The sequence below is a fragment of the Hippocampus zosterae genome, chromosome 15 (genome assembly GCF_025434085.1).
Source record: "Hippocampus zosterae strain Florida chromosome 15, ASM2543408v3, whole genome shotgun sequence".
NCBI lineage: Eukaryota > Metazoa > Chordata > Actinopteri > Syngnathiformes > Syngnathidae > Hippocampus > Hippocampus zosterae.
In genome coordinates, this window is record NC_067465.1 from 4,577,628 (window position 1) to 4,822,224 (window position 244,597).

A 244,597-nucleotide genomic window follows, 5' to 3' on the forward strand; every position below is an offset into this window, starting at 1 on the left:
CAGCTGGGATAGGCTCCAGCACCCCCCGCGACCCTAGTGAGGATCAAGCGGTTCGGAAGATGAATGAATGAATGAATGAATTACTGTGGTGTCACAATATTGCCACGATTGTTAATGTGTATGTCACTATATTGAAACTATGTGTTTTACTGTATCCCATCATTTCATGTAACCTAAATGCAGTGGGGGTGGGGGGGGGGTCTATTTTCCAAAGTGCTTGAAAAAAAACTTTTGGCTTCTTCTGCTACTAAAAGGCCTGTCGCCAGTTTAGCGCCGGGCAGGTGTTGTGCATTCAGGCAGGCATCCCGAGCAGATGTTGGCTGTGGTTTAAAATGACATAGCGAAATGACGGTGCTAAATGCCAGAAAACTTCAGAGCTTTACTCGAGTGTGCTTAACAAGCCTGAACAAAAGAGTACTCCGAACTGGATTCCCATCGGGATTTAAAAAAAAATAAATAAATAAAAAAAGAGATGTTGACAAAAGAGAAAATTGTCCTCCAAATCGCCATTTACTGCAAATATATCACAATGAAAATAAAACCTCAAAAATACACATCTGTCTCAAAATAGAACAATGAAATCATCAGATCGGTGCTATTTCATCAATCTCAATGCGGTTTTATTCACTTTTAACCCTTTCATGCACCCCGTCCCCCCCGATATCATGCTAAACTGTCACCACTGTCCCACAAAAGGGTTCAAGTTTTGAAGTAGCGCTTCATTTTCACCCTTCAGGTAACCCAAGCGCAGCGACGTGCAGGCAAAATTGAGGTTATCTTAAAATCTGTCTGGAGACGACGGCATACCGGAGGACGCGTCATCAAGGCAACGTGAAGTAGGTCACAGCTGAGCTGCGCTAGCCATTAGCAGCACTTAGCCAATAACGAGCTGCCTGCCATGCTCTTCCGTCTTACGCCGCATGCAACGTGCATGCGTTTTTCATTCCGTTTTTATTTGAAAGGCACAATCCACATGAGTGAATACGGACGGGTCCAACATCTGCCCAAGTGTGGCCAAGTTAGCGTACGCTTAATTTACATTTGTCGCCAGCGAGTCCTCCTTCGATAATTCACACGTTCACATTAAATCCGGTAAATCATTAACATGGAGATGTGATTAAGCTCGGCCGGGGCAATTCCATTGTATGATTTTTTTCATGCTCCACTACAACCTGACACATCTACATATCATCTAAATCAGGGGTGTCCAAACTTTTTGCCAAGGGGGCCAGATTTTATGTGGTAAAATGTCGGGGGGCCGACCTTGGCTGACATTCTTTACATTGAACAACAATATTGTTCAACAAATTTTAGTAAGCCAGTCTGTTTCACATTTCCATTTTTATTTTAATTTCAACAATCTTAAGAATTTATTTTGGTTCATTTGAAACGGGAATTCGAAATATGACATATCAGTCAATATAAACACGGAGTGATGTCTTGTTAACTCGTGAGTGATGCCCTCTAGTGTCTAAATGCTATTACTCATTTAGTGAATGCTATTACTCATTTAGCCACTAGAGGGAAGCAGTACTCTATGAAACATCACTCACCAGTCTACGAGACCTCAGTCAATGCAACACGTGTTCCATTGCGCCCAACCTGCGGGCCAGACGGCACTGATTTTATGACGGGGGCCGAGGGCCGGATGAAATTCGACCGCGGGCCGGATTTGGCCCGCGGGCCGGACTTTGGACATGATGATCTAAATGAAGGTTTAATATCTGAACAGAGGTTAAGTTTTTTTGTTGTGTTTGTAAATTTTTCAATTCTATTTTTTGGTGAGTAATCGGAATTCATTTTCGGCATGTACTCAAACCACGTTGGTAACTCATTAGTCGTAAACAATGCTTTTTGAGTGCTCGTGTGAGTGCCTTTTATGGATGTTTTTGTGCATTTTGTGACCTTAACTGGAAGTGTAATTATGAAACCTTTAATTGAAAAGGGCATAAATGCTTCAAGGAGCTGCAGTCAATCCTGGCGTTTTTTTTTGAAAAGGTCATTTGCCCCGAATGTCCTCCATGCGTGGTAGAAATCATGTTGATGTGTTTACCCCCAACCCCCCCCTCGGTGAATCAACAGGTGGGCCATTAAGTCGGCCTCGTTTCATTTGTGGCCATTTTCTTTTGACGGATGTCAAGTCTCTGCGCTCCCACCTCGGCGCTGTTCCTTCCTCCACAGCAGCTCGGCGTTTGTCGACTTAATGCTCTAATCTGCCATTAAGACGGCGGCGAGTGAGGCTTACTGGTGTTTCTCTTACAAATCCACTTCCAGAAACCCCCAGTAGAGAAGCTCCGCCGCATCCCAACAGATTAGCGAACGCTGACGAGCGTCTGTGATGCACCCAAAAAAAAAAAAGTGGGTGGACTAGGAGGTCAGGGTGAGAAAATGGAAGCGCGCCAGTGTTCACACATTTGTTTAAGCTTATGAGGGAACACATCAGAGGCAGAAGTGAGTTGGAAAATGGCACAGGAGGGTGGCAGGAGTGCGACCAAGCGGAGGAGGGCGCAGAGAGAAGTCCGTGTTCCTGTGAGTGTTTGGAACACGAGGGGTCGGAGGCTGAAACATTTGATAGCGCTGTTGATTTAATGTGTGTAAATATCGTTCACTGGCACTGGCGGAGCCCCGGCTCCCCTTCTTAACCCCTTTCAGCTTGCGCAAACATCCGACGGATTTATTCAGTGGGTCTCACTCCATCCTCGCCGTAATGATCGCCGTACGGTCCCGCCAGTGACGTGGGATCGCCGCGACGGGGCCGCCGCGGCGATCCCCGTTTCTGAAGGCTGTCCATCTGTGCCGGCAACGCTGTCGAGCCAGGCCAGGGTTCTGAAACGGAGCGGTTCCGACAAGCAGATGGCTCGTCCTGCCCCCGTGCCAAGATTGCGCCCGTTTCGCCTCCAACTCGGCCCTTCGTGGTTTAGCCCATCTGTGGATGAGCCCCGAGGGGCAAATGCAGCCCACCTGGGCTGGCTTGACATTCCCCGGTACAGTATCCGTTTTTTTTCAGGATTTTTTTTTTTAATGAGTCAGAGCTCAGACGTACTTAGCAAGCAAGAAAACGCCCACGCCAGCCATCATCCAAGGAGCTGCCCCTCGAAAGGTAAGTAAAGGGCCTATTCCCCTCGCCTTTTTAAACGCTCTTGGCTTTCTGTGGGCGGTTGCCATGGCGACGGCGAAATAAGCGACCACCTGTGGGTTCGCTTCAGCAAAAAAGAAACGAAGCACTGCCGCTGCAAAAGTGATTGAAAGAAAGTCGTCTGGAATAAATCCGACCTTTCCGCCAGACGTTTTGTGATGTTTGGAGATGCGTTTCTGAGATGCGTCGGTCAGATAGAAACTTTTGTCGCCGTGGGCACGGCCGGTGGATTTTATTTATTTATTTTGGACCCGGGGTCAGAGAAGGCCGAACCTCTAAAGGAAAATAGCGCGTTCGTCCCCCCCTCCTGCTGGACATCAATCTTCAAAGCTGCCGTCTCGGCAAAGAGCAGATTTGATTTCTTCGCCGAACAGCACTCAACCCCTTGACCTGCGCTCCCCTCGCCGCCGCCCTAGTTGTCCCAAGTCGTTGCCATGGTTACTTCAAATAGGAAGGCTGTAGTCACTGAGGTGCCGCTGCGAACATGAGAGCAATATACATTTGCACCGCTTCCTCGCCAAATGTAATTGAATGCCTTCAAACCGCTCGCCGCTTTCATTCAATCACCGGCTTTTTCATGGCCTTGTGACGGCGTGTGATGCGTACGCACTCACAGACACGCCGCCGTCAGACTACACCAGTGTTTCTCAAATAGTGGGGCGGCACCATCAAGGCGGGCGCGTTTGACCTCGGGGAAACATGCTTTTTAATTTTTTTACTGTTCTAAAATAACGTGCAGTTGCACCTCCGCTACATTAGGGGGCAGTAGCGCTCTTATTGGCAGAGTTTCCGCAGGGAGCATTCTCAGGGAGGAAATATGACGAGGCGTATGAAGCGCTTGGCTTCAATGTGACGAGGAAAGATCGATGTGCCGACTGTGCGGGGGTGGCGCGTGATGTTTTCCTCTTCTTTGGGGGGGGGGGCATGACAGAAAATAATTGAGAACCACTGGACTACACAAACATGTAGCCAGATTTTTTTTTTTTTGGTTTGAAAGTCGGGCAGGTCCGAATTCTTGTCGTTCTTACCACATAGTGTGTCATTTCCCGTACTTTGTCCTTCGAACGGTTCTTCGGCATCGACTGACGGGAAGAATGTGCCCTCCTCCTTATGACGAGAGACTGGACGTGTCACAATATGGTATGACTTCAACAAAAGGGGAAATATTGGAAAGTAAACGTAGCATTTCAAGGCGTGCTACGTTTGCTAGCTGCAAAGATGCTAGCTAATTAGCAAACGTGATGATCTTCACGGGGGGGGTGGAACGTGTGCGCCTATGATGCTGTTTGTTTGCGTGTGTACCCAGCTTACATGTTTCCAAGCATGCGGAAATGCGCCGCTTTGGTGCCAGCGGCATGTCGGCCTCGCAGCTGCGTCCCATTGGTCGAGTTGAACGAGGGAGAGAAACTATTCTGACGTGTCAGTGGTTTATGTCTGTGGATTTTCCGTGTCTGCAAATCGGGTCAGTGGGGAGTCAATGTTATTTACTTAAAATTCACCACAACAGTGTGGTATAGGTCATAAATCAGCGACTATCACTTTGGTCAAATGTGGCTTTCGGCTGATGGTTGTCTCGCTTTAATAAATGGGAATTAAAACCAAGACATGGCGGACAAGCACCTCGTCCAAGTCCGCAAAAGGCATGTAGACCCGGGACCCGAGTGAAGTTGTGCCAGCTGCCAGCGGTGGGAGTTGAAACTCACTCTGACAGACTTTCCCGGCAGACCCCCCCACAAAACGTTCGGGTCTGCCATGTTGGCTCGGCATCTCCCCCGTCATTGGAGCCAACACTCCACTAGGTGGTGATCAGTTGACAGCTGCGCCCCTCTCTTTTCACCCGAGACTGCGTGCGGCTGCAAGTTCCGCGGCGTGACCGCAAAGTCAATTATCAAATTGCGGTCCGCGGTGTCCTGCTGCCAAGCGCACATATGGACAGCCTTATGTTCGAACATGGTGTTCAGGATGGAAAATCCTCTGACGAGCACAAAACGGTCCAGTAATGGAGCGTCGAGCCGTTTTTTTATACCCGGGCATCGAACCACAAAAGACTCCGCCTCCAGCCCACCTGACTCCAGTGGCCCCTCCCACAAATGTGAGCCTGCAGGTAGATGATCAATTCTTACGGTTGATTGACGGCCTTTGTACAACCCTATCAATGTCTCAAGCATCCTCGGATCGCTTCAAAGATTCAAGAGAACGTTCTTTCCATTCTCTTCGGAAGTGGAAAACGCTCCTCGCGTTGAGCCTTTTGTCTGCCGCAAGCAAATGTCATTTTTCGGCATGCTTTTCGCTCAAGCCAATGAGAGTTCATTTTCACGTGCTTCCTTCATCTTCTCTATGGTCCACTAAGTAGGAACGCGTTCATGCTCCCTCACACATACTGTAAATATTTTTTGGGGGGTTGGGGGGGGCGGGAGTTCAACTGCGATGCGAAAACGGAGTCGCGGTGTACAAAGTATGTTTACATTCGAAAGCCCTTTTACCGTAGACCATCTCGCAAAGTAGATCTGATCCCCGGGGGGGATTTGAACATTGAAGCCCACCGTCCTCGTTGTTTATCTCACCCGGGGAACGTGGAATTAACAGATTAGCCAAGCGGCGGGGTGGGAGGGGCTTGCATCTGTTTGACGTCGCCGACGGATGAGAATGGGGCGTGTCTCAATTCTGCTCACAGCACCTGATGAATGAATGCCAAAAAAAAGTCTTTAGAATGGAGCTGGAGCAAGTGTCTCCCTCACTGTCCTCCTTTTTTTTTTTTTTTTTTTTTGCTCTACAGCGTGTGAGCGAGAAAACGAGACGGGGAGACAGGGTAAATATATTCGTCTTTACCGTCAATTCAGTGTCTGAGTCACTGCAGATGGAGGGCATTTTTCATGCTGCATTGCAACACGGCTCTCTTTGCTGCATTATTTTTTATGACACCCCCCCCACCCCCCACACCCGAAGGATGTTGGCATCTTAAGGAGGCCCCTTGACTGTGATTAATACAACACGCCGCTGTTACCGACTGACATTTGATTTTTTTTTTTTTTTTTTAAACGCCATCCCACAGCTGGCGTTATTCTTCATCAGTCAGGCGGGGGACCTTTCGTCATGCTGCACGACACGACGAGGAATGTCGGCTAGCGGAATATTTCAAACCACCCCCCCCACTATACCCCGTTCGTGCATCCATTTTTTTTCATTTTTGTCCTCCACCTACGTCTTTGGTGTTACACGGCCCCCGTTTTGAACACACATGTCGCATCTCTCCCCAACTCGTTTTCACTTCTCGCCACACCAAACAGGTTGCAAATGGAACGCGGCAACCCGGCGGGAAACACCAGCAGCTTGCTTCTGGTGTAATTATTAGGATTTACAGTTTTTCTCTGCGAAGCGGCGTATCACAGCGACGCCCCAGGTGGCGCAAATCAAAACTGGGTCACAGGCTCAAAATATAAGAAGAGACGAGTCTGGTCTTATTTGTGTAATTTGGAGCGCCATATTGTGCCAGAATCAAAGTCTCTAAACAATAGGTTGGCGGAATTAGTGAGTGCTTGGTAGGGAGGAGAAGGATGTCGTCTCCGGATGTCAGCGCAGCAAATGTTCTCGGTGTAGCCGATATGCCCGCAGCTTTTTCAGCACCCGAATTTGGATCTCGGCCTCGTGAAGCTTGGCTGCGCATCACCTCAACGCCCAATGTCATATGACTGGAGTGTCTCAGGACAGCCTGTCATGCATGGCTCTGTGAGATGGAAAGCTCGCCCGCGCGTCAGCCTGCCGCGGTGCGTCTCCCTCTCGCCTGCGTGTCGTGCAAAGTGCGCGTGGGCGGTTGAATATATATGTCAACGAGACACCGAGAGGTGTGTGGCGGCTGCACACATCTGCTCGCGTGCGCAGCAAAGTGTGAACGTGCTGGAGATGCGCATGGAGGTGTGCCTGCCAAAGCTTTGCGCGGTTACTTGCAGTCATTTCGATGAAATGGGGGGGCGGGAAAATCAATACCCTCCCGCTGCCTGGTGCCACCAGTATAACACTTTCCCCACTTCTGCGGTAACTTGCATTTCAAGTTTAATTTGTTGCCTGATCAAGCTTTTAACTCCAATTTACTCATCCCGTAAACCACCCCGCCCCCAATTGAAATAAATATAAATGCAACGAAATCACAGAATCAAAGAAACAAACACAGAGATTAGAACAGAAATCTGGCAAAGGCGACACTAACACTTGCGCTGTACTTGCCAAGAGTGCAGCAACGTGTTTGGGAATCGAACGGCAGGGCCGGTGATTGACATTTCTACGACGCATACATGAACAGACTTGACACTCAATCTGTAAAACAACATTTCTGAAAATGTACGAGCTTCCTGACTTGTTGTCCTGCATATATCGCAATCCCTTTTGTCCTTTTCCGGTGGCCACTCTGGAAGTGCGTCCGGGAAACACCCCCCCCCCCCTACCCCCCCCCCTCGGATTCGTTTGACGCGTGTGTTTGTGTCTTGGGATTTCATGCTTAGAAATGCGCAATACGCTCCCACTCGACACACTGAAAAACACACTGACGCACGCCAAGGCAAACTGTGTAAACTAACACCCCCCCCCCCTTCACACACACAGGCATACATACACGCGTACACAAACAAACGATGCAGTGCAGTAAATACAATGATGGTATTTTGACAGCCCTTTTTCTCCAGAATGTTGACAAGCCCCCCTGCCCCCCCACCCCCATCCTCTCACATGGTTGAAATGAAATCCAATTATATGTGTAATGGCTCTCCAACTCCTCTTCTGCCGCTCTGAAGGCATCAGCTTGCTTGAGTCACCACCGCTGAACGCAAATGTGCTCAGTAAATCAGTGATGTGCAATGGAGACAGATGTGGTGCGCGTGTGTCTGTGGGTCTGGGGGAGTGTGTGTGTACGTGTTCCTGTTTTACTGCTCATGTGTGGTCTTAAATACAGGAAGCATGCTTTATTGGTGTCACGCTTGATGCAGGCCCAAACGCTGCCATCTACACTCCCCTTTAAAAGTCTTGGAATGAGGAGAGTTACCCCCCCCCCCACCCCCCACCCTGAAAATAGGCTAACGAATAGGAGACAAGAGCTTCTTTTAAGCGGCACACCAAATGTTTCTGTAAACTTCTGGGTTCATTTTGCTGCCGCCATTGTCTATTACATCATCGTGGATGATTAATGAGGCCGTACCACTTGCCCATTTGGGATCATGAGCGGATCATTTCTGCCTCACGCCCAGCACTAGAGTTCTGACTATATATCCGGTTCAGATGTAAATACCTGCATTTAAAAAAAACAAAATTCAGACTGTGACTCAAAACAACAACACAATAAGGGCTATTCGGGAGTCATGTAGTTTTAGTTGGGGCTGGTATTGGGGATTTTAAAAATATATACAATAGATATATCTATCTATATATCTATATCTATATATATATCTATATATCTATATATATATATATATATATATATATATATATAATATAGGGTGGCCCGGTAGTCCAGTGGTTAGCACGTCGGCTTCACAGTGCAGAGGTACCGGGTTCGATTCCAGCTCCGGCCTCCCTGTGTGGAGTTTGCATGTTCTCCCCGGGCCTGCGTGGGTTTTCTCCGGGTGCTCCGGTTTCCTCCCACATTCCAAAAACATGCGTGGCAGGCTGATTGAACACTCTAAATTGTCCCTAGGTGTGAGTGTGAGCGTGGATGGTTGTTCGTCTATGTGTGCCCTGCGATTGGCTGGCAACCGATACAGGGTGTCCCCCGCCTACTGCCCGGAGACAGCTGAGATAGGATCCAGCACCCCCCGCGACCCTAGTGAGGATCAAGCGGCTCGGAAGATGAATGAATGAATATATAGATATATATTTTAATGTCCCCACACAGATACTCACACAAACATGTGTGTGTGGTCTGATGAGACTCTGTCAGAAGTGTCAAAATGTCCCTCAAACTTTGTCTGTCCCCGCCACATTATGAGTCATGGGTTATGGCTGAATATTTGCATATTTTAATTAAATAGCTTGAATTTAGAATGAATCACTTCCCAAGTTTATTGGGTAATTACATGCTGGTTGTCCTTGACTTGGCAGCATCGCCCACCCATGAATATATTCATCATCGTCTTTTGATGGCAGCAAAAGTTACACTGACACTTGCAAACTTTGTCTCCTCCACTCACCCCTCAATTACCCCCGTTTTTCATCCCTTTCTGACACCATAAATCACATCCTGTCACATTATCTATGTCATCGGGTCTTGGTGACAAATTTATCACGGTGGCGTGTGGGTGGAATGCGCGCGCATCGTCTGTGTCTGCGCGCGTCTTGGGATTTCAAACTACTTAGCAAAATGAACAGCCCGTTTGTCAGAACCGGACATTAGCCGAATGCGGTTTGTTACCATGGTAGCCTCGCAGAACTGATGCGGAGATTAGAATTGGAAAAGCCGAGTGTGTCACGGTGGGGATGCAGCAACACGTTAACGTTATCAATGCAGGTGGAAAAATAATTGGCTGGATGCGATTTGCGTTGCGGCGAAGATGGTTTGAAGCTTTGGCTTGCAAATGATGGGGAACGGTAAGAAATGTGAAACATCAAATATAATCACGGGGCGGGACCGAGACTCGCAGACTCTTTTGACCGTTAGTCTGACGCGGGCTAACCACTTCTTCGCCGTGCTGCCAGCAAACGACATGTGGATGATATCCTCCAAACGTCTGTGACCTTGACAAGACATCTGTTATGACCGCATGTGATGAATGAGCCACTGTTTGGCATTCACACAAGTCGCAACAAAGGCGGAAAGCGGCAAAAAACAAACGTAGGGAGGGGGGAAAATAAAAAGACTAAGCGATCCACTCGTTGGTCCTTTAACAATTTGACTTTATTCAAAATTATTCACCACTGGATCGCTTTTTGAGTTCTCTTTCGGGGTACTTTGAAGATAAATCACTTGCAAAATGAGCGTATGAAAATTAACTGTGGCTAACATCTCCTTGACAGTGGAAAACTGCTTCTATTATTCATAGGGGGAAAAAAAAATCATCCGTAACATTCACTCTGGTCAGTTTTGCGCTTCCTGTCAAAGCTAATTTTGGGCGAAAGGCCGATGCCAGCCAGGATTGATCGCTTGTCAATCACATTGCACGTTTAGATTTTCACCATCACAATCACAGAATCACTGCGTGGGAACGTAACTCAAGCTAGACAAGTTCAACAACTCAACTTCAGCTCTGGCTTGGCACCTGAGGAGTGCCCCCCCCCCAGCAGATTTTTGATTGCCTACTCGAAAAAAAACTTCCTGAAGCAGAGGGCAGCTTTTCAATAACCCAGCAGTGAGGGTCAAGGGTCACGTGTCATTTATCGACATCAGGCTTCTCCCTGCCGGGTTTTCCAGAAGACCAGTCGGTTCTATTAATACAAAAAATATGACCGATAGGATCCATTAGCGTAGAATTTGATGCAGGCAGTCCACCTTTGCTTCCCGATGATATTCTCGAACCGTTTTGACCAAGTGGCGGCATGAGGAGTCCGCTCCTCGACACGCTACCAATCCCGTTCGATACGACGTGAGAACCTTTTCTCATGCACGTTGAGGCTGATTCTTAGGAATCAAGTCCATGGTGGGGGTAGTGGGACGGGGCCGGGGGGCTACCCGTTAACCATCTCCCCTCTGGGAGACCACTAATCATTTGCAATCGTGCGGCAATGGAAATTTTGACTGCACTAATCTCAGGATTGAAGGGAGATTAACCGGCCATGTGGGGGTGATGACTTTCCTCTTTGTTTTATTTTCTTTTTTTGTGTGTGTGTGTGTGTCTTGGGGATCTGCTCGCCGTATCTTATCGCTCTGCCTCATTTTTTTTTTCCAAGGCAGCTTGCAGCCATTATCAGCATCAACGCTATCTCCACGCATATCAAAGCCTTTGCAGAGGGAGAACGCGATTAGCGACAGGGGGTGGGGGGGGGGGGGTTTGTGGGGGGGGGGGGGGGGTTACGCATCAAATGCAACCCCTCCTAATTCATGCTAATATCACACTGTTGCAATCAATGAGCACGGCCTAAGGAGGGAACAGTGAGGAGGTGAACGGTTGCTCGAGCGAGGTGCCGCAATGTGTCACAATGCGCCGTTCGTCTCTTCAAAGGTTTCATCTTGCAAGGCTTCCCGTTTATCTCCGGGCCTTGAAAATGGGGATTAACGCTCGCCTCACAGGACCCAGCTGCCCGATTCCTCTCCCGACACTGACCTCCTTTGTTTTATTTGTATTTCTTTTTTTTTTTTTTTCTAATGACCATGAATTGATGCCTGCCTCTACTTGTGCTTGTGTGCGTGTCTGTTTGTATGGCAACAGGGTGGCCGTTAAAAGGAGGGCGTGTTATGGGGGGGATTAGAACTCACACAACCTACCCCCCATTCGCCCGTAAACAAAAGTAAAAGCTACTGTAATGTGTGTGTGTGTGTGTAAATGTATAACATGCTGGTGACATTACACAAAAGAGGGAGGAGGAAGACTGAGTCCATCTGTGAACGCAGTGGGATTAAAGCTTTGCGCAAGGCGAGAGCTGCATGTCAATCATCGACTAAGTGGATGTCTACGTGCATGGACTTTACAGTGCGTGTGTGTGTGTGTGTGTGTGTTACATCCAGTTTTGCTGTTCCGTGGGGGAAGGGAAGACCCCAACAATGTTGTTGTCGTTCATAATCTGGTGGGATGGAAAGAAGCCAGTGCTATAAAGAACATGTTTTTGTTGGGGTTTTTTTGTTCATTGTAAGGGTGTTTTTTTTGGGAGGGGGGGGACAAATAATAAGGAATTTATCTTAGACCTCTTTTTTATTAAATCATGAATCTTAATTTTTCACTTGACCAAAATATCCATCCACAATTTTGTGAAAACGTGGGCAGAATTTGAGGCATCATACGTCAGTCATCAAGTTACGCGACGAGATAATTCATGATGAAGTTTGAGATAGCATTCGGGTCTGCGGCTGACAGTATCTCAACGCACAAAGCGAGTTCCGTAAAGACCAAAGTCTTCAAGTCTTCATCTTAACGTCACCAATTTGCGAACGTGGGCTTGCTATGACTTGCTCTTGCGATCGCAGCACTTCTCTCCGTCTATTGTATGCATGAAAAGTGGTGGACTTTACTACGGGCTTCGAAGGTGGGGGCTGAACCTGGCTTGCTCCCGTGCACCTTTTGGCCCCGCTATGGGGGGCGGGGTTGGGGGGGGGGCGATTGAAATCAATACTGCCTATGATGAGACGACCGGACTGGGATGGATGGCACAGAGGAGAGCCGGGAGGGGGAGTGTGTTGGATTGGTTTGATGGATAGCTGATCTTGAAAAAAAAAAAAAGGGAGGGGTGATCAGTTACCTTGACGGATTGCTTTTTGGAGATTTGAGAAATGAGATACGCGGATGTATGTACCGCGCAGAGCGACGGCGGGAGAAATTGGGGATGAGAGGAGCACTCCACAGTTTGCATAACATGCTGCAAGGGTGAAATCTGGTGACAAGTGGCAAACTGGTCCACCCCTCCCTCTCCAGTCCTTTTATTTTTCCAAAGTATTTAATCCCCCCCCCCCGCCCCATCCCTATTTCAGCCCCACACCCCCACCTCCATTATTCTCTATGCATTTTTAATTTTTTCTCTCTTGTCACCGGGGGGGCCCAGATTCCCCGCCCACTCTCCCCTCATTTTAGCCTGAAACTAGAATAGTGAAGCCAAGAAATAGTTAATCTCTCCGGCTGCCGCGATGATTGGCCGCTGCACGCAGCGCCTCAGCCTCCTTGAATGAGAAACAGGGGTAACCAGGCAACTTCAGAGCTGCAAAGAGAGAGAGAGAGAGAGAGGGAGAGAGAACGACAGAGGGAGAGGGAGCGGTAGGAAAGAACAACATCGAGCTTTACGGACATTTCGATTCGGGCAGTAAATTAGTTTTAAAAGAGCGCGCTAATGTGATTCCACCTTGTGTGCCCGGTAAATGGAATTAACAAATGGATTTTCTTCTACACGCTCTCTGCATGCTCTTCACTTGGCGCGCTCACATGAAAGGGACGCAGATATGGATTAAAACGCATACATGGGACACGCCGCTGGGAAAAAGGTGAGTGACCTCCGACTCATGAGTCTCTTTTTGTTTTGAGTTACTGTCACCGTGCTTAGAGATGCGTGACAGCTCTGCGCTGTGTCAAGATTTATGGACAGGACGTGTGTTGGCCGCTGAATGAAAATGGGCTGCGGACCGGTCCTGTGTTTGGACCATTGAGGGGAAATTAAACCTCAATAGATTGGAGGGGGGGGGGGGGGATGATCTCATTGTTGTTTACCACTAATGTTGTCAAGTTGAATGTTGTCCTCCAAAAGACGTATGTTGTCCCACGTTGCGCTGTCTCACGTACAGTCTACTCATACTACAGGTTGTTGTATTTAGACTGACGTGACCGCATGAAATAAATACATCGTGTAGATACGAACGATTAAAGCGTTGACAAACCCCCCCCCCCCCCCCCCCCCGAGTTCCCCCCATCGTAACATTGAAATGTGGAGATGCACTCCAGATCCAAGTTGTCACCGCTTCGTGGATCTTACCCGATGTTCAGAATCAAAACTTGATGTGTTGAGAAATGGAGACACACACACACACACACACATGCACGCGTATACAGCGATGAGAGGACCTGCGTGAATGGTTGGATGGGTACGCGCAGCGGTGGTGTTGCTTCTTTCTCCGGTGCGCAGAGCGAAGTCTGCGCCGAGCTGCGCAGCTGTCTGCCCCCCACCCCCTTCCCCCGTACGTACTTCTGTGCGGAGCCGCTCACAACCCGGGTCACGGATCGTGAGCGGGATACACGCCATCGTGTTGCGGAGGCGCGGGGGCGTGTAAATCAGGTCACGGTGTCAGCTGGCGCTCACATTTGGACACAGAGCATTTGCTCGCGATCCAGATTGATGTCCTGAACTGTAGCCTCCCCCCCCCCCCCCCAATCACTTGCGCGACTAAATTTAGCTTCTTAAATCAGCGATGATTAGCTTGGTCGCGTTGAATGGCCAGAAACGTGGTGTTTAGAAATATAAAATTAGCCAAGACCAAACGGTAATTTGCTGGCCCTTGACGCCAGCAAGGTCTTCCTCTGATGGCCTAAAGCAGGGAGGGGCGTCAAAGTCATTTTTAGTAGCAGGCCACAATGTCGTGACCGTTTCCCTTCGAGGGCCGTTATGACTGTGAAAACATGTCAGGAAGTCAGTCAACGATTGTTTAAGTTAGTGGAACGAGGGGCTTTGGTGACAAGAAAATGCTTACAATATCTCGCTCATTTATGTATTACATATTACAAGTTGAAATGTCTGTACATATTTTAGCAATTATCGTACAAGTCGACATGTTTGATTTGCTTTCGCGGGCCACAGAAAATGATGAGTCGGGACAGATCCGGCCCCCGGGCCTTGGGTTTGACCCCCATGGCTGAAACGCTACAACATTTACAACTTAATATTTGTTCTGTAAAATTGTCTTATACGATGAAATATGTTCTTGATTTTGTAGCCTTTCTCTTTGCTGATTTTAGCCATTCTGCTGCCACGTCCAGGGTGTTCCGAATCAATACTTCTGCTTGAAATATTCTAGCAATCAGACGATTACTCAACCAATCGGGTTTGAAAATTGTCCCAGAGTTCCGGAGCGCCGGCCCGCATTGCCCTCTGGCGATGTCAATTCCTTTTCCTTCCTTGTGCTTTTGTCGAGTTTCTATCACTGTGACACGGTCGTGTCGTTGAGAGGCGAGCGAAAGTCACCGAAGAGCCACGTAACGACGGATGGGAACAATTTCATACCAAGTACAAATGAAAAAGAATAACACTGCTCAAGATGTTCTTAAGTAGACGAACCCGATTGATGTTGGCGTTCTCGTGGTTCTTATTCTCGTCTGGTATTGAACTTTGCCCCCCACCCCGGGCTATAACTCAATGAGTGGCAGAATGACCAGTTGAAATGCACAATTCATTACTGGACCAGATGTCTCAGCACAACATTGTTTGCGCTCCGGAGCTTCTGGTAAGAAAATGGAACGTGGCCTGGATATTTACTTGTGAACATACGGGAAGAAAATAGATCGTAGCTATAAAACGGAGCGGTAGTGGAAAACGTGTGGTGGTGTTGTGGTTTGGCGAGATATAACACAAGGCAAGACAGGGTCGGCGTCAGCATTGAGAATTCAGGAGCGTAGTCCAAGGCAACCAATTAATCTCCTTCTAGACGATGTTTTGCAGCAGATCTTCAGCCGAACTCGCCGAACTCGATTGCAAGACAATCGGGCGACTTGTACAATCCCGCCGTCAGGCAACAAACACGCTTGTATATTTTTCCGTCGCGGTCCACGGCCCGTTCTTTGCTGCACTGTGTGATTTGTGAAGCTGAAGACAGTTGTGCACAAAAACACGGGAGAAATTCACTTTCCCAGTCAGGAAGGTCTTTTGTCTGGTCTCCCGGTGGAAACGCGACTCTTAATTTAGCCGCCGACAGCAAAAGCTGAGTGGTTTGGGGAGCCGTAGCTCACCCGACTAAGACCTTAATGGCTTTTCCACTTAGACACAAGAATTATAGACAAAATCATGAAAGAGGTTTTCACGTTTTTTTTTTTTCCATTGCACACACTTTTGGGACACGTGGCACGTTGCACCGAACATTCCCTCCAGCTGAAGTGAGGTCCTTGGAGCTAACACCCACGTGGATACCGAATATATTTGACACACGCTTTTCAACATGTCTTGAATCTTTTACAAACGGAGCTTGAAAGATCCTTGCGAGATTGTTCTCTTTTTTGCCCGTGGCCTTATGTCTATTTCATTCATGAATGAAGATGGGGGGGGGTGCGGGGAGCCCTAGCAGAGGCAGGTCAGGGGCGATTTGATTTGCCTCATTTGAACAAAATAAAAGGGAGATTGCTCAGATAGCGGTGCATTGTGGAGTGTTGAATGCTGCACATGTTGCCGGGGTGCGGGGGGTGTGGGGGGGGGTGATCAACACGACAGGTGCTTTGCAAGTTAACAGTGCATCAAAAGCGTCATCGGAGCCAAAAACACAAAAATGATGAGTACGGCCAATGAGGCCTGACTATTGAACTCAATTGCAGTCAGAAAAAAAATATTTCATATTGTTGTTATCGCACGTGAGCCGGCGACATGGACCGAAAATTAATCTATGCTATAAATCTAGATCGATACATAAATAATATCTATAAATAAAACGATGTCATGAACATGGGAGGGGACTATTCACACCAAATTATGCAATTGATGCTTTTGTCCGATTTTTTTATTTTTATTTTTAAAACACCAAAAGTCGCATTCAAGCATTTTCTCAGTCAGGTGCCTTCGCGCACAGCCCAAATTGAACTCGTTGGGAGTATTCGACCAATGGCGCAGACCCCCAATTGCCACCTCGTTACACAATGACTTCTCTTGTGTCGTGTGAGGTTGCCGGCAACATCTGGTGGGTAAGCGAAGTCATCGGCGCAACGCCGACGGTATCCGAAAGTCTCCCGTGTTGGGACTCGCAACCCGCCTCCCTTCCAAATGACATCTCCGACCCATCACGAGGGACATGTAACATGCCAACGCAGTGATTCATTAGGACTCAATTAGCTGGGAGGCACGAGCCCCCCCCCCCCATACCCCCCTGCCCCCCGCCATATGCCTCCAGGTGCTGCGCCAATCTGTAGCCGATCTCCGTACGTCTCCACCTCGTTCTCCTCGCCCGTCTGCGCTGTCGCCTCAAGCGGCGTAGCGAGGCAACCCCGTCGGCTTCCTCGTGCCGAGCTGTCGGCTTTGTTCTTTTAACACAAATCAGTTACGGGCATTAAACGACGCGGTCCGTAGCCGCCCCGCCTCCCAGCCGCAAATGAGTCAAGATGACCTTGAGCTCAACTCGCGTTGTGCCAGTTGGCACGGCTCTTGAAATATTAGGCTGCACAGCGGCCGATATTAGGGGGGGGGGGGGCGAGAAAGACCCCGCTCAATATCGACTAAGCACAGCACGCACTGCCGACAAAACCTATCCGCCTTCGGATCTCGTTTGTCTTCTTATCTGCGCCGAGGTAAAAGGGCCTTCTCGCAGCATTGTCAGTCAGTCTCGCGCAAACGCTAACGACTCCCAAGCGAGATCGGTGCCGAGGTTAGAACAAGGAAACCAAACACCGAGATCGAGACATGATCGACATGGTGTAGAATAGGTGACTTGATGCGTGCCAGCCACACATTTCTTTCTAAATGTGAACTCAGCACCTCGCCGACGGCGATTTGCACTTGCATAAGCTAATTGCCAATCGCTCCTGAGCCTACTCGTGGAGATGCTAACTCGTGGAGATGCTAACTCGTGGAGATGCTAACTCGTAGAGATGCTAACTCGTAGCGATGCTAACACGTAGCGATGCTAACACGTAGCGATGCTAACTCGTAGCGTTGCTAACTCGTAGAGATGCTAACTCGTAGCGATGCTAACTCGTAGCGATGCTAACACGTAGCGATGCTAACACGTAGCGATGCTAACTCGTAGCGTTGCTAACTCGTAGAGATGCTAACTCGTAGCGATGCTAACTCGTAGCGATGCTAACACGTAGCGATGCTAACTCGTAGAGATGCTAACTCGTAGAGATGCTAACTCATAGAGATGCTAACCGTACCCATTTGCCATATTGCCACGCTGAACCTCGTGTATTCATCGTATCACTCTTGAGCACAACCAAGCATGCGGTGAGCTTTTGACTTTTGATTTTATTATTATTTTTTATTACATCGAGTAGTGCTTAAAGAAGAACAAATGCATTTTAAGGGTGTCAGTGATATGTGTATTTCCACTCATTGGTCCTGATCACCCTCGAACAGCGCAGGTCCTCCTCATCCTATGCAGACAGTACAAAAAAGTACTCTGCAAAACCAACTGCAGTATACAATAGTCCCATCCCGTGAATATCTTCGCTGAAATAATCCGCAGTATGTGAGGATCAATTTTGCAGTGTACTTATTTCTCGACCGGCCTTACGTAAGAGGCGGCTTGTCTGACCAAGAGCCTCTTCTTTTCATTTCTGGAGAAAGCAGTTTTTGTGCCACAAATGAAATAGTTGTCCTGTCACGTGTGAGGTGAGCCCCCGCCCCATAAAAATCTTAATGTGTTGCTCTGCCCCAGTTGTAGCCCACATACGTGCAATCACCCAAGCGCACTCCTCCGGCGTTTTCAGCACATTAGCCCGAAACGCTGGGTTTGTGTGACCCAATTCATCAGGCTCTCCTCCCCATTCATCTGCTCTCGCACATGCACGACACGAGGCCCCACGAGCGAGCAGCGCCGCATCCATCACCTCCGAGTGGCGAGGCCCTTGGGTTGCATCTGCTTGGCCCGCGCCTCAATCCCGTTCCCCGCAGGCGGGACCGCCGCGCCGTATGCGGTTGATGATTGTCGTGCGGCGAGCCAGCGGGGGAAGCAGGCGCTGCGGCGGAAGGCCCGCATTTGGGTTTGCGTGCGTGCATGTGTGTTTTATGAAATCAAATCCGAGTTCAGCGGGAGTTTGTCTTCCGCTGACAGACGATTTAAATATTGGCTCTGAGGAGTCTTTTTACTTTTTCATCTTCACCCAAGGAATTAATTGAGACGTTTAGCTTAGCCTGGAGCAGCAATCGAACTCAATTCTCCAGCGATTGCATATGTCATGTTTTCTTTTCTTGCTCTTTGAGCAAAGAGTTTGTGAAATTTTTGAAAATTTAAAGATTTGACTCATTGAAAACGAGGGAGATTATTTCTGATTTCTGATTGGAACATTAATATTCTTGCCCAGTGGTTCTTAACCTGGCTTCGACCGAACCCGAAGGGCTTCGGAGGGTAAGACACACCCGACTAATTATGACACGCCTGCAGATGATCACATGACATTGCTTGTCCAATCAGTTCGCTTCGTCGCCAGCGTACGTCTCAATGCCGGATGACACTTGATTTGACTAAACATGTTCCGGCTGAATAATTTGAGCCTTTTGGATGTGCAACCTTCTTAATTAAGCCGAAATCACTTTTCGTAGCGGCGGCCGCGGGGAACGCGCTCTTGCGTTCCTCGCAGCGGCGAGCGGCGAAGCATCTGGCACCGCGACGGCGGCCAGCGTGACGTCTCCTGACGAGACCCTTTAGATCACTTCTCTCCAGAGCGTCACAGTGGGGAAACCACGCCGATGTTTGCTCTAATCAGCCATCAAGTGTCATGAGCTTTGAGGCTTCACGCCAGCTTGGATCTGCTCCCCGTGTGGAGTTTGTACAACAAAATGACTTTGGGAGAAACTCTGCAGAGACTACGCCGATAACGGTACGAGCGAGGTCCTCACCTTGTCGTTCTGTTGTAACGAGAAGACGTGGAATATTTAATTCATCATTAGCTGCATGATTAGCTTCCAGTGGGCTGTGCCGGGCATGATTTAACCCCGCCCCCTCTAGTCTCAAGAGTGTGATAACATATGAGATGACAACAGTTTCACACACGGTTTCACGCCTCCCCATGGCTCCATACGTCGCCGCAGCTCAAGTGAGATTAATGAGAGACGTTGAGGTGTGTTTTGGAAGACTCCCTAATTACATGCGCGCACGTGGCGGGAGTCAATATTCTTTTTGTGTCTAGTTGTGTTCGCAAAGAAGGAAACGTATCCATATCGGTACAAAAGTACTTAGTGTGCAGTTTGGTGGGGTAGTACCTTTTCAAGAAAAAAGAAAAAAGTTCTCGGTACGTTAAATAGAACTCGTCTTTCGGCCTCGAATAGGAGATTGACTTACAATGAAAGCTAATTTTCAAATCTTGTTGGACATGCTGACATTCCTTTTCGAATCGTGTCAGTCGCTCTCGAAATCTGGCAAAACCCCCCCAAATTTTCGTCGCTTCTGAAATATGTTTCATGAAAGGAGGATTTGAAAGATGTGACTTCTGGAGACGTTTGATAAATAAAATGAGTCGCGGCGAAGATAATCACTTTTCCCTTTCAATCAAGCATGTTTGGGACTTTGGCGACTGGAGGAAATAATTGATGCGGGGGTGCCTGAACTCTTTACAGTTCCATTCAAAAATATCCAATCGATGTGCCGCTTAACTCGGAGATATAAATTCCTGTTTGGCCCTGATAATGTTCCAAAAGTTTTCAAAAGTCAAACTTCAAAAGTCAAACCCAAGTCTGGACTTGAAACTATGATTATATGCCAAGTACGTTTTTTTTTTTTTTTTTTTTTTTGCGGTGCCACCAAAGTGATCATCAGTGATGCCGCAGGGAAAAGTCTGATTATAACTGTAAAACCAGATTTGACACTTATTGCGACACATGAAAGGCTCCCCAGTACTATAAAAAAAAGGGACTCATTAAACGTTAATTGCATACACTAAATTCATTTTTTCACAAAAGTGAAGCACTTGGTGACACTCCTTTCACAGCAGATGCTTTCCGGCCATCTGCAAGTTTATTGCGCAACATTTTTTACATCCTGCGCGTGCAATCGTGTATGTTAATTTTTCGCGATCAAGGCAACAGTTCCATTTGGTTCATTGTTACAAGGCATAATTTTACACTTAATTTATTAATAAATTAATTAATAATTATTTTGGCACTTTTAGCCTTTTTTTTTTGTACGGGCCAGTCAAACGCAGAAATACAAAATGAAAACACTCTCAAGGAGCATGATGCGGATGCTAACAATGAACTCGTCGCTTGGTAAGTAGGCCAACTCAAGACTTAGAACTAGTGCTCAGCCAGGTGGACGGGAAGCAAAAAAAAAAAAAAAAAGAAAGCCGTGGAGGTCCTGTTTTTTTGGAGCGCTTCTCCGGTGCTTCATTAACATTGTTTCCTCGACTGTGCATAATGTTTTGGCGCACGCAAGGTTTGATCACGGCATCTCAACTACAATAGACCTTTCTTTGCCGGCAGCATGTTTTTTTTATACCGTCGTTAAAAACAAAATTGGCAAACAGAGAAACATGACTTAACATTTGGGGTTGGAACTTACTGAAGAGGGATCTTCATTTCTCATTTTGACCCCCCTGCTCAATTAAAGGGGACAACTTTGGACAAGCAAGCTTAAAAGGAAGAATGAGCAAAAGAGGGAGGACGCGGGGCACTTCCCTCGTTAATTGCTTTGAGTAAACAAAGTAACGACCCAGGCTATGTCGCCACCGTCTTTTGTAACTCATAAAAGAAAGCAGGGGGGGGGCAAAATGTTTCATCCCCTTTTCACAAACAGCCACTCTGTTTGCCTGAGAGTGGGACAGAAAATGAGAACTGCATTGGGGCGGGAGGCCAAAATACGAGGAAAAGATAAAAATGAAAGATGCCGGAGAGTCAAATAAAAAGATCACAACGATAATGAAACAGAGGGGTGAGGGTGGGCTGGAGGGGGGGGGGGGGGTAAATGAGGGAGACCACGCAGGCTCGTGTGGTGTTTGGAGAGACCTTCAGGAGTCCATCCAGCTGACTTTTTCCCGGCATGCCAAATAAATAGCACCTAGCAACAAACTTAATCAACGCTGTACCGAAGATGCCTCGGGGAAGACGCATCACATGAGGTACTTGGGACAATTGGAGAAAGCATTTCGCACTTATGACAAGAGCAGTGTCATTTTGGCACTCGTGGGCGCATTTTCAGACCCGCTCCAGGGTTGCGTGGAGTTAACTTCCAACCAAAAATCATGCTACCAAATACGATTGTTTCTTATTGCCACACTCTGTTAGCTTCAATTCGTCTCGTATAAAAGTAACGCACCAAACTTCATCGCTAAACACCTTTCGGTGGAATCGCTAAAGTGCTGTCGACGTGTGGGGGTGGGTGCTGGAGCCTATCCCAGCTGTCTTCGGGCAGTAGACGGGGGACACCCTGAACCGGTTGCCAGACAATCGCAGGGCACACGAAGACGAACAACCATTTGGAGTGTTCAATAGGCCTGCCATTCATGTTTTTGCAACGTGGGGGGGACTAGAGTACCCGGAGAAAACCCACGCAGGGAGGGTCCGGAGCCGAAATTGAACCCCGGACCTCCGTACTGTGAGTTTGCCGCGGCTACTTCCAGGCATTCGTGCACTTGACACAAATCTGCACAGCCGAGCAACTGCGTGGCCATGCCGATTTAGCTTTCCAGCTGTAGCTGCTCACCCCGAAGCAATGGGGCATCGCTCCTCAACAGAAAGCAAATGAGGGTGCTCCAAACATACGAAGAGATTCCCCCCCACCCCCCAGTGAGTTTTCCTCCTTCCGCTTACACTCTGACACTTGACTGTTCCATCCGAGTCAGAGACCCTCCATCTTGTCAGAATAGGGGGGGGGAGCAATGAGCCGTAGCTAAGCGGGGTGAGCTCGGATGCCGGCAGTTCCTCCGCCTCGGAACGCAAGAAAGGCAAAAGAGAAGAAGAATCTTGAGCGTCATTATTTCGGTTTTGGCGAGGAGTTTAGTTTATAGCTCCACGCTATTGTGCACGTCCCCATTTTTGTTTCGGTTGTATTTAAATGTTATGCTCTTTTTTTCTGCTCTCCTTAAAAAACAAACCCCAAAAAATAATTTTCATTCCACTGGCATTCATCCCTCCATTTTCAGCCAATGCTTAGTCTGCACTGCAATATCACAAAATTTGGCTGGATTGCCATGAAATTTGGTACGATTGAGCAAACAATCTGCCTTCAGTATGAACACTAATCACTTTGCTGGACTTTTCCTCCAGCGTTGCCATCTCATCGGAGTGTTAATTAGTCCGTGTTAATGAAGCTGAAATGTTTTCATGCCATCGTTCCAAAACGTGGTGAAGATGGCGTTTTAGACGTGCTTCATCGTTCCGCTGTATTTAAAGTTGAACGGCGCACATGTAAAACAGTCACGGTGTCACCGATTCTCTCAACGTGCGAGCGAGCGGCACATGCGGTCGACATGGTGGGCTTGTTACGGTTTTGCAAGATGTCGCCGGACTCATCGTGACAAGAAGCTCACATTGAAAGCGGGCCGTGTACAATCTAGGAAATAGCAGAGATGGGATTTGTAACCACATTGGACAAGGGCGGATTCTAATCTTGATTCCATTTATTTTGGGTCTTGATGTTACCACGACACACTTCTCAACTTGTGTCACTATGGAGCAAAAAAAAAGAAAAATCGGAATTATGTCATTCAAAACCTACCCCCGACCCCATTTATTACCTTCCAAAGGCTATAAATAGGGCTGGATGATTAAATATATGTTTTATTTTGAGCTATTTTTTTTCATGAACATTAGCAGTTTAGCCGCTAGTATCTAGCCGGCTAATAACGAGCCAGCAGCCGCCAGAAAGCAACAAACAATCGTGTCACCTTTTGAGTTGTGTTATGTCGGATCATAAGTTAAAAATGATTTTAATTTCAAGGCGTATTCATTATTCCTGATGGGTCCATTTTTACAAGTCGACTTATTTTTTTTTTTATATACAGTAATCCCTCGTTTATCGCGGCGGTTACGTGACAAAAAAACCCGCGTTAAGTGAATGTCATGTTTATTTTTTACAATTATGACTTTTACGATATTGTATTGAATGAAACCAAAGATTTTTTGTTTGTTTGTTTTTCAAACATTGTTTTCAAGTCCCTCGCACTGTGAAGCTATCTTAATCTTTTTGTTTGCTTAAAACCTGATTAACGTGTTAATAAACGGCACATTTACCCAAAGGCCCCTTAAGTCAGGAATCTAATTAGCCCAGAAAAAGGAAAATTAACCTCAGTTTGAAATCAGGGGCACATAGCAGATTGTATGGCCACATAAGACCACCCGATTTTTGATTGGAAGGCAATGATAAGAACTAATTTAGAACAAAAAACACACACACACATCCATATGGCCTGAATATAAGACTCAAGACTGGGAATTGATGTCATAGGTGACACAAGGTTACACAGCGGGGAGAGCTGCTCGGCTTGGTTGCGACAGTCGTGTCCCGCTTCATAAGCTGGGGGGGGGGGGGGGGGGGGCATTTTGGAACAAAAGATGACCAGCGTAAGGTGCCAAAGTGGCCCCATTGAACAAATGTTGCGTCGGCCCTGGGCCGCGCACGGTAAGCCTTGGCCCGGAAGAAATAACGGGGTTCGACATTCAGCGCAATTCACACGCATGCTGGACACCACAGAAGGCGCCTAGCATTGCCCAGTCGGGAGCCATAATTGAACGAGGCAAACAAAATGATTGCAAAATGTCAGCAAATGTTATTTATTTCAAGTGACAGTTTGATATTTTGGTACAGATTTTAGCAAGAATCAGGATTTGCTTTCGCGGGCCACATAAAGTGACGCGGCTGGCCGGATCTGGCCCCCGGCCCTTGACTTTGACACCTGTGACTTCACTCATTCACTGCCACTGACGAGTATAGCTGTCAGTTATGTTTTTTTGGGTGCGAGAGGATTCGATGATGCTCCACTCTAAATTTCAAGCTTGGACTTTAAACTTTACTGACCCACAACCACCAGTAGATGTCAGCGATGCACCATTTTAGATCCAAGATCCCTTCAGCAGGAGAAACGGTTTCATTTTGTTCAACCTGCTTTTGTTGTTCTACAGCTGATTTTGGAAAGAACCGAAAAAGGCAGAATCCACCCCCCCCCCCCCCCCCCCCTCCAGTGACATGAAAGAGTCTAATATTCCATTTGGTAGATTTGGAATTTACTGAAATATTGAAGAGAAATCTTGTGGGTCTTGAATGCTCTATAATTGCATGCAGTGAATATTGATAGGGACTTGATGCCACTTGACTAGATGTGGAATGCGGTAATATTCAGGTCTGTTTGGCTCAGTGGAGGTACACAACCTCTTTCTCGGACAAATCAATGACATGCATGACTGATGACTGCCTAATGTTAAGGCTCAGGGTGGCCAGGTTTTCCTCACAGCATGGCCGCTTCCGTTCAAAAGCCACTTTACGGTGTGCGGATCCTGATTCGGGCAGGAAATAACAATCTCCAGAGGTGGTTTGCGAAATGCAGGCAGGCTGATAAAGATGGCAGCAGGTCGATGAAGGCAAATCATGAAATGCTAGCAAAAATGAACTCAACCTCCATCCGATTTTCGACGCACACGAGAGAAGGCACTAAAATGAGTAAAAATATAAATAAGAGATGGCTTTTGTCGAGCGCTTTTTGACATCCTGTAACAGTCGAGAGTAACTGGAGGAACGAGCGGAGCTCGTTAACGCTGACCCAAATCATACGAGGCGGTGGGAGCTGTTAAAACACGGAGAACACGCCGGAGTGCGGGTGACCTACATAGCATTGGTTTAAGAAAAAAAAATAGCAGCTGTACATCACATTAAATCGCTTACATCAAATACAATTATACATTCTGTTACATTTTTTATTTTATTTTTGTGACAAGAAAAATACTTCTCCCATCACTGCACAAACTAGTCTGAGAGAGATTTGAAGAGACCCGACGAACATGATCTGTCTTTTGAGCGGACATGAGGGGAGGCACATGGTTCGAGACGCATCAACGGCACTGGTGCTGATGAGGAAACTGCAATGATCTGCTCAGGGAAAGGAAAGGAAGGAAGACAGGAAGACAACCAGGCGCTGGAAACTATGCATATGTTCCCTGAGTAATGGGGGTGGAGAGCTGGGGGAGGGGAGAACTCACACATTCCAGTGATCTGTTCCTGTTTATTACACCAGAGTGGCATATTTGAGAAATGCAGATTTTTCAGGGGGTGTTTGACTTCTCAACGCGTTTTCTTTCATGAGTGACTGAATAGAAGCACCGCCCAGTGTTTATTTACAATTTCTCATTGACCGTCGATAGTCCCCGAAACGTGAATTATCCGAGGACTGCAATCAAATGTACAGTCCAACCCGCGGGCCTTGTCACCAAATAGCGATGACACGTGAATGCCGAAAGATGGCAAAATTTTGCACCGTGAACCATCCACTTCTGCTCAAATGAATAGTTTGAGCAGATCGATTCCAAACACCTTGCAAAATTTCCGCTGCCATTCTCCTTTCAAAAAGTATGAACACTTACTTCTCGATTTTACTCTCGATTAAGATAAGATATCCTTTATTCGTCCCAGACTGGGGAAATTTACAGCCTCCAGCAGCAAGAATGTATGTAGAAAGAAGAAAGAGAAAAAAAACAACAAACATCTTTCAATTAAATAATTCATTCATTCATTCATTCATCTTCCGAACCGCTTGATCCTCACTAGGGTCGCGGGGGGTGCTGGAGCCTATCCCAGCTGTCTGCGGGCAGTAGGCGGGGGACACCCCGAATCGGTTGCCAGCCAATCGCAGGGCACACAGAAACGAACAACCATTCGCACTCACACTCACACCTAGGGACAATTTAGAGCGTCCAATCAGCCTGCCACGCATGTTTTTGGAATGTGGGAGGAAACCGGAGCACCCGGAGAAAACCCACGCAGGCCCGGGGAGAACATGCAAACTCCACACAGGGAGGCCGGAGCTGGAATCGAACCCGGTACCTCTGCACTGTGAAGCCGACGCGCTAACCACTGGACTACCGGGCCGCCAATTAAATAATTAATTAACAAATTAATTAATTTAATTAAATTAAGTGGCAGCGAGTACGTTTAATGGCAACGCGTGCGTCACGTTCAGCACTCCTCAGGCCCGGTAAAGTTAAAGACCTTCTCCGACAAAGACCCCATCACCATGCCAACAGAAGTCGTGGCAGCTGCGGTGCCAGTTTGGCTGCGTGCCACTGTTAGCAGTGGATGATTCAAGGGCATTAAAGCACAACGCAGGGGGGGGGGGGTCCAAATTAAAGACGGCCTTGCCAGGATTCCCACTCCAGTCTGTCGTTTGCCGCTCTCTGTTACTTCCCTTCCTCTAAGTGCTGCGGGCCTGATCTTCATGCCCCCCGCCACCCCCCCCCCCAAAAAAAAAAGTCCTTTGCGTGCATAGAAGCAGCAGTCGCGCTTTGATGTTCCGTATTTACTCACAAGCAGCACATCAAAATGTTCCGCCACGAGTCTCCTTCAAGGGTGGCCGCCGAGCAGCACACGCGCTTGCAGATCTTTCATTAAGGACCGACGATCCGGAGGAGATAATAACATCTTTGTCGATTTGTTAAATCGCTGCCTGCCATGTGTCGTGTTCAATTAATCTTGTCATCAACAATCTGGGGGCCATTGTCACTTGAATTTGGAACCACCTCCGCTTCGACATTAACGCCGTCTGTCCCCCCCCCCCCCCCGCCCCCCCCCAACCCCCTTCTTCATCTCCTCGCAGGGTTCAGAGCCAGCGACTGTGAGAGGCTGTCGGATCACGTCCGATGTTCTCTCCGAGGGAATAATAGCCACTCCTGACCTACTGTGAAGAACAATCTTTGATTCAATCAATGCCGCCGCCTCCCTCGGGGGGAATTATTCCCGAGCGATAGGTGAACATTCAGAAAAGAGCACCAGTCGAACCATGTGATACTTGACCTTCAAGGGGGGGGCTTACTCCAGATAATGTCAAATCAGATCTGAAGCTTTTCTCGAGAGGATCACCGAGCTCTTCATGCGTCGTTTGCTAATGCGCACACATCATGGCCGAGTGAAGAGGGCCATTTATCAACGCTGGATCTTCATTTGCGGAAGGAGCGTCGCCGCGCATGACGGCATGAACGTGAGATCGATGAGTAGTCCCATTGCGACGCGCCCGTAAGAGAGACGCAAGTCGGTGGGGAAATCCAGCTCTGGGAGTTGCCGTTGGATTAACCGGTGTGGCCGCCAACCCATGCTGGACTTGCTGTGAGTCGGGGCAAAGGGACTCAGCGGTGGAGGATGTCAGCGGAGGCCGAGCTCCAGCCGGGTGTCAAAACCATCCAGAGGAAGGAGTCCAGGAGGATCAAAGGTAGGTTCTACTCTTGTTAGCAAACTCAAAAGAGTACACTGGCACTCGCGCAATGTCCAAACAATGGTACCATTCATTCATCCATTCATCTTCCGAACCGCTTGATCCTCACTAGGGTCGCGGGGGGTGCTGGAGCCTATCCCAGCTGTCTCCAGGCAGTAGGCGGGGGACACCCTGAATCGGTTGCCTGCCAATCACAGGGCACACAGAGACGAACAACCATCCACGCTCACACTCACACCTAGGGACAATTTAGAGTGTTCAATTAGCCTGCCACGCATGTTCGTGGAATGTGGGAGGAAACCGGAGCACCCGGAGAAAACCCACGCAGGCCTGGGGAGAACATGAAAACTCCACACAGGGAGGCCGGAGCTGGAATCGAACCCGGTACCTCTGCACTGTGAAGCCGACGTGCTAACCACTGGACTACCGGGCCGCCCTGTTCAAATTCATTCATTCATTCATACATCTTCCGTACCGCTTGATCCTCACTAGGGTCGCGGCGGTGTTGGAGCCTATCCCAGCGGTCTTCGGGCAGTAGGCGGGGGACACCCTGAATCAGTTGCCAGCCAATCGCAGGGCACACAGAAACGAACAACCATTCGCACTCACACTCACACCTAGGAACAATTTAGAGTGTTCAATCAGCCTTCCACGCATGTTTTTGGAATGTGGGAGGAAACCGGAACACCCGGAGAAAACCCACGCAGGCCCGGGGAGAACATGCAAACTCCACACAGGGAGGCCGGAGCTGGAATCGAACCCGGTACCTCTGCACTGTGAAGCCGACGTGCTAACCACTGGACTACCGGGCCGCCCCACAATGGTACCAGTGTCGTGTTATTAAAAAGGACCGTTTTCGCAGGACAAGCAGTAGTTGCGAAATTCTAATCTGATCCAGATGAAACTTGGCCTATTGAAGAAATGATGATAGGCAGCGTGAGTTGTTACCAAAATGTAGCGGAAGCCTCTTAAGAAGAATAGACCTCCGTTGAAATATCCAAAATTGACCTCTAATTGACCTTTTGACCTTTTAACCTCGACCCTTTGGTCGAGGTTAAAAAGTGTCACGCTTGAAGTGGCGATCAAATCGGGATGCGTGTCGCGCGGGTTGCACCTTGAACTTTAATCGGGCAATACAAATCTCCGCGATCCGCGACAATGGAGAGATGAAGTCGAGGCGAACGGCGTTCCCGACGGTATTAACGTTCTCCTCTTTGGCAGACGCTGAAATCTAAAAGCAATGTTTGAAGAGCGCTAAATAATTTTGGACTACACGGCGAGCCGCTTCGCTCTAGTCGAGCTCGCCGAGAGGCTCCCTGTCTCATCCCGGCGTTCCTGATGTAGTAACAGCTATTGCGTGTAGCCGCGGGCTTCGGGTAGCGGCGTGATTTAGGTGTCACGGACAGGGTAATTCACATCCTGTCACTTTGATGAACTCCATGGGTGATGTAATGGGACGAGGCGTTCTCCGAACAGTTCGCTCAGAGATTGAAATGAGAATGAACTGACTGAGAGAAAAGGAGGGGAGGGGGGTGAGGGGGTGGGCAATAGAACAGTGAAAGGAGTGTGTGTGATTCAGGGCGACGGGGGAAGTGAGCAACAAGAGGAGCGTTTCTCATTTGCCTCCCTCACTTGACTCCAGCCGTTCTCATTTTTACTCATTTTTCCTTCCATGAATAAAAAACCACTCCAGTCAGTTCCGTAAATCCAGCTCCTCGCCGCCCGGCAGTAACGAGCGGCGGGCCCGAGTCCTCTGTGGCTCTTTCGCCGGCTCTGTTGGCCCGCTTCGTTAAATGTCTGGGTTGGAGGAAAGCCCATCGATTTAAGCTAAGTGGAGGGGGGGGGGGGGCGCACAGAAAGAATGGCTATTATACACACGGCCGTGCGGCTCATCGTAGGGGGACTATCTGCCCCTGACTTGACCACGTTAATCAGGGAGCGCTGTCTCAATCCACTAAGATGCAATTTAGATCCATATAAATGGAAATGGGGCGACCCAAATGGATGCGCCGCTCGCGGCAGATGTGAGCGTGGCGCGGCACAGGTGAAGGACACCATCAAGGACCAGGATGATGACACATGCAGTACTTAGACAAAACATTGTAGGAGGGAGGAGAGATTTGAGAGCGCATGAGTCATATTTCCATGCCGCTCGTCCTGCAGTTCTACAAACAGACGCGGAACTCAAAGCGGGTGTGTGTCTCGGCGCTTCGTAAAACCTGCACGTGATGTTTGCGTGGTTACGTAAAATGCGCAAGGTGGCAAAAGGCATGGCGGGCTTTCGGAATGTACCTAAGGAAAATATTTTCTTTTATTTTCAAGGAAGGCTTTTTGAACTTTGGCTTGATTTTGTAGTACAGTAATCCCTCGTTTCTCGCGGTTAATGGGGACCACAACCACCTGCTATAAAAAAAAAATCCGCGAAGTAGCAACCAATTAACATTATATATATATATATATATATATATATTTAGTTCCTTGAGCAGAGCGCGCGCACACACACACACACACACGATCCCTCCCGAGTGCAGTGGAAGTGTTTATGATTAGTCAATTAAGGTAGTTTAGACAATTAAGGACGCAAAGACCTGCTTTCTTCTTATAAGTCTCTCTTTCTCTCTGTCTCTCTCTCTCTTTCAGCAACACACATACACTCACTTGCACGCCCATGCGTGCACACACGTGCCCCACGTGGACCTTCCTCGCTTGAGCAGAGGGCGCGCACACTAGCACGCATAGTAAACAGCACTTAGACACTGAGTTCTGCGGATTTCAAAAAAATATATAAATATTTTTAATGAGTGTTTGAAAAAAAATCCTCGATGCGTCGAAGCCGCGATAAACGAACCGCGAAATGGCGAGGGATCGCTGTAAATTATTGAGTTAATTATTTTAAAACATCTTTTACTGCTGCAAATAGCGTACCACTGTGATGTATCCCTTTAACACGCGGCTGTGTGAATAATCAGTCACTCTTGGGTATAATATTCCGAGTAACAGTGCGGTGTCTGGAGAAAAGCCTCATGCATTGGGAGCATGTCCACTCAGTTCAACGCTTGCGGTTTATTTATGTCTTTGTCCGCATTAGCAGAAGGGAATTTGTGAAATTAGGCTAATTGTCGCTGTCCGCGAGTCAGCCTTCCAACTCTAAAAGTGTCACACAAATATATCACTGAGCTGCCCGTATTTTGAGAAACGTTTATGCCCATGTGAACACGAGACGCAAATCACAAGAGCAACCGTAGGCGCTTTTATGCTTTTAATTTTGAGACGGAATTTGAAAAGAAATACCGCGTATGGATTAACATTGAAAATGTGTCTCGCGGCGGCCGCGGAGTCACTGACTCCGTTTTCCTCCATTTATAAATTGTCATCTGAGCTTTCAGAAAAAAACAAAAAACAAACGCACACCATCTGATGCGGAAGTCGATACAGTATTGGCCAAATGTTTGCAAAAGTCGAACCCGATTGCCGTACACATCATCAAGCTTACGGGCAGAAATGCTTGACTCCGTCTCCGTAGCAACTGCTGCTCTCTCACTGTAATCTGTCCACTTGTGATGGGATCACCCAAGACGTATGTCAGTGGCAGGTACAAGTACGAGCGTTTGGACAGAGAAGGGAGGCGTAGCGGTGTCAAAGGCACGCGGGCAAAACGGACGCCGATCCATCGCATTGGAAAGATAACCGAGCTTAATTACAACCCCCTTTTTCATTTACCTTTATCATCACGACCCGGAAAATCATATTTACTTTATTGATAGCGTAAACAATACCCTTCATTAACTCCGTAACTGTGTACAATCCATCATTTAACCCTCCGTTAATTTTGCCGACGGGAGTCCGCTGCCTGTAAAAGCGCGTCCGTGTTTGCTGAGGCTTAGGAACGTGAATTTTGTTTGCGCGGGGGAGGCAGATGGCGAGGACGGATCCGCCTTCCTCAAAAACATACTCCGTTCGACGTCTTTGCTACTGCTTAAGTGCTACGCGGTCAGCCAGGACGCTGTCGTTTGTATCGCGTCGACGGCGTAAGAGAGAGCGAGGCACGGCGAGGCTTCGCCATGGCAATTACGATTAGCCAGAGGGGGGCGGTGTCATCTTAACGTGAGGCGACAAGCCGACACCGGTACATGCTCGCGAGGGGTCAAAGGTTAAGCTTCCCCTCTGCCCGTTTCCCCACCCCATCAAAAAATTGGCCATTGCCAAGACCTCGTATCTGGAGGGACACTTCTGACACCGCCATCTGCTGCCATCTGTCCCCTCGTTGTCCCCATTCTAGTGCGACAAGAGCGCCGATGAGAGACAAAGCCCCCGAAACACTCCGGGAGAGCTCGGCCAACTGTAATTCCTCTCTCGCCGCTCTCCTTCCGCAGGCGATTGTAAAATTTGGTCAGAGTGTTTGCTGTCCAGCTGTTTAAAAGGGCCGGCGGTGTGGCAAAGGTCTCGCTTTGTACTCCGGACCACCAGGACTTGCTCGCGGCGGGCTCGCGGTGTCGCAGTTCGGATGCAGCGCAACAGTAGACGATACTCTGGGCGAGACTCTGTCAGGCACATTCTGAGCATCGGCGCTCGTGGGCCAGAAATGGTGTGAGGACCATTCAACCTTGGGTAATTGTACATTCATTCATTCATCTCATCTTCCAAGCCACTTGATCCTCACTAGGGTCGCGGGGGGTGCTGGAGCCGATCCCAGCCGTCTTCAGGCAGTAGGCGGGGGACACCCTGAACCGGTTGCCAGCCAATCGCAGGGCACACAGAAACGAACAACCATTCGCACTCACACTCACACCTAGGGACAATTTAGAGCGTTCAATCAGCCTGCCACGCATGTTTTTGGAATGTGGGAGGAAACCGGAGCACCGAGAGAAAACCCACGCAGGCCCGGGGAGAACATGCAAACTCCGCACAGGGAGGCCGGAGCTGGAATCGAACCCGGTACCTCTGCACTGTGAAGCCGACGTGCTAACCACTGGACTACCGGGCCGCCCTGTTCAAATTCATTCATTCATTCATTCATTCATCTTCCGTACCGCTTGATCCGCACTAGGGTCGCGGGGGTGCTGGAGCCCATCCCAGCCGTCACCGGGCAGTAGGCGGGGGACACCCTGAATCGGTTGCCAGCCAATCGCAGGGCACACAGAAACGAACAACCATCCACGCTCACACTCACACCTAGGGACAATTTAGAGTGTTCAATCAGCCTGCCATGCATATTTTTGGAATGTGGGAGGAAACCGGAGCACCCGGAGAAAACCCACGCAGGCCCGGGGAGAACATGCAAACTCCGCACAGGGAGGCCGGAGCTGGAATTGAACCCGGTACCTCTGCACTGTGAAGCCGACGTGCTAACCACTGGACTACCGGGCCTATTAATTGTAAACCCCCCCCCCCCCCAAAAAAGCCAGCGGAATATGTGTCACCACACACACACACACACACACCTCGCATCGTGTGAAGACATGAAGCAGCATATGCCTCACGGCCCTTTTAGTCTTCAAATACAGCACACTCGCTTGTCTCGATTTGATTCGTTGCTCACGAGTTATGCCGCTGTGTCAAGACTCTCATTCGGTATGCAAAGGCCTCGCTTGTAAATCTCTCCTGAAGTGTTATTAGGGGGCGGGGGGGGGGGCGGCGAATGTAAAGAAACAAATAGCACAGAACATCTGGTTTTGGAGCTCATCGGAGAGAGCCGCGGCGAATCTGACTGATGGTGTTTAAAATGTAACTGGAGCAGCATGCATTTTACAACGCATTACAGTATGAGTCAATGAAATTGGGATGGGGCGCTTATGACTGGATGAATAGACGCTAGAATCCGTGTAGGGAGGATTGTTTGAATCGGGAAAGAGTTGAGCGTGCGCGTGACGAGTCGTGTCGGACGGCATCGCGGCTTGATTCCAGACGCCGTCGTCCTTTGGCGGAGAAACGAGACTAAATTAGGGCGAGATTTGACATTCGCTCGCCGGGAGACCTTCATGACTTTAGCATCATTGAGCCCCCTCCCCCCAACGTTTGGAGGATTGCACACCCTCATGAATTAATGAGAGAGTGTGCATAGCAACCAAGTCTTTGCATTCTTTGGACTAACCCAGATAAGTTCCTTTTTTTTTTAAACAGGAGAAAGTGTCTTGTTAGCGTCAATCGCTTCTGATTTAGCGTGGAACCGTTTCGGCCCCCCCCCCCAAAAAAAAGCTGAAAGCAGGCACCCGTTTCCTCTGACGTTCAAGTGATGCACTTGTGACCTAGAACGGAGTGAGTGAAACTATCCGATTGTCCAAAGGTGGTGCCCGTGACCTTGAAAAATCTTCTCTGTGCACACACGGAAGGGGGTCAGCGGTTGCGGAGAACCCCCCCAAACAGGTTCGGGGAAACCATTTTTCCACATTCCTCGTTCAGTCATCACGGTGATAAATCTGCCAATGACAAAATGAGAGTCGGTGTCATGTTGCGTGTCACTCATCATCAGCGTGGGTGACGGGGTGGGCGTGGGGGGGCAGAAAACTCGAGGCGAACCAGTGCGTCTCCGAATCCTGAATCCTCCACCCAGGAAGTCCCCGATTGGCGAACGTTGGGGTGAAGACAGTAAAGCAATATTTTGCTTCATTATTTCCTCACTGGCCGCTAATTTATGATTCACTCTGCATTTCCCGTGTCCATAAATATTGACGCCGACTCCTGCATCCTGTCCTCTTCCTTTCCCTTTTTTTTTGACTCCTCCCCCGCAGGTCAGGACCGCACCGAGACGGGGCTTATTAAGCGTTTCCGGGGAGATGGCGTTCGCTACAAGGCCAAGCTGATCGGGATTGATGAGGTGACGGCAGCACGCGGGGACAAGCTGTGCCAAGACTCCATGATGAAGCTCAAGGTACACACGTCAGCTTGCTTGTGTGTGTGTGTGTGTGTGTGTGTGTTTGTATGACTATTCTTGTGAGGACCACTGTGATTATAAGACCAACGTAGTGAGGACATTTTTGACAAGTGAGGACATTTAGGCCAGTCCTCACAAGTTTTTCATTCTAAAGTGTGTGTGTGTGTGTGTGTGTGTGTGTGTGTGTGTGTGTGGTTCAACTCTCCACATCTCCCTCGCCACGATTTAGACAAGAGATGTGTGAGCATGTCGGAATTGTCTCTTAAATGAGCGAAGGCACTGCCTTCTCACTCGCAATTTACGATTCGCTACAGCACGCCAAAGAACCGAACGGACAGAACAAATAACGGGCAGTCATTATTCGATTGCGCAATGCGCCCGCAGGATGGATTTGGTTTTGGTCAAGCTAGTCGCTGCACGTCATTCGTACCCTTTAAAGCTTCTTGGATTCTCAAATTGGAGATACATTCAAAGGTCAAATCGTCTCAAATGTTCTTTCCCATGCATTTTATTTTTGATTATTTTTTTGGACTGTTTCAAGCAGTTCTGCAAATAATTTCAAAGTGCTGTCACTGGAAGTGGAAAAGCCACGGCAGACCTGTGTCCACCCCCGGTCGCTACGTCGAATAAAACAAACCTTTTCGCAGCCTGGATCTGACATTCCAGCATTTGTGACACCGCTGGCGAGCAGCCAAACAGCCAGAAGTGGTCAATACGCAACTGCTATTCTCTGGACTGGGGATAAAGACGGGGACGGGATCTCTATCGAGCCGCCTCCCTCCCCTGCCGTGAGGCCTAATCCAACAAATGGAGAAGGCGATGGCTGATTGACAGCAGCGATCGACGATCCCGCTGGTCCGTGGCTCGTGCCGTTTGTCTGGGCCTGCCCCCATTGCAGAAAAAACCACAGACAAGAAAAATCATGAGCCACTACATCCAGACCCGAGATCTGTGACAATGATCCGAACCCAAGAGTGAAGCTTCAGTCCAGATGGAGACAAATGCTCTGCGTCTCTTTTGCCTTTGTGGATTTTAATGCGAAAGAAATCCGAATGAGCTGCATGTCAAGTAGGAGCTGAGCTGTAAAGTTTCCAGGTGACGGGAGGCTGATTCCAAATGAGGTCGACCGCTTGTTAATGCCACTGCGTTTTTGTCAAGACGTTAGGCAGGGCCTTTTTCTTTTCTTCTCTTGCCAACCTTTGTTCTATGAAAGACACATCAAGCCCACTGGTTGCGTCGAGAGGAACCGAGTGGAAATGTTAATAGTGGTTTTTTTTCTTTTTAATTAGAGTCGAGCTGTTTCCTGGGAGGGGGAAAAAAAACGGACTTCAAAGGCCGGCTCGGTTGTTCGGTCAGCAATACGCGAGAGTTGCTGGAGCTAACGGCCCGTTGCATTTTGTCAGCTTTTATTGTTGTCAGCTAGCACTCACGTGTGTCACTCCGAAGTGCGGTAGAGCCACGTCCAAAAAACTCGGGGAGGGGGGGGGGGTGAAAAGATTATACATCCAACTCCCGGCACAAGGTGATGTGTATTCTTGTGAGGGTGATACTTTCAGAAAAGGCATTAGAAAGAACAAGCTGTCCTATCACACCTTGCGTAACCGCTGTCACCCCCCCCCACCCCCCTCTCAATCGCCCACTCACCTGAGAAGGAAGCTGCCGACCAAATCTCTTCGTCTCTCGTACAGAAGTCGTGTGCTTTCATCATCTTTATCTCCTGCAGGGCATGGCTTCCACGGCACGCTCCAAAGGGGAGCACAAGCAGAGGATCTTCTTGACCGTCTCATTTGGAGGGATCAAGATTTACTGTGAAAGATCGGGGGTGAGTGTCAAGTCAGCCATGGTCGATGCACGGGTATTTCCTCATCGAAGCTGAACCGTGGGGGGTGTCAGAAGTGTCCGAATGACAAAAATGACAAAATGAAATGAACTACAAGCGAACAATTGCTTTCTTGACGAACTTTAGCGTGTCTCGAAAAGTTGCAGAATTTGAAAGTGACACTTTTATCCTGCCATTTTTTTGAGTGTGTGTGTGTGTGTGTGTGCGGCCCCCCCAAAATTGAAAAAAGGGTTTGGAAACCCCTCGTGGAGGACATCTAGAGGGCAGATGTTTTCCCGCTTGACTACGCAATGGCTTCCACAGCCGCCATCTTGTGAGCTCGCCATAAAACAAAGATTCCTCAAACGACAAAGCTTTCCAAAGAAAATCTTCTGGCGGCAAATGTTTGGCAAGAAAGAAATTGAATGAAACCGCTTGAACATCTATCGCAATAAGAGCAACGCGATGCCCGGGGAAACACTTGAGACCATCGGGGCCCTTTCTGTCTGCTAATGATGCAGCACAGTGCAATGAGCAATACGATGCTAATGTCCGGAGACGGGCTGTTTCTACCTCCGTCTTGGCCTTCTTCCCCTTGGCCAGCTCACAGGCCTGCTGCTCCATTACGGGATGATGGAGAGGCCCGACTCAAAACACCCCACCCGCCTCGCCCGCCCCTCATCCTGCGGCAAAGTGTCAGCGAGATAGGCCCACTCTGCCTCATCAGCGCTAACTGATAATTAGCACGCCGTTCCACCCCTTAATGATCATTGCCACTAATACTAATTACGCCGCGGCTCCACCTCAGCCGTGCCGAACTTATAATTATGCGGCATTTGCCCCGACCTCCGTGCCACAAAGCCCTACACCCCCCCACCCCCCAACCCCCGTACCTCCGTGATCACATCTATTTTGTATCTGAGTGATGTGCTAAACGGCGCGCCCGCTAACCAGCTCAACACGTTTGACAAGCCTATTTGTTGTTTTGGGAACTGGTGTCCCCTAATGCTCGTCATTTAATTCGCTGATTACTGGCGGTAAATAACACTTCACTCTCGTGAGTTATTATGTTCGGAAATGGGGGGGATCACTCCCCGTGCAGGCTTAGCTAAGCATTTGGATGGAAACGCTTTTATGTAAAGCTGACATGATTCTCCACTGAACGGAGTCGTAATAGTTTTTTTTTGTATTCGACATTAATTCAGACGTCGCTTGCATCGCTCGCCTGCTGAATTTGTCGAATAGAAAGTCGCTCCCCTGAGCCGGGGCTTATTCCTGCTAATAGGGCGGATGTAGGTGGGTGTGCATGGGTGACAGCTCCCCCCCACACCCCCAAAAAAAGCATTTTTGTTTTTTTAACCACCTACCACGTTTAAACTCGCTCTCACTCAGCGAGTCACAATTTTACACTGACATACTGTATACATGAACGTATTTTTAGGCAGCATGCTATAATAGCGGTTAGCATGTGCGTTTTCTCTCGAGACGCCATCTTCCTCCCACAATACCAAAGCGTGCCTGTTATACGAAATCAAGCAACTCGACCGCCCGTAATATGAATACGAGTGTGTCGCGTTCTTTGTCTTTATGTGCCTTGGGATTGGAATATTCAGTTTGCAACTCGTCGCACCCTGATCAGCTCGTGAACAACGTGATGATTAGCCACGCGCGATACTTATTCTTCCCTCCCTGTAACGTGTAAATAATGTCGCCTTTAAAGCGGCATATTGACGAGGCGAAACATTTGGTCTCTGCCTCCGTCGTCCAGGTACTCCAGCATCAGCATTCGGTCCATGAAATTAGCTACATTGCCAAGGACACCAGGGACCACCGGGCCTTCGGTTACGTGTGTGGAAAGGAGGGCCACCACAGGTTTGTCGCCATTAAGACCGCCCAGTCGGTGAGTATTTTGATGAAAGTGCTCGTTAACTCTTCTGCGGTCATTCATACTCTCCATATGAACGCCGAATGGCTAAATAGCATCCATTTTCTGTAGCGCTAACCTGCTAACCAAATGCTCCACTGAGCCACAATGAGATTTCTTTTCTTTTTCTGATGTATTGATTCTCTCATGTCGCGTAATAAAGTATCCAAAATATTCGAAACGACCTTCAATAAACTGCCAAGTGTTGGTTGTCCACATCCACATTAAATAGATTGTTAAATGAATGAATAGAAATCAACCGAATGAAGCGGATGACTCGGCATTTCCTCACGCGGTCTTCCTTCCATTTTTCACTCGTCGGCACAGGCGGAGCCTCTCATCATTGACCTGCGTGACCTCTTTACCCTCATCTACGACATTAAGCAACGGGAGGAAATGGAGAAAAAGGCCCAGAAGGACAAACATTGCGAGCAGGCCGTCTACCAGGTAGGACTGAAAAAGAATGTTGCGTTATGCAGCAATCCCTCACTGGAACACGGTTCAAGCTTTCGCATCTTCGCCGTTACGTGGATTTTCTTTTCCCGCATTGTGTTCCGCACCCTGATCGGCGAAGGCACTGTAGACGAATGTCAACGAGTCTGCGCGCCTCATCGCCGCTAGTCTTGCCCAATTTTCTCCATGCCAAATCTCACAATGTCGACGAAACGTTGATAAAATGTGTCGTGTGTCTTCTCCCCTCCTTCCTCGCAGACCATCTTGGAGGACGAAGCAGACGATCCCGTTTACCAGGTAGGTGTGGAGGCACACATTGCAATTCGAGAGTATTTGTTGACTTGATCTGGTCTCTGATCTGCTCAAATTAATGATTGAACCAGTTTCACCCCCCGGCGACCCCCCCAGCGGACCATCTTTACGGACAGTTTTGTTCAACCATTCAACTTCCATTTGCCAGTGCGATGTTGTAAAACCATATTTCGTTTTTTTTTCTTTGTTTGTTTTTTCCTTCTGTTGATTTGTGTCGGTGTCGCAGTTCCTTCCTAAGATTTGCTCCCAACCAGAATTGCGATTTCCTTTTTGCCTGCACTTGATTGAATGTTTTTGGTTTTCCTGCTCACACTGAATACAGACAACTCTAACTCTTATTCTGAGCTCGTATGTCCAAAACACCTCCCAAATCATCTGTTTGCTCCTCTTGACTATCTGCTTAGTCATTCATTTTGCAGTGTTGTTTTGAAGTTGGTTGACAAAACTCCAGCTATGGGGCCAGGGATTCAAAAGATGTTTTTTTAAAAAAATCACAGCACAAATTGAAACACTTGACTTTCCTAAAATTAATCCAGCATTGGATTATAAAACGTTCTTGCTTTGTGACCTTTTCCGAATATTCTAACGGAAACCCCAATTGAATTCAAATGTTATCTCCTGCGGATGAAGAAATCGCATCAGGGTCTCCTTTCAACTCGCCGTCGGGTCGAAAACACATTTCCTATTTCTCCAGCTGAGAAATACATTTCATAGCGACTGAGCCATTGTTGTTTTCGTCTGAGAAATGTTTTGCTTTGCCACTGAAGATCAGATCCTTGACGTGATGACAGGCTGAATTTGTGACTGTTCAGAGCTAGTTTCTGTCAAAGATGCCCTCATGCCTCTGTTGACCTCTGGTTACAACCTCCACATTGCTATGAACTGCTACCTGACTTGATGATACTTGTGCTCTTTCCCCTTCCGACCTCTTTTTTTCTTTCTCTCCCAATGCCCCCCCCCCCTCTACCCCATCTCGCCCACCCCCACTCCTCTCTCTTCTGCTGCACTTTGTTTTTGACACCCTCCCTCTCTTTTCATTCCCCCACTTGATACCACCCCACACCCCCGTGCTCTCCTTTATTCTCATGGCGTGCCCCCCCCCTACCCCACCCCCCATCATCTCCCCGGATGTTCCATGCAAAACCTGCCGTGTGTCTCCTGCCCTTCTCTGCACTTCTACACCTTGTTCTGTAGTACATAGTGTTTGAGGCTGGACACGAACCCCTCCATGGCCCCCAGTCAGAAGAGAGCGTTTATCAGGTACAAAGACAAAACATCGCCCGCCCCCCCCCACCCACCCACCTTTTTTATTCTCCCTTCTTACATGCCCTGTGATAGATGATAAAAGTACTAACAGCAAGCGCCCGTCGAGCTCATCACTTTTCCGCAAATTCAGGTTTAAATGTGGTGTCAAAGGGCCTTTGTTTTAAGCTGAACATGAAAACTAAAGGGAAGGAAGTTTGTGTTTGAGATGTCAAGTGGAAAAAGCCTCACGTAGCATCGAAGAGCCGCAAGCGCAGTCAAGGTCAGTTTCGTCTTTGCGATTTTAGGCCTTGGATTGAATTTTTTTTTTTTCCCGGACCATTTGACGGAGCGGCGAGGACTTCGGGGACCTGTTGTATGGTTTAATCCGACGCCCTCCTCCCATCTTTCCATTCTCTCTGCTACTTTCCTCCTCCTCCTCTTCCTGTGAAGATGAAAGATGCAGAGAAAGAGAGAGAGAGAGAGAGATTAATCACTTGCCATGCCATTTGATCTGGCAGTGAAACAAGATCAATAGACTTGGGCGGGAAAAAAAAAAAAAACATCAGCAAAAGTTAACCAGCACACGGAGCGAAGAGAGACGGGAGGAGAGGTTAAAAGCGACGGCTCGTTCTCGTGACTGGGAGAGAAATATTAGCTGAGGCAATTTCTTATTGTCAGATAAGCTTGACTGGTGCAGAATAACAATGGGCCTTCCCGATGCTCGCCCAACATCCACTGCCCTTGTTTGCAATCGATATTGATTGAACTCGATTTGTTTCGGCGGCACCACTGGACAATTTGCAGCGAAAAACCCTTTGCGACAAAAGATAAAAATGACACGAGGAATTTGGACGTTGTCAGATTTTTATGCTTTAGTAGTTTTCAGCTTCTGATGTGAAAAACGCAAAAGTAGCCAAACCGGTCTTGCCATGCTTATTTACATTTGAATCGACCTCCAATCCAATGCAGGTCCCAACCAGTCAGCAGAAGGAAGGGATCTATGATGTCCCCAAACGCCATTTCATGACTGTAGGTGTTCTTTTATTTTTATGATTTGTTTGGACACGCACCTCCGCCTTCAAACCTCTCTGTCGGGTCCTCGTGAAGAAAAAATACCATGGCTGGAATTTCACCGGACATTAGCCAAGCGAGCTCCCCAAAATGCGGCGCTCCCCCTCCCCAAAATCTGATCTTCTCTGACCAGACAGTCCCCAGACCAAATGAGCATGTCGTTTGTCCGCCCCACAAATACGAAGGGGGAGTCCGTTCCATCTTCCTTCAGAGGAGGACAATGCGAGGTTTGTCGGTGGGGTGTCGGTGGTTTGAGTTGCATGCCGTCTAGCCATTTCGTCTCCGTGTAGTCCGCCATCAAAGCTGCCCCTTCACCGAAATCCTTCCACCGAAGGCACTTACCTCCCAACCATTCAAAGAAACAACAACAACAACAAAAAAAATCCATCTCATCCCTCATGCGGCGATAACTTCGAAAAGCATTTCTTCTCGTTTGCTCAATAAGACGAGTCCTAGCGGAGTGCTTCTCTCTCGCCACCGTTGCTGTTGTTGTTGTGCTTGTTGCTGAGCATTATCGAACAGATAACCTGACCGCCCCCCCCCCCAACTCCCCCTTCGCTATCTCACTCGTACAGCCCCGCGCTAGTAGAAGTCGCGGCGCCCTCCGTATCTCTAAGCGTTACTGCTTGTCTGGTCATTCAGTCGGAGCTTTTTTCGAGAGCCAAGAGCTCGCCTGATGTGTGTCGCTGCCTGCAAGTAGGGGGGGTGGGGGGGGACCTCCTTGCACACTTGTTTACGTTTCTCTCCAAACCCGGAGCCATTCCGCGGGCCCTCGGCGGTCACAAAGCGCAAACTGTGAGATCTGTTATGTCAAAGAGGACATAAATGACTCGTTTGTGGCGACACTGATTGCTGGGAGCTCTCCCACCTCTTTCTTTCTTTCTTTCTTTCTTTCTTTCTTTCTTTCTTTCTTTCTGTTGCGGGATGCTTCCCCTTCCACATGCGGCGCTTTATTTACAGCATGCAAATCCTTGTGTTTTCTGTGCTCTTGTGGTGATTCATTGTCTGCTTATGCATGGCCCCCAAATACATTTCATGCAAGGTAGCTCTTCCACAGCTTCGATAATCCAGTGTCCCCCCCCCCCCATCAGGGCCCCCTCCGTCCGTAGGGGTCATCTCGACTCATAATGCGGGCCCTTTTGTCAAAGTCGGGTCGGGTGTTTCCAGGAGCTTCTTCCCTCATCCGCTCCTCTGTCTCTATAGTCGATGTGCTCACACGGTAGCATCAGCATTCGAAATCAGGTCAGACTCTCAAAGGAGGCTTTTGATTGGCGGACGCAAGAATATCTAATCAGGGTCTGTTTTATGGAACTGAATAGCCCCTTACTCGCTCAATTATAGCGAGCCGTGAAAAGGCCCATTCAAGATCCATTTTCTGATAATGGAACAAAAGGGGGTATCGCCGTTTCTTTCCATGCGCGGCGCAAACGCCCGAGTGAATAGCCGTCTCATCCCCCACCCCCGTTTACTCCACCCCACCGACTCCACCGCCGCCGTAGTCCACGCGGGGATGAATTCGAGAATGTATGACGATTGAATTTCAATTTCGTGATGTGTCATTGTACCTTTTTGCCGTCTCTCCCTCGGTTGGTTTCACAGAATATCAACCACTTCGACCTTTTCGGCGACATGTCCACTCCTCCTTCGGTGAGTACTGCCCACACAAAAATAATAAAAATAAACAAACATCCTGTTGTGGGGGCTCCGACATGTTGACAGTCACTTTTGATTCCAACATCATGTACACGAAAGCAAATGATCTGATTAAGAATTAGGGCTACATTGGGAGTCGTTTCTGTCCCTCCCTTCCAGCCACATTCTGTTATCGTCAGCAATATTTTACATTTCGCTCTACGACGAGCCACTGCGCAGGACTCAAACCTGTCAGTCTTGCTGAACAAAAATAAAGAAGCTCACTTCTGAGTGACTTTGACAAAGTTATCATCCGCGGCTCTCTCAGATGCCCCCTTCACCTGCCAACACACTGGACCCGAGCAGGAGCGGCCGCCAGCAACAGCAGCAGCAGCAGCAGCAGCAACAGCCGCCGCCCAATCCTGCCGAGATGTATGCCCCCTTCAGCCCCACCTCTGTGCCATCAGGTGAGTTATTTGGACTGATATCAGTGAAAAAAAAAAAGAAACTGTGCTGAGTTTACTCCATCTTCTTTCACTAAGACTATACATCTACTCAAAATTTAGATGTATTGTCTGCAGATACATTTTTAAGTAGACTATACATTCATTCATTCATCTTCCGAGCCGCTTGATCCTCACTAGGGTCGCGGGGGGTGCTGGAGCCTATCCCAGCTGTCATCGGGCAGTAGGCGGTGGGACACCCTGAATCGGTTGCCAGCCAATCGCAGGGCACACAGAGACGAACAACCATCCACGCTCACACTCACACCTAGGGACAATTTAGAGTGTTCAATCAGCCTGCCATGCATGTCTTTGGAATGTGGGAGGAAACCGGAGCACCCGGAGAAAACCCACGCAGGCCCGGGGAGAACATGCAAACTCCACACAGGGAGGCCGGAGCTGGAATCGAACCCGGTACCTCTGCACTGTGAAGCCGACGTGCTAACCACTGGACTACCGGGCCGCCCGCTAGACTATACATATACTTTAAAAATATATATACAGTATATATATATATATATATAATTGAGCAAATTCTACTGGAAGTTTTAATTTTTTTTGCAGTGCATAGTGTTTAAAACACAGCTGGTTGTACCTGGAAAGTACCGTATGTACTTATGTACCTGGAAAGCATGTTTTTGTTTTGTTTGTTTGTTTTTTTTGTATGACATACTAATGCTTGAATTGAATGTAATGAGCGCTAATACTGATACCGGAGTCACGGATTTACCGTGAACAAGACACCCGATTCGAATTTTATGTGTGGTTTTATTGCTCTTTTTTGATTATAAATTGTCCTTGGGTATTTTGAAAGGCGCTGATGAATAAAATGTATTATTATTACTATTACTATATTACTATACTATTACTATTACTATTACTATAATATATTACTACTATATTATTATTATTATTATTACTGGAAGAAGCAGCACTCTAAATTCTTATCCAGAGTGAGTCTATAAATGAATTGATATTTGTCCGCTCTCATTTTATGAAATGAATTGGGCCCACGGTCGTCTGGAAATAAAACACAGGAAAGCTGCACGCAAAGTTGCCGTATTTCTTCCCTCGCGACACAAATTGATTTACGGAGGTGATTTCGCAAGTTGTGAGCGAAATGTTCCCCTCTTCTCCAGCTGTGTAACGCGCATCGTTTCCTTCTCTGGTTGCCTCACCAGGTTATATGACCATGGGCCCCGTGCAGACGTCCCAGTGGGCCCAGCAGCCGTTTCCTGGCCAGGCTCAGACTCTCGCCTTCCCCGTGCAGGGGCCCTTGCAAGTGGCCCAAGTGCTGCCCGGAGGTCAGCCCCTCATCTGGAGCCAGGCCAACATTTTCCGAGCCACCCAGCAGCAATGGGCGGCCATGGCGGCGTACATGCCGGCCCAGACTGTGGGGGTGGGGGGGCACGCCATCCCGGCAGCCGTGCTCCAAGGCTTGGTGCCCATTACCACCGTGTGCCCCCAAGCCCGCGACCCGTCCGCCCCCTCCTCGGCCATCGCCAGCCCGCAGCACACGGCCGACCCCGCTCCGCTTCAGAGGCGGCTCAGCCTGGCGAAAGACGGCCTGGGTGTGGACTTGGATGCGGGGGAGGGCCCGTCGACATCGGGGGCGGGGCCCAGTGGGGTATCGGTGAGCAGGTGCGCCACGCCGGGCCTGGTGGGCGTCAACAACAGCGCCGCCTGCAGTCGGCCAGTGTCGCCACCTGCTACCGCCGCATTGGAAGATGAAGGCAGTGACCTTGATCTGTCCCGGATGACCTTGAGCCCTGGTACATCTTCTTCATTTTCGCACCTGATTGCTCCAACGCCATCTTCTCGTCTAAATGGTGCCGCTTTCTTTTCTTATTTTTTTTTTTGTTGCCACACAGGCACTTGTTATGTAAAATATGCTAACTTTGTTTGCAAGTTGCCCTTTTCGTCATTGTTTGTCCCAACACCCAGCAAACCTTTGGCAAGATATTTCTTGACGCATTAGCGCGCAGTGAGGTGAAGGGGGGTGGGGGTGTCGGGGGCAACGATGACATGTTGTAAAGGCCATCCAACAGTCCACTTGCAGATCTAATTTACTGTACATGCGGCACTTTCTCAAATGAAGCCTTTCCAAATGTTGAATGCCACCCAAGAGAGGAGAAAACATTTACTTTACCGTCTTGGAAAAAGTTTCAAAGCTGTGGCGATCGTCATTCTAAACTCACTTTTCTTGAGTTGACTCACTCATTTAGATTGGTTTTATGAGGGGGAAAAAAAAATCATGCTTGAAATGTGATAGTACTCAACCTGCCCACCATTAAATTTTGAACGTCGCAGTCGGCATCATAGCTTGGAAATCCCCTGTTCTATCCCAGCCTTTCTTTTTTTTTGTGTGTGTGTCGTTCTTCATGTTGACCTCTGTGCTCTCAGGTAGTGTTCTGGCTTAAAAACTGCACTTTTTTTTTTCAATCAAGTAATACATAAAAAGGGATAGGCGTGTTTTATGACGTAGTTCTGCTGGAATCCAATTAGATGCCGGAATCCAATTTGTCATGTCCCTGAAGCACTATTCTATATATTCTTGCGAAAAAACACCATCAATTGATTTGCTTATTTATCAAGTATTTCTCTTCACTCTTCCTCGGCCTTGAAGTGGAGGGAACAGCAATTTAGTTGGCGCTCTGCTTTTTTAACGCACCCGCTTAAGAAGGCGTTGCACTTTGATTGTATCTCTTCAATTAAGCGCACGTTCACTTTACAGCATCCACTCCGGCGCCTCAACAGAGCTCTTCATCCGACTGCCCCCCGGGCCAAGTGAACACCATCCCCACAGACCACCCCCATGTCGAGCCCGTGGGCGACTCCACCCTTGCCAAGGACGAGCAATCGGTAAACCTCCGAGCCCTGTGGGGGCACACATTTGTCAGGAAAACAACCAAATAGAATGTTGCCATGTCTCATCCTTCTATGAATGATCTGTTCTCGACGACATCATGTTTGATAAGTAAAAAAATTAATGCGGCCAAGTAGCTTTGAGCTCATCTTATTGACAGAAAAAAAACTATCAATCCAGTCCAGAACGCAAAGGTCAAAGTTTTAGTTGCTGGCATGCAACATCATAAAACACTGTTGTAACTGATCAATGTGTTTCCTCCTCCTCCGCAGGACTCCGCTGTCCCGAGGCCATCCTCTCCATTGGCCGGTGTAGCTAGCGATCCATCTGAGGATCAGGCGTGTCCACGGGAAGACAGCTAGAGAACATCAGAGTAGGTCTTTCATCATTCCTCAAACTCTTCACTTTGTGGCCATGTTTTTTCATCTCCGTTTAGTTTCTCAGTTCCTTGATTAGCCTTCCATTCTACATTCTCCTTTTGTGTGTGTGTGTGTGTGCGTGTGTGTGTGTTTTCTTGGCGCATGACTGCGTTGCTCTCATTTCGAGGCCTCCCTTGTCCATATGCCCCCCCCCCCACCCCGCATCGTCTCCCCTTTCGCTTGCTTCATCCAGAAAGGTACACTATCGCCATCTAACGGCCAGATTTGTAACGACACTGAGTGTAAAGACTACTCTTCTTCTCCTAGGAAACGGAAGACGCGAAGGTCAAAACTGAAGCTCGAAAGAACTGAAAGAAAAGAGGAATGGATGGCTACGACTCAATTCGAAGGGATTACAAAATTGTAACTGTATTTTTTGTTTTGTTTCGTTTCGTTCTTGTTTACGGCTTGACGTCAAAACGAGCCGGCCGCCTAATGACCTCCTCACGATGGCCAGGAGCCCTGTGGCGCTCTCACCCAATCAAGTAACCTTTCAGCCAGGAAGTGACCTTTCATCTTCGCCCTGAAAGCGCAAACGGGAGCAAACTGCACTTATGTCTCTGATGACAACTCAGACGGCTCACTAATAAATCTTTTTTTTTTTTCCAAGAGGAGCAGCGTTCTTAATGTTTGACCTTCACTCTGTGGACCGCCACCAGCAAGGACCGTGAGAAGAACTGTGCACTGATGGATGACGTTTTCATGGTGTCACCACGTCAGTCCATTCATCCGTTTGCATGAACAAACTTTCATGTGGAATTTAGCAGGCTGAGCTGTGGAGAAAGAGGCCAGGTGGGGTGTGGGGGGGCTTTGCAACTTTCTTTCAGGTCAGAAACACATCAACAGCATTTTGAGTTTATTAGTCAGACCGTTCTTGGGAAGAAAAAAAAATCAACAAAAACGCATTACGCGTCAATGTCCAAATCAAAATTTCCAAACTCTTTATTTTGTAGAGAAAAAAAGATCGCCCCAGCGCCCAGTGGTTAGCCTCTGTGCCATCCCATAACGCTCAGTGCACCTCAGCCTTTGACATCTGGGTGTTTGTTTTTGCTCTTTTGCTGCCATTTTTCTTTTTTTTTCTTCTGAAAATGTCTTTATGTTTGGTTGGTGAGATATAAAGTGTAAATCTGTGTTTTATGCTCGATCGAAATACGGCCTGCTGTACCTGTCTCACTCGTGTTCAGAAAGAAGGGAGGGGTCGTGCACTTGGAAAACAATGGCGTGAGTCTCGAGGTCTCCTCTTTCGAAAGTCGCAGGCATTTTTTTTTTGACTGACTCCTGTACGTCTCTTTGTTGTTTTCATCTTCTGCTTTTTGGAAACACTGTATGTCCAACCCCCCCACTGGATCAAACCGCAGAATTCTTTTTAAAATTTATATCAATCAATAGAAATATCGCTATCAACCGCTAGAGTTACAATTTAAAATCTGTACCCCCCTTGCTTGTGTAAGAAAACATGAAATAGTCCAAAATATTTTGTAAATTTTATTTATGGATTTAAGAAATATGAAAAAAAAGGGACTTTTGTATCGATTCCCCCCCCCCATACACTGTACCTGTGCCACTGTTAAGTCACAAATAAAAGAAAATGTGATTGCCAATGTACTTCATACCCTTTGATTTTCTTTTCTCTCTCATTTTGGATGGCAGTGGTCCAGCCTGGACAACTTTTTGCTTTGCCAACCCCTCCGCGCAGCGATGTTCTCCTCTGTTCAATTGAAGGTGCTGCAGTTGGCACATTTAACTCACAGTTCTCCGATTGATGGTTCAAATCCGGCCTCTGGCCTTTCTGTGTAGAGTTAGCATGCCCTCTTATGTTCCTCGCAGATTTGCTGTTGTGCAAAATTACCAACATGACGTCTAACTGGTACGTAATGCTACGATCAATACATGATTTCAATGATTTCAATATGTATTTATGAAGATAAATGTTCCCAAAGGGTCTTTTTTGGATTGCTCACTTGTTTTGTGGTATGATGATGTTATTTTTGTTCCAATTTTTGGGGAGCTAATTAACAAAGTTGCAAATGCTTTGAAGTGAAAACACCACCGGCAGGCAGTTGACAATTATTAATAGACATCTGGGACGCGACTGGAATGGGATTTAGCAAGTTACGGTAAGTTTGTGTTCGCTCTCTGAGTAAACAGAAGAGTCACGGGATTGTGTCATTTTGTAAAACGAGTGACTCTAAACAAAGTTTAAAGGCCAATCTGTGTGATCAACAAACATTTGACAGCACAAGTCACAGGAATATACTTTCTTACAAAGGGATGTCCCCCCCCCACAACCCCACCCCAATAATCGCTCCTTTTTTAATCCACAAGCGCCTGATGTTCATTTGTGCTCAATTCGGGAAACAGAATTCATACAAAGCCTACAACGGAAAGTTGGCCCTCTGTGATCTCTTTGCATTTGTCGCCATTTGAACACATTCTTCATTCAATTAAGAGATTCAAATACGGTTCTCCAACAGGAGCAGGCTGAGTGACCCCCTCCCCGAGGTCACTGGCCTCGCAGGTATGGCCAACTTCTGCATTGCACTCCACCTTCTGTGTCTGACAGCGATCACTGTGTTTACTTACAGCTTAGCATTTTCGTCCCGCCGTTCCGGTCACAACGTCCCGCGATGTTTTCCGCGCGCGGGCTCGGTCTGCGCTGCGGTCTCCTCACATGGACACTCACCTTGTTGCTTTCAAGGTAAGATGCAAATCGATACACCCGATGTGTATTTTCATCATCATCTCATCCGCAGATTGCCTCAGATTTTGGCTCATTGATATGCAAAAGACAGATTTGAACAGTCCGTTAATGGATAACCATAAAAGTTTTCATACACTGTCCATCTATTTTAAATGTCACAGTACAGTTGATGTCACAACAGCCAACGGTGAGAATGCGGCAGTCCGTGAAGCTCGCTCGCTCGGCGGCCAGTCACTGGTTCAGCCAGTCGACTGTGTTCTGTCAGAGTGGAGTCCATGGTCACGCTGCGACGTTTGCCAGGGGAAAAGGGTAAGGACGATTAGAAGACCAAGATAAGCAACAGGGGTGGGGGTGGGGGGGGGTGAATCGTACAAATATGCCCGAGTTCAGTACAACATTGCTGTGGTTGCCATCTGCTCGTCATGAACACAAAAGAAATGCTCACGAATCATGAAAGACTCACAATACAAACCAAAATGACGACAACGTGCACCACCGTTCATGTTGAGAAAAAATAATCAATAAAAATTAAAACAAATGTACTGAAATACAAACAATACAAAAGGTCTGCAGGTTAACCAAAGTGCATGTCAATCGAGTCGGTGAGCTGGCGTCACCATGGCAACAACATGAAAAATGATCGATTGCATTAAAAAAAATTAATAAAAGTGAGTGCTCTTCAACAATAATAAAAACGAAAGTGGGCCGCATGGCTAAAGGTTGCATTGCACACAGACGGCGGATTTGAACAAACACGTCATTTACGTCAACTAAAATTGTTTTCTAGCACTCCAACTCCATTTCTCCGCCTTTAAAAGGGGCCGAATTAAAAGCTTTGTAGTTGAGAACAGCCCACTAATGCCATTTCAGCATGTTATGGAACCCCGGAGCCCACTTGAAGAGCTCCTCTGCCAAAAGATTTTCCCGTCTGTCTCTAAATGTGCTTCTCTCACTCTCTGTCAACGACGCGCAGTACCGCTATGCCAAATTGAGCCAGCCATCACAGTTTGGAGGCGAGCCGTGCCATTTACAAGGCAGGGAGGAGAAAAGCTGCGAGGTTCCAGCACGTTACGCCTGTAACAACATTCCACTCTGCGAAGGTTTCCTTTGCAGCCAAACAGGTCAGGTCACACCAACCCCCCCCCCCCAGTCACACTCTGAGCCTTTCGCTCCCGTCATATGCGGTCTTCGGTTTGATGTCATTTTGGAAAATGAAGCATATTTGTTGGACTTAGCTTAAACAGCGCGTCCACCTCACAGTGCGGAGGCACGGGGTTCGATTCCAGCTCCGGCCTTCTTGTGGGGAGTTTGCGTGTACTCCCCGTGCCCGCGTGGGTTTTCTCTGGGTACTCCGGTTTCCTCCCACATTCCAAAAGCATGCATGAGCAGGTTAATGGAACAGTCCAAATGGTGCCTGGGTGTGATTGTGAGCGTGGGTGGTTGTTCGGGGTTTATGTGCCCTGTGATTGGCTGGCAACTGGTTCAGGGTGTTCACGAGTGGGGGTAGGAGGGAGCGGGAGATCGACAGGCGGATCGGTGCAGCGTCTGCTGTGATGCGGACGTTCTATCGGTCTGTCGTGGTGAAGAAGGAGCTGAGCCAAAGGGCGAAGCTCTCAATTTACCGGTCGATCTACGTCCCAACCCTCACCTATGGTCACGAGCTATGGGTCGTGACCAAAAGAACGAGATCCCGGATACAAGCGGCTGAAATGAGTTTTCTCCTCAGGGTGTCCGGGCTCTCCCTTAGAGATAAGGTGAGAAGCTCAGTCATCCGGGAGGGGCTCAGAGTCGAGCCGCTTCTCCTCCACATCGAGAGGAGCCAGATGAGGTGGCTTGGGCATCTGATTCGGATGCCTCCTGAGCGCCTCCCCGGTGAGGTGTTCCGGTCATGTCCCACCGGGAGGAGACCCCGAGGAAGACCCAGGACACGCTGGAGAGACTATGTCACCCAGCTTGCCTGGGAACGACTCGGGATCCCCCGGGGAGAGCTGGAAGAAGTAGCTAGGGAGAGGGAAGTCTGGGCTTCCCTGCTAAAGCTGTTGCCCCCGCGACCCGGCCCCGGATAAGCGGTAGATGATGGATGGATGGATGGATGGTTCAGGGTGTTGCAAACAAACTTCCCAAAAAAATGAAATAATACAACCTTTGGTGTGTGGGTATTTTGTGGGTGTTTTCCTGTGAGTGGTTTTAACGTCCACTCGCAGGTTCAAATATCAGATTAGGCCCTATTTGCATGCTCTCCGTCTTCGCGTTGGATCTTTCTGACACTCGCACAGCAAAAGCATTGTTGTTCGGTTCACTGAAGACTCTTAAAGTGTCCATCGGTATGAACTGCGAATAAGCTTCTCAAGGGCGCACTTTGCCTTCTGCACAAAGTCAACCACAATCGACTTCCAACTCACCCATAATCCTCGTCAGAACTACAGAGAAGAAGATATGTACGCTTGACTTTGCAGGAAGTTGTTCCTGGACAATCAGATAAAGAGAAGTGCGACATTATAGTCATGCCTAACCCTTGACTCAATGCTCTCCCGGCAGGTCGCTGTATTCCGAGAACGCTGCAGTGTAACGGGGAGGATGACTGCGGTGACATGTCAGACGAAGCAGGATGTGGGAAGAGCCAAAAGCCTTGCAGATTCGAGGCCGAGGAGTACTGGGGCATCGAGAACCTTGCCAAGGGGTCCGTCCTCCTTCCAAGTATCAGATTTCTCAGACGTAGAAACCTTGGATCGTATATCTACGTATATGCATTTTTTTCTCTTTAGAATCAACATCTTGAATAGCAATTTGGAGGGAGTTGTTCTTGATAACCGATACTACGCCGGCAGTTGTTTGCCTCACTACATCCAGGATGTCCGATTCCGGAAACCTTTCAACTTGCAGCAGTACACTCTGCAGGTACACCATAATGTTGATTTACTGCTTTCATTCTTTGTATGTTTCGTATTTATTTGAATCGTACAATAACTTTTATCAAGGAATCACTTGATCAATTGAACAACAAAATGCCCGAATACTGAATAGAATAAAGTTCAAGGGGCGTGGCCTGTTTTCTTGCATAATGAAGACTCATAGCAGGTAAGAATTGTTAACCGGTCCGTCACAAATGAGACGGACTTTGAATGGGATCTGGTTGCTTACGCCGAGTAAAGAAAATTTGGCACGAAATTTGGCAAATTTTCACATTATTTATTTAGAAACTGTTTAGAAACACTGCGATTGGCTGGCAACCGATTCAGGGTGTCCCCCGCCTACTGCCCGGAGACAGCTGGGATGGGCTCCAGCACCCCCCGCGACCCTAGTGAGGATCAAGCGGTACGGAAGATGAATGAATGAATGAATGAATGTTTAGAAACACACTTGTCATTGTGCATTTTAGGCTTTATTGTTGTAAGTAATCAAACTAGCAAAACTTTGACCGATGAATAATCTTCTTCCGACCAATTCATGCCTTGCCGTCTGTTGTCAACGTCCAATACGGCGCCGTCACGGGAACATTTCTTCACAGACAAAAGGCTCGTACGATTTCACTCTGGAGGCTTTTGAGTCGTACTCCGACTACATGGATCACACCATTAAGGAGCGCACGACCCAAACCATCGTTTCCACCGGCTTTGCTATTCCGGGCATCGTCGAATTTGGCTACAACAACAACAAGGTCAAATACTCCAAGTCGGTCCAGAAGATTCGTCGGGCCGCCGGAAAAGTAAGAGGCCTTTCTGGGCAAAGCCACTTTAGTTTTCTTGCAAGTAAATAATCGAAATCCCAACCCTCAGTCTTACAGCTTCATCAGGGCCAAAGCCGAACTGGAGTTGGCCCAGTACATGCTCAAGTCAGACGACTTGATGCTGAGCACGGAGTTCCTGCAGCGCCTTCGCTCCCTGCCTCAGGCCTATGTTTACGGCGAATACAGGCAGATTTACAGAGACTACGGCACACACTACATCACGGAGGCCGCCCTGGGAGGGGACTTTGAGCACACCATCATCCTGGACAAAGAAAAGCTTGCGAAAACAGGTAATGGAGGCAACCGGGTGCCGCAAATCATCTCATGTGAAGCCTGGTAACTGTTCACGTGGGCTTTGACCGGGATCCTTGCCTCTTAAATCACTGCACTCAAAATACGGAGAGGGCATAGACAAGTCAAAATGCCTGACAGGGTCTTTGTTGTTCCAGATTATTCTTTGACGGACTACAAATCATGCACGCAGTCTGGATTTAAGGTCGGCGCCAACATATACGGCGTTTACGTGTCTGTGGGATTTCAAGGGGGCTCCTGCGATGGTCTCCTCAATGAGATGGGAGGTAAGATTTACTGCAAACACAAATTACACTCTGGGCCAAATCCACAAAGAATAAACTGCAGCCACTGAGAGCGACTTTACTCGCACGTGATTTGCTCTTCGATTGTGCTAATGACATAACCATGTAAACGTGCCCACAAAGTTTGACAACTGCGTGTTCCCCCTACACCCCCCACCCCCCGTCACGGGTTGCAATAAACCACACTTGGCAAAGTATAAATGCCGGCTTTGAGCCAAGAACACCAAGGCGGAACAATGGCACTTAGGAAGAGAAACATCAACATGATCCAAAAACCATCTTGGGGTCCTGACCAAGGAAGTGCTGTCAGAAACGTGTTATCAATCATCACCAAAATTCACAAGCACATCTCTGCTCGCTCTGAAAATATCAAAACGAACACCTCAATAGTTTGGAGTTGACGGACGTTGGCATTCTCTTTGCCAGCGCCGTTAGTGAAGCTTTTCACCATCTATGCGGGCTTTGTGAATCGGATGCTATGTGCCATGAAAAAAACAACAAAATTATTATTAGCGAATCCACCCCCTTTGTTTTGAGAAAGATTCCGTGCATTTGGACTGTTTCAGAGGAGACCTCGGCTGGTAGCATGGTGGAAGACATCGTGGCGGTGGTACGGGGAGGTAGCAGCGAATCCATCACTGCTTTGGTGTCCCAGAAGCTTCCCTCCCCGCAACTGATGAAATTATGGGGCGAGGGAGTACGCTTCAATCCAGACTTCCTTCGCAGAACGGTATCACACTATTTATTTACACTTTATTTCAACTCTTCTGAGTGAAAAAAAAAATGGCTCTCATTCCTTGACTAACCAGGTTGAAATCGCCGTTTCATCTTTTTGGCGTATGTACAGCGGAACCTTCATTTAAGGGTTGTCTTTTACATCAACCTACCTTTTTTTCCATGGCCTAAAAACACTAATACACTCCAAAGTGATTGTTTTGTACTTTTTTTTTTCCCAAATATGCCCATTGCAGTACAAAATTATGTGGTTTAACATTAATCTCCTTTCTTTCCGTTACCTTGAATGGGACAGTAACATGACTGACAATGTAACATGGCTAACATTTCCTTAATTGATATCTGGGATGTATCGTTATTTTATTTATTCATTCATTCATTCATCTTCCGAGCCGCTTGATCCTCACTAGGGTGGCGGGGGGTGCTGGAGCCTATCCCAGCTGTCTTCGGACAGTAGGCGGGGGACATCCTGAATCGGTTGCCAGCCAATCGCAGAGCACAGAGGGACGAACAACCATTCGCACTCACACTCACACCTAGGGACAATTTTTAGAGTGTTCAATCAGCCTGCCACGCATGTTTTTGGAATGTGGGAGGAAACCGGAGCACCCGGAGAAAACCCACGGAGGCCCGGGGAGAACATGCAAACTCCACACAAGGAGGCCAGAGCTGGAATCGAACCCGGTACCTCTGCACTGTGAAGCCGACGTGCTAACCACTGGACTACCGGGCCGCCCTATTTTATTTAATTTTAGTATTTATTTATTTTATTTTATTTTTCTGCAGCGCATAGAATCTTGCATTTTCATTTCCAATTCTGCTCATGGCAGCATCTGCGGATTGGAGACCTATTAACTTAACATTTCGAGAAATATTTTGTTAGCAATATTGGCATGCTCCCTCAAGGCAAAGCAGCTGGCTTGATCAAAGCCAAATTTTGGGAGTAAACGGCAAAAGACGCCAAATGGAAAGCGTTCCAAATGAAAACACAGTCAAGGTTCAGTCGATGAAGCCTTCCAGTCGTCTCTAATTCCAAGCATCTGCGTTTCCTCATTAGACTCGACCTCTGTATGAGCTGATCACCTCCAGAGACTTCGCCCATGACAGCATCTTGAAGAGAAATCTGAAACGGGCGCTGTTCGAGTACCTGGAAGAGGCCAGCTCATGTCGATGCGCTCCCTGCCGCAATAATGGAGTGGCGGTACTCAGAGGTACCTCAAATCGATCATCTGTTGACCCGTAATCTAACAATTGACGCCGCATGAGCCGCGATATCGGCAAAAATAAGTATTCCGATGTGTAGTTTAGCGTAAAAATATTCACAACGTATCTCATTGGGTTCAATGAAGTTCAATGCCGCCGTTGCCACAAGAATCAACACGCCGTATTGTTGACAACGGACGCCTTTTGGACGGTTCCAATCAAAGTTAAATCAACTTAAACAACTCAGTCGTATCCGAAAAAGTCTACAAATACATTCGGTTCCATAGAATAGTCTGTGTTATTTTGGATAGAACGCTAAAAACACATCCTCTCTATTCTCCGCAGGCTCCAGATGTGACTGCGTGTGTCCAGTTGGCTACAGCGGCCGCGGCTGTGAGGTCACGCACAGACAAAAAGGTTAGCTCATACAATATCATCTCGTTTCTCTTGGAAATGTTGACAACGGTGGGCTGACATATCATTTGACAGAAATCGCCATCGATGGCAGCTGGAGCTGCTGGGCTTCCTGGTCCTCCTGCAGCGGAAGAACAAAGACGAGGAGTCGCCAGTGTAACAACCCGGCACCGAGCGCTAACGGCCTGCCGTGCAGAGGCTTGCGACAGGAGTCCACCGAATGCTTTTAAAATTGCCCAATTGGCACAAATCCAGTCACTTTCGATTTGAGAATGCTGTTGAATCAAGATGTGTGAAAAATCCAAAGTGAAAAATAACACCGATTTTTAATCATGAACTCATTTGCTATGTAAATGATCCGTTGGGTGTGTAGCGCTTCATGTCGCTGGCTTGCTATTGATTTTCTGTCAAATGCTCCATTCCCAATGAAATTGCAAGTGCTGGCAATCACGCGAAGGTACTAGCCAGCTATACTTCAGCCCATTATCCTGAACAAGATACGGGGTCCAGATAAGAGAAATAGCCCAAAGCATCATGGCTGCCGTAGGATACCTTGAGAACTTGCTGTATTGGATTTTGATCAGATTATAGACAACAACAAAAAAAAACAAATATAGTAGTAGTGCTGGTCATTTTGTAATGGTTTGTATGAGAATGTAAACAATCATTGTAAACAAGAAAGTACATATTGCGTCATGATTGATTTTATTTGAAACTTTTACAGTGAAGACTTAAAATGACACAATTGCACTAGAGAACATATTACGGTCGAAGCTCGTTTCCACGTACCCCGTTTACGTTTTCACTGCGATAACGTTCACTTTCCAAAGTCCTGGTTTCACATGATTCATGTTCCGTTTGCTGGTTTTGCTTACAGCGTAAACGTCATTATGTACCGATCGGATTTTTCTCACAAAATAGTAAAAAAAACTATTGGGGAAGCTAAACCGCGGGAAGCTAACTGTAGCCCGTGGTCTTGCTTATGAACAAAATATACAGCGAGGGAGGCACGGGCATGGTGGTTTTTTTTTTCAATTATAGATTGTAGTTGGCGGCCATTTTGTTTGAAATGCTTACAACGAACTACCGTTGTAACATACGGATTCGTTACGCCGCTACGTCGTAACGAGGTTCGGCTGTATTTCAACAGCGCTGAGACTGAGAGGAGGAGCCTAGGCACGTAGCTCCGCCTCCATCAGGTGGCGGATTATTACAGGCTCGAGTACGCTGTTTCCTCCCTGATGTACAAGCGGACCAAAGTCCCCAGCAGGACCAGGACCCATCCGTTCCGGTTCCTGTTGGCAGAATGGAGCTATTCATCCAGTCAAAACGTCCACGTTCCCATCGATCGCAGTTAAGTAACGATCATATGTTTACAATTACAACAACACTGTCACGACATTAATATAAAATGAGTAAATTCCCGCAGACCACTGCTCATCTCACCGCTTCGACGAGTGTCCTCACAGGCTTCTCCTTGGTAGCCCGGTTTACAGATGCAGCTGCAGGATGTTCCGGCGAGCACGGGGATCCCGTTGTGCCTGCAGGGGGCGCAGCGACAAGAGCTGAACTGCTGCTGATACTCTTCCAGTCCCCTCTGGAGATTGGCCAGTCTGGCTCCGACGTGATCCGATGCTGTGCTGAGGCGCACAAGCTCATAGATTGGCATGATCTGGGGGGGAAGGAAAGATTTACCCGGTGGATCATTACATCAAGTGAAGCCCCGCCCCCCTGCAGAAAACAACTGCAATTTTCTACACACGCATTTTGGAAAGTCATCGCGAAATGGAAGGGCCTTACCTCCTGTTCAACGACTGTCGGGTTGTATTTAAGGCTTGCCCCCCACTTGCGATAGGTTTCAGGATCCCTGATGACCACCAAGCCACTGCTGGTGTCTACCAGACCCCCCTTCACCAGCGTGATCACGTCCTTAATTATGGCGGAACCCGTGTCTGTGACTTCAGGCAAACGTCACATTGTCTTCAATACATTTCTTTTCCTCTTGTATTCTACAGCACGTATATTTGCATTCGACCTGCGATTTTGTTCTTTTGTCTCGCTCACCATGTAGTAAGGGTCCGCCTTTTTTACATAATTGGCCCCCCGCGGTGAGACCCGCCGTCGTGTGCTGGCCGATTGATGTGCTTAAACCGATGGAGGCGCCGATGCATGAACCGGCCTGTTTCCATTCAAGTTCTGCAAAGGGATAGATCGCGATCATACGGTTGACGTCGACACCGATACCCGATCAACAAAAAAGGGCCCCGCCCCTACTTGATTCAAGCATGGATGTTTTGTTGACCACCACCACGTATTCCAGCGTTCCTCCCATCGCTCCCTCGGTGACATAGTGGGTGCCAAAGGAGTTGAAGAAGCGGGAATACATGCCAAAGTCATATTCCTCTGGAAGTTCCATCAGCGACAAGTAGAAATCCTCGTGGAGCATCAGCCGATCGCTTCTCATCTTGAAGTGAGCCGTTTCCACTTTGGACCAAAGCCTGATGAACCCGAGGTCCTGACGGGGGAAAAAAAAAATTCAGCGGATGTGACACTTTAGGAATACGGGAAAGGCGGAGCCCCCTGACCTGTGAGGCAGATGTGTTCACCACTCACCACCGTGCCCGACGTAATATCATGAAACCTCAATCGCAAAGCAACTGGATATGAGCGTACCTGACTTCTATGCTGTGATATATTCCTTAGAAATTCAGATTCCTTGCCTCCACTCAGTCCCACTTCCACATAATAGATGCCGACCGAGACGCCGGCGTTGACGGATCGCATCGTTTTCCTTGCGTTTAGCAGGTTCACCGCGTTACTGTAATATTCCTGCGTGCCCTCTGACGTCGCCTCTGCCTGCAAAAAGAGAAATTTGCATGACCGCGTCTCAGCTCGGTCCATCCGCTAAGCTGCCCTCGACCCCTCCCGGATAAATGACAGTACCACAAAGCGGTAGGTATGGTAGTTGTAAGGTTTCCGGTAGTTTTTCTCGTCATCGTTGTAGCGCAGGTCTTCACAGAACGAGTCATAGGTGAACTTTTTCCATTCGCCGTTATAAACATAGTCACATTTTCCTCCAAAGTACTTTGGGTCCAGTACGTGATCCACAAATTCTCCAGTCAAAGTATTGTAGCTGAAACGAGATACAACATGTGTTCCTTTTGGAGCAGAGTATGTTCTGATGCAACAAAACAAACAGTTGGTTGTTTCGGCAATTATGTACACGTCTCGAAACCTCCTCGGATGATACGAGCGTCTGTTTGATTCGTGCTTTGCCAAGACCTGTGGAACACACAACGGGTTTTGGAAAAGGACTGCGCATTTTGAAAAATCATGACGTTGTGTGCTCTTCATTCATCTTCCGAGCCGCTTGATCCTCACTAGGGTCGCGGGGGGGGGGGGGGGGGGGGTGCTGGAGCCTATCCCAGCTGTCTTCGGGCAGTAGGCGGGGGACACCCTGAATCGGTTGCCAGCCAATCGCAGGGCACACAGAGACGAACAACCATTCACGCTCACACTCACACCTAGGGACAATTTAGAGTGTTCAATCAGCCTGCCACGCATGATTTTTGGAATGTGGGAGGAAACCAGAGCACCCGGAGAAAACCCACGCAGGCCCGGGGAGAACATGCAAACTCCACACAGGGAGGCCGGAGCTGGAATCGAACCCGATACCTCTGCACTGTGAAGCCGATGTACTAACCACTGGACTACCGGGCCACCGTGTGCTCTTCAGCGTTTCTCAAAAGATTAACATCTTAATTTGGAATAATGGTCCTATACAGCTGTAAACAAATTGCAGAACACAGACAGAAAGAACCCCCACCACCCCTCCCTTCTTTTTTTGTTGACGGTACAAATCATAGTTTGATAAGCGTCTTAAGTGCCTCGTTTCGTTTACGTTCTTGTAAGAAGAGTGTTTTACCCCTGAGTGCCACGCTCGGCACCAGGAATGGCGAGGAGGGCGGAGCACTTGTCGTCCCTCCGGTTGAAGCTTTCGCAACCTTCTTCATCCGAAAAATCGTCACAGTCCGCCTCTCCATTACAGCGAAGGGACTGGCTGATGCAGCGGCCTGCAGCATCAGACCAAAGTCAAATATCTTGCAATAAACAAGCAATGTGGAGTGACCGGGGTCTTAAAATTAGACATTGTGCTGTCTTAGAATACGGGAGAAAAACTCCTTCGTTTCCATGACAACCACAAATCGTCAAATCGTATTGTCGGGCTACCGCTGAAGCATCTTATTTAGCATTCTAACCTGTTTTTTTGTGTCTGTAAACAAATGCACATGGACGCTATTGACTTGTATTTACCGCAGTAAATATTGCTCGTGCGTCAACTTGAACTGTTGCCATTGACTTGCCAGTTTCTTGACAGGTGAAGCTCTCCCCACAGTAATCGGGCACCAAACACTGGGCAGTTGCCGTTGGACATGCAAGCGTTTCCCACAGGGTCTCCAAGCAAGGCGTCCCGCCGAACTGTGATGGTGTCTCCAGATATCGGAAACGGAACTGAGACAAATAAAGTGAACAAGGAAGCGAAGGGTTGAAACGGATCGCTCTGACCGGATTGATGTAAAATCTTCATTGTGTTTGTTTTTAAGATGATACCAACAAACGTGATGTCAGTGAACTCGTCATTCCTAATTTTACAAACTTTGTCTTTGTAGGAGATTATTTTTTTGGGCTTATTGACGAGACTGAAAATCAACTGCAGCGAGTCACTTTCAAACAAACGGACAGAAGATGAGGACAAATGATCCTATCACTCTCGAGCGTATTGACAGCCGGACAATCAGATCATACTTGGGCGTGTGAATCGCTGCGTTATTCTATTTAAACTGACAAAATATTCGACTGTACCTTTTGGTCTGTGCAAGAGTTACATTCTGTCCACGTTGACCAGCGCCCCAGTTTGCAGTTGACGGGTATTGGTTGGTTTACAGCTCGAACTGTACGAGAAGTAGCACCTCTGGTCCTGTTATGTGCTGGGATCCTTTGCCTCCTGTACGCATTCTCAGTAATGCTGAAACTAAGTGAAAGATGCAGCGTGCACACACATAGGAGTAAATTCATTAAACTCCCCATGACAGCATGAGGTTAATCTTGCAGATGAAAATGGAACATTACAGAGCAACTGTTGTCATCCTGGGGGTCTTCCTACCAGTGCAATCTGGACTAACCATGGTGAATCATTGATAAAGAGTCAACAAAAGCTCTGACAACAGTTGGGAAAGTTTAATCATCTCAACAGCAAACATCAACTGGAACACGGGGTTCCAAAATAAATTGTGGGTTCATTGAAAGCAATGAAACACTTGAGATTTGAATCATGTGATTGTGTTCGGAATGACCACAGCGCTTTGAAACAAGCAAATAAATGGAAAAATCATCGGACCATACACCATATCTATTTGACTGCAATTGCGGAGAGGAAGAGGTCGCTTTGGACATTTAGCTTCTCCCGCAGAGTTCATATATGTTTGTTTGCTTAGATTTATTTGTTTTGTCTTTTGAGCCACTCCATTCATTTTATGAACTGGAATGATGGATAATTCATCATCAATTTTTGTATTTATTTTTTTAATCTGTTTAGCCTAAACGTGACTACAGAAAACTTTGTTTCGTGTCCACTTTCGCCATTAAACTACATGTAAAGTCGTAAACTACTAATCCTGTACTAATCATGAAGGCGCTTTCTGAGCAATCACGTGACCGCGCCCGCAAACAATGACGTATTACGCATGCGCCCCACAGCGCCGGCACTTTCAAATTGTTTGCATTAGCATCGTCGATGATTAGCATTAATACGTCACCTGAAAGTATTCCCAGTCCCGAAAACCACGAAAGCCGTCAACGTGCTTTTCCAATGCTCAAATCCGAACAGTGATGAACAAAACGAGCTACAATGGAGGAGGTAAGAGAACGGTTTTTTTTCTTCTCCTAATTGCTCAATTGGGCGAGTAGGCGACCTTCATGCGGTTCCTTAGTGCCGCAGTGTAGTGTTCACATGATTTTTGTTCAAAATCAACACTCGCCACCATCACCTTATCATTACAATTATGCCCAAGATTCTATGGCAGCAGTACACAGATACATGTCAAAGTTACTTGCAGAAAATCTATTTGTAGATTTTTCCCCCCCTTATGTTTGTATAATTGAGATCAAACTTAATTAAAAGACATTTAAACGAAACATTCTGTTCTTATTTGGGTTTTGAGGCAGAGTAAACTGTTCCAGAACAAGCAGTGCCTTATTCCGTTCATTGTATTCGTGGTGAAATACTCTTGTTTGTTTTTTCAGGAGAGTCAAATCAACTTCAAAGCTTTGAGGGCCAAGTTTCAGGAGGAAGCTCTTCTGGCCCAGACCAAAACCACTCGACCAACTGTAGCGGAAAAGCCCAAGAACCTTCCTCCTGCTGGAGGCCACTGTAGTTCCGTGGTTAGTAGTATCAATATTGCCACAGAAAACAAGACAACAGTGGTTCCCAGAGTTATTTTCAGAAATGAACTGCGAGCTTCTGGTGGAAAGCGGTCAACTTCCTCTCCGGCACAACCTCCGCAGCTCTCCCCCTCTTCTCAGCCCATTAATGGAGACGGCAGAACAAAAAAGCAGACCTTCAAAGAACGGCACATGCCTCAGGTGCTTCCTGTCCTGTGCTCTAAAGAACACAGGTTTGACCCTCTAATCAAAAAAGAGTCACCACAAGAACAGGAGTTGGTGAAAGAAGTCCCACAAATAAAGCCCAAAAAGAATAATTTGCTGCTTGCTTTGAAGTCTTCCAGAGTGTCGAAGTTTAGCTCAGAAAGTGAAGAGGAACCCACATATGCTGAATTGACCACAAGACCTGCGAGTGCTCCTGGCGAATTGCCTTCTGTGGAAAAGCAAACCTCAGAAGATGGCGTTTCGCTCCAAGGGGACCAATTACCCGCAACGCGCCGTCTCTCCAGTCCAGATGTCTCGGTCTCTCCTCCGTTACTTGAGACAAGCGTCGACTCTGACAATCGCATCATTAGCACCTTGGAGAGGGCCAAGAGGAAGTTCTCCTGCCGACACATATTGATTTCCAGCAAATCCAAAAGTCTGCGTTCTCCTGACTTTGCCTCGAGCGAGAGGCCCTTCCTTTCGTCGCCCAGGAACGTGGAAAATACGGAGCCTGACCTACCTCCGCTACCGCCGCCACCCGTTGGACTCCCGCACCTTGCTTGCATCTCTGCGCGACCGTTCTCTAAAGTCAACAACTCGGCTCGAAGTATGTCGCAAACATTTTTCTGTAACTGTATGAGCTCACTTATTTGACATTTGTATCTTTCTTTCTTTTTTTCCCTGACCTTCCAAAGAACCTGCATTTCTCAAGCCGTATCGCCCGGATAAAGCTGAAGGTCCTTCTGTCACGACTGACCTTCATTCCCATTCGAATCCTCAAAAGAATCCTCTGCCTGACTTGAGGTCGCTGGGACCAAAGCCAGCGAAGCCTCGCAGACCACCATTGGTATCTCTCAGACATGACCAAAAACCAGTTCATGGTGTGTTAATGTGAACTTTTTCTCTCTTTTTTTTTTTTAATTCGCCTCCCCCCTTTAATTTGTCTGGACACTGCTGAATGTGTTTTGTACTGCAATTTGGATACTTGTGGTTAGAGTGGGCATCTGCTTAAGTGCTAATATCTCTCTCCGCAGAGGTGTTAAAAGATCTCAGCCAAGAGCCAATTAAAGGTTCCGAGTCCGAAAAGCCCACCTCCGGTGCCGTCCTGGATGCTCCCGTGTTCCCGGACTTTGAGAATCCGGAGACGGAGCCCACGCAGATCGAAGCTGTTGATATTGCCGCTTTAGATCTCAAGGTTCTAGATTTGGGTGGCCTCGGCTCTCCGCCTCCTGCGCCAGCTGACCGTGGCGTCCCCGAATCCAAGACTTCACAATCTGACACGCGTACTTCCGAAGTCGCCAGTGAAAGCTCTGTTGCCCAACAGCTGAAAGTTGGCAGTCTGAGCGGAATACCTTCTCATCCAGCCAGCTTCCCTGAACCATCAAATCTGACAGAGTCCATCACACGTGACCGAAGGAGCCCGAGCCAGGACGTGATCGTTCCCCCTCCTCCTCCTCCAACGTCTCGTGCTGATGAGGCGGAACTGGCGGCTGCCGAGTCCCGCTGTGCTCGTGATGAAACTGAGCTCCGCTTCCAAGCGGCCCCGACGAATGAGGACACTCGCACACGCGCAAGGTGAGAGTCAATGAGAGTCAAACTTTTTTTTTAAGATAAGATAAGATATCCTTTATTTGTCCCACAATGGGGAAATTTACAGCCTCCAGCAGCAAGAATGTATGTAGAAAGAAGAAGAGAAAAAAAACAACAACAAACATCTTTCAATTAAATACAATATGAACACAAATGGATAAATCGCAGTACTATTTACAATTTACCTTCACATCATTTAATTATTATTATTATTATTATGATTGTTATTTTTTATTCCTCAGCCTGACAGCAGTCGGTAGGTAGGTATTCGTCCCACACTGTGGAAATTTACAATTTTTATTATTTATAATAATAAAATATAATATATTTTTTATAATATAATTGTAATAGATGTATTATATTTTTAATTGGATCGTTTGTTTCAGCGACCCCAACTATGAGTGTGACAATGTATATGAAGATGTGGAAAACATCAACAAGTTCTTCTTGTGCCAGAACTCGCGCAAGCAGAAAGGCAATCTGAAGAGTAAGCATACTTCCTTAATCTAACCCCCCCGCCCACCCCCCCCCCCCCCACACACACCTAAAATGACCTTCTAAATGTAACCTTTTTCTTTTAGATCCATATGCTGACAGCAACCTTCCTGCGGTAAATAATTTTACATCTGATTTATTGTGATGTCCTTTAAATGAATCTTTCTTCACCGTCTGCGCTCCTAAATAATAACATTTTTTTTTTTTACCTCAAGAAAGAGGAGGTGCCTCTTCACATTTGGCCACGGAACCCATGGTATGAAAAGTTTGGTTTGATTTGACCTTCATTTTTGCCGGATGGAGGATCGCCTTTGATTTTTTTTTTTCCCCTCATTGTGCTTTTCAAACAGGGGCAGCATATCGGGAGAACACTCATCCCATAATCTTGTCCACGGGTATATCGCGCATCACTCGTTCGTAATTCCATTGGAACGGATATTTTGCACTGCAAACTCCTTCCATTTGCCTTCACCTCAGTCTTCCCGGCATATGGTTTTGTTCACGCTCAACCAGTCGCGCTTGTAACTTTTTAATGGAAAACAAGCCTTTTGTTGTCGCTGAACAGTCCATCTTTTTTTTTTCTCTCTTTCAACTCTCAGTAAGGAACGCCAAACCCCCAACACTACTGCTGACTATAAAGAACTGAAGAAGAGAGAGAAGCAGCGACTGGAGAAGGAGAAAAAGGAGCAAAAGGAGCGAGAGAAGAAGGAAAATGAAATGAAAAAGAAGTTCAAAGTAGGCCTGGGTGTTATTTTGTGTCATATTTTGAAAGATGCACGTTTGTAGCGTGTCAAGCGCAGAAACGTCACACTGTTGTAGCTCCCCTGTCATATATTTTTCAAATGCTTCTGCTGGCGCCCCCGATTCCCATTCTTTGGCAATGTCATCGGTGATTTGCAGATCAAACAAATGAACTGCGATTAAACAAAAAAAGAGATCAATCTCAACAGCTCTGATCGCTTGCTGCAATTGCGGACTGACTGGTTGGGGCACTCTTGCATCATAAGATGTAATTAAAGGAGAAGTCAACCCTCCAATTTTCTTGATAATATGTTCCATGTTCCTCCGTTAGTCCCAACACGGTATTCTCATTAATATCGCGTTTGTGGAATATGAATTAAGCGTCAAAATCCACAGTTTTTTTTTAATCACCGGGGGCAGCCATTTTGCCACTTTCTGTCAATTGTAAATGACATCACAGTCACTAAGGGCTGAAGTAACAACCGGTTACGGCTCGCCTGTTTTCTGAAGCTTGAGCCATGATGCCAAGAAATGATGTCCAATGTTTTCTAACTGTTACCAGAGGGGGGAAAAAAGCAAGAGTCTATTTAGGGCTCTATTTATTTGTTCAAGTGCACCTGGCAATTAGATGGGACCATTAGAGTGGAGGTCACAAAATCGTCAGCCATCTTTAATGCTTATAAAAATAAAAAGTGATGTGTTGCATGTAGAAACGCGAGGCGGTGCCTGTGTCTCTAGGTGACGGGCGATGAAGAGCCCATGTACCACGCTAAGGTGATGGTGGCGAGCAAGGTCCGCAAGAATGACCTGCCCGTTAAAAGCGGCGACACGGTCAGCATCATCCGGACCACCAACTGCCCCAAAGGCAAATGGTTGGCCCGGGACGCGCGCCACAAATGTGAGTTGAAATGCACGGCAAATTTCGGCGGGCCGCAATTTCTGTTTCGTGGCGTCTTGGAGTGGCTGTGCGCTGTCCTGGCTCTCACAGACGGCTACATCTCCGTCATGAACGTGGAGCTCAATATCAAGGAGATGCTGGAACTGGGCAAAAAAGCCCAAGCGGCCGGACGTGGCGCCAACCCGGATGGGGACACGATCAGCATTGGCAGCAGGTGCGTCACACCCGAGCGTCAGTGAGCATCATCGGCCGACGTTTTCAACGTCTCTTTCTTTTCCAGATCCTCAAGCCACCTTGTGGTCACGAGCAGTTGTGAGTATCACAAACATAGGCTGGCCACAGCCTATGTTTGCTAATGCTAATGCTAATTGCTAATGCTGTAGCAGGTTGATGCAGAGAAGGACATGACCAAAACCGGGCTACTAAAATAATTGTATCATTAACGACTTTACAAAACATCCATTCGGCCCGCTACACAGGAAAACAAACCAAAAAAAAAAGTGTTGGAGTGATTATGCTTGGTTGACCTAAAATACCGTACTAGTCCAGAGAAGTCGTTGTATAATTAACAACTGTTATTTTATCATTCGGAAGGAATTTAATACAGGCGTTGGACCGGGTCTCTCGGTTGCTACCCTGTCAAACCTCGACTGTCGACAAACACGCTGCTAATCAAAGCCATTTGTTTTCTCTCAGTCACAGACGACAGTGAGGAGTGGGCCTGCGAAGATGAGACGCTCTCGGCCTGCTACGCTAGCCAGTAAGGGGGAACCGCTCGATTTTTCTCTTATCGTAGCACAAACCACTCCTTTTGAATATACTGCCTGAATTTTAGTGACGGACAACAAAATGGTCTTGTCTCCATTTTGAGGCTTTGTCAAACCGCGGCAATTTGGTTTCCGTGTAATTTGGCTTTTGCACCAGCCACCAACTCAGGTGGGCGGAGCTGAGAACGGACCTTTTCGGAAATATTCGCTTTTCTTTCTAATATTCTGTCCGCTGTGTTTGAATACTGAAAGGATCTCATCTCGGTTGATTTAAAAAAAATTAAAAAAAACTTTTTGTTTAAAAAAAGAAAAAAGTGGCCCTCTTTTAATTGAACACAAAGCTGACATTCACAGGAAGCCACAACTTATTCTGGCGTACGAATGGCAACCGGTGTAGTCACAGCTTTATTGTACCTTCTGCCATCTCACGGAAAGAGCATTTTATTGTTCTACCTGTCATTGTACAGTGCCGGCATAGATAGCTGACCAAATTGTCATTAACACTGGAATCATGTTTGCACAGATGTAGCGCAGTGATGATCTCACAAGGCACCCCCCCCCCCCCGGTTGTGGATCACTGATGTTGATTGTACAAAAAAATCAAATCCCGTGCACGATACTATGGACAACTTTGATGAACCTCACCGCAAAACAAAACAAACTGCTATACTTTGTCATTTTTGAGTGTGGTTTTTTTTTCACCCTTGCAGCATTCCCCATCAAACCACCTCATTGGCCGAAGCATGTGAGTACATTCGATACTTTTGAAGTTTCACACCAGAGACGGTCAAGTCGTTCCTTTCAAAAGTCAATGCCAGCTCCGCTTGTGTTCGCTGTCCGTAGCGATGTAGCGGAAATGCGTTTTGGATTTGCCCGTTCTTCATTCCATCGGTCTTGTCTCTCTGTCCTTTTGCTTGCGGCTTCGGCACCGAGCCCGTCCTTCCTGACATGTGCCCCCCCCCCCTTCTGTCCTCTGGTGTGTGTCACTTTGACAGCAGATGACCTTGCGAGCAAACAGCACACATTGAGTCATGCCAACGTTGAGGATCTGCACACTCAGTAAGTCCAATGCGCACAATATGAATGCAGATACTTGAGAAAGAGTGAACAGACATGTCACTTTGGCCACTTGGCGTCATTTAAATTATTTTCCGCATATTACTTTGTAGACTTAAAAAAAATAAAATAAAAAAATCCGGTAGCATGTGATGTCGTTAGAAATGGGTGTATGATATGTTTGTCATGTTATAGTGGAACCTTAAAAGTCTTTTTTTTTTTTTTTTTTAATTTGGACAAATTCCTAATTGGATCAAAAATGATGAATATATACAGATGCCATTTGTACCTTTTTTGGCAATGTTGTACCTTTTTTGGCAATGTTTAGTATGTTTTCTGATTTTATTTATTGAGTAACTCGTGGAAATATTACTTTTCAAGGAAAAGACATGAAGCCCTGCAGAAGCTTGCCATCTTCTTTGAACAAAGCAAAGATGAATTTGGTGATGTTCCTGATAGCGGGGCTCCAACTCCGACAAAGTACGTTCATTATCTTTTTATTTTTTGGGTGAAAATTATCCTCATGCTTTTTATATCTGTATATTACAATGTGTACTCATCGACAATTTTCTCCCCTGCCCCCCTCTCCTATTCTGTCTGGATCCCCAGCCCTGACCCTCCAAGTAAGTGTTTTCATGGCTCCGACTGTCGCCGTGAACGTCAAGCTCACTGATAGTAGAGCTGCCTAGTAGAGGCCACAAAGCAATTGCATTGAAGGACAGTCTCCAAGACTGTTTGAAGTGTTACATTTGAAGTGTGACTTTTTTTTTTTTACCAGGCTTCTTGTGTGCTGTTGAAGAGCCCCCTTATACGTGAGTATCGATTGTATTCTGTTTGTGTTTTATTTTTATTCTATTTTTTGTTTGTGGTATACTCCTACATTGACCAAGACTGACTTCACTTGTTGTTCCGGATGACAGTGAACAAGAAGTGGACTTCTCAGAGCTGGGACTCCTTCCTCCTCCGCCATTATATGCTGACACAGATTGAGTTGAAGCATCTGGTCGAATTAGAAACTGGACACTTACTTGAGTAACTAATGTGCACGCAAAACTGTGGGGAAAAAAAAAAGATCATCCTTGGCCAATTAAAATAAGCATCCTGAACAAAAGTTTTTTTTTTTTCTTCTTGCACGAGCCAAGTTGTACGTGTGTTTTCACTTTGTTTGATGATGCATAGCACATCTGGATCACATTGTTTCTTTTGTGTGTTATTCAACACTGTTGTTGCACAATACAAATCTCACCGCTCCTCACATGCAGGAGATGAAGCATTACTTTTCTTTTTTTTTTTTTTTTTGTCCACCCCTACAAATGTTTTCCATTTGTGTTTTGTTTCTGGGTTAAGTATAATAAATAGTGTAACACCCTTGTACGTATTTTAAAGGATGACAGTCGCTAAGGCTCTTCGGTCGCTTTATTCCCACAAGCGGTAACAGAACTTTATTCAACTGCCGCGATTGGCCACAAGTCACACCAACCACAGTTTTACAATGGCCAGCTCAAGAACATGATTGAATTTAGCAAAATCTGATCCAATCCTGCCTTTCCCAAATTAATAATATTCAGTTTTGATTGATTCTATCGGAGAGGTAACATACTTATTATTGTGGCGTGTAGAACTGCATTATGTTGAAAGCTGTTTCTAATATTTTGGTTACTTTTAACAAGAGACCAAGTTCTGTTCATATGGGGCGCAGCTGCACTCCACGTTCGGCGCATTCAGATTATGAAACAAATCATTACATTAATGTCGCCTCTCATTCCATTATATATTGTAAGAGCCATTATATTTTGGAAGATCACAAGGTTGCCTGTGCGTTTATAGGTTTACTGACGGGGACAGTTATATAGGTGGACTACCGTCGCTCGCTTTTTTTCTCTCTCTCAGAACACGTTGTTTAAATTGAAGCTTTTGGGTATACAAAGTATGGAATCGATTATGAGAGAGGCTCTTCTGGATTTCCCCCTGGGGGCGTGTGGGGGTGGGGGTCATCAGATGTATTAATGGGGATGGGATGGGCCTGGAGGAGTGGCTCCTTTCCCTCGGTGGGCAGTTCACTTTCCAAGACTCTCGCTGCTACCCCGAAAGAAAGAAACGAGGCAAGGATGATCCAGTACCCGGCGGAGGCGATCAGGGTTCGAACGCTAGCGCCAACTTTTTAGGCATTAGACTCTTCCTCTTCAGGGAGGGGGAAAAACCCCAATACGACAAAGTGCATTCCCATTGCTTTGCAGAACGAAACGAGTCTTTAAATGCAACGCTGTTTGATTTATGAGAAAAGTATGGCAGCCGAGACGAAGAACGGCGGGACTTCTCTGAGCAACTGCAAAGACCACAGCAGGAGAAAGTTACTGGTCGGAGTGGACCTCTTCTGCCTCTTTTTAGGTAAGACCGAACCGGATCCGTTTCGCATTTTGGAATGTCTTTAATCCGAAGAAACGCAGCTGCTTGATCCGTTCTCAACGGAACGCTCACAGTTTCTAACCGCAAAGTTGTAAGACCTGTTTGTGACTGCCACCGCGTGAGAGATGCCCTGTAGCAGCGGTTTATTAATTTGATTTCCGAATCGATTTTATTACGTCAAAATAATACCGTCAATGTGTTGTTTGGTTGCGTGAACGTTCTCATTTTAGGCGCGGGCAGTTGCAGGTAACTGCAGTTTCTTACCTGCCTGTCCACAAATCTGACGTGAACCGCCTTTGCAAAATTGAAAACGTTTTTTTATCTCAATGGATATTTTTGTCAACCTCTTTAAGTGATCATGATGAATTAAAAAAATGAGTGCCTTCCAAATGTCGAAATCGTGTTTTCAGAAGATTGACATCACTGGATCCATCACCTCAACGTCACGTATAATTACAGCAAAGTCTCCGGTTTAAGCACAATAAATCCTCCCCTTTATGGGACGTGTTTCTTTCCGAAAGCGCCAAGAAACAGCGAAACGCTAATTAGTGACGCTCGTTACATTTCTTTGTGCTCCACACACCTCAACCGGACCTCCGTTTTTACTCAGGGTAGTTTCCAGAATGTCTTGCATTCCTCAAGGCAGGAATTCTCTTGATGTGCACATCTGGCATTATATGTCTTGGTGTGTAGTGGTGGAGTAATGAAGGGAAATCGTGAATGGGTCAGCCCTGCGTGTGTGTGTGTGTGTGTTGGCTGGAATGTTTCTCTGCACCGGTTCTATGATCTCAACCAGCTGCAAACACAGACTTAAGGTTGTCATTGTGGCCAAAACACTTATGTTGACTCTACAGTCCTCGTAAAGGTGTGTGCCTACTCGCGGCCTACGCTTTATCTATTTTTACTCGTTTAATTTCTGACCTTGTGTCACCACATGTTTTGAATTTAATGTTCTGCATAGCAGTGATTTTTTTCGACTGGAGGGTAGTGGACTGCTCGTCAAAAAGAAATTGTTGTAATGTACCGATTGATGCCAGTTGAGAACATCCTTTTGTTTTGGTCCGGGGTGCAACATATTTGACAAGAGGATAAAACTATGATAGGCCTGCTTGGGAAAACCACCGTGCAGTTCTAGTTAAAACAATATCGTAATAGATTTGCAGCACAAACAATCTTGGTCTGTCTCCGGGGAGCGTAAATCCCCATGATTTGTGCAGTGAGCGTACCTCCCCACGGAGAGGCTTGTCAACAAACCAGCCGTTTTTTTTGTTTTTTTTTCTTTCTGGCGAGACATGTGGTTTAAAGGGCCGCAACCACAGGGAGGAAATGGTGGGCCAGAACTAGTAATCACCACTCCTTCAAATCTCACGCTCTGATCAGAGTTCAAGGATCACTGCGCTGAAAGGAGATCACCCACTTATGCACACTGGCCATCAGTTGAGATGTTCTTTTTAATTACATTGGAGTTTCCCTTACACGATAACTTTTTGTAAATGTGTCATCTATAAGCCAAAGCAAAGTTCCGCTAAATCTTAAAACTCGCAGATATTTTGTTTTAAGATGGAGGGTGGTAGGGGGGGCGTCATTCATGCTAATTTCTTGCTAAAACCTAGCGAGATGCTAATGCTAATGATAGCCTTCTGCCGGCGGTGACATATTAAAATGCTGACATCCACGTCAATTCTTCAACGTCGATGACGATGTGTCGTGCGTGACTGGTAAAAATGAATGTCGAGGCGGTAATCTATCTATACGTATTTTCTTAAAATGATAAAAGTATTTTATCAATGGGGAAAGATGATGATGATGAGATCATTTCACGTCTTCAACTTGGTCCCACACTTGCAGCATCCATCAAAGCCGTTTTTTCTTACATTGGAATAATAGGATTGAGTTGCTCAAGCCGCGGCGTTTGGAATTAAGAGTTGGAAAATGTGTTTTAAAATACATGTTTTTTGCATCTCGATAAAGAAAGACTATACTTGCTGTCAATTGAATGCAAGTAAATCAGTCTTTTCGTGTGGCACAGAGGAACTGGGAGCTACGCAAGTTGCAGTGTTGGACAGACAGGGAGCAGGTTGTGTGGGCCACACAGAGTAAAAATTCCGTGTGTGTGTACCACAGTTGCCTCAGACATGTACACATTTCTGCTCCAGACAGTGAGGAATCCCTTAGGATGGAAAATGTGTGTCTGTTTATTTTAATAGTTACACCTCTTGGTATTTTGGCGAATCCTGCAAAATATGAACGTGCGAGGCACGGGACAAACAGGAAAGTGTGAGAAACAGTGTCCAGATTTTCAGGAAAACATTTGCCCTTGTGTATTTCCATCAAATTCATGTTGGGAAGAAAAGAAATCAAATGACACTTGATGTTAAGAGTAGACCAGACAACGTGGGTTTATTTAGCTTGTCTGCGCTAATGCAAAAAAAAAAAAACCTGCTCGCTGACTCTTGTTGTTCCTGGCAGGACGAGGAGAGCCCACCACCTAGAAACCCTCTCACCCTTGGCTCTTAGGAGTGGGAAGGAGAGGGGGGCGGGGGGGAAATCCCAAGTTGCTGCATTCACTGCTGATGTTGCACTGTTTAGACGGATGGAGCGTTTGCAGGGTTGAGAAAAATCCCCAGATGAGTGTCTGGAAAACAGGGACTGACACGGTCTTGGTGTGATTGGGTTTCGAGTGCCTGACCCCCCCCTTTTTTTTTGTTTTTTTTTTTGCGTCATTTAAAAGCTTTCGGCGACAGCCCATGACATCATCCAGCTGTTGGACTCCTCTGCGACAGTACCTTAAGTTTGTGTTTTGGGCTTCCCGTGACTTGTATCTAGCTGTACCTCTCCCCTAGTATTGTTTTTTTTTTGTGCCTGCATTTAGCGGGAGACTGATGAGGAGGCCAAGCGGTCGTGAAAACAGATAATATTTGGTTGCGATGGGATGAAACATCTGAGGTTGAGTACGCGTGTATATTTGTACAGTTCCCGTTGTTCCAAAGCGTAAGTTGACTCGGTCGAGGATGCTTGAAGGTTCTTGCCGAAATTTGTTTGAGGAATGCGAACGCAAACAAAACCGTTAATCATATAAATCGTGCTGAATGTGAAGGGGAAGGTCGATGCTGCGCGGTTCCCATCATCAGCCCGTTCTGTAACGCAATACGCAAGACAGCTGGACACTCAAAAAGGCCGGTCGGCTCTGTGTGTGTGTGTGTGTGTGTGGGGGGGGGGGGGTGAGAGTTACAGGGCTCTGAAACTCAATTGTGTATTTGGGTTGGGTTTGACAGAATCATGCCCCCCCCTCCCCACTTCTGCCACAAGCGGAGCTGACCTCTCCACCTGAGTGCTTTTAACCTTCTCAGACGCAGACGGAGCGAGGATGTGTGGAGCACAATGAATTATTCAAAAAAAGTGACTTGAAAGCGCCAGCGTCGACTTGAAGAGCGCTTTGAAGCCATTTGAAAAGTGTTTTCCAAATTTTCGTCTACGCCACGAAAAGTGCCTCTTGGGGAAAGGTCCTCTGGCGGGTTTCGAAATCGCTCCATGGCTGCCTTTCGCTAACTTGACGGGGGGGCTGGGGGGTTGAAATAAATCGCCGTCCAATTCCCAAGTGCTCTGTTTGTTTTCACACGATAATTGAGATATCGCTTGGCCACTTAAGCTCGCAGAAGACACCAAATGAAGTAGACACTCCACGGGCGTCCTTAAAGTGGACGTTTTCAGGAGCTTTTGAAAGTATCTGCAGTTTTTCTCTGGTCATCTCTCTCTCTCTTCCTTTCTTTTTTTGTATTTTCATGTCAGCCTGAGCTCAGCCGCACCATGATTGATGTCGGGATTTCCTTTGTCCGACATGATAAATGTTGAAAAATGGGATCTACTTACTCCCGACCCCCCATGTGTTCTTTATAACGCTTCTCTGTTCCTGCGAGTCCGTATGATAACGATGTTCTGATGCAGCTGTCCACTGTGTCGTTTTGTCCAACTGCGCAGTGATGCTTGTCGCTGTGTTTTTGCACAAATCACCCTTGCCGCCTTACCAGAGAGGATTCTTCTGCAATGACAACGCCATCAGTCTTCACTATAAGAGCAGCACAGTGTCCAACACGGTGCTCACGGCGGTGGGGGTCACTGTGCCTGTGGTCTCAGTAAGTTGTGTTGTGGTGCGGCAAAGGGGGAATGGCGGGAGAACACGCATCGGGACGCGCTCAGTTCAAAAGTCGGCTCGTCTGGCCTCACTAAAGTCAAACGCACGCCGGTGATCTTACTGACACCGACACCGATCCGCTTCAATGGAGTCCCCGGAATTTGTTTTCGTTTCTATTTAATGTTCACGGCATCATTAGTCAATGAAGTGTAAACGTCTATTTTTTAAAAAACTTATATCGCTACTACGAACACAAATAAACAAAAAAGAAGCAACAGGCCACCCTTAAGATACTCACTGGCTTGTCATGAGAAATGTCGAGGTCTCAACTAATTGACAACATGCATTTCAGTGGGATGTCATTGGCCAGAATATGTCCAATCAGCATCATGCAAAAGGTTTCAGTCAGTATGTAAATCAGCACTTCCATGAGAGTATCGCAGCTGTCTTCAGGCAGTAGACGGGAGGGGGGGGGGGGGGGATAGTTGCTAGCCAATCGCCAGGCACACAGAGACCAACAACCATTTGCGCGCCCCATCACACTGCGGGACAATTTCGAGGGCTCCATTAGCCTGCCGTGCACGTTTTGGAACGTGGGTGGAAACCGGAATACCCAGAGAAAAAACATTCCGACCCCAAACTCTGCAAGATGCAAATTGACTGCCGCTCTTTTATCATCAAAAACAATGAGAAGAAAAATAAAAGTCCAGGCTACCGCTCAAAAGCGACATTCCGAATTCATCCGAACAGAGATTTGTAGATTGGCCATGAAATGGATTGAGTTAGTCCAGATGCTGTTCTTTCGTTGCCTCCTGCTTGCACCTATGACCTCTCGAATGTGCATATCATTAACCCAGCTCCTCCATCTCTCTCTTTCTCCCCCCCCTCCACCCCCCTTTCACGATCCCCTTTGACCCCCCCCCCCCCCCCTGCCCCCCCCCCCCCCCCCGCTTTCTACATGTTTCCGCTCACCGCATCTTCACAATAGCCGGCCTGCCTTTCTTGGTCATTGAGACCAGCGCTGTTCAGCCTTACCGCCGAGGGTTTTACTGCGATGATGAGGCCATCAAGTACCCGGCCAAAAATGGAGACACCATTAGCGATGGTGTGCTTAGCGCCGCTGGCATTCTTATCACCATCCTCTCTGTAAGTTCCACCCCCCCCCCCCCCTCCACCCTCTCCTCACTCACTAATGCCATTATCACCGTCATCTCTCGGCCACCCTCACTGCTACTAGCAGCACCTACTGACAATTGTTTTTGTTTTTATTGCATTTCTGTGTTTGATGTTGTTTGTCTTGATGTTGAAATGCTTTGATCTGGAAAACCTGTCGTGGGAAACGCGACGCAGTAGGCACAGTCGCAGCACGTTTGAGGTCGGGAGAAAAGCTAGCAGCTGGAAATATGGGCCGGTACAGCATGCACATTGCAATAAATTAGAGTTATTTTTGAGTAACACGATAATCCTCAACATCTTTTCAGCTTTTATACGCATTGTCGATTTAAATGCGGTTCCCAAATCCCGTAGAACGGGGCCGTCTTGAAATGATTACACTCTAAAAAAGGATTTTATAAAGCGTGTATTCCTTTACAATAAGTGTGTGGGGGGGGGGGGGGGTAATATACTGTAATTTGGGGATACTCGAGTGAGTTTATTTATCTCATAAAAGCACCACAAAGGGCTTCAGGAGCCTGCAGTTGACAAATATCAACGACATCCCTTGGCCGAGAACTCCCACCCATGAAAAAGCAAAAACTCAGAAAAAGTCCTTTCTAAGGGGGAAAAAAACAGGGAAGAAACCACAGAAAATCAGAATCTATGACTCCATGTACACTAAAAGAAAGAATAGAATCTTCTTTGATTCTACCTCCTTTTGTCAAGTGGCTTTTTCACATGGGAGGAGAAGTGGCAGCAAAATAGCCCAAAATCCAGATCTAAGGGTGGGAGGCAGATGTACGGAATTAGCTGCGCACGAGATTCGGCTGTTCACAAAAACAAAACGGGGTTTATAATTGTCTTTACAAACTCAAATGTCTACCTTATAAGCTACAAAATACTTCAACATTTCGAGTACACCTCACACTCAGTGATTCACTGAACAAACACTCGGCCACCGTCCACCGTTTTTGATAACTGCTTCATCAACGGTTCAACTCGCACGGGGTTGACCAAGGCCAGCCTAATATTCACTTTCTGTAAAAAAACAAAAATGTTCCTCTGCTTTTCCATTTGAAATGGAAGGCGCCGTCTTCCCAGTGCATTTATGTTTTGCCCCGCTTTTGAGCGATTCCCCTCATTTTTAACTGATTCAGTACCAGACAATTCTGGACCAAGTCTGAAAAGACGTTTAAAAACGTCTTTGGGAGTGAATGAGTTCAACACACCATAGGTGACTGGTGACAGATTAGACGACTTTGACTACAACCGCAGAGTGAGAGGCAGTTCAGGGCATACGTAATTGTGATTGATGCAATTGTTGTTCAGTTGACTCGAGTAATTGTCGGTCTGGAACTGCGGCAAACGCCCCCAATCGAGCATGCGAATGAGCCCATCGCTGATTTTTCCCCATCCGAACATCGTGTAACTTTTTTTATCCAACATTTGAGTGTGCTCTGACCTTCCTTTGTGTTAGGCAAGCCAGGAAATCAGTTGTCGTATTCACTTGAGATGGCAAGAGGCCACATCCTTCACAAATGAATGCGTGTCATTTTTCAAAGGAAAATGGAAAAAAGAAAAACACCCAAAACACAAACGTTTTGGTTTGAGAAGTTCAGGACCTTTTAGATAAGACCGAAATAAGTACCTCTTCCCGGCGATTGTCTTCACGGTTTCAACGGCGTGTTCATTCTCAACCTAAAAGGTCAACCCGTCGCCCGTTCCCATCACCCGGCCCCAAAGGCTTGAATGGTGGAAAAATCGATTCTCCCGAAGAGCTTTCCCTCGGCTAAGTGTTTCCCAGAGTGAGACTTATTTCTGCGCCCTCGTCAAGAATGTGAGACAAAACCTCGATACGAACACAAAAACACTCCGGACGTGCCTCGTGAAACCAGAGACGTGAAAAACAATCGGTGGCCCCCGATGTGCGCCTGCCGGAGTCTGCCCCTTCCAAAATCCGAGCCGTTGCCGAGCTCAGCATTTCTGATGATTAGAAGCAGCGGTGGCTCTCCCGCCCCCTCCCATCTTTCCCTCCCACTCCACCGCTCATTCCTCCTTCGACTTCCTTCCTTACTCCCATTTGTTTATGTATTTCCCCCCCCCCCTCACTCCACTTATCGTTTGTACCTCCAATCCCACGTCCACAACATCGCGCCGAGTCTCCTTGAACTTTTCACTCGTGTGATTGAAGGACAACGCCGTCGGGTTTGAGGATTATTAGTGAGCGTGAACAGAACAGCAGCAACCCCCCCCCACACACACACACACACACTGCCGAGTCACTCTAACATGGCTATCGTCAGTCCCAGACACGGGGTTTATTTTCATCCGTTTTAATGTTAGAGGAATGCCCCCCCCCCCCTACCCCACCCACCGCCTTGTCAACCTGTTTTTTCATGTTTTAAAATTTCTGGATTTAATAACGCATCGACATAGAAAGTTTCAGATCTCTACAGAGAAATCCGGTTGCATTCTAGATGTTATAATAGGCGGACAATGACAGTGGAGCGCCAAAATGGAGCATAGTCTTAATCCGGGACAGTTTTACCCTTAGAGGAATCTTAAAAGCGGTTCAATTTTCTGTTACAATTCCATCCCATAGCTCTGAAAATATAAACGACATATTAGCAACCGGTGTCAAAAGTGAAAAAAGCCAAAGTCAAAAGTACGAAAAAAAAAGGGAGTTAGATTCCGAGTGCAGCGATTGATGAGGTCAGCGTTGAGATTCGGATGCTCGATGGCCACAAATAATAAGAAATGTCGACGTGTTGTGCCATCAGATCGTCATCGGGGAAAGCTACAGGATCTACTTCCTCAACGAGGGCTCCAAGTCATTTGTGGGCAATCCCTACATTTCCGCCCTGTACAAGCAGGTGGGCGTGTTTGTCTTTGGCTGCGCCATCAGCCAGTCGTTCACCGACATCGCCAAAGTGTCGGTGGGCCGCCTGCGCCCGCATTTCCTTGACGTGTGCAAGCCCGACTTCACCACTATCAACTGCTCCTTGGGCTACATCACCGACTACCAGTGTCAAGGCCCCGAGAGCAGAGTCCAGGAGGCCAGGTATCGTCGCCATCGCCGACGATCGCCACACGCGCGCGTAACCTCCGAGGTGCCGCGATCGCCATTTTGACCGATCGCCATGTTTCTCCCCAGGAAATCTTTCTTCTCCGGACACGCTTCCTTTTCCATGTACACCATGCTTTATCTGGTGGTGAGTGGCATGTTCTTTAAAACCGCGTTCAAGCGTTCCAAACCGACGAGTCTTCAATTGTGTCCTTTTCACCAGTTTTACCTGCAGTCTCGTTTCACCTGGCACGGCGCCCGGCTGCTCCGCCCACTGACCCAGTTCACCCTGGTCATGATGTCCTTCTACACCGGCCTGTCCCGCGTCTCCGATCACAAGCATCACCCCACCGACGTCCTGGCTGGTTTCATCCAGGGTGCCCTGGTGGCCTACTGCATTGTGAGTAGCCCGCCGACAAGGCGGTCGCGTCGGGCGAAACGTTAGCAGTACCGTGGAACCCCGCTATTCTCCGGGGGTTAGGGATCGGAACGGTTTGCGATGAGTAAAAATCAACCAAGATGGGTGGATGGATCGCCCGTGTCCGATTTTTTTTTCTCAATTCTGATTTTCTTTTCAAATCCGCCCTGAGACACTTTCCTATGTGGTCCTACGTTGAATACATATCCAATTTTTTTGCAATGTCTTTGAAACAATTCACTTTGCGCTGGTCGGGGGGGAGAAAAATGGACAAATCGTCAGTGAACTGCAAAGTTGCTTTTCATAACGGCGTCGACAGTATATTTGACTTTAGTTTCATCCCTCTTGAAACACGAAGCATAAGATGGACATTGATGGTGATCGTCGTAATGCAAACGTTTCACTTAGGACGCGCGGCTAAATGCCGATTTCTGAACAACAGTATACGATAAAGATGAAAGCAAAATTCATTCATTCATTCATCTTCCTAACCGCTTGATCCTCACTAGGGTCGCGGGGGGTGCTGGAGCCTATCCCAGCTGTCTCCGGGCAGTAGGCGGGGGACACCCTGAATCGGTTGCCAGCCAATCGCAGGGCACACAGAGACGAACAACCATTCGCACTCACACCCACACCTTGGGACAATTTAGAGTGTTCAATCAGCCTGCCATGCATATTTTTGGAATGTGGGAGGAAACCGGAGCACCCGGAGAAAACCCACACAGGCCCGGGGAGAACATGCAAACTCCACACAGGGAGGCCGGAGCTGGAATCGAACCCGGTACCTCTGCACTGTGAAGCCGACGTGCTAACCACTTGGCTACCGGGCCGCCCTGAAAGCAAAATCACGTGGTTTATTCTTTTGCTCCCCAGGTGTTCTTTGTGTCCGATTTGTTCAAGGGCAAAGGGAGACGTTCCGCCTTATCTTTGACTCCCGTGAAGAAAGATCTCGTCCCTCCGGCGGACCACCGAGAGAGGAGTAATCACCTTATCATGGCATAGCGCAGCGCTGCAAAGCGGCCGTTTAAAAATCACTACGACAGACACCGGCCCCATAAACTGGGACCGAATGAACTCCAACTGTGTGGAGAAAGCAGACATTGAAGACATCGCGGAAGATTTCCCTGAGATGAGAAAAGGCTGCGGGAGGAAAAAAACAAAAAAACAAACGTGATGTCCTCTCTTAACGGAAACATGCGTGTGTTTGCCGGGTCCCACAAGCAAATTCCATGTTGCCAGAGAGAGGACGGATCGGCCTCCTTCTTTCTGAAAGACGTCAAGTCGTGGGCCTCCTCCTCCCTCTGTCAAGGCTGTTCCACGAGCACGGGTGAGGAAAAACAGCCGCATCCAGCGTGCGGACAATTATCCCGCCACTCACTCACTCACTCACCGTGTGGCCGATTCAAATTTGAAAACAAATTCCTTGTGTTCGGGAAGGATGTTGCATTACCTTTTTTCTCTTTTTTTTTTAAATGTGTCGTCAATATACAAACTGTAAAGGAATGTTATGATTTTTAGCACTATTTTAGCTCAACTCATTAACGGCCGTTACCACTCCAATGGCCTGAGGTGAAGCTTTTGGAAAGCTTCGTAAGTATTTCGCGTCGTCGTCGTCGTCGTCGTCAGCGCATGTGAGTGAGATGGGAGCCTCGTTCTGCTGGCTAGGACGACTCCCCCCACTGAGCCATTTTATGAAATGACTGTCTGTTACATGTACCAGACGTGTGTGTGAATGAGAGAATGTGAATGTTGGGTGGACATGCTTCCCTGTCTACAGGTGGCGTCTGTCTTTTTTTTAATTTTTTTTTTTTTGCGTTTACAGCCCGCCAATGTGCCTCTCTGTCGAGTCAGAGACGGAACGCCTGCTAGCGGAGACGTAGCACCGCGGAAAGCTAGCGTCACACGCCGCGCCCCCTACTAAACGGTCGCTAACTCAAGTGACGATTAGCATAGCCGACAAATCCCGTGACAACTTACTGTATTTTACGCGGGCGTCGAAACAGCCGCTCGCCAGACGGGGCCCCCCCAGCTTAGAACAGGTACCAAAGCGCAACTTCACAAAACGGTAACATGGCGGAAGAACTTTCTTCGGGATTCGGCACATTGTAAAACACCTCGTGAAACATTCTCCAGTCACGATGAGTTTCTGCTCGCTTCCTGGATGAATTGTCGGGTCGGCTTTTTACACGTTGAAGCGGCTTTTCCCTGCTATTTTTTTAATGATTATTATTTGTTTTTGTATCGAAAATTATACTCTGAACCACTGACTGAAAGCTTTGTCTTATCTGGCACGCGTCGAGATAAGATGATTGTTTATAAAGTGTAGATGGCATCGGACGTGTATGTAACAGTCCATCACTCTACGTTTGTATCCGAAGTGAATGTGTGTGCCGCCGGTGGAAACGCCCGCTGGGACTTTGCGTCTTACACCTGTGTAAAAATGTTTGACATGCTGCTTGAGGAGGTTAAACGTCACGCCGAAGCCAGCTTCAGTGCATTTCTGTGTAAAGTGCCTTTACAGTATTTTTATATCGCTCGTAAACGTGTTTTGAATAAAATTCACAAAGATGACGCCCTGTTTTCATTATTTCTAACGCAGGATGCCATCACAGGCGGAAAGAGAAAGTGTTTGTTTTTGTTTTTGCAGCCATTCAGTTGCGAAAGCCAATTTAAGCGTGATGGGAGAGATTTGGGCGTGGGCCGATGCTCGACTTCCACGCTCGGTTTCCTGCGGGGGAAATAGTGCGCATTCCAGACTGTAAACCTTCTCCCCTAACGGCCCTCTGGAATAATACGGACGGCAGAGCGACGACCCGGCTTTTCGAACCCCGCACGTTCATGTGACGTGCCGAGTCGACCGATCCCTCCTGCACGTTTGTTGGAAGCAGATTAGTGTTGATCGGTTGAATAAGCCGCAAAGTGTGTTTGGTGTGCTGCGGCTTAACCTACTTGAGGTGAAAGATGACTTGTACCCGAGGACCGTCGCATGTTGGCATGGCCTCTATTGTTGTTGTTTTTTTTAAATTTCTTAAATTCCTCGCATTGTTCTGTAAACGACCACGGCCTGACATGCCGGTGAACCGCTTCTTAGCAGTCAGCCGTCTTCGGGGCGAGATTTCCTCAACGATATCTCCAGATGTAATTGGCGGTGAACTCTGCGTGCGAGCTCAATTTTAACCAGTCGATGGTGCGTGCAGTGCACCCGATTTTCCTTTGGCCATGCGTCAGGGCTTTGCTTGATCTTAAATGCTTCCAACTCTATTAACAGGAACCTTTTCATGCGGTCGGAGGGGGAAGGGGGGGGGGGGACTGTTGTTGCGTTGCCACCACTTTAAAGCCTCTTAATTATCCAGTGCGATTTTTCTCCTGAACTTCTCTACGCACAAGTATGAGTTGTGAGCAATTACTAAACTATTTGAATTTTCCCCATCAAACAAAGTCATTGGATTTGAATCTGTTTGTTTGTCCCCCCCCCCAGAAATGATCAGATTGTGTCTGCAACTCACTTTGGATCAGTGAAATAACTCAACCTGCTGAAAGTTTTGCCCAATCTGCTCTTGGAGTCAACTCGAAACCCGTCATGAGGTTTAATGTCACGCGACATGGCTGGCAGACGTGACGAGGTTGTTTGATGGATGGATGGGCGGCTCGATGGACGCCGAGAGGAAGTCGGGCGCGCCCGCCCGATGCGCTTACCGATAGGCGACCTCATTACAGCTCCGCTGGGCTTTGTTTTCCTCCCTCGCAGGGCACCATGATGACGGCTGGCTCCCATTGAGAGCTTTACTCTTAAACCGTGCCAAGCTCTGGCACTTTTTTTTTCGAGGTTCGTTTTAATCCATCACGCTGTGGGATTTGCAACCTGAGTACTTCACTACATCACATCGTTTGTAGTGTCCTCAGAAGGCAACTTTTCTCGTGTGCCAATGCAAACATTTTTGCAATGGGGAAAAAAAAATCACCCAAATGAAGAGAAATGTAATCAAATGTTCATTTCATGAAATCTTGATGATTTTGTCCCGGTTTAGTCACAAATTAGAGCGGAGGCTGGGCCCGTTTAATCCAGCCCGACACCGTCGTACTGTCGTATGAACGGGAACAGGTGGATGATTTCATTGCCAAAGAGCATTTCCTTGTTCTGCCTGTCACGATATGCTGCCAATGTAGATGGATGGACAAAGATTCATTCTCTAGCGTTATGCTGCCGTGCATCTAAAATCATTAAAAAAAAAAAAAAATTAAATAGAAATGCATGGCCAACCCCCCCGCCAGCCTCCCCCCAAGACATTAATTCTGCCCCTTGTTCGCTATCTTGTTCTCTTCATCCTCCTTTGTGTCAGCAGAATGTAAACATTCCGCGGGAGGCCAAATCTCTTCCACCACAAGCAGATTTGGGCTCACACTGCGCTCAAGGTTCGGATTGTTCATGCCGCAACATGCTATTGACTCTTTTGACGCTGTCCCGTAAGCCCCCCCGGGCTTAATTGTGCCATTGTCAACGCCAGATTGCAGCAATGTTGACCGCCCTTTGTATGCTAAGTTTTTTTTTTCCCAGTGTCTTTTCATTTTTCGCTCACTGCATTCGTAGACCCCCCCCCCCGAGGACAAGAAAGGGGCCTCTCGGAGAGGAACCTCAAGCAGTCAAGAAATGAGAGACATGTTCCAAACTAGGCCACATAAATATTTAATCTAATTTCACAGTGCTCTTTCTTAATTCGGGGAGCTCTCGCGCACGTGATATTGGGTTACACGTTTAGCCTCAGCATGCTCCCCGAATAAAATCCCTTCCAGATTCCACAAGCGTTTTTTTTTTTTTCTCCTTAGCTCCGATTAAGTTGAAGCCAAACTTTTATTTGACACCCTCCACAAAAGGGAGAACGCTTTGTGCTTGTGACGTGTTCGTCTCTCTGGTCGCACCGTCCCACACGAATGGCTCAGAAATACTCCACATTGTCGGACGCGTATTGTCTGCAGACGATAATACGGGTTTTGTTTTTCTTATTGCTGTAATTTGTTTCGAACCACTTGGTCACGACCTGATATGACGCCACGGGGGTGATACGATGCATTACACGGCAGGGTAAACGCGGGTAGAACTTGATACCATCGGATACGTTACAGACCGATGCAACATGGTAGAATCAAATGGGATATAACGGATGAAACTTAGCGGCGGTGCGCATCCGTTAGCGAGTTTTTTTTACCCGGATATTCCACATCGTACATGTTTTTGCATTTCTCGGACCACAATCGGATTTCTCGACATGTACTTGTTGAATCTTGACACTTGTGCACATTGAAAAAAGCAATTTCTCATTTCTTGGAGCACGTTTCAAACGCGTTGCTACACCCGCACAAAGGATGACGTAAAATTTGCGGCGCGAAAGCCAAGAACGTCAAGGCTATAATTCCGACAGCATTGCATGTATCCCCCTCCACCCCCCCCACAATAAGTAAATCAATGAAATGAGTTGTGTCTTATGTTTCTGAGCACTTATACAAGAAACGCGGTGCCCTAGTCGTGAATTTTTGCATGCGTTACAATTTCTTTCATCATCCATTTTACTGTTACAGTCAACCCCCCCCCATATGGCCCAAATTTTCTCTCATGTTATTGTTAAAAGGGAAACTGCACACCCCAAGACCCCATCGCCAAAATCCCAGAGCTATTTCTCTCCCTTTTTTATTTCTCTCTCTTTCTGCTGAGGAATTTTGAACAAATTACCTCCATATGTGCTGAAAGGAGCCCCATGGGAAGAGGGCCAAAAAGAATATACTGCTGACTGAACACAAACATTGACTTCATCAAACATGGAGCTCTGATGCTCTCCATATGATCACCTGGCACGGCGGGTCGCTCGCGGGCGGCAGCGCGACAACATTTTTGTCAGTCTGCCTCGTTATCGTCGCGTGGCACGTGTTTTCGAGGACGAGGCTGCAGTGAATTGGTGTTCAGCGCTTTGCTACCGTCGTTCAAATAACACAGAGGCGTGTCAGGAATGTTTTGGGCCTTGGAGGGTTTTTTTTTGGGGGGGGGATGATTGGATGAATGGAGTCCTCGTAAATTTGAGTCGCTGAGCCAATAGCGGTCAAACGTCTGGGCACTACGGAAAGCCGTTTGAGTGTTTCATTCCATATCCTTAATACTACCGCGACTTGCCTTCTCTTAAGCTTCTTGGTCCTCACTCGGCACCCAAGTCGAGCAACTGTGTGTCACGAATACACATTTTCTTTTTGCCACTATAGGCATGACCTCGAGGTGCAGATATTGTCAAACAGCGAAGACGATTGCCAACTCGCATCACCAAACTTGGAAAACAGGTGAGCCGCGATCAACTGTGACGTCATGTTCAGTCAACGGCAAGTAACGAAATGGGAGACGGATCAAAACGGGTGGATTTCGCCGTTTCATTCATATTCCGCAAACGCGCCGTCAATCAGATTGCCCTGTTCGGATGAGCGGAACCGAAGAGAGTCTCAAGAAATGTTTTGAGTTGACTTCCCTTTGAACCCTTTGAGGGACGGCGGTTACTACAGCAGATAGCTTCTCATGTTATCCGGTTACAAGGTGCACGAAAGGGTTCAAACGGAGATCAAAGAGCTTGAATTAATGCCGCAACAGCTTTTTCGAGTGGGTTCAATTTCCACTGAGTGTGAATCGTTGTCCTCTTTGTGCCCTGTGATTAACCGGCGACCAGTTCAGGGTGTATATCACATGATAGCGCGACCGAGCGCGAGTCTGTTATTTGAAGGAAAACGTTGCCCTCATTGGATGGATGAGCGGGACAGGTGATGGATGAATGGATGTTTGTTTTTGTTTGGTTTATTGAACATAAAACATATACAGTAATAATTTGACAGAAATGGATGGATGGAAGTCATTAGCGTTAGCATTAGCGCTAGCATTAGCATTAGCCGCGTCGCGGCTCATTCTTGGTACACCTGCTCGTGTGGCAGATTTACAGTACAACTGACAAACGTTTTGGACATGTGACTATTTTGGTGTTCATGAAGAACAACAATAAGCAGTGTGAATATGTTGTTGTAGAGCACTTCCCGTTTTTTTTGTGTGTGGAGCTGGTGACGGTGTTGAGGAAGCCGCCTTCCAAAGGGCTCCATCTGTTTTCGCGCGCTAAGCCAAAGACAGAGCTGAGGGAGAAACGTGACACACAGCAGAAAAAAAAATAGACTAAAAAAGGTCGAAAAAGTCTTGCAAACTTTGAGTGGTTTACTTTCCAATCTCAAGTCTCCCCTCCCCAGAGCTCCCCCCCCCCCCCCACCGCATCCCCACCGGACCCCCATGTTGCCTTTGGACGACCGCCAGACGCCTTTGGATTGTTGTTCGACTCCTTTCTCGTGTCACTCGACAGGCGCTCACTGTGACCTTTCCGGCGATGACTATACGACGAAGATCAACTGAGGAGGGAGCCGAGTGGGGAAAAAAAAAATCACCCAATCAGGCGAGGCAATATTTTAGCTCATCATTAAGGTGTCACCCTCTGTCACGCTTGGCTTGTGTGTGTGTGTTCTTGTACTGACGACATTGTGAGGACCGGCATAAGTTTTTAACCAACAGAGTGAGGACATTTTGACGAAGTGGGGACATTTTGGCCGGTCCTCACTTTGACACCCTCTGTGTGTGTGTGTGTGTGTGTGTGTGTGTGTGTGTGTGTGTGTGTGTGTGTGTGCGTGTGCGCGTGTGTTTGTGTGTGTGCGTGTTGTTAGGCTCTACTCCTATCTTGAAGGCTCCAAGCTGTGCTCCAGCTTCCAGGCTGTCAGTGGTTTGTGTCTCCTCACCATCTTCTATCTCAAACGACATGACACACTCAGAAAAAGTGAGGGGGAGAGACAACTTCAAATATTTGGCAAAGGGAAAGCCTTAAGTTATGCAAAGAAGGGGGCCGGGAGGAGGGTGGCGGGGGGGGTTCTATTGTGTTGCATCTGGATCCATTAGTCAACTGTTGGAAAGGTCCCACGTCGACGTGTGTGTGTGTAGAAAAGCACGCGCATTTCAAAACAAAGAGGCGCAAAGCTATTTGGCAATGACGACAGCGTTGTCTGTTGACTCCCACTAATCACGAGGCCTGAATCACAAAACGGACAAAAACCAACACCAAAAAAAAGTTTCTTGTGACCTTTCCTTGAAAGACAACATTTTATGATTGAGATCTTCAAGAAAACAAATGAAGGTGTCACAAACTTGCGCAAGAAATGCGCTTTCACTGAAGAGCGATTTTCTCGGAACAAGAGTAGATCTGATACAAGAGTTGTGCAGTCCACCCACTAAAGTACCCGGATGAGTATCGGATCACACGTACAGCGGCGTGCGTGTTGATAACTTTGCAGTTATTGTATAACAGTCCTTCTGGGAAGAGATTCTTCTCCAAAGCGTTTGGCGTTTATCCGTGGGAACTTGTATCCCTTTATCCAGAAGAACATTTGTTGTGTCAAAGGTTACCGCTGTTGAATTTGAGCGAGGGGCCCGCCTCGCTCGCAATCTCAGTTCACATTCATCCCAAAGTCATCTGATGAAAACTGAAGAAATTCATCCCAGCGTGTCCGTGCCGCAGACAGATACGGAACAGAAGGGCGTAGAATTGTCCAGAACTATTTGGATCTTCACCAAACTTTACAGTTGTCACGCTATCGACAGGCTGATCGTTTCTTCTGGCATTTTTACCAAACCTTAGAAAAGTGTTTACACGCGCCGGATAATCGGGCTGACTTACAACATTTCCCCGCTTCCGATCAAATTATGGGATGTCGGTACAGTATATGACAAAAAAAGTATACGTAGGAAAGTGCTGTTAAACGTCTCAACAATCGGGTTCCCCGGGGTTATTTTTTTGTTTTTGTGTGGGGTTTTTTTTAAGGAATGTTAATGGGCTTAGAACCGAGTGGCCCCCGCGGCCTCTGGCTCACGCTCCTTTGGGCTTTTCCTATCAAGCGTTCCATCAAGCGCTGCACCAACGCTTGCGGTGCCGCCGCCGTCATCTGTTTTAGCGAGCCGCTCGTTGCAACGGGGAAGCTTTTGATTAGTACGCTGCCAAAGCACACTTTGATGGGATTCTATTCTGTTTGGTGTCACTGAAAGAAAAAAGTGAAGGACTTTGCCTTTTCGGTTACGGGAGGACTTGGTTCCGGGATCTTTGCTTCGTGTCAAGTGGACATTATACAGTCAGGGGAATGTGTTGAGACTTCTCTCCGTACATAAGACAGCGATTAGTTTCTCACCAACTTCAGCTCTCATTAGGTTCCTTAAATGGGAAACAGATGCAAAGAAAAACATCAATCCCTTCAGTAGAACCTGATAGAAATCTTTAAAAATTGTCTCTCTAATGCCGATTGTTTTTCCAGACTGCTCTCAAACATTCTTCCTGAGAAGCAAATGGTGCGCAGCGGATACTCTCTGACATCTGACCAATTTGGCCACGTTTATACTTTCTTTGGGGGCTTGGATGAAACTGGGCAATTGGGGAGGAGAGTGTCATTGTGTAGTCAAATGGGAGGATTGCTCTGCCGTCCCTGGTGGACCTCTGTAGACCGTCTAAAAGCCAGTTTATCCCCCTCCAATACAAACATTTGATGGATACAAGCGTTTGATGGATGGATGAATGATGGGTTTGGTGGGTGGATGGATGCAACGCATTATTGTCTGGATCCTGTTTGTATCATCTACGCATGCATGTATATCTTTCCATCATTCAATCTTTCTCTCCGTCTGTCTCTCCATCTGTGATCATTAACTGTGAATCAACGTTGAGAGTTTAAAATCATTTTGTTGAGGATTTATGATCCTTGTTGACCTTGTACACATGAAATAGCATTTTTTTTTTTGCGAGGGCACCCTTATGGTCACTTATTGCCATCGCGGTCCAGCATGTTTGATTTAATTTGTGCGGGACGTCGGGGGACTTTGCCACCTGGAATCGGGCAGAACAGCTGGCCAAATAAGCCTCGACCTTCTTTATGATTGCACCTAAATCACTTGTAACTGCACAGACAGATGCAGTTAAATATTATATGTTCATAATGAAGGCCTTTCAACAACCTGCTCATTTTTTCAACCCATTTGAAATGTTTGCTCAGGTTTATGATTTCCCTCAAACTGGAAGTTAGGGACAGCGAGTCATTAAAGCCGTAATTCTCCCCGTGTGCCACATTTTTTTATGGTTACTCGCTTTCTCATGTAAGACTGACCTCAGAGTCGCTGCCTTCCTCTCCCGGTAAATTTATGTGTCTAGCTCCCCTCTCTCTCCTCCATTCCAATCAAATTGCAGCATTCTGCCAGGTAGAACAAATTTGCTCTCTGATTATATCAGTCAAGTATAGTGGTCCAAAAGAGGTGGAACTAACAGGTCAGTACCTCCCGTAAACTGACATGACGTGATTGTGGAGGCGATGAGTCATTGTGTTGACCCAGGCTCAGTTTTCAGGGTTGCTCGGAGTTGGACTGCCACGACGGTGCAACCTAATCTGCGCTGGACCACATGAGTCGAATCCCAGAGGTGGAAAAATTAAGTCTGACCGCTCAACCCTAAGAGCATCATCTAACACCTGCGAACATAAATGGATGATGACTGCTGCCCCCTACAGGCCCTTTTCTCCCCTCATCCGGTAGGCAGGCCATCCTTTCGATGGGGATCACGTCAGTTGGAAGTTACGAGCAAATACTAATGCCTCCATGTTATTTGCATCAGAAGAAATCTATTTTACCTTGAGTGTTACTCCTGGACAGTAGTCAGTCAAGAAACACTCTTCTAATTCGACTGACAACCAGAAGAAGAATCACATAGTTCGTTATAATTGCGTTTTACCGTGGCAAGTAAAAGCTACATTTTAATAATTCTGTATTGTCTTGAGCATTTTGACTGTCGCCATTGACTGTAGTTTTATATCACGGTTTGTATTCCTCTCACCTGCAATAATATAACTTCCCACTGGTGGCCATAAACAGTAAATGTGACTGTGGCGTTTTACGACTCTCGAAGTTAGAGTTTCCTTCGGAGGGCCGTTACGAGCGACAATCCAAACAAATGGCCGCCTCATACTACAAATACACAACAATTTGGTCAAAAAGTAGTTTTGAAATCATAGGGCCACAAAAGCTTTTTTTTTTGTCTTTCGGTGAATACTTGCCCGTATAGTTTAATAGCGTGTAGACAAAGACAACCGGTACAGCAGTTTATTATTGTACGTTTGTGTTGGAAAAAGTAATATTTGTCTCCCTCTGCTGGCTAAAGCACTGTATAATTTTATGCCTTGCCATTGCAAGCCATAACTGGAGGAGGCTCACAAATGAATAATCATAATTGAATGTAAAATATGGAACAATGTTTATTTTAACAACAGAATAGCAGATGCAGATCTTAAATGATTTATTTAATGATTCGCTGAATTACAATTTATTGTTTCAACCAATAATTTCTTGAACAGAAATTTTATTGTGCATGATACTTTTTTTTCGCTTTTTATTTTTAATGCAACAACTCTTGATAATCCAAATGCTCAGTCAACCAGATTAAAGAACAGAACGGGTCGGATGTGGCCTGCGGGCCATATATTGCCCATCCCTGGGCAAACATTTCAAACGGCTAAATTCACCTCATTTTGTTTAATTAACACACACACACACACACACACACAGTGTCAATAGATGATGTGTCCTTACCGCATGTCATACTATTGGCAATTGCAGCAGGTGTGTGGTCACATGATCGCTCCCATACACAAGCGGCATGGCGTCATGAAGCTTCTGAATGTGACCTGCGGAATGAAACTCCCGCCATTGTTTGGCGACCACACAAAGAACATTCCCACCCCCTGCGTAAACCAGCAACCTTTGTGGCGTCAACGCATGGAGACAGTGTCGCTATAGTTTTCCTTTACTGGTCTTTTCATGCTGACTGTGAGAATTCGTGAGCCGAACATGTATGCGCATATAGGATGTGGTAGGATGTTGCTGAGGGGCTAACTGCTACACTGGTAGCTCAAACATTCACGAATCCATCTTTTATCAACAGCTGGAGGCAAAAAATAAATAAATACTGTGGAGCAGTGCAACATGACAGAGGAGGCTTTTGTCAACGTTTCATTTCCAGATTTGAAGGAACTGGAAAATAAGCTTGGCCGTAAAATACCTGAAAGTCTTCTGCTTTGGATGAGGAACGCCACAGACTCGGACGATGGTGAGATAGAGGACCAAAGCTGCCTTTTCAGTGATTCTTTTGCGAACAAATTGAGCAACCTTAAACAACAGATGGTAAGGAGGATTTTCTTTATCTTCATATGATGAAATTGAAGTTCATTCAGTGTAGCAAACTAGCTGTTGGGTCAATTATCAATTGTAATTTGGCTACCTTATGTAGCATCGTTAATTCGTCAGCTACATCACCGCGGAAGGGTCGCAATTGTCATAAACCGTTTCAGGTTTTTAGAACACTGTCCTCAAAAAACTCAGTAAGTTAAAGAGCACAAACACGTTCCCTTTTGAACGTCACTACTGTAATTTTACCGCAGTCTTTACTGTCCATTCAGAGGTGGATGCGCTCCGCGGACGTGAGGATTCTACGCCAGCTGGTTGCCGTGCATGAGGGTATCGAGTCCATGCATTGGCTCATGACGGAGCGGAGCACCTCGGCCAGTCGTGACAGCAGCCTGGCAGGAAGTATCAGCAGCCTGGTGGCAGTAGAGGAGCACGCGGACCCGCTATCTCCATGCAGGTGCGGTGTTCGGAGACATTTATTCATACAAATATTACGTTTTTATTTCAATTAATTTCAAAGAGGGGAAAATTGACTTGAGATACCGGAACACGTTATTTGGAACACGTCAGTGAACCACATGACGTCGTACGTATAACTGCCTCAACTGTGCTTTGGTTTTTGGCGCTCATGCCGCGCTGAAGATTGTGCGCTCCTAATTCTCTGACAGGGACAATCCAAGGTCAACGTATCCCAAAGATTTGCCTGATACCTTTTGTCAAGTACCATCAAGTCCATCGCACGCTGACAGTGACCACCCACATCTACGGAGCTGTGCTGAAAATCCAAGGCAAGAGTCCAGCCCATCCACAGACAATTTAGCTCAGACCGACTTCCAAGTGTCCCAACTCCAGGATTCAGAAGCTCAGCCTTTACAGGACCTGAAGGAAGATGCCAATCCAGTTAAAGAAGTTCATCTCGGCTCTAACGGCTTTGACCTTATTGAAGGGTCACAAGAGACAAAGCAACAAACTCACGGCAGCATAGCAGAGGAGGAGAAGATGGAGGCGGTTTTGTTTGGGTATGATGCTCAGTGGTGCTGGATAGAGTCACAGGATGATGTGACATTTTTATGATCTGTCAAACACACACCTCTATAATGTGAATCTATTTTTGGGTCTGATAAAAAAAAATGCAACCTGTATTGTCGCATATACCGTACTGTAAATGCAATCAGATTTTAATTTAGCCCTTGTTTTAAAAAGGCAAATGTTTCGCAATGATTGGAAATTACACTATTTGAATTAACAAGAAGCTGTAGCATCCATTGACGAAAAAATATTGGTTCACTTCTCCTGTCCCACGTAAATCCATTTCAATTTTAAGCAGCGACTCTCATATCCTTCTGAACTCCGTGGATAGAAAACGCAGACCGATTCAGCCCTCACCGCTCATATACAAATGATCAACATCCACAACTCACGCGTGCAATCTTGACTTTAATATTGCTGAGTCAATAAATAATTCCAAAACTGTATTGAGTACTGATTTCCGGAGAAAACAATTTTGTCCCACGGAGGTGTGACGTAGATGTTAATGACGTCACGTATTTGGAGAAGAACCAGGAAGTGAAGCGCGATGGTCAATAGACAGGTTTGACGTTGGGGTTGGTCGAAGGGACAATGTGATGGTTCGGACAGTCGCGACGGGAAAATGGCACTTTATTTTGTCCTTTTTTTGGCCCTCGCAAAGGCGACATTTGGAAACGGTAAGCACGAAATCATTTAGTGGGGGCCGACGGCACGTTAGTCAGTTGGCTAAGCTCCACGGCACAAGTGCACAATCGGAGCAGAGCGCTGACTGTGTTCATTTTAAAATGTCGACTTTTTAAGATTTGGGATATTAAATATCTATTTGAAAATGTATCTTACCGCCGTGTTTAAAAAGTCGAATCATATTGTTACATGATAAAGGCTAGTTGACGATGTGAATGAAATCTTAGGTCGTTTACAAACGCAACACTTGTCACATCATGTCATTTTTTTCCTACGTATTACCTTGAGTGTTGTCTACTGAATACATACATACATACATGCTGATTTATAAAGCGCTTTCACAACAGCGATACCTAGTATATAAAAATGTTTTTCTCCCCACATGCAAACACATCACAGATGTGGAGGAGGTGACATTCGTGACAGAAAGGTTAGGTCAAAGGTTGTCCAAGTATGAATGGTATGGCAACGCCATGTTGCAAAGGTTTTATATACCAGATGACACTGTCATCGCTACGTGGGACTTCAAGGTATCCAAGGCCTACAACTTACCCTGCGGAGTGCGGAATGTCTCCATGTAAGACTCTTATTTATTCTCTCGACTTCTCGCATCACCTGCTGCGTCCAAATATCATTCTCACATGTTTTTGTTTTCTTCTTCTTTGTAGCCATATACGACACGGTGCTCCTCCGGTAATAAACCCAACCGACACCTCTTTTCCAAGCATGACACTGTGGGAACCTCCTTACTCCATGCTACTCCCAGTGGCCTCGGGCCACTCATCAGCAGCGACATTGAACGTCTCTTATCCTGCACCCGGGGAATGGTTTGTTGCCAGCCACTTGCCTGAAAACGATGGGCGCATTGAGCAAAAGGTCTGCACACATATGACTTTGTCATGTACACTTGTCATAACTTTTTTTTTTTATGTGAAGCTCTTCATCATGTCGTGTATTTCGAGTGTTTTGTTTACGATATTGAGCTATGTGAGAGGATTCATTTTTTTCTATTTTTTGTAAGCCCGACCTGTTCCACCAGAGCAAGTAGTTGATAGACTGGCTGGTCGGCATTAACGTCAATTAAAACAATGTGCCCGTCTTCTCTCGGTCCGAAAGCAAAGTAAGCTGATATATATTGCAACCTATCTCCTCACTTTTTTTTGTATCTTATTATTTTTCAGGGTTTCCCATCGTGTTCCTACTATATCAAAAGTCAGCTGTCCATCGAGAGGGAAATCGACACACCCATCATACAGTCGGGAATCAAGCTCAAAAAGCAGACGGCCGCCCCGAACAAACCCGCACGCCTTAAGTATGAAGTCGGCGTGTGATGAAGCGTGGCCATCTAACTCGGGTTTATGTGCTGTGTTTTTGTTTGCTTAGGTTGTATGTTCCACAGTTTTCCTCGTCTCTTTCCGTCTCCGTGGATGGCTGTTCGACAGCGGAGGCCGCGGGAAGTGCAAACTGTTCTCTGGCTCTCAGCCTGGGCTCAAATTCTCTGCTCCGTGATCCCGCAAGAGTGAACTGCTATGGGCTCAGGTGTTCCGCTTCTCTTGCCAACCCGCCTTGGGACACCTGGTTGCGCGTTGTCGTGGAGAGCATCCGGGACAACCAAACTGTGTTTTTCAACATTGAATCCAACTACTCAGGTAATATACGCAAACGCAGCCCGAGTGTGATTTACACTTGTGAACTTTGATCGCGTTTCTACTACTGGGTGTGTCGGCAGGAGGGTGAGAGTTGTGTAAGCTAGCAAAACCGACAAGCACTGGAAGTCAACGCAAACGTAGCAGAGTATACGGAGCACAGCGGTGAAACAAACAACACATTTCTCTGGACTTGATATGTAGCTTTTCAGCGCAAGTAAAAATGGGAGAGGGCGGCCCGGTAGTCCAGTGGTTAGCACGCCGGCTTCACAGTGCAGAGGTACCGGGTTCGATTCCAGCTCCGGCCTCCCTGTGTGGAGTTTGCATGTTCTCCCCGGGCCTGCGTGGGTTTTCTCCGGGTGCTCCGGTTTCCTCCCACATTCCAAAAACATGCGTGGCAGGCTGATTGGACGCTCTAAATTGTCCCTAGGTGTGAGTGTGAGTGCGAATGGTTGTTCGTCTCTGTGTGCCCTGCGATTGGCTGGCAACCGATTCAGGGTGTCCCCCGCCTACTGCCCGGAGACAGCTGGGATAGGCTCCAGCACCCCCGCGGACCCTAGTGAGGATCAAGCGGCTCGGAAGATGAATGAATGAATGAATAAAAATGGGAGAGTTATTTTTTTTGTCTTTTAAGTCAACTGCCACATGAGAGTGTGTCTAGCTCCATTATTTGGGCACCCTTCAAGTGTGCCCCCCCCCCCCCCCCCAAAAAAAAGAAAAAAGTCTAATGATTATTTTTGGTGCCATTTTGACACAAAATGGAAACTTCAAAAAACTACGACGGACTGAACAAAACCAAAATGTACCATTGATTTCTCGCTGTGTTTCAGTGGGGTGCAAGCCGAAAAGCGCTGGGCTATCGGCCGACGATGGTCTCCGCAGCAATAACAACTCCCCCTCATCAGCGAGCAACATTCCGAATTTATTGCCTTCTGCATGCGGACGTAGCATCCCGGTCTATTCCGAAGAGATCGAAGTTCTCTTTCTCCTATTCACTCCACCCCCCACAACCGTTGTCGACGTCAGTGCGAGCTACCCCACGCTCCTCACGTACCCTCTGCCCGCGTATGTCACCGGCGGGACACTCAATCTGAAGCTCACACTCGACACCGTAAGTGTTTGGAAATTGCATCGTCCTGTTTGTGCATGAGGGAAGTCTCGGCTTTGCTTTGCTTCGTAGGTTTATATTACTCCGGGGAACAGCAGCACTGTGGTGGCTTGCTTCACTCCCCTCGCGCCAATCCTCCAAGTCAGCAACTCCCTACAATGCCACACAGGTACCACACACACACACACACACACACACACACTGAGGGTATCCTCCACGTTCCACTATATACTCCTGTCTGTAATTGTCCTCCCTGTCCATTTACGCTGCATTGGTAAATATCCGGTTTAAGCATCAGATTTTTAATCGACATCCGGAGGAGACAAATCCAAAGTTACACAGGCTCCCTCTAAACAGGCTCGTGCCGAAGTGCGTCCAGGTGATGGAAAGACTTTGACATTTGAGTTTGAGTTGACCCGAAGAGCCTTCTGTATGCTTCCGCAGATTTGTTTGAAGGCTATGGCGTGAATGTAAGCACCAGTTTTCCCAAAGCTCTCATCCGGCTGCCTTTTCCTCGGTCGGCGACGTGGTACCTCACCCTGCAACTCAAGTGCGACAGGTAGATAGCACTTGCGTTTCTTGACAGACGGGGAAATAACACGAACGCGGTTTGGAAAATAAGTCATTTTGAAGTTGTGACGCGGTTTTTGTCAAACCTTAAAAATGAATGGGATGGCAGTAATATATGCGGGAAATCATAATGTGCCAAGACTTGAACCTTTGTTGCTGGTTTTGCTTGAATTTTTTTTTTTTTTTAAATATGCAGCTCATTTTTTAAAAAAAAATTACATTTGTTTTGTGTGTCTGCAACAGTGAGTGCGGCAATGTGTCGACCGTGTACGTGTACCCACGTGTTTTTGTCCAACCCTGCATCGAGGACTGTGGCCCATTTGGCGAATGCAAACTGCTCACGTCCTTCACCTACACGTACGGCTCCTGTGTGTGCAAGTCTGGTACGACGGAAACAAAAAAAAAGCATTCCTCTCACTTCAACTCTTCACTTTCCGGTTTCATGACACCTGTCGAGTTGAAAAATACACGGGAAGAGCTCCTAGAAAATAAATGGCAAAATTTGAGGAAATCACCACGATTTGGTTACTTTTCAAAATCATTCAGCCCTCCTTTGCTCGTGCGTTTAGGTTGGAGGGGTTGGGGCTGCTCCGACGAATCAACAGCTCTGTCGTCCACCCACCGAATCGTAGCCGTTCTGCTGCTCACCCTCAGCAACCTCAGCTTCCTGCCGGTAATCGCCTTGGCCGTCAGACGCTTCTACTTCACCGAGGCGTCCGTTTACCTCTTCACCATGTTCTTTTCTACGGTAACGCTCAAACGAACGCACGGTCATCCATGATAAAGTCGGGCCGCAATTTGACAATTTCATTTTTTTACGTTCCACAGTTCTACCACGCCTGTGACCAGGCCGGTAAAGACGCGTTGTGCATCATGAGCTACGACACCCTACAGTACTGTGACTTCCTGGGGTCCGTCTGTTCCATATGGGTCACTGTTTTGTGCATGGCCCGCATCAGGAAAACGGTGAAATATGTAAGCCGACGGACCTTCTGCCGTTGCGCCGCGGCTTCGTATTTTCCTCGGCTATTTAGACGTGGCTCGCGCTTCTCCGTTTATGTGTACGTAGACTCTGTTTCTTCTTGGGACTCTGCTGATCGCGATGTCACTGCACCTGGACCGCAGAGGTCTGTGGAACCTGCTGGGCCCCGTCCTGTCCGCCATATTCATCATGGTCGCCGTTTGGGTAAGGGGGGCGCGCGACAGCCGGTCTCGGCTTTTGAAATTGAAAGATGAGCGATACAGTCGTACCTTGAGATATGAAATGAAGTCTGTACTTGATCGGTCTTGTATGTCAAGGCACTCCTAAATTGTCTCTCCGCCTGAAAATGAATTTCATCCATTCCAGCTCAACTCCCTTCCGAAAAAAATTCGAACGTCTACACTTAGTTTGTGTGTCAGTGATGTTTCCAGTTTTACGCTAGCAGAGGCTAACGAGCTCCGAACGTCACGTTGACTGATGCCCGCGCGCATTTGTTTACGCAGCCGGCGGGCAAAGGTTATAAAAGAGAGCAGTGAGAACATTCGCATTTATCGGTCAACATTCCATTCAAGTGAATTAACATCTGAGGAAAATATCAACAACGAGAAACACTTCGCAAGATAATTCAGGTTGAATATTACACATCGCTGCGATTGGGGCTGGCAACCGGTTCACGGTGTCCCCCCGACTAATAATAATAATAAGATATCCTTTATTTGTCCCACAATGGGGAAATTTACTACTGCCTGAACACGGCTGGGATAGGCTCCGCCCCCCCCCCCCCCCCCCCCCCCCCCCGCGTGATGGCCCATGTGTACTCGCATTGGCTTCATCTTTTGAGTCAAGCAGATGCTTACTGGCTGGCAGGATGAGAGCAGCCGAATAAACCCCCCCCCCCCCCCCCCCCCCCCGGCCCACGCCACGCTGGCCGCGACCCGAGCGGCGAGGCTCCGGTGTTATGTGTCGAGAGACATTTTCTGATTTCGTAAGAATAACCCATATCAGCGGCCCGGTAGTCCAGTGGTTAGCACGTCGGCTTCACAGTGCAGAGGTACCGGGTTCGATTCCAGCTCCGGCCTCCCTGTGTGGAGTTTGCATGTTCTCCCCGGGCCTGCGTGGGTTTTCTCCGGGTGCTCCGGTTTCCTCCCACATTCCAAAAATGTGCATAGCAGGCTGATTGAACACTCTAAATTGTCCCTAGGTGTGAGTGTGAGTGCGAATGGTTGTTCGTCTATGTGTGCCCTGCGATTGGCTGGCAACCGATTCAGGGTGTCCCCCGCCTACTGCCCGGAGACAGCTGGGATAGGCTCCAGCACCCCCCGCGACCCTAGTGAGGATCAAGCGGTTAGGAAGATGAATGAATGAATGAATAACCCATATCAGACCCCAAATGCCTCGCTTGTTTTCGTCTTGTGTCAATTGGACCAAATCAGCCAGCCAACGCGGTCCTTTCTACGTGTCGACAGGTGTACCGAGGAGTTACGCGTGGCCAATGTTACCCGCCGTGCTGGCGGCGATGGGTCTTCTACCTCATCCCCGGAACACTCGGTGCTCTTATCGGGGTGAGCTTGTTCGTATTTGCCCAGACGGAAGACAACTACTTCTACACGCATTCCATTTGGCACATCCTTCTGGCCTCTTCCGTGCTGTTCCTGCTCCCGCCCCGTGACGGGAGCCAGGCGGACGTCAACTGCATGGCGGCATGGCGGCCGGATTGGACGTGGCGCTGGACTCCTCGCATTTGTGGCTATACGCTGTGCCAGAGTAGCAAAGTTGACACAACGTAACAACGTCATGCGACGCCGGACGCCGTGATTCTGTCAAACTGCTGTAGCACTCACACGAGATGCACTTTAAAAATGGAGCGTCTGCTTCTGCAATGTTTTCCTCTTCGTTAGCATCAACCTGCTGCTTTTTTTTCTTTCTTTCTTAAATCACCTTTAAACACTGTCCTTGCAGGGTCTGGGAAGGCAGACCTCTTAAAATGACATGTTCATTCCATTACCTCCTGATCCAGCTTAGCGTGAAGACATCTAAATTCAGGTAGCCCGGACAGAGGTTTGTACATATTGATTGTGTCGCTCTTTTTATGCACTGTATATGGTAGTCGATATAATGTATGCTCCAAAAATGTATAAATTCTATCATTTTTAATAAGTGAAATGCTGCTCAGTGAAGGTGTGAATGCAAATATCTCTGTGTGCGCACTGTCCAACTTTTCTGCGTTCAGCAAGTTATCTGCTGGGTCAGGCTCCCTGCAACTCTGAACCGTCACTTTTAGGATTTATGGGCATTTTGTTGACCTACTACTCAAAGGAAAACTTGAATGTAAATGTGTGTGCTATACAGCTGTGCTCGTAAGTTTACGAACACTGTACACGTGCCTCCCCATTTTTCCAAGTGTTTTTGTTTCTTCTTATGTGCACTCCTTATTTTATGTTTTTTCACCACACTGATTTTTTTTTGTTGCTCTTAAGATGTTCTCAAATCAATCATTTGTTCCTTTATGGTCATCATAGGCTGCCTTTTGTCTGTCATGTTTATGGGAGAGAATGGCATGTAATGGTCAGTGAACCTCCCTGAACACAATTACTTTTTGTGTATGTGTGATTTACAAACGGCAAACATTAATCTGTAGTCAACAGCATTGTGCGTTTTGTGGGATTGTTTTGTTTACTCAGATTTGGGGGGAAAAAAAGTGCCCGGGGGATTTCTAATTCATTCAGCTCTTTGTTTCTCCTCTTGTTCAACACACATTCATATGCGGCGATGATGAAATGAGAAGTGGAGAGAAGCAGATTATCCTAATCCTCAGAAACGTGGAAAGCGTTAAAACACGTTCCTTGTGTGGATCCACGTGCAATAGCTCGAGTCCATTTATAAAATTGATACACACTCGTCAGGTCCTGTAAAGCTGACTAAGTGCTTAGTACTGTATTGCTGATGGAACAGTTTAACGGGAACGTTATATTTGTCCTCCTACAGTAAAATAGCAGTTTTAAAGGTACTTAAAACTCTATTGTCAAGAAAATAAATATAAACCTTCGACGGCCTTGAAAACTTGTCCACAGTCATTATGATGCTCGTAGCTCCCCGGAACACACGCACACACACACACAAACGGAAGCACGTGCCTAAGGCTCCAAAAGGACTACAATACCTCACGATAAGACTTACATGAATGCAGCTGAGAAATTGGCGTGACTATTGGTAAGAGCCCACTCCTTTGAACGCAGTTTTGCTTGATTTAGGAGTTTGCTGTGGTCATCCATTTTCACACAAACGAAATGATGTCTGTTAAAGGCCACTGCGCTATCAAAGGGGTAACAAGATAAATTCCAACTTTTCTGTGTGTTTAAACTTCACCGATGGCAGTCGGTGAGCCTGAAACGCAAAGTTTCCACGCAACACTTCTACAATATTTGTTTAGTCTTTGACGTCCTTTCGTAGTCTTTTCAAGAAAATGTTGGGTAAAAATACCCAGGATGCCCCCCTTTTAAAGTAATTCATGTTGCTCTTACATGCCTGGTAGAAACTGGCGGATTTCTCATTAATATTTGGTAAGTAGTTAAGCTTTGTTCAGTTTGAATCGATGTGCTCCTTAATTTGAATTTGAAGAATTGCTGCGTGATTAGTGTACAGCGTACACAGTGCACGGTGAATTTGGATTGGCTTTCTTCATGTTCCACGAAGCTACCGAAACCCGAAAACCTCCCTTGTAGATGCCCGCACCATTTTGATATTTCTGAATTAAAAGATTGTGTGCGTGAGCGAGACTGAATGAGTTTATGTCATAATATTGGACGACACCGAGGCCCCCCGGCAAACTCGCTAGTTTGTGAATCTTGATCGCAAATTTACCGTAATGACACAAAATGCGGCGCACACCAGAATATTGAATGCTGTATTTTTTATTGTTATGTAAGCATGCTCAAGCAAAGCAAATGATCATTTAAAACAAGCATATACATGAACCAAACTAATTACATCATGCACATCTCTAGGATTAATCGTTTTACCTCAAAAGAATAAGATGATTGAAAAAAATAAAATCCAACAATGACTCCAGGATTAATATTCAGAAGAAAAACATTTCATGGCTCAGAGAACACACAACAAATATGATGGGGAATGCTGTAAAACCACTGAATGCTCTTTTATGAACTTGCTGGTGCTTTTGGTATTACATTTGATTAATGTGGCATGTGGATAGAAAGCTACGGTGCTCCACAAACAGGCTATATGTCTCTGTTATACATGCTGTGGATATTGTGTTGTCATAGAGAGAATATCTATCTATCTGAATTTTTGACTGAATGACTCTACTGCTTTTTATTTCAGCCGCCGCACAGCTGTAGATGTGTGGTAACCTATGTTAGTAGAAGATGAAAATATGTCGGTCCTTCAATAGTGGTGAGAAACTGTCATTTAGCGATGATGGGTAGGGTGGTTAAAGTAACGATGGCGGAGAGACCAACTGACAATTTTAGATTTGCTGCGGCGAGAAATAATGACAGACTGACGATGATGGAATGACGAATGACGGACCAGCAAAATTTACCGATGCGTCCACCTTTGCCGTATTGTGCGACAAGATGGAGGACAAAATGTTACCATAGATAAGGATGAAAAGTGCCCCCGCCCCCCTCCTCTCGCCCAACCCTCCAATGGAGCAGTGAAGGAAACTGAAATCAGCAGTCCAAGATGAGAACCTTTACTATGTTGACCACATAGACACGAATGAGACCAAGGTGGACTTGTTTTTAGTGCTTTAACCTGGCATCAGACGGCCGCAGAGCTGGGCCCTGCCTGCCCAGACCCTTTGGCGAGCCCGTCTTCCTGAGTAACAGCCTTGGCGGGGGAGGGGCTTGAGTGCCGTTGTCTCCTCATAAAGGGGAACACACTGACAAAGTGGGAGGTCAGAGAACGGATGAAGGTATTAAGGGCATGACTCGGTGTTCCTAAACAACCATGCAAGGACGCATATTCACCTTTTTTTTGTCTCCTGTGGAATAATAGCTCTGGCCAGCATGTTCTTGTAAAGGTCAGATTTGAGATATCTGGGATAAGAGTCCTATGCAAGCACGCACACGCACACACAGAGCCAACAAGGACACCCGGAAACATTAGCAAAAATTGTTTTCTTAATTCAAAGTTTTAAAATGTAAACATTTCTTGATTATAAATATTATTTAAAACTCAGAGTGGTGTCCCTCAGGTTTAAACTCTGGGTCCATTGCTATTCACGTTGCAAAACAAGTTGCGTTAACTCCAAATTTGGCCATGGTATGAATCATTCAATGTATATTTACAGAATCGGAATCATTAAATGCATAGTTCTGCAAATAGTTTTTTTATTTCACCTTTATATCCGCTAATAAATATCATGTTCAATCCGACAGCCCAAACCTTCTTCATGAGGAAGTAGATGTGCATTTGCGCGTCATCCATGACAAAGCGATGAGGCCGTTGGATGCCCTCCAAAGTCGTCGCCATGGTTTTACTGTCGATGTTCACCCAGCGGGCAGCTCCGGGCGCCAAGAAGTTTCTGTTTCACATTCAGGAGCTCAATTGACACTAAAAGCACCCAAATATGTTTTTGTGTGGGGGCTGTGTTCTTACTTGTATATTTCTTCCACCTTCTCATTGATCTTGGAACTTTCTCCATGTCTAACGTCTTCACAGGCCTGCCAGAAACACAAATTCTCCGCTGGTGAGAGAGAGAAAACAATTGCTCTGTGTGAATGGAAGCAACAAACGATTAGACACCGGATGGAGTGAAAGTCTCACAAGAAACGACAGCAAGTAGAGATTGCCACCATCTTCTCTCACCACTAAATTCTTTCTCCAGGTAAGTCATGAATTGCCGTCTCCCCATAGTGTCGATGAGAAGTGCCATGAAGCTGAAGCTCCAACGTTCCACTCGGAGGCGTGTCGGGGTGGGCACGCTACTCGTAGAAACACAACATCCATGAACGTGTCGAGCGTTCGGACAACGGTGAATGTGTGTGTGTGTGTGTTGTCTCACATGTCCGCATTCATGCTCCAAAGTGCGGTGTCGTCAGAGATCCAGGGATTACTGGGAAGACAACCCTGCATAATGGGATCGTGGTTCTGGTACTGCTCACTGAATTTCAAAAAACTGGCCATCCACACAAACACACACACACACACACACACACACACACACACACACACACTTTAGAATGAAAAACTTGTGAGGACTGGCCTAAATGTCCTCACTTGTCAAAAATGTGCTCACTACGTTGGTCTTATAATCACAGTGGTCCTCACAAGAATAGTCATACAAACACACACACACTTTAGAATGAAAAACTTGTGAGGACTGGCCTAAATGTCCTCACTTGTCAAAAATGTCCTCACTACGTTGGTCTTATAATCACAGTGGTCCTCACAAGAATAGTCATAAAAACACACACACACACACTGTATTATTGTATTAGTGCTTCAGATCATAGGAGTTAATGGTCTCTAATTCCAACTTGCCCCAGGAAGCATCCATTAGCGGCTCTTCCAGCGAGAGCGCTAAGCCTTGCCTACGCGAACGTGTACTTGTGTACGTGAACTGAAGGAGCAAAGTTCTGATCCTGAGATTTCGCATCCATTTGAGCGTGCGTCTATTTGAACGCGGCTCATTCGATGCGTCCACGTGTATGTGTGTGTGTGTGTGTGCCTCAATATTAGCGCACTGCACACCTCTCCAGGCAGATGGAGGACTTGACACGGTTTCTTCCGAGAGACCTTCGACACATTTCCATCTGTAAACACACACACACACACACACAAACACAAATCATTTGAACAAATCTAGACTTTGTTGGACATGCTTAATAAAGTGTAGAAATGATGCGCGATGTTTACCTCTCTTTTGTAGTAATCGCTATTCTACATCTGTCCAAGACAAGACACAAGAAAAAGTACGAAGAACATCAATTAAGACGAAAAATGTAAAGTATCGTGTAATACATAGTACTGTACTTTGTTTTTGCGTAGTCTATAATTATTTATTTATTTGTTGATTGGGAACGATTCGGACACTCACTTTGAAACGACGGCGGCAGCAAAATAAGGGGAAAACCAAAAAATGGCATTGAGAGAGATGGGGCATTACATTTGACAAGTACAAAACAGGATGTAGGACAATGATCTGTGACGCCTCCACCGACCAGTGTGACTCGTAAATTGCAGTTGCTTGGCCTTTCCAGACCCATGTCCAGCACATTATGCACCCCGGGCTGAAAGAAAACAACAAGTATCAGCACATTAATAGAGTGTGTGTTTGTGTGTGTGCGTGTTTGCACAAGTGTGCATGTGTGTGTTAGGACAAAAGGCACGCGAGTGAGCACTTAGCTCTCGCTCTGAGCTTTCCACGCCACTGGCTTGGACTTTTGATTCCCAAGTTAGCCTTTCATTTTGCCCGTTCCCTCGTTCTTAATTCATAAAGGCAAGACGGGATGGAGTCCCTCCCTCCCCCCAATGGCTTGTCCTCAGCTTCCCTCTTGCATTTTACAGGAACTCGCCATCACCCCTTCCCTTCACAACCCCCTCCTAATGCCTTCTTGCACCCCCTCCCCCTTTTCAATTCTATTAAGATCATGGAAGGAGAGGACTATGACAACTGAAGAGCCATCATATATTGGATAACGTAATGTATATTGTACCCCCCCCCCCCCTAACGCTCACACTCTGATTTTCTTGTGTGTTCCTCCACAGCTGTCAGCTGAAGCTTTTACCAGATGGGTTGAATATTTCATGCAAGAGGCAGAATGGCTGGAAGCTGAACATTAAGAGTGTCCTTTGACTTTGTATAAGGTAAGCAGGAGCTTATAATTCAGCCTACATAGAACTGTAAAAACACGGTCAAATATTTGATGGGATTACTTATGTATTGCTTATGTAACACACTTGCCATTTTAGCATGGCCAGCATCTTAGGGAGATGGCACCAAAAAAAAAAGTTTATGTAAGGATAAATAACAGGTTAAAGCATAGCATAGGATTTTAATAGCATAACACGCTAACGTAGTACAGTCAGTCTGAGAGAGAGAACCTACCGGTGTTCTGTTGACGAGCCAGTAAGCCTGCTCCTGACACTCCAAAACAATACGGTCCGCCTTCCGCCTCTGTTTGGATGCCCTACACAACAAATACACTGTGAGGTTCTGTCCAGGCGTGCGTGTGTGTGTGCACGCGTGTGTGTGTACCTGAGTTGCTCTCTGGCTTGCATCACCACAAAATCCCAGGTGTGGTTGATCCTCTTGTGCAACACACTGTACCGCTCCTGAAAAGGCAGAGCCAATCGCCAAATGTCTGACCGTCGTAATAAACACCACACTCCTTGATATAGAGAGCTCAACAAACCAAGTTGTACGTCTTACCTTTTCGTATTCCATTAACTCTCCTTGTTTTCTGATGTTCTTTTTAGCCAAGTAGATTGCTGACGGGGTCAAATGAAACAGAAGAAAACAATCACGGGTGACTGACGAATGTTATGTCATCATTGCGTAATCAAATATTGGGAAAAGAAAGCTATCAAATCTGAAGCTTGGAAACGGCTATGCCCCATCCACAACGGCGCAAACGCCCCATTACGCTGAATTCGAGTGGTCGGGCAAAATACCAAAAGAAAGAAAACCCCAACCATGTTCACTGCTGTCAATGCTGTTCACGATTTGCACCCTAGAAGTAAGCCTAATAACATCTTGTTTGCGAAAAAAAAAAAATTCAGTCTTTACTCACCATAGTCCAGCTCAGAGGGAGGCCATCGAGTATTGGTCCAGAAGTAAGGAGTCTGAAAAAGACAACCGTTGCTAGTTAGTCCTCACTGGAGGTGAGATTTGTCCAAATGAATCCATGTCGATGGAGGGGATGAGGAATAAAACCTACCTGGAAACGGTAGGGCGATTCGTCAGGACGTAGCACAAGCAATCGGGGCTCCTTGAGAGGGTAAATGTAGCCAAACCTCACCAGCATGCCTCCAAGATGCAAAGCCTCTGGAGGAGTCGCAAAGCCGTCACTTTAGACACTAATCCCTCGGATGATTTATGTTGTCGTATGTGCTCAATATAAGAATTGGTACAGCAGCTGAATCAACTTCTCAAGCATGAGCAGATTTTTTTTTGTTGACACTGTGGAAAACATTGGGCTCGATTAACTCGATTAATTAAAATAGTAGCCGGAGTACCCGTAGAAAACCCACTCAACCATAGAAATCGCAATTTCCATGCAGGAAGGTCGGAACCAAGTTTTGACCTCAGGACTGGTACTGTGGACAATCTGCTCTCAACCCCTCTCCCTATTAGACCGTTAAATTAAAGTTCCACTGTGCAGTATTTTTACTTTATTCTTACTACGACTACTCTTCAAAATAACAATAACCTATGCAGTGTCATTTAATCAGTCCCCGATGTATTTTTCACTCCTACAAGAGGCCAATGCACCGCATTTCTTTCCAGCCTCTAATTGAGTTGAGCAACTGTAAAGATTCCCCAAGGGTGAAAAATCTCCACATGGGATCTGAATCAAGTCAGGTCACCCGGTGAGTTAATCAAACTTGTCATCTCTGGGGTGCGCATTCCCGCTTATTGGAAACAACAACCTCACGACACACAAAAGTGACTTCTCCCACTCAGCTGGAGAGGACGAACGCCGTATCCAGGCAACACACGCAACAACGTCGACGGTACAAAACGGTCAACCTCTGCTCTTTGGAGGGGATCGGGACCGAGCCCTGCCTGCCTGACTAATTTTTTTTCCATAAGACTGCCTATATATGTCTTGCCAAAATAAAGTGTTTAAAATACTGTAGACACCATGGCGCTTTATATCAGACATGGCACAAAAACAGTGAATAGGTGAGTTTTTTTAAAGTCAATCAAATAACTGAGTCCAGGTTGCCCCCCCCCCCAAAAAATAAATCTTTGAATTAACTGTCGATACGTCTCCGAGGTTCTGCTGAGCTCCTCACCTTCCTCGCCTATGTTGTATTTGTGGATGAGCCACTCGATGATGTCACGGCCTGCAGAGTCACGAGACAGGAGGGAAAGAAGAGAGGGGGAATAAGAGGACAAACCTCCTCGCCTCTTCGCAAAGCACACGGTTCTCCAAAATTCACGGCTGCATTATGCATGAGCAGCGGGACCAACATGCTGCAGCAGGCATTTCCGAGCACAGGCACGCACGCACACCTGTCATGGCGTGCGGGATGACCGTTATAAGGAGCCTCTGGTTCCTCATCTTCACGCCCATGTCCGGGTCCTGCATGGCCACAATCACCTTCTCCATCTGGAAGTTAAGGAAGTCAAACACACCATGCGGGATGTAATAAATAGAGAGCTACGCGGGTGAAATATTCTATCCCTATATAACTTTTTTTTCATCCGATCAGGTTTTTAATTGCACTGGGGTCAGACCGGGTGACATTCAGTATCATGTCATCACTTGTTAATACGGTGCGGTGGAGTACGGCAATCAGATCATGACTTTAGGTGCAGAAGAAAGCAAATATCCATTAGATGACTTTTGAGCATAGCAATAACATGGCATGTTTATTTTTTAATCCATCTTGACACGGTCCTGATGACGATGTTATAAAATTGCCATTTATTGCTATCAATCACAGTGGATGTCTGCAGCAGAATTACTAGCCACATACGTCAGGGATTGCTGCAAGGTCTCCACAACAAACACTCGAAAAGTGGAATCCATCCGGTCCGTCTCACGATTTGCATCCATTTAGCATTAGTTGATGCCATCTGGTGACCTCCTCAGACCTCACCGGGCTTAAATCATCCGATTCAAACACTCAGTCTGAGCAAAAGCTGATATTTCTATCTGAACTTACTCATGGGATGCACAATTTATATTTAAATGATTAGCGTCACTGTATCGTTTTGTGATATTTTACGTACAGTGCATGGCTTATAAAGCTGCATTATTTTGACCTTTTTGCAGAAACCCCCTATTAATATCAATTATTATAGTAACCATTACCTCCAAGCGAATTGCCTTTTTTAAAAATGTGTTTTAACATACTTTCCAGTTCTTTTAAAATAGCAACCAAATGTTATTGTATGATTTACAATTAACCTATTACATAATACAAATGTGTATGAACTATCATAAGATTTTTTTTAACTTAATTAAAATATAAAGATTAAAATCACCCTACTGTCATACACTGTCAAATTGTATTAGATTTGAACAAGTGCCAGTTTCACCTTATACTAAACATTGAAAATCACATGAAATCAAAATGATACTTTCATTAATTTAACTTATCATCATTTGTATGATCATTTCTATGATTCTGTGTATTGTTCGAAGACATTTTGTTGTCGTGCATTTGGATATTGTGCACTGATTTTTTTTCAGGTGACAGTCTAGAGAACTCTTGACTACTCTTCCTGCTAACGGACAATAAATCATGTAATTAAAAAAAAGGTCGTTCGTACCTTTCGGAAGCATGCCATTTGTTCCCGGTGGTAGCCTCCTCTAGCCAGGGTGCTGATGGTCATCTTGCGTGCTCTTTGAGGTAGCTCCACTTAGTCCATGGGACTGCATCAAGTGCGAGAGAGTTAAGTGATGGCGGCGCGAACGCGCGGCGAAGCGCGCACGTTTTTTTTTCTCTTTGCCATCACGCGCACCCCAGTGGCGATAAAAGCGGATTAGAGGATGCCGGCAAAGTGAGTTGAATAGATAAGATGTTCGATACAAGAGAGGGAGAAAGCAACGGTACGTGTTTTTATACAGTACATTTTAGTTTTATTGGCAATAACACAACTCCCCGCACCCCCCCCCCCCCATAAAAATTCTAGCTTCTATGGGTTTGTTTTTATAATGTAATCAATCAATAAACAGACTAAAACAACTAGTACCACCACTACTAAATACAGTACAACGATTATAATATTTATGTTGTCATTATTTCTATTTGTAATAATAAATAATTAATAATAACCAACGCTGAACTTCCATTTCGTGCTGGTTACACAGGGAACCTTGCCTCTGCACTATGCCCGGTATGCGAAAGCGACTATTTTGTTCCACAGACGCTTCCGTAGAGCACTCGGAAGTTGCTTCGGTGATGTTGAGAGGCTATTCACTTGTCTCATCATCAGTCTATAATTTAATCCGTATTGTGAGTTTCACCCGAGGTGAGATCTTATTTCAATTCACTTGGTAGATCTTTTATTGCTCTATCAGTCATTAATGCGCAAGTGTGTTTTTTTATGTGTAATGGACAACGTTGACGTTAGCTAGATTTGCTAACATTAGCCGAAGCAGGATGACCGACTCACTTAGAAAGTGAATACCAAACGAAGTTTTAAACCTAAACATTTGAATGTGAGCATCTGGATTTATTCATTCGTCAATTTGGGAAGAATGCACTCTTCAGGGGTGCGTACTGGATTCTGGATTGTTATTGCCGTTAATCCCCAATGTCACTCAGTACATGATGGACATATCAGACTTGAAATTTCAACAACAATGGATAACAATGCATGGGCTCAAATGACAAGATAAGCACACGTTGACCATGATCATTCTCAAATATCGACTAGCTGCTATGTATGGAAATAACATGAAAAGCAAAGCCATACATGTTCTTTCTACTGGAGCAAGAAGTTTGTAAAATTCAATTTGTGGGTCCATCAGGTAGAGATGGGGGACATACGTCAGTCCTTGTTGCCTCGTGATGTGCTGAGTGCCGCCAAGGAGCTGCTGTACCACTTGGACATCTACATCAGTAACCTGGTGCAATCGGGTAGGCAGCCTCCCCAAGTAGACACCAAGACCTTGGAGCTGGTTGAGGAATTCATTCTGCATGCACCAAAGGACAGAAGCGCACTGACCAGGGTAAGGCACAAGGCAAAAACAGTCCGCGCACCACGTTCAAAACGGGAAGCTGATACACATGTTATTTTCTCTCAGAGAATGAGTGCACTTCAGGAGCTTCAGCTTCTGGAGATAATGTGCAGCTGTTTCCAGGAGCAGAGCCGTGATACTGTTCGTCAGCTCATGTTCTCCGCCCTCTTCAGCCTCCAAGGGAACCAGGCAGATGACAGCCGCATGGGACTGCTCGGCAAGCTGGTCTCCATGGCAGTTGCTGTCGGCAGGGTTCCCATCTTAGAATGTGCCGCCTTCTGGCTGCAGGTCAGCATTTTAGCGCTAAACACACACTTGCTGAACTGAGACTCTCTGTGTGTATTTTTTCTTACTCCTGCCTCTCTGTCTCTGTGTATATCTGCCAGAGGACCCATCGCGCATACTGCATCCGCCTGGCACAGGTGCTGGTGGATGACTACTGCAGCATGATGCCAGGTTCTGTGCTCACCCTACAGAATATTCACAGTGCCAGTCCTCGCTTCTGCTGCCAGTTCATCACTGCTGTTACCACCCTCTACGACTTCACCTCAGGTTTGGGCATTGAAAAAATGCTGAACAAAATATCAAAATATTTCCTATATGTCAGGGTGAGGAGGGAGGGGTGGGGGGGTTAAAATATATTTAAGTTGATGATGATAATGCATTCAAAGAAGTGATTTCTACAATGATTCATTGATGCACACCGTTCATGAATGAAATCCGATGAAATCCACGAATCTGTCTGCCTGCACCCGAATCAAATGCACCAAAATGGCAGTGCACGACCTGCGCCACAATTTAGATCTGCTTTTAGCTTGTCTAAATATTTGCCTCCTTTCGTGGCGTGCCACATGCACTGTCTATGAAAATAATAAAAAAATAAAAATAAATATTGAATAGAGGCATCAAGAAAAACAAAACAAATGTTTGATTTAAAAGATGTAAGTGCATCACATGGAATCTTTTCACTTGAAAATGTGCCATTCTAGTATCATCCTCAAGAATTGAATCTCAAGGACCTCTTATAAAGTACGCCAATTTGTGTTTTGCATTTTGTCCTTCAGAGGAGCTCATCCCTCCTCTAGAGCTCCTCCAGATGATTGTGTCATGGATCCAAGATGACCCCCGCATCGTTCTGGTCACCTTCCTAAACACGCCCCTATCTGGCAGCCAACCAGTCAGCTCACTTGATCTTACACCTCTAGGTGGGCTGACGCGCTGGTGCGTCAAAGCCCCGCTGGGATACAGGAGGGACAAGAAGCAGGTGTCCGTACACTGCAGCTCGGAGAGTGAGCAGGAAGTGACGGGCCTTTTCTCGGCACTCCATCTGAGTGTCCTTCAGGTCAATGTCTTCTCATTTGTTGTGTATGCATTCATGCATGCGTGATGTCATCCCTTTTTCTATATTTTTCTTATTAGGTCTTCATGCTCCTACCAAACCTGCTCAAGGAGAAAGGCATTTTCGGCCGCTTGGCGCTCCTGCAGATGGACTCCTTGGCCTCTCTGACCTCCGACCTTTCTCGCCAATTGGACCAGGCCGACAAACACACGCAAATCTCCGCCGCTGACATACATGTGCTCACGCAGCTGGCTCTGGACAGGCTGGCTCAGGCCTTGCAAGTCGCCATGGCCAGTGGAGCTTTGCTCTGCTCCAGAGGTGCGTGCGTGTATCCGTCATCAGAGAAAACAAGAAAGACTTTAGGGCTGCAAATAGTGTTGAGACTTTGTGTGATTTCAAGAAAGCTAAATGAAGGTTCGGTCTTCTGCCGAATGTCTCCCACGGATTGCCCCTTTTTTTTTGTAGGCATCAAACGAACGCATACTCGACGGTGTAAACGTCTTGTCACGTGTTTCTGATGTGCTGTTGTCTTGTTCTCACAGAGGACCTGAGAGCCATCTGTTCACGCCTGCCACACAACAAGTAAGAAAACCATTTGCGCCGCATGTTTGTGTACAACTCGACGTTTTCTTGACAAGCAACCAAATTTTGCATCTCATCAACAATTCTGCCGCTATCGAATTACAAAAAAAAAAAAAAAGAAATGTAGTTTATAAAATAATACATTTTGTTTATAAGATGAGGCCCGGTAGTCCAGTGGTTAGCACGTCGGCTTCACAGTGCAGAGGTACCGGGTTCGATTCCGGCTCCGGCCTCCCTGTGTGGAGTTTGCATGTTCTCCCCGGGCCTGCGTGGGTTTTCTCCGGGTGCTCCGGTTTCCTCCCACATTCCAAAAATCATGCGTGGCAGGCTGATTGAACACTCTAAATTGTCCCTAGGTGTGAGTGTGAGCGTGGGTGGTTGTTCGTCTCTGTGTGCCCTGTGATTGGCTGGCAACCAATTCGGGGTGTCCCCTGCCTACTGCCCGAAGACAGCTGGGATAGGCTCCAGCACCCCCCGCGACCCTACTGAGGATCAAGCGGCTCGGAAGATGAGATGAATGAATGAATGTTTATAAAATGAGATAACTAGACTCCACCTCCAAACAAAAAGAAACATACGTGACCGGTAAGTGTCGAAAAACTTTCTACTAACATATAGCTTCTCACTCATCAGAATATTTTTACCTAAACGGCCATTTCTAACCCAATTTCCGTACCGCCACTCGATATCCATCTCAGATTTACAAACAAAAAACCAAATGGAAGTCTGTCACCAAGCGGCAATTTCTAACACAAATTTCAACAGATCATTTCTGCAACAATGACAGACCTTCTGATACAGGTGAGCTTATCCCTCCTAACAGTGATCACTTCCCTGTGTGTTTGCTTCGGCAGTTTGCTCCAGCTGGTGTTGTCCGGCCCGGTGATGTACTACAACAACATCCACACCCCCCCTCTGGCCTTCAGCCCTCATGCCTCCCACTCTCCTATTGCCTCGCACCCCATTCACCCGGCGCACGCACCCCACACGCCTCTGACCACACATCCCTCGCCCCATCCCACCTCCCATCCCCAGTACCCAGCGCAGCCCTTCATGACTGGACTTCCATTTCCATTTCGACCGAGCCATTGAAGAAAAAAAAACAAACTGTGAGTTAAACTCATCCTTGTCCGCGCGTGTGCATGAAAAGTGTGTTTGTGTGTACAAAGTGGCGGCGCAGCGTCTCATGCACTGTATCATAATGTTAAATAAGCCCATTGACTTCTGAAAATGTGTGCGGCTAACATGTTTGTCCAATAAATATTTTTGTACCTCTCCTCTTACTCCATTTTAGCCGTTTTGCTTTACTCCCGCCACTAGTGGTCACTGTTGTTTTATTTATTTATCCTTGATAGCACCCTCTCCTTCACCTCACATATCAACCACATCACTCGTTCTGCATATTATCATCTTCGAAACATCCACCGGCTCCGCTCTTCTCTCACTCCTCAGTCCACTGCTATACTTGTACACACCCTCGTCACCTCGCGACTCGATTACTGTAATTCCCTTCTGTTTGGTCTCCCTCAAAAAACCCTCCATAAGCTTCAGCTGGTCCAAAATTCAGCCGCCCGCATTATCACACTCACGCCATACATAAACCATATTACACCTGTCCTCCAACATCTCCACTGGCTTCCCATTTTACACCGCATTCAATATAAAATCCTGCTACTCACATTCAAATCCATTCATGACCTAGCCCCTCCATACCTATCTGACCTCATCCATATTCCTACGCCTGTCCGCTCTCTTCGTTCCTCCTCCTCTGTCCTCCTCTCTGTCCCCCCTGCTCGCCTCGTCACCATGGGAAATAGAGCCTTCAGTCGCTCTGCTCCCCAGCTATGGAACTCACTCCCCGCTGACCTTCGTAATACAGCCTCATTAACACATTTCAAATCCCGCCTCAAAACACATCTGTTTCGACAAGCCTATTCACTCAGACCATAAAGCCATTGTTTTATTTATTTATTTTGTTGTATTTTTTCTTATCTTATTTGATGTAGTTTTTTAACATTGTACTCGTGATTTTAACTGCTTGTTGTAAGGTGTCCTTGAGTTTCTAGAAAGGCGCCCACAAATAAAATGTATTATTATTATTATTATTATTATTATTATTATTTCTAGCTGGAACGTCACCTCTTGTTCTCCAGACATGGAGAAGATGGGCACATGACAAATACTTTAGGTTATGCAGGTTTGTCGTCTTTCCTCGCAGTATCGTGACATCGATTTGAAGAATTCTAAACAACGGTTTATTTTGGTAGTAAATGCTCGTTTTTGTGAGGTATTCATTTAACAGTATGCTGTAACAGAACACCATGCGTCGCAAACTATCAGCGCAGTATGCATATTCGTCATAAACCGGGCTTTCTAATTGTAAAAAATATATTTATTTTGGGGTTATAATTGTGCAAATATATGCAATTTGCTGTGTAGGTTTTTTAAGATGCATTGAATGCCTTGTCTTCGATCGCAAATATGCTGAAGTCGACAACGGATTTTCTTCTTGTCGCCGTTAAACAAATTGAGCAGCGCGAGCTACGAGCCCACTAACTCCCAAGAGAGAGAGAGAGAGTGGTTATTTATTAATTAATTGAGATATTTATTTTTGAAAGTGGAAAGAGGCAAAGTCCTTTAGTAGGTCAGAACATAAGCGGGAGCAGTCCAGCCCCTCATCAATGGGCCTTATTGCATAACCAAAGATGTCACAAGTATCTTGGCGCTATGCCACGCGCATATGTCCGACCTCTGTTTTGAGGCAGATAGCTAATCATTAACCTTCAGCGCACCCAGAAAAGACGACCAAACCCCTGACACCCCAAGCCGCCTCACCCGGTAGAGTTGCATCAGCCGTTGCGAGTCTTCAAAGCTAATGACGTGCTCTGCCGCTAACTTCGATACGTGACAATGGATAGGAGTCGTCAACTGTTTCCTCTCCTCACTGGCAGTGCCGATTAGCATTGCATAAACATCAGTAACTCGAGTCATACACACGCACGTATATGTGCCCTTTATACTTTATATGTATTTACGTACATGCGTGCATAATTGCTGATGTTCTTTATTCTGGTGTATTGCAACTTAAAATAGCAGAGTAAAATTATCGGTAATTTAATTTAGGACGTCAATTTCACTAAGTGAAACTCGTACGGGTTCATTTCAGAAGACCAATTCCTAAATTATTTCTTAAAAATAGTTGGGATGATGTAATTATTCAAATGGATTGACATGGGGAATTTCACGTTTCGTTAGCGGTAGGCTGTGATCATCGAAAGCATATCACCTAAGTCGTGACATATGTCGCCTATGTGAAGTGAATTAATGTGACGAGTTTCGCTTCGGTGTATATTTTTGATTGGCCTAACGTGTGCCACGACAGACTTTGAGATCCAACGTGTTGAACAACTGCAGGTTTCCATCCGTAACTTCAAATAGTCACTTGTTGGCTCTCATCTCAACTGTCGCATCGTGAGCTGTTAGATTGTCAAGGGCGGGGAAGTGATAAGGCGGCGTTCTTCTGGGATAATGACACACATGTGGGGGAGGTGACACAAGAAGATACCATTCAAAAGAAAAAAGGCGGGCTTGAAAGGAATAGGTTCATTTTTGGGGTGTGATAGTGTCGTTTGTTATCTTTTTTTTTCTTTTTTTTCCTGTGATTTAACTATCGGATATTTCCAAACATGAGAATGTCAATATGTATGATACTTGATGTGCCTTGATCTATCCTCCACATGGAGAGTAAAATCAGCCATTTGTGTGTGTGTGTGTGTGTGTGTGTCAGGTAAAATCTTAGTCCAATTCCTCCCTTTGCAGGTGTGTGACAGTTGTGTGTGACTGGCCCTATCAGCAGCTGCAGAATCTCTACTTCCTGCGGGAGAATGACATTGCACTGTGAACAACGCATTCCGCCAAACCAGATAAGGTCATCTTTAAATGCAGATGAAATTCCACTTGTACTTTTAACAAGATGAAAGATGTGAAACCAGGTTACCGGAGTACTGTAGCAGACCTTATTATTTTTATTTTTTTTTTACATTTGGCTAAATCGGTATGATCTCAAGTCCACTTGCTGTCTCAGTTCCAGCCGAGCAATCGGAACCAAACTAAAAGCAACAAGAAATGGTGGTTTCTGTTGTTGGGAAGGGGGTACAACATAGGCAAACAAAATAATAATATCCTTCAAGGCTTTTAGTCACCCGAAGGAAAATGCAAAATATTAAACTGATCTGACAATTGTTTTGGCCCCATTGGTGAAGTGTATGCCTCATGTAGAAAAACATACCTACAACATATGTTTGTTTGTTTGTTTTTTGCATATATATGCATTAAAAATACACGGATATATAAGGAAAAATTCTATGGAATTTCTAAGTATGAAAACTCTGAGAATTTTTTTTTTTTTTTGCCCAACTATGTTCAAGGACACATCACACAGACGCCAAAATAAGTGATGATTCAGAAGGAAACCAAAACTAAAATCAAATTGTTTGCGAGCGAGACAACAGATGCCGCGACGCAACATTATTTCAGCGTCGGATGTGTGAATGTGAAGCCATTCTCGTTCTTCTGCCGCTGTTTGGGACTCTACTGAATTCCCACACCACGTGATGCTTCCCAACGCACGTGAGAAACTCTTAGCTGCGCCCGTTCACCTCTTCGCGCGTGAGCGGGTTAACAATTCACCTATACGACGGCGAATAAAATCTTTTACCGTATGTTTTAAGCAGAAGCACCTCAGCCCCCGGATAGTCAGTAAAGATTACACCCAAGACATGTAAATTCTCTCTGACAGCTCCATGGCGGCTTCACATTCCAGGCCTTCCATGTATGAAACTATAACGACACCCAATTTAAAGAATGCGGCCGAAACGGTCCGTTTCAAACAGAGAACACAAATACATCTCAATCAAATATCTACTCTAGTTCTTGTGGGGAAATTCTTGTTAGACTAAAAGTGCTGCAGAAAGCATTTGGAAAATGAAAGAATTGTTCGGATGTTTGCATTTTTGTGCCATCACCTTGGATAGGCGTTAGAACAAACATGATGCGATTGAACCTTCATCTACAATCAATAAAAGCACGTTGATGTAAATACGTGGTTTGCAACAGTGCAAACCACTGGCATCATTCCAGAACACCCAAAAGCCACCTTCAATATTCCATAATCAGATTCTTCTGGACAGATGCGATCAATGCCTTTGTGGGACCATCAGCAGAATTTGATTTTGATCCCCGTGAAAAAATAAAAAAAGTCTTTCATTGTCCAAATACTTATTCGACGCGTGAACTGTACTTCCCAACCTGAAAAAGAAGATTCCAAGTGACAGCGGTGGGAAAATGAATCAAACCCGGGCCACAGACCACCCGGCTCGCTTTCACAAAATAAACCTAAGCGGCTTGGCACCAGCTGAAAACCGCCCCAAAGCTTTACTTTTCCCGCAAGTGTTTTGGTGAATTGTGGCAATGGCAAATACATAGAGGATGTTACAAAACTGTTTACAAGAATGAATTAATAATTTACCATCACTGGTGCCTGCATAGGCACTGCCCACCAAACATATCCAATCATAGTGATGACTGATTTGCCATCCCTGTCTGCAGAAACACAACCCTAACTCAGTATTGGTCCCTTTTTTTACTGCTGGCACAGTTTGTGTGTGTGCGCGAGAGTGTGTGTGTTGTTTTCCTAACAGACAGTCAAAACATTTGACAAGGTCACCAGAACGTAGGTTCCTGATTTCCAAAAGTTATTTTTTAAGTGCCGCTTGTGTTTTATTTCTTCCATTGAGAAAATGAGGGCTGGAAAAAAAAAACCACACACTACAAAACGACACCCGACGACTTAGTCAGCAACCCGAAGACCGCATTAAATATATCTTTACTTCCTCTTGTTCCTTCTCCTTAAAGTTGATATTTTCACAGCTGTGGCAAAACTCAACTGCTCCGTAGATTCTGGCTTGCCCCGTATTATTTTGGTTCACGTTTGAAGGTGTAGCACAGTTTCGGTCATTTTAACCCATTCAAATGCATTCATTGGAATCAATCGCCACATTTTTGGAGAGTAACATTTTACAAATGTTTGGAACCATTACACCCTGTTTGGAAGAATGATATACCAATATAGCAGATTTTAACATGTTTAACGTTTCCAGTATTATATGATTTTTTAAAAACAAATTCATGTTTTTTTTTTTGAGGGCTTGAACATGCCAAACATTCCACCAATTTTTGCAAGAATGTACCCCAGTGGCATCAGAACAAGACCCCGCCAAAAACTCACACAGCAGAATCTGAAGGAAGAGAGTCTGAGGAAATCACGACGTTAAAAAGAATGAACCCCCGCAACAGTTTCACCAATTCACACCAAATTGTCAAACCATGCACAAAAAAACTCTCGAGAGGACCCCATTCTCACTTTGAACAGGAAGTTGGCCATTTGGGGTGAAAGGCCAACGTTAAGGGAATTCCCACTCGGGCATATCGTAATTGCAATTAAATTGGCTGTGTGAGGGCCACTTCAATGCTGCTTAGAGCTTTAAAATGACACCGGTCAACAACAAATTTGAATCAGTGTGCTTGATGTGTTATTGTTTCATGCGAGTCCCAACCACGTTACTGCGGCAAAAGACAAGTAACTCAAGTCGTCCGAATAGTGGAGTGGTGGGGGGGGGGGGGGGCACTTTATTGAAAAGAAGACTTTTGACTGGACTTCCACTTTCAACTTATTGGTCCACTTACGACTTGCGCACGTAAAAACGCCCAAACTATCCACATTCTATTGCATTTGGTATTTCCATAAGGCAAGCAGAAGGTTCTTGTAAAAGGTCGAAGTTGGGTCTCTCTCTCTCTCTCAGTTTCCCTTCACCCCCCCACCCCCACCCTCTCCCCCTACCTTGTCCCACCCCTACTGGCCTCTTTGTAACCAGATATAAGCAGGGGGCAGCGAGCTGAAGGACACGCGGCTTAACATACAACTGGAGCAACAAAAAGCAGCAAGAAGGAGAAAAACCCTCGTAGTGTCAAAAGCACCAGTGAACATTTTCCAGACAAGGTAAGAAATGGTTTTTTTTTTTTACATATGTGCATATCAAGCATGAATATTGCGCTAGTCCACGATATGAGTCCAAATGTAGGGGTCTTGGGGATTACTTTAGGTTCTATACTGCATTTATATGTCTACCGTATCGATGTGAGTATATTTTAACGATATCGTAATCATGTCCTGTTTATTCGCTCACTTTGCCCGTCAGCGCACAGTTTTAGACGCTCAAAATTAAGATTCGACGTTGTTCTGGAAATTCGCACAATAGACAGGATCCAGGCGTCGCGTTGCCGAAGCAACTCGGCTCGGCTGTCACTTTGCCGACCAACGACGACAGTGGGGAGAAAGGGGGGGGGCTAGCCTGTGTTTTGCCCGTTAGCTCCCCTCGTGCGACCTTCCAGCTCCGGAGTGAACTGTGTCACTAGCTAGCTAGACGTTACACTTCCAGTGGATGTCTCCTGACCTTGCTCCTCGATAAGGTATCTTTTTCTCCGTACCGACGAATACCAGCAGGTCACAAGCAAGAATGCAAAGCGGCTGTTTTATTTTCTCAATTCGGCCATGTGAAAGGAGACCGAGCGGGCCGAGGTCGTGTTGTTCAGATAAGCAGCAGGTGAACTTGACAGGTTTTGTTATGGAAACATCTCGAAAGTTGTAACTGGACTTGGCGACATGTCATGTGGTGTGTAAAAAACAGCCCAGAAGAATCGATCATTATTTGTATTTTCCCAATTGTGACACTTACTCCAAGGTCACTGATGTCTATCTGACACCCCAAAAGGGGCCCTCGGATCACTGTCCGAGTCTTCTGTCCACTAATTTGGGCATGGATTTTTTTTCCCCAAACGATGGGATTTGCCTGCCTCGGTGTCTTACTTTTTTTTTTGGTAACTTTCTCATGCTTTTCCCTCAATGTGACTCTCACATGATTTAGCCCTTTGCACAATGGTTGGTGCTCCCCTAACCTGACGACCTCTCTGCGCTTCAGCTTCTTCAGTAATTGCTGTTTTTTTCCTCACCATCTCTGTCCCTTCAATACCGTTTTTTTTTCTGCGTACAGTCAAACCTTGGTTCACAAACGACCCTGTTCACAAAGAAATCGGTTTAACGACAAGATTACAAGCTAAAATGTGTGCATGTGTTTTTTTTCCACATTATTTCATCATATTCGGTTTCATTTATTTCTATACAGGTCATTATTTCCACTTTCTATTTATGAAACCCATAAAAACAAGGTCAACAACTTTGTTCTGCGGCTGGTGCTTATAATTCCCTTTTTTTTTTTGGAAGGAGAAATTTCTGTTCAGTAATGTTTTGGAATCTGGGAAGTTGAAAATGACTTGTTATTTTTGACGATGTAATGGGTCAGTTGCTCGAGCAGGTTGTCCATGGAGTGAAGGGTCAGCTGCGCAAATCCCCATTGCGCCTGTCTGCTCTCCAACTGTTCTTGAGCAAGACACTGGAGCCTAATTTGCTGCCAACGGGCGTGGCAGCACCTGACCATCGAATGAAAAGCGCTTTGGGCACCGTGATGTTGTAGCGCAATCATGATAGACTGTTAACCCTTGGGTCCTTCAAATGAAAAAAAACCCCTAAGTTACGCATTTTACAATTTTTGTAATGATGCATTTTGTGTTATCCAAACATTCTTTTTTTTTTCAAACACTCAAAATGTTCAGAGGCATCTGTGCTATCCATACATATATAGTTTTTATTAGTTCTTTGGGATTTTTTATTCTTTATTTTTTGCAAAAGGAAAAAAAAAATGTGTCTGGAGGTCCCAAACAAGCCCAACTAACAATCCCGACCGGACGTGTTCATGTAAAATGCATTGGCTTGAAGCCTCCTGCAAAAAAAGCAAACTCATTTGCGATTCTCTGGCGCCACCTAAAAGTTGCACAATTGGAATGACCTCAACCCAACAATGTGTGTGGCATGCATACGTCTGTCCAAGCAAAAACAAAGCGATTGATGTAAAAATCGCGTGAAATGCATGTTTACACATTAGGTTTACGATGCATTGAAAAATATGAATTACAATGGGTCTCTATGGTGCAAAATATGTAAATTGTGAAGATTACGGAATCAAAACCTTTTTTATTATTGCTGCAATGCCTGAGAATTATCAGCCGGTGACGTCATGAAATTAGGCCATTTTAGAACCCCCCCCCCCCCATACGTTTCAGCTCTCTCGTGTTTTTCCGAATGCCTTTGCCTTTGATTCAAAGACATCATTTTACATTTATCGCAAGCGGTGGACTACGAGGGTTAAGTACAAAATCCCTTTTACCGATTTGACAGCTCAACAAACATTCAGTATTGCCGGTCTTCTGAAAGTGACGGTTTTGGAGACGCGTCTGGGAGTGGATGGTGTTTCTATGGTCAAATCCAATGCAGAGTAGACTTTATTGGTCTGGTTTGGCAACGGCGGCTGGCTGAGTCTCTCTTGTACCCGGAAACGTTTATTCTGCTGGAAAACTTGAATGAGTGGCTCTCAAACGTTTTACACCAAGTAGCACCTGTAACAATACTGAAGTCGCCAAGCACCACATGATGACCAGCTTGAAATACAGTAGTGTAGTAAACCCATGCGTTCATTCCAAATAATCTCCTTCACCACTCATGGACCTCATGGCTCACTTGCCAGTGTTCCACCAAGGACCTCCGGTGCTCCCCGCTTCAAGGCCCCGTTGCGGCACCCGTGACTGCTCAAGTCGTGCCACCCTGGAGACGGAGAATTCACCATTCAAAGTGTTTTCGGAGGTGTGCTCAGTTGCTTCGGAACATGCCTTGAACAAAAACTGGCAGGAATGTCAACGTGGGCTCACTGTGCGAAAACCTCTCGCAGTTTTCAAATCGTCAAGCTCCTTCCAAGTTTGACTTAGCAGCAAGCGTTGCTCCACAAAGGGTGTGACACGACTTACTATCTCTGATTGCCACACGTGAGTTGAAAATTCACTCATCATAGATACAAGCGCGCGCCTCACCGGACCGCGGCGGTTAAACGCTCACCTTATGGATCGCTGGTCAACTTATAAGATGATCGTCTAGCGCTCCCGCTCATTATTTTAATTTCCGCGTCTGTTTACAGTGTGTGCTGGCAATGGCAGCCTGCCCGTCAACTGAAAGTGAAAGAACGCTTAATCTGATTAAAGTATTAGCTTGGTTAAAGCGCGGTATGTTTGGCACGTAAGATTAAAGACATTACTGTACCCGCCTAAAAGTGACCAATTAGCTTTATAAAGCAAGTGGGTTTTTTTTCCCATGCCCATTTTTTTTTTTTATTCCAACGGTGCACTGCAAGCAATTCTCTGTATCAGAAATGGGAAGTATTTGTTGAAATGTGTTTCGAATGGCTTTGACTGTGTTAGGCGCTGTTAACGATCTAAATGTAACCAACCGTCATAACCGGTCAAAATGTTCACCATTGCCACGATGCGGTCGAGATTGAGGCACATTGTTTGTGTGCACCTTTGACTTGATTGATTGGGACAAGAGCACATAAATAAAAGCTCATTCCTGGAAGCACAGTTGGACTTGGCAATGGTTGCGGCAGTCAATAAGGCCAGACCTGCCTCCTTGCGCTCTCATTCGTGGCCTCTTCCAGGCCACTTTTAATTCTCAAACATCGTTTGAAGTGCTTTGTTTAGACCAAAGATCACGCAGTGAGACTCCTTCCCCCGACAATGATTATTGAGATATGTTGGGGGGGGGGGGGACCTTGCGCTTGTGTTAATAAGTCCAAGGCTGTCGGCTAGGATTGAGTTTTTTTTTTTTTCCCTCGGGGTCATACCAGGCTGTTGGTTGTAATGTCGCTTTCACTCATTAGAGGTCAAAGTTCAGTGGATGACCGCAACTAAAGTCGACCAGCTCCGCATACGCATTTAATCATTAGCATACTCGGTTTGCTGTTTCGTTTCAAGTCATCATTTCATTTCATCTGAGAAAATCGTACCCTGAGAGAGGCACTTGACCCGAGGATGCACTCCTCTCAGGTGACCACTTGCACGTCTGTTTTTTCACCGCTTTCGAGCTGGGAAATAAGTACAAACATACATAAGAGTTGCATTTCAGGTCTCACTGTTTTGTTAAATTTGAACTTTTCGTTGCGTGGCCTCAAGTGAGCGGGAAGCCAGTTGTTGCGCATTTTGACATTTGAGTTCCCATGGAGCCTGCGGTGAACAATGTTCTCAACCAGCGTCGTCTTTTGTGTGCCGAAGCAATGCTGCGGAGGAAGCGGAAAGATTTGTTTGGGGAAAGTGCATGCAGGTGGTACACTGCATTTTTCTCAGAAATGAAAAACAAGAGTACTGCACTTATTCACAATACTGTATTTGAAGTCAGATTTGACATGAAATGATAAGATTTTGTATTTTTTTTTTAGTGATTACTTTAATGGGGAAATCAACCCCCAAATTTTCGTTGTTGTATGCGCCTCTACTAGTCTAAACACGGTATTCGGATTCATTTTGTGTTTGTGGAATATGAGTGAAGCAGAAAATTCCACCCGTTTGTAGCCGTCTTAGAGGGCGGCCATTTTGACACTTTCTATCAGTTGAAAATGACATCAGAGTTGCTCATGTCATGATTCTGTTTTTGTTTGGATTAGTCGGTTTTGTTTCATAGTTTACTGTTATCGTTCTGTTCCGTTTGTGACCAACAGGTGGCGTTGGGGGAGGCTGTGTTTTGTTGTTACCTTAAGTTTTGGGGGGTTTGCAGGACTTTGTTCGTGCTTTCTTTTTTTTTCTTTTTTTTTTCTTTTCAAGTGTACCCGCGCGAGTACTTTTGTGACTACATTAGGTTCAGTACACCCTGCTTCTCCCGCCTCCCTGCTTTTTTGCTTATTATTATTATTATCATTGTTATTACACTAACTCATCTATTTCCTTTGAACTTTTTGGGGTTGTGCGAGTCAAACCTTCAGTGGGACATTAATTGTTTGTTTTTCTTTTCTTTTTTTTTTTTTTAGAGTTCCGTCAAGCAACAATGGACCAAGCAAGGTCAACAATAACTAAAATTGTGAGTATTTTTGCATTCATTGTTAAATAATTGTTTTGTTTAAAGTGTATATCTGGTGCTTTGATGTTTTTTTTATAAAACAATGTGCCCCAAAAATAGCTACTTAAAATAAAGAAATAAAGGGATGCAACAGTCAGTTAAGCCAAATACGTGGTTGAATGAAACATTTATTTTCATGACAGAAATTGTTGGGGGGGGGGGGTTGCATTACATTTTTATAGTGATCTATGTCTAAAGTTATTCTTGAATTTCTTTTCTTCTGGTTACTTTGAATATACACTTAAGAATTTTCTAGACGCAGCGTCTTATGTGTCAATGCATCATTTTTTTTGTTTGTTTTTTGTGTGTGTTGTTCTTTCTACTTGTACACAAGATACAACCCTCAGTTGACATCAGACTTCAAATAATCTTGTGAAATCATAAGGTTTGGCGCTTTGAATATACCAGTCGGCTGATTTCATGTTCTTCTCCTTCTGCTGTAGTTTAATGGAGAACCACATTCGTATACACGTTTCAACTTGACCCAGAACATGGAAGGTGACAACAGTCAAGTGGAGATGAAGCTTTCAGCTGACACGGATGAAGAAGTCGGCGGAAATGGGGTGGGCGCCCACCTCAACCATAATTCCAACCACAAATCCTACATGACTTCAAAATTTGGACGCACGCCGAAGAACCTTTGCTTTATCATCGCTACTGTCCTCCTCATCTTTATCATCGGTAAGCGCGGGTGCCATTTTGGGTTTGTTTCGCCACACACAATGACATGCAAATCATTTTCAACATACGTACATTTAATTGGATGCACTTGAATACAAAGACAAGGTATTTGATGTTCAAACTGATAGTTCATGTTTTTTGTTGTTTTTTTTTTCTTCAAATATTCTTTCATTTTGAATCTGATGCCTGCAACACATCCAAAAATGCTGCGACATGGCCACTAAAAGACCGGGAATCCTGAGGGCTTATTTTAGCAAGACATTGCCCACCTGAACTCTGCAAGTCTGGGAAAGAATTCCACCGACAAAGCTTCAACAATTGTCCTCAGTTCCCAAACACTTGTTGTGTTGTTCAAAGGAACGGTGATGTAACACAGTGGGAAACATGCCTTTGTCACTGCTGTCTTTTTTTTTCACGTGGTGGGAGGTGCATATGCTGCAGGCATCAAATTCAAAAGGAGTGAAAAGTAAAATACAAAGCAATTTTCACACTTCTTACTTGAATTATTGATTGATGCTGTCTTTTTACACTGAGGTATTTGGTTTATTGAGTGAAACGCAATGTGACACTTGCAGTTTCTAAGGTTCCGATATTCTCATTCAATACCGAGATGTATTCTTTTTTCCCTCTCATTTTTAACTGCTGCTACTTTCAGGGTACTTGATTGGCTTCTTGGTCCACCGCAAAAGAGATGCGCCTGTCAGCTGTCAAGCCTCCGTGGAATTGCTCAATGAGCCCGTCTTTCACGACACGGGAGCAGCCCCCCCCATGGCCTGGAATGACGTCAAGAAAGCATTTGCCCAGAAATTGAGTGCGTCCAACTTCCAACTTGCCTTCAGGTGAAAGTCGACCCCATACCTTATTCATGAGAGTTGCTGTTAGAGAGTTCCCAATACAGTAATGGAAAATTCATCTCAGAAATGCGCACACACACTAATCGGACCATGACATATTGTCCCACGTGTGCGTTGGTGATTTCGTCACGGTTCATACCCACACGACCACTTCTTTCGTGTCAATTTTCAAAACTCTTTTCTTTCTTTATTTCCTAGCGAGTTCTCAAGTGACAGCCATCGGGCTGGTTCCCCAGGCGATGATGCTTTGGCCGACAAGGTGATCAAGAAGTTTCAAGAGTACGGCATGAAAACCTGGACCGACGAGCACTTCATTAAAGTTCACGATCGCCCGCTTTCCGGCTCCAACAAAGTTATTTTCAAGGATGGCAAAGAACAGCGTCCAGAAGGTTTTCTGTCCTACAGTGCTAATGGAATTGCAAAGGTAATTAATCTGGAGGGAGGTGGGGGGGGGGGGGGCCACCTTTTTATTTTTTATTATTGAAAGTTAATTGAGTGCAAAGTAACATTTGCATGGAATCCCAGAGCGATAGTAGGAGATGAATATTTTTGTCCTATCCAGGGAGCTGTCCTGTATGCCTCCTATGGACAGGAAAGCGACTTCAGATTGCTGCGGGACAGAAACATCAACATGAGCGGCAGAGTGATGTTGATCCGAGCAGGAAAGATCAGCTTTGCGGAAAAGGTGGGACAGCGCTCATTGTGCAATTCTCTTCACAACTGAAATTGTCTTTGATCTGCTTTCATTTGTGTTTCCAGGTGGCCAATGCTGCCAAAATGTTGGCCTCTGCCGTACTGATCTACCAAGACCCGGCTGATCATCCTTCTGAAGGGACCACTCAGCTCTTTGGACATGTGAGTTGGGGATGCCCCGATTAGACTTTCTTGGCACCCGAGTCAGAGTTTAAGTCTCTTAGGTTTCAAGGATCTGCCGAGGCCTGGTCTGAAAACAAACAAACAAACAAACAAATTTTTAAAAAAACAGAATGCACATAAAATGGTTGCAATTAATGTAGACATTGAATTGTTTTTCTACACTATCGCATGCACATAATTTCACAATTGTACCTGTTTGTAAAATATCAAGCTTGCAAAAAAAACTAAATAATAACAAAACAAGGCGTGTCTGGGAGCTATGCGATGTCCTAACCTTGTTTTGTTGAACTTTGTTTCCTCTCTAAGGTGCATTTAGGTTCAGGGGATCCCTACACCCCTGGCTTCCCCTCGTTTAATCACACCCAGTTTCCACCCAGCAAGTCGTCAGGTCTGCCAAGTATCTTGGCTCAAACCATCACAGCACGTATGGCCGCCAGCATTCTCGAGTAAGGTTGACAAAGCTTTTTATCCGTCGCTGGGGGCGGCCGTTTTGCTTCTTACCGTCAACTGGAAATGACATCACAGAGCCAAAAGGCTCGGGTGAGTGACCAATCACGGCTCGCCTGTTGTCTAGGGGTTTTGGCCTTTGGGCGCTGTGATTTTCAGTGGACAGCAAGTGGCAAAATGGCTGCCCCATGAACGGTACAAAAATTCCTTAGTTCATATTCCACTCATGCAATGTTCATCAGAACGCGGTGTTTAAACCGGCAAAGGACATATTGTCAAGAAAAGTCTTGAGCGGACTTCCCATTTAATTGTCTTTATTCACCGGGGGCATTATGACGAGAATTTAAAAATATATATTCATCCATCCATTTTCTGAACCGCTTAATCCTCACTAGGGTCGCGGGGGATGCTGGAGCCTATCCCAGCCGTCTTCGGGCAGTAGGCGGGGGACACCCTGAATTGGTTGCCAGCCAATCACAGGGCACACAGAAACGAACAACCATTCGCACTCACACTCACACCTAGGGACAATTTAGAGCGTCCAATCAGCCTACTGTGCATGTTTTTGGAATGTGGGAGGAAACCGGAACACCCGGAGAAAACCCACGCAGGCCCGGGGAGAACAGGCAAACTCCACACAGGGAGGCCGGAGCTGGAATCGAACCCGGTACCTCTGCACTGTGAAGCCGACGTGCTAACCACTGGACTACCGTACCGGGCCGCCCAATATATATATTGTAACTGGAAATTAGACATCCTTTGCGTATCTAGAAAAGCTTCAACAAAGGCAATGTATTATCGTTAGTAGTAGCGCTCATAGTAGAATGTGGGTATTGCGACACCCACACTTTTCATGCTGCCTCCCACCCCTTTTTTTTTTTTAAATAGCAGTTTAGAACGGTCTCCAATGTTAGTTGGTGTACATTGTACGGAAAAAAATCTATTGCGTTCCTCCCCACAGACAGTTGGAAGGTCAGAATGCACCAGAAGACTGGGGCGTTTACAACAAACTTGGTAGTGAGAATGACGTCATCACTGTGGAGGTGAACAACGTTCTCTCTGAGAAAAAGATCCACAACATCTTTGGCGTCATCGAAGGCTTTGTGGACGCGGGTGTGCAAGACATTTGATTTAACATTTACAATTACCACGACTACTTTATTCAAATGTGCACGTTACAAATAAATATCACACACCTGTGCTTTGGCTATAGATCGATATATGGTTATCGGTGCCCAGAGGGATGCCTGGGGTCCGGGTTTTGCTGCATCCACCGTCGGCACCGGGGTTCTGGTAGAAATGGCTCGTTCAATCTCGGCCATGCTGCAAAAGGGTAAGATGTTTGTGACTCCCGCTATTTAAGTCTAGCGTGCCGCCGCTGAAACGGTCGTGCCTTCCTTGTCACACGCTCGCTCATTTTATCCTTCAAATAGACCGGTTCAAGCCCAGGAGGAGCATTGTGTTTGCGAGTTGGAGTGCGGGAGAATATGGGAGCGTTGGCGCCACCGAATGGCTGGAGGTGGGAATTACACAATACGTTTTGCTTCTTCAAATGCGCTCGTATACACTACGATCTGTTTCTTGTTTGCAGGGCTATCTTTCTTCTCTTAGCATGAAAGCCTTCTCTTACATCAACCTTGACGGCATTATAGCAGGTATGTACCGCCGTTTGAAATGTTATCGCAAGCATTCCTTTCAAAAGGTTCATTTTGCGATATGAATACTGACTTGTGTATTTTCTGAATTCATGAATAAATCAACCCCCTCCCAGGTCACAATGGTTTTAAAGTGGCAGCAAGTCCTATGATGTATGGCTTGATTGAACGCACTCTCAAAGAGGTGAGTCTCGAATCGCCGTATGTTTTCGGAAATTATCGGAACCACTTTATCCCCACGGTGGTCGATGATATTAGCACACGCAACAGCACGTGTATCTGTTTACTCCTCAGGTGGGCATCCAGAATCAGGACGTGTCCCTCTTCACTCAATTTGGAAAGGGCAAGTGGGAATCCAACGTGTACGTTTATTTTCCTTTACCTCCAATACATGGGCGCGGTATCGCAGCGTTACTTGCAATGCATAGGCCCGCCCTCTCGACCTCCACGTTGAAAAAAATCTTCACGTCTATTTAGGTTGGAACCTCTGAAGCTGGATAATGCCGCTTATCCTTTCATTGCCTTTACGGGCATCCCGTCCCTGTCGTTTCAATTCACTTCTGGCAATTTAGTAAGTCAGCCCCTTATATAAATACTGTATATCTGACCTGGAACAGTGTCTCCGTTTATTGGATGGATTTCAATTGTTCAATTCCTTCTCTAGGATTATTCCTATTTTGGCACGTTGCTGGATACCGAGGCAAAGCTGATCACTGCCACGTCCAACCAGCATCTGCAGCTGGCTGAAGCTGCTGCCAAGTTTGCAGGCCACATCATGCTGAGGTTGGTCCATGACCATCTGCTGCAGATGGACCTGTCAAAGTATGACAAGATTATTCGGATTCACGTGTCTCAGATCAACAGGAAAGTCAACACTGTACAGAGGGTAGGTCTTGGTTTTTTTTTATCACTTTGCCAATTTGAGTGAAGTTGATCAATAGAGTCGACCCGTGCTATTCGCAGGGGCCGTGAATCACGAAAATGATGTGAATAATGGTCAGTGAAATGGGGAAGGGGGCAGAACAGTATTTTTACAAACCCCCCAAATTCTTCAACAAACGCAGATAAACGTGTTTTTCATGAAGAAATGGAGGTGGGGGAGTCTCGTAAATATTATGAAAATTTTACATTGAAGGGAAAAGGGGAAAATCATCCACAAATGTGCAAATTCACAGGTGTCGAACTGAGGCTATGCGTGGTTGACCGCGTTCGACCGTTTTTATTGTAACTTTTGGCCCGTACGAACCACTGAAAACTACATTTAAAAAAATTCCCTATTTACTGGATTGAGTCATGCAATTTGGGTAAAATGGGATTTATTGTCATCTAAATACCTGATTATTTTAGTTTTCAGTCTTGATTTTATTTATTTTTTTCATCAGTTTTTGCCAAGGGGCCATTTCATGTCCACTGCATCATTTTCCAAAAGAGCCGTTTCATGCAAATCATCATTTGCGTTCTACATTTCTAAAAGATGTCCGTTAATAAATCTACAAGTGCACAGTGACAATCTGAACACGCGTTCTAAACCTAAACCGAGGGTTGTGCGTCCCATGTGTCCAGATGCAACCTAATCGGGTGCCCACATCGGTGGAGTGGTTGATGTCAGCCTCCGGCTCTTACAGTCGAGCCTCTCGTAACCTGATGAGAAGTATCCAAAACAGTGACTTGAGCAACATCGAGATGTGCCGCATCTACAACGACCGCATCATGTCGGTAAGACCTGCTAAGTTTCACCTCTTTGCTGAGGTCTCGCTCGTACAACCGAATGCGTGAATACGAAAACGGGCAAATGAACAAACCTCCATCATCCGGCCGTTCCGTCGCCATCTACAGGTGGAGAGGAACTTGCTGTCAGCATACGTGTCTGCCAGAGAAAGTCCTTTCCGTCACATCCTGCTCGGCTCTGGTCCGCATACACTCAAAGGGCTGTCCAACCACCTTGACGCCCTCAGGACAGACAGCCCGGAAGCCGATGTCGACCAGTTCCGCAACCAGTTTGCCTTGGCCACCTGGACAATTCAGGGTTGTGCCACTGCGTTGGCGGGTGACATGTGGTCGATTGATAATGAAATCTAAATTATTTTCACCCCGTGCTCTTCCCTTAGCAACGATGATAATAATAATAAGTGTAATAATAATTCTATTTGATCATCTATACCAGTTATAAGCCGCCTCATCTCCCTTAGCGTTCTACTTAAAATCACACAACTTTTCACATCAACACAGTTTTGTTTTTTTTTCTTGTACGTTTTCTTCCTTTGAAAGACATTTTGAAAATGCGGTGCTTAATTGATCACATTTGATTACTTTGGTGCTACAGTAACCACCTCCGACGACTAATGTTGCTTGATGGTATTGCCGAAAGTCAGGACGCCAGTACCCGGACTCAAACTTGCAAAAAAAAAAAAAAAAAATATGGGCAGCATTTCTTTCCAATCTACAGTAGTAAGTGTTTAGCGTTTATTTAAATATCATAACTGAAAAGCAGTAACACGCCGTTCAAACCTCTGAGTAACTATATTTACTGTAGTTGTTACTGTGCAGAAATATGCATCATTAAGATCAATCATTAAGAATAAACCGAAACAACATGAGACAAAATTTGAAAAGTCCGAAAAATTACAATTTTTACAATTAAGCAAAAAAAAAAAGAAAAAAGGGAGATGGTATTTTACCAGGTGGCCGTGAAACCGAAGTCTATTTATTGTGTTTCTTAGTTATCAGTGACAGGGTTCACGACAAATATTTTTTAATTGCCTTTTATAAAAAAAAAAAAACGTGTAATTATCGGGAGCAGTGCCTTCCATAATTATGACAGTTATACTGTCGAAATGACAAAAGCAGCATCTGCTAAGAGAAGCTAGCACTGAGCGCGCGCAAGAGTTCTCCGCTGAGGCTGAATCAAAGCTGCTCATCCAAACTCGGCCTCACGTGTGCACTTCTCATCCTGCTACCATTATCGGAAGCAGCGTCTTCCATAATGTGGAAACCAACAAGGTAGTTTTTGCCTACCAGTGTGTATCCGTATCGGAGGCAGTGCCCTCCATATTTCACTGTAGGGGTGGATGTTTATATTGTCGGGGGCAATGTTTCCCATAATTTTTGTATATATTCCGTAAATTAGATCAACATCACAATTCATTGTCTCGCTCAATTTCAGATCTTTTTGATGTGTCCTTATGTGAGTCCTTTCTTCCTACGTCCTTTGTGCCTACAGTTTTCCCGAAACTGTTTTCACAAGCTGTTTTGGGATTAAGGTGAGGCATATGAATGGCTAAATTGCACTCTGGGTTCCTGACGGCAGCCTTTGACCCCATTACAAATCAAAATGTATGTAGATTTTTTTGTTGATATGTATGTGGAAGTGATGTGATTCCCGCCCACCTGGCCCTTGAGGAAGACAAATCGTTTTGGGTGCGTTTGTGTTAAAAAAAAAAAAGTCACAAGTGCCTTTTGCTTCATGAATGTATTGCAAGTTCTAGTACCTGTGGGTTTCCAAGAGTGTAGGATGTTGGTTTATTCATTTTTCCCCATTTATATGTATGTGTCTTTGACCACCCATTCAAAGACACCTTCACATCCGTTCTGAGCTAAATCAAAGTTACAGTTTTACAGTTGCTAATGTTGTTGGTGTTCATCATCAGAGAAGAACTGAAATGATTGTGCTTCACACACCCCAAATTAAAGTAGAAATTGTGGCATTGTTTTAGCTGACTAACCTTAAAACGATCCGCCGTTCAGTGCCTAAGGATTGGCCATTAGTTTATGCGCTGATTAAATGGATAAAATGATCATTTGAAAATCAAAAGAATGTGTTTTGAAGATATACATGTATTTTTTTTCACAGTAGGCAACATGTTTTCCAAATGCATGCAAATTAGTGTCATTTTTCATTTCCGCTCTGCAATAAACAATCACATCGCTCTTAGCATTCTTTGAGTTATTTCATTCATCTTGAACGAGTGGTCGAGGGAATACACGTCTGCATCTGAACAAAGAGCCTCTTGTCGATTATTCATCTGGAGTAGCCTACTTCTGACTTTTTGAAGCGGAATTCCTCTCTGTAAAGTTGCTGTAATTCCTAAATGATCAACGCAAATGTCACACGTAAGTTGTCACATTGCAATTTTCACCTCCACCAGATATACATTTTGCAGCTTCTACTCACGAGGGAAATACTCGAGTCAGCAAAACAAATATCGTTTTGGCCACATGATGGAGACAAGGTCAACGAAATTAGAACCTGAGGACTGTCGTGTTAATGACATTCCTCACCGTATTATTATTGCTGTCATTTATTATTCGTCGAAATTACAGTAAAACACACGTTAGGCATACCTAAAGTTTTTAGACTCTTGGACAGACACTTTTGTTGTCACACAGTTAAACCTCCATTCAAGACATGTTGTGAATATCTAATACATATCAAACGTTCTTTTAAAATGTTTAACGCGAATACTACAGTATATCTCAACTGCATTCAGTCGTAATAAAGGCGGGGGGGGGGGGGGGGGGGGACTCTGGCGTGTCTCTTTAAGAGTGGGACGAAAGCGTGAATACAAATCAAAGAAGCTGTACACAAAACTACCTTCCCACTTGGATTGCAAAAATAGCCTAAACTGAATCAGATAATACAGTAACATGTAAATCCAATTCGATGTGATTTACAGTCACTGTGGCATATTTGAAATTATACGTCTGGTTAAAAAAAAGTTTAAATGTTGCATTGAGCACTATCTGTAGGTTTGTGAATCTTTCACATTGTGGTATGTCTCAGCATTTAGATATAGACGATCTTTGAACGGTACAAAGATGCCACAGAACTGACGCTAGCGCCTTTAACGCCGTCTTTTAGGACACGATGTACTACAGAACAATTCGACATATTGAGTAGGGAATATATTCGGGCATTGTCTTGCCACGAAAAACACCCAATGCGTCAGTCGTCGTCAGTTTGGAGCAGGCGTGCTGGGCTGTCAGGCACACCGGAACAAGGGCTGACAACAAGTGACACGAACTCGATTGACAGGTACTTGCACGCGACGAAAACCCCGTCCGGCGTTAAACGTGTTTACATAACAGGCTTGTATTTGATCCGTCTGACAATTGCACTGCAGTTTGGTGAACGTGTTTTACTTTGTAAGAACCCCACTTGCGTAGTTTAGGAGCTGAGGAAAGAGCCAACAGGTGAGAGAGTGGTGCTGTCAGGACGGATACTGTATTGTGAAACGCACATCTGCAATCACTCACACTTCTAGATTGTTTCAGAAACCTGGTTTTGGTTTTCAAATGAAACATTGAAGAAACTAAAATTAAAATGAATGTTGTTTGTACTCAGAGTTTTGCCAAATTACGAGAAGAAAATGGTCATTTAAGAGGTTTAGTTCAATTTGAACCATCTAAAATGAGGACCGACATGAAATAAATGTGTTTCAGTTTTGGGTGTAAAACTGTGGAATGGACATGATGATTCGTTGAAGCTCTGTAGTTCCCTGGTGGGGTTTAAGACAACTTAAAGTGTAAAATAACAAGTGAATGTAGTGCCGTTGATAAAATGTAAACCAGCAAGGGATTATAATTTGATTGTAGTGTTAATTTCTTTCGCTATATTGGAATTGTAGGTGGTTCCTTCTCGGGTATTGATTGATTGATTGATCGGGCCCATCTCGTGAAGGCGATATACAGATTAAAGTTTCTATTGTGTCACTTGTCTGCGACTTGTCTATCGTCATTTGTCATCTGCAGCAAACTGCGTGTAATAAGAATTCTGTAGGAACGTTGATTTAATGGGCAAACTCTCTTATTTAGCGAACTTTTGTCAAATAGCTGCCACTAGGTGGCAGACTGAACAACAGTACATGGAAGTGAATCATATTTACACACAAATAGGTATCCTTTATTATAAATGTACGCAAAAATAAATAAGAGTCAAGTCTTAATTTAGAAAGATGTCGGTGAATAAAACTCGGAAAATCGGAAAATAAAACAACCCCCCCCCCCCAAAAAAAAAGAAAGAAAAAAGGTCCCTCAAGGCATACTGCGTATGCATTCAAATTACACGAACAGTTTGCATCGATACAAAAAAAATTGGAATGGCCGAGAACATCTCAAGAAGCTTTGCCGGGCTGCTTCTGTCACCTGCAGCTCGGTAGTCGGCAGGTCAAGGCGAGACGCCGCTCATAGGAAATTTAGCAACAAGTTTCATCTAGTCACTAAACACGTTGTGGTTTCACTCTTTTTGTATCTGGAAAGAAAATTTGCAGTTTGGCCTTCGGGACGTTTACTTGTTACTACTTGCTGCAATGTATCTATCTCACTTTCCCCATTTACTCTGACGTCCTGTTGTGGCACACACACACACACGTACTTCTTTGTATCAAATACAATGCCTGAGGGCAATAGAACTAAGAGCTCTACTTCCTGCCTTTTAAAGGTCACCCCAGCGTAGTTTAACCCCTGTAAATCCCACACCCGCACCTTCACATATGGGAGGTAAATGCATTGTTTATGCTGCCTTGGCTTCTTCTTCCAGTTCCATCTCTTGTCATTTATAGGACATTCCATAACAGTAGTTACTGAGATGAGACGGGCAAGACCGACCATCATGGGGCATAAATTGAGTTAAATACAATCAGCGTCGCAAAGTCAAGTCAATTTCCTCAATTTCCTCACAGAGGATTGATTTAATTAGGGACGGACAGCATCAGCATTCATTTGGTTGTCACAAGAAGGGTTCAGTAAATGCACCCGTTCGTGACTTGTTTTCAAATTATTCAGTACGATATGAAAGACTGCTGGATGAGTTACGCACCGAGTAGCTCACTTGTATTTTCACACACAACTGAAAATAAATAACCATATATGTATATGTATAATTATATATAAATACAGCTCTTCACAGGCCTTGATGATGAAGAATTTGAAACTGACTCGTCATAAAAAATGGATGTAAGGTGAATTAAACCCCGACAACCGTTTCAAGAGTTGCAATTCCTTCCCGCATGAACGTTTTTTGCTGTAGCGCTTGTTTGAAAACATTCCTGTAGTGAAACGTTAACAAAACGCGTGTGCCTCAAGACCTGCCTGATTGCCATTGTTAGTGAGGACAACCTGATCCTAAACCTTCATTTCAACGAGCTTCTACGATCTTTTGCGTATTACTTTTCAAAGTCATTGTTGAGGGCATTCAAAAAAAAAAATCCTTCTCATGAGAATATTTGATTCTCTTCCGTTTTAGTACTTGCGCTAACTGTAGATGAAAACATGCTTGCCCCACTTGGGGAATGGAACCGTCATGACTCCTCTTTCAGAAAGAGGAGAATGATCACCTCTCCCACGGGGTATCATCTTTACCTTTGACCACCCGTCTTTTTTTTTTCTTCTTCTCTATGAACCTGAGCCCTCAATGGCAGCTTTTCCCTGCTCTTGATTTTAGATGCATTTGGCCCGTCCTTCATATATTGCGTGTCATTTCAGTGAATTGGTGACACCAGGAATCCGAACAGGAGAGGTAAGGTCGAGCATTCTCAAATCGCATGCTTGTGTCCGTTTCTTATCGTTGGCCGGGGTGTTGTTTCAATTCAAGTCGCGTGAGGTTTGAATTACAAAACGGTGACGGTGTCACGTTTGAAATAAAACGGCTGAACCGATCGAGATTTTCCAGCGGGATTTGCTGATGATGTAGTTAGGGAGTCTTGCGTCTTTGGTGACCACTTCAAAGGCTTGTTTTTCAACTCGGACCTCTGGTGAACGCCTTGTGCTGGTGCTACTTCCGGACCTGTGCCCAGGTTAGCGCCAATTCTTTCTTTTTCCACCACCGAAATTGGCTCTGGCTCGAGCTCTGGTGCTTGAAACTAGTTGCCGACGATGAGCAGAAAGGAGCGTTAGCGGATTTGGAACTGGGAGTCGCTGCTTGGAGTTTGAAGCGGATTACGTGGGACAGGAGGAGTGAACTAATCTCTTTTCGGCAATGGATGCTACAGCTTAGTGTTTGCTTTCAAAACTTAGCTTGTGCACATTTTCACCTCTGATCCACTGGTGAAAGGACACTTTGATCCTCTCCTCTTTCATCTCTAACTGCTCCAGACAACAAAGCGTATGCGGAAAATTGGTGAAGATTGCACGACTGTCTGTGTCCTCTGTGTTGTGTTATTTTTGTTATTTTGACTTCAAAATGGCGCCACGAGAGTGGCTGCCTTTCCAGCAGCTCCTATATTTTGTTGTTCTACTTCTTCCTTTGCTGCTGTGAATTGGGAATTTCTCCGTTGCGAGACTAATAAAGGTGTTCTTATCTTATCTTATCTTATCTCAGCTCTTAAGACGCCCCTAATTATTGGTCGGGCCAGATTCTGCAACGAGCAATGCGTTTTTTTAGGGGTGTAAAAAGGCATCTTGAGTTTTGTCACTTAGCAAGTCCTTACTGAAGTCAACACAGTAACTAACACCGCTTGTGTTTGTTTTCCGTCTGTGTCTCTCGACTTCTTTTTGCTCTTTGACTTCTCTGTAGTGTATTGCTGTGTGTTATGTATCAGGGTGGGGATCATAAAGTACCTTTTTTTCCTGTCCGGCCCACTGACGCAGTTGCATAAAAGAGCTCTTTTATGTGACATCATTGCAGCTGACCGCTTTGGACTCACTCACGGGGTGTGCGTCGATAAAAGGTTGATTGAGGCATTTTCACTTCAGGAAGACGTTGAATGTGTCCCAGTTTGTCTGGGTAAATCGGATGGATTCATTCATTCACCGCCCCGCTAGCATTTAGACCCACAAAGCTAGCTTGCAACAATGTCAATTCAGTTCATATCCAGCTCAGGAAATTGCTCCCGTGTTGTGCGTTACCGGCCGTGATGTGGTCACGCTGAGCAAATAACCGCTGTTGTCAACACTCTGATGCCAGCGTGTGCAGACGGTGGGCGGATGATGGCGGACGCTCGGGTTTCTGTATGCACAGTCACCAGGAAATGTTCAATGAAAACATCTGATCGCACAAAGGTTATGGCGTACGGTCAATAAGCCGAATTGAAGACTTTTTGGGGGGGATTTAGTCACTATTATACGCTGAAAGACTCCCCTGTTTGCCATTTTTGTTCTCAATGTACTACTTTGGCAGCGTATTGTGGAGGTTTGGCGTTCTTGTCATCGTGTTTTGTTTATTGATGCTGTCTGGTTTTATTTTCTGTCCTTGAATGCACCGTGGACACTTTCAACTGCTGTTTGCTTCCTCTGTGACTGCCTGCACTGGGCTCTGGTCACTCCGAATGACCTTAAGAGCACATTTGAACAACGTTCTGAGGTTCTGAAAGGTCTGAGTCAAGCAGCGCACTCGCAGCGTATTTCCAAATGCACCCAAGATGAGGAAATTGGGACTTTGGGGGGCGAAGAGCTCTCTCGGGAGCGTTTAAATAGCGTTGCTGCCATTTTGTGAATTAACCTTGCATTTTGGTTCATCCCGGCGTTTTTTGGCCCCCATCGGCCACGCATAGCAGAGGTTCACTTGATTACTTTCATAACATATCTAAAAATGGAAAATAAGATTGTTATACTCTTGTTAAGTCTCGTAAGAAAATGATTGATCGTTAATTTATGTGGCGTCTATTCGAGACTTGTCTCTGGTTTTGGATGACTCAATCAGTGGTGTTTTTATTTGCAGGAAATGCACATCTGCATTCGTTTAAACCAATGAGCAGAGATGAAATGACCACGTCACGGTCCTGTCACTGGTCAGATGGACTGGGGGCCCGTCGTCTGACCTTTTGTCTTCAACCCGAGAGGAGCATCTGTGGTAGACACCCGCGTTTCTTGGGCCTTCATGCCACAGGTAAGAATCATTTGTTTATCGCCATCTCTGTTTCTGTGCTATCAGAACAGCCGAACCGTGCGTGCGGTCTCCTTTGATCAGACGTGCCCTTTGTGCATGAAAGGGCTTTTTGATTGTTACCACTTTGTTTGCGGGCCTGTACCGGCAACAGACCCGCACGCTGGACGCTGGCCAGTCAGACACTCTGAGGCAGGTGTCCGTTTACGCATCTGAAGTACCTGCTACATTGCTTGTTCGTTTAATGGAAAAAAAAATGAGATAAAAAAAAAGTAATGAAAAGTTTGACAACCTGTGGGCTGAGCAGCGTAAACACACAACGGTGTTTGAGCCTTTGAAAGGGGTGATGGCACTATGTTGAAATGGCAGCGGGTCTGCAGTCAACACGGACAGGAACGAAAGCGGTGAGCTTATGGCGAAAAGAGAAATACGGGAAGGATGTGGCCATCGCAGCGTGGACTGAAAGCTAAAATAGCAGCACCATTGAGTGAGCTTTTTGTGAGAGAGTGTCCAAAATCCCTGTATGATGAGTTAACGCTCAAGGCCACAGAGCAATATATGTTGTTGTCTTTCTTATCTTCTACTATGCTCAGTCATTCACTTGTGAGCGGCAGCGCCCGGAAGTGCAGATTGCATATCCTCCCCCGCCACCCCCAATAAACACACACGGTAGAGCGATGAGGCAATTTTGTAGTGGACGTGAATGAGACACACACACAAAAGGTGGAAGCATCCTTTCATATAATAGTAGTTATTATGATTGTTGTTGTAAGTATAACTTTGCCAACTTTTCTCTTTTTTTTGACTGTAAATGATCGCTTCATTCACAATGTGCCACTTTCTTAACGTTGCTTAACTCTGCCCTCTTGTGGCCAAAGAGATGCTGTGCATATTATACAGTACTTGATATACAGTGAACCCCCGCATACTCACTCTTTAGCACCGGCGGCGGAGTCACCGATGGGTAGATTTTGTTTTTCCATATTTTTTATATATATGAATGAATGAATCTTAAAATATATTTTTATTTCTCCACTTTTTAAAATTATTGTGGGGGAGCTGGGAGTCAAGCCTTGTTTTTCATGGAAAATGCTTGGCGGTCTTATGTGGGGTCCCCCCCATACTTTTTGTTTGAACGTTTATTATTATTTTTCAATGCACAGGCTTCATGAGGTTTCATGGACGAGGGGGGGGGGGGGCTTGCCCCACTGGAGATTGGATTGGATAAACTTTAAGATGCACAGATGGACAGATTTTGAAAACAATACAATACTGTGTAATAATATTGTCACGGTTGGAGTTTAAGTGGGTTTTTTTTTGTTACACAAAATGATGCAGTGATTAAAAATATGAGCAGATCACATCATAGTCTCGGACAGTGAAACAGTGAAATATTCTGCTCTTGTGGTTTGAAAAAGCAGTCATGGTGATATTATGAACACACAGAAACTGTATGACCAGGCACCCAGAAGGCTGATTGGTGTAGCCAAAGCCAAAGCTTGATTGATTCAACACATGCCGTGGAGTCGTGGTCCTTCATGTCGCTAAGGACTCTCCGTGGTCTCTTCGAGTTGCTGTTTGGTCTCGAGAGTTCTCGACGTTTACACCCACGGCCTGTCTGATCTCCTTCTCCCGATGATCCATCATAACGGAAAGAGAAGGCGTTTGCGTGTTTTAACAGGCTCGGCTTTACGTTCCCCCCCTTCCCACTCAAGTTACCTGACATATAAAGCTGTCGGGGTCATCGGCGAAGGCGCCGGCATTTTTTGAAAAATGTATTCGTATTTTAAGTCTGGGTTCGGTCGTGATTGAGGGGTTAAAATTCAGGGTTCAGTGGGTGCCGTGGGTGCAAGCTGACATGGCTAAGTTCAACATAAATGATCACATGTTGTAGAAATGAGACGGCATGACACACAAAAGGGTGCGGTGATGGAGTTGGGGGATCACAGATGTTGATTTCGTAGCTGACGCAGGCTCAGCGAGGTCGTAAGCCTTTGACACCAAATCTGTGATTGGCTGCTCCTGCGCTGCGAGCGCGACCAATAAGAATAATCCCGGTGGCTTTACAGCAGCAGCATGCACTTCAAAGCAGAAGACAAAGGCGTGGAGAAAATCAAACCTGTTATGTGTCAAAAGCAGTGAAAATAGATATTTTTTAAATGTCCTCAGCAAAAGTGAAGATTACAAGTACTTTCTGTGAGTATTTATCTTTTGCTAATTCTACCCCATCCTTTCTTTGATGAATCGAAATTTCATGTGGCGCTCACGCGACACGAACAGTTTGAAGAGAGGCCGAGCCAGGAGAGCAAAAAGCCAATGTTGCCAAAGCGAGCTGCCATTCACCGGGCCTGAGGATACCAACAAAATCGGGACTGGACACAAGTGTGGGAGGGGGGAGTCGGGTCACGGTTTGTGGAGACGAAGGAAACGAGGCAAGCCAAAAAAAAAATGGTGATTGCAGTTCACAATAAGTCCCCATATGTCAGCAGTGTGTCATGCTGTTATTTCAACTCCAACTTGGGCCCAGGAGACGGTCACGTCCAAGCGCATGGACACGTACTGTTTCTTTCATTCCATTTTCTTCTCCATCCAGATGTCCATTCGGTATGGAGCCAGATGGTTTGGATACCTTCCCGATAGTGAGAGAGGTGCTTTTGACACACGCACACAGGAGGACGCTGTTATTTATTTTTTTAAAAACATAAATCCCTCTCAGATGGAAGATTAACTCTCCTCATTCGGCCCCCCCTCCTGTTCCCCTTGTCCCTCCTACCTCTCCCTCATGCGCAAACCATTGGCTGCCCTCTATCGGGACCACCGTAAAGTGGATCCATGCTGACTTCAGGGCATGGGGACAGCGAGGAAGAAGATGGGGTGGATGGATTTTGACCAAATCTGGTGCCGGGATCAAGAGGGGGGTGTGGAAAGCAGTTTAAAGGGGTTCAGATCCAGAGGAGGGAAGGGGCGACCGACAACAACAACAACAACAACAACAGCAACATGGGATTAGGCACCAACGGAGCAATCAGGAAAGACGATTTAAGTCAAAGCATTAAATATCCCCGGCGACTTTATTTGTGTCATTGGATACCTGTTCCTGAAAGGCAGGAAGGATGAAATAATGTTTTTTTAAAAAAACGCTCGCAATGATATTTCTATGAGTGGAGAGAAACTGACATTACTGGAGCAGCGAGATATGAAAGCAGAGCATGCGGCAGCACTAAAACAGTGCAAAGGAGGAGTCAGCAAGACACTGACGGAGGAGGCGAGGCAATTTTGGTTGTGGAAATCGAGCCTTTTGGGATCCCTACCTTATTTCGGCCCTCCTTTCCACCTGCAGCAGCTCCGCTGAGGACCCAACTAAGCGATTCTTACATCCGGACGGAACCATGACCACCAACTGAATGTGAAGTGATCAGCTTTGAAGCATCCAGGAAGTTCACATCACCATCGGCAAATTGCGGTGGGCGCTAACCCGTTCTTATCTTTTCTGCAGCTTGGACAACACAACATTTGCGGCTATAAAAGGTGGATTTGCAGAGGATCGCCTTTCCGGAGCCTGCCAGAATGCTCCCATCAAATGAGTTATTGCATAGAGCAGCGCTTGGGCGGCGAGCGCGGCCGTTATCACTGAACCGTGAGCTCTTTGTCTAAGCTGACTCGACATAAAATGAGGACCACAGTGACGGTCGGAGTATTGCAGCATCGCGTGTAAATGAACTCCCAAGTGATGCGGAGGGAAGAGGAAAACCGTGAAGCGAGCTGAAGTGAGCCTCGGACTGACGACATCGCTTAAGTTGCACTTGGGAGATATTAATCAGATGCGCAAGTGTTGCCATGGGGGAGACGGCAGAATACCAGAGGCTGCAGGAGACGTCCGAATCGGACGGCCGCTGTGTAACCGCTGATGATGAAGAGGTAGAGCTCTTCTTTCTTTTCATTGCGATTCCCATTGCGGCAGAGCAGCGTTCCGTGCGTTTGAAGTAGAAAGAAGTCGTTAATATGCTAGCGCTGAAGAGTTTTTAAGTTGGCTTGTGACGTCGCAAGCCGGTCGACGTTACCCAAAGTGTGATGAGTTGAGCGGTTTGCATGAAGAAGGCAGCTATTAACGGCGAGAACTCGTGCCAGTTGCTCAACACATCGACCATCGACGCTTGATGCGTAACGTTCAATGTTTGTTTGACGTGCAAAATGAAGCATTTGACTCGCAAACCGTGATGCGGAAAAAAAAATTCAAACCTTACAACAGTACTTAACCATATTTATACTTTTATTCATACTTGTGGCCATTTAATCATGTCTCCTTTTTCACAGCATGAAAGGAAGGGAAAAAAGTAAAAATTTCATATTGCAACGGGGCTGGAACAAAATGTGTCACAAATGTGAATGATTTCCAGAGGCACTGTATGTTTACCCTTGATTTGTCACAAGAATTGTCTCTTTCTTTTTCAATTTTAATTTTATTTTTTTTTTCTGCTAACAAAAGTAAAATAGTCCACCCTAGAAAACGATTAGCGCAAGCCTCCGGCTCTGTGCGGCAGACTGCATGCGTGTGTTATGAGAGTGTGCGTGTGCACGCATGGCATTGATTGACACGCTTTGGTCACACATTTTGCCACTATTGTCTCTTGCCAGCAGTTCTCGTCACAGCATGACAAGTTATAAAATAATAGTTTTAATATATGACAGTTTTTTTTGGACTGCAAACTCAACTGTTAATTAAGCATTTAAAAACTACGGTACTCAAGTTTTGCCTGAGATGAGAAAAAAAGTTGAGGCGGTGGGTAAGGCAACCCTGTAAGTTTGCCTTAATTCAAATTCCTTCAAGAAAAAAAAAAAACTAAGTTAATAGTTTTATGTCAGAAAAAAATCCTGATCCTCCCTTTTCTTGTAGGAATGAAATTAGTTTGTAATAAAATGTGTACATTTACAGTAGGTCAACACACCAGAAGATTATTATATATATATTATATAATTATTATTATTATGAACATTAGATAGCTTAGTTGTCAAAATAAGTGTACGGCTCTCGTAGAGTCCAAATCAAAAATAAAATAAAACCGTGTGCTAATGTGCAAGCTCTTTGCACCCAGTCGCATCGGATTTGGCGCCGCCTAGTGGCGTTAGTTTGCAGCAGCAGGTTGACACACTGACCATTACGGTAATCCTATTGATCCCAATCTCCTTAGCGATGAGGCAGCTGGCACCATTGTGATGCATTCCACTCACAGATACATCAGCGGGCATCTCAAGGATGTAAATCAGAGTCGTGATCCACACACGCGCGTGATAGATCCCGAACGCGCAACATTGCCCGTGATCGATCCCAAACATTTGATCACAGACGCCGAGGTTGCTTTCCTGTGATTTACATTCCATCCCAACGAGCCGACTTAACGGAGGGGTCGCTTACGGAAAGGAAGCCGTTGTCAGGGGGGAGGGTCTTTGTCTATTTTGTTGTTGTCCTGTCACATGCTGTGTAACGAACGTGTTGTAATTACTTCAATGGAGCAGCCAAATGAGAGCCAGATGTGCCAACTTGGTGCAGGGAATCAAGGAGCCGCTTACCTATTTGGTAAACACTTCGTTGTATGCGTTGCTATAACATTTAGTTTTTTTATTGCACCATCTGAATAAAAATAACAACAACAATAATAATAATAACTAAATGACGTGAAAGACAATTGTAAATAGCACTGCGATTTATCCATTTTGTGTTTATATTGCACTTAATTGAACGGTGTTTGTTGTTTTTTTTTCTTCTTTCTTCTTTCTACCTACATTCTTGCTGCTGGAGGCTGTAAATTTTTAATGATGGGTATTATGTGATGTTTTCAGCAAAAAATTATACGGACACACAAACAAACCAAATTAAGCCAGCTCAAGCAATTTGGCTTTTGTTGTGGTAATAGCATGAAAAGAAGTCTCCAAAAGGTTGACTGTTTTCACCCCCCCCCCTCCCTTTATTTTGCTGTTCTCTAATTCATCCTTTTAATCTGCTGTTTAGAAAGTGTGTGTGTGTGTGTGTGTGTGTGTGCGCATGTTTGTGTGTGTTTTTGGGGACCAGGGGTGGCGATTGCATCACAGGAAGCACAGCTCTCCCATGGCGCAGTTGAATGTGACCCTTTGGCCCCCCCCGGATCAAATGCTTCTCTAGGGCCGAATACCATGACGCCTCTGTCTTCTGCAGCGGGTGCTGCTCTGGACTCCACTTGGCTGACCGAGTGCAGAGGAGGAGGGTGAGCGGAAGAACCGGGCGCCGAGCTCATGAGAAAAGTTGCCAAGAGGGTGGCTCAACGCATCCGACCAGAAGAGTTACGAATGAGACGCAGCGTCGCAAATCCACAAGAAAGGGCGGAATCGGAAGAAATCGCCTCTGCCATGCGTGTCGTTCTTTGAACAGTACAACCCGGAAAATACTGGAAAACCAAAAGTTGGATCCAGAGTCATTTAGCGAGCCTACCTGACTTTGCGTGTCCAAATTGATGTCCCGGACAGGCAGAACAAGAGCGCGACCACCAGATCTGAACCCAAGGAAATCCGCTCCGTGTTCTATTTTCAGAAGAGGAGGGAGTGAACGGGAGAGTGGGAGCTGTGGAGATATATTGGTGACGTGTGTCCGGAGCCAAATAAGAAGTCACATTGCATCACAGCAAAGAGAGAGTGCGTGCGCATGCTCATCTTGTTACACCGTATTTAAAAAAAAAAAAAAATGAAGAAACCGGAGACTCTGACTGGCTGCATATCTCCAGTCCGTCTGGCTTACTGAAGGGTAATCGAGCGAGAGGGAGAAGAAGCGCCTATTTTTAGCCCCACGCTGTTCGGAAGAATGAAAAAGCAAACGGACGGTAGCGACGCACGCGGAGCGAGAGGGAGAGCAGAGGGGGGGGGGGGGAGTGATTCACTGGTGAAGTTCCGCAAAGTTCGAGTCCCCCCCCCGGCTCGTTGCTGTGAGGGGAGAGCTCACTCTAGGATCGCCTTTTTTTTACCTTCACTCGCTCTTTTTGCACGCTGAAATGTCTCAGCGCCCGCGCGAGTGAGTCCAAACTCAAGAGCGGACTTTCAGAGGGATCGGCCTGCCATGGAATGTGCTGGATTTGCGCAGCGTTTTGCCAGACGCCGTTTGCCGACCTCCTGGCTTCAAACCTCCACATCTGGATCCAGGGATTCGGTCGAGCCGTTCTTTCGGATATTGGGAAGCTCAGAGTGGGAGCGCAGCGGTTCTTCGAATGGTTTGGGGGGGACGAGCCGAGATCACAAAAGCACATTTTTGGCCTCCTCTGCTCCTAAGGACTGAGGAATTCAGGATGCGACGCTTTGACAAGCTGAGAAAGACGTTCCCCTTCCTGGCATGCTTTCATGAATATCGAGTAAGTTTGCTTGACTTTTGTAGTCAGAAAGAAGTGGAGTGTGGGGGTGGGGGGGCGGCTGGACCAAGGCTGTCCTCTGGGGGGGTTGTTATTGCAGCAGGATGTACAGTAAGAGCAGAAAAAGGCTGACCCACAGGTCATGACTTTGGCCTGTGCTTCTTGTGTGTTTGTATGCGAATGTCATCTGTGACATCCGGCAGTTTTTGAGCCGTGTCTCCCGAAATCCATCTGGGGACAAATGGCGCCGTGGTACTTTGCTTGCGGGCAGCGTGAGTTCTGCCCACTCGGCGATGGCGTGAATGTGAGTGTGTGTGGTTGTCCGTCTCTACCCGTGTGTATGTGTGCCCTGTGACGACCGGCTACCCGTCCGGGTTTTCCCCCGAAGTTAGCCGGGGGTCAGCTCCAGACCCCCTCAACCACCGTGACCACAGAATAGATCTTACATTGATGGATGGCAGACTTTGGTCAATTTTCAGACATTTCAGACCAAACCAGGAAGTGAACCCGAATAACGTTTGTGCATTTTCTCCACTGTCGCAATTGAAAATCTTTAAAAAAATAAAAATAAAATCAAATTCATTGATGAACTCATTCACTCCCAAAGACGTTTTTAAACGTCATTTCAGACTAGGCCCGGAATTTTCTGGTACTGAATGAGTTAATCGTCAGATTGGTTGCAGCCAATACCCCAATATCGCACCTAGCAGAGAGTTATTCGTCGTCCGAGCCCCGACGGCTTCAGACTTGACACCGCCGCGCCAAGAGCCCAGACAGGAAACAAGAGTTGCATCGTCTTCACTCTGCGGTGAACTAACATGCATGTGTTGAGTGCGTAGGACGGCCAGGCTTGCCGCGTGCAGGGAAGGGCAATAAGTCATGCGGAATGCTTTTTAGCGGAATATATTACACATGTACTTTACAATATTTACACTACCAGCAGCCCGAAATACTTAATTCAAGGCGTCAACAACAACAAACATGGCTACAATCTACAGTCGAGACAGTTTTAGCCGCATCCAGATCCCAAGTATTGTTTGAATCAAAAATAAACAAAATTTTGCTGCATAAATTACAATCAGGCGCGCTAATTTAAGGACATGAATTGCTCCCAACCGGCGAGACAAAATTTAGCATGAAACAAAAACTTTGGCATGACCCTGCATGAAAAAAGACGCTGACCTTTTTTGTGTGTGTGTGTGTGTGTGTGTGTGTGTGTGTGTCCTTGCAGAAACTGGGCAATAACATGCAGCAGTGTGAGGAAGGCACAGAGTGGCTGCTGGAGCTGCTGATGGAAGTCCAGTTGCAGCAGTACTTCCTGCGAATCCGAGATGACCTCAACGTCACACGGCTCTCGCACTTCGACTACGTCAAGGATGAAGACCTGGAGAAGATTGGCTTAGGTCGACCTGGTGAGAAGCCGCCCGCTCTCCTTTGGAGTATTTTTTATTTTTTTTTTGTACAGTCTTGAGAAGAAATTCAAGATTGTTCTAGTCATGTGCAGCGCGATTCCTACCAATTTTGGTTGTTGTTTTTTATAAGAGTAATGCGCTCAATGGTCTTGCTGCTGTTTTTCTGCATTGGTGTGACATGTAGCATTCTCTCGGTTTAATAAAAAAGGGCAGAGAAGACTGTGGGAGGCTGTAAAGAGGAGGAAAGCCATGTGCAAGCGCAAGTCCTGGATGAGCAAGGTGAACACACACACACACACACACACGGCACGTGCGACATCTCAGTCAGTCGTAGAATAAAAAACATATTCCCATATTGGCCGGCACTAATCCACAGTCACTCTTGCGTGTCCTGAGCAGCTCCCTTTTCTTTGACTTCTTTGGCTTATTTGAAGTGATAAGTTTGAATACCGAGCCTCCTCTTGGGAATGGCACGGTGTCTACCGTGGCGTTTTTAAAAAGCCCACGGCATGATGTCATGTCTGGTAGGGCGCGAATGTGACACCGTAACACCGCTCACTGACTGCTACTGTTTATATTTGGTCAAGTCAAATGTGTTCTGCGGCGGCCCGGTAGTCCAGTGGTTAGCACGTGGGCTTCACAGTGGAGAGGTGCCGGGTTCGATTCCAGCTCCGGCCTCCCTGTGTGGAGTTTGCATGTTCTCCCCGGGCCTGCGTGGGTTTTCTCCGGGTGCTCCGGTTTCCTCCCACATTCCAAAAATATGCGTGGTAGGCTGATTGAACACTCTAAATTGTCCCTAGGTGTGAGTGTGAGTGCGAATGGTTGTTCGTCGTGCCCTGCGATTGGCTGGCAACCGATTCAGGGTGTCCCCCGCCTACTGCCCGAAGACAGCTGGGATGGGCTCCAGCACCCCCCGCGACCCTAGTGAGGATCAAGCGGTTAGGAAGATGAACGAACGAACGAATTGTGTTCTGCGCCAAGGCTTCATTGACACGGCTTTTCTCGTTATTCCATTGCTGTGTCGCGAGCTTAGCTGCGGAATTGACCGTTTAAAAAAAAAAAAGATTTCCGAATTGACTTTGTTGTCGCGCCCCTCTATTCCTCTCAAGGTGTTCAGCGGGAAGCGTCCAGACGGGGCGGACTTTCCCCAGCAGGGCCAGCCCGCCTCCTCCTACCGCAAACGGTCTCCCACGCCACCCCCGGGCCCGGCGGATGGGCTCCCGGCCACATATCCCGCCGAGGACGTTTCCCTCGATGTCCAACGGCAGTCTCTGACCTGCCTCATCCCGGAGAAGGACCTGACGCTCCTGGAAAAGCTCGGCGACGGTTCTTTCGGCGTTGTGAAGAGAGGCGAGTGGCTGACCCCGACGGGGACGATGGTGACGACCTTTTTTAGATCCTACGCGACAAGATGTACGCACAAAACGTTTGTCGGGGCGAGGCCATATTGGTGTCCATTCATGTCCCGCTTTGCAGATAAACGTCGCCGTCAAATGTTTGAAGCCGGACGTGCTGGGCCAGCCCGACGCTCTGGAGGATTTCATCTGTGAGGTCAACGCCATGCACTCGCTGGATCACCAGAACCTCATTCGCCTCTACGGTGTGGTGCTCACACACCCAATGAAGATGGTAGTGCGCACACAGAACGCCGCCCACAGAGGGAGGACCGTCCAAACGTATCGGGGGGGGGGGGACACGTTAACTTGTGCGAATATGTGTCGGACTCTCTCCATTCTAATCCTGCTTTGGCATCTCGAGGCCTTTGTGTCTTAAGAGCGATGAGAAGATGGAGGAAAGCGGGGAGGAACAGGAAGGGGGGAGAGCACGTGCACTTTGGGCGAAAAAGAGCCGCTGGTGTGTCGTGACTTTTCAACACGGCGCTACCGTCGGGCGCCAAATACTTTGGGAGCTACGTCATGACTTTTCGAGCTTCCTGTTTTTGTCGCGTTACTTTGTCAACATAAGCGCCCCCGCCCCCTGCTCTTTCAACGGACTTTCCTCAGCCATTCATGGCTCTTTGTCTCTCCCCCCACCGTGCGCTAGGTGACCGAGCTGGCGCCACTTGGTTCCCTGCTGGAGCGCTTGCGGCGGGTCCACCCGCAGGGCCCCGTTTTGATCCAGACTCTGTGCCAGTATGCGGTGCAGGTGGCCTGTGGCATGGCCTATCTGGAGCAGAGGCGCTTCATCCACAGGGATCTGGCGGCCAGGTAACAGTAGACCACGACGTGATTCAATCTTGAGCTTTTAACGGGTGCGATGTGCCCGTTTTTTGGAGTGGTGTTCATCTGCCTTGGACTTAATTGCTAGTATTTTCCCCTTTTCGACATTTTTATGGCATCTGACGTTATTTTATGGATGCAGTCTTTGCTTTCTGACTTCTCCACCCAGACATTTGTAGACTATTACGGGGTGACTTGGCCCACAAGCTAAATGAGTCACTTCCTGGCTGGTATATTGGGCGCATTGGCCCAAATGTAAGCCGATTATTAAACCCTCAACTGGCAGCGCTAATTTCCCCAAGTTCATTTACACATGTTGATACATTTTTGCATGATTTTTGTATTATGTCCCGAGGTAATTGAATGTCTCGTGGCCAACGGGAATGAATGCCATGGTTAAAACGTGCATTTTTTTTGTACGCGCGCGTTCCATTCTAAGCCGCGGGACTGCGATGAAGCAAAAAAAAAACACACCGCTGCTGGAATATTGTTGGAAGAAGCAGCATGCGACGTTTTTGGAAACCCACAATCTTGCTGCTGTAGACTGTAAATTTCCCCATTGTGGGACAAATAAAGGATATCTTATCTTATCTTATCTTATCTTATAACCGCGAGTAAAGAAATAGACATGTTCACAGTCATTTAGAAAGTTATCTTGCACATTTGTTGTTACTTAACATGCAGCGTTTAAATAAGGCGGGTGAAAATGTCTCTTTAGGAACATCCTGCTGACATCAGCCCACAGAGTGAAGATCGGCGATTTTGGCCTGATGAGGGCACTACCGAACAATCATGAGCATTACGTCATGCAGGAACACCGAAAGATTCCCTTTGCGTGGTGAGTCAACTGATATGAGAAAGCAATAGCCTGAGTTGGAGTTTTGAAATTGGGAGTTACCTGATTTGTTCGACTTTAAAAAACACTACATTTAGTAAGGGGGGGGGGGGGTTGTTGCTAATCTGCTGTTCCCTGTCTGCGTGCATGCCGTCGGAAATAAGTTGTTCTCTGTCCTGCAGGTGCGCCCCCGAGAGCCTCAAGACCAGAACCTTCTCCCACGCTACTGACACGTGGATGTTTGGCGTGACTCTCTGGGAGATGTTCACACATGGCCAGGAGCCTTGGTTAGGCCTCAATGGCAGCCAGGTACACCCAAGCACGCATTTCGGTTGAGCTGGCAGTATGATCAGGGAATAAAGATTGAATGAAATAAATCAACAACGTCCCCCCCCCCGCCCCTCTCCTCCTCCAGATACTACATAAAATCGATAAGGAAAGTGAACGCCTCCCGAAGCCAGACGACTGCCCGGCGGATATTTACAATGTCATGTTGCAGTGCTGGGCACAGAAATCAGAGACCAGACCTACTTTTGTAGCCCTGCGGGAGTTCCTACTTGAAGTAAAGTGGCCACTTTTTATGGAGCAACTGCTTTAAAACACACGTTGCTTATTTGCTTGGGTGAAGTCAAAGTAAACAAATGCTCATCTTGCTGCTGCGCATGACATAAACGGAACATTACCGACACCTAGTGGACATTTCATGAAGCGGTTGTAAAAATATTTGCAGAGAGGGCATTATTCACAGGGCCGACTTTTAGATTTGATCACGATCTGAATGAGTTGATGGGACCATAATACCCACTAAATTTCGTCATTTTAGATGCTATTATTATTCATATATTTATTTAGAAATCTTCAGCGTTTTTTTTTTACGTTGCTCGTTTGGCTTTGTGTCCGAAATGCATCTTTGCTTTTCAGAGCATGCCGACGGACGTGTGCGCGCTGCATGACTTTAATGAGCAAGATAAGCTGCTGATCCAGATTGATGATGTCATCACAATCATTGACGGCAGGTGAGAGCCTTTTTGTCCTTTCAGGTGTCGAATACGGCGAAAACACAGGATAGTGCAGATCCAGCCTCTGAGGTCATTTGTCTGCTCTTAATCTGAATTTAATCAGAGATTATCATACAGAGCCTGATTTTTTTTTTTTTTGTTGTCTCTGTCATGAGTGGTAAATTCTCCTTGCATCCTATAGAAATGTTGCACTGTTAATCTGAGAAGAAAATGTGATTTTTGTTTTTTTTTGGTAATATTTCAGAGCCGAGAACTATTGGTGGCGAGGTCAGAATAAGCGTACTCTGAAAGTGGGAGCGTTTCCCAGGCACGTGGTGACCTCAGCAGCGGGTTTGTCGGACCATGACATCAGCCGACCGCTCAAGAACAGCTTCATCCACACGGGCCACGGAGATGCCGATCCTCATCGCTGCTGGGGCTTCCCTGACAGGATTGATGAGTAAACACCGCTTATTGCTTGATCGCGATTGGCTGAACGAGTCACTTGAAATGAGGTCAAGCGATGCTGCTCGACACAAGCGACACTTGCGTCACATGCGGTGTGGAGCAAGAAATTGACACTGTGACACTTTGACCGGTAGATGGCAGTAGCTCATTACAATAGAAGCTGCTTGCTCATCTAACGTTCTATGCTTGCCCCCGACCAGGTTGTATCTTGGGAATCCAATGGATCCTCCTGATGTTCTTGGTTTGGACCTCGGTGCAGCTCGGCCCACTCAGCTACCAGGGCGAGCTAAAAGTGAGTCAATGATGTCGTCGTGACCATCACTTATTTTTTGGAGACTCAGTTCTGTCACTTTTTCAGGGTTGGATAGCCCTAAAGCAGCTCCGGTTGATAGATCGGTTCCTGATGACGTTGATGCTGTTTTACTTTGTCGCGGCTGAAACGATATTCATTCATTCATTCATTCATTTTCCGAACCGCTTTTATCCTCACTAGGGTCGCGGGGGTGCTGGAGCCTATCCCAGCTGTCTTCGGGCAGTAGGCGGGGGACACCCTGAATCGGTTGCCAGCCAATCACAGGGCACACAGAGACGAACAACCATCCACGCTCACACTCACACCTAGGGACAATTTGGAGTGTTCAAACAGCCTGCCATGCATGTCTTTGGAATGTGGGAGGAAACCGGAGCACCCGGAGAAAACCCACGCAGGCCCGGGGAGAACATGCAAACTCCACACAGGGAGGCCGGAGCCGGAATCGAACCCACGACCTCTGCACTGTGAGGTCAACGCGCTAACCACTGGACCACCGGGCCGCCTGAAACGATATTATACGAGCATATTGTTTTGTACTAATCCCCTCCCCCAAAAATGGATGCAGGATGCAAATCTAAGGTTCCTCGGGGTTACCTGCCTTCCTCCCACATTCCCATATCATGCGTGGGTAGGCTAACCGAAGATCCTGAATTGTCTAAAGATGTGAATGAGAACGAGCGGTATAGAACGTGGTCAGATGGTTGAGCAATCTGACCTGCTCAAGGCCCCCGTGAATCATACTGATACTTGCATACTTACTATGACTTACATGCGATTCTCCGGTGCAAGTTTCTGGAAGATATTTTCTACCTTGATATTCATGTGCAAGGGTCCTGTCAAATTGCTGTTATTCATTCGACTCATAAATATCCTTTTTTTTTTTCCTGTCACTTGCTTGAACGGCGTCTTTTCTGACCTACTTGCTGTCCCTTTTTTCCTTCTCACTCTTTGCGCGATGGCGGCGGCTGTATTTTGTTTCCAGAAGAGCCTCCTCCTCCTCGCCCTCCTCAACCAGCAGTGCTATTCAAGAGTAAGTCTGGTTTCTCTCAGCAGCTCCTCACCCATTGCTCCTGCCCTCTCTGTTCCCTTCTAGCTCCACTCTTCAAAGGTACACTTGATGTATTTTTTTTCCCCTCCTCTCGTTTGCTTGTTGTGCCCTGCGACTTTTATTTTCCATTCCATCACTATTTCTCCCAACGCCGAACCTTGCTATCAGGCGCCCCCTGCTGTGCACGACGGCATTTTTATGGTTTGAACTCATCCTCCAGTCTCCCAAAAGTCATTCATAATTTTACACGTTTCTCCTCAGAGCCTTGTTACGATGCGGTGGATCGGGATGAGGACTTCACATACGCGGGACCGAAGAGGCGGTCACTTCGGAAAACAAGCTCCGTCAAAGGCCTCAAACTTAGACCGACGGCCTGGATCTCTTCTTCCAAACGGGGGACGGACAAGACATTTGAGTCAAGCCACTACCCCTGGAGAGAAGTGTCCCTCATTGACTTTGGGGAAGACTCGCCCTCGCCCACATCCTCCCCGTCACCCCACGTTGAAATTGCAATCCCCGGTCTCGCAAAGCTGGCTTTGGGAGCAGAGAATCTCTTGGATCGGACGCCTCCTCGGAGTCCCTCCAAGTCGTTACCCCGCCCTCTTCACCCCACGCCGGTCTTGGACTGGGATGCGCGGCCCTTACCCCCGCCCCCGGCGTATGACGATGTAGCGCAAGATGAAGACGATATGGAGGTGCGGTAGGACACGTTCCCGCGATCCATATGAGTGTCAATGAAGTACACGTAGGCCGTTATCATCGAAATAATGATAGGAGAGCCTCCTTTTACGGCAGCGAGTTTTGCGTGTGGACGTCACGGTCCCGATACCGTTGTGCTTAACTTGCCTGACGTGCGCGCACGCAGCATGGATTCCACTTTGTGACGGTGTAGTGGGATTGCAGTCTGGCCACGCACGCCTCACACAAAAATTATCGGGACGTCGGGTGAAATTTCTGGATCAACTTAAAATGCATTTTGACCTTTGCGGCTGGACTCACCTTTGACCTTCTCTAATCTTTTGAACACATTTTGTTCGCACAACTTCCTGTCCTGTACGAAGAAGCTGGATGGCGAATTTCACGCTCCCTGCTAGCTCACCCGGCTAAACGCGATGCGGAGCCTCGCGAAGTTCACTTCGCGTCCACGGTCAACACCGCACAAGTCACTCACTAATCACTCGTATCGTTATCGTGAAACGAGGAGAGGGACAAAGACTGGGAAGACGTGCTCATTGCTTTCGCTATCACAGCAGACCACATGTAGATATTCATTCATTCATTCATCTTCCGAGCCGCTTGATCCTCACTAGGGTCGCGGGGGGTGTTGGAGCCTATCCCAGCTGTCTTCGGGCAGTAGGCGGGGGACACCCTGAATCGGTTGCCAGCCAATCGCAGGGCACACAGAAACGAACAACCATTCACACTCACACTCACACCTAGGGACAATTTAGAGCGTCCAATCAGCCTGCCACGCATGTTTTTGGAATGTGGGAGGAAACCGGGGCACCCGGAGAAAACCCACGCAGGCCCGGGGAGAACATGCAAACTCCACACAGGGAGGCCGGAGCTGGAATCGAACCCGGTTACCTCCGCACTGTGAAACCAACGTGCTAACCACTGGACTACCGGGCCGCCTACAGTACACTTGTCATTAACTATTGAAATGTCACCCGACAGCCCCAATAGCCCGAACTTTATCCGAGTAGAATATGTTTAGTCCCGGATGTAGTTTTCCCCCATAGTCGGCTTTGAGCGGCTGCTGCACAGGACAAGCAATATAGAAAAGGAATTGGGCGTCACGGCACTGGACCGGCATTTAGTCATTCCTTTTTCACACAGCTGCCAACTTTGTCACCCCTAATGTAATGTCAAGTACTCCAGAAAGAAAAAAAAGTGGACAAAACACAGCATCCAAAGCCATTGCTCAAGGGCCTATTCGCACTTTGGATTGGCCGTGTGTAATTGGGCCTGTAATGGTGCCTCTATACTGGTTGTTGAAGAATGCCAGTCTGCTTCCTGAGCCCTGCTGAGGTGCCCTTGAGGACAAATAAATAAATCACCTAATTGCCCACTGTTTTGCAGCCGCCCTGCTGAAACTCTTTTCTTGATGCATGCTGTGCCGTGACTCGATTTCTTCTCCACGCACGTGTGTGTGTGTGTGTGTGTGTGTGTCTAATGGAGTCTATCAGTAACACAATTCAAATTTAATAACACTTTTCAATGCACGTACATACATTTTCCTTTCCATTTTAGGTGAGTTCCATCAACGGCACGGAGCGGCAGCACAGTGGCGAGCAGAAGAATGAGGAGCTCTTCTCCGGACAGGAAGTGGAGGGTGTGAGCTGTGTTTCTAAACCAGGCCTTGACGATAACCTCTTTCTCCCCAGCAAGCACAGCCGGGGCCCGACTACCTCTTTCTCCCAATCTGCCGAAATATTCCAGGAACTCCAGCATGATTGCATGAGGAGGCTGAACGTGCCAACATCTCAGAGTTCTTCCTCACGTCTGCAGGCACAACGGTCCTCCGCTGAGGACAGACCCCAGATCCCCCCTCGTGTCCCTATTCCCCCTCGCCCAATAAAAAGGGGCGACTACTCCTTTGCCCGTTGGTCGAGGGACCTCTCTCTCTCCCTGATCCCGGCCGACGTCTCCGAAGACATTTCGAGCTCGGAGCGGGACCGGCCACCGCAAATCCCTCCGAGGGAACCTTTGTCACAGCCTGGCTCCAGGACTCCCAGCCCAAGAGGCCTGGAGGTGGGCTCCCCGCAGCAGAGAGTCCACTCTGCCAGTCCCACCACCGCGTCCCTTGCCCTTACAACCTGCCACTCCACACACGCCTACAGCTCCTACCTCTCCACCTCTCCAGGTAAATTGATGCAGACTACGCACAGCTTTGCTTCAGATCCCAAATACGCTGCACCCAAAGTGATCCAGGCACAGGGGACGGACTTTGTAAACAAGAGCCCCTGCATCCTCCCCATAGTCCGTGACGGACGAAAAGTCAGTAACACTCACTATTACCTCCTGCCAGAGAGGCCGCCCTACCTTGACAAATACGACCGCTTCTTTAGGGAGGCAGAGAGCCTGACTGGCAGCACTGTGGAGGCCAGACACGTACGGCAAGCTAACACCGCTACCGTCCGACCAATGGTGCTCAGCACTTTGCAGGTGCGGGCCCAGGGACGGGGGATCGCCCCACTGGGTGAGATCAAGACTCATTTGTCCTCCAACAATAACAGCAATCTTGGACAGTGGACGAGTGTTTGCGCAGAAAGTTTGACAGCACCGACGGGCACCGTTTATTGTGCCACGGCAGACGCATCGGAAAACTCGGCTGACAGAGTCAAAGTGGTAAGGCGATGAAAGATGCCTTCGCTTGCCATGCCAAATGACAAAGCCAATCACGAAGAGTACTGAATCTCATCGTGTAAGGAGTCATTTTGTGATGTTCAAAGTATTCTCGTAAGAAATGATACATACAGTAATATTCTGTTTTCTCTAAATTGATAGTCTGGATTCAGCACGTTGTTGAATCCAGTATGATATTTAGAATAATGTATATCTAATATACGATATTACAATAAGTTGAAGATTTAACATGTATTATTACAGTGGTAAACGTGAAAGCATCACATTGGTCATGTGACCGTCGCAAGCTGAGCCGTGATTGGTCCTTACCTGAGCAATTGTGATGTCATTTTCAGGCGACGGCAAGTGGGCAAAATGGCCGCCCCTAAGTTTTATCAAATGGATAGAATTTGCTTAGGCATTCTTATTTCACAAACGCAGTCATAATATCAATTGTGTGTTTAGACTAGTGGGGCTACATAATGCACAGTATTGTGAAGAACATCTTTGACTTAGCTACCGCTATTAATCTACAATTCACGAAATGTATACTGCTACGGAAGGTAAGGCTTTAGTAGATGATAGAAAGCCCGTATTCTATACATATTGTGTCGTTGAAGGCGTCGGAGTTTTCCACTGATTTTGAAATGACTTTCTGTGTTTGAACGCACCTCGTGTCTCACGTCGATCGCGAGCGACGTAGGTAGACTTGCATTATAATCCTCTCCATGTTGGGGCGCTGGAGGAAGCCAAATGTGCTCACTGTCCTTTACAAAGAGCAATGAGTGCATGTTACGTCACATAGTTGTGAAGGTGGCAAAGTCCACATCCAGACTTGGATATTTGCTTTATTTATACGGAAACCCCCACTACCCCCCGCGATTGTATTGCGTCATTTTTGTCCCCCTGACATTCACGATATGGTACTTGCACCGCTAATCACAACAATACTTGTTAGTTTTCCATTCTTGATTAGCTGTGTTTATTGTGTCCCACAGGTGCAGGAGGCAGTTCACGGCGTGACGATAGAAGAGTGCCAAACTGCCCTCCAGAACCACAACTGGAATATTGAAAAAGCTGTGCATTATCTGAAGGTAGGGACACTTCTTGATAAATAATAGATGTAAAGTGCTTTGTTGCAGCTGTTGTGAAATGCACAATATAAAGTGTAATTTTATTGCAGAATATGCAATCCAGAATTTTCATGGGGGGATGAAAATAAAGCTAATTGCTGAAGTTGTGGGCAATCCTCTGATCCGCCATGAATCAACTCAACTGTACTGTATTTATCAAGCACTTTCACAACCACCGCTGTAACCAAAGTGCTGCACGTGGAGCAAAAAAAAAAAACCCCCAAGAATAACAACGACGGTAGAAAGCACAAAAATGACAACAGAGTCACACCACAAGATTCCAGACTTTTTTTAACAACCGTCCCAAAAGATATCCAAGCATCCAATCCATCAAGAAATAAAGGTCTTTTGTAATGGTGGTCGTGTTTGTGATGCAGCGAGGGAACAGCAGTCCTTAGCGCTCAAGTGGTTTGCAGTTTGGTGCATTCGGGTCAACCTTTGTGCCATTCGGTTGAAAAACATTTTCATGGACAGCAACTGTAACCGCAAATAGCAATCTTTGAAAGCTGATGTTTGGCAATTTTTAGTCAAAGTGGATTCCTCCTCGGCTTTGTTGAGCCTTGCGGGAAAATTAGGCCATTGCGGCTGCGACGAGCAGGTTGCAAATCTCTCTGCCGCTCCCTCCTCTCTCGTCATTTGCTGTGCACTCCACTTGCTCCAAATGAAAGGTGTGCGTGCGAGTGTGGCCTCTGGCTCGGAAAGAACTCGAGGGAGCAATTACGTGTTTGTTAATAACCAGCAAAAAGTTAAGCGGATTAAAAAAAAAAAGGTGAACAAGAAGTCTCGGATTCAATCGAAACAATTCTTGTGTTGAAGCAGTTTTAACGTGTGCTGCAAGCAAGCGAATACTTCGGTTGTCACATCCGACAATACAAAAGCGCCCCCCCCCCAAAGTTTTTTCACCAGTGGTCTGGTTGGTTTGTCCACAGGTGGAGCAGTTGTTTTGTTTGGGTCTGAGGAGCCGGCCCGAGTGCCTCAAGCTGCTCGAGACGTGCGACTGGAACTTGGAGCTGGCCGGCACTCACATGTTGGATGACTACGGATCCGCAACACAACAGAGGTACCGCTCACTTTGCTCATTGCCACTTTAGCAAACTATGTGTGGGCAGAATTCTGAGTTTCAAATTCACATTTTGAGCGTTTTTTTTTTAAACCCTGTCCACATGACTGCCACCTGCAGGACTGGAATGGTACTGCCCAGCACAACAAATGAGGAATAAACGTGTGCATGTTTAGCATAGTTTGGTCTTGAAAGAGTGTCGCCGTTGTTGGTTATTTATGTTGTTGTATCAAATAAGACTTTATGAGCACACTTCGGGGGGAAAGGACAAGGGTTGTGCAGAAAATGTGTTCCGTTGTCTTTGTGCTGTATTGAAGTTTCTTGGTCGGGGTGACTTCCATTGAAGTGAGCCTCGGGATTGTCTACTTTTTTTTTTCTTTTTTCCCCAATTTAATTCAAAGCTTCCTCATTTTTGCAGGCTGTAAGGAAACATCTTGAGCTGCAGAACTTTGATTGGAACTTCATCCTCACCAAAACATCTGTGGACAATGACCCTTCGGATTATGCAATTTTGGTTTTAAACCAAATCTCGACAGTCAAACCGCACCTATCAATTGTCAAACATCGATTTCTGTGTGCAGGCCACATTGTCCAAGAAATTGGTTCGTCTTATAAAAAAAAAGGCACATGGACATCAAGACAAATGCTGGCTGATAAACTCCTGCACGGGAAAATAAAGTTGAGCAGAACCCCCCCCCCAAACCTGATATACCACACGCTTCGAAACAAAGTGCTAGACTGTAGCCAGGACACTTTTATTGTATCTGAGTGCAGGGGGTTCGATTCCAAGTTGAGATCAGTGGCCACAGTGGTCAAAAGAATTTACGCATAATGAGCTCCCAAAAGTTGAATCAAAAGGTTTTCGTCTGCCGGAACGATGCGCGCCCACTAATGGTAGCTCATTTATTTCCTCTCATTACTTTCAAACCACAAGTACGCCACACACCTTTGTTCAAGTACAACACTGTAAAAAAATAGATATTTGTGCTCACGTGCACATTGAATTTCACTCATTTTCAACAAAAAAAATAAATCAGATTGCAGGCCTAGTTGTCCCCTGTCCAACAACAACGTACCTTTGTTGTGCTAAGTTACATTTCAATAATTTATCGTTTAAAGTTGTTCCATCTTAAATGACTGTTTTAGCCCCCAAAAACGTTTTTTTGGTGCAATTAGCTGTTTTTTAAAAACATTTATTTATTGAGACTTTTCTATTTTGTATTTTATATTATGAATCCAATCTAACAGCACAAGCGTCTGCCGAGAGCTTCCACGGAACCAAAGGGATCTTATTGCTCACAGGTAGCAATCGATAAGGAGGATACCAAACTATTTTCAAGGCATTCGATACACAACAATATACACTTGAAATGGTGGCAGGCGCGGCTTGAAAAGTTTTTGTTTTCAATTGAGTTGTGCAGGTTATTAGTCACGTGACTGGTGGAGAAAAAGTTTTGAAAGGATTTTTTTGGCCTCATGGCATTTGAAGGGGGTTTGGGGGGGTTGCAGCCTTTTTATATCCACTCCATATTCTTGCCATCATCAATTTATCTGACGAAACCTCAGATTTATTTTTCAATCAAACTCAATCCACGTGGTAAATACGGGGGGCCCCTTTTGTTCAAAGAGAAAAGGAAAAGAGAGACGCTCGAGGTCTTGGGGATTCGAAAATTCACTTTCATCTGGTCATCAAAACACAAACAATATGCCTGCGTCCTCTTTTCTCCAACTGACCCCCCCCTCGATATGTTGCCATGAGGGGTGTTCCGATCCGGGTTTCGTGCTGCTGGTTCTGATCACATGGATTAACTGCACGTTTCGGTTTTAGAGTGATTATTAGTCTATTAAGTAGGCGATTAATCTGTCAAATTTTTTTCTATTAATTGATTAATCACATAAACCATTCTGCTCAAATTTCCCCCCCCTCCCACTCCATTAAATAAAAACAGTCCATTCGGTCAACTTTGCGTTGTGATGATCAGCCCCTCGCAGGTGTTTGACAGCTGTCATGTACATAACGTGATGCACATTTTCAATGTTTTTGAGTGTTTTTCGCGGGGGGGGGGGGCACTCTCCCCTCACATTTGCCGATGCCTCATTGTGGTATCCGTATTTTTTTATTTCTTAAAATGTTGTTTTTTGCTCCCCAGTTTTTTTCCCCTTCTATGCTAACTGAACAGATGGTTTTGTTTTTTCCTCCTAGGATGATGGACATGTTCATGGGGAGTTAATGCTGCCGAATGGATGTATTTTTTACGAAAGAATTAATTATTTTCCACCGCTTCCAGTTTATGAATCTTTTTTTCTCCTCTTTTCTGTCCTCTTGAGTCATCTTTGATCTGTGCGGAACATGAATTTATTGCTTGATTGGGATTGTGCTGTCTGGACTATGTTTTTTTTTTTTGTGTTAATTTTACATTCTCGTAAAAGTAGAGTATCTTATTTTGAAAGCGAGGACTTGAAATGGGACATATTCTTATAAGGGTTTCAAACTCAATTTATGTGGAGACCACCGGAGAAGTTCATTCATCTTCCTAACCGCTTGATCCTCACTAGGGTCGCGGGGGGTGCTGGAGCCCATCCCAGCCGTCTCCGGGCAGTAGGCGGGGGGCACCCTGAATCGGTTGCCAGCCAATCGCAGGGCACACAGAGACGAACAACCATCCACGCTCACACTCACACCTAGGGACAATTTAGAGTGTTCAATCAGCCTGCCACGCATGTTTTTGGAATGTGGGAGGAAACCGGAGCACCCGGAGAAAACCCACGCAGGCCCGGGGAGAACATGCAAACTCCACACAGGGAGGCCGGAGCTGGAATCGAACCCGGTACCTCTGCACTGTGAAGCCCACGTGCTAACCACTGGACTACCGGGCCGCCCCCACCGGAGAAGTATTCCACAAAAAAAACAAAGGGGTTCAAGTATTTTTCTTTTTAAATAGCACAACTGTCTAATCTAATCTTCTCAATCTATGAATAACAGCTCAGGCCCAGTCACGTCTCTCATCCCTGTGCTACTTTTCATCCTCCTCAATGTGTCGAGTTAAGTACCTGACATGTGATTTCTTGAGCATTGCAACTTTCTCTGCGCATACAAGACATGCCGGCTTGTCCTTGTGCTCAACAGCAAGAAAAAAAAATTGGCTGTTCTCTTCGCCAACCTTTCTCTTCACGGCAAGTTTGGAAAATGACATGACTGGTGACAGGGTGTATATTTTTTTCCTTCCACTTTTGGTGTCAGTTCAGATTTGCATTTCCTTGAAAGCAGTCACAAGCCTGAGCTTTGGCAGTCACGTTGAGGGATTTAATTCAGAATAACAGGAGGGGCTTATGTTGGGATTTTAATTCGTTTCAATTATTCAAATCAACTTTTTTTTAAAAAATTGACATGTCCTCAGTTCCAGTGTTTTCCTCACAAAGCGCACTTAAAGGGCCCCCCCACCATCAACTTAAGACATCTGAATGCAGCTTGCAGATTGCTGTTGCCCTTGAACGTTTACCAGGGTGCAAAGGTTCCCCCTATATGCATCTCTATTCCATGATAGATATGTTTTCTTTTTGTAAACTTAACAATTACAACCTGAGGTGAGGAGAAACATTTTCCTCGCATCCTGCAGACGGCAAATATTTCAAATGGTCCAGCTTAGCGCGACATCATCAGCTCAGTATACAGCTCCCACAGAAATAAACGGTTGGGGATAAATTCCCATGAAAATGACAAAACATCACTTAGAAGTCCTAAAGAGAATCAAATGGCAGGATTAGCGTATAAAGCCACAATTTACAGCAGTGCTAGGGCGAATTGATGTTCAGACACCTTAATTGACGTGCATTCATGGGCCACTTGATTGCGGTGCATCTGCGTGGTCCAATTCATAATTTAACCAGTGGTTTATTCTTGTGGCTTCACCGTGTTGACTTGCACAAATCATACCAGGCAGGCGAAAAAAAGACACTGATAGATTTATTTTTCAATCAAAGCCAGGCAAAAGCAAGTGTCTCGCCAAACTCGAGCGGCACCATGCCAGTAAGCGCCATGAGTGACCCGGCATCGACCCAAGCGCAGCATCCCGCTTTGGTGAGCGCTCAAAGGAGACTTCCCCGCCACCGCTGACTCAGAGGACGAATTCTGCCGATTCGGCTGTGCCCACCTGTGCACCTGTTGCATTTCGAAACAAATGTAGTCTCATCTTAATCACCATGTTGTTTGCTTATTCGAACCTTGCTTCCCTGAGAAGAGAATCAACCATTTGTGTGTGTGTGTGTGCGTGCGCGCGTGTCTTTCTAAATAACATGAGAATACTTTGACAGATTTTCATGGAATTCGACAGGTTGGGTTTGGGTCTTGGATTTAATTTTGCATCCCAACCTGCAAAATAGACAGAATGACAGCGAAAGGAAAACATTTCCAACCGTGGATTCATTAAGCAGCTCCTGTCAGACACACTGAAGCTGCTGTCACATTCATCCCCAGACCAACATTTCCATGATTTCTCGACATTGTCTGTTTTGATGTTGTGCATACCGGTGGAGAGGAACCCAACCTGCGGAGGGATCAAGTTGGCCCTTCCACGTCATTCTATATCCTGGCCTTCAAGCTGTCTCGTCCCCGACTTGGCTCGCTCATCTGTGCCAAGGAGAGATCCCCGACTGGATTGTAGGAACACCCGCTCGCATCCATTTCCAAATGAGTGCGGGCACGTTTGGAAATGGATGAGTTTCAAATAAAACTCTTGTGTTGTGTCTTTTGTGTCTTTAGTAAGGCCTTTTTGGATGAAAAAAACGACCATGTATAGTAAGGCATTTTTGGACGACATTTTTAGCCGAAAAAAACGACCATGTATAGTAAGGCATTTTTGGACGAAATTTTTAGCCGAAAAAAAACGACCATGTATAGTAAGGCATTTTTAGAGGAAAAAAAAGCCCATCTATAGTAAGGCATTTTTGGACGAAATTTTTAGACGAAAAAAACCGACCATGTATAGTAAGGCATTTTTAGAGGAAAAAAAAGCCCATCTATAGTAAGGCATTTTTGGACAAAATTTTTAGCCGGAAAAAACGACCATGTATAGTAAGGCATTTTTGGACGAAATTTTCAGCCGAAAAAAATTACCTTGTATAGTAAGGCCTTTTTGGAAGAAAAAACGACCATGTATAGTAAGGCATTTTTTGATGAAATTTTTAGCCAAAAAAAACGACCATGTATAGTAAGGCATTTTTGGACGAAATTTTTAGACGAAAAAAACCGACCATGTATAGTAAGGCATTTTTAGCGGAAAAAAAAGCCCATCTATAGTAAGGCATTTTTGGACGAAATTTTTAGCCGGAAAAAACGACCATGTATAGTAAGGCATTTTTGGACGAAATTTTCAGCCGAAAAAAATTACCTTGTATAGTAAGGCCTTTTTGGAAGAAAAAACGACCATGTATAGTAAGGCATTTTTGGATGAAATTTTTAGCCAAAAAAAACGACCATGTATAGTAAGGCATTTTTGGATGAAATTTTTAGCCAAAAAAAAAGCCCATCTATAGTAAGGCATTTTTGGACGAAATTTTTAGACGAAAAAAACCGACCATGTATAGTAAGGCATTTTTAGCGGAAAAAAAGCCCATCTATAGTAAGGCATTTTTGGACGAAATTTCTAGCCGGAAAAAACTACCATGTATAGTAAGGCATTTTTGGACGAAATTTTCAGCCGAAAAAAATTACCTTGTATAGTAAGGCCTTTTTGGAAGAAAAAACGACCATGTATAGTAAGGCATTTTTGGATGAAATTTTTAGCCAAAAAAAACGACCATGTATAGTAAGGCATTTTTGGATGAAATTTTTAGCCAAAAAAAAAGCCCATCTATAGTAAGGCATTTTTGGACGAAATTTTTAGACGAAAAAAACCGACCATGTATAGTAAGGCATTTTTAGCGGAAAAAAAGCCCATCTATAGTAAGGCATTTTTGGACGACATTTTTAGCCGGAAAAAACGACCATGTATAGTAAGGCATTTTTGGACGAAATTTTCAGCCGAAAAAAATTACCTTGTATAGTAAGGCCTTTTTGGAAGAAAAAACGACCATGTATAGTAAGGCATTTTTGGATGAAATTTTTAGCCAAAAAAAACGACCATGTATAGTAAGGCATTTTTGACGAAATTTTTAGCCGAAAAAAACGACCATGTATAGTAAGGCCTTTTTGGATGAAAAAACGACCATGTATAGTAAGGCATTTTTGGACGAAATTTTTAGCCGAAAAAAACGACCATGTATAGTAAGGCATTTTTGGACGAAATTTTTAGCCGAAAAAAACGACCATGTATAGTAAGGCCTTTTTGGATGAAAAAACGACCATGTATAGTAAGGCCTTTTTGGACGAAATTTTTAGCCAAAAAAAACGACCATGTATAGTAAGTCATTTTTGACAACATTTTTAGCCGAAAAAAATGACTATGTATAGTAAGGCATTTTTGGACGAAATTTTCAGCCGAAAAAAAATGACCATGTATAGTAAGGCATTTTTGGACAAAATTTCATTTCCAATGGCCGCTGTCCTTCAAAGGGATAAAGATGCGTTTCATGTCTCGAGCCAAATCTGTTGTTTCACCTGGAATTGTAGGGAGAGGGAAAAAAAGTATGAGTGCACGACATAATTTCCGTTTGTTTTTTTTATTGACCCCAAAGTATCATGGAATGAATGTGCCGTCAGTCATGACAAGAGTCCTTGGCTGCAAAAGGAAGCCAAAGCCAATCAAAACTGTCATTGCGACAAATGCAGCGAGAGGCTAAATTGCGAGTCTGAGAAAACAAGCGTCATAAAAGCGTACTCACATAAGCTTAATGATGCGTTTTGGACGGCGGCCTCTGCCAAAGTGCCCTCGATGTGGTGAGAATGCTGTCAATTCGTTTGGCCCCTAAGCGCTCACCGGCACGCTTTCCCTGAATCATTTCACACATTCGGGAATCACGTGGCCCTTGCCTATAGACTTTGGAGTGCCCACTCAAGTGTTTCCCTCAATGCGAACAATTTGGAAATGCTCGTTCTATATTCCGACACGCTTTGTCGAGCTCCCGCTGAACTTTTATTGCAGGAAACGGAGACTCGTTTAGGTTGGCAGTTCGGCTGACGTCGAGCGGCACCGATAGAAACACGTCCGAGATACGTCCTTCCGTCCGTACGCAGCAATGATTTGGATACTGTGGTGAAGAGTTGGACCAGCAATTGGTCTTTCATGGAGCCAGGCCAACGCGAGCGCTTATACACCGGCTCAGTCAAATCCTATCCAGTGTGTGTGTGATTCAAACAGCTGTTAGTGGCGATTACAAATCTCCAGGTGACGGTCATACACACACACACACGAGAGTCACGAGGATCGACACATCTCATAGTATAATGTGATGAGCTGTTATTGTTTTTTTTTAAATTATGAACATAACGCTGTTTTCTTTTTGCATACAGTAGATGTGAATGATCGTCCTGTTTCCGGTAGACGTGGATAATCTTATGGGACCTAATACAGGGACTAAAAATGTTAATCACCCTTTTGCTGTTTGAGAGGTAATCATTGCATTTACACGTTTTTTATTTTACTTTGGTCGACATAAAAATATGTTAAATAAGTATCATCATCGCTCATCGTAAGACATGACTTCTCATTTTAACTGAAGATGATCAACACGAAAGGCGGGTGTACCTAATGTTTGGTCACTGTATTCTGTAATCGCGCTTGAACAGTTGTGTTTGCGAAGCACATCCGATGAGATCCCACTAACCGTCCGTACACTGCTGATGCATTGCGATTAAGGCAGGCATGTCCAAAGTCCGGCCCGCGGGCCAGATCCGGCCCGCGGTCGAATTTCATCCGGCCCTCGGCCCCCGTCATAAAATCAGTGCCGTCTGGCCCGCAGGTTGGGCGTAATGGAACACGTGTTGCATTGACTGAGGTCTCGTAGACTGGTGAGTGATGTTTCATAGAGTACTGCTTCCCTCTAGTGGCTAAATGAGTAATAGCATTCACTAAATGAGTACAGGTAATAGCATTTAGACACTAGAGGGCATCACTCACGAGTTAACAAGACATCACTCCGTGTTTATATTGACTGATATGTCATATTTCAAATTCCTGTTTCAAATGAACCAAAAGAAATTCTTAAGATTGTTGAAATTAAAATAAAAATGGAAATGTGAAACAGACTGGCTTACTAAAATTTGTTGAACAATATTGTTGTTCAATGTAAAGAATGTCAGCCACGGTCGGCCCCCCCGACATTTTACCACATAAAATCTGGCCCCCTTGGCAAAAAGTTTGGACACCCCTGGATTAAGGGTTTAGGTTATCAAAAGCACAGATTTGTCCATGCTGGTCCGAATCTCAGGACGGACCCAAAAGCACGAATGAGCAAAACCAAAGAGGTCAACCAACGTCATTATTCATTCATTCATTCATCTTCCTAACCGCTTGATCCTCACTAGAGTCGCGGGGGGTACAGGAGCCCAGCTGTTGATCCCAGCTGTCTCCAGGCAGTAGGCGGGGGACACCCTGAATCGGTTGCCAGCCAATCGCAGGGCACACAGAGACGAACAACCATTCGCACTCACACTCACAACTAGGGACAATTTAGAGTGTTCAATCAGCCTGCCACGCATATTTTTGGAATGTGGGAGGAAACCGGAGCACCCGGAGAAAACCCACGCAGGCCCGGGGAGAACATGCAAACTCCACACAGGGAGGCCGGAGCTGGAATCGAACCCGGTACCTCTGCACTGTGAAGCCCACGTGCTAACCACTCGACTACCGGGCCGCCCCCCAACGTCATTATTTGACAGAAAATGTTCCAAAGAGAATCTTTCGCTGGCGACACTCGAAATTGTGCCCGGCGCGCGTGGAGAAAACCGCGACGACGCGGGGCAACTGAGCTGGGCGTGGAACTTCGGACGTCTTGACTTGTGAGCCGCCGCGCCGCCGGCAGGTCAGAGTGAAATTCTCCTGCGGGTCATATTGTCTGTCTGCATTCGCGGCCAAATTCTTTGGAGTCGGAAAGATCTCAGGGTGTGTATTACGAACACCTCAGCGTGTGTAGAATAAACGGTTTATTCTACAAGCCGCCTTTTGAATCGGTGAAATTGATTAAAATGCAAATGTCATTTTTTATGTCTGACTGACTTTTAACTGAGGATGAAGGTGATGGAAAAGGTAACTCATTAAAAAAAAAAAAAGCTTCCCTGGGAATGACGTCTCACGGGGCTCGAGTCCTTGTTGGGCCTTTTGCATCTTGCTTCATGAAAGCCTTTCATTTCACCCATGAAAGATCAGCTGTTTGATGGCTTGCTTATTTTCAACATAGACGGCAGGCAAAATTAGCGCGGGCGGCTAACCTTTCCCCATCAAAGGGGGCGTCGCAAGCACCTTTTGACAACAATCTCGGAAGTAATGAGCTGACGCATCAGAGCAGACCGAACTCTGCTCGCGCTAAAGGCACACATGGCTTGAATATCGAACCAAGAAGTCGCAACAGGCTGGACATCCGCGACTGTGCACGGCCGCAACTAAGACAATGACACCTTCATTCGTTTCCTGCCTGTGAAAATATCGTGCGACTGCACTTAGTGAGTACATTCAAATGGTTGTGAACGGAAAACAATATATTCAAATATACGTCGAGAGGAGCCAGATGAGGTGGATCGGGCATCTCATGAGCATGCCTCCTGGACGCCTCGCTGCTGAGGTGTTCCGGGCACGCACCCCCCATCTTTTTTTTTCTCATAAAGATGACTACTGCACGGATTTCACTTCTCACAGCTGCTGTTTAGAGTTTCTACTATTCGCTGATGATGCGCAGTACACGTTTTGGATGCTTGGTAGTAGAATCAGCTGGCATTTATACTTATCTCATGGAACAGAGACACATTTGCGCTGCCATCGGGTTAAAAATATACATATAAAAATATAAAATATAAATATATAAAAATATAAAAAATATATATAGATATTGGGGCGGCCCGGTGGTGCAGTGGCTAGCACGTCGGCTTCACATTGCAGAGGTAGCGGGTTCGATTCCAGCTCCGGCCTCCCTGTGTGGAGTTTGCATGTTCTCCCCGGGCCTGCGTGGGTTTTCTCCGGGTGCTCCGGTTTCCTCCCACATTCCAAAGACATGCGTGGCAGGCTGATTGAACACTCTAAATTGTCCCTAGGTGTGAGTGTGAGTGCGAATGGTTGTTCGTTTCTGTGTGCCCTGTGATTGGCTGGCAACCGATTCAGGGTGTCCCCCGCCTACTGCCCGGAGACGGCTGGGATGGGCTCCAGCACCCCCCGCGACCCTAGTGAGGATCAAGCGGTACGGAAGATGAATGAATGAATGAATATATAGATATTTTTGGGAGGAAATTAGGTAAAATTCAAGTCAAAATGATCACTCACGGTTAAAAATAATAATAATATAAAATATAAAATATTAAAAAATATTTAAAAATATATATATATTTTTTTAACCATGAGTGATCATTTTGACTTGAATTTCACCTAATTTCCTCCCAGGCCCCATCCTGGCAAGCAGCCGCCAGGAGCCGGTCAAGGGCCCGATGCAGGGGATCCCTCCCGTATTGTGAGTTCAACGTCTACACCAGCGCTATTGTTTTGAAGATTGATCTGGGCCAATGTCAACTGTCTTTCGGGGCCCCCTTCAACTCGGGGCTCTTGGCAAGTGCCTCACTTGCCCGCCCGCCCTTGTGTGCCACTGCGCTTACTTTCACAGCGCCTCCAAAAGGCGCGTTTTCATCCCGTCGTCGTCTGACCCACATCTCAGCAATGTTTTTAACCACCCAACCTTTAAATTGGTGACATTCCTGGACTGGCCCTTACGAACGCCGATCGCTCCGATGGGAAACTTGAAAATGTCACCACAGCGATGGGGCAACTTCAAGGATTGCGCACGTTATGACGGCGTTCCAAGTCCCACTTTCACAGCAGTATACGCACGAGTAATAACCACTCTCCTGCAAATTTCGTCGAGTCATAGTCGCAGTCATTTCTGTGAAAGTCTAGTGGGTAATAATGGCCGAGAAATTAAGCAATCCATCTTTCAAAAGCAAAGCGCACGGCTTCACAAGCGCTGTTCACATTCGCGTGCGCCTGCATGTCAAGCTCGCGCGGGGCGGTGCGCCCGTGGCTACAATTGCAATCGTGGGGCACATTATGAAGCCGTGCATATGCCAAACCACACAGGGCGATCTGGCGCGTTAGTCCTTGTGACAAAGATTGTGCTGAGGAGGCAATTGGGTCTGCGGGGGAAGACAGAAAAATACCACAAGCCAGCATGGAGCATGTGGGGGGGGGGGGGGGGGGGCAGATGGAAGATCTTCTCTTAGTGGATGTATTCCCTTGAGTGGCAAGAGTTTTTACTCTGCAAATAGTGCTCCCTTCATTCCGCGTCAAATCAGAGACAAATGGCGTCAAATATGACATGATGACATCAGCGATACGATTCCAGGACACAATGGACGTTGGGACCTCATTGACTCCATGCAAAAACTCCACACAGGAAGCTCAGAGCCGGAATCGAACCCGGCACCTCTGCACCGTGAGGCCGACGTGCTAACCCGTCGCCCACCGTGCCGCCGTGGTGATTTTCTAAAACGCACACGCGCTGGCCTCACACAAACACTTAAGCGGGCCATTTGAGTTTTTTTTTCCCCGACTCTTAGCCAGCTCCACGCTGACGCCATGATGAATGACTCTTGCTGTGCTTGTTGATGCGTGCGTGTGTGTGCGTGCTCGCGTGCCTGCAAGGCTGAAATCACAGGGGTTGTCACCCCCCCAGAAAAAAAAACAAGCAAAAAAAAAAAAAATACCTACTCTCCCATGACGCTGCCTGAGGATAATTAAATGTAGTTTTTCAGCACAGCCGAGCTATCATTTATTGACTTGTTTTTCGCCAACGCGACAAGACGAGTTAAAATAAAAGGTTTGATCCGGACTGTGCGGGGGGGCCTCATTTTCAGGGCCGTGCTTCGCATTAATGGAATATGAGAATGACAAGTTGTAATTGACTTTAACATGGCCCGGTTTATTTGTGACATCATTTCTAAGCGTTGACGAGTGAGTTATTCAGCTTGGCAAATGTTTTGATACGATCATTTCCGGTATATGGCGCACTGTTGATTTACATCGCAATTCTCCATTGTGTGAGGAAAAATCGGGGTTGGCATGCTGCAATAACGACATTCCGGGCTGAGGGCGTTTACGTAATTCCCCGGTGATGCCGCTGCAGTGGGAATCAATCAGGGAGAGTTCTTTAGGGCTGCATCGGTGTTGGAGAGTGACCATGATGTGTTTAATGCACGGCTCCCAAGGCAAACCATTAGCGTGCCTGCTGTTCCTCACCGCTCCCACCCCGGGGACACCTGTGACCAATTAAAGGAAATCGGAAACGCGTAGCTCGCAAGGAGTAGCGGAATACGGGAGTTCCACCGCACGTCTATTCTGCATGCGGGAAAGAAGGGCGTATTTTTGTCGTATGTTCGCACTCGGGATCTTTTTGCCGCTTTGGCGCCAGCTGTTCGGGGAAAGGCAGGCAATTGTAGCAGGAGGGCGAGGTGGAAAAAACATGAAATGGGACGTCAACCTATCGGCTCCTTACACTCTTATTTATAAATAGCCTTTCTGTATGCGGTTTTTTTCACAGCTCATGTTCCTGTCATTCACCCTGTGACGGTGAGTAATGAGCTCCACTTACCTCTGCATATCATTTGCCGGTCAGAGCCTCCTTGCGCTTACAAAACGAAAAATCTGGCCAAATAGGGGTGGTGAAACCCAGGGGCAGAGCAAGAGACCTGTCAGCGGGGTGGCCCGGGTGAGACCAAAGGTCATTTGGCGGGTGGCGCAGAACAATCTGTAAAATAAGGCGATACATTGGGAAACTACCGGTATATGTCAAAACTTGACATTTAATCCAATGTTAATGGTTTGCCCAGAGGCGCATGCACACACACACACACACACACACACATACAAACAGCCACGCTCCTACACACACATTAACATTCAAGTAAAACAATAAAGCTGCTCTTGGTCATGTGACATCTCATTTTGTCCCCTCAAATGGCTTTATATTGATTTTCTAATTTGATGTTTGTTGTTGAGCTTCATGTTCACGAGAGAGAGAGAGAGCGGAGTATGATTATGTAAGCATGTTGTGGCTGAATGAAAAGTAAAGCAAGGAGAGGACCTAAAAGTGATCCAGAGATGGTTGGTGGAGGTTATAAGGGAGTGTTGAAGGAGAAGGAGAGTCTGCTGACAGGAGCTTGGGACACAAGCTTCTGGCGAAATGACAATGAGGTCGAGGAATGACCTCATGGATGACACAAGAAGCAAGGCACGGAAAAAAAAAAAAACTCCAAGTGGCAAACGTTTGCACAATAATGGCCGAAATACCACTCAATCATCCGGCGCCCGCGTTTTATAGTGACCGGGAGAAATGCCTGCATTACTGCTTGCCCGCCTCTAGGGGCACTACATCAAGTTTTGGATTGCGAGTAATTGACAAAAAAAAAACTCTGGAAATCAGTCTTGAAATATGAAGGGGGCAACAAGAAGATAAATTATTTTACCAAAATAATAATGTGACATCAGCGTGAAATTTGTAGCGGTGAACCGAAGAACGTCTTTAAAGGAGTCCTGCCAATAACACAATTGGCAGGATACATTTCACACTGTCTGTTGACTTAACGCACTGTGAGTCCGGAACAAAATCTTCCGCCGTTCTTCGTTTCGCAGCGGTTCACTGTCGGTTGCGATGAGCGATACAGAACCCTAAGGCGCATTCTAATTGAGGTGACCAGGTCATGAAGAAAGATGATTCCCACTGCCGCAAAAGAAATGAGTTCGATGAGGTTCAATCGCCATTAGACGTCGACCATCTGATTTCATCGATCCAAAAAGTCTTTCGTCTCAGCCGGCAGAATATGAATGCGGATTCGCCGGATGTTACGCAAGCGACAACAAAGATCAGAAGGTTTTAAAGCACACTTTAAAATGAAACCTCATCATTTATAAACGATAAATGTATACAAGTCTCACTTGCATACAAATGCGTTTTAATCGAGAGAAGTCGTGTCACTTGTCAGGTTCTTCAAAGCTAGCATAACACACGACTGCGCCGGCGCGCGCCTCAATGCACTTCACCTGCTGTATTTGTTGCCGCATTTCAGCGGCCATACGAGGCAGCCTATAATTTCCATGAAAATGCGAGAGAGGGCGAGATAGAGAGAGAGATGAAGTGACAGAAACGAGGCTCTCATACAAAACGTCGGGTTTTTATGCCGTCTTATCCAATCCATGCAACCAAGGTGATATGTCTCGTCTTTGTCTCCTGAGTCGAGCATTATGGTCTATTACCGTCTTATGATCCTGTTCCTGTGCCGAAGAGCGAAATTGTGTATGCAAGAATGTACCTCAGGGTATGGGGTGGGGGGGCGAAATAATTTATTGTCTTTCATCGCATTTCTTTCTTTCCTCACTTGCTCTCCTGCAAAAGCTCTTTTCGAAGCACTTTCTTTGGCTATGGCCGAAACGGGCTTTCGGCCACGATGACATGACCGCAAATTAAGCGTCATTCGCTTTGTGTGCAGCTCGGACGTGCGGCTAACACTCCCCATCTCTTACTTTCTATGTTCCCTGTCGTCGTAGCGATTGGAGAGTAAACAAAAGCAAAATCTATAGACAAATATGCAGCGCCGTGAGGATATAATGAAGGCAGAAGGGATCGAATAATCCCTGACCTCTGCACGGGAATAATAACACTTGTTTGGTCAACGTGTTGACTGGCATTGAAGCCGACGTGATCCCTTCGACACTTTTTGTTCCTTGCAGACAGCTCACTGGCAGCTCATTAAAACCCGAGGTCGGACAGGAGCCGTGAAAGCGGGAAATTATTCTTTCTTTTGTGTGCCGCGTTGTTGCGCAGGGACCGACACGGCCTTGGAAAAATAATAAGAATTTTAAAAATATATATTTAAAGTCAGGGATGGCTGTAATGCTGCTCCCGTGAGCCCCGCTCATATCGTTTCCTCTTGCGGCCGTCTTATTGATCCGCTTTCACCTGTATGCAAAATCACAATTTCCCTTTGGACAAGAGAACGTGCGAATAATGACCATGTTTTGATCCAGGCTATCACTTGGAAACGTCACCATTTTTATTTATTTTTTCTTCCCGAGTGTTCATCTCACGGTGCATCTGCGAGCCACTTGAATATTTTTTTCCAGACTTGAAATGAACTTCCTGTGTGTAAGGTTCGTTGCATGGATTTGAATGATCATCGCATTCGGCGACATGAAAGAGGAAGTCATATCAAAGTCGGCACAATTGAAGTGATCTCATGTGACGTGGTGTGGATAGTTGCCATGCGCGAATGATGATAACCTACGTCGGGGATTTTTTTTCTTCCGTTCATCTGGTCGAGAGCAGGCGGCCCGGTAGTCCAGTGGTTAGCACGTTGGCTTCACAGTGCAGAGGTACCGGGTTCGATTCCAGCTCCGGCCTCCCTGTGTGGAGTTTTCATATTCTCCCCGGGCCTGCGTGGGTTTTCTCCGGGTGCTCCGGTTTCCTCCCACATTCCAAAAACATGCATGGCAGGCTGTTTGGACGCTCTAAATTTACCCTAGGTGTGAGTGTGAGTGCGAATGGTTGTTCGTTTCTGTGTGCCCTGTGATTGGCTGGCAACTGATTCAGGGTGTCCCCCGCCTACTGTCCGGAGATGGCTGGGATAGGCTCCAGCACCCCCCGCGACCCTAGTGAGGATCAAGCGGTTCGGGAGATGAATGAATGAATGAATGAATGGTCGAGAGCAACTTGTCTTGCTGTCCCGCCGTGGTGACGCCTGTCCCGGAAAGAGTTAACTACTGGACTTTATGCGACGCAAACGAAGTGGATTTAAATAAAAAGAATATATCTGCTGAAACACAAACCAGAGCCTTGAGTGTTTTTTCCTTAATTAAGTCAATTACTCACGTCCCGTGTGATGAATCGATGATTCTCGATGAGTGCTGCTCTCACAATAACTTGGTGCCGTGCCGCGCAGATGCCCGGCAGTGCTGCACTTTGACAAGTCATCTATAATCCAAGACCAACTCGTGTTCCTGAGCGGGGTCAAGGCCGCCGACCTCTGGCAGGTCAGCAGAGACCCTATTGACTCAGGATTTTGTTTGTGGTGGCTGGACTCTGTGTTGGGGGGAGAGAGAGAGAGAGAGAATGTATTGAGTTAAAGCAATTTGACAAAATAAGCTATCATGGATACTCTCTTCCAAACCGCTTGATCCTCACCAGGGTCGCGGGGGTGCTGGAGCCTATCCCAGCCATCTTGGGGCAGTAGGCGGGGGATACCCTGAATCAGTTGCCAGCCAATCGCAGGGCACACAGAAACCATTTGCACTCACACTCACACCTAGGGACAATTTAGAGTGTTCAATCAGCCTGCCACGCATGTTTTTGGAATGTGGGAGGAAACCGGAGCACCCGGAGAAAACCCACGCCAGCCCAGGGAGAACATGCAAACTCCATACAGGGAGGCCGGAGCTGGAATCGAACCCGGTACCTCTGCACTGTGAAGCCCACGTGCTAACCACTGGACTACCGGGCCGCCCTATCATGGATACTTTTTTTTTTTGATTAAATGGTTAATTTCAGCAGCGTATGCATGAGGATGCATTAAAAAAAAATAAAAATCGGTGCCTTAAAATGACTTGAGACTTGTTTTAGAGCCATCCATGCAATGCGGCCAAGAGAAAACTCCACAAGTCGCCGCTGCCTTAAGGTTAGCCCGTTTTCTTTTTTTGGTTTGTTTTTGTCCTTATTCCTGTGACCTTTGGTGTCTTTCTAGTGACCTCCTCATGTTCTTTTCCCATCCGCGTAAGCCGCGTGTGTAATCCGAATCTTTGCTTGCATTGTCTTTCTTTCATTTAATTTTGAGTTCTTTCAGATCAGATTTGGTTTTTCGTGAGCGCATCAGTCCCAGCGGCACAAAATTCCAACAGTCGCGACCTGGCCCAAGAGGTGCCACGTTTGCCAACGAGACACAGTAATCATCGGAACGATTACACAAACAACATTTGGATTTTTGTCGCCCGGCAGCCGTTCGATCCATTTCGCCGCCGGCGCTTGTGTGTCTTTCCCTTTTGTCTCACAGCATTGTGATGTAAAACCGTGATGTCTTTGTTTCACACCCCAAACGGTGTCCTTGTTGAGTTTTGGGCTTCGGCCTCCTCACACGGAGCGCAATACTATCGTACAAACCAAAGTCCTTTGAGCTCTGGGGGCCCACATGGAGAAAAATCTATTCCCAAGTGGGGCCTCAATTCTTTTCTGCCCCACACCCCATCAAGTCTCAACGACTGTTTTCAAAAAGTCCCAGTGGAACTCTCTCCAAGGTGTTACTCCGGATCCCTCTGATTTATTCATCTGGAGAAGAGCATACGTTCCCTCACTGTATAGACGACGACCTTGCGCGAGGGCTTGAGACGGACTCAGACTAACAATAAGATTTCTCAACCGGAGACCTTTGAGCAAGCAAACAATTGGATCAATCAAAACACCGACTGGCGACTCCCTCTCGAAAAACAAAATCCCGTTTCCGACTCCCGCGTAATTGAGCGGAAGAATATCCCAATGCATTCCAGCCACCTGTTTATCGGATGTTTTTTTTCCCCTCTTCCCCAGCGCCGCGTGTCCGTTCTTCTTGGCCATCTGCCTACGTCTCCTCGTATCCCCGAGGATGTGATTAGAAGTGGCTTTTTCTCCCGGTGGGAAATCACTTGTGTTCCTTGCTAGCACGTCCACGGTGACAGATTTGGCCCCCGAGACATCCCGGCTACCAAATGACACTGCGGAGCCCACTGAGGTCTCGGCAAGGGAATGGGTGCGATGAACATAAAAAAGAGGAAAGAAAGATGGATGAGGACGGCGGGCGAGCCAGAGGCCTGATGTGCGGCGCCGAGACAGAACGGGAGAGAAATGGGATGGCGACAGAAGACGGTGAAGGAAATGAAGTTCGGGAAAGAGGATGATCAATGAACAATTTTACAACTCTGCCGGTCAGTCGCACTTGTGGCCTGTGGTTTACGATTATCATACTGGTGATAAATTTGAGTCCAATGCCCCCTCCTCCCCCGCCAAAATAAAATCTGACCCGCAGCTCACCAATGGACAGACATACAATTCCATGCAAAAGCAACGAAAAATGTACCCCTGCTATCATGGGATTGCTCCAAAAAATACAGTCAACCAAAATATTTCGAGGGTTTTCCGTCAACGTGTGTCCTTAAAATTGTCACGTTGTGCCCGAAGCGATAGAATGATCGCTCCGTGCACAACAAAATAAGGAAAAGGATCCCCGAAATAGCAGACACAGAAAGATGTTTGTCAAAGAACAAAAGGAGTCTTTAATATGAACACAAAATAACCCGACAGGGAGAATAACAAAAAGCGCTGGTCAAAATAGGGACCAGGGATTAAATAAAAGGACAACAGAAAACGCTAGCGGAAAAAGATAGCAAGGAGGGTCAGATTAGACAATGAAGATAAATTTCATTCGCAAGAGGAACAACGACGCGTAATAACGTAATAATAAGTAATAATAAGAGGCAACGAATCAAATGCAAGTAGAAATAGGGTGAGAGAAATTTTGGCACGGCGTGGAATTCTCCGGCAGTAAGTCAACTGCCAGAGCGCACAAATAAAGCCAGTGTAATTAGTCCTTAATGGGTGACAGGTGTGTAGGATGACAACATGGCCTGCCCCCTGCTGGCAAACACGGGACGTGACAAAAATAAAGGGGGCCCGATTTTCCGCCTGAAGGAGGATGCGGACCATCGCCGCCAACCAAAGTCACGTGACGCTCAAGAGCAGGGGTGTCCAAACTTTTTGCCAAGGGGGCCAGATTTTATGTGGTAAAATGTCGGGGGGCCGACCTTGGCTGACATTCTTTACATTGAACAACAATATTGTTCAACAAATTTTAGTAAGGCAGTCTGTTTCACATTTCCATTTTTATTTGAATTTCAACAATCTTAAGAATTTCTTTTGGTTCATTACAAACAGGTATATCACATGCAACTGCTTATTCACTTGACTTTTTCTTAAACGGAAGTCTCCTGAGTGCAAATTGATTGATTTGAAACATAAAATGTATCACCATGACTTTTCAATAGTCACAAAACCTTTGACTCGAACAACAGGGAAATGAACAACAATATACATATCCACAACTGCAAGGATCATTTGAAATATGACATATCAGTCAATATAAACACGGAGTTTTGCCCTCTAGTGTCTAAATGCTATTACTCATTTAGTGAATGCTATTACTCATTTATCCACTAGAGGGAAGCAGTACTCTATGAAACATCACTCACCAGTCTACGAGACCTCAGTCAATGCAACACTTGTTCCATTGCGCCCAACCTGCGGGCCAGACGGCACTGATTTTATGACGGGGGCCGAGGGCCGGATGAAATTCGACCGCGGGCCGGATTTGGCCCGCGGGCCGGACTTTGGACATGCCTGCTCAAGAGGATTTATTTGAATCTGAATGAGAAATCGGTGGCTGGGTATCCAGTGTTGATTCATGAAAAAGGATTTTGTTGATGGGCTTCAACAACAACAACAAACAACATGGCTGATTTCGACTGTGTCGTCTTATCACCGGACTGCTCAATTCAAGCGCCTGGTCAGATTGGCGCCTCCCTTGACAAATCCCTTCATTTCTCCTCTGCCAAATACGCGAGCAGGCCGCCCTCCGTTATTTCACGCTCTCCGATAACTGTCACGTTTATGGAGTGACAAAGAAGCCCCCTGAGGGAAAATGATGAATAACCGACACCATACGGACACACGATTTCTGCTTCCTCAGCTTGTCACGCCGAAAAAGTGCCGTTGATGCGGATGTCTGCAGGCGCTTTGATTCGTTCACACACTTGGCGACCCCATTCAGATTGTCCGTGGCAGCCCCCCCCCAAGCCTTCGAGATGATTAATGCGGACAAAAACACGGGCATCATAAAATCATTGTACTCGCATCTTCTCGCTAATTTGCCGTTTGGCTCTCAATAGCGAGATTGTTTAATGTTAAAATTTGGGGAGATTCGCAACGGTCTTTTACCCCCTCCTGGGTTATTTTCTCCCACATAACAATGGACAGTGTCCACATGAGAAAGCCCGACTGTTCAACGTTGCGGCAGCGAGCGGGGGTGATAAATCGCTTTTGCGCCCATTCATATTTGCACATGTTGTCGTTTCGCTTTGGTAAATCTTGCCGGCTTCCGAGCTTTTCTTCTTTAGATTGCTTCTTGACTCGGCATTATTTGCAACACTTGCGTTTTATCAGCACGGCCACACTGCTGCACACTTAATACCGCCAACGAGGGGAATTTGTTCTATTTATTCATTTTTATGAACTGTAAATTGAACAAATTAAAAAGAAATACATTGCAAAGTGAACTTTCCCCAACACTGACTGGACTACGCCATCGTTTGGAACAAAATTATTTTCAAGAGGCGGCCCGGTAGGCCAGTGGTTAGCACGACGGCTTCACAGTGCAGAGGTACCGGGTTCGATTCCGGCTCCGGCCTCCCTGTGTGGAGTTTGCATGTTCTCCCCGGGCCTGCGTGGGTTTTCTCCGGGTGCCCCGGTTTCCTCCCACATTCCAAAAACATGCGTGGCAGGCTGATTGAACACTCTAAATTGTCCCTAGGTGTGAGTGTGAGTGCGAATGGTTGTTCGTTTCTGTGTGCCCTGCGATTGGCTGGCAACCGATTCAGGGTGTCCCCCGCCTACTGCCCGAAGACAGCTGGGATAGGCTCCAGCACCCCCCGCGACCCTAGTGAGGATCAAGCGGCTTGGAAGATGAATGAATGATTTTCAAGACATTTGAAGGCAAAGGAAAGAAATGGAAAGCGTCTTTCTGAAACGACTAAAAGCCCGTCGAGTGAAATTGAAAATGTGTGTTTTGACTCAAAGCATTCACGGGTTTTAACCACCGTGCGCGCAAACCTTCGCTTCAAGAAGGATGTTATTTGTAAAATGCGCAATTTCTGCAATAATGCGCTCGTCTATACATCCATGTGTTCACGCTTATCTTCCGTGACAAGAAAAAGACACACCTGGGGCCCCACCGAACAGCATTTAAAGCTTTTTGGGGAGGAGTTGGCGGGGAGGGTGCGTCTTTTTTTATTTTTTCCTTCAAACCAGCAACGTGCGGCAAATATGGGATTTGAGTAAACTGTGCGCCTTCCCGGGGGGGAATGTTTGGGAGAAGCAGAATAATTTGACACAATGATTATGTCATTTTCTTTTGTTTTTGGACCGACGATGCACGACGGCATTGTGCCGTTGGAGGAATTGAGTCCTGCTCGGGGACGATTGCAAGCAGCTTATTTTTTTTTTTCTTTTTTCTCGCATCATTTTGAGTGACAAATGATACTTTGTGCAAAATTGCGCTCTCACAATGGGACAATTTGAACATAGCGTGCTTCGGCGCACTTAACCGTCCCTCCTTCTCTCCCCACACTCTCAACTCAGTCTGACTGTACTGCACTCAAATGTGCCCCATTACCGCAACTTTCCAGACTTCGATTCGTCAAAAGATGTTTCGCAAGTGTCCCGTTTTCCACTGTGCGAGGTGGCAGCTGTCATTTGCGACTGGCGTGCCGAACGGCAGCTTCGGTCATACGGCACGTGCGGTTTGAGCAAGCAAATACCGCTTAAGCCCAGAAAAACTCAGGTGCTCAGCATGTCTAAATGTATAGTGGTATACTTCTCCTTACAACCGTCTCTTCATACGAAATTTTCAAGTTACGAAACACCTCAACGGGGAAATATTGCGTCTTGTTACGAAAGAAATTTCAAGATACGAAAGGTCAAAATACAGTAAAGGCTGCTAGTCGCAGCTGCGAGTTTCCTGAACGCGCCATAGTTATAGCTGCTCTGCCATTGGCTATTACCGAGCATCTTTCTGGCATCCCATTGGCTAAGAGGCACCTCGACCGTACCTGTCTAAGTGTGCATAGAGATAGACATGTGTCTATGCAGCGTCGTCGTCATTCGTCCCTCGGGCCATGAAGCGTTCCGACAGTTTTACGTAAATGCGAATCACCCAGAAAAAGTGTTCACCAGTCGGGGTTTTTTTTTTTTTTTACATCATACACAACTCTCATTTATTGTGCGATAATCTAATTGTAACATCGATGTCACATTTGGATGCATTTTTATGCTTTAGAAAACATTTGTGTATGAATTTCGGGGGGCTTGGAACGGATTAGGGCAGTTACATTGAAAAAGCGTCTCTCTTTACGACATTTTTCTAGTTAAGAAATTCCTTCCAGAACCAAATAATTTCAATCTAATATCAGAATGCGCCATGAGCGCTGTGATTTAAAAAAATAAAAGAAAAATACTTCCAAAGCGGCGGCCCGGTAGACCAGTGGTTAGCACGTGAGCTTCACAGTGCAGAGGTACCGGGTTCGATTCCAGCTCCGGCCTCCCTGTGTGGAGTTTGCATGTTCTCCTCGGGCCTGCGTGGGTTTTCTCCGGGTGCTCCGGTTTCCTCCCACATTCCAAAAACATGCATGGCAGGCTGATTGAACACTCTAAATTGTCCCTAGGTGCGAGTGTGAGTGCGAATGGTTGTTCGTCTCTGTGTGCCCTGCGATTGGTTGGCAACCGATTCAGGGTGTCCCCCGCCTACTGCCCGAAGACGGCTGGGATAGGCTCCAGCACCCCCAGCGACCCTAGTGAGGATCAAGCGGCTCGGAAGATGAATGAATGAATACTTCCAAAGCCCAAAGACACAATCGTAGACCGAGTCCAACTGCTTCAAGGCCGACAGAAGTCGATGCCAATCAACATCGCGTCCCCAAAAGGTTTACGGTGGTCATTTTAAGATGGTCTTAATGGTTTTGCGCTTCGTAGCAGCGGGGGGGGGGGGGGGGGGGGGGGGCTCTTCGGACCTCAGGTTTCGAACAGATCTGCAGGGACACGGAACCCATTTGACACGAGTCAGTCTGCAACAAGGTGTTGCATCGCGTCATGAACGGACCGTCGGGCCTCAGGCGCGGCACGGCGTTCACAGCCGCTTCCTCGGCAACCTTCCTCAAGCATCCTCCAAGATATATTCTCCGCTCGTGTATCATGCGCTGACAGGCTGCGAGTCAGGCCTTTAAAACATGGCGCTCGAGTGACACACGTGGCCTGATAAAGTAGAGGGTTGCGGCAGACCTTCATTTCGGACCCGCGGACAATAAATCTGGATGGAGCCGCGGCGTCGCACTTCATCTGAGCCTCGGGCATATTAAGTTGCAGAGCTCCAGCGACCCCCCCCCCCGTTGTAAACACCTCGCCGCAGTTGACCTGGAAGTGTAAGAAAATACCAACTCGCCCGGGTCCCGCTGAGATGAGTAAATGCAGTTGATCTTCACCACACAACCCAAGTGTCTTAATTTCAACCCAATTAGGACAGAATGTGGAGATGTTGTCAGAGTAAATGTCGCGGAACATTTTTTTTTCTTGGGTAATTACCTTGTTGCAGTGCATCCAGGGTGCTATTTGGAAAGGAGCGCAGACCTTGGAGAGAAACCGTAACGTTGCCATTTGACTTTCCCCGGGCACGGATAGCCAGGCTTTGCGTAGGACAAAGTGGCGGCATTATTTCGAAGGCCGCTTCAACGGCAAATGCCAACTTCTTGATTACGCGGGCCCACTTTTAATTGCCACGCGGTGGTTGACATCTTGAAGCACTCACTGCTTTCTCGGGGCGAATCTTGTTCTCATTGTCTGCAAAACAAAAGTGCAGACATGTCGCCAAAAATAAATCATCGTTCTTTTTTGGGGGGGGCGGGGGGGTGAGATGGTTTATACCTGTGGTGTTAATGTTTTGCCGGTGCAGTCGAACCTCTTCAACGTTTCTCTAACGATCACATTTCAAAGTCCCGATTTCACGTCATTCATTTTCCATTTGCCGATTTTGCTGACAACGAGCACCTTCACGATGTCAACTTCATGGTAACGACCAGAATTTTGCCACAAAATAGCGAAAAAAAACGTTGGCATCATGAACTGTGGGAAGCTAACTGCCGCTTAGGAACAAAATGCGCAGCGTGGGATTCCTCTCCGTTGCTTAGCAACAACACAGATCGACTCGCGCATTGTTGTACTTCCGGAGGCATGGCGCGCACGCTCTGAAAACAAATCTGGTAAACGGAAGCAAATCTGTCTGTCCGTGACGGCTGGAATGATCTCTCGCTTTGGAAAGGGAATCTTCCACACAAAGCGTCAATCGACAATCATCCAAAGTGGCCGCGAGGTCATGGCGGAGTCACAACAAACTACGGTCAGAACGTACAAATTCGTTCTGAATTCGGACGTCGGAACCACGTTGGACGCTCTTTGCAATTGTTTTATCAGCATACTGTTTTCATGACAATAAAAAAATTGATGCAGAAGAAGAAGAAGAATCGGTTGATCCCCCAGTAGGGGAGATTCACGACTTAATTAGATATTTGTTTGGTCTTCATTAAAAAGCAGTCATGCTTTTCATTCAAAATCAGGAAGACATTGAACCCAAAAGCATCCAACCCAAGAGATGAGTGCTGCGGTAAACAACAGTTGAAGTTGTCTGTTTTCTTTTAGGGCTCTTGTGTTAGTTTGACATTGTTGAATTAATTGTTTTATTGTGGAATGTTCTTTGCACATTTAAAGTTCACTTGGGTGAAATGCTGAGAATAAGCGGCCCTTTGCATTTCACACACTTGGCCAAATCAACATGGAAAACACTGCAGCGAGAAGCAAACACATGAACCGGTGGTGCGGTGAGGGGCATGGGTCTTCAACTTTAAAAAAAAGAAAAGAAAAAAGAAAAAGTCTGGGATCCACCACTTCATTGTCAACACAATAATGAATGACTGCAACTAATAAAGGTTAACTCAACAAAAAGCAAAGTGTCATCAAATGTGCACCACATGACATTCATTCATTCATTCATTCATTCATTCATCTTCCGAGCCGCTTGATCCTCACTAGGGTCGCGGGGGGTGCTGGAGCCTATCCCAGCTGTCTTCGGGCAGTAGGCGAGGGACACCCTGAATCGGTTGCCAGCCAATCGCAGGGCACACAGAAACGAACAACCATTCGCACTCACACTCACACCTAGGGACAATTTAGAGTGTTCAATCAGCCTGCCATGCATATTTTTGGAATGTGGGAGGAAACCGGAACACCCGGAGAAAACCCACGCAGGCCCGGGGAGAACATGCAAACTCCACACAGGGAGGCCGGAGCTGGAATCGAACCCGGTACCTCTGCGCTGTGAAGCCGACGTGCTAACCACTGGGCTACCGGGCCGCCCACCACATGACATGATCGTGTCAAATAAAAATAAAGACGTGCGTAATTTGGTCGTTGCGGGGATCACAGTGGCGTCCCAATAAGGTTCAAACCGAAGCACCTGCTGATTTGGGAAAAATAGGTAGATATAACTTGACTTAGTTCTAATTTAAGTCTGCTTTGGGCATTTTTCACCAGGCGTAACCCCTGCAATGTGATTCGGTTTCACAGCGGAGATCACCGTCCGCCTATATTACATTTTTCAGTGCATGCTGATGTCAAGCAATCATGTCAAAATCCCTCACCAGCAATCCAGAAAACCAAAAGCACCAACGTCTCCGGACAAAAGAATACAATTCCTTTGCCCAGTGTGAGTTTTACTTCTACCTCGGCTCTCCTTATTTTCTGTCTGAGAAAAAAAAAAAAATCATATGAAGTTGCCGAGAATTGGAGAATTAGTCTCGCTTGTCATTTAAATAAAGATGAGCTGATATTCCAAAGCGTTATGTGGGGAAGAAATTAGCGCTCATTGAAATGCCCTTATTTGGATTAAGATGACAAATGAATCGCACAAGCAGCTGCTAAGGGGCAGCATCGGATCTGCGGGCGAGTTGGAGAACGGGGAGCGCTCAGGTTACGGACAGCCATGTTGGATGGATGACGTTTGGCCGACTTTTGCCCTTTAGGTTCGGCCCGTTCTTGTTTCCGTGCACTCTGAGTGTACAAGATGATTCCCCCTCGGGGGAAGACACACGCACACAAAGATGGTGGGAGGGGTTGCAAGGAGAGAAAGTGAAACAGAAATCCTTCGCCACTCCTTCATTATACGCACAGAAGGAAACCTTAATGGCACAGATGCCATGAATGGCCTGGAAAATTCTATTTTGCCCAAAATGAAACTGTGTGAATGCTGTCAGTGGGAGGTGAATTGTTGAGTTTGAGTCACTGTGGGACTGAGTGTAGAAGCGATGCCATGTTAGCCGAAGATGACGCCACACTGAGACAAGAGATGACTTGGATCGGGACGAATCATGTTTTGGTGGCGATAGAGTTGGCTGCTAATTTTAGCTGCTTGCGTAAACCGTGGCTTGTGAATTATTCACGTGGTATCAAAACAAAGGTTCTATTTGTTGTTGTTGTGTATTCATAGTTTTGTATTCACATTGTTTAACAGCTTTTTAACAAATTGAAAATGCATCAAGGATTACTTGAGACAAACAATGGTAGGCCACGTGGATTTAGTGGACTTAATCCATCTCTTAATAGAACCACTATGACGCTGTCATTTTAGAAATAATAGAATAATACTGTCCAAAAATACAATATAAGAGCATGCAACGGTGCCAAGTGACATCATCCAGAGCAGTTCAGAATCAATATTTATCTAATAACATGACTAAATCATAAAAAAATGCTAATCAAATATTGTCCATCATTCGCACCAGGGACAATCGACTGTGCTTCCTGCCAGACTTGCACTGGGCACCAAAAAACAGCCTACAGGGGACTGAAACCTGATTCATTCATTCATCTTCCGAGCCGCTTGATCCTCACTAGGGTCACGGGGGGTGCTGGAGCCTATCCCAGCTGTCTTCGGGCAGTAGGTGGGGGACACCCTGAATCGGTTGACAGCCAATCACAGGGCACACAGAGACAAACAACCATTCGCACTCACACTCACACCTAGGGACAATTTAGAGTGTTCAATAAGCCTGCCACGCATGTTTTTGGAATGTGGGAGGAAACCGGAGCACCCGGAGAAAACCCACGCAGGCCCGGGGAGAACATGCAAACTCCACACAGGGAGGCCGGAGCTGGAATCGAACCCGGTACCTCTGCACTGCGAAGCCAACGTGCTAATCACTGGACTACCGGGCAGCCCTCTGGACTGAAACCTGATTGGAAGTAAATAAAAAATAAAACAATTGGACTTCTTCATACACCGAGATTTTTCAAAAATTGTATAGTTGGATTTACTCAATCATATGATTACATAGATACACCCCGCAAAAAAATCATCATGATCCAGATAATTTTTTTTAAGTAAATGTGTAATGATTATATTTCCTGCAACAGCGTACATGCACTGTAAATTCAGGCTGTCAATAGAAATGCGATGAAATGAAGAGAAGAGGCCGTCGGAAATGAATGAACGGACTTTCTTAGAACAAAATAAAAAATGGGCCGGCTGGCCTCGACTACTGCAGTTAACAAAAAATATTTTCTGGTAAAATGATAACAGTTTTGACCTATGAATGGATTTTTTCCAATTTATTTTTGCCTTTTTTTTAAGTACAAAAAGAATGAAGAACTAAGTGTAATTTGATTTTTTTTCTTATTGATGGAAAGAAAACAGCTTGCTTGCCAATTGTCATGCAAAACCAATCACACACAATATGTGGAGTGACTCTTTAATTTGCTTACGCACGAGTTTGTCAATTTGCATGAGATTCAGCGATATCTCAGGGTGAGTCGGGTCCCAAAAGATTTGAGCGTCTTCATCTTATGGGACAGCCAACGCTTTCAGTCATCCAGGTCACGATAATTCCATGAGTTTTCTCTGTCCTTGCAAGAGCTATTGGAGACCAGCGAGACTCTGGGGCTCTTGTTCGTCAAGCGAATTGGGTATTAGTGGAGTTTGGGCTTGCACTCACAAAAAATGAGCCGTGATCAGTGGTGGGAAATAAAGTACAAACTCCAATTCCAACGAATGAAGTTGGGATATTGTGTAAACGCCATTAAAAAAAAAAAAAGTTGGTTCTCAAGTTTAGCAACTTTGGCATTTGTGATAAGCACAGCCATACGGGGGCGGGGGCGGGGGGGGGGGGGGGGAATTCCTGGAAAGAAAAAAATATATACTGTATATTCCAGGATATGGTTGTCTTGCAGCATAGGCGTAGGCTGTCGCTGTGTTCGAACTGCTTCATAGTGCAATGTATTTGAAAGAAAAAACAAGAATATATTGCCCCCTCCCCCCCCATTTGTGTTTGTGTGTGTGTGAGGGGGCTTCGCACCGGTCGCCATTCAAGCCAGGACCGCCTAGGGAGCGGGTTTTGATCGTTTATTCTTACAGTGATTTATTTTTCTCCTCAGTAGGGGCACTATGCAAGGTAGCGCAGGATGGAGAGCCGACTGTTTTTGTATGTTGGATTTTTTTTTTTTTTTTTACCTTTTCTTCTGAGCGCGTTTCAGTGTGGACCTTTTTATTTCCGTTTTCATTTTTATTTACTTTTAACTCAATCAAGTAACTTAAGAGTCTTGTTTGTTGTTGGGGTTGGGGGGGGGGGGGTTGGTGCACAAATAGTGCCACTACTTTTGCTACCTCTGCCTGCACCCAACTGTTCATGAAGGACATTGGGTTCAGCGTGTGCAGTTCTCTATTGAGTCTACAAAATCATGATGATGATGATGATGATGATGCTCTGATTCCCACGGCACCTGCGCGCCCCCCTCCCCCCCCCCCCTCTCGGCCTCTACGTCAGCAACCTTCGCTCGGCCAAGAGTGATTTAAACACGGCCAGAGAGGGGAAGGTGTCTGCGGGAGAGACTGAAGCATCTGTAGAAAGAGAGAGCGCGAGTGTGCATGCAGACCGCCACACGGTGGAGCAAAGCCTGATCGAACTTTTTTTTTTCTCCTTTTGCCTCCTCCCCAATTATCCCCGTACATTCCCTTCTTGTACACTTTAATAACTTCTGCCCCCCCCCCCCCCAAAAAAATTAAAATAATAATAATAAACTTTTGCACTAAATGACTACACTTTGGCTTTTAATCAGAATTCCGATGGCCGAACGTCAAATCCTTTGTCCACTCGCGCACATGAAGAGAAAGCCCAACAAGTGTGGCGTAAGTGCGGCGGACTGTTAGGATCGGTGGCCACCCAGCGCGCCGCCACCGCCACCGCCGCCGCGATGCTTTTATCCAACGTGAGCATCTGCGCGGGCTTCAACAGCGCCCTGCACGCCGGAGCCGGGGAAGGGCACCCGGACCTTGGGGGCGGCTCTCGGCGCTCCACCCTCACTCCGACGGGGAATCTCGTCGTCGCCGTGTGCTTGGGCTTCATCGGCACTTTTGGACTGGTGAACAACTCGGTTGTTCTGGTGCTCTACTGCCGCTACAAGATCCTGCGCTCGCCCATCAACTTGCTCCTGATTAACATTTCCGTCAGCGACTTGCTGGTGTGCGTGTTGGGGACGCCGTTCAGCTTCGCGGCCAGCACGCAGGGAAGGTGGCTCATTGGAACCAAGGGCTGCGTGTGGTACGGCTTCGCCAACTCGCTCTTTGGTAAGTTACGCTCCCGCTTTGCGCTACGTTCGCGGATTTCTTTGCGGGCCGTTTTGGCGAGCGTCCCGGGGGCCGCGGTCGCGCACTCGGCGCGCGCCGGATACCCACACGCGCGACGCGTCCGAATTCAGTTTTTTCCCCCCCGCAATGTTCGTGTTTCGCACAAGTTCGATTCGAGCCTGGAAACGTTTCAGGTTGACGTATTCTACCAGACAGACAAGTTTGCACTGCGCTCCTCGTTCGTTTTTTGCTGTCGTCATTTTTTTGTATTTCACGCTAGAAGCCACCCCCCCCCCCCCACCCCTACGATTCCGCACGAGACGGCGGTTGCGCATCACGTCCCCGAATGCAGCAATTAATGACGTCCGCCGGTGTAAATGAGCGTTGTTCCTATTGGAGGGCTACTTTGGAAGACGTCCTGCGTGAGTCCGCGTGAGGGGCTGCAGAGTGCCACGAATGCGATGGTGAGAGGTGACATGTAAGTGCGCTCGTGAACGCGACCCTACGACACGCGCGTCCTTTGTTTTGTCGTGACGGCCTGTGCGGCCGTTATAGTGGCAGTGGCGTCATTTGGGTGCTTCTGACCGCACGCGCACGCGCGCAGGGTGCAATCAGTCTTTTAAATATCTTATTTTATTGTTGTGTACTTGATATTGTTCGTGCGCCCGAGGCAAGAGACGCTCCATTGCCCCTCATTTAGCTGTGCTGTAAGCAGGCTCTTTGGGGTTATGAGCGGGCGGCGGCGCAGGCGGAATACGGACAGTTTGGAATAAGAAATGGGACCCTAGTGTACGTTTGATGTGATCGTAGAGAGTGAGCGCGGTGATGGCAAGCGGCCCGTTCAATGTCTTCGTCTCTATAAACTGTGGGGGGCTTGCAGAAATTCATATACTCGTCATTTCATCCGAAAAGCGCTCATCCGCATACCGACTAAAATACGCGGATATTCGCAACAGGTGCAACGCTAAATCGAGAGTTGTATCAAAAATGGAACCTTCGTGAAGCTAATCATGTGCAGCCGTGATGGACGTAACCATAGAGAGATGTATTCGGGCTCATTTTATGACACAACGAAGAAGGCATGAATTTTTTAAAAATTGTATGCGAGCGTGTTCCTTCAATATCATTTCTAATTTGGGTCTTGGGCTGAAAAAATACGAGAAACCCCGAATAGAATATCGAGCATTGTCACAGAAATGATTTTGTAGAAGTAACTGGGTCAGCACACACGGCCACGAACGATCGTGGTGGAAAGCCGTCTGTGAGTGGCTGCTTCACAGCGGTGGTCTGTAATTGCCCACCGGCCCCTGGGGGGTCTCCTCGCAGGCTTTCCTAAACTTATTTGGCACTCTTAGATCTTCTGCATGGATCTCAGCGATTCAGTTTCTGCTTCCTCAATGTTCAAACAACAAAACAAGTGGATTGTGTTCACTCCCACAACAGCGGAAAAGCACCTCTCGATCAGACACTTGACGATAAAATTACAAAAAGAAACAACACTTGGGCCACGTATGAAAATATAACCTTAATGTATGTTTTTAACAACTCAAAATGTCATGTATTGTTACAAAATATTTGGTAAATCATTTTTGCAATGGAGGCTCTAAATTTCCCCAGTGTGGGACAAATAAAGGATATCTTATCTTATCTTAATAACTAAGATCTTCCTGTAATTTCTTCACATCATGAATGAGTGAGCGACCAACGCGTAATCACTAATTTTCTAAATAGCTATCCGAAAGCGCCTGCCTGGCTTTTAAATCTGTTTCATTACAACGAGCCACCCCCTGCATTTGTTAAAAGCGCAATATCGAATCCAACTACGTCAGCGCCGTCCTTTTTGTATATGTTTTTGTCATTGATCTTGTTCTCATTACTTGTTTACGCACCTCAGGACACAACCATCAATCCCGCAAATTTTATGTTCAGCTGCTTTTTCCTCGAGCTCGTCCGTCTTCACAATGAAAGCTTGTCGCCTTTAGAGATGACGTTTAATCGGATCCCAAAGTAACATTGAATAAAAAATGGATACTTTTTCAGAAAGTCTTAGCTCGACATTCTTTTTTTTTTTTTTTTTTTATAAGTGCATACAAAATGAGCCGCAGTCTCCCGTAATATCTTTCCTCCGCTGAAACTTTGGTGGCAGGGCTCATAAATCTTTGGCTGGAAAGCGTATTACGGGTTTCAAAGAGATGATTTTGCTTCCACTACTTGTTGCGTTGAAACACAATCTGGAATCGTCTTTCCAACAACGCCAAAACTCTTGAAAGAAGACATTTGCTCTTCAATTGGGTGGCACAGCAGCTAAGTGGAAATGTGCACATCCAAAATTGTGTTTGAGAAAGCAGAGAGCCAGTCGCCCAGTGAGCCTTATTCATCAAAAGAGTCGGACTGGCTCTATTTTTGACACTGGCCACTCTGTTCCTTATCATGTCAAATGCTGAAACGTTCACATTTTTGCGCTCAACTTGGCTCAATCGAATATTTCCCTTCGCTCATGAGCATCGCTGGAATCCATCCAATTTAAGATGAAAACCAGACTCTCACACTTTCATATCTGTGGGAATAATTTGGCAATTTCCAAAACAGGATGACTTGATTTCAACTGCAGCGCCGATAACAAAGCGGGCCACCCGATACCCCCCCCCCCCCCCGTGTGAACTTGAACTGTCGCCTCAACCTCTCTAACTCAAGTGAGATTAAGATCTGAAGATGTGTTCCGCGAATATCCATAGGAGCCAATTTTAATCTGATCCGACACGAGTTGGTCTTCCGCGAGCCGTAGGGGTGACGCATTGAAAGTCTGTATCGTTAGCATCATTAGCATCTGCATTTGGAATGGCTGAATCGGCCCCTAATGGGCTCATAAAAACCAAGGAAACTGTGAGAAAGTGTCCAAGACGTAATTGGATAGAACGTGCTGGCTTCAGTTTTGATCAAGTGACGCTTTCTCGACACATTTCAATGCAGCTTTTGAGATGACGAATGTCGCCTTGACAGTCGAAATAGATTTAAAAGGCAGTGCTGCCAACGTCCGGGTTGCCATCTTGATAAGGTTTGTTCTTGTCTCAAGACGATTTTGCTTGTGATCGGCTGCGTTGTGTTGCACTCACTGTCATTCATTTCAGTTTTGGATTGAACTTCCTTTGCTTTTATTTTATCGGGTGCAAACATTTTTGGGCGTGCGTATTTTCCCCGTGTCATACACTGTGCAATACATTTGACCTATTCACCTCTGCTTGCCACCTCTGACGATGTAGCTGTCCAGAGGTTCTCATTTTTTTTCGCGCCCTTTCTGAATTTCATCAATTCCGCATGTCCGTGCATCCTGTTGGAGTCGTGCTCCTGCCTCAAGTGGACTCTGCACAGTCACTGGATTAACCTTGCAGTGCTGAGCCCACTTGCTGCATACTGACGTTCGATCGCCTAGATCGCACAGACATCCATAATGTGAGCACAAAGATGGTTGAACATGCACGCATCCGGAAGAGAGCAAATGCATCTGAAAATGGGCGTCTGGTAGACAAAGCACCTGGCTGGAGTGGAGGTTTACTTTGTCATGATGGCGGCAAAAGTGGTCATCGCATGGACAACAACATGCAGCATCATAAAGGTCAGAGAGCGCCAGCCGGCTGATAAGCCGCAGCCGGCGGAGACAGAAATGTGACGAGAGGGCGACCGAGTCGGATCACGACAATGTGATGTTTTTGCGTTTGAAGACGTGGGGTAGGGCTCAATCTCGTGTTTTTCATTCAGTCTGTCTGTTCCTAGATACGCGGTTGTCGGAGGTGACATTGCTTTCTGGCAGACTTTTCAGGCAGAGATGTAAGAAAGGGTCTCGGCTAAGGATGGAATGAAGATCCTTTCTTCACGCTCTCGATTTCAGGAAATGTGATTCAGCGGTTGCCTTTGATCCGTTCATTTGATTTGAGAGGCCGCGAAGCAAAAGTTGTGCTCGCTATGACGTTACGTTACTGTCTTGGGGGCAGAAGGCGGGGGCTGGGGGGGAGACACCCTGAACCGGTTGCCAGTCAACGCAGGGCACACGTAGACGAACAACCATTTGCGCTCACAACCACGCTGAGGGACAATTTTGAGTGTTCCAATTTTCCTGCCACGCATCTTTTTAGAACGTGGGAGGAAACCGGAGTACCCGGAGGAAACCCACACAGGCACGGGGAGAACGTGCAAACTCCACACAGGAAGTGCCGGAATCAAACCCTGCACTTCAGCACTGCGAGGCGGACGTGCTAACCAGTCAACCGACATCCCGCCACTAAAACTCAAATTATTTAGTTGAATTGCTAAACTTAAAATGTTATCAATTATTGTTGCTTTGAAATGTTTACTTTACGCAGGAACCTGAAGACTGTGGCAGATGCGCTCACAGCGGGTTGCCAAAGTGCGGTCGGTAGCCAAGTCCAGTCCTCGAGAGCCCCTATTCAGCCTGTTTTACATGATCCCCTCCTCCAACACACCCGAGTCAAATGATCAGCTCATCAGCAAGCTTTGCAGAAGCCTGATAAGTGCTAACCACGCTAACCTTCCCGCCGATGTGAAAACCGGTTTTGCGAAAGCCGTCCAGTTGAATCAGGAGCACGATTTGATAAAAGAGAGGGTCTTCGGTGCACCGATCAGCCCACTGCGCATCCGCTGTGGGTCCTCTTTCGCCAATCAATGGAAGAAGGGTGCCCTATTTTCTCGATATTGATCATTCAATGGGCCATTCTGTATTCTGTTTAACCAATTGCACGCATCATTGCTGCCTGATAATTACACGGAATCACTTTGGCTGATAAGATTATAGATCAGAAAAGCACACGCTACAATGATTTTTGGGACTGCAGGCAGAGTTACCGGAACGGAAAACGTGTTATGTTAAGATACACACAAAGATTCAATGAACCACAGAAACAAAAACATTTTGCTAGACTGGCGCTGGCGCTCTTCTTGGCTAAAACTTGAAACAAAATTGGCCATTTTGGTCACGCTATGAGTTTCGATAGAATAATTGGATAATTACAAATTATTACAAATAATTACAAATTCCAAGATTGGGCCAGAAAGGGTTGGATTTTTCAAAAGCTCATTTTAATCATTTTCTACTGTCAGGTCATACAAACGCTACCATTGAAGTGAATTACATATTTTCAGTACCTGCTATTAAAAAAGCTGTTTTCTTTTTTGGTTTTGTTTTTCCACGTTTGTGCATTGTTAAGTTGTTAGAACCTTCTAAGGTGGTGTTTTGTTAAAGGTGTTTTACCGTTTGCTAATCGTGGTCTTTTCGATGCATCTAAATATTTATCATCTCACTGCAGGCATCGTGTCCCTCATCTCTCTGGCCGTCCTCTCCTACGAGCGCTACAGTACCATGATGACCCCCACTGAGGCCGACTCATCCAACTACCGCAAGGTCTGCCTGGGCATCATCCTTTCATGGGTCTATTCCCTCATCTGGACCCTGCCGCCGCTTATCGGTTGGAGTCACTACGGTCCAGAAGGACCGGGGACCACCTGCTCCGTCAACTGGAAAGCCAAGACGGCGAATAACATATCTTACATCGTGTGTCTATTTATCTTCTGCCTCATTGTGCCATTGTTGGTGATCGTGTTCTGCTACGGAAAGCTGCTGTGCGCCATCAAACAGGTCAGTCCAAACGGGGCTCGGGGGAACGTTTGCTGCATCAACACAATCGAAGCAAGTGAGCCAGGAACACTCCAACTTGTCCCGTGGCGTGATTGTGAGCGCGAACGCTTGTTCGCCTACGTGTGCCCTGCGATTGGCTGGCAACCAATTGAGGGTGTACCGCGCCTACTGCCGGAGCGAGCCTGCGACCCTCGTGAAGATAAGCAGATTAGAAAATGGATGGATGGAATAATTAATACATTCTATACACCAACACCAAAACTAATCATGAAAAAAAAGCGTTCCCACCATTAATGAGTCCGCATTCAAGGGCCTCAAACTCTGATCCTCGAGGGCCGGGAAACTTGTTTGACATCCGGAGATTAATCCCAAATTAAATTCAGTTATTCTCATGCTCCTTTTTTTTCTCTTTTGATAGATAGATAGGTAGAGAGAGAGAGATACACACACGCGCACACAAAGTGCACTGTTTGCAACAAGTCCCAGATCTAATTTTCCAAGATATCAAGCTCCTCCGTCTGTGAGCAAGCACCATGCCTCGCCAAATAAACAATGACATGTGCATGTGTTTGTTTGCATCAGCACGCTCGTGTCTTATCTTCGGAAACTGCCCAACAATCTGATGCGTGATATTGACACAGCAAAGTCCTGGAAAGACTGGACATCATCAGTCTTGGAACAACAGCGCAGCCTTCCTTCGATAAAGACAAATCGAAGACCTGTGTAAACACAGCCCTTTTTTTTTTTTTTTTGGAAAAATCCAAGTTGTTCCTTTTAGAAGTCTACGCTTTCTCCATTTCAGAGTTGGTATCTCATCGCTAGCGAAGAATTATGTGCGTGTTTGAAGAAAGCACCAAAGGGGAAAGGACTGATATTTAGTTCTATTTGGTGCCGAGACATCTTATTCTCACCTCATGCTGTTACTTTCTGCAAAACAGTTCCTCTCATGTCTGTTACGGTGTATGACGCCTGTACTTCCTTTTGCGGAGAATGAGAGCGCGTGAGCCGTCTTTATCTTTCGCAGCCTTTGGGGTGCTCTCCCGGCACACAATACAATGCCGCGCGTCAGCTCTTATTGGCGGTGATGTTGGATTGTATCATTTGGGACATATTAAAGGGGACTGGCCAACTCAACGCAGAAAGCCGAAATCCCTCATCTAATAACGGGGCAGTCAATTGAACAGTCCGCATGGGGGTGACTAAGGGTTCAAAGTGGGGCTTGACGGTGGGTGCAGACAGAGGTCGATGACAAAACAGGAGAGATTTGTCTTCTTTGTGCCCCAAAAAGGAAAAAAAAAAACAACAACAACCGGAGCTGTCAAATATTACAAATGATCCCATGGTGTGGTTTGCCTGTTAACATCGATTGTTCCGGATGCTTTCATCATCACGGGGCAAATTGCTCAAACGGGTTGAAAACCAAACAAAAAAAAGGAGGTCAATAATTGGGATATTTGACAACATGCCAATTGCACATATGGTATTATTTCCGGTGATTTCACTAATGATGGGCTTTACTTGTCCCTCTGCTTCGATTAAACATCGTTTCATTGTGTTCATAGTGCAGCTATGCATCTTGTATAGTTATCGGTTCTATTTTTACAACTAAAAAGGTTTTGGCTACACTATCGCCTTCAATTGAAGTTGCGCCATCATCTCTCAACATGTCATGAATGCCGCTACAGGCTGCAACGATAAACCAAAGTTGAATGTGCCGTCATTTTAATTGTCTTTGCGATTAAAGAATTGAAGTCGTAAGCTGATGATGGTTTTTAGAAGAGCAGCCGCTTGCTGGGGCCATGTACTGCGATTTGCGTATGATCTGATTAGTTGACTAATCGCGGCCAGCAAAATAATCATTTGTGGCAGCCCTAAATTGAGAATTGTGATTGGATAGCCTACAAGGATCGGGTTAGCGCTTCAGATCACATTAGCTATAAAATATGGCTAATATACTCAGAAAACGCCGTTAGGATGACATAATACAATCCAAAGTAATGGTTCTGTCTTCATCTCATGAGTTCGGGTTTAATGATACGTGTCCAATGAGTAAATGAACGGGTCATCTTCGCAGATCGCTTCACTTTGCCACATCCGACGCGACTTCGGCGTCGCTGTACGATTCGGGGCTGAATATGTCATGTAAATGTTGACTCTGGTCATAGAGTGCTGCGGGTGTCGCAATTTCAAGACTATTAACCGCATGCAGAGACCGGCATAGCATCATCAAAAATATGGAGCAAGGCGCTGTCTGCAGGGCAATACTATCAGAATAATTGCGCACACACCTCCACCCCCATGCATTTCACGTGCCCCCCCTGAAGACCGAGGTCTGGCGAGCCACACGTGTCCCCCAATCCGGTGGTCTGAATGCTACTTATAAAGTTCCTGTGATTATTTAGCAATTCACTCATGCGCTAAATTTCTCCAACATCCTTTAGGCTATGTGACACAGTTAGAAATGGAGTGCGGGAGGGTCGGGGAAGGGGTGGGGGTAGGGATGAAGATATCAAGAGAGAGCGTAGCAGCGAGAGAGATGAAAGAGAAGGGGCTGGGTGTGCTGGTTTGGGAATCCTTTTCAGACTGCTGGGCCCACATCAAATGAAGTGACCTTGCATCAGTCTGGTGTAAATTCATTCGCCACAAGCATTTTTACCCCCAAGTCTCGGACCATTTGGTAATACTAATGACTTGCTATCATATCATCCAATGTAGGCACAGGGTACTGGAGAACATTTCAATGCAAATGAGGTACTCTTGGGATGGGGAAAAAATTGAACCACCCACTTTACCGGAAAGTCAAATAATTTCTTCGAAGCGAGAGCGTCTCTATGAGAGAAGTGCTCTTGTTCAAGTATAGTTATATAAGGAATAAGAACCATTTGTTATATATATGTATATATATTTGAGATGGGCAGCCTGCTAGTCCAGTGGTTAGCACGTCGGCTTCACAGTGCAGAGGTACCGGGTTCGATTCCAGCTCCGGCCTCCCTGTGTGGAGTTTGCATTTCTCCCCGGGCCTGCGTGGGTTTTCTCCGGGTGCTCCGGTTTCCTCCGACATTCCAAAAACATGCGTGGCAGGCTGATTTAACGCTCTAAATTGTCCCTAGGTGTGAGTGTGAGCGGGGTTGGTTGTTCGTCTCTGTGTGCCCTGTGATTGGCTGGCAACTGATTCAGGGTGTCCCCCACCTACTGCCCGGAGACGGCTAGGATAGGCTCCAGCACCCACCGCGACCCTAGTGAGGATCAAGCGGCTCGGAAGATGGATGGATGGATGGATATTTGAGATGTATATTTGAGAATGACAGAGTGAAGATCCTGTGGGACTTCCAAATCCAGACTGACAAGATGGTAATGGCGAACCAACCAGATATCGTGATCATAGATAAAGGGCAGAGGAAAGCCGTTATAGTGGATGTAGCGGTCCCAAGTGATGGAACCATCAGAAAGAAGGAACATGAGAAACTCGAGAAATACCAAGGGCTCAGAGAGGAGCTGGAGAGGTGACAGTCGTGCCTGTGGTGATCGGAGCACTCGGGGGGAGTGACCCCCAAACTAGATGAGTGGTTGCAACAGATCCCGGGAACAACATCGGACATCTCAGTCCAGAAATGTGCAGTGCTGGAAACAGCAAGGATACTGCGCAGAACCCTCAAGCTTCCTGGCCTCTGGTAGAGGACCCGAGCTGAATGAGGGGGGGGGGGGGGACGGACACCACCCCGAGGGGTGAGACAAGGATTTTTTTTTTCATACAGAATATATGAGTATATATATATTTTTTTTTAAATCTATACCATGACTTTATTTATAAAGAAGACAAATGCAAAAGAGAAGACTCACAATGACAATCCCTGAATCAAAACAACAAAATACACATTGGTGAGAAACGGGCTTGGGGAAGAGACGAACGAGGGCAGGAGAGGAGTTGATTGGCTGCAGGGGCGGGGCAAGAAAACCACTTGGGACATTTACACAGGGAGCTATTTATTTAAGACATGATCAATAAAGTCAGAATTGAATTGATCAGACCATGTGAAATTTTGGAAGCATAACTTTCAGCATGTTTTTCATTCATGTTGTTGTCCCCAAGTTTTGGCCCAGAGCTTTTGGGCCGACATTGACTTTTGAAAACCATTTTGTAAGCAGTGTGTTTCGGGGCTTGCCAAGATCCAATAAAATTCCATCCAAGATTATGTTCCGGGGAATAAAATATGACATCTTCCAATAACCTTGACTTTTTTGGTTGACAAAATCCAATGATTTTATCCATACGTCCCTGGTGGCAGCGAGGAGTACGGCACATTGGTGGAAATAGGACAACTCGGAAACACGATGCCCCTACCAAGGTTCCGAATAGCGCTGCTGGATTAAACTGACAATCATACCATGCCGAAGTAGGAAAAATATTCTCAATATTTTGATTTGTGGGACCGAGGGAGCGGATGATTTCATGTCCTTGATGCGCTCTGGGACAATTGAATAATAAACGGATGGGTTTCGATGTAGGATTTGTATTGAGTATAAAGAAAAGAAAAAAAAGAATCAATCTTCCCGAGGAAAGTCTGCGTGGATACGGCTCAACTTCTCGTAGTTGATGTCACGTTCTTCTTCTGGAGACTGAATGCATAATACCTCTTTTGGTTTCAGCCCCGCTCACTGAACTCCACTTTGCCTCAATTGCTTCAAAACACAATTAAACAAAAGAATCAGCTGCACACAATCGACCCGATTCCTAATCGTCAAATAATTAATTACTCTGCCCCTCCCTGGTGGGAACATAAAAAATTGATTTTCTGCAGGAACACATCGACGACCGTGACACACAGCTCGTGTTTTAACAGTTAGACTGTCGCTGCCGTTACGTATACTGTGCATTATATACATTTCCCCTATCACAGAGTGCCGTCAAACAGCCAAACGTAATCGCGGATGTGTTTGTGTGATCATCCGTCACACTATTGCTATCCAATATGGCTGCCGAAGGCGCCAGCTGCTCTTCACGACGGAGACTTATATACATGTCGCAATTCAGCGTAACTACACACGGCCCTTCCCAATCACGGCATAAGAAGAGAAGAGGAGAAGCTGCTTTGAAAGTTCTCCCGTAAAGTTCTTTGCGCAGGCAGAATTCTGATTCGGCTCTTTGTCCTCATGCGATTGTGCATTTGTACCGACGGCGCGTAGTACTTAATACTGCTTGCAGACGGGCACGCTTGGTCCATTTCATTTTCCCATACAACGCTCCACTTTGCATTCATTTTACTGTATAGTTGCACGAACCTCGTCAAGTATCCTTTCTGTGTCCGTGCTCTATTATCATCATTTGGTTTTGCCCACTTTGTTGCTCGAATGAGTTCTGTACCATACCTCAGATGCCCTCTCGGCCCAGCTGCCTCTTTTACGAATTCTACCTGAAACCGCATTTGCGAGGCAATGAAAAAGATGTGGAATGGTGAGTGTCACAAAGCAGTGGATGGAATAAATGCAATTTCATTGGACTGTTTGAAAGGGACCAAGACTAAAAAGTTGCAAAGAAGTCTGGCCCTTCAGCCTCGCCGTGAGACGCAATCAACTAAAACCCGCTGATAACCTTAACGTGGAAGACTTCTAGCGAGTGGAGGTCAACGTAGCCAACTTACAAAATTCATTTAAAATCCCGAGAGACGGACGTAATCAGATGGGGAGAAGGTGTAATCAAGTTGCAGCTATAAAATTGTGTAGCAAAGAGAGAAAAAAAAAGCACTCCTCTGCCAAAACAGATCAGGCAGCGTGAGCCAAAGCCAGCAAAGATTGTGTCTCGCTTGATCTTTGCAAGCTTGTTTTGCTTTTATCTTGAGACTTTCTTTGCTATCCATCATCTGTGCCCCGTTTGTTTGTTTGTTTGGAATTGTGGCTCTTTTCCCAGTGGCCAATTCAAAAGCGAGGGCTGTCTTTTAGCCAGTGCAAAATTGTAAACTAGATTTACGTGTGACCATTTCGAGCAGTTACCCTCATAATTGAGACACGCGCATTTAATGGCGGGGCAAAGGCCATTTACTCCTCTTCAATTAAAACTGATTAGAATGAGAGCGTTCATATTTTAGAGCCGCTGCTTATTGAAATAATGACACGGTACGATGGTACTCTATCGAAAAGGTACCGTTCGCGCAAACTACACTTTATGTGTGACATATATTCACCAAAGTTACAGTATTGTGGAAACAATACAAGAAACAACCAGTCAAAGCTTATATTTATGCACATACAAGTTTTTAGATGGGTTAATAAGAGCTTCCCAATGTGCATTAGTGACCCAGTAAATCAAAGCACTAATTATAAGTGGCTTGAGCTGAAAGCCATCTGTCCCGTGACGTTTTTGACAGCTGTCATCAAACGCCATATATGGTACACTTCTAATTCCGCTCACATTTGGCCCAATGGCAAAGTGGGACGGAGAGTCTGAAAATAACACCCCCAACGCTTCAATATGGGAAGCTTTCATCTGGACATTCTCAAGACAAAGTTCAGAGTCAAAAGTAGGACAAAAGGGCAAACGCATTTGACCGTAGCACGTATTGGGCTTCTAAGTTTCATGCGACTCTACGACATCCCTCAAAAGCCACTCGTTGAGATATATTGAACAATATCGTTGTGAAATGTTGCGCGAAAAATAGCGGGATTGCGGACCGGGAATCTGCGATCTGCGACGTAGTTTTACTGTCGTCTAAAATACACGTTTTTGTGAGTAGCATGTGGGGAAACAAGCGTTGAGCTTCTTCCTCCTCTCACCGATGCTCGGCGGTTTATTCATACGCAGTTTGAGACTTGTCCAAATACATTTATTGATGGTTAGTTTAATTGATTACCGGTAATTGAATTACCGGGCGGCCCGGTAGTCCAGTGGTTAGCATGTTGGCTTCACAGTGCAGAGGTACCGGGTTCGATTCCCGCTCCGGCCTCCCTGTGCGGAGTTTGCATGTTCTCCCCGGGCCTGCGTGGGTTTTCTCCGGGTGCTCCGGTTTCCTCCCACATTCCAAAAATATGCGTGGCAGGCTGATTGAACACTCTAAATTGTCCCTAGGTGTGAGTGTGAGCGTGGATGGTTGTTCGTCTAAGTGTGCCCTGCGATTGGCTGGCAACCGATTCAGGGTGTCGCCCGCCTACTGCCCGGAGACGGCTGGGATGGGCTCCAGCACCCCTCGCGACCCTAGTGAGGATCATGCGGTACGGAAGATGAATGAATGAATAGTTTAATTGAAGCCTGTACAACGCGAGCCAATTGCTCCGTTTCCGGAATCACACAGTCGAGCGACGAACCGCGAAATCTTTCTTGGATCGCTTGCCTTTGCGTAGACTTCCCCGAGTTGTGATTCGGGACTGTTGTGTCTTTCTCTCCCCGAGATATCGGACGTGCCGCCTGAGAATTCTGAATAGAAAAAGGAGCAGCGGCCGCACGCTTGGTTCTGTTTTGTCACGGAGGAGGGAAGCCGGCAGGCGAGGCTGGAGCGCACTCAAAAGTGGATTCCATTGAAAGGAACAGAAAGGCAAACAAGGTCTTGGATTGATCAAAAAATAGCAAATCGACGGATGCCCCAAATAACTAGGTTTCAAATCCAGACGTGGAGGCTGTCAAGGCATGATCTCAATCTTTGTGAAACCTTTCTGACATTTACTTCCGAGACTGCCCTGATTGCTTCTCGGAGCGCAAGAGATGGGCGATTGTTGGATGTCTCGCGGAGCGTGCGGACCGAGCCATCCTCGCTTTTTCAATGTTATTCCATTTCACTAATCAATATCTCTCCTTGTCTGTCCAAGTGTGGAATGTCAGCTAGTTCATGTTGGACGCGGTGAAAATGTTCAACGGCGCTGAGTGGTTTTCCAGTGCTATTTAGTCTGATGCGCATACTAAATCCGGCGGTTGACTGCGCAACAATTTTTTTTATTAGCTAAAAGTCGAGTTTGAAACTCAGGCATTAACTCAAATCGAGTTCCCTGAATTACAAAGTCAAATAAATCACACCTCTGCCCGACTCACTCGCCCGACGCAGCAAGGGTGGACGGACATAATTTTTAAGGATCACAGTAATTCTGTTTAAAACCCAAAAGGACCTTCTCCTGCTGAGGTGTGTGTGTGTGTGTGTGTTGCAGGACACACAGATTGATGGACCCTTTGCCCCCTGCTGCCAACTAAAGAAATGCAAGCGCATAACAAACGGTCTGACAATGTGACTTTGTGTCTGTGCTCTACTCTTAATGCTGCAAGTGAGACGATAACGCATACGCATCGTATTTTACTGCGCTAGATGAAGAGGAGGCAGACTACGAAAACTGGCTTCAAGAGTTCTGTTCACTGTGCGTGAAGTTGGCTCGTCCCATTCCATGTTCCAAAAAGAAAAAAATATATATATATTTTGTTTGATACGTTTCATTAGGGTTACGTTATCGTCCCTCAGACGCGCACGACTTCTACCAAAGTGCCGCCAAGGTCTGCGTAGTCCGTGAATAGTCTGCTGTTAGACTGTAACCCCATCGCTATACCTCTTCTCTGCGCCGCTGTCGCGCATCGTCAGAGGAGAAGTCAGATTTATTTGGGACGCATTGTGGTTCCACCGCATTCGCAAAAACATCCATAGGTACAGTACAATGTTGCTAATAAGTAAATAATGTTTTTTATCCCGGAACTCTTCATTAACTGTTGTAAAGTGTCTTTGAGTACTGTGAAAAACACTTTCAAATCAAATGTTGGTTTTATTTTTATTATATACAAAGGAGCGTCACGCCAACTACAGCATCACTGGATTTTCATCTTCATCCTTGCGTGTTTTTGTTAGCAGATTAATTGATAAAACATTGTAATTCCAGATGTTGGCTAGATAATTATCAAGTCGATAATGACTGTGCATTCCTATTTGTTATGCGAATGATCAATATTTGATGTCACACTCAATGTCAAATTCGGAACATCTCGCTAACAGACAAGTTTAAGTCACTTTTACATCATATGGTTTACGGAACACAAAATGAGTTACCGTGGTTTCCCATTGGGTAATCCGACGGAACCGAAAAACGGTTATCGTGAATTTCCGAAATCCTCGGCCCTGCTACTTACTTACTTACTTATTTAAATTTTTGCAGCATTTCTTTATAATTGTATGTATATGTTGTTTTTTGTGTTATTATCATATGCAACTGAATAAGTAGACCATTTCAGAATTCAACATTTGGGACTCTCTAAATGCATAATGGGACTTACACTTTTCTGATCAGCGAGTCCCTGGGACTCGATGGAGGTAAATTGTAAATTTGTCACTGATCGAGGGATTCGCTGCCCCTTGAGATCATAAAATATGATCTAAAAAAATTAAAAATCACCCAAAAAGAGAGACGCGTTTATCGTCTTACTGCCATGGACACATTTGACATCATCGCGGTGGCTGAAAGGTGAACGCTCAAGCTACAGATGCGATGCATGCGCGTCAGCACAATAAAAGGCTTTGCTCAGCGCTTCGTTTTATTCCATTGAACCTTTTAAACGGAGCCCTAAGTGCGTTCATGACCAGATTGGGATTGTCGATATGTCTTTGTGTGTTGGGCCCGCATTCCGCAGTCACCACTCTTATTAAGCCAGTCCTTTATTGATCCAAAGGCATCTGAAGAGTAGCAGTAAAACTCTTTCCATCGAGTGCATCGTGCAAAGAAAAGCCTTCAAAATATGTGTATGACATCAGCGATGTGACAACTGCCACGCATATTTCTACTTTGGAATACATTTATTATCTCCTCGGGTCTTTTCCTTCAATTTAGCTGTGCTTCCAATGAGTACAGATGACGCATGCAATGGTTCACAGCAGTTACGGTATTTGAGATATCAACTGTGCCCGTACGTTCGCCAAAAGCATGCGCACAAAAGCGCTCATTAGGAATTCCCGCCTTCGCCTTGCTTCCTATTCATCTTCCGCTTAGTTTGGCTTTTAGCGGCCAAAGATAACATTGGTCCCAAGAGTTGGTCCCTTTAAATCGATAGTCCCTTTAGAAATTCAGGATGCGGGAAAATATTTGGTATCAGAGAACATTCCAAATGCTATCTGAAGCAAAGTAACAACCCTGAGGGCTGCAATTGGAAAAGTCCATTTATTGTGTCGTGCCTCTCCCTGCGGTCCTCGCAGCGCATTCGCATCAAATGAAAACACATTTCTGCCTACTCCATTTGAATATATACGGTTAATGTAGGTACACATAAGCTTGCGCACACGCACACGCATATTCAATTCGCCACATCCCATTCTGAATTACTACAACACTTTGTCCCTTTTAAGTCGTTTGTTTGAAGCATACGGAATCTTCTTGCCAAGTGCAGGACAGTTTTTACCGTCTTTGCTTCAATAAAAGTGACAATCACAGATGTGCAGCAGGAACGTGTTGATCATTTTTCTACAGTCAGTTTGAGAACAATTATTTTTCATGTACTTTTGAATTGAAAAAAAAGGTTTTAAAAATAACATAGCTGGCCGCCAAGTTCATTAAACACATTACGAGATAACACACGTGTCAACATTGGACTATAAGAGTGAAATTCCTCTTTTAATGGGAAACATACAGCACTTGATGGTCTTTTGACGGCACAAAATACCAGAAGTGGGCATTCCTTCAGTGCATCACTGATGGGTGATCTTTTTTGCTGAGGAATGATGACAGACTAAGTACTGAGCAAAGTTGGTTTTCGTCCGTCGGTGGCATTTGTCACTAATCAGGTCAAGTACCGATGGACCTTTCAGTCTGAGCATGTAAAGTCAGGCAAGATAACAACTAATTAAAGAGCAAAGAGGTCAGAAAGTAGCCCTGAATTTTGACAGAGAAGTTCTTGTGAGTTAAGTTGAGAATTTCTCTTTTTATTTTTGGAAAGAGTTGGGTTCAGTACGACGTTGTGAAATAGGATTATCCAAACCCACAATGTATCTCCAAATATGGTCATGCACCAAAAAGTTGTTTGCCAACTCCCTAAAAGTAGAAGAAGACGGCGTAAAAGAAAAAGCAGCGATAATTACGGTGGCGTGGTTTGGGATTCGGAATTTACGAGCCACATTAAGCCACCCGGATTGTAGCATTGGTTACAATGCGACGCGGGATTCTGATTAAGGTAAGGTCCAATTTTAAAGTAAAGCTTTTGGGCATTTGAAGAATTAAAACGGCAGCAGGCAGCCACCGGCGTGCTCCCGCTGTGCTTACCAGTTAAATCGATAAATGTACGTGTGTCAAGCTGTTTGGGCAGAAACCATACGATGTACAAAGTAGACCTACAGTGCACTCCATTTACCATTTCATCAGTGGAGGACGATATCGAATGATTGAAAATTCACTTTCAAGGTGTACTTTTCAAGAAAAAAAAAAAAAGGATTTTACGAGTGCAAAGCTTCGTAAAATGCCAACACTTTATCTCATGAGCATCTTTCCTAGCACCGCCTCTTCAAAAAAAAAAAAATCTCAAAGTTAGGAAAATAAAATTACTCCTGCATCTGTGGTCAGATTGTGAGATTTATCATTTCCTAGTGGAGGGGGGAAAAAACAACTTAAAAAATATGACCTTGCCATCCTACCAAATAGAAGAAAAAAAGCTTCAGCCACTGCCTTTGATGGATCGGACCAAAATCTAATGGTTTCCTCATCGCCATTGTCACACTCTTCCACAAAGTTTGTGGCTCACAGTTTAATGCCTTGTTTTCGTCTCAGCATCCAGCGCCCTCACCCTTTGGCGGATTAGACTTTGGGAGCGCTAAATTGCCAGAGGTTGGACACATTCATGTTGTCGTGCCAAGAGTCTGTTTAGGTTTGATATTTCTCATGCCGTCGCTGCTGTCAAGGTTGCACCAAAGGCACAAAATATGACTGAAGCCATTGAAAAGGAACACCCAAAAAGTTGTACTTTCCAGCGTGTGGAATCATTATCGCGTTGAATGACAAAAAAAGTGCCACTTTAATTACAGTCTAATGTGCATCACTTGCCTCGAGCAACTTGCAGATCTTGAGCTTTCTGTTAGAGCTTCAAGGACATATTGATGGCAGAAATGACATGCTCATGCAAGTGATCATATCAGGAAAGTCGGAGAAGTGAGGGGGGGGGGTGTTGGATGTGCTCGTCAAGAGTACGAGATGCCGAGATGTTATCCCACATGCCCTTTTTTGTTCCTTTCAAATTAGACACATGCAGTATATCACTTGCAGCATTTTCACTTTCAGTGTACTGTAACTGATTTAGACTTGATACGGAACTTGTTTTCCACCGGGTCGGTTTCGCCTTTTCCATTTTGAAAAAGGAAAAGTCACTCGATGAAATTCTCTAATCTCCTTTTCCTTCAATCCTGAGTCGGTGTCATCTCGCTAAGAAGGTTGAGCTCAACTCTCCTCGAATGACGCGTGTTGACAGTTTCGCAAAACATCTTTTTTTTTTTCCAGTGGGATTGCTTTCAATGATGAGGTAAAAGTTTTCTAAAGTTCTCTGTGAGCTTGTGTGTTTGAGAGAGTACAAAACGTGTCGCAAAGTAGCAGCCAAGAACAGCACCAACAACATCGAACGGCCATGTATTTTCTATAACTCCAAAAAACAACAACAATTGACACTCTCATTCATACCCATACGACCCCCACACATTTTCTTTGTTGTGTGAAACAACCAATTTGATTTCTCACACTTGCCTGCCTGCTGCCCGCCTGCCTTTTTTGTTCCGTCTTTCATGTGTGGCTCAAACTGCTTTTTGGTTCCCACCACCAATGTCACGGTCCAGTGGCCTTTTTTTTGTGTAGCGACAAACTGAAAGGAAAGTGAGACGAGGGCAGGTGGTGCAGCGCCAGGAGGTACACAATGCCCGCAGCCTCCAAAGTCTAAGAGTGATTTACAGTCGCCAGGCTGGCAGCCTCTTGGCACAACCTTCTAATTAGCTTGCTGGCGCAGTACTGAACTACTCAACAGATAACCTACGAAGTTAAAAAAATATATAATCATAAAATAAAAATTATTCATAAAAAGTCAGGAATTTTTGGCTTTTGGTAGAAATTTCACGATGAGCCTAAAAATGCATGAAACAGTCGTCTTCATCATGACGACCAAAAAAAAAATGATCGGAAGTATTCCCATCCAAGAGAAGCGGCTGCTTAGCTGAGCGTGTCACAGGATGCCATCATTGTAACAACTATAGGGAGACCGGAAGAGTCACAGAAAGGCATAGGAGTATAATTACTACCGACTGCTGTCAGGCTGATGAATAAAAAATAACAATCATAATAATAATAATAATTAAATGATGTGAAGGAAAATTGTAAATAGTACTGCGATTTATCCATTTTGTGTTCATATTGCATTTAATTGAAAGATGTTTGTTGTTGTTTTTCTTTCTTCTTTCTTCTTTCTACATACATTCTTGCTGCTGGAGGCTGTAAATTTCCCCAGTGTGGGACGAATAAAGGATATCTTATCTTATCTTATCTTATTATTTGGGCATGTATTGGTCAATTATCGTCTTAGACACTGAATAACGAATAGCAAGTTGTGCAAAAACAACCGAGACTTTAAACAGTTGCACGTTTTTTCCAAAAATCAAAATGGTAATGGTATGATTTGATCTAATATAGTTTGCCTCCGCCGATAATATTCTTCTACATTCGTGTTGTTGCCGTCTTCTCCCCCAGGCGGGTCATGGTTGACGTACTATATCGAGAACAGAGCCCAGTGTCAACTTTAATTGCGGCTGTGAGTCTCGAGACTGCACAATGGCATTCCGAAAGACAGTCAGTGTTTAATTAAAACAATACTGCAGCCACATTGTCAGTGACGACGACATTGCATTTTTTGAGCCTAAATGTTGAACTCATTTATCTCCTAAAGCGCTATATGCCACGGTGCCTTATGAAATCATTTTCACAACTTTACAATTGTTCCAGCCGGCAGCAGCCTCTACCTACAAACTTTAAAAACAATTATTAACCTCTTGCCACTGGAATAGCACATTATTATTACTTTTTTTTTTTAATCTGGCCTTTTCCCCAAACTCCCTCAAGACTCGGGTACTTCTACCCCATTCAAAATAGCAACTTTTTACAACACTACGTTAATAACTCTCCACCTCAACACCACCAGATTGTATGCACTGCTCAAAAAAATAAAGGGAACACTAAAATAATGCAATTTAGAAATCAATTAAAGAAATGTTGCACTTTAATCCCACCGTGGAATGTGTTGAGGACAAAGTAATGTAAAATTGGATTATTATCCCACAGGGGTCTGGTTTTGGCATCCTACGTGAAATAAAAGTGGACATTCAGAAAAGAGGCTGATCCAATTTCAGTGGAAATTCCTCAGGACAAGTCAAAATGAGGCTCAGTTGTGTGCGTGGCCTCCTTGTGCTTGTTGGATGTCCCTAAAACGCCCTGGCGTGGTCCAGATGCGTCGGGGAATTCTCTCTGGAAGGATCCCCTCCCAGACCTGGATGAAAGCATCAGCCAGCTCCTGCAGAGGTGGTGCAACGTGGCTTTGGCATATGGAACGAGACCTGACATTCCATCTACAATTTATTCGTCCAGATGACATTGTGCGGTGTGCACGTGAACAAATGACCTCACTCAAAAAAACAACGCAACGCAAAAAAAATAATAATAAATAACGGATCGGCAGTGAAATAGAAATTTTCTAACGACTAAAAAAAAAAAGAACCACAAAACTAAAATGCAAATTTAGAAAAACTGTTAAATAACTGAACCGTGGCAAGTATGAAATAAAACCGAAATCTCCTTTTTCAGTATGACTTGTTCTGACCCGGCAGCATTATATTTTCCTCTCCTCGAATCCAGACTCGACACCATTTAAAAAAAAAGAGAGAGGACAGTCGTCTTCATCACGTTGTGCGTACACTCTCCAGAATCCCATGGTGGCAAAAGCAACGTCTCAGATTGGAGCTGGCAGTTACCATGACCACCTGGAGCCACACTAGTTTATGAGGCGATATAATTAATGCCTGGAGCGAAAGCCGATCGACGTGACAGAGGAGAGGAAATAAGGAAAGATGACGATTGCACTCGGTAGCTGGTCAAAGGAGAAAGATAACGATGCATAGAGTATCGTCCCCGATACACTGGGTCGCAGACTTCGACCCTCACACAGTGCATCGTAGACGTCGATCGTGTTAATATTTGCAGCGGATGGTTGAAATTGACATTGGTAGCGATAGTGTATAGATAGCTCGCTAGCTAGCTCGCTAGCTTGGGTTGCGAATCAATGCTCTGAATGCTCTCAAATTACTCTTCCTCTCTGGTGGATTATTTCCCACCCCCACCCCCCAGCTACTTTCTACATGGCAATGTCCCAAAAACCCTCAGACAGTTAATAGTGTGATTCAATTGTTATAAAACTTTTCAATTCGAAGGCTAGGTCACGGGCACACGAACTGAGGTCAAGAGAATTTCTTCTTTTCTTTTTGCTCAACAAATACATGGTGTGTAGTGCAGTGTCATTTGTGCATGTATGACCAAATAAAAAGAAAAATAGGCCACTCAACATTCACCACGAAAACAAGAATGTTTTGCTGTCCTATTCAGTTGACGAAACGACAAGCATTGACAAACGCTATTTGGATTAAGGGTTTCAATTCAATCACTGAAAAGAATAAAATGTTTTTTTGTCACCCAAAAGGAACCAAGTGACTGACCACTTACCCCGATCGAAAACGGCCATTGACACTGCATGTGGGGAGTTTTTTTTTTAGTTTGGTAGAAAGGTATTTTTTTTCCCGAATGCAGCAGTGTGCACTAATGATGTGTTAAATAACTGACAGTCCGCCGGGGACTCAAGAACAGTCAATGCACCTTCTGTCAAGCCAGAAAGATATAAGCCATTGGATAGTTAACATACTGGAACGGATTCAATAAGTGGCGGTGAAGAGGAGGGGGAACAGAAAAAAAAAATAAAAAGAAACCCCAACAAACACCTCTGCACTATTTCTGGCTGCCATCTTTGCTAGTGCAAATTGTGCCATGCACATCATTTACAGTACATCCCCTTTTAAGACCAGTCGGTAAAACTGTGTGTACCTTTGCCGGACAGATTGAACCTGGGTCTTTGAGGGCGGGTGAATCACGGCAGGAAAACCTTTGCCTGTTCTGTTTTCTTGTTTTAAAGCACGATATTATCCGTTTATGCTGAATTTGCTCATTCATTGTGGACTGCCACACGTATAAGTGCACGTTTGATTATTGCTGAAATCGTGGTAAGTCAACTGTCACTACATGCCGATTGTGAGTCAGTATGAATCCTCGATGAATAGCTTGAATGGCATTTCTCAAATTAGTCATGCAATCAAACGACCTACCTGCTTGCGCCGTTATGCCGGAGACCAGGGGCACGCACAGGGCGTCCACCTGAGTCAGGCATCCAAAGCACGTCCCACCCCCCTCCACCACCCTGCCGATAACATTTTTAATGGTCGATAATGGCCTCGGGCATCCACTGTGCTTTGTGCACACCACTGACTGACACGCAAGGCTTGTTTTGTTAACGTAAAAGCAATCCAGAAAAAAACATTTGACCTCCGTTTTTAATTTTTCATGAGGACTGGCAACACGTGGGCTTCCATTGAGTGTCACAGTGTGACAGCAATTGAAACAGGCGAGACACGATATGCTATAGTTAATGTCACGGGATGAGTGACAGGGAGGGAATCAACAGAAATGAGCAACTTAGCTTGGTCAGTGGGAGGGAAACTGAATAATTCATAATGTAAGAAAAGCTTAGAAACATACCTTTGCCTAGCTGACAGGGCCTTGCGGCGTGCGCGCATATATATATATATATATATATATATATATATATATATATATACAGTGAAACCCCGCTATGCGACCACCTCATTTAAACGACCACCTTAAAAATATGAACGCCTATGTATTGTATTGTATTGAAACCCTAGAAATGAGACCACCCCGGAATTCAGAATTGCGACCGCGATATCCGGTCCCAGGAAGCTATCGCCTCATAATTGCGACCAGGTGTGAAAATGGCAGCAAGCAAGAAGAGAATTGATTTGACCCTACAACAGAAATTTGAAGTTATTCGAGCCAGTGAGCAGCCAGGATCGAGCCAGCGAACATTGGCTGAGCGGTTTGGAGTTGGAAAAACTCAAATCCAAACCATTTTGAAGAAGAAACGGGAGCTCCTAGACGCATACCAAGCAAACGCTAGCTCTTCTAGAAAACGCCTGTGCTACCGAAGTGACTACGACGACGTGGACGAGCTAACTTGGCGATGGTTTCAGAAAGCGCGCAGCCAGAATATCCCTATCAGCGGACAGATGATCCAGGAACAGGCACGAGAATACGCGAAGGAGCTTAAAAAGGACGAAGTCTTTAAAGCGTCCAACGGTTGGCTGGATCGTTTCAAAACAAGGCACAACATTGGAGGCGCTAAGCTGTCAGGAGAGCGAGCCAGCGGTGATATGTAGTTTTTTTTCTCTTGCCTTATACATACATAGACTATTCAAATGCTTAAATTTCTTTTGTGTACAATACAGTTGCATGTACAATCCATCATTTATTACTCATTGTGTGTACATGACGCTACAGTATATTGTTGCATGTGAGCCACATTACTTCTGCATTATCATTACTGCATGCCACTTCAGAAATCAGACCACCCCGAAAATAAGACCACCTTGAGCAGTAACATAGGTGGTCTTATTTCTGAGGTTACACTGTATATATATATATATATATATGGGGGGAAGGAAAAACTCAACACGAGGAAAATCATGATCTGTCTGTCATTTCTGTGTGGCTTTATTTTGTTCATGCCATCAAGGCTCCCCAACAATCCAGTGTGGATGAATAGAGAAAATACAATTGTATCATTTTGGGATGTCTCGACCTATCACGTCGCTGATGAAGTTATTTTCTGTTGATACACTGTCTGATCCTCTTGTTTCTTTCTTTAATCCCCCATCACGCTCCACTTCTCTAGAACCTATGAGCCTAATCCTATTGTCATCACGGGAGATCGTGAGTTGATGAAAACCTTCTCACTCCACCATCTCCCGGTGATGCCTCAATAGGACAGCCAAGCCAGGCAATTGCCCAGGGCCCCGAGCGAAAGAGGCCCCCCCGAGAGATGTGTGTGTGTGTGTGTTGGGGGTGGGGGGTGGGGGGGTGATATCGTCGCGACCGGGGGTCTCCAAACAACCCTCTCGTACTTTCCTCACCTTGCTGTGTCCAGGTGAGTGGGATCAACGCATCGATGAGCAGGAAACGGGAGCAGCGAGTCTTGTTCATGGTGGTGATCATGGTGATCTGCTACCTTATGTGCTGGCTGCCTTACGGAATCATGGCGCTGCTGGCCACTTTCGGACCGCCTGGCCTCGTCACGCCTGAAGCCAGCATCATACCGTCCGTCCTGGCAAAGACAAGCACAGTCATCAACCCGGTGATATATGTCTTCATGAATAAACAGGTACTGTCATCTAATTTGATATTTCAGATATGGTCTGGGTCCATCCACCAGAACTTGTGTGACTCAAAAGACCAGGGAAGATTTTTTTTTTACTTCAGCTACATATGGGATTCCACTTTAAGGACTCCACGGTATTGTAAACTACACTATGATTTAAAAAAAAAAAGGACATAATACTTTGTTGATATAGCCATTTGTCAATGCGCAACTTAAAGTTAGTGAGTCTCTAGGTGGCACGCGATCTAAAAATAAACAGTTACCGAGCCTACATTTTCGTAGTTCTAATTATTTTCTCGCTGCAAGCGGTGACACCTATACCACGGGGAAAACCTGCAGCACAATTACCGATGAAGTATTATTACTAACACTCTCAGTGGGTCTCAACTAAGCTTGGACCATGTCCACTTAAAACAGCAGGAATGAGTAAGTGGAAAAAAAAAAACCTAAATATCGGATTTTTTTTTTATTGTTTTGTCTACACATTACTTAGGAAAGTTGTGCTCTCCTCTTCTAATTGAATGGAATAGAATAGACTTTCGTGTGGAGAAGTGGGAAAGACAAACGATAACACAATGGAGATGAAAATAATGACCAGGACAAAATACGGTAAGCGGAATTGGAAACCGAAAAAAAAATAAGACGGAATCAAATGAAATAGAATAACAGCTATTCTTCGGCAACACTTTTAAATCATGATGATAATAGTGCGTGTGTATGTTATATTAAATATAACATAAATATAAATATATATATAAAGCGTGTGACGGAAAAGTGGTTAGGACTGCACGACTGTCTGTGTTTTATGTTATGTGTTGTGTTTATTATTTTACCTTATGTTAACTGTTTTGTAAAGCGCTTTGTTACAGCTGCCGCTGTTGTGAAAGCGCTATATAAATCAGCATGTATTGTATTGTATTGTATTGTATATTAATATTGAAAGTGCATATGATTCCTATTAGGAATAATGCGCTTGGGAGTTACAACATTTGGATAACGGAATGAAGACTCCAAAGGTGTGTCGATTGGTGAATTATGCGAGGTTCTGATGGTTCTGGGCAGGAAGCTGAGCCTCAATCTGTCGACGCAGCTTTTGTGAGCTCTGAGAAGGCAGCAAACGGGTGCTAAGTGGGGTTGCGAGTGTACTTGATGATGTTTGCTGCTTTAATGAGCTCGTGTCCTCTAAACTGGGCAGAGAGCGAGCCGTGATCATCTGGGTTGTGTTTATTGCTCTCTGCGGTGTTCTCTCAGCTGCCGCGTATCCGCATGTCAGGTTGCTCTCGACACCCGCCAGGTTGGGTTTTTTTTTTTTTTTTCTTCGAAGCACTCTCAGGAAATGTAATTGCAGCTATGTCGTCTCGACCACCGCCGCTGTCTCGTGAGACCAGGAGAGGCCGTCGGAGATTCTGGAAAAACCGCATTCTTTTGAAACGTTTCCCCATGTATATATAGCAGAGCTAGCTTTTTTTTTTTTTTTTGGAGAGGTGTTGAGTGTGAGGCGGTTTACTGTACACCACTCCGACAGCATTCTTAACACCTCTCTGTATGATGACTCATGTGACTTAAGACTGAGCCCGTTTCCCCGTCAGCAAACAGGTGGGGGGTCGAGACACGATGGCAGGGAGGATCGGGACGCGCCGTGAGACTTCATGATCACTGGCATGAGTGCGACAGGTCAGTCGTCATTGAGATTGACCACCGCTGGGATTTGGAGGACGGATTAAAATGGACAACTTCGGCCATGGAGGGACCACGGCTTGTGATGGGGACACTTTGAAGTTTTTAGTGAGGACACCTGCGAGTTTGTCGGCACGTGCGCCGAGTACTTTCCCCGACTGTACCGGGTCGCAAGTCGCTTTCCTGCGTTTGTCAGTCCTCAGCATCTGCCTCATCGCATGTTCCTGAAGTAGCTTAACCATTTGAGGTGGGTCACATGAGGAATAACATATGGCAGAATGAATCTATTTCTAAATGCCTTTATTATTTTGACCAATCGGAATTTTACTCGGGCGGCCCGGTAGTCCAGTGATTAGCACGTCGGCTTCACAGTGCAGAGGTACCGGGTTCGATTCCAGCTCCGGCCTCCCTGTGTGGAGTTTGCATGTTCTCCCCGGGCCTGCGTGGGTTTTCTCCGGGTGCTCCGGTTTCCTTCCACATTCCAAAAATATGCATGGCAGGCTGATTGAACACTCTAAATTGTCCCTAGGTGTGAATGTGAGCGTGGATGGTTGTTCGTCTATGTGTGCCCTGCGATTGGCTGGCAACCGATTCAGGGTGTCCCCCGCCTACTGCCCGGAGACGGCTGGGATGGGCTCCAGCACCCCCCGCGACCCTAGTGAGGATCAAGCGGTTCGGAAGATGAATGAATGAATGAATGAATGAATGTTACCGTTCAAATAGAAGTTCAAATTCACCTTGTGGCCACACTTTCCATGGTCAAGGTGTGTTAAGACTAAAGCCTCGCACCTCACAAATCAACATTCCAGGCAGGCTGTAATTTTGATCCCGAAAGTGACTTTTATACCAAAAGAGCATCAAAAGGCCATGATAGAATTGCAGCTTTTTTCCCGCCCGTTTTTACTGCTTACCCAGAGGTCCAAATATCTCTTCGTATATCTTCAGTGTGCGGTATGACAGCGTGTAAAGTTTATTGTCAACTGTTACGAGGAGGCCCCTTGTAAAACTGGACATGATGGAAACATGTACGGCGGTCCCTTGCGCAATTGCGGTTTATCTTTCGTACGATTGCTGTATCGCAGTTAATAAGATGAACACCGTATATTTTTCCAGAGCGTGTATAAAGAGGAGAGACGTGTGAGAATATAACGCGAGGGTGACTTGTCCCTTCACTTTAAAATCTTTGAATCAGTAAAGTAGCTCCGATTCTTTTTCGAGGTCATTCTTCCAACACGTGAGGCAGGAGACGGGATCAAAGCAAAAAAAAATAAGCAGCCAAAGATGGGAAGTGAACTCAACCATCAGACAAGAGTTTATGCCGCAGAATGAGAATGAGAGGAAAAGAAATTAATTCTATTTTCTTCTCTCTTAGTGAATATACGGTGTTAACTTAGTCGACAGCATTAGTCATTTCTAAGTCTTTCGTGATGTCAGCTCGAATGAGCTCAATTGTTCGTGTGTATGAGGACTATTGCACTTTTGCCGCAAAAGAAATTTTTCAAGGTCAAGTATTGTATCATGGTCTCCAGAAAGTGCGGATGCTTTAAACGAGGCTTACACATCCAGGACATTCTCATCGCTCGGTGTCCAACATCGAGCCTCTCAGCATCTGATATTGATGCGCAGCAGGTACCCCGTCGGAGCGAAATGAATCTGAAGTATGTCAACACTCTCGCTAGGCACTCAGCGTGGCATGCGACTACCAGAAATAAATACTTGATGTCGTGTGAGAGGTCATACGACACTTACATGAGTGACTTTTATCATTCCTTTTTTGGGGGGGGGTTTGTTTGCTTGTTTGTTGCAATGTGGACAACAAGTGTTGCATACGTCCCAAGACGGAAATTTGTCTTATTTCCATATCCCGAAATACAAATCCGACGCAGACCTCAGCTCAGCCGCAAACAGGTGACCTCACTGGAAAAATTGTGAGAAAAACATGGCACCGACTTGTGACAGCCTGACGGCGACACTCCAATGTCCTGTATGTCATTTTCAGTCTTCAATTCCTCCCAGCCCGTTACTATGGAAACTGTGAGTTGAGGCGAGTTGAAGACTAAAAATGCTGTACAGATACAAGGAACAGCTGGCGTGCGTTTCGGCCATCATCCATCAGTGGCGACCACAGTCAACAGAGCCAAAGAGGCCACCAGGAACAGGAATCGGTACTGTGGACTTTGGGGCACCATTTCGCTCGGAGCGCTTTTTGATTCCCGTCAACGAACGGCGTTTTGACGGGATGTGAAACGAACTCACATCCCGACAAAGTCGCAGAGACGGAAATCCACCGGAGTGAATAACGTCCAGATGAAACATTACGAATGCCTAATTAACTATCTGCCCATCCGTAACGTCTCGCATACCTTCACAGCCGACTGTGCAATTTGGAGCAATCTCGAGATTATGAGAGCAGCATTTCAAGTTGCCTTCCCTTGCTGAGATCTTCTTTCAGACTCGCTCGCAATAAACTGTCAGAAAGCACATATCAAATACAGAAATAGGCAAAATGCTGCTCCCTATCCTTATTTCTCAACATACCGGAACATATTAACATATATACAGCATATATATGTGTGTATAAATATACACGGCGAAAAACAAGGACAGATGTTGTGAAATCCGTTGACAATCATTTCCACCCATTTTTTTTTTCATTCTTGATTTTCATTTTCATTTCACATTTATTCACTTCTTTTTTTTTTTGTGAACTCCCGGGATGCTTCTCAATATCACAGTTTATGGGAGCAAATGAAGTCATCCCATTATCATAGTAATGCTCATAAACAAAGCATCCAAGCATGGAATGACTTCATTTAGATTCTTTAAACACCACTCAAGTGACTTTCAGCATCGAAATTACCACAAGTCCACTGGAGAATTTGGAATGCTACATTTCCTTCCCTCCCCCCCTGCCCCCCCCGCACAAATAATTACTGCGCAGTCTTTGGAACATTCCCGACAAACATTTGGGACCAGCTTTGCAGTTTTAACATATCCATCTACTGAAGAAGTTTCTCGACAAAAACAAAAAAAAAACGTTTACTCACGTATGAAAAGTCTACAATGTCTCTCGTACTGCGCTTGTATACAAAGCAAGACGTCGCCTACTTCAAAAACGGACACGCCCTCAAAGTGCAAAATGTTATCCGGGCATCAAAGCAGGTAGCTGAGAACGCTGTCCGAAAGTACTGCGATCATTACGCTCTCAGAGACGCCTGTGACCTTTCTCACTCTCGCTCCAAAGTACCTTGTCACCGCATCAGGCTCTTTCCATCTCCCTGCCATGATTTATGTTTCTGCGGCCGTCTCCCTTGTTTTGCTTGACCTTCTGGCCTTGTGTGCGCTGGCATGCTCCGATCCCTTCCATTATTCCTCTTTGCTCCACCGAGCCCCGTCAGTGTATTATTAGGACAGCTAAGGAGAAATGTTGCGGGCCTCCATTCTCAAGATAAGCTTCAGGTTATTGACAGACAGAAAAGGCGCGGACGCAGCGTATTATAGAAATATAGCGCTTGGCATGTCCTGAGGCATTTCGCTCGCATCCGGCAAATATTCAGTCAGGTGTCAAGTTTGTTGGTGTTACAAAGCATCCATGCATACTTATTTTGTTGTCTGTCTTTTTGTATTTAAGTAATGGGTCATCTGGTTTCCCGTCTTGTGTCTTTCTGCTTCTTCAAACAGGCCGCAAACGACTTTCTCCGTATTTTGCACTTGTGACAAAATGTAGTAGACTATAAGTATACATTCAACTCAAGGCGTATACTAAGTATACTACGTTTTCTCAAGAGTGTTATCAGATTCCACATGTATAGGGGAACTCGGAAAGCCGGTGGAAAGAAACTGTGAATTGCGATGTGTGCGCTTCCCATCTTCAACCTACACTGTGGATGGACATGTGTGGAAATGCCTGGAATTTTAAGTACAGCCAAGCATCCTCAATGAATTGTTATGCTGTCAAAACTGCTGCTGGGGTGCTCAATTATTCAGAATCTACCCATCTGTCCATCAGCCCAACTGGATACCTGGACTTTGAGCTGCGTGACACCGGGGGAATTAGGTTGTGTAGCGGTTGGTGTAAAACGGGAGGATCTGCATGAAATCGGAATGCTGAAACTTCCACAAATCTTCATGGATTGAATAATCCATCAAGGAGTCATTCACTATTTATGATATTTTGACAGATGATTTATAGAGACAAGAAGCCTGATCCTCACTTTCCAAAGTAGTTTGATTTGCGTGACCTGGATGTCCAGGTGAAACGTAAATATTCATTGTGGAATAACCAATCATATCAATGCGTATAGGAGAATGTTTGAATTAGCACGGACCCATGTTTAGCATTCAAACGTTTAACAAGGAAGCATTCGATCTTGTTGACTGAATCCCCAGTCTATAATTTTGGAAACTTGCTGCGCTGGTTTAGTTACAAAACGTGTGCAGCTGTCTAACTGTTATATTATAATAGCTTGACACAAAGACTCCAATTGTAAAAGTTACCAAACAAACAAAAATTTAAAAAAGCAACAACGACTAAAAGTTTTTTAAAAAACAGCGGCATTTTGATGCTATGTAAGGGGTAGCAACATATTAGCGAGATGCTGATAAATAGCGTATAGGTTCGGGTCACTTTATCATTACATGATGCACAATTAGGTCAACGCCATTCAGATCTGCATACCTTTATCTTTGGCCCTTTTCTCCTCTTCTTAAATTGGGGACCCGATGGCTCTTTGGAGCGTTTCTCCATTGGGTTTAGTCGTCATCACCTTTTCGCCATCTTTGTGAGTGACAACTACGAAGGTCCGTTTGACGCAATGTAAACAAACTTAAGACGACAGCAGGGAGCAGATTCGTGTTTTTTTTTTTTAAGTGTGTGTTTTTTTTTACTCCCCTCAATTTCCGATCGTACATTAAAAGTTAGTCTACGAGTCTTTGTTTTATGAGTGATTATGAAATGCAATTTATTCGAGGACAGAAGTGTGTGCAGTCGTAAGTTGACGAATTTTCATAAAATATCGCACATAAGGGCCGCACAGTTCCTAACCGGGTGTCTGACAAAAATGCAATTTTTAATAACAAAATATGTGCAATATGACAACTTTTTTTTTAATTGACCAAATACTTCAGTGTTAATACAAAAAGCAATGAATAAACCAGTCTGCGTTAACCAAATTATTCAGCACACTCAAAGCAGGTGGTCACTCTGGAAATGATGAGCAACCCAATATAAATGTGCGAGTGTTATTTTTAGAAGGACGGAGAGATTGAATTATGTTCTCCTGTTGTCTGTGCTCTTTCACCCGCAACCCGTGAGAGAAAATGAGCACCTTAATCATTTAGCCAATTGAGCATGCAAAAATGGTGAACGAGAATCTTATGAATATAATGTTTCATACAATTTGGAAACTCTACCAATACATTATGCCCCATGGGCCTATTTGTTTTTCTCATGTAAAAAGGTTTGCCACAATAACCCTAAAATCATGTTGCGAGAAGCAGAATCGAAGGAGACAGAGAGCTTAATCAATCATAATTACACCTAATTGCCTTAAAACGTTCACCATAGAAAAATGGGAGCAATTACAGGGCCAACTTTCAACTTGCTCCAGGAAGAAACTTTATTGGCAAAACATGACTCTCTCCTTTGCGCACGTTTTATCTGAATCAATTTTGAAATCAAATCCTTGTCTCGTATGCCTTAGTTTTACAGATGCTTTCAAGCACTGCTACATTGCGAGGCTCCTCGGCGAGGCTCCAGCGTGAAGAGCTCATCAAGGGTTGCCACCAAGCCGGCGAGGGCCGGCGCGGTGACAGGTCCTCGTCATACCAACGACTTTCTATACGTGGTGGCCTCCCTGGGTCAGCCAGTTGCTGCAGTGCCCCAACTGGACCCTATCCTGGAACCCACCCATGATGTCACTAAAGCCCCTTCTTCAGACTTCAACCAACCTGCTGTGGTATCACTCGTGGCCCATTTCAATGGCTGAATTCTGGCTACGACCTTGACATTAGCATGAAAGGGCGATGTCTCCAGGCTGGAAGGCATTAATAATGAATGGTGCGGTTGCTGAGGTTGGTCCGACTGCAACGATCCAGTTCAGACGAATAAAATAGAGCTGTTGCATCAGCTGAGTCCAGGATGCTGTAGCCAATACACAGCAGTTGTGGAGGGAAAGCTTTGGAATTACTTTCAGAAATTATGAGCAGGGTTGGCAGGAACTGAACCTACCTACATTGCCCCTTTGTGTTTATCTGCAGACAAAATGTGAACATGCAAAAAAAAAAAGACACTAAAGGGGCAAAAAAAATACTTTTTAGGTGTTTTTTTTTTTGGTCAACGGTTTGTAAATATTTTTTTAAATACCTGAATGTGAATGGAAGATTTTCGATATCGTCTACGAACAGCAGAGCTGAAAGAAAGAAGCCAAGGCGTAAGACTGTCGACAAAGACTAAGAATGTCACGCCGGTGGTTTTCAAGCAATTCGCCTGTCTGACAACCTCGTCTTAAATTAATCAGTTGTCACTTTAAAATGATTTAAAGGTCCCTCTAATTGACCATTCATCCTAAGGCGCGACTGAACATGTACTTTGTAGCCTCGCTGCAATGTAAGCGGCATTCAAAGGTGACAGCGATCAAGAAATGCACGTGAAAGAGCTTCGGAGTCGTTCCCTCAGTGGTGTGCATGCGCATTTGACGACGGCATCCCTGATTGAATGGATACACGGTGACATTTGGTAATGTTCGGTGGATAGCGCGAGAAACTCCGCACGCCCTCCCCCTAAAACGTACGATCCCCTTGGAATGATCTTTGCATTGCTTGTCAAATGATATTCCTTGCATGCGCAGGGAACCAAATCAAATGTTTCTGGTTCAACCCAATGCTCAGGATCCCTTCTTTTATAAACCGAAAGGCTTGGCCGCAAAGTGTCTTGCTTCAGGGCACTCGGTCAGCAAAGCACACGGGCGGATTTCACACGCCTCCCAACGCTACGTTTACAACAATCGGCGACTATTTCGAACAACACGGCTCCATGTCCTCGATCGCATCTGTACGTCTTTCGAGTGCACAGCAAATCGTTCGACCGACATGAACAATATGTTCACGCTCAAATGATTTTTGTTCCGTTTATATGTGCTTGTCGGCATCCTGCGAACCGATTTCGATCTCTTTATTGTCTTGCGGTGCAAAGAGAGCGGTGAGGTTTTGCAAAGCAGAGCATCGGGTGCTGTGTTGCCAGTGAATAGTTAAGCTTTCAGTGTTGTGTTTCTCTCGAAAAAGAGCAGATGTGGTGTGTCCCGCCCCCCCCCCCAACCCCCTCCATCTAGTTCTACGAAGATCTTGTATACATCATTGTATGATACAAAGATTGATACCAAAGCTAAAGAAATGTTGATATTTTTGGAGAGGTGATGTCTTAATAAAGGTTTTTTTTTTTTTATCTACGACGACGACACATGCAACGTTTTGTCTTAAAAAAAAAAAAAATTGAACACTAAGGCAGATACACTTGAAGAGGCATCAGTGAACAAGATGCCAAGAGACTTGAACTCCTCCGCATGGGGCAGGAGCTCAAGCCGGACCTGGAGAGGGCAGTCGGCACCTTTCCGACTGAGTACCCTTGCCTCGTACTTGTATTTGCTTTATTGTTGATCACTTTGAACAGTGCTATACAATCAAAGCCATTCTTCTTCTCCTAATCGCTCTTTTACTCATCCTTGGTAAGGCGCGCTGATCATCATCAACATCAATGTAAATATGGCACAGGGTGTCATGGATGACAACAACCAAGCGATTAATCATCCACAAGACCGTGACGTCAAATTGCCTTTACGTAAGAGATTTTTCATCAACGGCCGCGATGAGCAATTGCCCGCAAAGAATCCGCTTTCAAATTGATCCCTCACTTTGCGCAGCCTTAACTTGTCTGTCTCAATTTCTGGCTTCTTACCCCTGGATGAGATCAAAAGATCTCGACTCAGCAAAGAGGGCACGGAATTGATGAAGAGGACAAAATGCAGTGGGAACTGCTCAGGTGCTCGTTTCTCATCAAATAGTTGAAATGACTCGAGATGACAACGGTCGGGATGTCCGCCTCAGCCAGGGAGCCGCTTTTTTGAAAGGAAGACCTGAAAAATACATGCAAAAAGTGACGCAAAGTCAGCAAATTTGTAACGGAAGGCGTTATTTACAATTTGAACTCGTGAGTGCGGTTTACGTTTTGTATTTTGTGATATTTTTATTCATGATGAATAATAACACAATAGAAATTTTCCTTTATAATCAAAGCCTTTTTATATGTGCTCCTAAAGCTGTTATTTTCAACAGGAACAGGAACACTTTTGGAGTGATTAGGAGGTGCCGCTGCTATTTCCAAATGATTATCATTTCGATTTGGAGTCAAACTGACAGCCGGGAGAGGCTCTCGAACACTCGTGAGAACCAGCTATGCTACAACTGTGTCAACTAAAACGATTTTTTTTTATTGGATGAAAACACTGGCTATATCGTGACCGAAAGAACGAGATCCCGGATACAAGCGGCCGAAATGAGTTTTCTCCGCAGGGTGTCCGGGCTCTCCCTTAGAGATAAGGTGAGAAGCTCGGTCATCCGGGAGGGGCTCCGAGTCGAGCCGCTTCTCCTCCACATCGAGAGGAGCCAGATGAGGTGGCTTGGGCATCTGATTCGGATGCCTCCTGAACGCCTCCCTGGTGAGGTGTTCCGGGCATGTCCCACCGGGAGGAGACCCCGAGGAAGACCCAGGACACGCTGGAGAGACAATGTCACCCAGCTGGCCTGGGAACGCCTCGGGATCCCCCGGGGAGAGCTGGAAGAAGTAGCTAGGGAAAGGGAAGTCTGGGCTTCCCTGCTAAAGCTGTTGCCCCCGCGACCCGGCCCCGGATAAGCGGTAGAAGATGGATGGATGGATGGAACACTGGCTATATTTCAGTTTTGGTTTACTAACCTGGCGGCCATTAGATTTTTTTTTTTTTTTTAAGGCTGCATTTTGTTGTGCAGTGAGGCATTTAATTTGGCTGCTAAGCATGTTTATGTGTCTGAGGTGATCCAAAAGCCCAGCCCGAGAACTGCTTGACGTTGCGAGCGTTCACAGTTTTTGAACTGAATGAATTTATGCTAATTATCAGTTTCTGACCCATACACGGTACAAGGCTGCAAACGCTAACCCCCCCCAAAACACCCTCGCGTGACATTAAAGCCCACCAAATGCTGAAAAAAATATGTCTTGGAATATGTCTTGGACTGAGGAAACCCCCCCCCCCCCCTCCTCCGCCCCAAAGCCCCACAGTATAAGATATGCTAACTAAATTAGGTTGCGCTGCCTTGTCTTGATTGCTTAGCCTGTGATGCGGCCACACCTCCAGAGGAATCAGCCTGCGCAGCAGATGGCGGTCGCTGCCCTCAATGCCAAACTTCTTCTCACGTCTCCGAACAGCAAGTGAGAAGAATTCTGCTTATCCCCTCACGGGGCTTGCAAAGCTGTAAGAAAAAAAAAAGAAAAAAAGACAGCAGGTCACTATGAGGATGAGCTTTCTGTCTCATTAGGCAGAATAGTGCAACGTCCTATGTGGACCATCACAACATCCACGCAAACCCCACGATACGCTCAAGCATACATTTCCAGTCGAGCGCCGAGGAAGGATGAATTTTAAGTCCCCCCATCACCACGCTCCAGTTCTCTTATTTATACATTTTGTCTACTCTCCACTTGGCGAGGTCGGAGCTCATCCCAGCTGACTTGGACCGATCACCTGTCAATCACAGACCTAATGGAGGACTACTGCGCCACCCGACTCTATTTCACTTCTCAGTTATATAGACTTGACGAAAGAGCAAAGATGTTATATTTCGACCTCCGAAGAAAGATCCGTAGAACCGGAGCGTATCGTTAAGCATAGTTTTTACATTCTGGGCATATACTTGAGAGGTGCTGCCATTGTGGGATGCATTTCATTGCACAGTAAAAAAAAAAGAGGCGGCCCGGTAGACCAGTGGTTAGCACGTCGGCTTCACAGTGCAGAGGTACCGGGTTCGATTCCAGCTCCGGCCTCCCTGTGTGGAGTTTGCATGTTCTCCCCGGGTCTGCGTGGGTTTTCTCCGGGTGCTCCGGTTTCCTCCCACATTCCAAAAACATGCGTGGCAGGCTGATTGAACACTCTAAATTGTCCCTAGGTGTGAGTGTGAGTGCGAATGGTTGTTCGTTTCTGTGTGCCCTGCGATTGGCTGGCAACCGATTCAGGGTGTCCCCCGCCTACTGCCCGAAGACAGCTGGGATCGGCTCCAGCACCCCCCGCGACCCTAGTGAGGATCAAGCGGTACAGAAAATGGATGAATGAATGAATAAAAAATAAGATTTTTTTTTTAAATGCTTTAACACTCGACTGTAAAATTATCTTCATGCGGAAACGACTCTCCGCTATCTTCATTGGTCACCGCCATTCATTCAGCTTGAAATCTCAAAATAATTGCTGCCCAGCAAGCTACGTTAAAGTGAGAAAAGCACAGATCCTGTGGGAATAACAAGAAGGGCACTTTTTGAGTGGAGAAAGGAGAAATTCCCAAGGAAACAGGAGGCGATCCAATCGTCATTAATCACCAGCCAGGAGGACAGCTCGACTAAATTGGAAAGAATTTCTTCGTTTTTTTTCCCCCCTATTTCTTCCTCTGTCTTCATTCGATGTCCATTTTCCACACCTCGGGTTCTATTGTGCTGCACATTGAATCCATTCCAATTTTGATTTTTTTCTCGTAAGTGACACATTCCATCTGTAAGTGGACATTCCATCTGTACCGACGACGGAAGGTCAGTATCTGTTACTGCGCAGGGGGAGATCATGCAAACTCCGGGGCCGGAATGGCACTGTGAGGAGGACGTGCTCAGCGGTCCACCACAGCCTGTCAATTTCCGTCAGTTTCATTCTCTTTGCTCCGTGAATGCCTTCTGTTGTTTTGCTTTTCCTTTGTTTGCGCTTTCGGTGATGTGAGGCGCTTTAAGTTGCCCTGTGTTTGAAATGTGCTCGAGAAATAAAATCGCCTTGGATCACACACGGATAAAGACTCTGGTCTGACTCAGATAACCCGCGACATTATAAGCGGGCGCAATGGATACACCATGTTTGTCGGATGACTCTCAAAGCTCCAATCAATGGTGGAGCACAACCGTAACCTCGCACCCCCATCGATTTCTCTTCCAAAGGCAAATACGTAGAAGCGGGGCTGGATGATGATATGATTGAGAAGCAGAATTGTTACGTGACCAGCTGCGAGCCATGAGCATATTTACTGCATCAGACGCATTGGAAAAGTGCGGGATTTTCCTTTAAATTTTCGGCAAAAAAAAAAATCCGCTAATAATTGAAAGAGAAGCAGCATTTAAAAAGAAAGCAACTGATGGGTAGCCACGAAGCGGCATAATCTTCCGAAGATGAAGCGAGTTCGAAAAGTGCCTCGTAATGGGCAAGGCAAGACAACAAACACTGTTGAATTTAAAAAAAACAAAAAAAAAACATTTTTAATGAAAATGTAGCTCTCAAGTCAAGTTAAGTCAAGTCAACAGTATTTCTGGAGCACTTTCAAATAGCCATCGCTGCATACAAAGTGCTGTACATGGAGCGATTTAACATGCACAATAAACAGTAAGACGAATCGGTAATAAAGGCGGTAGAAAGCACCAAACAGTAAAATCAAGAACAAATCTAAGTCATGCTGAGTCGAACGCCAAAGAATACAAGTGAGTTTTAAGGAGGGCTTTAAAGTGATGAAAAGCATAAAAATGTGAGCACAGAGAGGAGTGTTGAATAAAACTTTGCATTGGTAATTACCTTTGTTGTCATGGTGTTCATCAAAACGTGTTCGAACCGTTTTGCTGTTGATCGATTGTTCCAGAAAAAAAAAGTACCTTGTTCACTTTTGCCCAAAATGATCTGTGCTCTTTTGTTATTTTGTTCAGGATAGTCGCTTTTAATACCGCCCCCGCACAAGAAAGGAAGCGCCAAATTTCCACCGGCTTTTCCCATTTTGTGGTACATTTCTTACGGACGCCGTGGAAGCAAAAAGTTCGGACGGACGGGAAAAGTGCGACGCAAAAAACGTGAGGTCACATATTTGCAAGTGATCACATCTTGTATCCATTACTCACCGGCATGTTCTCTCTTTGTTGACACGGATCGACGAAAAGCACATCATGTGCAATTAATACAAAGGCCTGCTCGGGGGGTCAACGGGAGCTAATTAAGATGGTAATTGTTAATTCTATGCTCCGTTTAGCCCCAAAGGAGTCAAGTGTGGTTCCCAAATCATTTAGATGAACGTGCCATTTTTATTTCACTCCGAAAAGATCAAAGTGTCAGAGAATCTGCAGTTAAATGGAACGGGATTAGTCGTGATAATTCGGCGCGTGGAGCTCTTCATTAATTTTTCATTTATTTACATGTTCGTGTCTCTGCGCTTCCCGATACAATTAGTGCGGTTTGGTAATGTTTTGATTATTTTCAGGAGCATCAATTTCAAGTTGAGGTACGGTCGGGGGGGCGGGGGGGTGTTTAATGCAGACCTCGGTCATGATTGTAAGTGGAAGAACTTTTTACAATGGGTGGCTGACGAAACATTGTCATCGCGTCATCATTTTTGTTCCGTTAAAAGTAGCCTCATTCCCCCGCACCCCCCCCCTCATGGGAACAAAAGCACACGACGACGAAAAGCATTTATCAAGTATCTGTCCCGCAATGTAATTTATTCCGACAGCTCGGTCGCATTTACACTTTGATGCGCATGGAGTTGGAGAAGGTCTGAGCAGCATGATGTTATGCTAATGAGGTCTCAGTAGCATACCCCCTCTTCACCAAGTGACCTTCCCCGCTGAACCGGACGGGGTGGGGGGGAAGAAAAATGGATTAAAAAAAGAGAAAGTTAATGAACAGCCTTGGCCAGTCTCGGGGACTATTTGTGATGCAGATGTGCGCATTCCGCTTGGCAAGCCGTCGAAATTGGCAAAGGCTTTGCTTCGTCTGCTTCGTATGGCGCGCCGTTGCGTCAAACGCTCTCATAAAACTTGTTTATTGCCACTGTCAAGTGAAAAAAACAAACAAACAAACTGCAAGCGCCATGTTTTGACTGCAATTTGTCGGTTGGTTTGGTCGTTAGCGGCATTTCACAAAACCTACGTCACCGTTTTTGCTTTCGACTCGATCGGGGGGGGGGGGGGCCCAACGTACAAGAACCATTCGAGCATGTTTTTGCTTTACTTTACAAGCCGGAGTCAGATGTCTACTGTATCTGTATGTTAAGTACTCACATTATTTACTTGAGTAGAAAGAAGAAGTGCAATGACTTGCGTTAACAAAGTAAAAGTCATTTCCGAACCGCTTAATCCTCACCAGGGTCGCGGGGGTGCTGGAGCCTATCCCAGCGGTCTTCGGGCAGTAGGCGGGGACACCCTGAATCAGTTGCCAGCCAATCGCAGGGCACACAGAGACGAACAACCATCCACGCTCACACTCACACCTAGGGACAATTTAGAGCGTCCAATCAGCCTGCAATGCATGTTTTTGGAATGTGGGAGGAAACCGGAGCACCCGGAGAAAACCCACGCAGGCCCGGGGAGAACATGCAAACCCCACACAGGGAGGCCGGAGCTGGAATCGAACCCGGTACCTCTGCACTGTGAAGCCGACGTGCTAACCACTGGACTACCGGGCCGCCCCCCCAAAGACGATGCCAGCAGTTTCGTGCGTGCTGTGGGACACGTGTTCCTGGAATAATTAGGATTTCAAATGTTCCCACAGTTACAAGAGACAGCGATGAAAACAATGATGGATATATGACTGCACTCATGATTCTGCACATTGTTTTATTTGAACACTATCCAGAGCGGTTTGATGAATCGGAGCTTTTCGCCGGTTTTTTTCCTCTGTGGTAAAACGCCACCAAGAGTACCAATTAAAAGGTGAGGCAAAACATGGATTTCTGCTTTCTCGCGGTTGTCTGCCATGATTGATTAACGATACGGCAACGTCCAATACCAATACGGTCGCTCTGCAATCCCGCGCGCGTGCTGTTGCAGAGTCTGATTGAGTCAGATTCAACATTACCCGCCGAATCGTGCTAGATGCAAACTAGGAAAACCAGGATTCGATAAGGTCCCGAGCTTTGTTGAACGACGGTGTTACACTTTGCGATTGATCGCGAATGCTGAGGGAGGATGGAGGGGAGGGGGCGGGGAAGAGACTGGACCCAAGAAACTTACAAACCCAGCAAGTGTTTTTCAAACCGCCATGCAGATAAAACATGAAAAGTGAACGAAAGCGGCCCACGCCAAAGAACTCGGAACACGGCGTAAACTCGGGTGTGCGAACAAATGTGTCATTTTTCTTTCACTTCGGGCCTCTGAGGTTAAAAAAAAAATCCTGGAAAGGACATTTATTCATTCATTCATTCATCTTCCAAGCCGCTTGATCCTCACTAGGGTCGCGGGGGGTGCTGGAGCCTATCCCAGCCGTCTCCGGGCAGTAGGCGGGGGACACCCTGAATCGGTTGCCAGCCAATCGCAGGGCACACAGAGACGAACAACCATCCACGCTCACACTCACACCTAGGGACAATTTAGAGTGTTCAATCAGCCTGCCACGCATGTTTTTGGAATGTGGGAGGAAACCGGAGCACCCGGAGAAAACCCACGCAGACCCGGGGAGAACATGCAAACTCCACACAGGGAGGTCGGAGCTGGAATCGAACCCGGTACCTCTGCACTGTGAAGCCAACGTGCTAACCACTGGACTAGCGGGCCGCCCTGGAAAGGACACGGCATGTGAAAATGAGACAGCGGAGAAATCAATATGGCATCCCGGAGGTCCAGTGAAAAAGGTGGCGCTGGCTCTTGGAGGGGAGAAAGAGAGAGCTTGTCATTTGCGCACTTTTCATTAATTTTTGGCAACTCCTGAGACTGAAAGCTGTGAGAGGAGGAGACGGAATGGATGCGAAGCGGGTAGTGCGGTACCGCATCGCAAGTGTGTGACTGTGTGCGTGTGTACGAGAACATTTGGAGGACATCTTGGTTTGAAAATAGCTTCTTGGTGCTCATTCGTTTTCAAAGGCAGCCCCCCCATTTGCCGAAATGAGAATATCGAGTGCTGTTTTTCAATGAAGCATTTATTGAAGATGATCCTATAAGGCGGACGATTAGAAACAGACCGATGGACGTGTCTCTGAGCAAATCATTTCATTGACCAACTCCTTTCGTAAGCCTGATTTCTCACGACTAATTGGAAATTTGGATAATGGTACAAATGGTCATTACTTAGTAGAGGGACCCTCACATGATAATTAGCCAGCCGATGCTCTGATGAGTACGCGAGTGGTAGAGTCGACTCAAAATGGGCATTTTACACTTGGCCAAGGTGAGAAAGCTTTTTTTCTTTTACTTTTGAAAAAGTTTTGAAAGTTTTATGGTCGTGTGTTTAAATTGGGGCAAGGTACCTTCATTCAGTACATTTGTTAACCCATTTTTGTTTTCTCTGCCTTGCTGTGTTTGTAAATGCTGGTAGGTGGGGGGTGTCTAGGCTGGTGTGAAAGCCACCGAGTTGTCTCGTGTATTCAACGTGCTCCATAAATAAAGCTGGCTTGCCTCGCCTAATACGCCAGCATCCAGAGGCAACATGTTAAGTAGCTTTGTTATTTACATGTTTATTACAAAATTAATCAAGTGAGACACGGGCACATCAAATGAAAATTAAAATACAAAAATAGTAACTCGTTTCAGTTCACACATTTTTTGTTGTTGTCATAATGGTTTTAATATTATGTGATAATAATATTATCACATTATAACTATAGGTAGAGTATTCAACACAGTTAATAATAATAACTGTTTTGAATACTCTACCTATAGTTATAATGTGATAATATTATTCAATATCTCCCCCCCCCCAAAAAAAATATATATATATATATATATATATATATATTATTCATTCATTCATCTTCCGAGCCACTTGATCCTCACTAGGGTCACGGGGGGTGCTGGAGCCCCCAGCCGTCTTGGGGCAGTAGGCAGGGGACACCCTGAATCCGTTGCCAGCCAATCGCAGGGCACACAGAGACGAACAACCATTCGCACTCACACTCACACCTAGGGACAATTTAGAGTGTTCAATCAGCCTGCCGCGCATGTTCTTGGAATGTGGGAGGAAACCGGAGCACCCGGAGAAAACCCACGCAGGCCCGGGGAGAACATGCAAACTCCACACAGGGAGGCCGGAGCTGGAATCGAACCCGGTACCACTGCACTGTGAAGCCGACGTGCTAACCACTAGGCTACCGCGCCGCCCCTATATATATATATATTATATATATATATATATATTTATTTATTTAATTGCGTGCTCCCCACTTGCATTGCCGGTACTCATCAATGAGTGTTTGATTAATCACCGAAAATGTAACACGAACTACCTCAAACTCCGTTGTGTCATGTGGAAAGAGATCAATAAGGCATTGAGAGCAATCTATCAATAAACATGGCTCGATATCTCCCTCCATAAGGAGGACCTTTGCTCACCATCCCTCACACTCGTAACCCGCAAGAGCCTTATTTCGTACGTCTCTAGCTGTATCGAGTTCGGAAGATTTAAAAGAAGTGCCGGAGACAATATTTATATTTACAGCTAACATACATGGAATGAACCAGTCAAAATGCACTGGGCCACCTCATCCGTTTTTGCTGAGTATTGCCTGTTCTCCTCCGGGAGGGCTCAAACGGCTAGCCGGCTTTGTGTAAGTTATGGATGCGCTGTGAAACTGCACGTAAATAAACGCTGGGTCTGTGCCATACATCTGCTGTGCCCCCCCGCAGACTAAAGGTTGGACGGCCGTCGCACTGAAATATGGCGCTGTCAGAGGGAGGCGCGGCGACAGCACCGAGAAGGACACCGTGACCGAGCCGAGCAGTGCGTTTGGGTCGGTTATGGCAGCCTTACGTTGCGGAAAGGCGACGCGTCAATCACCTCATGAGGTAAACCGGCGCTATCTAATGAACACCGAGGGTCCAATTAATCAAGAATGACTGCGTTCGTGCAAGTTGAAGTTAGCTAACAGCGTGATGGAGTATGAACGTCAACTCGCTCGGCTGATCAATATCTCGCCGGTGCTTGCCAGATGTTAACATTGCTACGAAGGGCCGCGTAAAGACATTTGCGGGTCGGAATCAGTGAGGACCAGGTGGCGCGAATGCCAAAGGAATACATTTCATACTGTGTGTTTGTGCGCGCATCTAAACAGTGGACGATTGTGCGCCGTAAAGAGCGGGCGACAGCAGAGGCGGCCCGTTGCGGTGAGGCGATAACAGCGATGAATGGCCCCGCCGAGTACTTAATGAAGCATTAGAGACTGACGCGGGGTGGGGCACTCTTTGCCTGCTCTGCCGCCGATACCCCCTTTTCCATTTTTCATCCCGGAAAAAGAAACTGAACTGAAGATAAAAGGATAAATAGAAGCATAGAGGAGATGCTTAGGATGAGCATTTACCTTAAGGCGCTAGAAAGTCAGCTCAGCAAAAGCATCGGCAAAAAAAAATGTGGCATCCCATTTTTTACGTTTGTTAGCAACCCGAGTTTGCCGAATACGCAGAATCCGGGATGACTCTATCGTTCGCCAGTGGCATTAATAGATGTCAGTTGCATGTAAGATTGGAAGTTATTGAAACACAATGTGTGAATTCCACAAAATGAATTAAAGGCCAGACTCACCCAAAGTGATAAAATGGCAATTTTGGGGGCGGGGGGATGACCCTTGTCACCCTCATCTTTTTCTTTCCTTGAATGAAGGGTTGAGTGGTAATCTGAGAATTCTGACAATTCCCCGGGGGGGCTCGTGGAGCAGTTTTGAAATTAGCAATGAAGCCACCGATACTATGCATATTAAGATATCATCTTCCGAAGCGCTTGATCCTCACTAGGGTCGCGGGGGGTGCTGGAGCCTATCCCAGCTGTCTCCGGGCAGTAGGCGGGGGACACCCTGAATCGGTTGCCAGCCAATCGCAGGGCACACAGAGACGAACAACCATCCACGCTCACACTCACACCTTGGGACAATTTGGAGTGTTCAATCAGCCTACCACGTATGTTTTTGGAATGTGGGAGGAAACCGGAGCACCCGGAGAAAACCCACGCAGGCCTGGGGAGAACATGCAAACTCCACACAGGGAGGCCGGAGCTGGAATCGAACCCGGTAACCTCTGCATTGTGAAGCCGACGTGCTAACAACTGGACTACCGGGCCGCCCCTATTAAGATATCCTTTTTTGTTATTATTTTATAACCTTATTTGTCCCACACTGGGGAAATTTACAATATTCAGCAGCAAGAATGTGAGTAGAAAGAAGAAAGAAAAAAAAAAAACAAACACCATTCAGGCTTGGTAGATTACCAATACCAATACGGTATCAGGTATCGGTATCAGGCCGATATCGGTCTTATTTCAGTATCAGGCCGATATCGGTCTTATTTCAAAGAGGCGACGAACGTTGGATTTCCCCTTACACAGATGCGTCTCTGGAGGCTGACCTCGATTGAAACGCTCTTTTTTTTTTTATCCTTTATTTCGAGAGCTGCAGGGACGATACCGGCAGAAGTTGACGAGAAAAAAAGATAATGCACTATAATTAACATGACCTTGGGGCTTCTGTTTATTGTTGTCGTTTCTCTTTTATGTTTCAGCCAGCCGGTACGTTCACTCGGCCACGGGCGGCCTACAAATCCAATGATCTTTGTTGCCCAGTCATAAAAGATATCGAAGGAAATATCATAAAGTCAGAAGAAAGTTATTTAAACAATCAATCAGTCCAGCAACGCATGAGATTGGGCTCCACTCCACGTGGCATTAGAGCTCCGAGCATCTGTTTAATTGGCTCGTAGATTATTTTTCTGATGGAAAAATATTGCCGCAAGGGGAGGGGTGGAAAACTAGATTGCTTCTGATCATTTGTAGACATGTTCTCGACAAATGAATTCTAAATTAAACAACGCCAATCATAAACTCTTAGAGAGAATAATAAACGGAACAACGCATGAAGAAAGAAAATGCAATCACCTCACAAATGAACACGGTGGGATGACGAGGCCGAGGCCTTTATTTTGGAAGTCCTTGGACGAAGAAAAGAGGAGATGTGACTGCTAACGATCAAAATCATGACACAGCTTCAAGAAATCCGGTGATCGGTCGTTACCCGAGCCTTGAGCAACTGTGATATCATTTTCAGTGGATAGAGTGTGTCAAAATGGCCGCCCACTGGGAGCTACAAACGCACATTTTGCAGTTGCCTTTCACAACCTCCTCCCGGCCTCCTTTTTCCCCCTTTCCTCCTTCCCTCTTTGACTGCGATGCCGCCATCGCGTGACGTGAGTAACGGCGGGCCATTTCTGCCAGATCGACGCACGCTACCGAGCCATCCATCAAGCTGCCGACAGCTCTCCGATGCCTTTTTTCACCTCGGCGAGCTCCCGACTTGCCCACGTGCGTGAAACTTTGTAAGGTGCGCAAAAACAAGGCCAAACCCCTGAACCAGCCATTTGAAAGTCCTCCGCACTACACACGGGCGCGCCCATTAAGTGGATTGTTGAGCTACCAAGTAGGAGTGTCAGTAGCTCTCATGGGATCAAATCGTTCACTGCCAGCCCTTCCGGTTTAATGCCGTTCGTATAGCGGACTGTCAGTGAATGAATTAAAAAAAAATAATAATGATAAGTAGACTCCCGCCTATCATCCATTGTGAATGTTGTCACTTGATTGACATACAGTGCAGCCAGTCACACGCCTGTTGCATGCCACGCCACGAAAATATATCGGTTTCTGTGTGGGTTTTCTCTGGGTACTCTGGTTTCACTTTATTTTTCTTGGTAGTCAAACAAAGATTCCGAAAGCAAGCCTGATGCCTTAACCCTGTAATGTTTGACCCATCAAGGAATAGCCAGAAAAATCGGATTTTTGGGAACTAAGATGTTCATTAAAACCCTTATAACCAAAGCCACAAAATTATTTTTGCCATTTCATGTTGTTTTAGAGGCGGCCCGGTGTCCAGTGGTTAGCACATCAGCTTCACAGTGCAGAGGTACCGGGTTCGATTCCAGCTCCGGCCTCCCTGTGTGGAGTTTGCATGTTCTCCCCGGGCTTGCGTGGGTTTTCTCCGGGTGGGTGTGAGCGTGGGTGGTTGTTCGTCTCTGTGTGCCCTGTGATTGGCTGGCAACCGATTCAGGGTGTCCCCCGCCTACTGCCCGAAGACAGCTGGGATAGGCTCCAGCACCCCCCGCGACCCTAGTGAGGATCAAGCGGCTCGGAAGATGAATGAATGAACGAAATGTGTTCTGCGGCAAGGCTTCTTTGACACGGCTTTTCTCGTTATCCCATTGCTGTGTAGCGAGCTTAGCTGCGGAATTGGCCGTTTTAGATATTTGTCGTATCACATTGATAAGCATTATGTAGATTACATCTGAAAATGATCATTTGGGGGGGGATCATATTCTAAACCTGCAGTATCAAATTTGATACAGATGATTTAATGCAATCTAAAGAACGAGTTACATAATTAAAATGCATTTATCAAGTATGATACAAATAGCATTGTATGGTTTTAAGCCTGAAAGAGACGTGAATATACAGAAGATCCTACCAGGTGATATTTGATGGAGAAGCTGTGAAAGGGTCAAACTGAAACAAGAGAAAGGGGGGGGGGGGGCGGGGGGAATAATTGAACGGAGGAGCTCATTACTTGCTTTGCCCGCTCAATTACAGCATCTTGCAGTCGTTCTTAAAGGCCACCTCTATTGGGTATTACTTGAGTTTCGACAACCGATTCCGAACCAGTGAGCAAGAATGAAGCGTTTTGCAATCCTTTTTGTATTTTTTTTTTTAAATTGTGGATAAACCCATGAGGGTGCGGAAAAGACCATTTGGTTGCCCAAAGGCGAAAATGAACTCTGGAACCTCCATGTTGACCCCTAGCCTCCCTCAATTCCCAGTGCATCGCGAATGCGCCAAGTATGCACTCGCCACACAGGACACGATCTGCCACCAACTATTTCTAGATCTGGCCCAATAAAAATCTCAAACTGTCCCTTATTTAAAAAAAAAAAAAGATGTTTAGCCACTTGCATTCAGTTGTAAAAGCGGATTGCTCATATTCTGGACCAGCCTTGCTCTTGTGTGTAGTACGTAATCATGAATTGCGCTTCCCTCCAGAACACAAATGAGGGTTTTTTTTTTTTCTCATACGTGGGTGCAAACTTACACGCGTCTTCTGAAGAACGGCACCGCCGTGACGAGGACAGCTCGTTCGCCGGTGTGGCGAACGAGTGGGAGCTGTGACAACGTGCGTCCTTGGAGAGTGGGCGAGTGTGTTTGTCACGTAGGGTGAATCACAAACGCCCCTCTGCGAGCGTGTCAGGTAAGTTGTGATGAATGGTGCGCCTTTTAACTCGCAGACAAAGTCAGCGTGGATGATGAGGTCTTGGCAGAGAAAATCAAGGTCGTTTTGGTTTTCTTTTGCATGTCAAAGGTGAGATGAGGAGAAAAATCAATGGTTTGTTTGCCGCCGACACTGTAAATGGTCGTCATTTCTCAAAAAAATAAAAAAATAAAAAAACGCTCAAGGTCAGCACAGTCACCGAGTTGAACGACTCAAATATCCATCCATCCATCCATCCATCCATTTTCCGAACCGCTTAATCCTCACTAGGGTCGTGGGGGGTGCTGGAGCCTATCCCAGCCGTCTACGGGCAATAGGCGGGGGACACCCTGAACCGGTTGCCAGCCAATCGCAGGGCACACAGAGACGAACAACCAAGCGCGCTCACACTCACACCTAGGGACAATTTCATGTGTTCAATTAGCCTGCCATGCATGTTTTTGGAACGTGGGTGGAAACCGGAGTACCCGGAGAAAACCCACGCAGGCCCGGGGAGAACATGCAAACTCCACACAGGGAGGCCAGAGCTGGAATTGAACCCGGTACCTCCGCACTGTGAAGTCGACGTGCTAACCACTGGACTACCGGGTCGCCTCGACTCAAATATCTGCATGTGATTTTCTTGTAAGGACAACTTGCCAACAAGACCTCTTTAATTCTTACACGACACGGCGTCTTTGATTCCCTTCGGCCGAGAAGGTCCGCTTGTGTCGCACGATGACCGAACCCTCAGTACACAAACCAAGGTTCGTTGCAAATTGAAAGCCCAGAACCTCAACACCATCAAAAACAAAAAAAAATTGGAATTCACTGCCCACACGCCTGATTCAATTGATAATGATTGTTTTCAAATTTGGACAAAGCTAGCCGATGAGCTGGTCGTTCCCGACCCGATAGATCAGATGGCTGATTTTGTTTACCGTATTTTCCGCACTATAAGGCACTTTGGAGTTGGAGACATTTTAAATGTACAACGTTTCTGGCACAGCCGGGAAAACACACAGCAAATTAAACTCGCTTTGAGCCCGAGTCACAGTCGGCTGACTCACTTTTGATTCGAGGCTTTGAAGTCTCGGCCGTCGGACAATGTAAGACGCTTTTCAGCCGCTCACGCGACGCTCGGATGAGTATCAGTTCATGTCGCTTAATCTCGCTCTGAAGATGATCGAGATCTCTTGATCCTGATCTCTGATTTCGCTGGAACTAACGACAGACAAAGTGTTACAAAGTGCCCACAAGAGAGTTCCTCTTGTCGTAAATCACGCCAAAATGTGGACCGAGAGACATACTCACATTGCGAGCGCGAGTCAATCACAATAGACGAGAGGGGAGACGGAGGTCGCGGGTGAGTTTCTGGGTTAATCGTCGCAACTCACAAACCAGAACGCAACGATCGAAGCCGATCATTTTGAGAGAACGATTTGATTTGATGACGAGCCCGCCGTGCGCATCAATCCGCTCCGCTGATGTTCTTTTGCCTCTCTCACCTGCCGCATATCCAGTTCTGTCCCGGCTAATGAAAGCCCATCAACGAGATCTCAAGATAAACATCAAAGTAGTCGTGGCTTGACAAGAAAATAAGAATCATCAATCAAAGGCTTTGGGCTACTTACAAAACTCGTCAGACAGAACCTCGGATTTGTAGCAATCACAAATGCCCTCTGAGGACTCTGACAGTTGAATTTCGTGCTGTGAGACTGATCAGCCAATCGGCGGCCCCGCTGTCGCTCGCTACCAACCAATCACAGCCCCCGGTTTAGCTGGCGGCCGGAAATCGTTTTGTTACGCTAAGGCCCGCCTTGCTGGTGGAAAAAAAGTATCGTGTGTTTGCTAATAAAGGCACTGTACCACAGCTCTTCGAGTATTTCACTTCGTTTGGTCGTCGCTCCTTACAGGGTCCTAAGCACCCAAGTTTATTTCGGGACACTCGACTCGATCATCGCATTGGACAGCTGGACGTGGACCTCAAGCCAGAACGGGAAAGGTCTTAGATGGCCCTGAACAGCGCTGAGCGGCTTGCGGCCCGGTTGTGTTCCCGCTCTGGGAGACAATAGAGGAGAAAGTATTCATCATCCATATCGCGCGATCGGCATGGTTCCTCTGGTTCCGGTTGCACAATAACGGGGCATCTCGCTTTCATTGTCGTCATCATCATCATCATCAACCTTTGGGTTTTCGCGTCACGCGCCCCACGCCAATGGAAATCGCAGACTCCGTCATGTCTTTGTCATCGCCCGTGCCGCGCATAAGGAAACGTTTATGCATCCCTGACGACAACTTCATCTCACGTTCGTCCCGTTTAATAAATTATTTTCAGGCTGTAGCGAGCGTCGGGTTCGCTGTGACAATCGTGCATCAAGAGATAGCGGACAGGAACACCCGCCAAAAAAAAATTAAAAAATTAAAGACAATTTACAGTCCGTCCATTTCGACAAATCAATTCAAGGGCAACATCACAAATCAATAATGAGGGTAATGATGCAGCATATTAGGTTTGGCTCCATGCGAATTGGCCGCGATGATATTGGAAGGTCATTATAAGGGCAGGACATTACCATGAGCGGATTTCAAAACCATATTTGTGAATCTTTTCCAGTCAATCGTTAATCCCGAGGAAATGTTCACTCTCCCACTGTTGCGTAATTACAGGCGTTCCGTCCACGGCGGTTCAATCAGGCGTCTTATTTTGGAGCCGATTATACCTTGCAAATGAGATAACAGGATGTCATAAATCTTCATAAATCTGCTAACTGAGAGAGGGGGGGGGGAATAGAAACAATTTGAAGCTTTGGATTATATGCCACCATCAATTCGCCTTTATAATCAAAATGTGAAAGTCGTGCATGATGATTGTTCAATAATTTGCACGATTAAGCATCGCTCATCATGCACATATAGAATCATCGAGCTGGCACGTGAAGAAAATCAAACTCGCATCAAAGCTGGTTTTCGTCCACTTCAAATATCAGGAATATTGCCAAAGCAGTGACCTGAAGAAGAAAAACTCTTCACCTTCCCTCTTCGCTTGTGAGCAATCCTGGTAACGCCCAAAACGATTTGAAGCATTCCAATTCATTTTAAATTTAGAGCATTAAATATGGTTGGATCGAGAACTTGAGCATGGATTTTGTTTTTCACCAAAATCTAAACATTATTCATTCATTCATTCATCTTCCATGCCGCTTGATCCTCACTAGGGTCGCGGGGGGTGCTGGAGCCCATCCCAGCCGTCTCCGGGCAGTAGGCGGGGGACACCCTGAATCGGTTGCCAGCCAATCACAGGGCACACAGAGACGAACAACCATCCATGCTCACACTCACATCTAGGGACAATTTAGAGTGTTCAATCAGCCTGCCACGCATGTTTTTGGAATGTGGGAGGAAACCGGAGCACCCGGAGAAAACCCACGCAGGCCCGGGGAGAACATGCAAACTCCACACAGGGAGGCCGGAGCCGGAATCGAACCCGGTACCTCTGCACTGTGAAGCCCACGTGCTAACCACTGGACTACCGGGCCGCCCAATCTAAACATTATGATTTATTTAATCGCACCTCAAAAAGTATTTTGCCATTGCGTCATCTCTAGCGATATATCCGCCCCACCAACCCCCGACCCAAAAAACTGTGAACCAAAGAATACATCCAGGGTATAAATAATTGGATACGAGTTTAGTAATTTAGAGCACTTCTCAATTCTTTCCTGCAAGCATGTCGGCTTTTCTTTTCATTCTGGCCGATCCATCATCAAGAGTCTTGTGGGGTTGTTTGGGGGAAAAAGTCAGAGATAGTTAACTAGCTCAGCCCACGGTCGAGTAAATATCAGCCGAGTTTGGGCTGCAACTACATTGTGATGATCCCAAAACCACGCGCTGCGCATACAGCGCCATTCATCACTGCCAAACGGAAAGCCGCAAGCCATTATTTAGGAAGCGCCCATCGAGAACACAGGCCGTGTGGACTGTTCTAGCGGGTGGGGGTGCGTGTCACCGTACCAAGGAACTTGCTTTTATCTATGCGGGTCAAAGTTTAAAATGAGTCAATTGCATGTCTTTACCGCAACGAGAAACAACCGATTTCTGAGCCAGGCCCTTTCGACATCATTAAATGTCCGGCAGAATTGGGAAGAGAGCCATTTGGAGTCATCAAGTCCAATGCATCAACTTGAGTCTCTTTTCGCAACGAAGAGCAGTCGGCACCGAAACTCATTGAGGGGGGCCAAAGAAATACGCTCTCAGCTCCAGTTTGTTCAATTTGGCCGTCTATGTGCAAAAGAGCGAACGCGGCGAGATCGCTTTTGTTAGCTGTAGCGATTGGAGCTAGTACATCAAATTAAGCGTGACGCTTTGAATCAAGGTGATTTTGTATCATGACGGCGATCATTAAATGCGGTGTGAGTCTTCTGAGAAATGGTTGTCACTGTGGAAAAAAAAAAAAAAAACCAAGTAAGGCAGAAACTTGCAGTTCCCGCATGTTCACTTGTGATCCGTTCAACTCCACTCGATTAATTATCTTCGGTAAAATTGGCGAGAAGCGGCCGCTCGCGAGAAGCGGCCGCTCGCGTCAAGCGGCGATGGAGACATGCGAGACAAGTGACCTGCCGTCCGTCACCTCAAAAGGTGCGGGAAGTACGTTCGCTGTAATTGCCGATTGTCGCGGCTTTTTTGGAACACGTTGCAGGCATCGAATTAAAAACGTGCGAATATACAACCACGATTGGAATTGCCAAATATGGTAAATTGCTGCACAGTTCATTTTGTGCGCTGTGGAAGGAGGTTAGGCAAACTGATTAATTTCGCACGCGCAACGTGATTTATCAACCCTAAGACGAATTGCGTTGGCTGATATTGCATCTTTAAATAGCCCGTCTGGAAGGCGGTTCCGAACGAGCAGACAAAGCGGCGCGAGGCTCGAACAAACAAAATGACAGGTGGCGCGGAGATTGTGCTCAGGTAAACATTTTTGAAATGTCAGCAAAAATTAGCGTCACATATCATTTAGCCGCTAATGCAATTTTGGAACTTCTGGACGAGTCTCAGGGCTGATATGGACATTTTCCAGGCTGAAAATCTTTGAAAGCGCAAAATCTTCTTTTAACTAAGGCGACCGCCCCCCCCCCCGCACCCCCCCATGACTTCTACACTTGTTGTCAACAGCGTGTTGAAAATGTATCACTAGGCAATTTCGCATGAATAATCTGAATAACTGGCGGCCCGGTAGTCCAGTGGTTAGCACGTGGGCTTCACAGTGCAGAGGTACCGGGTTCGATTCCAGCTGCGGCCTCCCTGTGTGGAGTTTGCATGTTCTCCCCGGGCCTGCGTGGGTTTTCTCCGGGTGCTCCGGTTTCCTCCCACATTCCGAAAACATGCGTGGCAGGCTGATTGAACACTCTAAATTGTCCCTAGGTGTGTGAGTGTGAGTGCGAATGGTTGTTCGTCTCTGTGTGCCCTGCGATTGGCTGGCAACCGATTCAGGGTGTCCCCCGCCTACTGCCCGGAGACGGCTGGGATGGGCTCCAGCACCCCCCCGCGACCCTAGTGAGGATCAAGCGGTACGGAAGATGAGATGAGATGAGACTATGCTGTCTGGATATCAATGAACCACTTGCCTAAGTGTGCTGCGGCCCAACCGTGTAACCCGCATACTCAACATCTTCACAAATAAAAATAAAATCAAAAATATTCAATTGAGAAAAAATGTCCCATTTTAGCCGAGAATGTATGACTGGTTCGATCAATCAATGCCATCCCAAAGAACAAACGTCTACTGTGTGATGATCTCTCTAGTTAAAGACAATCCGATCCATATCCCGATTTAATTTCCAAATGGAACAATTTGATTTCGTTCGATTGGACGCACTTTAAGAGTGGTGCGTCTCTGACGTGTGGACACCGTTAAACACAGTCTTTTTTTTTTTTTTTACACGCTGCTGCCTGTTTAGATAATAATGTATATTTTGGACCCCAGTACGTCTTTCTTGTTATTGTCCGTCCGTCACACAGGAGATGGGGTGGAAGATGATGGGATCTTGAGGAAAAGGGCTGCACTTGCGCTAACAAGCCGTTTGTCATGTGCTCCATGGCCGCTCAGATGCCATCAAGTAGATTTTGTAAAACATCCCTTCAGGGCTTACCTGGAGCACTCGCATGAAAAGATTCCGAAATATATGTACAGTACACACACACACACGACGGACTATTTTCTTTTCCCGCCATGAAATGAATAGTGGATTAAAAGCCAGCCATTGGTTGCCAGATTTAGCGCCACAAGAGACGGGGACGTTGATGTTTCTTTCAGCACATCAAACAGATTGGAGTGGGGAAATTACAGTGGAGGAGAATTTCCGATTCAGCTCTTTCCAGACAGCTGACCTCCGCACCTTCAGCTCAGCTTGCCTCACAGGCCTGCTGGAGCGCGCAACGGGGGGGACGGGGGGATCACTTCAACAAGGCAAAAAAAAAAAAAAAAGGAGAGCCAAGCTAAACACAATCGACGTCAATGAGGCATCTTTATTCTTTGCATCTGTTCTTCTCACGTGTTTATGTCTTAAGGTAGATCGGTAGCTAATATAGTCAACATTCCGCCATATTTAGGAGGATCAACTCATTTCGATTGCTGGCACGTCACCGAAACACCACACGTTTCCATCCGAAATGATTTCTCGCAGGGCACTGTTTTTTATCTCCATGCTACATTCGTCTTTGACTGTCACGCATCGGACACTTTGAGATCGGTTGGATTATTTCGCGCTTGTGGAATAATGTATTTTGATTAGCGGTGTAAAATTTTAATGTTTTCGTCCGAATAAGCAGCAATTTCCCAAATCTGATCCATGCGATCGCTCTGAACACGAGGAAAGAAGTTGTCGAGGGAGGGCTTGGTCGACAAAAGTCTTTAAAAAGACTTCATTTCAGGAATATAAAAGAAAAACGAGGCACGTTGGGGAGGCTCAAAAAAATAAAATAAAAGCTCAAAAGGCATCGTCAAAGCAACAATTTCAACAAGCAGCCGCACAAAACTCAATAGGCCTCGCACGGACGTGACAGCTGATGCAAACCAAAGTAAATGAGCCAACGGGGACTGAACGTAAACAAAGAATTAAAGACAAACAAACTGACGAGACAACGAGAACATCGGGACCAGACACGAGCGGCTGAGGGAGCTGATTGGAAGACCTGCCGAAATGGAAAAGACATCAACGACAACGATGCAAAGCGTAATATGAAACTAAACCAAACACGACTGTCATGAAGGCTAAAAACAAATACAGTTTTTGTTTTTAGCTTTCATGACAGAAGTAAAAGATTTCAATTCAGTCTTTTTATTTTCTTCCAGGAGCTGCTGCCTACCGTATCCCCTGGACGATTAGCTTTTTTTTCACATTTCAACAAAACTGCTTGAAATGTGACTTTTAAAAAATGTCTGCGCAGTTAATAAAAGACCGGCGATGGCTAAAGTCTGGATTGAATTTCCAGAATTTGCTGTCGGCAATGGTGAGCCGCAAGGGCCCTAACAGAAGCACTGGCCTACATTGACAACCCAAATTCAAATATGTGTGCCACAAAATTAAATTAATTTATTCCCAAGAGACAATTCTCCTCATTTTTTTTCCTAATCTTTTCTCTGCCGCACTGCATGAAGTACATGTGCCATATTCTGCCCAGAGCAATCAGAATCAGCAGTGCTGGCCAACGTAACTTAAACTATACAAGCAATGAGACGGTTTCTTAAACCAGAGTGAAACCCAATACGATACCGATTGAAACAGACAACTATCATGCAAAAACACTTATGAAGACAAAAAATAGGATGCGGCAAATGGACTACGAGGCGAGATCAAGAACGACGAGAGAATTCAGACACTTGGTAAGAGACCCATGAGCAAGGTACTTCAACAACAGCATGGCTGTCTCGAGGATGATAATGATCAGGTGCGCAGCTTGAGGACACGCCCTCCGATCTCACTTTCTCCCAAAACGAAACTGACAAAACCATGACAGGTGGCTTGCGTGCTGTTCTATCCTGTGAGTTTTTTGTCCATCTTCAAGAGTCCTGAAGTAATTTCCCACCTGCATGAAAAGTGCGAACTCCTCTGTCACTCAAACATCAAGCCGCTCTTTCCT

General features: G+C 46.0%; 12 protein-coding genes and 3 long non-coding RNA genes across 31 annotated transcripts; 11 read left to right on the top strand and 4 right to left on the bottom strand.

Moving 5' to 3' along the window:
• Positions 1–12,882: 12,882 nt before the first annotated feature.
• dab1b (DAB adaptor protein 1b) lies at positions 12,883–48,727 on the top strand. Of its 4 annotated transcripts, none has more exons than XM_052087638.1 (14): positions 12,883–13,238; positions 34,731–34,870; positions 36,597–36,695; positions 38,461–38,592; positions 38,944–39,063; positions 39,328–39,366; positions 40,576–40,641; positions 41,596–41,655; positions 43,297–43,344; positions 43,658–43,796; positions 45,014–45,604; positions 46,567–46,694; positions 46,971–47,071; positions 47,385–48,727. In XM_052087638.1, the coding sequence occupies exons 2-13, from the start codon at positions 34,856–34,858 to the stop codon at positions 47,058–47,060; spliced, it is 1,527 nt and encodes a 508-aa protein (XP_051943598.1). In that variant the 5' UTR covers positions 12,883–13,238; positions 34,731–34,855; the 3' UTR covers positions 47,061–47,071; positions 47,385–48,727. The 4 variants fall into 4 exon arrangements, with proteins under 4 accessions (XP_051943598.1, XP_051943596.1, XP_051943595.1 ...); XM_052087636.1 differs by lacking the exon at positions 12,883–13,238 and adding an exon at positions 27,834–27,999 and having other exon boundaries at positions 46,971–47,075; XM_052087635.1 differs by lacking the exon at positions 12,883–13,238 and adding an exon at positions 27,834–27,999.
• On the bottom strand, positions 36,905–42,505 carry LOC127616201 (uncharacterized). The gene is made up of 2 exons (XR_007967058.1): positions 41,697–42,505; positions 36,905–41,068 (listed from the first exon to the last, which is right to left on the bottom strand). It is a non-coding gene; the product is annotated as an uncharacterized LOC127616201 (long non-coding RNA).
• A 959-nt stretch (positions 48,728–49,686) lies between the features above and the next one.
• c8b (complement component 8, beta polypeptide) lies at positions 49,687–57,087 on the top strand. The gene is made up of 12 exons (XM_052087634.1): positions 49,687–49,815; positions 49,980–50,127; positions 50,792–50,939; positions 52,357–52,498; positions 52,584–52,716; positions 53,327–53,524; positions 53,595–53,835; positions 53,995–54,123; positions 54,708–54,871; positions 55,934–56,087; positions 56,425–56,496; positions 56,569–57,087. Exons 1-12 carry the CDS (start codon positions 49,745–49,747, stop codon positions 56,721–56,723), a joined length of 1,755 nt encoding a protein of 584 aa, XP_051943594.1. The 5' UTR covers positions 49,687–49,744; the 3' UTR covers positions 56,724–57,087.
• Positions 57,088–57,182: 95 nt separating this feature from the next.
• On the bottom strand, positions 57,183–61,668 carry c8a (complement component 8, alpha polypeptide). The gene is made up of 10 exons (XM_052087633.1): positions 61,357–61,668; positions 60,858–61,005; positions 60,419–60,566; positions 59,437–59,626; positions 59,167–59,349; positions 58,768–59,008; positions 58,558–58,689; positions 58,294–58,451; positions 57,940–58,165; positions 57,183–57,788 (listed from the first exon to the last, which is right to left on the bottom strand). The coding sequence occupies exons 1-10, from the start codon at positions 61,579–61,581 to the stop codon at positions 57,637–57,639; spliced, it is 1,803 nt and encodes a 600-aa protein (XP_051943593.1). The 5' UTR covers positions 61,582–61,668; the 3' UTR covers positions 57,183–57,636.
• A 347-nt stretch (positions 61,669–62,015) lies between these two features.
• Positions 62,016–69,741, top strand: si:ch211-188c16.1 (uncharacterized protein LOC562677 homolog). 2 transcript variants are annotated; one of them, XM_052087620.1, is made up of 19 exons: positions 62,016–62,410; positions 62,797–63,745; positions 63,834–64,019; positions 64,173–64,713; positions 65,115–65,215; positions 65,310–65,338; positions 65,439–65,479; positions 65,574–65,618; positions 65,823–65,958; positions 66,703–66,862; positions 66,953–67,076; positions 67,143–67,174; positions 67,559–67,622; positions 68,340–68,374; positions 68,628–68,688; positions 69,067–69,165; positions 69,295–69,308; positions 69,464–69,497; positions 69,606–69,741. In XM_052087620.1, exons 1-19 carry the CDS (start codon positions 62,402–62,404, stop codon positions 69,673–69,675), a joined length of 2,730 nt encoding a protein of 909 aa, XP_051943580.1. In that variant the 5' UTR covers positions 62,016–62,401; the 3' UTR covers positions 69,676–69,741. The 2 variants fall into 2 exon arrangements, with proteins under 2 accessions (XP_051943580.1, XP_051943579.1); XM_052087619.1 differs by having other exon boundaries at positions 62,017–62,410; positions 68,625–68,688.
• A 996-nt stretch (positions 69,742–70,737) lies between these two features.
• On the top strand, positions 70,738–82,431 carry LOC127616195 (phospholipid phosphatase 3-like). 2 transcript variants are annotated; one of them, XM_052087654.1, is made up of 6 exons: positions 70,738–71,073; positions 75,070–75,224; positions 79,159–79,439; positions 79,533–79,590; positions 79,666–79,842; positions 80,734–82,431. In XM_052087654.1, the coding sequence occupies exons 1-6, from the start codon at positions 70,941–70,943 to the stop codon at positions 80,860–80,862; spliced, it is 933 nt and encodes a 310-aa protein (XP_051943614.1). In that variant the 5' UTR covers positions 70,738–70,940; the 3' UTR covers positions 80,863–82,431. The 2 variants fall into 2 exon arrangements, with proteins under 2 accessions (XP_051943614.1, XP_051943613.1); XM_052087653.1 differs by lacking the exon at positions 75,070–75,224 and adding an exon at positions 76,212–76,369 and having other exon boundaries at positions 70,740–71,073.
• Positions 82,432–87,141: 4,710 nt separating this feature from the next.
• LOC127616200 (uncharacterized) lies at positions 87,142–87,850 on the top strand. Its single transcript, XR_007967057.1, has 2 exons — positions 87,142–87,349; positions 87,586–87,850. It is a non-coding gene; the product is annotated as an uncharacterized LOC127616200 (long non-coding RNA).
• Positions 87,851–91,924: 4,074 nt separating this feature from the next.
• LOC127616198 (leucine rich adaptor protein 1-like) lies at positions 91,925–93,598 on the top strand. The gene is made up of 3 exons (XM_052087657.1): positions 91,925–92,122; positions 92,398–92,582; positions 92,794–93,598. The coding sequence occupies exons 1-3, from the start codon at positions 91,925–91,927 to the stop codon at positions 93,197–93,199; spliced, it is 789 nt and encodes a 262-aa protein (XP_051943617.1). The 3' UTR covers positions 93,200–93,598.
• A 72-nt stretch (positions 93,599–93,670) lies between these two features.
• Positions 93,671–100,335, top strand: pgap6 (post-glycosylphosphatidylinositol attachment to proteins 6). The gene is made up of 13 exons (XM_052087625.1): positions 93,671–93,831; positions 94,238–94,415; positions 94,507–94,714; positions 95,020–95,150; positions 95,222–95,487; positions 96,315–96,595; positions 96,665–96,761; positions 97,037–97,151; positions 97,406–97,545; positions 97,732–97,910; positions 97,991–98,137; positions 98,232–98,348; positions 99,611–100,335. Exons 1-13 carry the CDS (start codon positions 93,777–93,779, stop codon positions 99,929–99,931), a joined length of 2,235 nt encoding a protein of 744 aa, XP_051943585.1. The 5' UTR covers positions 93,671–93,776; the 3' UTR covers positions 99,932–100,335.
• Positions 100,336–100,565: 230 nt separating this feature from the next.
• On the top strand, positions 100,566–117,227 carry ints15 (integrator complex subunit 15). Of its 3 annotated transcripts, XM_052087649.1 has the most exons (10): positions 100,566–101,354; positions 103,830–103,995; positions 105,879–105,977; positions 110,822–111,022; positions 111,098–111,319; positions 111,418–111,583; positions 112,096–112,373; positions 112,451–112,688; positions 112,913–112,952; positions 113,807–114,235. In XM_052087649.1, the coding sequence occupies exons 4-10, from the start codon at positions 110,828–110,830 to the stop codon at positions 114,042–114,044; spliced, it is 1,377 nt and encodes a 458-aa protein (XP_051943609.1). In that variant the 5' UTR covers positions 100,566–101,354; positions 103,830–103,995; positions 105,879–105,977; positions 110,822–110,827; the 3' UTR covers positions 114,045–114,235. The 3 variants fall into 3 exon arrangements, with proteins under 3 accessions (XP_051943609.1, XP_051943608.1, XP_051943607.1); XM_052087648.1 differs by lacking the exons at positions 100,566–101,354; positions 103,830–103,995; positions 105,879–105,977 and adding exons at positions 110,176–110,319; positions 116,772–117,227 and having other exon boundaries at positions 113,807–114,061; XM_052087647.1 differs by lacking the exons at positions 100,566–101,354; positions 103,830–103,995; positions 105,879–105,977 and adding an exon at positions 110,176–110,319.
• Positions 102,286–109,769, bottom strand: rgs11 (regulator of G protein signaling 11). 2 transcript variants are annotated; one of them, XM_052087646.1, is made up of 17 exons: positions 109,618–109,769; positions 108,352–108,448; positions 108,132–108,182; positions 107,051–107,157; positions 106,904–106,955; positions 106,543–106,601; positions 106,369–106,445; positions 106,219–106,300; positions 105,332–105,400; positions 105,027–105,050; positions 104,862–104,923; positions 104,173–104,223; positions 103,977–104,092; positions 103,767–103,854; positions 103,554–103,692; positions 103,136–103,218; positions 102,286–103,047 (listed from the first exon to the last, which is right to left on the bottom strand). In XM_052087646.1, the coding sequence occupies exons 1-17, from the start codon at positions 109,678–109,680 to the stop codon at positions 102,927–102,929; spliced, it is 1,341 nt and encodes a 446-aa protein (XP_051943606.1). In that variant the 5' UTR covers positions 109,681–109,769; the 3' UTR covers positions 102,286–102,926. The 2 variants fall into 2 exon arrangements, with proteins under 2 accessions (XP_051943606.1, XP_051943605.1); XM_052087645.1 differs by having other exon boundaries at positions 104,173–104,286; positions 109,618–109,768.
• Positions 117,228–119,884: 2,657 nt separating the features above from the next.
• On the top strand, positions 119,885–133,502 carry tfr1a (transferrin receptor 1a). Its single transcript, XM_052087624.1, has 18 exons — positions 119,885–120,009; positions 124,970–125,019; positions 125,502–125,739; positions 126,395–126,578; positions 126,792–127,017; positions 127,156–127,278; positions 127,353–127,448; positions 127,776–127,915; positions 128,878–129,029; positions 129,130–129,249; positions 129,350–129,435; positions 129,508–129,571; positions 129,688–129,755; positions 129,866–129,933; positions 130,049–130,142; positions 130,236–130,457; positions 131,135–131,287; positions 131,408–133,502. Exons 2-18 carry the CDS (start codon positions 124,987–124,989, stop codon positions 131,648–131,650), a joined length of 2,310 nt encoding a protein of 769 aa, XP_051943584.1. The 5' UTR covers positions 119,885–120,009; positions 124,970–124,986; the 3' UTR covers positions 131,651–133,502.
• Positions 133,503–133,629: 127 nt separating this feature from the next.
• tnk2b (tyrosine kinase, non-receptor, 2b) lies at positions 133,630–160,278 on the top strand. Of its 9 annotated transcripts, none has more exons than XM_052087607.1 (20): positions 133,630–134,603; positions 139,224–139,391; positions 142,885–143,306; positions 147,987–148,167; positions 148,376–148,446; positions 149,277–149,546; positions 149,644–149,796; positions 150,211–150,374; positions 151,105–151,224; positions 151,404–151,530; positions 151,637–151,783; positions 152,143–152,237; positions 152,485–152,679; positions 152,888–152,979; positions 153,983–154,108; positions 154,310–154,743; positions 156,302–157,399; positions 158,395–158,490; positions 159,459–159,589; positions 160,008–160,278. In XM_052087607.1, the coding sequence occupies exons 3-20, from the start codon at positions 143,226–143,228 to the stop codon at positions 160,012–160,014; spliced, it is 3,588 nt and encodes a 1,195-aa protein (XP_051943567.1). In that variant the 5' UTR covers positions 133,630–134,603; positions 139,224–139,391; positions 142,885–143,225; the 3' UTR covers positions 160,015–160,278. The 9 variants fall into 9 exon arrangements, 8 of the variants coding, with proteins under 8 accessions (XP_051943567.1, XP_051943573.1, XP_051943571.1 ...); XM_052087613.1 differs by having other exon boundaries at positions 153,983–154,030; XM_052087611.1 differs by lacking the exon at positions 142,885–143,306.
• A 15,137-nt stretch (positions 160,279–175,415) lies between these two features.
• Positions 175,416–220,180, bottom strand: LOC127615832 (uncharacterized). The gene is made up of 3 exons (XR_007966967.1): positions 219,684–220,180; positions 213,084–213,274; positions 175,416–175,792 (listed from the first exon to the last, which is right to left on the bottom strand). It is a non-coding gene; the product is annotated as an uncharacterized LOC127615832 (long non-coding RNA).
• LOC127615831 (vertebrate ancient opsin-like) lies at positions 188,535–222,790 on the top strand. The gene is made up of 4 exons (XM_052087154.1): positions 188,535–189,224; positions 194,543–194,871; positions 213,098–213,331; positions 220,708–222,790. Exons 1-4 carry the CDS (start codon positions 188,852–188,854, stop codon positions 220,990–220,992), a joined length of 1,221 nt encoding a protein of 406 aa, XP_051943114.1. The 5' UTR covers positions 188,535–188,851; the 3' UTR covers positions 220,993–222,790.
• The last annotated feature ends 21,807 nt before the right edge of the window (positions 222,791–244,597 follow it).

Coding starts and splice junctions, on each gene's coding strand:
- LOC127616198 (XM_052087657.1), top strand. CDS start 91,925: ATGACAGAGGAGGCTTTTGTCAACGTTTCATTTCCAGATTTGAAGGAA. Junction 92,123..92,397: donor GCAACCTTAAACAACAGATG/GTAAGGAGGATT, acceptor CTGTCCATTCAG/AGGTGGATGCGCTCCGCGGA. Junction 92,583..92,793: donor GACCCGCTATCTCCATGCAG/GTGCGGTGTTCG, acceptor ATTCTCTGACAG/GGACAATCCAAGGTCAACGT.
- ints15 (XM_052087649.1), top strand. CDS start 110,828: ATGGGGGACATACGTCAGTCCTTGTTGCCTCGTGATGTGCTGAGTGCC. Junction 111,584..112,095: donor CCTCTACGACTTCACCTCAG/GTTTGGGCATTG, acceptor TTTGTCCTTCAG/AGGAGCTCATCCCTCCTCTA. Junction 112,374..112,450: donor TCCATCTGAGTGTCCTTCAG/GTCAATGTCTTC, acceptor TTTTCTTATTAG/GTCTTCATGCTCCTACCAAA.
- c8a (XM_052087633.1), bottom strand. CDS start 61,581: ATGGGGAGTTTAATGAATTTACTCCTATGTGTGTGCACGCTGCATCTT. Junction 59,009..59,166: donor TATCACAGCATAGAAGTCAG/GTACGCTCATAT, acceptor TTCCCCCGTCAG/GACCTCGGGTTCATCAGGCT. Junction 58,166..58,293: donor CGACAGTCGTTGAACAGGAG/GTAAGGCCCTTC, acceptor CTTCCCCCCCAG/ATCATGCCAATCTATGAGCT.
- LOC127616195 (XM_052087653.1), top strand. CDS start 70,941: ATGCAACGCTGTTTGATTTATGAGAAAAGTATGGCAGCCGAGACGAAG. Junction 79,591..79,665: donor ACACCATGCTTTATCTGGTG/GTGAGTGGCATG, acceptor CCTTTTCACCAG/TTTTACCTGCAGTCTCGTTT. Junction 79,843..80,733: donor CCCTGGTGGCCTACTGCATT/GTGAGTAGCCCG, acceptor TTTGCTCCCCAG/GTGTTCTTTGTGTCCGATTT.
- LOC127615831 (XM_052087154.1), top strand. CDS start 188,852: ATGCTTTTATCCAACGTGAGCATCTGCGCGGGCTTCAACAGCGCCCTG. Junction 189,225..194,542: donor CTTCGCCAACTCGCTCTTTG/GTAAGTTACGCT, acceptor ATCTCACTGCAG/GCATCGTGTCCCTCATCTCT. Junction 213,332..220,707: donor ATGTCTTCATGAATAAACAG/GTACTGTCATCT, acceptor CGTATGCCTTAG/TTTTACAGATGCTTTCAAGC.
- si:ch211-188c16.1 (XM_052087619.1), top strand. Junction 67,077..67,142: donor ACGATCAGCATTGGCAGCAG/GTGCGTCACACC, acceptor TTTCTTTTCCAG/ATCCTCAAGCCACCTTGTGG. Junction 68,375..68,624: donor CACCTCATTGGCCGAAGCAT/GTGAGTACATTC, acceptor TCACTTTGACAG/CAGATGACCTTGCGAGCAAA.
- pgap6 (XM_052087625.1), top strand. CDS start 93,777: ATGGCACTTTATTTTGTCCTTTTTTTGGCCCTCGCAAAGGCGACATTT. Junction 95,488..96,314: donor CATTGAATCCAACTACTCAG/GTAATATACGCA, acceptor GCTGTGTTTCAG/TGGGGTGCAAGCCGAAAAGC. Junction 97,911..97,990: donor TCACCATGTTCTTTTCTACG/GTAACGCTCAAA, acceptor TACGTTCCACAG/TTCTACCACGCCTGTGACCA.
- dab1b (XM_052087636.1), top strand. CDS start 27,930: ATGTCAGCGGAGGCCGAGCTCCAGCCGGGTGTCAAAACCATCCAGAGG. Junction 41,656..43,296: donor CCAAACGCCATTTCATGACT/GTAGGTGTTCTT, acceptor TTGGTTTCACAG/AATATCAACCACTTCGACCT. Junction 43,345..43,657: donor ACATGTCCACTCCTCCTTCG/GTGAGTACTGCC, acceptor CGGCTCTCTCAG/ATGCCCCCTTCACCTGCCAA.
- tfr1a (XM_052087624.1), top strand. CDS start 124,987: ATGGACCAAGCAAGGTCAACAATAACTAAAATT. Junction 125,740..126,394: donor CCTCCTCATCTTTATCATCG/GTAAGCGCGGGT, acceptor TGCTACTTTCAG/GGTACTTGATTGGCTTCTTG. Junction 129,250..129,349: donor CTCGGCCATGCTGCAAAAGG/GTAAGATGTTTG, acceptor TCCTTCAAATAG/ACCGGTTCAAGCCCAGGAGG.
- tnk2b (XM_052087606.1), top strand. CDS start 146,618: ATGGTTTGGGGGGGACGAGCCGAGATCACAAAAGCACATTTTTGGCCT. Junction 149,797..150,210: donor TCACACACCCAATGAAGATG/GTAGTGCGCACA, acceptor ACCGTGCGCTAG/GTGACCGAGCTGGCGCCACT. Junction 154,744..156,301: donor AAGATGAAGACGATATGGAG/GTGCGGTAGGAC, acceptor TTTCCATTTTAG/GTGAGTTCCATCAACGGCAC.
- c8b (XM_052087634.1), top strand. CDS start 49,745: ATGTTTTCCGCGCGCGGGCTCGGTCTGCGCTGCGGTCTCCTCACATGG. Junction 49,816..49,979: donor CTCACCTTGTTGCTTTCAAG/GTAAGATGCAAA, acceptor TAAATGTCACAG/TACAGTTGATGTCACAACAG. Junction 50,940..52,356: donor TTTCCTTTGCAGCCAAACAG/GTCAGGTCACAC, acceptor CTCTCCCGGCAG/GTCGCTGTATTCCGAGAACG.
- rgs11 (XM_052087645.1), bottom strand. CDS start 109,680: ATGACCATCAGCACCCTGGCTAGAGGAGGCTACCACCGGGAACAAATG. Junction 107,158..108,131: donor ATACAACATAGGCGAGGAAG/GTGAGGAGCTCA, acceptor CGACTCCTCCAG/AGGCTTTGCATCTTGGAGGC. Junction 106,602..106,903: donor TCCCTCTGAGCTGGACTATG/GTGAGTAAAGAC, acceptor TGACCCCGTCAG/CAATCTACTTGGCTAAAAAG.